The sequence below is a fragment of the Geotrypetes seraphini genome, chromosome 1 (genome assembly GCF_902459505.1).
Source record: "Geotrypetes seraphini chromosome 1, aGeoSer1.1, whole genome shotgun sequence".
NCBI classification, from domain to species: Eukaryota; Metazoa; Chordata; class Amphibia; order Gymnophiona; family Dermophiidae; genus Geotrypetes; species Geotrypetes seraphini.
The window spans coordinates 49,961,888-50,186,963 of NC_047084.1; the positions used below are offsets into that span (position 1 = coordinate 49,961,888).

Genomic DNA, 225,076 nt, shown 5'->3' on the forward strand with positions numbered 1-225,076 from the left:
CCCCCCCCCCCACTAAGAAATAGTTCTGACACCAGGCCCACGGCCCCTCTCCCATGCATCAGGGGGTAGCGGTCTGCATTCCTGGCAGAATGGGAGACTGTCATATCTGACCACTGGATCTTTGGAAGTACTCCACGAAGAGCTCAGATTGGAGTTTCTCCATCCTCTCTCTGAGTACTTTCTAGATTCACATGCAGGCCGCCCCGAGAAGGCGTTTCAAGTGCAGTCCATGGTCCATAGACTGTTGGATCTTGCGGCCATTGAGCCCGTGCCAGAGAACAACTTGGGCTCCGGGAGATACTCAATATACTCCATCGTTCCAAAGAAAGGTTCCGAAGATTGGAGACCGATCCTGGATCTCAAAGCAATCATTGTGGCACTGAAGGTGCCCTGCTTCTGCATAAGCAATGCCTCTGCTGGGTCAGACCAGAGATCCATCCCGCCCAGCAGTCTGCTCGTGCGGCGGCCCATCAGGTCAAGGACCTGCATAGTAATTCTCTATTAATACCCCTCAATCCCCTTTTCCATCAGGAAATCATCCAATCCTCTATCTATACCTTTCAATCCCCTTATCCTTCAGGAATTCATCCAAACCCTTCTTGAAACCCTGTAGCGTACTCTGTTGTATCACACCCTCTGGAAGCGCATTCCAGGTGTCCACCACCCTCTGGGTGAAGAAGAACTTCCTAGTATTGGTTCTGAATCTGTCCCCTCTTAACTTTTCCGAATGCCCCCCTCGTTCTTGTATTTTTTGAAATATTGAAAAATCTAACCCTAAGAACATAAGAACATAAACAGTGCCTCCGCCGGGTCAGACCATAGGTCCATCCTGCCCAGCAGTCCGCTCCCGCGGCGGCCCAAACAGGTCACGACCTGTCTGAATCACCAGAAGGGGCTCCCTTGCCACCTTGGTTTCTCATTGAAGTCCTATCTTCCCATCGAAGTCCTAACCCTCCGGTCTTGCACATGCACGACCTGATTGGGTTTCTATACTTATTACCTGGTTAGCTTTCTATACTTGTGTTACATCCCAGCACCTCTCTCAGTATCCCACGATCCCTTTATCCCTCAGAAATCCGTCCAATCCCTGTTTGAATCCCTGTACCGTACTCTGCCTGATCACTTCCTCCGGTAGCGCATTCCAAGTGTCCACGACCCTTTGTGTGAAAAAAAACTTCCTTGCATTTGTTTTGAACCTATCTCCCTTCAGTTTCTCCGAATGCCCCCTCGTACCTTTTGTCTCCTTCAGCCTGAAGAATCTGTCCCTATCCACCCTCATGATCTTGAAGGTCTCTATCATATCTCCCCTGAGCCTCCTTTTTTCCAGAGAGAAGAGCCCCAGCCTATCCAACCTCTCGGCGTATGGGCAGTGTTCCAGCCCTCTTACCAGTTTCGTTGCTCTCCTTTGGACTCTCTCAAGTACCGCCATGTCCTTCTTGAGGTACGGCGACCAATATTGAACGCAGTATTCCAGATGTGGACGCACCATCGCTCGATACAATGGCATGATGACTTCCCGCGTCCTGGTTGTAATGCCCCTCTTTATGATGCCCAGCATCCTGTTGGCTTTTTTCGAGGCTGCTGTACACTGTGTAGATGGCTTCAGTGATGCATCCACCAGCACACCCAAGTCTCTCTCAAGACTGCTGTCTCCCAACAATGCCCCCCCAATTTGTAGTTGAACAACGGGTTCTTTTTCCCTATATGCATGACCTTGCATTTTTCCACGTTAAAGCGCATTTGCCATTTGTTTGCCCAGTCTTCCAGTTTGTCCAGGTCCCTTTCTCCATGCCCTTCATGATTTTGTAAATCTCTATCAAGTCCCCTCTAAGCCTCCGCTTCTCCAAGACAAAGAGGCCCAGTTTCTCAAAACTTTCGACATATGTTAGGTTTTCCATACCCTTTATCAGTCACGTTGCTCTCCTCTGAACCCTCTCAAGTATCGCAATATCCTTCTTAAGGTACGGCGACTAGAATTGGATGTAGTACTCCAGATGCGGGCGCACCATTGCCCAATATAGCGGCAGGATAACTTCTGCCATTCTGGTTGTAATACCCTTTTTGATTATACCTAGCATTCTGTTCGCCTTTTTTGAGGCCGCAGCGCACTGCGCCGACAGTTTCATTGATCTGTCTACTATTACCCCTAAGTCTTTCTCAAGGCTACTCTCACCCATTACCAGCCCCCCCATCATATAGCATGGAGACGGTGCGGTCCGTCATTGTTTCAGTGGCGCCGGGGGAGTTTCTGGCCTCCCTAAATCTCTCAGAGGCATATTCCCATTTTTCTGGTGCACAGGAAGTTTCTATGGTTTCACGGTCTGGAGCAGCACTTTCAGATTGCTACTCTTCCCTTCGGATTGGCAACAGCGCCCAGGACCTTCACCAAGGTGATGGTGGTAGTGGCAGCGCATCTCCACTCTCTGTGTGTCCTGGTCATCCGTATCTGGACGATTGGCTGATCAGAGCTCCCTCTCTAGCCGAGGGGATCCACATGGTTCAGCAGGTGTTTCACTTGCTGCAGCATCTGGGCTGGGTGATCAACCTTTGGAAGAATCACTTGGAGCCCACCCAGGATTTGGAGTACCTGGGGGTCTGTTTTCACATGGGACAGAACAAAGTGTTTCTTCCCTTAGCCCATGAAGAGAAGATTCAGAAAGTCATCAGAGAACTCCTGGCCATTCAGTCCCCGACAGCCTGGCAGTATCTCCAGGTCCTAGGGCTGATGGTGGCAACAATAGATATAATTCCGTAGGCCAGAGCCAGAATGTGTCCCTTGCAGGAGGCTCTGTTGTCCTAATGGAATCCACAGTGGAATTCACTGCTTGTCCTCCTGCCTTGGATGGCGGCAGTGCATAGCAGTATGGAGTGGTGGTTGCGTCCCCTGTCCCTAGCCAGGGGCCTTATGCTCCGAATATATGATTGGGTGACTGTCAACAGACACAAGTCTCTCTAGCTGGAGGGCAGTCTGTATGTTGGTTCCGGTGCAGGGCTGGTGGGTGCCCTCGGAGCACAAGTGGTCAATCAATTGCCTGGAACTGAGGGCAATTCTGTTGACCCTCTTGCATTTCCAGGCCCATCTCTGTCATCGAGCTGTCCGAGTGTTCTCAGACAACGCCATGATGGTGACTTATGTCAACCAACAGTGGGGCACGAGGAATTCCTCTCTGAGCATGGAGGCCCAGTTGCTCTTTTGCTGGGTAAAAAGACACCTGGTTGCGCTCTCCGCGGCTTACATGGCAGGTGTGGACACCGTTCAGGCAGATTTTCTCAGTCGCTATGTATGGGCAATTCCTTCTTCACCTAATGTTAGGCCTCAGACTTATGTCAAGCAAGTCATGACCATCTTTGCTGCCTGAAACATTCTGGATGTGTTTACAAGAACTGTGTGTTTGTCTCCTGTGTGAACCTGAAGGCATGTAACTTTATAAACTATGCTTTGTGCTCTTATCATCTCTGGTGCCTACCAAGGCCTCTGCACAAGAAGAAGACTATTCATTCTTGCTGTTCTGCTTTGATTGATCCTGGAGGGTCATCTGACACGATCTAAGGATAGAAGTTTTGCTAAGAGACAGACAATTTTGGATTTAGGTGAACTCAGATCTAAACTTGTGTTTCTCCTACTTTGTACCATTTTACAATAAGAACTGATAAAGGTTCCCTCTTGTGACCAGCTCTCGGAGGAGAGTGAAGATGCAGAACTGTCTTTTGGACATATCTTGTTTACATCGCAAAAAGGAACTCTGGCAAATATATATTACCGCTGCACCAGTGATAAATAACCTTGTCTGACCGGACAAAGATCTACTACCTGCTAAGCTGAAGAAATAGAAATTCCATTCCCAGGATTCGCTGACACTGTATCTAAGTGGTGAGACAGGAATTATCTTTCACAGTCGCTGGATTAGACAGAATCTTGTTTGCTATGGAGGGGAACATTAGGTCCCCTAAGTGATAAGCTCTAATAAATTACTGCTAATTTATCAGCAATCAGTAATGTAAGGAATTATACTTTGTGTGTAAGAATTAGTCATATTTACTAATTTACTTAGTGATTACTGTGTACTAATTATGTGCTGAATATATATATATTCAGAGATATTGTAAATAATTATTAGTTGTTATTTACTGCTGGCTTATGTGAATATATTTTTTATATCTTTATAATAAACTATTTCAGATATTTTGGGTCTGTTTCACTCGTATAAGGAGGCATATTGCATACCCGTCAGCAGTCAGTGGTGTAAACCTAGACACGAGGTGTTTATGTGCCAGATGTATATCTTTACTAATTAGTTTTTTACACCATAAATCTGCCTACAACCAGACACTGGACCAGGGAGAGTGTTTGAGTGCATAGTGCACCAGTGTCTGACCTCATGGCAATCACGGCAAACAAGAAGGCCAATCAGTTTTTCAGTCATCGAGAGGCCGGCAGCGATGGCCTGGACATTCTAGTGCAGTCCTGGTTGCAGGAAGATCTTCTTTACGCCTTCCTTCCGTGGCCTATGATAGGGCATCTGCTGCATTGCATAGCAGAGCACCCGGGGCCAGTGATCTTGGTGGCTCCAGATTGGCTGAGGCAACTGTAGTATGCCGACCTGGTGCGGCTCTGGGAGGGCCGGGGGTTGCGATTGCTCTGTCATACTCAGCTCCTCACAAAGGAGCTGATCACTCTGCAGGACCCGGGCCACCTTGGTCTTATAGCATGGCTCTTTAGCACACAGCCTTGATGGCCTGGGGTTATTCTACTGCGGTGATAGCTACACTGTTTCACAGCAAATGGAAGTCCACAGTGGTGACCTATTCAAAAGATTGGCGGTGCTACCAGACTTGGTGCACCAGCCGTCACGAGGATTACTCTTCTCCCTCAGCTCCTCAGGTGCTGGAGTTTCTGCAGGATGGCCTGAAAAAGGGCCTTGCAGTGGCTTCCCTATTGGTACAGATTGCAGACCTGTCCTGCCTGGGCCCTGTTGCCTTAAGGGGATCCATTGTCTATGGGGCGCAGGTCATCCGAGGCCTCCTTTGCGCCTGCCTTGTCTGACATGGAATCTGAATCTGGTTCTCCGCTCCCTGGTTCGCCCGCCTTATAAGCCTCTGGAGCAGGCGTCCTTGATGGATCTCACTTGGTTTTCCTTGTAGCTGTCACGTTGGCTTGGAGAATTTTGGAGCTCCAAGCTCTTTTTTTCGGGATCCTTTCTTGCATATTATGGATACCATGGTGCTCTTGCGTATGGTTCCTTCCTTCCGAAATTGGTTTCTGTCTTCCATGTGAATCAGGAAGTTTGACTTCCAGCGTTTGTTCTTTCCAGTTCCAGGACCAGGATGTGCGCAAGCTTTTGCTGTGGTATTTGGAGGTCATCAATGAGTTTCGTGTCTCTGACCATCCATTTGTCCTGGTGGGTCCTTCCTGCAAGGGCAAGCCTGCCTCTAAGGCTACCATTTCGAGATGGATTCGAGTGGCCATTTCTGCAGCTTGCGTAGCAGCAGGAAAGAAGCCCCCCCCCCCCTCGGGGTGCAGACTCATTCTACCAGGGGGTTTCCTCCTCCTAGGCCGAGTCTTCGGCGGTGACTCTAGATGAGATTTGCAGGACTGCTACATGGTCCTCTTTGCATACCATCACCAAGTTTTACAGGGTTGATGTGGTGGCCAAACAGGATGCCACTTTTGGTGCCTTGGTGTTAGCAGCGAGCTCATCAGTCCAACTCTGAATTTTCAGGACTGCTCTGTTACGTCCCACTGGTTCCAGAATAAAGTGGGATTTTACAAGAACGAAAGATTAGGTTCTTACCTCTGCTAATCTTTTTGTAAATCCATACTTTATTCCGGGAACCCACCCTATACATGTCTGATTCGCCAATCACCTGCCTTCAGGTACTTGTAAGCTGGGTTTATTTATTTATTTTTAAAATTTATATACCGTTTTATTCCAAAATGGTTTACAAATAGTTACATTGTTGAAACAAACACTTTCACCAATGCAATAGAATGTCACAAAGATCAGTACTGCTGCAGTTTCAATAGAGGGAGTTTCAAATGACTGGAGGAAAAAGCCTCAGATTGGAACCCTTCCACCACCACAATGGTGGTCCAAGGTGGTCAGGCGAACACCTCACTGGCAAAAAACCTCCAGACCGACTCCCAATAGTAGTAAACTTGAAGCAGGGCTGTTGTGCAGAAGATAGAGGAGAAATCCACTTATCTAAATTGTTGATCGGTACAAATAGTTGATTCCACTTATCTAAATTGTTGATCGGTACAAATAGTTGATCGGTACAAATTGTTGATTTGTTACAAATAGTTACATACATAAAATCTTATAAAATTCAGAACAAGGTAAGAACAAAACAAACAGATTCAATCCTTACATAAAATCAATTTCTCAAAGAAATACATCTACAAATAGTTGTGTTTTCAGCATTTATAAAAGAGTGCCATCTGACTGGAACTAGCACTAAATTGGGGGGTTCCCTGGTTTAGAGCCCCCTTCTGACAGTGCAGGCTGTGTCTCCCTATAGCACTGTTTTTTGTCATTCAGGTTCTAATGTTTCATAACCTGTTTTACAGTTTTCATTGTTGCTGTTTTGCATATGTTAATATGAGCAGAACTGATTTGTTTGGTGGGGAGTTCCCCGTTTCCCTTTCTCTTATTTATTATCTTCTGTAGATGTTCCTGGCTGCTTGAAGGCTGACTGGAATCTAAGGGGCATGTTCCAAGATATTATAGCAGAGGGAGGTGTTAAGACTTCAATCATTTGAAGCTTTCTATAGTGCCTGGAGGCTAGGGATGCATAAAACCAACTGGTCCCGGAATAAAGTGTGGATGTACAAGAAAGAAGATTAGCAGAGGTAAGAACCTAATCTTTCGTTGCCTCCTATGAGGAACTTTGTCAAAAGCTTTCTGGAAATCTAGATACATTACATCAACCAGCTCGCCACTATCCACATGTTTATTCACACCTTCAAAGAAGTCAAGCAAATTGGTGAGGCAAGACTTCCCTTGACTGAACCCATACTGATTCTGTCTCATTAAATCATGTTTGTCTGCCCGGCACTGAGATCAGGCTTACCGATCTGTAATTCCCCGATCTCCCCTAGAATCCTTTTGAGTCTGCTGCAACAGGACAACTTTGCACTTGGTTTCTCTTCTTGACTTTGCCAATTTTCGTTCCACATTTTCCAAGTCTTGTTGAACCCCTGTCCCTCACCTAATTCCTCCACTGAAATTTAATCTTCTGGTCATCCGACAGCAGCAGTGAGTGAGCATGCTGCCATCAGCCTGCCTCAGAAGCCTTCTCTCTATAGCATCCCACCTATGCGGGAACAGGAAGTCATTCCAGAGAGACGGCTTCTGGGGCAGGCCAATGGCAGCAGGCTCACCTCATTGCTGCTGTCCAGCCCAAAGATTAAATTTCAATGGAGGAGGTAGGTAGGGGGACAAGGGATAATACACCAGACACTATAGAAAGCCATCCGAACACCTGAATAATCCTCTAACAAGAGGACATGTCCAGGTAAATCTGGATGTCTGGTAACCCTAGGCATGAGAACAACTCCACTAGCTCCTTCATATGGCCAACTCCAGATGAAAATGATTTCCAGGACTTACCACAACAGTTTCTTGAGACTGCCACAGAAGGTCCTGGTAACCATCTTGGGCAAGATGGTCAATCTCCTGATGGCTTCCAGTACCAATAGGGTTAATTGACAGAACTATCTGGCTGATACTCAGCTGCCATGGTTGAGGTTTTTTTTGGTTTTTTTTAAATGCTGGTCACCATGGCTTGAATATATAGATTCAGAGGTGACTGGCACCACTATATAGATAGCAATGTAAGTCTAAGAAATCAGTGATGAGAAGAGTACAGATAATATCAATGCAAGCCCTAATGGGTTGTGCAATCTGAGTGGAAAATGCAGAACACCCGGACTGCTGTGTATCTACAATTCTCTCTCGGGTTAGACAAAGGAGTCTAGTCCTTTCTATAGATTTCTTAGATGCTATATTATCATGTATTTGTCATGAAGGCAACACTACCATGTTCAAGAAACTCCTGCCTGATATTGCAGTATTAATGTAAAAAAAAAAATGTTACTATATCATGAATATGTTTATATATAAACAACTTACATAGACTAGGAAAACCCAGACCTCTGTAGCATTACTAACCTAACCAATAAGCATATTTCACCTAGAATACTTTTTTTTTTTGCTGTTGTTGTCTTACAGTTCGCCTGCCACCTCGGCAACAATCTCAAGGTGTCAAAAAGTCCAAATCCCTACCTTTCAACTCCTTAGGGACCGGCATAACAGTTCTCTCACCTGTGCTAACCTCAAAGTCTCAAAGAGGAGGAATTTCCCAGAGGTACTCACTGTGCTCCTTCTTGCCAGTTCTGTCTGGAGAACCTCTTAGAACAGGCCATGTCCTCCCCGCTATCCCAAGTCAGAAGTGGCTCACGCCTTCAGAAGATCTCAAGAATTCTCCCAGCAAATCCAATGACAGCCATTAGCTCTGTGCAACTGAAGAATCATGCAATGTATATCAAATACTTTATTGTAGGAAGAACTTCAGAGAACAAGATCACCACTCATGAAGAAGGCAGCATGTTAATGTCACAGAAAATATTTTTTTAGACTAAGTGTCCTCAAAACTTAAGACATAGCATAAATTATAGCTTTTTTATGCTTTTTATCAGTTATCCACATTTTTACATGTTATGTAATCTATGTGATTTTTACATGCCAAAAATGTGCAAAGAGAGGAAAATACATAGTATTTGCAATAACCAATTGCTTGTTGGTCTCAATGAAAAATAAATTATTCTTGTTTGTTTTAATTATTCAGGGATCCTTTTACTAAGCTATGGCAATTATTTTTGTCGCAGTTAGAAGGTTTGGGAATGACTGCTGATTTTTTGTGGTGATTTTCTTCAAATTTTGCTGAATCGTTCAAGTTAGCAACGGAAGTACTACTATTACTATTTATTATTTCTATAGTGCTATTAGACACATATAGTGCTGTACACAGTATCAGATGATCATGATTCCCCTGCTGCGATCAGCTGATGGTAAGCCTTTAATTGGGTACCATATGCTATGCTTTTGTGCGTTTTTTCATGTGGACATCTTTATATTAGAGAATGGACATACTAGGGACCAAAATGTATAGATAGGTCATTCTCAAAAGAAAAAAAAGATAGATGTTCTGCTGTTTTGAGAATGGACTTCTAGATTTCTTGATGTCTTTCCCAAGATGTCCAAACTCAAACTTATATAAGGAAAGAGAAAGAAGGTACCAAGCCTCGAGGCAAAGCAAAACCAACAGAGAGAGGTGCTGGAGATGTCAAATCCAACCTGTGGTCACAAAGCCTTTAGTTTGCAGTTTGTGTCAAAGTTATATAACAAGTCTTGAGACACGCAAAGTTCCAAATAAACAAAGTCCCGACTAGGATCCGAGTTTCCTTCCTCAAGGGACAGTTATAAACTTGCAATGTAGTGCTAACTGTGTGTGTGAACGTGTTGGCATCTCGCCAGCCAAAAAGACTTTTGGCCCTTCTTTTTGGATGGCGAGATGCTGACACGTTCACACACACAGTTAGCACTACATTGCAAGTTTATAACTATCCCCTGAGGAAGGAAACTCGGATCCTAGTCGGGACTTTGTTTATTTGGAACTTTGCGTGTCTCAAGACTTGTTATATAACTTTGACACCAACTGCAAATAAAGGCTTTGTGACCACAGGTTGGATTTGACATCTCCAGCAAACTCAAACTTAGACATCCTATCGAAAATGCCCCTTATTCGTTTTTTACATGTGATGTCCTGTTAAAGTATATTCCAGTAAATTCTATACTGAACCTATTTTGGGTGTTATATATTTTGTATGTCTTATCAATCTTGTGTTTTGTTTTATTATAACATTATGATATTTATAATTCCATATTTTTGTTTTATGTTACTTTGTAGAACACGTTTTACCCCTGAAGCAGGCGTATGAAATGCCAAAACACAGTGCTATGTTGAGTCTTTTTCTTTGTGGATGGACACATAATAAATACTTTGATTACATTGGTCCTTTAGGCTCCTCTATTTGGAAAGATCATTGTTCCAGCGCACTTTTCTTTGCAACCTCTGTCCTTTTCATGGGCTGGTTTCCTGTTGGACTCCTTATGTGATTGAAAATTGCTGGGTGGTCATACTAAAAAGTCTGTAAATTTAAAGTGTTTAAAGATACTATCTACGTTTGTGTCAAATAGAATGAGATTAACAACAAATAAAACTGTAAAATTTCCAAGCGGTTGCTGAGAAGACAGTCAAAAAACTCTAGGGGTTACTTTTTTTGCCTCACCTTGTACAAACAACAATATAAAAACCTAAAAGAATCAACCATCCCTTCCCACAGCCAGTAAACACTATGGCTTAGATGGATTAGTGACTGACAGAATTTATCGGCCTGATGTTCAAAATGGCTCATCATGTGGTTCTCCGTGCATTCGTACATTCTCCAACTATGGCATACAAACAACCTCATTACTATTAAAATGAGGTCATTAATATTAAAACAAGCCATCCAATCTAGTCTAACATTGCAATGCCATAGTCAGATCACCAATACAGACCCGAAAAAAACAAAAGGTCTGACATGTTTTTTCATTTTTTTCCCTAGGGGCACAGATGTTCTGTATTTATTTAATTAATTTTTAAAATGTATTACTCGCAATCATCCTACAATTCTGAGTGAGTTACAATAAAACATACATAATCATCAAATAGCACTAATAGCACAGCATAAAATAGCTTCACAGAAAACAAAACATAAAAACTGCCACATAAAAAACAGTAAGCAACCCCATCATTCAAGGAAAAGATTTCTTAAATAACATGGTTTTAACCAGTTTCCTGAACTGAAGTAAACTGGATGCACTTTTTATTTCCTCAGGCAAGTAATTCCACAAAAGCGCCCCCTACACAGTGAGCATTAATTGATGATTACTCGTCAATTTCATACATTTCAAGGAAGGGACCATCAAGCAACTCTTATTTTCAGACCGCAAAGCTCGAGAAGAATGATACATATGCAATAAAGAACTTAACACTGTTGGGTGCTTATCATTCAGTAGCTTAAAAATCAAACATACAACTTTAAACACAGTACATGAAACTACTGGCAACCAGTGCAAATCATGCAAAATTGGAGAAACTTGGTCAAACTTTGATGTGCCCAATATCAAACATGCAGCGGCATTCTGTGCCAATTGCAACGCTTGAACCACATATTTAGGCAGGCCCATATAAAAAGAGTTATCATTGCACTAATCACAGAATGAAAATTATCCAAGGAAAGATAATCCCTGAATTTCCGAAATAATCGAAGTTTGAAGAAAACATTGGCAATCACCATCTTAACCTGCGGCTTGAAAGATAATGTTGCATCAAGCTGAACACCCAAATACGTACATTGACTAGATTCAGGGACTGCTACATCATTTAATTTTAATACAATCTCAGAGGCCTACACATAAAACTTCAAATTTTGCAATATTCAATTTCAGTTGGTTCTCACTCACACACATGCAATATCTGCCTCATAAAAAAAGTCGAGCCATTGCCCCTCCTCCGCCCCCCCCCCCCCCCCCGATGACGGTGCACCCCCGACAACCCCTGTAACAAAAATAGAAGCAGGAGGAATGCCCACTTCCTTCTACTGCCGTGACCCTCCCCCAAACAAACTGACCTCCCCCTGCCAGGATCGCCTTACCCATACTTTAATGAAATTTGGCAGGAGAGATGCCCACTCCCTTCTGTTGGTTGCCTCTAATCTCACCACCAAACCGACCTTCCCCACTTCACAAAAAATTGGCAAGAGGGATGCTCACTCTCTGCTGCCCCCCCCCAAACCACCCCTTTACCTCTATGTGAAGCAGGCAGCAGGAGGGATGCCCAGTCCCTCCTGCTCACAGGCCCACCACACCAAAATGGCAGGCCTTTCCCTTCCCAGTGCATCCTGGAATGCAGGGTAGCAGCATAAGGCCCCTCCTGGCTCAGATGCCTAAGGCCCCTCCCAAACGCCTAAGGCCCTTACCATGCAGTATTACAAGAGCCAATATGGGCCTTAGGTCTCCTTCCGGGTGCATCATGGGATACACTGGAAGGAACCTAAGGCCCTGATTGATTCAGACACCCAAGGCACCTCCCCTGGGAGGAGTCTTAGGCATCTGAACCAATAAGGGCCTTACACCCCTTCCAAGATGCACTAGAAAGAGTAAGGCCTGCCATTTTGGAGTGGCAGGCCTGTGAGCAAAAGGGACTGGGCATCCCTCCTGCTGTCTGCTTTATGTAGAAGTATGGTGGTGGTTTGGTGGGGAATCGGGGGCCTGGGGGATCACGGTGGCAGGAAGGAGTGGGCATCCCTCCTGTTGATTTTTATTAAAGTATGGGGAAGGGAGTCCTGGCCCAGGGGAGGGGGTCAGGTCACTTTGGCTCATGGGGAGGGAGGGTGCGGTGGCAGGAGGGCATGAGTATCCCATCTGCCTCTATTTTTGTTTTTGGGGGTTGTCAAGGGGGTCATCGTGGGGGGGTGTCATTGGGGGAGCGGCTCAACTTTTTTTTATGGGGCAGATATTGTGCATATGTAACACAAGCACATCTGTGCTATTATAAAATATAAATATATATATATATATATACATATATATTACTTCATTAGAGTGGCTGGAGGCTGCTTTGGGGCTTCCCCTTCCACTCAGCTTTTCAAGCTTCCCCAAACTGGCTCTGTAAATGAGAGCCGGCTTCTAAACAAGCGATCAGATGGGATTACGGCTGCCCGCCGTAAAACTCATTTACACAGGAAGCCATTCGAACATTGTTTGCCATTTAGAAATCAGCCCAAAAATTAGCCAACAGCAACCCGCACAATCTTAATGACTGTTTTTAGTGCATCTAGGTCTTTCCCTTCATCCTACCTCATTCATTACAATTTAACACAGCTCAGGATAACCTACATGGATTTTGAAAGAAGGGACATTTTCAATAGTTTAAGGAATTTCAATTAACCAGACTTATATCTAAAAATCAGGGACATAGCTTAACGATTAAAACAGCAGAGAAACCAGATTCAAATTACTCTGCCAGTCCTTGGGATCTTGGGCAAGTCTCTATTGCTTCAGGTACAAACTAAGGGGCTCTTTTACTAAACTGTGGTCAAATTTGCATCTACTGTGATTTTACTGTGCAGTAACTGTAAAGTTAATGTGCTGGTACTGTGTTAAATTTGCAGCTACTATGCAGTACTGTATTTGCTTGGAGTTATCAAAAGTATTCTAACACACAAGTATATGGTGCCTGTGTAAGTGCCCTCTTTACAGAATTTCCTCTTGTATGCCTAGGAATTTAAAAAGGCCAGGGCACTAGAACAATATGGGTGCAACACTTTCAAAATGAATCACACAATAGTAGCTAATTTCCTTTGGTTTCACATAAGTGAAAACAAAACTTAATATTATGAGAGATAGTCACACTTATTACTAACACAGGAAATATCCTTAAATATAAACAAGGAATATATTGTTTTTAATGTGACCCCACCCTCAGGACTTCACTAGTTGCTTTGCCACAAAAATGTTAAAGAATTATCTCACTGATAAATGTACTCCCCCCAATTGCAGAGAACTCACTTAATGGTAAATAAAAATTGTGCGTTACTTAGAATAATATTTTATGTAAAGGGGGACGTATCATTGACTGGAAGTGCCAACCAGGCACTAAACCAAAGACACATATAGACCTAAAAAGACTTGTCACTCGCAACTCACATTAGATAAGTTTGCTAATGGTGTTGGTTAATTATTGAGACATATAACAGAGTTTAACAGAGTTTTTCACTAGAGGAGAGAGCTTTCATCACATACCCCCCCCCCCCCCTTTACAAAAACATTGCAGTTTTTAGCACCAGCCGTGGAGGTAACAGCTCCAATGCTCACATGAATTCTATGATTGCTGCAGCCAGCACTAAAAATCGAGTTACAGATTTATAAAAAGAGGGGGGGGGGATAATTATTTCACGAGGTATTATTTCAAGCATTTGGTTTATATGAATAAAATTGGAGGAGTGATATGATGTGAATTGTGAGTGGCAACACAGTCTTTTTAGGTTCACATGTGTTTCTGTTTTAGTGCCTGGCTGCCATGTCAAATCACCAATACCTCCCCCTTTAAATAAGAAATGATTCTAAGTAACACACTATTTTTATTGACCATTAATGAGTAACTATCTCCTTAATGATTTTTTTCCAATTAGGGGAGTACATGTATCACTCTTGATATTCATTTACTCATCCCCATTTCCAGTTTTTGAGAATTATAGTCAGATTACCTCAAGCAACAATGACCTATAGGAGGATGGGGCACTTATTAAAAAAAAAAAAAAATTATCCTTGTCCTACAACCTCTGAAGATTGCAGGAAGAAATAAATTTTAAACTAAAGCAATTCAGAAAATGTTGTTACAAATGACTTAAGTTGTAATTTATTTGGATATTAAATTGTGTTGATAACTGATAATGGCAATAATCATATATGCAGTAGAGAAAAATAAGCTCATACATTTGTTTTATAACAGGTTTCAAGTATTTCAGAAAATCAACACACTTAAGAGTAAACAGTTCCACCCCACCAAAGTTCCTGCCTAAGAAGAGTACTATCAGATAAATATAGTCTCTAAACTCCTTGTTGGGGGTACGTGGCCTGGCCACTGCCGGGGATCCCTCCCTCCCCGACTGCCGGCCTGCTGCACCACCCCCCACCCCCGAAAATGACCCTCTTACTTCATTGGAGCTAGACTCGCTCCATCCTCCCCCAGCAGCAATTCCGTGCAGGAACAGCGCATACAATTCATATACTCTGTAACTGACTTGGAACCTTCTCTCCCACATTAGAATTGACGTCATATGGGCCAACCACGTGCAGATTGTGAATCGCTGCATGTGGTGTCCCTGCATGGAGTTGCTGCTGGGGGAGGATGTAGCGAGTCCAGCTCCAGCGAAGTAACAGGGTCAGCTTTGGGGGGGGGGGAATGGTGCAGTGGGCCAGCAGACAAGCATGGAGGGATCCCCGGCAGCAGCTTCAGCAGGGGGTGGTGCAGGCAGAAATCCCCAGTGGCACCTGCAGCTTTTGTGAATGGGTCGGCTTCGGGGAGGGGAGAGGAGGGGAGGGGGGAGTGCAGGCAGGTCGTGCAACTTAATTTTGGGACAAAGCTGGAAGGGAGGGGGGAGGCACAAACTCGACACAGAAGGAAGGGAAGGATCATGAACATTGGGAATAGAAAGGGAGAATTGATAGGCATCAGTGTGTGAGATGGTATACATAGGGAAAGGAAAATTGGGCATAGAGAGAGAGAGAAAAAAGAGAAAGAAATGGGCAGTAGAGAGAGAGAGAGAAAGAGAAATGGGCAGGAGAGAGAGAGAGAGAGAGAGAAATGGGCAGTAGAGAGAGAGAGAAAAAAGAGAAAGAAATGGGCAGTAGAGAGAATAATGGGCAGTAGAGAGAGAGAGAGAGAGAGAGAAATGGGCAGGAGAGAGAGAAAGAGAGAATGAATGAGAATGGGGCAAGCCTTAAGCCTCCACATAGTGTGTCTTGGAATTAAAGCACCACATTGATTGCATAGAATAAAGGTCATCTTGATTCGTTGTGAAGTGACTTGATTTGAGTTGTCCTGATTATTTGGGTCTCTATATATGAGCAGTGATCTCTGGGGTGGGTGGGACTATAAGTCTTACCCTTATTCCTATGAAGAGGAAATAAGATTTAACAGAGGACAGAGAAGGGTTTATTTTTATTTATTTTTTTTTTGGGGGGGGGGGTTTAAGAAACAGGGAGTAGGAGAAGAGAAATTAAGCAGATATAATGCTGAAAAACAGTGAAAAAAGCAGAATATGAAATTCTGAGTAACTTAGCTTTTAGAAGTTCACAGGGCAGTCTTGTTCACAGTCTTAAGTACTACATTTACTAGTGGAGGGCTATATATAACACCTATTCCTTGCCTATATGTTAATGCTAGGTCTGCAGTTAATAAAGTATACTGTATATTATCAGGGATTTAATTGGGGAATTGCAACTGAGCATAATTTTCTTGACAGAAACCTGGTTCTCATTGGCGGATGACCCTGAATTAAGAGATATATGCCTTCCAGATTACAAAATAATGCATGTCCCTAGGCAGGGCAAGTGAGGTAGAGGGATAGCAATTTTGTATAAATCACTTTTTAATATTTTAATTTTAGAAATTTTTACTGAACCCTCATTGGAACCACTGTAGATTCAGTGTTTTAAGGCACTTTAAGATTCTTTAAAAAGTACCTACCAATGTAGGTGCTTAATTTTTTTAATTGACACTGATAATTGGATGCACCATTAAAAATCAATTAAATAAACAAATTTTAAAAGATTAATTAGCAGGTAGTCTCCTACCACCTCACGACAGGCATCTACACTGAAGCACCTGAACAGAAAGTAGGCGGGGTCGGGACGGAGTTTAGGTGTTGGCTGAGTTAGACACCAGAAGGTATCTATGTTAGGTGCTGGTATATTATTCTAGGAAAACCCTTATATACTGAAAAAAATTAAGATTTATTTACAAATATTTTGAACTGCAACATTTAGATTGCTATTGCAAGCACTAATTCTTTCTATGATGTTATTGTCTTTTGTATCAGTAAAATGTATTAAGTTATGTAAAATGTATTCAGTTCTTCAGTTTGGAATTCATTACTTTCTCAAATTCAATTTCTCACCAATTATCTGGCATTTAGGAAAAATCTGAAAACATTTCTGCTCTCTAATTATGTATTACCGGTTACTTAGATTGTTGTTGACTGTTACTGTAATTCCTGAAATGTTTTTGTAGATCTAGCTCTTTCTACTTACTGTAATCCACATAGAACTGTTAAGGTTAATGCGGAATACATGCTAACATAACAAATAGCTAATTGGCCATTGATTTTAGACACGATTGTAATAGATATAGCTACATAGCTAAGGCTGGTTCTGCAGCGTTGACATCTGTCATGTGCTGACATATGAGTGTTTGGTACTGGCTTTGTTTTTCTTGCATCAGGGCAAGGACCTCTGCAAATATTCAGCTCCCTATCTCTCTTCTTCAGATCCTCAATCTGAATGGAAAAGAAGAGGAGGGAAAGAGAAAGCGAATCACTAGCACCCCTTAGAGATCTTTTCTATTTCTTTGCTGGGTCCACTATGAACTCTTTCAAATTCCAGGGAGTACTTCCCACCACAGTACGTGTGTATGTTGTGCCTCTTAGTCCTGTTTTCCAGGGGTTCACTGGTGCATGTGCATCAAAGGGATTACTCTGCTAGACTGCCCATTGAGCACTGATGTGGCAGCCGGTCCTATTGCATTCCTCCTACTTGCACCGCTTAGTCAATCTTCCTTAGTATGTTGTGCTCTTATGCGGGTTCTCTGTACGTCGCTTAAATAATAGTAGAGGGAAGGTGGTATTGAATGAAACTGGCATAGCTACAGGTAGGGCCAGTGCCAGAGATAATGGGGCCCCCTATGCCTTCTTGCAAGTTGACCCTTTCAACTTCAGGCAGGTTTGGTACCCTTGTGGCATGGAGGTCCAGGGCAATTGCCCATGCTTAACGCTGGCCCTGGCTTCAGGTGGGCACAGATCCATCCAGTTTGGTCCACCAAAAAAGTTCAACAGCAGCCCCCTTGGTCTCTTCTCTCCTACCTCTGGATCTGGCAACACCCTTTTCCTCTCCTATAGCCCGGCAACTCCCCCCACACACACACACCTACCTCCCACCTGGTCTAGCTCAGCATCTTTGCTGATGCAGTAGCAACACATCCGCACTTATTGTGTCTCTCCCTTGATGACATAATTTCTTTTCTGGTGGGACTTACAGGGTGAAGTCTGTGAGACCGATGCAGGCAGTGGATGTATGTCACTGCTGCACAGGCAAAGTTGCTGAGGTAGACCAGGAGGTATGGGGTTGCTGGGCCACAGGTGGAGGGCAAATTCTGGATCTGGGGACAGAGAATAGATGTAGGACAAAGGATGGGAGGTTTGGAAGACCCATCTTAACTGTTGGCTTACCCAAAATGATAGGTGTAGTTACACCACTGGTACAAAATGGAGTGTTGTAACCATGCCCTACATGGAATGTCTGAAATGAAGCCTTGCTCACGAGTGCTCTTCCTGTGAACATATGTGCTCCCCCTGCATTAAATCCATCCCTACATCCAAGACTACTGACAACTCCTCCCCTACCCTCATCTATTTATAGAATAGTGCTGGGATCCACACCCACATTTGGGTATGAGGATTTAAAATCAACTGAACCCTGGTTTAAATCCCTGCGCCTGAATTTGTAATACTGCATGCCAAACCTAGAAACACATGCCTCTCCACTGGCCCCAGTCCCTTTATGTGCGCATCTTTATAGAATAGACGCATAACATAGTAACATAAATTCCAATTATAGCCAATTAGCACAGATAATTGATTGTCAGCACAAAATTATCAGCACTAATTTACTCGTTATGCAAATAAATTGTGCGCACAATTTGGGCATGCAACATTTTGAGCACTATATATATAGAATTAGGAGATATATGTATAAAAATGCAGTACATTGGTGCGATATACAGGCCTCCTTCAGATGGAAAAAAAGCGGATTTAATTGAAGACTTTCATAATATAGCTACAAAAGGGAAGTACTAAAACAGGTGATTTTAATATGCCAGATGTTAACTGGGGGATCCTTGTTATAGGATCATTCAGAAGTAGGGAGATCCCGGAGCAGCTGGTAAACTCACATAGAATGCGACCATACTGAACAGGTGCTTACAAATGGGGAGAGTATGTCTGATGATAAAGTAGAAGAACATCCAACTTCCAGTGAGCACCAGATTGTGTGGTTCAATATAACAAACATGTGGAGAAGTTTCATTCAAACATGAAGGTTCTAGACTTTAAAATGACTTACGCCTCCTTTACAAAACCGCGAGAGTGGTTTTTAGCGCAGGCTGGTGCGCTGAATACTCTGCGCTGCTCCCAACACTCATAGGAACACTGAGCGTCGGGAGCAGCGCAGAGCATTTAGTGTGCCGGCCTGTGCTAAAAATAGCTATCACAGTTTTGTAAAGGGGGGGTGAGTGAAGAAGGGGAAATGCCTCAAGGAGGAGATAGCTGGATGGGAACATCAGGGGGAAGTAAAGAAGTAGTGGGCAAAACTGAAAGAAGCTATTTTAAAAGCATGCTTCCTTTTTGTTAGAAAAGTAAATAAAAAGAAGAGGACTAGAAGGCTGTTTTGGTTCTCAAAAATAGTAGCTGAAAAGGTAATGGAAAACGCTTTCATATACTATAAGAGATTACAGAAAGAGAAAGAGAGACAATGACATCCAGAAAAGCTAAGAGAAGCTGGTAAAGAAGTCAGGAAAGCAAAGATGCAAATGAAGAAAAAATATAGTCAGTATGATAAAATGTGGAGATATGATATTTTTTAGATGACAGAAGAAGTGCAAAAGTGACATTGTGAGTCTCAGGTGTAGAGGGGAGGGTGGAATACATAGGTTATAAGGATAAAGCAGAATTACTTAACAATAATTCTGTTCAGTGTTCAGAGATGAAGGGCCAGGAGAAAGACCACAGAAAGAAATGTAAATAGGAATGGAAGTATGATGAGCCTTGAATGATTTTCAGAACACTGTGTTTGAAAGGAGCTAACTAAACTGAAAGTAGATTAACAAAATGATGGGACCAAATGGGATACATCTGAGGGTCTGAAGCAACTTAAAGAGAAGATGGCTACTCTAACTTTGTGTGTTTTTAATTTTTAAAGTTCTTTATTTACATTGCATATCAAACATTTACACAACCAAAAACATTAAAAGTAACTAATCCATATCATGTAAATACACTCAAAATTCGGTAACCCCATTTTCAAGAGAGAAAAACATCCAAAAAATGGTTTAAAGTGGCATTCAGATGTTTTGTTTGCTAAAACATCAAAATGGCCAATTCTTAAACAGTTTTCTTTGCTGTTTATCTGCAGTGCATCTAAATCTCAAGGGGAGGGGGTATTTTGGGTGCACTTATGATTTGGACTTTTATTTGCAATAATGGAACATTGTAGAAAACATCCAAGGCAAAAACTAATGCTAGACCTGTTTCAATAAAATGTAAGTTGCAAAAAAATGGCCTAACCGACCAGATGATCACTGGAGGTATGAGGGCATGGCTCCCCCTTACTCCCCCAGTGGTCACTGACCCCCTCCCACCCCTCAAAGATGTGAATGAAATAGTATATACCAGCCTGTATGACAGCTGTGGATGTTATGGCCAGTCCTATTAGAGCAGCAAGCAAGTTTCTGGAGTAGCCTAGTTGTCAGTGCAAAGGACTGCAAAGGGGACCCGGGTCTGCATCCCACTCTAACTATACTCTAGTATACTTGTGGTGGAAACTGTAACCCCCTCCAAATCCCACCCCAAATCTTCTATTTCGACACATAGGTTTGACACCTGCAGGCATAAGGGTTTTTGAGGTGGTATACAGTAGGTTTGGGGTGAGTTTTGGAGTTAAGAGAGAGATGATGAGATGTGTTCCTGGGACTTTGTATGTGACGCTCACTGCAGTGCCCCCTAGGATGCCCTACTGTTCTGCTGGGATGTCTGTTTGGCCAATTTGCTAAGAATGCTGACCCCTCCTACATCTCAATGGCTGTTTTGTGTGCATTTTTCATTCAGATTTTTTATTTTTCCAAAAATGGTTCAAAAAGATAGATGCACTGAGGACAAACAAATCTAGAAAATGGCCATTTTTGACACAAAACTTATTTTTCTGGTTTGAAAATAGCTGGTGAGCACGAAGAGTGCTGGTGTTAAACTGAGTCTCGCCTTTCCCTGATGCTGTAAGGTGAAACGCTGGCCATCACTGGTCAGTTGGGTTATAAGTGCATCCAACTCCACATGTTAAGATAAGTGACTTGTTAAGAGTTAAGAGGATTACTGCACAGGTCCTGGACCTGTTGGGCCGCCGCGTGAGCGGACTGCTGGGCATGATGGACCTCAGGTCTGACCCAGCAGAGGCATTGCTTATGTTCTTATGTTCTTATGTTAAGACTAAGAAAAAGATACATTTAAAAAAGCTGCTTACTATATGTGTAATTGTTTTTTAAAACTATCACCGGAGGTTTTTATGCCTCTGAAGTGACTTATCCTCTCTAATTGGTGGAGGGTTACTCTTTAACAGGGTTCTGAGGCTTTTCCTCCATCTATGAATACAGATTTTTCCTTACATTTTTTACACAGCTGGTTTGGTTGTTTTTTTTAACTCCACTATTTACCATTCTCCATTGAGAATATTGACTATTTAAACCTACTCTCTATCTTTAAATCAGTTCTTAATCCACAATAGGACATTATCTCCTATCTCATGACTTTCTAATTTCCTTAGATGTCTTGCACGAGGTACTTTGTCAAATACTTTTTGAAAATCCAGCTACACAATATTGACTGACTCACCTTTATCCACATTTTTATTCACCCCTTTGAAAAAATGTAGTAGATTGGTGAGGCAAGATTTCCCTTGACTAAATTCATGTTGGCTTTGTCTCATTAATCCTTGCATTTGTACAAGGATTATGCTCTGTAATTTTGTTCTTTATAATAATCTCTATCATTTTGCCTATCACTGACATCAGACTCGCCTCTGGAATCCTTTTTAAAAATTGGCGATAACATTGGCCATCCTCTAGTGTTCCTGTACCATGGTGGATTTTAAAGATAAATTACAAATCACTAATAATAGCTCTGCAAGTTAATTTTTCAATTATATTGGTACTCTGAGATATATACCATCTGGTCCAGGCAATTTGCTACTCTTCAGTTTGTCACATTGCCCCATTACATCTTCCAGCGTTAGAGATTTGTTCAGTTTCTCTGGCTCATCAGCATTGAATAACATTTCTGGCACCAGTATGTCCCCCAAATCTTCCTTGGTAAAGACCGAAGCAAAGAATTAATTTGTCTTCCATGAGTACCTCTTTTACCCCTGGGTTATCTAGCAGGCCAACTGACTTTTCCCAGCCTCTTGTTTCTAATATACCTAAAAAACCTTTTGCTCTATGTTTTTGCCTCCAAAGCAATCTTCTTTTCAAGGTCTCTCTTTGCCTTCCTTATCATTTGACTTGCCATTTCTTATGCTGTTTCCTATTATTTTTAGTCAGCTCCTTCTTCCATTTTTTTTGAATGATTTTCTTTTAGCTCTAATGGCTTTCTTTACCTCACTTTTTAACCATGCCAGCTGCCATTTGATCTTACTTCCTCCTTTTTTAATACATGGAATATATCTGGTCTGGACTTCCAGGATGATATTTTTGAACAACAACCATGCCTATTTTTTAAACTGCCCCAAACTCATGTATCCTGTTGTAAACCGCTCTGTACTTCTGAATCCTGCTGTAATCATTCGTTGCTTGTTGCAAACATCTCGTATTCTCATTGCATGTATCTTCTTGCAAACCGCTCTGAACTTACATATCTTGTGTAAACCACTCTAAACTTATGTATCTTGTTGTAAACATATGTTTCTTGTTGTAATCATCGCATGAATCTTGTTGTAAACCGCTTTGAACTTATGGTATAGCGATATATAAGAAATAAAATTATTATTATTATTATTATTACTTAGCCAGACTAATGGTCCATCAAGTCCAGTAGCCTGTTCTCATGGTGGCCAATCCAGGTCCCCAGTACCTGGCTAAAACCCAAGTGAAGACCACCTGTTATTACGGCCTTCACCAACTGACCTCACGACAACCCAATATGCTGGTATAAGTAGTATATATTTTATTGATAATCAATAACAGCTTACAGAAAACAAGGCTTTTCAGCATATAGAGCCGACAGATAATATACTTCAAGCGCTGAAAGAAGTTATCAAAAGACTGTCCTTTTATATATTTCTAACAGTCTGAGACCACATTAGTACATATTACATGTGTGATTATTATTGGACATACATAGTTTGCCATAATAGTCATTTGTCTTATTTCATTAATTGGACAATATTTTTACTTTCCTAAGTCATACTGCTCATGATATCCTGCTACCAAAAGATTTTAATCTAATTCCTGAAATATGCCTTTTTTTATTTTTTTATTTTAAATTTTATGAGGGGTGGGGTTGGGGGGAGGTTTGGGGGGTGGGTTATTCTTGGCTTTTGCTGAGTATCTTTGTCTCCGCGCAGAAACAACGCGGTAGACCCTCTAGTCTGGTGTTTTGATTTGTTCCTGGTTCTTTGTATTCAGATTGTGGTTTACTTCTTTGTATTCTTCTTTTCTTAATAAAATATGCCTTTTTAATATCAAGGTTCCTCAATTATCCCGAGCAAGGCCCGCCCATTCCTTATTTGTACAGTAATTAATTTTATGTTCTTTGATTAAGATATGTAGTAATTCTCTTCTGTGCTGGTAATTTTATTCTCACAAAATAGACTTCTCTTATTATGATACTTCAGCAGATGTTTGCTGACTTCTGTATGAAAGATGGGTTCCGCATGGCTTGCTAATTTTAGCAAAGATAAGAGTTTGTGAAGACTGTAATGTTTCAAAGTATTTTCAGGCCTGTAAAATATATTGCCATTTTCCTATTATTCTGGGGATTTCAGGGGGGCTCTATCTTCACCTCCAGTTTCATGGAGGTCTTACCTTCTTCACCTGTACTCACCTATACAGGCCTTTCTCCTTCCCCTCCTTCCTCACAAGGAGTAGCAACATTCCAAGCTACCGATCCAGGGCAAGCAGTGGCTTCCCCCATGGCTTTCTCAATAACAGACTGACTTTTCCTCCAGGAAATCGTCCAAACCTTTCTTGAAACCAGCTATGTTATCCATTCTTACCACAACCTCTGGCAATGCGTTCCAGAGCTTAACTATTCTCCAAGTGAAAAAATATTTCCTCTTATTGGTTTTAAAAGTATTTCCTTGTAATTTCATCAAGTGTCCCCTTGTCCTTGTAATTTTTGATGGGAGTGAAAAATCGATCCACTTGAACCCATTCTACTCCACTCAGCCGTCTCCCCTCAGCCGTCTTTTTTCCAAGCTGAAGAGTCCTAACCTTTTTAGTCTTTTCCTCATAGAGCAGTTGTCCTCTCATATGAGAAAGACTAAAAAGGTTAGGGCTCTTCAGTTTGAAGAAGCAACATGTGAGAAATGATAAAGGTCTATAAAATACTGAGAGGAATGAAAGGGTAGATGTGAATCTCTTGTTTACTCTTTCCAGAGATTCTAGGACTAGGAGACATGTGATAAAACTACTAAGTAGCAGATTTAAAACAAACTGGAGAAAATATTTCTTCACTCAACATGTAATTAAACTCTGGAATTCATTGCCAGAGACTGTGGTGAAATCAGTTAGTTTAGCAGGATTTAAAAAATAGTTTGGTTAATTTCCTAAAAGAGAAGTCCATAAGCCATTATTGAGGTAGCTTGAAGAAATCCATTACTTATTCCTAGGATAAGCAGCATAAAATCTGTTTTACTCCTTGGGATCTTGACAAGTACTTTTGAGTTGGATTGGACATTGTTGAAAACAGGATACTGAACTTGATGGATCTTTGGTCTGTCCCAGTATGGCAATTCTTATGTTCTTAAGTTTATGTGCCATTTTTGACCAACACCACAGCCAGAAACAACTTTACCATAGGGAAATCCACCAGTAACTAGGAATTGAGCTGTTAATTGCTGGGGAGGATCAGGAGCTCAAGTACTATGCTTCCATTCAAAATGATGACATCACTTTCTCTGTCCATCCTGCTGTCTGACCTTTCAATGCTTCCCTTAAGAAAAGAGTGTTTCTGGAGAACTGGAAAAGGGGTATGCGGTTTCTCTCCACTAAAGAGGAAGTAAGGATGAGGTTGAAAATTATGGGCAAGTCAGCCTGACCTCTGTGGTGAGTAAACTAATGGAAATGTTTCTAAAAGAGAGAATAGTGAGAATTCTGAAATCTAATAGATTACAGAACCAGAGGCAACATGGCTTTATTAGAAGTAAATCTTGTCAGTCAAGTCTAATTTCTTTGACTGGGTGACTAAAAAGCTGGATTGAGAGACAGCGCTAGATGTGGTGTACTTAGATTTTAGCAAAGCCTTTCACATAGTTCTATCCTGGCAAATTATAAATAAACTAAATGCTCTTGATATATACCTTGATGTGACTGACTAGGTTAGGAACTAGTTGAATAGACAATGACAAAGTGTAGCGATAAACAGAGTTTACTAAGGAAAGAAACGTTACCAGTGGTGTGCCATAAGGATCAATTTTTGGTTCAATTCTTTAATATTCTTGTGAGCAATATTTCAGAAGGGATGTTTGATAAGACTTGCCTTTTGGCAATCAATACCAAAATATGCAACAGGGTAGATACCCCCGATGGTGTAGATAATATGAGGAGAATTTAGAAGTCTTGAAGAATGGTCCATAATTAGGCAGCTAACATTTAATTTTAATAAATGTGCAAGATCATGTATTTGGGCTACAGAATCCCACAGAAGAGGTACACTATAAAGAGTGAAGTACTTCTGTGCACAATAGAAGAGTGGAACTTGGGCACGATCATATATAATATTAAGGTGACCAAACAAGTAGAAAAGGCAACAACAAAGGCCAGAAAGACATGGGTGAACAGGGATAGGAATGGCCAAGAGACTAACAGGAAGTGATAGTGCTTCTGTATAAGTCTCTGATGATACTTTGTTTACAGGGCCTTTTACAAAGCTGCACAGTCAAGTAGCACAAGCCACCCATTCATTTTTAATTAATTAATTAATTTTCTTTACCATTTTCCCAGGGGAGCTCAGAATGGTTTACATGAATTTATTCAGAAATCCGATGGCAGATAAAACCCACATGGTTCATCCAGTCTGCCTATCTACAGTAACCATTATCTTTTCCTCCCTCTAAGACACATGTGTCAACCACCACAGAGCCAGCATGGGTTTGGAGAGGTTGTAACCCTATATTTCTACTAAAACTAAGTATCTTAATAAAAAAAATTTGGCACGCAACTTAGCCTGTGTTTAAGATTTCAGCCCCTTATGTGATTGAGTTTCACACCCCTGCTCTAAGAGATCCCACGCTTTCTTTAATTCAGATAGTCTTTGTCTCCACCATCTCTTCTGGGAGACTGTGTCATACATCTACCATCCTTTTTGTAAAATAGTATTTCCCTAGATTATAACTGAGCCTATCGCCTCTTAACTTCATCCTATGCCCTCTCATTTCAGAGCTTCCTTTCAAATGAAAGGGACTCGACATCTCTATCATATCTCCCCCTCTCCCACCTTTCCTCCAAAGTATACATATTGAGATCTTTAAGTCTGTCCCCATATGCTTGATGACGAAGACCATGGACCATTTTAGTAGCCTTCCTGTGGACCAACTTCATCCTTTTTATATCTTTTTGAAGGTGTGGTCTCCAGAATTGCACACAGTTTTCTAGTTCAAATCATTTTTTATTGATGACAAAAAAACAAACTCCAAAACGACAACACAAGAACACAGAACAGGTGTAACACGTAAGGAGTAATATACAGCAATTAGGCAGTCAGCAAGAATTTAAGCGTAATGTACCCCCCACCCTGAAGTACCTCCTTGACCCCCCCAACCAACAGAAAAGCCCCCCGCCCACAAGACAAGAAACCCCCACATTGAATGCAGTGAGTAGGAACATCCAAATAGAGACAGCAGGCAACAATTCTCATGGACCCAATGACCAGAAGGAAGGAAATACCCCCCTAAATGATCTCCAACCCCCAAACCCCCAAGTAGAAAGAAACCCAGCATGCATACTCGTCAGAGAGCTGTATCCGATAATCTCCGACAATCAATGATCAAAGACCACCCTCCCGCCCAGACAGGAAAACCATTGGCCCCATCCATAAGGACTCACATATCTATCCCCCCTAACTGAAACCAAGCATAACCACAGCCATATATTCCCATACATACCACAACCATTCCCCCATCCACAAACACACCTTGTATTGAAAAAAGAAGAGAAATAGAAAAAGAGGGAAAGTAAAAAGCCCCCACGTCAAAATAAGTTCAAAACTATGCTCCGAGACCTAGGAGACAAGAACCGAATATAAGCATTCCAAATCTGCAAAAAAAAATAAAAAAAATACGCTTACGTTTAAAGGTGAGATGGGCATGTTGTTGTTCCAGTATTATCAGCCCATGGAAACAATTACGCCAGGCTCAAAAAGCAAGTGTGGTCGCCTGCATCCAAACAGTAAGAACTATTTTCTTAGCTAACATGGCAGCCTTCTGCAGCAGCATCCGATGCCCCTGTTGGAGATATGAAAAGATTTGTAACGATACAGTAGGAATCCAATTGGAGACATCGGTAGAGATTGGCCAGAGCTGCTCCAAAAAACGAAGAATAGCCCTCCAAAATGCCTTAACCTTTGGGCAAGCCCAAAAAGCATGAAAAAATGAATTAACTCCCTGTTGACACTTAGGGCATAGCAGAGTAGGAACTCCACCTGCCTTATGTATTTGCTCCTGAGAAAAGTAAGCTCTGTGAATCACCCGGAACTGGCACTCCCTAAGTTCCGCACTGCGAGAAATCCCCGAGATATGATTCATGAGGGAAAAAAAATCCAGGGAGTCAACAGGCACACCCAGATCCCCTCCCCACCTCTGGACCAATGTCCCATAGGACCTAAGTGGGCTCAGTATACTCAGAGCACCATGCAACGCAGACAACGACAGCCAATCCTCTGAAAACTGGTCAAAAACAGTACAGATCTTGCACACAGTATTCTAAATGAGGTATCACAAGAGTCTTATACAGGGGCATCAATACAGTACATCTTTTTTCCTACTGGCCATATCTCTATGTACTCTAGCACAGTGTTCTTCAACCACTGGTCCATGGACCAGTGCCAGTCCACAGAAATTTCCTGCCAGTTCACAGGGCCGGCACGTGCATCAGGCCCAAAACAGTGTTCTTCAACCCGGTTCACAGTGCGATTGATGCGGCGTTATCTTTGGGCCGGCTCCCTCTTCCTCACTGACTCAGTGCACATAGCCACGGGCAGCGACTCCTACGTACATCCTGCGCCTGAACTGGAAGCCTTCTCTCTGAAGTCGCAACGTCAGAGGGAAGGCTTCCAGATGAGGCGCGGGACGCGCAAGGAGCCGCTGCCTGCAGCTTTGTGCACTGCATCAGTGAGGAAGAGGGAGCTGGCCTGAAGCTAACACCAGGGGCGGCATAAAACTTCCAGGAGGGAGCAGGCCAGAAGATAAGGCACAGCCTAGAAGAAGAAAGACAACAAAGGTAGGGGAAATAATTTTAGTTTTGAATTTAGTGTCAATTTTGAGAATTTACATCTGTGTCTGTATTTTGCACTGTTAAGGAAGAAATGCATTTGTTTCTTTTTCTCTGGGGGTTGTACTGCATGCAGAGTCTTGAATCTTAGGATGTGTTTGTATATATTAGTACTTTTATTTATTTATTTATTAACTTTTCTATACCGTTCTCCCAGGGGAGCTCAGAACGGTTTACATGAATTTATTCAGGTACTCAAGCATTTTTCCCTGTCTGTCCCGACAGGCTCATAATCTATCTAATGTACCTGGGGTGATGGAGGGATTAAGTGACTTGCCCAGGGTCACAAGGAGCAGCGTAAGTTTGAACCCACAACCTCAGGGTGCTGAGGCTGTAGCTTTGACCACTGCGCCACAAACTTAGTTTTTGGTCCCGTATTTGCATAGGGGTAAACTGTTCTGGTAACGCGGTCTATAAGTATAATGTTATGTTTTGAATGTTGAGAAGCATACAGTGTGCTTTGTGTCACAGGTCGTGTAGAGGTAGAAAACGATATATTCTTTCCCAAGGGACCCTCGGTCACAAGGGGGCACCCGCTCAAACTCAGAGGAGGGAAATTTAGTGGTGACATCAGGAAGTATTTCATCACAGAAAGGGTGATAGATCACTGGAACAAACTTCCGGTGCAGGTGATCAAGGCCACCAGTGTGCTCGACTTTAAGAATAAATGGGACATCCACGTGGGATCCCTGCGACGGTCGAGTTAAGGAACTAAGTCATTAGCACTCAGACTTAATAGGGTGGGTAAATGGAGTGGGCAGACTTGATGGGCAGTGGCCCTTTTCTGCCGTCATCTTTCTATGTTTCTATGTTTCTAGTTTAATTTTGTGGCCACAAATTTTTATTATGGAGTTGGAAGTAAAAATTGGACCTTGGATACACTTTCTTGTATTTGTAATCCATAGAAACTGTGCCCCTGATGCAGTTGATACTTGAAGCGTAGTCATGTACGATAACAAAGAGGTGGGAAGCTGCCTGGACCATGTAAGGTAGAAACTGGAGGAATTTGTGGTCCACTGAAGATTGCATCAAATAAACTAAAGTAACTGTTTTGCTAACTTAGGGCCCCTTTTACAAAGCCAGTAGTGAGTCCCAACACAGCAAATGCAATAAAGCACACCGGAATTGAAAGGGCTGCATGGCATTTGCCACGTGGAAATCGCTACTGCAGCTATGTATAAAGGGCCCTTACTGATCATTATGGACAATAATAAGTATTTCTGATAGTCACACAATGGATTTTTAATGCCAAACTACACAGAAGAAATTGGACTAAAGATTAGACTGAAGAAGCAATAATGTTGGGATAAGTGCTGCATGTATTGATGGTTCTTAAATATTTTCAAATAATTTTTTAGAGAGTTTAAGGTTTTTTTTATATTTCCTCACATCTTTGGATGGATTGTTTGTCTTCTCATAGGCTTTTATAAAATAAGCACAAACTAGACTGATCTCTTTTTAGGCATTTCACCCAGGCCAGGGGTGTCCAATGTCGGTCCTCGAGGGCCGCAGTCCAGTCGGATTTTCAGGATTTCCCCAATGAATATACATGAGGTCTATTTGCATGCACTGCTTTCATTGTATGCTAATAGATCTCATGCATATTCATTGGGGAAATCCTGAAAACCCGACTGGATTGCGGCCCTCGAGGACCGACATTGGACACCCCTGACCTAGGCACTCTGTCTTAAAATTAGCCCTCACATATATTCACTTGGCAACACATGTAGGAATAGAGGAATAGCTTACGAACATAAAAATTGCCATACTGGGACAGATTTATTTTTATTTATTTGGACCATTTTATATCCCATTCTCCCCAGTGAGCTCAGAACGGGTTACATTCTATGGAAGTGTTAGTATTTAGCACACGCTAAAATGGCTAGTGCACCTTAGTAAAAATACTCCTTTATATTTAAAAACCCTAAAAGAGACTCTAAAGCAGGGGTGTCAAAGTCCCTCCTCGAGGGCCGCAATCCAGTCGGGTTTTCAGGATTTCCCCAATGAATATGCATGAGATCTATTAGCATACAATGAAAGAAGTGCATGCAAATAGATCTCATGCATATTCATTGGGGAAATCCTGAAAACCCAACTGGATTGCGGCCCTCAAGGAGGGACTATGACACCCCTGCTCTAAAGGCTACACTATTGTCTAAACTGACTTTGCTGAAAAAGAAGAGTATTGAACTTAAAAGTAAAAGGACAGTGAAATAACTTACCGCAGCTCAAGTTTTACCGTACTTTTCCCCAAGTTTGAATGCCAGCAGGTAAGGTATTCCAATGGAGTTTTTCTTCTCCACAGGGATCTCAAAGTCCCTCCTCAAGGGCCACAATCCAGTCGGGTTTTCAGGATTTCCTCAATGAATAGGCATGAGATCTATGTGCATGCACTGCTTTCAATGCACATTCATTGGGGAAATCCTGAAAACCCGACTGGATTGTGGCCCTCAAGGAGGGACTTTGAGATTGAGATCCCTGCAAGCAGATCCTCACTCAGCCCTTTTCAGGACAAGAAACAGTTGAGGTCTGTGTTATTACCTCCTGGAAGAGCTGACTTTTTGACTTTTCCCTTTAATCAGGCTCTATTGTTTAACTGAAAGGCAACTAAACAAGAGAGCAGTTTCTAACTGCCTAACTAAAAATACTTTTACAAAAAAAAAAAAAAAAAAAAAGCTCTGTAAGGCTACTTTATTATTTTTTTTTTCTAACAATGGGCACTACAAATAGGAAGCCCACTTGGGCTTCAGTGTATTTGACAAGGTAAAATTGCTACTGCTTTGGCACATATTTTATGCATGGGAAAAAGAAGTGGAAAGAAAGGACATGCGCAGCCTAGACTGGAATTTCCCTTTATCTCCAGCCATTGAGAGTCAGAAAAACCTTTATTGGTGGGTATTATTAGTGTTAGGATTTAGTTCACGGTGAGTTTCATTCAGGTATAGTAAGTATTTTTCCCCCTAGGGGAATGAAACTCACCGTGAACTAAATCCTAACACTAATAATACCCACCAATAAAGGTTTTTCGGACTCTCAATGGCTGGAGATAAAGGGAAATTCCAGTCTAGGCTGCGCATGTCCTTTCTTTCCACTTCTTTTTCCCATGCATAAAATATGTGCCAACTCTACAGACGCCAAATCCCGGAACAGCTACCGCATAATTGCGGGAAGAGCTGTCTCAGCGCACGACCTGATTCAGCGACCTTTTCTACGGGGTAAACTCCTCCTCTGCTGGAAAGGATCGGCCCCGGCTCCGACCAATCAGAAAGAGCCTGTGGGCGGAGTACAGATGCCATCTAGTCCGGGTCTGCAAGCGCTTTGCGTGGATTATCAGAGCTAGACGCGGTCGGAGGCTGTGATTCCTTCGGCCGGGTCCGTGTGGTTGCGCGTGTTGTTATTAATTTCGCACCAATTCCACTTCTAGTGTTTCTAAAGGAGCTCAGGGCCCGGCGGAGGGGTATCGGAAGTAGGTAAGGTGCTCCTCTTATTCTTTTCTCGCTGTGGACTACGTCAGAGGGGCGTTCCCCGCAGTGGTTTTCTAGCGCAAAGTGTGTTACCCCGTGCGACGAAGCTTCCCGTTCCACAGTGTCCTTCCGCTGTTATTTACTGACATCTGTTGCGATACCGCTAAGTGTGAATGTTATGTTGCCGTTAGTTTTTGTGAGCCTGGCGGCTTGGTTGGAGATAACTGCAGCGGAACACTTTTGTCGTTAGTGGGGGGCCAAAGGAGCCCTGATTTTGGTGTTGTGTGGGGCAAAACGTTGATTGGGCTTGGCCTCCAGCGGTCCACTCTATTCTACCCATGTTGCAGCGGTAGTTGTAGGAGTACCGTCATATGCGATCGACCTTTTGGGCACCCCTGCCCTAGTCCATTTCTCCCCAACCCCACTCACTGCTTGCTCTCTTCTCATTCCCCGTTTCTCCCTCTCTCAACACGCTCACTCATCCTGCAACAATTTTCCTTCCTTCCCTCCCCCAACCCCACTCACAACTAATATGCTCTCCCCATCCCCATCTCACCCTCCCCTCCAGCGTGCAGCACCTTTCCCTCCCCTTTTGCCAGGTCTATCAGCACCTCTTCTCTTCCCTTACCCTCCTCCTTGTGCAGCAGTATCTCTCCCCATGTCAAGCAGTATAGGTGCTGCTGTCGGATACCTATACCCACTATAATTTCCCCAACCCTGAAATGTCCTGTCTAAATTAGATTGTAAACTCTTCTGAGCAGGGATTGTCTATTGTATGTTAAAACGTACAGCGCTGCGTACACCTTTCAGTGCTATAGAAATAATAAACAGTAATAGTAGTAGTACTACTGGCTTCTAGTATGACACGCATTGTCCATATATTGATGAAAGGTGGCTTCATAGTGCTTTTTTAATAAAGAATTTATCTACCGGTAGGCAGGGCAGGATTAATTTGTCGAGGGCCCCTAGGCACAGAAGTACACTGGGTCCCCCTGCCCCGCCCCACCCCACCCCACCATGCGCCCAGGCGGAAACAGGAAGCTGTGTCAGAGGGAAGCTTTGGGCAAGCAGCACTCCTTCAGCCTCCCTCCTAGCAGAACACTTCAAGAATAAAATTACAAACACCAGAGCTACCCTCAATAGTAACCCAGCCCACCTAATTGAAGTCACAATACTTCCCACAGAAAATGAATCTTATGCTGCAGACAGAACCTGGTCCCAATTCCCTAAGATACATTGGACCGAATTCAACAATAAGTACAGCCATGCATCCTGTGAACTCAACCACTGCCCGCCATATCTCCTGTCATCAGCGAGCATTAAGTTCCGTACCTTACTCCTACACTGGATACAAACCATGCTCACAGATGGCATTTTCTCGACTGACCTCAGCGAAATCATCATCACCCCAATCCTAAAAGACCCAAAAGGACCAACAGATCACCCATCCAACTACAGACCAATTGCCTCAATACCTCTATTTATCAAACTAACAGAAGGATTAATAGCCAAACTCCTCACCAACTATCTCGAGGACCATAACTTACTCCATCCCACGCAATCCGGCTTCAGAACTAACTTCAGCACAGAGACACTACTAGGCTCCCTTATCGACACAGCAAGACAACACCTCAGCATTGGAAAAAAAATACTGCTCATACAATTGGACCTGACGGCGGTATTTGATTTGGTAGACCATAACATCCTACTGCAAATCTTGGACTTAATAGGCATCTGAACAAACAAGGCCTAACCTCTTATAGCTATGCTGATGACATCACCATCCTCATTCCTTTTGACCAACCAAAGCTCTTAATGACAGACACACTACACCGAACTCTAGTTACAGTTACGACTTGGATGGAAGATCACAAATTGAAACTCAACCCAGACAAAACTAAATTCATCCTCCTAGAAAATAACAAAATCCCAACCATAACCAACTTAGAAATCAATTACCCTTTGCAAACCACCCTAAAACTACTAGGTATGACTATTGACAAAGGCAGCACCATGCAACCACAAATAAACAAAACAATACAGAAATCTTTCGCAAGTCCGAAAATTCTTCGATAAAACACAATTTTAGCTCCTAGTACAATCTCTAATCCTAAGTATCCTAGACTACTGCAACATCCTCTACCTCCCCTGCCCTGCAAGAATGATTAAAAGACTACAGACAATTCAGAATACAGCTCTGAGACTCGTCTACTCACTGAAGAAACATGACCACATTACTGAGGCTTTCATCAACTTACATTGGCTTCCAATCCAGGAAATAATACAATTTAAATTCTACTTTATACTATTTAAAACTGTAAATGGAGCCTTGATTTTTTTTTAAACAATCTTAAATGTACCACCATTATTAGTAAATAAGACCCTTTGCCTAAAATGGGCAATGCAGTAAATACAGTGGTGCCTCGCATAACGGACGCCTCGCACAGCGAACGCTGCGCATAACGAACTTTTTGTCTTGCTCCCTATAACGAACTTCGTTTCACACAACGAAGTCGCCCGAGGGGCCCGGGGGGGGGGGGGGGGCGGAACTACTCTCGCCGCTTCCTAATGTGAGCCGGGAACAGCAGCACCCTCCTGTCTGAATGCAGTGTTCCATCATCTCCCTCCACCTTACCTTAGATACCGAGTTTTCCGGCTTTCTTTTTCGGCCAGCCACACACTTTCAAAGAGCAGCACATGCGCGCATGCTCTGTTGTTCAATCTTCTCCTCTGACGCAACCGGAAACCGGAAGTTGCAGGAGAGGAGAACATTGATCAACTCCAGCAGCTGCGCGTGCACAGCTTTTTGAAATCGTGCGGCTGGGTGAAAAAGAAAGCTGGCAAACTCTGCATATAAGGTGAGGTGGAGGGAGGGAAATGTAGGGCTGCAGAACGAATTATTTTGTTTTACATGTATTCTTATGGGACAACAGGGCTGCAGAACGAATTATTTTGTTTTACATGTATTATGGGAAAACGCGTTTCACACAACGAACTTTTCGCATAACAAACTTGCTCCTGGAACGAATTAAGTTCGTTGTGTGAGGCACCACTGTAATGTGGTATGTATGTTAGTGCTTTTCATTAACTAAACTATTAGAAAAAGACCCCCATAGTTTGTAGATTCAATTTGTCCAATATCCATGCTTCTTCATAACCGAATGCAGTTAGATTGATGATATACTATCTGAATTATAGTTCTAGAATATAAAAATTGAGTTGAAGATAGTTATTGGACTGCTGCCTAGCCCTAAACCAAACCAGCAAACACCCTTCTCCCTCTAGCTATTTCTTTTTTCTTTCCCTGCCAGACCAGAGCAATTTTCCCCTGCCTTCCTTTCAAGTACCAGACTTTTTTTTTTTTAACTTGTGGTCTCTTGGATTTCAGGATTCACAAATAGGTGTCCTCTCTTAGCCTGACCTCCTTTCTCCACTTTCTGGTGCTGTACCATCCCTTCTTTCAGCACTAGAGGATGAAGTGAATTCAGCATGGTATTCATGTATGACATTTATTTGGCTTTAGCTTAAAGCAAGTTACATTCAGGTACTTTAAGTATTTCCCTGCACCTGGAGGCTTACAGTCCAAGGGGCCCATTTGCTAAAGGGCATTAAACCCTAATACATGCAAAAAACATGTATTTTGTCTGATGATGTGTGCTAGCCCATTCATTACTTATTTTTGCAAAATATTTCTCCAGCTTCAGAAGAATGTTAAAGACCCATCTCTTCACCTATTGCATATCCGCTCATGTTTCCTAAAATCCTAATGTAACCCATGAGCTACTCATCATCTTAATTGTAATCCATGATGAATTCTAATTGAAAATCTGTGGGGTATAAGAAACTGCATGGTATGGCATGTTGTAGGCAGAGGATAGGCATTGAGCCATTAACCAGCTAGCACATTACTATAGGCTAACTAGTTAATGCTGGGTTAATTGAAGGATCACTTAGCTCCAGATTCTATAAATGGTGCTTGAAGTTAGGTGCGTAGATTGCCATGCAAAGCAGATCTAGGCACCTTAATTTTCTTAATTAGCTTAATCTGTATTGTTAATTGAAAAGCACCTAATGTGGTAGGTGTAGTTAGGGGTGGATTTTGGGTGCATTCATCTAGACCAGGAGTCTCAAAGTTCCTCCTTGAGGGCCACAATCCAGTCGGGTTTTTAGGATTTCCCCAATGAATATGCATGAGCTCTATGTGCAGGCACTGCTTTCAATGCATATTCATTGGGGAAATCTTGAAAACCCGACTGGATTGCGGCCCTCAAGGAGGGACTTTGATATCCCTGATTTAGACCAAGAGCACCCTGACATAAATGGACTGTGCCTAAGAGTTTCAACACCTACTGGTGCATAAGACCGCCTAGCGGATGATTTACAATTGCGCTCAACAGCTCCTAGAATCTTCCTTGGGTCAGAACAATATCAGAATACGTGAAAGGAACATAAAAACCTAAAAAGAGAAGTCCATAGGCCATTATTGAGTTGGCTTGGGGAAATCCACTGCTGCTTTATTACTTGGGACCTGAGTTGGCCCCTGTTAGAAACAGGATATTGGGCTTGATGGACCTTCGGTCTGTCCCAGTATGGCATTTCTTATGTTCTAAAACATTCCAGTGACAATCTCACAGGGAATGGTGGGTGTGAGAAATGAGGAGAGATGGGTAGGTGATAAAATTATGCTGCTTTGTCATCTTTTTGTGGATTACCAGAGCTTTACATAGTAACATAATCCTTTTTTGATGGTATTAAAGTAGTTTATCATCTTTACTTCAACAGTCTTATGTCCCTGATTGTATGGGTTATTAGAAGGCCAGCATTGTAGCAGGACATAGCTTTTTCAATAATTCATCCTCCTCAAGTAGTAACTGTAGGTCTTATGATTCTGTTTATCCAGCTCTGGATTGTATGTCACTACAATGGGGACCCTCACATTTTCCCTGAATCTCTTTGCTTAAAACAGTCTTCCTGGAGATTATTTTGAGGTTGTAGCCTTTCTATTTAAGGATTTAGTAAGGATTTTGAGGTGTGTTTCTTTCTCTTGGATCTTAGCATATGCAAATACTATCCTGTGGCTTGGGCATGTATAATGGACTTTTGTATATGTGAAATGTGGAAGCTGGAATTTTCAAGGTAGTTGCATCCGTCAGTTGGTTTGCTGTATATAGATGTTTGTATATAACCCATGTGATCTTTTTTGGTGGAATATTCAATTTTGAATCTGATTGAAGGATGACTACTACTACTACAGACAAAACAGAGCTCTGAAGTCAGAAGATGGGATGAGACTATTAGCAAAAACTGAAGAAGGTGTAAAAGATGTGCCCACAAAATCAAAAATGTTTTCAATTGCTGGAGTGTGTCTCTGGAATTAGATGTCGGGTCATATAAGATTTTGTACTGATCATTATAAGAAACGATTAAAAACTAAGCTGTTTGTGGATGCTTATTTAGAGCCAATCCAGCTTAGGTTAAGTTTGCTCCTCATGGAATAAGTTTCTGTATTGGTTTTTGGAGTCCACAAGCAGGCAGTTCTTGATTATCTATGTTATAAATACAGTAGATGGTGTGTAGAATTTTGTATGTTGTGAATTGGTTGTCTGTGAAGAGTGAGTGAAGTTTTGTAATTTTAGTTAAGAGTGACTGGAAGTCTGTCAATTTTATGTTCTGAATTTATAATTATGCATGTTTATTTTATGGAACCTTTTAGATTATAGGCGGTATATATATTTTTTAAATAAATAAATACTACTACAACGACTATTAATTATTTCTAGAGTGCTACCAAATATTTTAAAATGTTCTGCACCCTATTTCAGAATTCTGCAAAGTTTAGCTGTAGTGTTTTACATAGAATTCTCCTGTCCTGAGGCCTGAAATTCATTCCAGCATGCTTTTTCCTCTCTCAGGTTCCAGTCCCCTAGGTTTCCTCTCTCACTCCAACTGCATTTCTGTCTCCTTCTAAATCCCATCCCTCTCTCACTTGCACCCTGAATCAACATCTTGACCAAAGTCTGGCATCTCTCTCCCTCTCTCCACTGGCTAAGATTCTTTTTCTCCCTTCCACCCTCTTTCTGGTCTTGGTCACTCTCTCTTCATAAGAACATAAGAATAGCCTTACTGGGTCAGACCAATGGTCCATCAAGCCCAGTAGCCTGTTCTCACAGTGGCCAATGCAGGTCACTAGTACCTGGCCAAAACCCAAGGTGTAGCAATATTCCATACTACCGATACAGGGCAAGCAGTGGCTTCCCCCGTGTCTTTCTCAATAACAGACTATAGACATTTCCTCCAGGAACTTGTCCAAACCTTTCTTAAAATCAGGTACACTATCTGCTCTTATCACATCCTCTGGCAACGCGTTGCAGAGCTTAACTATTCTCTGAGTGAAAAAAATTTCCTCCAATTGGTTTTAAAAGTATTTCCCTGTAACTTCGAGTGTCCCCTAGTCTTTGTAATTTTGGATGGAGTAAAAAATCGATCCACTTGTACCCGTTCTACTCCACTCAGGATTTTGTAGACTTCAATCATATCTCCTCTCGGCCATCTCTTTTCCAAGCTGAAGAGCTCTAACCGTTTTAGTCTTTTCTCATATGAGAGGAGTTCTATCCCCTTTACCATCTTGGTCTCTCATCTTTGAACCTTTTCTAGCGCCACTATATCTTTCTTGAGATAAAGAGACCAGAATTGAACACAATATAAAAAGATTATATCCCAGTATGTTTGCATCCCATCCATGTGATTCACTGAACCATGTCTCTGTGATAGCGACAATATCTAGATCTGCCTCTAACATCAGGGCTTGCAGATCATGAACTTTGTTACTTAGACTGCGAGCATTTGTGGTCATCGCTTTCCAGCTATTTTTCAGTGGTAATCTCCTTTTTCTTATAGATTTTTGTTTCGTTTCACTTTCCGTTGCAATATTAAGAAATTAGTTTATTGTTTATTGTTTATGTTGCAATCTTTACTACTATCACATCTTTTCTTTTGCCGGGGACAATTAGAGACCACCCCCAGCAAAAGAAAAGATGTGATAGTAGTAAAGATTGCAACATAAACAATGTCAGCAACTCATTTCTTAGTATTGCAACGGAAAGTGAAACGAAACAAAAATCTATAAAAAAAAGGAGATTACCACTGAAAAATAGCTGTAAAGCGAAGACCACAAATGCTCGCAGTCTAAGTAACAAAGTTCATGCAAGCCCTGATGTTAGAGGCAGATCTAGATATTGTCGCTATCACAGAGACATGGTTCAGTGAATCACATGGATGGGATGCAAACATACCGGGATATAATCTTTTTAGGAAGGACAGAGATGGTCAAAAAGGTGGAGGAGTAGCTCTCTATGTAAAGATCAATATCCAAACGACTGAAATGCAAGGGACCTGGAGAGGAAGAAGCGATATGGATTGCTCTGAAAAGAGAAGATGGAACTTCTGTCTACGTGGGTGTAGTCTACAGACCTCCGACTCAATTGCAGCAAATTGATAAGGATCTGATTGTGGATATCCAAAAGTTTGGAAGGAAAGAGGAGGGTCTGCTGTTGGGAGATTTCAACCTGCCTGATGCGAACTAGAATGTTCCGTCTACGGAATCGTAAAGAAGTAGGGAGATTGTGGATGCCTTTCAAGAGGCTCTGCTCAGACAAATGGTGATGGAACCCACAAGGGAAAAAGCGATATTGGATCTGGTCCTTACAAATGGAGAGAATATCTCTAATGTTCGAGTGGGGCCAGACCTGCGTGGGGGAGGAGGAGGGGACAGGGGCAGAATGGAAGGTTTGTCTAGAAATCTGCACAACATATGCAGAATTCTGCACAGATGGGGAATTCTGTGCTGCACAAAATTCCACCAGGAGTAGTTTATGGATCTTAAGTAGAATGTAGAACATGCCTAGAGAGGATGACTTGGTATGAGATCTTCCTTTTTTTTTTTTAGATGTGACTGACTGCTTGCTTAGGAAGTGTCTTGATAAAATCTTTCAGTTGTTTAGTGTAATTATGTGTGGCTTCTTCAGTCAGTTACTTGTAGTAGATATTGTTTTGGAAGCTGTCTGTGCCCTTCTATGTACTTTTGTGTGTTCATAACAGAGGTCTGCACAGGAACGGGAATTAAAGGAATCCCGCGGGTCCCACGGGGCCCTCCTAGGTCTGTGGGACTCCCATGGGAATCCCCCCAGGCCGAGGATTGACGCCTAGGTAACAGCAGTTACAAAGAAGTTGACAGTCCTCAGTTGAAGGGGACGTCGCGCTGAAGGATATGGCAGGACAGGAAGCTTGAGGCTCTGCTAAAGCATTCCTTTGAAGGGGCATCCTTGTATCTCCAGGCTTCTGTTTACAGTTCTTATGGTGAGGATGCAAACTGGAAAAATGCAATAAAAATTGCTGGTCAGTGGGATTTGTAAAGGCAGTTGTGCTAAAACACTCACTATCAAATATCTCTGCATGTAAAAATGTTATCAAAGGATGATATTTAAACTCAAATTCTACATAAAATTCCACTGCGGGGAGATATTTCCCGAAAAGGCTTGCTGGCGGGTGATATCTTACAATTTTGATGAGGGTACAGATAAGTGATGCTCCTTGAGATGACCTCAGAGGTGTATAAAGGGTTAGCTTCTTCAAGTACTCTGGCCCATTTTGTCTGAGAATCTTGAAAATCAAACATAAGAACTTTAAATATAGCCCTATAAGATAGTTTTTGCAGGAAGGGTATGATGTGGTCATGCCACTTGCAACCTTCTACCGGTCGTGTTGCAGCATTCTTAATTAGTAGGATCAGATGCAAACTCTTTTTGATTTACAGTGTACAGAGCATTACAGTAGTCTAGTTATGATGTTATGATGGCTTGGACCACTGTGGTCAGACTCATCTTTTCAGAATAAGGAGAGAGATTTTGTAGCTGCTATAGGTGATAGAGAATTTTTTAAAGGTGGTTTGAATTTGTGGGATAAGAGTGAGTGTCCCAAGGTTCCTAACCTGTGATTTTTAGTGGAGTTCATATTTCCCGAGGTATTTTGAAGTTAAATATTTGTCCATGTGTGTTAGGAATCCAAAGAATCTCTGTTTTGCTTGAGTTCGATCAGAGTTTGTTTTGCCTATTTCCCTCATTCCTGAGTTGCTGTGGGTAGATCTGGTTCAGTGGATATGAGTAGTCATACATCATCAGTATAGATATAAAATTTTGTGTCCATTGATGCAGCTCAGCCAGAGGCTTAAGGGAGATATTAAATAAAATGGGAAACAGTATGGATCCCTGTGACACCCCACAGATCAGTGCCCATGGTAAGAGATGGTAAGAACTTGCATACTAGACCTACACTAACTAGCTTCTGTGCGGTTAACATAGAAGTGCTGATTTAGTGCAGGAATGTGCTCTCTTGCCCCTTTATGAAAAAATAAAAAGTGTTTTTTATTACACATTTAGCATGTGCCGATAAGGCAGTTACCACAGGACACATGAGCATGTCCTGCGGTAAGCGCATTGTAGCGCTTACTGCAGTTTGGTAAAAGGGCCCTTTGGTATGTGTAGGTTTTTTTGGGTTTTTTTTAATGGCAGTTCTAGTGGAGAGAGGATATACAGAATTTTCTTTTGTTTGCTGAGAAAGCTGTAATTTCACCCTATGACTGAAACTCTCTTTGTAGCGCATCAGCATGATACGTTGTTTAAATTAGCCTGTTGAGTTTTACAATGGTGTACTCAACTGGTAACAACATTAGGAATTATTTTTGTCTGTTTAGTTTTACTTTGAGTTACATCATTACTTTCATTACTTTTATGGCACAATTTTTAGATTGTACACGTTTGTGTTTGGTTAATCTCTGTCAACTGGCAAACACAGGCAGCGCAGGACAAGTTTTTCATGGTTATACTCCCGCTGGATTTTTACAAGCAGTAAATATGTGATTGTTGGGTGAAGTGAAAATGATACAGATCAAATAATACAATCAAACTTATTCAGTGAAGTATTCTCCATTGGAGTGGAAACAACAGATAAGTGCATTATCTAGTCATCCTGAATATTTAGAGATTTTAATGCCAACGGGAACTATTAAGCACAAATGTGAGGTTTTGTATATTATTGGGTAGAGGAACAATATTGTTCAATGATGGTTCCTTGATTATCTTGGTCCTGGTACCAATCCCAGCTATGACCTTGCTGGAGGCACTGAGCACAATAATTATAGTTATAAGATCATTAGTTAGTAGAGGTTATTATTTATAAGGCATTGAGTGACTAGGAAGATCATTTTATTGTTTTGCATATCTTGTGGGTGAAATGTGTTCTTTTCTTTAAAATCATATTCTGATCTGTTGGAGGTATTTAGTTGTGGGGAGGCTTACTTTAAAAAAAAACTTTGCATCTGAGTATAGCTGAATTTCATTTGGTGTACTGGAAGGGCCAAATGAAGGTCTTTTAAAATTGAATACAGGGGCTTGTAAACCACCACTTCATCCAAAGAAAAACCCCTCAAAGTACATAGTAGGAGTCCACATAAAAATTAGAGACCACTGGTGTAAACCCATTGCTTCTGTTGTTGCTCTGTTCTAAATAGTGAAAGGAGGTGCAGCCTTTGATAAGGTTTCTGCATTTCAATTAGTATATCAAAGGGAGCTGAACTGTTGTTCTTTCTAAACATACTATAAATCAAACTTTATCATATTCATAATTATGAAATAAATTGCTGCTTAGTGTCCTTTATTTCAAAATGTATCAGCTGTATTTTTCCATCAGTACAGGACTAAAAGTTTCAAGGAGCTACGTGCACTGTGTCAATATTTTTGTTCCCAGATGTAAATCATTTTTATTATTGATTTGAATTATTTATGCAAACACAAAAATGATAAGGAAGCTTTAACAAATGAAACTTGGATAACTATTCAGTAGCAGATTTAACAGGAGAATGACTTCAACTGTATCTGAGCTGGGTATGTTAAAAGAAATGTCTCACCTCCATAGCAAACCACCAAAAGGAGAATGTGAGGATCTTAAGGTGACCAAACAGGTTGAAAAGGTGATGGCGAAAGCTAGAAGGATGCTAAGGTGCATAGAAACATGACAGCAGATAAAGGCCAAATGGCCCATCTAGTATGCCCATCCACAGTAACCATTATCTGCTTTTACTCTCTGAGATTCCACGTGCCTATTCCAGGCCCTCTTGAATTCAGACACAGTCTCTGTTTCCACCACCTCTTCCAGGAGACTGTTCCACGCATCTACTATCCTTTCTGTAAAAACGTATTTCCTCAGCTTACTCCGGAGCCTATCAACTCTTAACTTCATCCTATGCCCTCTCGTTGCAGAGTTTCCTTTCAAATGAAAGAGACTCGACTCATGCACATTTATATTGCGTAGGTATTTAAATGACTAACAATCAATAAATCGTATCGACAGGAAAATCAACAGTTTCTGAAAAATGTCACTCACCATAAGTTGACTCAGTTCCTCAGATCAAACATTCAATCAAACAGGTGGAGAAAAAGCTGTTTTTGTCATCGGCAAAAAACTCACACCCAAAAAGAATGTCGGGATCTAGGGAAATATAGAACCCACTACTATGCACAGTAGAAATTAATATTTTATATTTTTTCATTCTTTATATAATTACTTTATCAAAAAAGCCCAAATTGTAAGACCTCCAAAACAACAAATGAAAGACAGAAAAAAGAAAAACTTAGCTCTGGCGCCAGAACTTTAGCTGTTACAAAGCCTCCTTTTCAGCGGATTCAAGGTTGCAGCATAATCAGCAGCGGCAGGCCAAGTGTTCCTCCGGCAACACATGAGTTTACAATGCTCAAGCTTTAAATGACTATCGTATCTCCCCTCTCCCGCCTTTCCTCCAAAGTATACAGATTGAGAGCTTTAAGTCTGCCCCCATATGCCTTATCACGAAGACCACACACCATTTTATTAGCCTTCCTCTGGACCGACTCCATCCTTTTTATATCTTTTTGAAGGTGCGGCCTCCAGAATTATAAACAATATTCTAATAGAGGTCTCACCAGAGTCTTATACAGAGGCATCAATACCTCCTTTTTCTTACTGGCCATAGCTCTCCCTGTGCAACCTAGCATCCTTCTAGCTTTTGCCATCACCTTTTCAACATGTTTGGCCACCTTAAGATCATCACATACAATCACACCCAAGTCCCGCTCTTCTGTCGTGCTGTCGCACAACTATCCCCTGCTCCAAACTGCAGGCGGCTTAGCCGTGTTTTACTCTGACCTGTCGGCGTGGCTTCCTCAGGAAAGAGGAAAGCCTTTCATGTAAAACAGACCTAGGCTCCCGCCTAGTCTGCCCAGACCACACTGAGATAAGTTTGCCAATAAAGGGAGACACAGTTCAGGTATGGTCAATCTCATTCCTAGACTTTATTTGATAGGTGATCTGAACACCGTCAGCCACAATCATAACATGCATAAATCAGGCAAAAAGTAAAAAATAGTTCATAAGGTTGTCAGAATGGTCTAAAGTCCAAGTATGGCATACAATAGCATTCCCCTGGATTTTCTCTAATTTACGACAGTCCTCTTCACCAGGGTTCAAGTAAACAGAAATGTCATGAAAATACTGTAAATTCCAAACAAGAAAAGAAAACTGCACAAACATAGAAGGCAAGTATAGTAGCAAACTTTGGGAATTAAAGCCACAAGTTCCCCAGTTAACCTTGCAGGGTAAAGTTTTCAGCTCCCAGCTCTGGATCGGCTGTGTTCAATAGGGCTTATCAGCAACAGCTGAGCTTTTCTACTGAGCACAGCAGGGTGCTTTTGATAAGTTGTTAGTGGGAAGGGGTAAAACACGGACCTCCTGGATCTGACAGACCTCGTGGATCTAAAACCGCACATCCTTAAAAATCTGAGGTCCGTGTCCGTGCCACTCGTAGTTTCTATCTCTTACAGACCGTTTTGCGCTCTGCTTATCCTTTATGCCCGACATAGAATTTGGCTCCGACAGACCAGGGTTTTTTCCTTGGAAGAAATTTGTCGTGCGGCTACTTGGTCGTCCAAGAATACTTTTTCTAAGCATTACCGGTTGGATGTGGCGGCACATGTGGAGGCTGCCTTTGGTGCATCGGTCATTGCAGATGTGGCGTTTGCTTCCCACCCAGATTGAGGATTGCTTTGGTACATCCCACTAGTCTCTGGATTCATCTGCTGCTGTTGCTAAGGAAGGAAACATTATGTTCTTACCTGTTAACTTTCTTTCCTTTAGACGCAGCAGATAAATCCAGAACCCCGCCCTTTCTGGATATTTGCTGTTAATTATTCTTTCGGGAGTCTCAGAGGTTATGTTATAGTTGGTAGTTGTATTCTGTTTTATTACCTTTGAAATTTGTTATGGGAAATAAGTTTTTTGCATACTGAGCATATTACTGGTTCCGGATGCTTGTACAAGGAACAATATTGAAGGTGCAGGAGACGTTCCATCCAAGAGGACCACCTGTTAATCAGTTTCTCTGTCTCATAACCTGTTGTAGATCCACTAGTTAGTATTATTGTACAAGGGATCTTCAAAACGTTTCAAGAACTTTTTTTTTTAACACTATTTATTAAATATCTCTAAAGGAAATTATATCACTTTCCACATAATCACCCTGTTGCCTGACTAGCTAGACACAAGATATTGTATGAACACCCTCTTACCACTTCATCCGCCCCAACCATTTCTTGCAAAAATATGAAAGCACGTAAATATTTGAAAAACCCTCGTATGAGAGTTTGGATTTCCTCTCCTCTGGATGTTAAGAACATAAGAATTGCCGCTGCTGGGTCAAACCAGTGGTCCATCATGCCCAGCAGCCCGCTCCCTTTCAGGGTTGTGAATGTTCATGTCATAACATGAAATACAGTGGCTTTTAATATAGCATACTTTTGTCTGAAGCATCTCTGGATCGTATGGATTAATTAGCAATCATTTTTGTGTTCACAAAATAAATTTATAGCACTTACAAATTTTATATATTGTATAACAATGCTTGCAGATCAGCCTTGTATGACAAGTCTGTGACTTTTATGGGTGGAAGAGGGTTGTTGGGGTTTGTTTGTTTTTTTGGTGGGGGGGGGGTAAATTTTTGTGGCTTGCTGTGAGAAATGCTTTGTTGTAATGTGGAGGGGCATAATAAAAAACAAAAAAAAGTCTAAGTCCCATTTTGGCCTAGGCCCTAAACACTGAAAGTAGAAGCAGGGAAAATGTCCATTCTCAAAAAAAAAACGTCCAAACGGAGGTGGTTTTTTTTTTTTGTTTGTTTTGTTTTTTATAATGGCCTGCCTCTACTTTCAGCTGTTTAAACGCCCAGACCACCACTACGTCTACACTAACAACATATAATCAACCAAAAAAGCCTAAGTCCCAAACACCCAATGCAAGAGCTTTTAGGTGAAGGAGATTTCAAAAATAAATGGGATATTCATGTGGGATCTCTAATGAGGTAAGGGCAGGAGGTTGGTGAGCAAACTCATAGGGGAAGGGTCACTGGAGTGGGCAGACTTGATGGGCTTTGGCCCTTTTCTGCCGTCATTTTTCTATGTTTCTATGAGAAGCCAGTCCTTCACCTAAAAGCTGGATTCTGTAACCAGTGTCTGTCAAAAAGAACACCGGTTACAGAATCCACACCACACACCCCTCCCCTCCCCCAGCAATGATCGCGGCAGGAGAGATGGCTCATCTTCCCTGCTGCGATAACGATTCCGAAATGCCATCAACCGCGGCACTTGGGACCACTTTTGCGGCAGGAGAGATAGCCAATCTCTTCTGTCACGATCCATCACCTCCCCCTGACAAGATTGGGCAGGAGGGAGCTCAACCCCTCTTGCCGCGACGCAGCCCAGCAATCGGCTGGGGCAGGAGGGAGCCCAACCCCTCCTGCCCTGGTGACCCCCTTCCACCCCCCACCCCCACTAAGATAAGGGCAGGAGTGATCCAAGGCCCTCCTGCCCCGACGCAGCCCCCCCACCCGCCAACCCATGAGACTCCTCGCCGACCCCACGACACCCCACCCCATGGGCTGGGTTGGGCCCATGTGCCTAAGGCCCTGCCCACAGGAGGGGGCCTAAGGCAACTAGGCCAATTTCGGTTGGTCCAGGCGCCTAAGGCCCCACCTGTGGGGAGGACTTGAGCCGCCTGGGCCAATCAGGCCCTAAGGCTAGCCATTCTGAAGATGATGGGCTTGGGACCCGTCCGTTCTACCAACTTTTTTAAGGTAAAGAGGGGGTGTTGGGGGTGGGGTCAGTGGATGAGGGGGTTGGTTCGGGGTTCCGATCAGGGGTTTGGGGGGGCGGTCGTGGGGGGATCCTTCCTTCCTGCCCATGTCTTAGTTGACGGCATTTCGGGATCGTTATCGTGGCAGGGAAGATGAGCCATCTCTCCTGCTGCGATCGTTGCTTGGGGTCGATAGGCAGGTTGCCGGGGCCAATGAGCTGATTGCGACAGCCGCGATCAGCTCAGTGGTTCCTTTTTCGGCACTTATTCCTGTTTTGACTTGGTCTAAGTAATGTATGATTGAAAAGTAATAGAAGGGTGGGGTGAGGGAGAAGGGATAAAAATATATTTAGAATATGATGTATTAGATATAAAAGTGATATTGTGTATTCATCAATTGTATTTTAATATTTTGTACACTTTATGTAAAACTTGAAAATAAAAAATAATAATTAAAAAAAACGTATAAGTGCCAACTAGGCAACCTGCCTAAACTATTGGTTATACCTACCTCCCGCCCTTTCCCCTCCTCTAAAAACGCCTCTTTTCGCTCTAGGCGTTTAGAGGCAGGGGAAAGGCCTTAGCTGGTTTTAGATACATCTAAAACCAGCTTTGGTTATGGGTACTTGGATGATCAGGCTTTTTGATCGTCCAAGTACACATTTGGGCCACTTTGTAGATTTTTTTTATTATTATGAGCCCCAGAGTGTTTCCCCCAACTCTTTCTTAGAGACTCGCCTAACTGATTTGGTTGTAGGCATATCCATGGCGAATGTACATGAGAGAGATATACATGCACTGAGTTGCCAATGTGTGCAAATCTAATGCTTATTCATTGTTGTTGTCCTGAGACAGTAATCATTGAAATAATATTCCATTTATGTGTAAAAATGACTGAAAAATATTTACTAACAGCTGTGATTTTTTTTTTTTTGTTGTTTCTTTCTTTCTTTAATCTTAAATAGCATGGAAACCACAAATGAGTGTTTAGAAAAGTTTAATTTTAATGTGGACATGGACATTTTGGGGAGGGGAAGAGATGTGTGGTTTTGTTTTTTGCTTTGTTTTTATTTTTTACTGGGGTCTGATAGTCTTTCTGCTAGAAAAATCTGTTAAATTAACATTTGGATGAAAGATGATAGTAAAATTGTCAATATTGTTTTTACAGGAATATTGGACAAAATGTTATCTGGTTGGAGCTGGTTTATATATGCTGTACCCATTGTACTGAGTACTTATTCTGTTACAGGTAAGACTTGAATATGTATAATGGAAAAGGACAATCATAGGTAAAAAGTAATACTATCGTATCATATATATTATAGCATACATAGATATTATGCTAAAATGTTAAGATATTTTGGAAAACCTCAGAATTTTAGTGTCCAGATATACATGCTATAAGATTATATTATATGGACATGGATTGTTGCATTGTTGTTTTCTGACAAGCAGATCAACTGTCATTCAGATGGGTTATGCGACAGGTTCCAGATTTTTCTAAAGTGTTCTAGAGCAGAGGTGCCCAAAAGGTCAATTGCGATCGACCAGTAGATCATAAGGGCAATGTGAGTCGATCGCAGAGCCCATCCCATGCTCCACGATAGACTCGTGTTGCCTTTGCATTCTCCCTGCTTCCCCGACGTGCAAAAGCCAGGCCTGTGCAGCCGTTACACAAGCGTTCTCTTCCCCCCGACATCAGCTCTGACATCGGAAAGGAAGTTCCGGGCCAGCCAGGCAGCGATTGGCTGGCCTGGAACTTCCTCTCTGACATCAGAATTGATGTCGTGGGGTGGGGGGTGGGGGTTGACGCTTGTAATGGCTGCACGGGCCTGGCTTTTGCGTGAAAGGGAAGCAGGGAGAACGCAAAGGCAACGCGAGGCAATAATGGAGCCCGGGATGGCCGTTGTGGAAGCAGGGAGAAATCTGCGGCGGTGGCAGCTGGGGGGGGGGGCAGGGAGAGAAAAAGAAAGACGATTGCTTGGGAGGGGGGCAGGGAGAGAGAAAGAAAGACACAGAGCTTCATGCTTCCTGGAACTAAACAGGCTGCTGTTCCTCCATTGACCAACTAACAGTGCTGCCTTCTCTGGAGAGAGACAAGAGAGAAAGAAAAGGGGGGCAGAGTGAAAGAAAGACAGACAGAAAGAAGGGGGCAGAGAGAGAGAGAGAAAGAAAAGGGAGGGGGTATATTTGTCTATTTTTGTATAGTTGTTACTGAGGTGACATTGCATATTTTAAAGACATCTGCCTTGACCTCTTTGGGGGGGAAAAAACCCCGAATATAAATTATAATTAACATTTTCTCTGCGTACAGTGTGATGTGCTTTGTGAGTTTTTTTATTTTTTATTTTATTGTTGGTAGATCATTTTGATTTGGTCATTTTAAAAGTAGCTTGCAAGCCCAAAAAGTGTGGGCACCCCTGTTCTAGAGTGTTTATCCAAGCATGCCATTATGGGACTTCTGCAGCTCTTCTTTTTTCTTTTTTAATGTTTACTCTATTTGATTAACCAACCTTCAAAAAACTACATCAGGTCATTGGACATCCCTCAGAAGCTTTGTACCATCTATGTTTTGACCATTGTATTTTCCTGTACCAGTACTATAGTCCCAACTGGTCAAAGGATTTGTTTAGGACATTTGTTGTTACTATTTTGGAGCATCTTATCTTCAAACATTTCTTCACTGGTTTGATTTTGCTTCATCTGTTTCTTGACCTTGGCAAAGAAGTATACTGCACTTCCCCCTCCATATTCGCAGTGGTTAGGGGCATGGCCGGCCTGCGAATATTAAAAAACCATGAATAATATCCGGGCCGGTTCTGCCCCTAACCCCCACTTCCCCCGGCTATTTTAAACTCTGAAACCCCCCCCCTTAAGCCTTACCTGGTGGTCTAGTGGGTTTTCTGGCAGAAGTGATCTTCCCACGCTCCTGCCCCGTGCAGATCGCTCACAGGAAATGGCTGCCTTGAGCTCCCATAGTTTCTTGAGCCATTTCCTGTGAGCGATCTGCATGGGGCAGGAGCTTGGGAAGATCGTTCCTGCCCCGAAAACCCGCTAGACCACTAGGTAAGGCTTAATGGGGGGCTTATAGGGCTTAAAATAGCCGGAGAAAGCGGGGGTTAGAGGCAGAACTGGCCCGAATATTATTAAAATAGCCCGAAAAAGGAATTTTTAAATCGTGAATAAGTGAATCCGTAGATACGGAAACTGCGAATATGGAGGGGAAGTGTAGTTGCTTCAAGCAATATTTCAGGTGTACTTTCAAAATCACATTCACAGATTATTGATGCTGAGTGCTATATATAGTTCAGAAAAAGCTGTGATACCTCCTTGCTGCAAGATATGATCTAAAGCAGTGGTCTCAAACTTGCAGCCCGCCAGGTACTATTTTGAAGCCCTCGGTATGTTTATCATAATCACAAAAGTAAAATAAAACAGTTTCTTGATCTTATGTCTCTTTAGCTATAAATTACAGTATTATTATTAAGACTTAGCCAAAAGGAAAGATTTATAAACTATAAAGAGTCTTACCTCATGCAAAATTGTCATTTCTTTAATAAGACATTATTTTTTCTGAGGCCCGCCTAGTACCTACAAATCCAAAATGTGGCCCTGCAAAGGTTTTGAGTTTGAGACCACTGATCTAAAGTGTTACACTGAATACTTCAGGTTTTCCTGTCAAATGTCTAGCTCAAAGATGACCTTAAAACTCATAAAGAAGACCCTGGAAATTGGGCATTACCAAAGGGTCCTCTAACCTCTTTGACACTTTGCTCTGAGAGCAAACCTCAGACTTAAGCCAAGACTTAGAATAGAAGTGTCCTTGACCAGTAGCATTGATGCAGCTTTTTAGCACTTGGGTCCAAGGGCTATGATGATTTGAAGGTTACACACACTAAAGCACTTGCTTCTTGCATCTTTCCTTACTTAATAGTTTCCCATGGGCTAACATCAAGACTTGAAGAACAACTGCGTGGAGAACAGCACTTTATATCCTCAAGTAAGCATTATAAATTTACCCCAGTGGGAGGCTGTATCAGCACATGCAAAGGAAAGCCCCCTCTTTATTGATCTCATATACTAGGCATTGTGGGAAGTGCTTCCAACTTATTGATATTTTAAGTTTGAATCTTGAAATTCTCCCAACCCTTTACACTAGCTATTTTATAAAGGCACAAATATACTGTCCTTACAAAGGATTCACAGAATAATTTCCAGCACCTTAGATCAGGGCTGTGCCGAACTGGGCTGCACAGAAATTTTTATTTTATCTTTTACATTACAGGCAGACCCTAGTTTCTAGCCGGCTCCCTCCTCCCAGCTGCACTTCTCATCACAAAGCCACGAGCAGCAGCTCCTGCCTGTAGTTGACCCGGAAGCTTTCCCTCTAGGCTGCCAGCTCCTCTCTTCCCCGCCCCCCCCCCCCCCTCCTCTTCCCCAACCACATGTGCGCCTTCACTTCACACACACACTCCACTGTACCTCTAGCAGTAGCTCCAACCTGGTGCTCATGCCAGCCTCGGCGCTCTCCTTTGACATTTCTTCTGGATCCCATGACTAGGAAATGATGTCAGAGGGAGAGCCAATGGTGGCGCGGGCAGCAAGTTGGAGAAGCTGCTTGCGCTTGGGAAGCTAAACAGGTACAGGGGAAGGGAAGGGGTGGCTGCGCATGATAGGGGCGGGGCAGGGAAGGAGCGGGCGGAGAAAAGGGCGAGGGGGTGCCTCCCACCCTTGTTATGCCAGTGATAGGGCTGATGGGCAGGGGTGAAAGATGCTGCACATGGTCCAGGTGATGAGAGAGGGAGAAATGTTGGATGGTGGTGGGAGAGATGTACCCTAGGAGGGGAAAAAGATTGTGCTTTGTGTAGTTTAATTTTGTGGTTACCATACTGTATTAGTAAGATTATCACCCAGAAATATCAAAGAGAAGAGAGAAGTTAATTTAATCATGTATTTTTAATGAGTATAACTAATGGGCAGACTGGATGAACCATTCAGGTCTTTTTATCTGTCATCATTTACTGTTACTATACAGTACGGTAAAGAACGAAAGTAATTGTTAACCTCCTATCTTTTCTTTCTAACCACAGTCCTTTTTTTTGTTTTTTTAGGACTGTTTCTTTAATGTAATAATTAGATTATATATTATGCACGCTATTGATTATGTGCTTGAATCCCACCCCCCAACCCCACTGCGTGGAATAATTGTCTTGCATGAAACCAGTCCCTGGTGCAAAAAATGTTGGGGACCGCTGCCTTAGATCAAGGAAGCAAGGGTCATTTTTAAGTTTGCTTGCCTTTGTTTCAAAACCATGACAGGTTCATCCCCAACCTATTTTTTTCACCAATTTTAATTCCCAGGCACAACTAATACACGCAGTACCTACTTGTTCGCTTTTCCATCCCTAAAGGGCTGCACCTACAAGAGATACCTCGATAGAACAATATCATTCCAAGCAGGCAAATGGAACAAATGTTTAACCAACTTCATCCCAAACGCACTTTCGTACCAAACGTTTAGAAAGTCAATAAAAATCTCTTTGACAAATTTCTCTGACCCCCACTTCAACCTAATTTACTTCCAATACACTGCCAGATAAACCTGACTAAACTTAACATGCCAATGTAAATTTGATAGTTCTCTGTAATGTCACTGTCTGTATACAGTCTCTTCCTTTGTAAACCACTTATAACTGTTTATGGTATGGCGGTATATAAAAATAAAGTTGTTATTATTATGTATCATCATCATCTAATATAAAACGGTAAGACAAGCATGCACACTTCCTATGCGTGCGCCGGTTTTCCATGAGCTGTAGCGACCCATACGAAGTGCGCATGCGCGGCTTACGGTCTGGCCTGCTCCCTGCCGTATTGCATTTTTTTAGTTGAAAGACGCAGCCGTGACTACTCTCACGATCCCCGCCTGCGTCGGACTTCCGACGCAGGTGGGGATCATGAGAGGAGCCACCGCCACGTGTTTCAACTAAAAAAAAAAATACGGCAAGGTGAGCAGGCCAGACCAGACCGGCAAAAGTGAGAGGTGGAAGCTGCAGGCCGCCGTGGCTAAGCACGGAGCCACCACAACCGACGGCGAGGAGGGAGTGGGAGCAGGCCGCAGAGGCTGTCGGTGCCTGCAGGCCGCGGCGGCTTTAGCCAGATGTCGGGGGGCATAAAAAGGAGGGGGACAAAAAAAGGAAGGGAGGCCTACTGCTGGACAGGGGGAGCAAAAAATAGGTGCTGATGGACAGGGGAAGAAGTGCTGATGGACAGGGGGGGGCAAAAAAAGGAAGGGAGGACTACTGCTCGACAGGGGGAACAGAAAAGAGGTACTGCTGGACAAGGGAAAAGGTGCTGATGGATGGGGGGGCAAAACAAGGAAGGGAGGCCTACTGCTGGACAGGGGGAGCAAAAAAGAGGTTCTGCTGGACAGGAGAAGAGGTGCTGAGGGACAGGGGGACAGAAAAAGGAAGGGAGGCCTACTCCTGGACAGGGGGAGCAGAAAAGAGGTGCTGCTGGACAGGTGGGGAGTTAAAACAAAGGGAGAAGGGCTGCTGCTGGATAAGGGGACCAGTGAAGGGGTGGTGGTGGACACTGGGAAGAAAAAAGAAGGGAGAATGGACAGGGGGAGCAGGCAAGGGGTGGTGGTGGATAGCCGAGGAAAAAGAAAGAAAGAAATACAGAAACAGGCTAAGGAGAGAGAGAGAAAGAAATAAATACAGACACACACACATATTCTAGCACCCGTTAATGTAACGGGCTTAAAGACTAGTCTATAATAATAAAATGCTAAGCGCGCATGCGCACTCCTACCTGCATAATCCGTAGTTCCCTGGCTGGCAGGAGTGCGCATGCGCGCTTCAACTCCCCCTCACTCACTGTAAGGCAGCACTCATTGTAAGGCAGTTTGTCGTCGATTTTTTTTTCCCACCCCCTTCCCGGCACACCCGAACCCCTGTTGACCCGCCCACCGCGAGACGACCACAAACCTCCCGACTCCAGCAGTGTCCACAGTACTCTAAACACGCTGCTTCACGGCCTTCTACTGCCCTGATTTCTTCTGCCGCGTCCCTGATGATATCGAGACAGAGACGTGGCATAGGAAATCACGGGCAGTAAAAGGCCGCGAAGTAGCGTGTTTAGAGTGCTGCGGATGCTGCTGCAGCCGGGAGGTTTGTAGGTCGTCTCGCGGTGGGAGGGCCAGTGGGGTCTGCTGCATGGTGGCAGTAGTGGCGGGGGGAGATGAAAACATGCTGCTCAACAGTTCTACTGCACAGGGGAATGGGAGGGAGGGAGGGATAAAAAAAATGCCAATGGTGTTGGTTTTGAGGAACCAATCACAGCGCAGCATTCATGCGTATATGTGGCAAAGCTGGAAAATCAGTTTTCATAACTGTTTGCTACTCCAGTAACAGCATAATCGCAACATGGGAAAAGTTAGAAATCTTTCAGAAGAGGAACGTGTGACGGTGGTTGTAGTTAATGAAGAAGGCTATTCAAGCCTGCAAATTGCAGCCAGGATGAAGTGCAATCAAAATACAGTCATATGCTTTCTCAGTAAGAAAAAAGAGACAGGAAATGTGACTGACAGGGCTCGAAGTGGAAGACCACGCAAATCCACTATGCCAGAGGACAGGGTTGTTCGCCGGATCTCAGTGGCAGATCGCAAACTCACATCACCAGAATTGTCAGCCAAGTGGCAGGAAATGTGTTTAGTGAATGTATCTGCTTCAAAAGTACGTTGGCGGTGCCTGTAGTTTGGCCTACGTGGCTGTAGAGCAAGAAAAAAGCCGTTGGTAATGGTGATGCAAAGAAAGTGGCAGGTTGAGTGGGCCAGAAAGTACAGCATGTGGACTCCAGAGCTGCGGGAAAACGTTCTCTTCAGCGATGAGAGTGCTTTCTGTGTGTTAGGAGGCCAGTGCAACACGTTTGTAAGACAATTTAAGAATGAGGCTTTCAAACCACAGTGCCTAGACTTGACTGTAAAACATCTGACAAAAATCATGGTCTGGGGCTGTATGTCAGCTAATGGCATTGAACGCTTTCAGGTGATTGATGGCATGATGAATGATGCCAAGTATCTCTCCACTTTGCAAAACGTAACGGTTCTGTCTGCAAGTAGTCTCTTCCAGGGCGACTTCCAGTTCCAGGATGACAATGCACCCTGTCATCGGGCAAAGATGGTGACAAAGTGGATGACATCGAGCCATATGCGACTGGAATGGCCAGAACAGTCACCAGATCTCAATCCAGTTGAGAATTTGTGGAATAATCTTGCTGTCAAGGTGTTAAGAAAACACCCAAAAACAAAGGTCGAGTTGATTGAAGCACTGATTAATGCTTGGCACCATGTTGTACAGCCAGATGAACTTTGAAAATTGGTTGACTCCATGCCTCAACTCTGCAAGCTTGTTATCAAGAACAAAGGCTGGCCCATATATTATTAGAATAGCAGAAAACAACCAGCCCTTTTCAGGGCTACCTCCTCCTGAAGGGGGTAACAGTTAAAATACAAATAAATTTATTTATTGAAATAGCTAATGTAATCCATTTACGAAATATCAACTTTTTTTTTTTTTAACATTCTGTGGTTTATGTGTTTTGAGTCTTAAATCTAAAGTCCTAAATCAATTTAAAATGTGCAGGGTGATAAGAGTATAAAATTCTGAACACATCAGTATATAATATGTAGTAGTAGGCGTCAGAAATATTGCTGTGATCCAGCAAGAAAGACGGAACAATGTATTACTCGGAGGTGATGCAAAACTTTTGCACAGCTCTGTATTTTACCCTTATGTGCCGGTAAGTGCTTCCTTAGTCACGGTTCCACTGCCATTTGTGGAGGCGCTGTCGCTTTAAAAAAAAAAAAAAAAAAGAATTATATTTAAATTGATTTATAAATGATGCAATCAATTATTGCATCGATTTAAAGGCAATTAGACCAATTAAAACTGGTGCCATTATAACGGTGCCTAACTAGCAGCGCCATTTATAGAATTTGGGCTATAACTTTTTCCAACTTCTGTGTGTGTATATTTGTTGCCTCTATCTGTATCTCTGAATTGGATGGGAGAGGAGTTAGATGGTTTGGGATAGAGTGATATTCAAACATTCCATGACTTGGGAAGAATAATAGAATGAAACAGTATGATAAAATATCTAACCACTAGATGTTACCCTGAACAGATTTCTAAGGATGTATTTTACAATTTAGCCATAGAATGCCACTGTCCCAATGTAACAGGCATTGCTGTGCTTCTCCACTACTAGGAAACTGTACACACACATCCAGAAGCAAACAATATAGTTCAGTCACTAGGTGTTGCAGTAAATAGCAACCATTAAGAAGGCCTACCAGTCAATTTTGTCACTTGACTCTGCAGTAATATTTACAGAAAGTAAATGAAACACAGATCTGAATCAATAAAACCAGCCTGTAAGGAATGGGGTGCAGCATCAGTGTTGGGAGAGTTGCTTTGGAGAAAAGCATGCAGAGCATTCCTCATGAAACTATTTCCAGTCCATCTGTTTGTGTGTCTGCAACCAGGAGAGTTGAGAAAGGGAAAAGGTAACATGAAAGGAGCAATTATGTAACATTTATGTTTGTATATCAAATTTTGATGCTGCAGATACTGGAACTCAAGGCTATCGGTGTTTAAAAAGAAAAATGGTGGCTGCCACATTTTTTTTCTTACAATATTTATTGAATAACTGTAGTACAACCACATCAAAATTTCTACTCATCACTTTGGGCTAGATTCACTAAGCAAACCAATCGTGTACCGATCAGTTTGTGACCCGATTTCCCTCCGACCCGATTCACTAACCTCTGTCCCGATCACCCTCCGATCCACGCATGCAAATGAGGGGGAACAGCATTCAAATGTAGGCAGGCAGCGATTCACTAAAAACAAAACTGCATCACCGACTGGGCTGGCCGATCAACAAACAAGCGACTGCTAGGGACCAGTCGTTTATGTTGTTTCTGACTGCATTTCCTGCTCTCTGCCCTGACTTTGCATCTCTGTGCCCCGGAGTCTACTGCTTTCTCTGCCCAACTTTGCATCTCTGTGCCCTGGACTCTCCTGCTTTCTGCCCCAGCCTTCTCCCGCAGTGCGAGCTCATGGTTTTAACCCGCAGGTTTAAAGCGGGTTAAAACCACAGACTCGCTAGGCTGGCTAAAAAATTTTTTCAAAAAAGGTTGCTACTCTTTAAGCATGCGCAGACCATCTACAGATGGTCTTCTCATGCGTCGGGATCGCTTCAGAGTGATCCGGACGGTTGGTTGGGGGCGATTCGTGAATTAGCCCCCTGGACACTGATTGGATCAGATCCCTCACGGATCGGATCCGATCTGTGCCCTTAGTGAATCTAGGCCTTTGTCTCCTACTTATACATCTTAATTCCTGTTTAAATCCTCCCCCGTTCCTTCTCGCCCACCACAAAAAAGCAATTGTTCCTCTAGACTACTCCCTGCCTAGCCCCTCCTACCTGAACCTGTCTTAGTCCCCCCCTCTGTATCCCTTTCCCCCCTTTCCATACAATATCCAATAGTAGGCTGTTCCAATTCATCTTCCTCTTTATTAAACTTACTGTATTGTTATGTACAGTGGTACCTTGAATTATGAGCATAATCCGTTCCAGGAGCATGCTCGTAATCCAAAATGCTCATTTATCAAAGCGAGTTTCCCCATAGGAAATAATGGAAACTCGCTTTGATGTGTTTCCCCCCCAACGAGAACCGGCATTGCTCCCCCCGAAGGCCCCCCTGTGATCCAGCACCCCCACAACGATCCGGCACCCCCCCCCGACGCGATTGGGCACCCCCCCGCCACGATCCGGCACACCCTCCCCCCCCCCCCCCCGCTGCTTCTTACCCTCATCTGGGCACCGGTACCGGCATGTCCTGTGCCGGTGCCCGAAGATCGGCCTCCTCTTCTGCTGGGCCTTGAGCATCTGCACATGCTCAAGGCCGGGGGGGGGGGGTGCCGGATCGCGGGTGGGAGGCTGCTGACCATATGTGGGGTTCCCAGAAAAAAAAATTGCCATAGAATGCAGTAAGCAATGAGTATACAAATTGCTGCCGTTAAAATTACAGCAGTAATCTGCAGCTCATTGCCAAGTATTATCCTTGCTATCAGTGCCTGAACCACAGTTGGCTCTGTCACTGACTGAGCGACAATTTAACTCTTTATTTAGTTTTCAAATCCAACAAAAAGTGCACAACAATATACATACAAATAATAATCAGATAAGCACTTATAATCAATCAGTACTAATACAAAAATAAAACTCCCTCTCCCATCCAACATTTACCATCAGAGAACAATACCAAAAAAACAGATACACCCCCTCCCCTTCCTTGGATGTGTGGGAGCTGAAACAATCGGACAATTAAAAAAAAAAAAAAAGGGGGGGGGGCAGTTGACTGACAGTCTGCACTGGCCTCTGACATTGTTTCCCTTCTGCCCTATTGAACCCTGCTCCTTCCCCAATATTAAAAAAAATTCCCAGGATTTTGATGGCCCTCCCTAACCATTGAAATGATCAGCTAGCTTCTTCCCTCCCTCCAAAACTGTCTAGTGGCACCTCTCCCTTCCAGCTAGAATTTAAAAAAAAGCAAAGTCCCTAGTGTTTAGTGGCACCCACCCTACCCCTGAGTTTCTTTCTAAGCCTCCCTGGACCCATGTGCATTGAACGAGGCAGAAGCGATGACCATTCACTCCTGCCTTCAGACCATCAAATGATGGCTCCTTCCATGCTCTGGGATGCACTGGGTTGAACCAGTCTGCCATATAAGGGAATTTCTCCATGATGCACTGCTTGCAGCCTCGGGATCATCAATGACTCCTCTCTCTCCTGCTACACTCAGATTCAACAGACTGCTAAAGCCTGTCGCTTCTTACTCTATAATACAGTATTACCAAACTCTGACCTCTCGGAGCACTCTACCAAAGTCCTTATCCACACTCTCATCACCTCTCGCTTAGATTACTGCAACTTGCTTCTCTCAGGTCTTCCACTCAACCATCTCTCTCTTCAATCCATCTATAATTCTGCTGCACAACTTGTATTCTGCAAGAGCCGACATACATTACCCCTCCTCAAATGCCTTATTTTGCTCCCCATCCATTTCCAAATACAGTTCAAAACTCCTCTTACTGACTTACAAGTGCATTCACTTGGCAGTCCCACAATCTCTCTCCTCACTTCTCCCCCCTATGCTTCCTCCCATGAATTCTGTTCATTTGGTAAGTCCCTCCTATATATATCTTTCTCCCCTACTGCCAACTCCAGACTCCATCCCTTCTATCTTGCTGTGCCATATGCCTGGAACTGACTGCCAGAGTCATTATGTCAAGTTCCATCACTACCAGTATTCAAATCCAAGCTAAAAGCTCACTCCTCATATGATACCTATGCCCATCTTGCCATTCTCCCTTTATTAGAAACTCCCCAACCCCTATATGTACTGTTTGCCTAAATTAGATTGTAAGCTTTTCTAAGCAGGGGCCGTCTATTACATGTTACATTGTAGAATGCCGCTCCAATTAATCTAAGAGAAGAAACTTCATTGACTCAATTTAAATCAAAACTTAAAGCATTTTTATTCAAAGATGCTTACAACATTTAAACGTCCTTTTTAGGACAATAATGATAATATCTTAAGAGATTTCTTTTACTTTTATTCACTTTTTTTAATCCTACCTATTGTTCTCACCTTAAATGTTTCTTTTCTAGTCAATATTGTTGTTCTACCCTCTTGTTTCCAGTAAGTTAATTTGTTGCATGTATCGTTAATAAATATTTTTTACTTTTGTCAGGCTCCTTTTACGAAGGTGCACTAGCATTTTTAGCGCATGCACAAGATTAGTGCATGCTATAGCACATGCTAGCCGAAAAACTACCACCTGCTTAAAAGGAGGCGGTAGTGGCTAGCGCGCATGGCATTTTAGCGCGCGCTAAAACCGCTAGCGCACCGTTGTAAAAGGAGCCCTATGTATAGGCGGCATATCAAATTTTAAATAAACTTTGATGTTCAGCGCTGCGTATGCCTTTCAGCACTTTAGAAATGATAAATACAGTGGTACCTTGGATTACGAGCATAATCCGTTCCAGGAGCATGCTCGTAATCCAAAAAGCTCGTTTATCAAAGCAAGTTTCCCCATAGAAAATAATGGAAACTCGCTTTGATACGATCCCCCCCCCCCCCCCCCGATAACTGGCATCGCTCCTTCCCCCTCCCCCCGCTCGCAAAGGCTCCTCGCTCCAACCGGCACCCCCCGCCCAAACAACTTAAACTTACCCCCCCCTCCCTTCTGGCACCGGCATGCAGGCACAGATCGTGCCGGTGCCTAGAAGATCTTCCGGCTTCTGCCTGCCTTGAGCATGCGCAGATGCATTCTCAAGGCAGGCAGAAGCCAGAAGATCTTCTAGGCACCGGCACGATCTGTGCCTGCGTGCCGGTGCCAGACTGGGGTGCCAGACTGGGGTGCCAGACTGGGGTGCCAGTCTGGGGTGCCAGACTGGGGGTAAGTTTAAGTTGTTCGGGCGGGGGAGCCGGTTCACGCGGGGGGTGCCGGTTGGAGCGAGGGGGCCTTTGCGAGCAGGGGGAACGATGCAGGTTATCGGGGGGGGGGGGTGCTCGCCAATCGAGTCAACACTCGGTTTGCGAGTCAAAAGTTTGCTGAGTGTTTTGCTCGTCTTGCAAAACACTCGCAAACCGGGTTACTCGCAAATTGAGGTTTGACTGTAGTAGTAATAGTCAAAGGAGAACAAGTTATAAATTTCAAGCTTCAAAGGGGGATTTACCTTACTGGACAGAATAGATAACCCATACTGCTCTTATTTACTATTTGTTGCTATGATTATTCAACATTCTTACATTTCTAGTGCCTTAAAATACCAATTTTTTTTTTGGGGGGGGGGTTTGCAGGTGGTCCGTTTGGCTGTGCAAAAATCACCCCAGAACCGTCCGCATTGGCAATAGGCTCCCAGTTTACAGCATTTTGCACTCTCAATGAGACCTGCATTGATTCTTATAAACAAAATGCCAGTCAAATTATCTGGAGAATCAAAGCTACTAAGATCCCTGAAGAAAAATATACTATCATTAACCAAACAACTTCCAGCGTGATTCTCAACGTCTCATCTTCACTTGAAAGCCCTCTTACATGCAGCATTCGGTTTTATGGTCAGATAGAACAAACTCTTCATGGAATTTTTTTCACAGTGAGCTGTAAGTATTTATCTTTCTTTAGATGTAATACATTTTATATTGCATTATTATAAAAGTATTTTGGAAATTGTCTAATTATTGTAAGTTAAGATTATTCTGATGTACGTGTATAGTAATAATTATAAAGCTACATAGGAAATGTGAGATTGACTCTCTTTCATACACATATACAGGAAACACTAGACATTTTTCTTTGTGTTATTATATATTGCCTTAAAAAGTGGACTAACATTGCCACCACACCATTTCAGTTAGTCAAAATAGAGAAGGAGTCAAAGTAGAAAACAAAAAAGAAGCACAAGGGGCCTTTAAGTTCTGAGTAGTCAAACTTTCATTTATTGTAGAACACAAGATGGTCTTTGTTTCGACGTATCCGTCTGTGTCAGAGGTCATTCAATGTATTCCATACAAAGAACAATGGAAAAATAGCCAAGCAGATTATACCAAATATTGACTCTCTTAACAATTGATATCCAAGGTATAGCAAGAATGAAGTTGCACCTGCGTATGAAACAGCTAATTCAAAACATTTCGCATTAGCTGTTAATATGCAGGTGTAACTTCACTCTTGCTATACCTTGGACATTGATAGTTGAGAGAGTCAATATTTGGTGTAATCTGTTTGGCTATACAGTGGTGCCTCGCATAACGGACGCCTCTCACAGCGAACGCTGCGCACAACGAACTTCAGGTCTTGCTTCCCACAACGAACTTCGTTTCACACAACGAAGTCGCCCGAGCTGCATCGCTTAACTGCCCTCTCTCCGCCTGGCTCCCTGTGCAGTGGCACTACATATTTTAAACCCCCCTGCCGCCGCTGCTGCATATTTTTAAACCTCCCCCCGCCGCCACATATTTTTTTAAAAAAGCCACCACTGCTGCAACTTTAATCTCACCCGCTCACTCGAACTGGTGGTCTAGCAAATTTCCCAGCCAGAAGCGCAGACAGAGATCAAGAGCAAGCCTTCTGTGCTATTGCCTGGGCCTGCGCTGATCTCTGAATGGCTGCAGTCAGCTCTCGCGGGACTCACAAGAACTAACTGCAGCCAGCTCTCGCGGGACTCACAAGAACTAACTGCAGCCATTCGGAGATCGGCATGGGCCCACACAGGCGTGCAGAGGAATTGTTCCTGATCTCTGCGCTTCTGGCCTGTACGCCACTGGCTGGGAAAGATGGGAGGAATTAAAAAAGGTACTGGGGAGTATGTGGGGGGTGATTATAATACACAGCAAGGATCAACAAAACCCCTGTCTCCCCTCCCCTTCACATATATCCCCTCTATATCATGCTAACAGCTCTAACAAGATAAATTTATCTTTTTTTATGTCATCTTAGCATATTTTATGCTACAGAACGAATTATTTTTTTTAACATGTATTGTTATGGGAAAACGCGTTTCACATAACGAACTTTTCGCATAACAAACTTGCTCCTGGAACGAATTAAGTTCGTTGTGTGAGGCACCACTGTATTTCCATTGATCTTTGTATGGATTACATTGAATGACCCCTGACGCAGGTGGAAATGCTGAAACACTTCAATAAATGGAAGTTTGATTGCTCAGAACTTGAAGGCCTCATGCTTTTTTGTACACCACACCATTTCACTCATAAATTCTACACCAATCAAAGAGCAGCTTTTCCAACACTTCTCATATACCTTAATTCATCTCCCTGAAGAAGTCCAGTAGGTTGAAACATAGGCTGTGTCAGACTGAGACAAGTTAGCAAAAGTATTGGAGGTAAGTTAATTCTTTTCTTTTAAAATAGCTATTATCTCCATTTGGGCTATAGAGCTCAACAGGGCCTTTTCAGTTTGCCTCATGTCCAAACTTAGCAAGTTGATGCCTTTCTAAAATATCCCTGTTTTCTTTTGATTTTTCAGAATAATACTAAGAATATTTTTGTCTCTTACAGTGCCTCCAGACAAGCCTGAAAATTTGACTTGCATTTTATATAATAAAGATATTTTTACATGTACCTGGAACCCTGGAAGGCCCACTTTCCTGCACACTAATTTCACGTTGAAAAATCAATGGTGAATATGACAGTTATGTTAAACAAAACTAGTAATTGTATCCTTTATTTTTTTTCTACTATTTTATTATTTTACAGTGGGCAATCATGACAGTTTTATGAAAATGGTATAACTGGTTTGCTGTGTGTAAAAATTAGTTAATTCCCTGGATTTGATTTGTTACATAATCATCACTGCATGCCCATTTACCTCATTAAAGGACTCTGTTATGAGTGTATGATGTAAAAATTCCAGTGAAGTAGCAATCTGTAGAGCTAAGTGATTCTACTCATGAAGCTATCAAATTTTTGTGAACACTTCTTTCTATGTAAGGGATGAATGGTTAGCTGCTGCTTAAAATTCTTCCAGACTCAGCATGTTTCTCTGGCTTCCTGCTGAATAAGATCTCTGCAAGATTTTTGGCAGAAAAAAACCCCTCATTTCCTTGAGATATGAAGCATGGTATTCCCTATTCTTTTTTAAAAAATTTTTATTTGAGGGATATAGGGAAGTTTTTTTGATTTGCTTTTGATAAGTATTTTTCTTACGCAAATGATATTCTCTTGTTGTCATTTATTTCTGATGTTGAGTCAATATATTATTTTATGAATAGAGTTTTTAATATATACCTGAATGTGTTAAATTTAAAAAACTAATCCTGATGAAATGAATGTTCTTTGGGTTAAGCATTCTCCATTTTGTACACCAACTTAAAATAGCATTTCTGATTGGTGAAGAAATCCTCATTAAAGATGTGTTAGGTATTGGGGGGGTTCTGATATACTCTGCAAGTGAATAGTGTGGTTCATAAATAACTTTTCAAACTTAAAATGTTGAGAATTCAAACTAAAGTATTCTATAGGAAAGGGGGAGGGGGTAGTATAAGTCAAGTAGTTATAGATTATTGTAATATTGTATAAGTGCTGATATGAGATGGTGCTCAGTTTGAGCATGCTACACTGTACTTGAAGAAATGACATTGGCTTCTTTGCAAGGCTAGTATAGAGATCAAGGATGCTGACCATGACTTTCAAGGTTTTATATGATACGAGTCCTGATTACATTTTGTGTTGTGTAATTTTATATCAACCAAAAAGAACCCTTTGGTTAGGTACTAGGTCATCATAGTGCCTAAAAAATCGGACCTAGTGCCTAGGTTTTGCACTCTGACCTGAACATGTATTTTTATCCCTACCCACAGTCCCCCTCTCTCCCCTACCATATCCAGCTGGCATGTGTCTCCCTAGTTTTTACACACCAAACTCAGGGTCACTCGTTTACCTTTCTTCTCCAAACTTACCTTGATCCTGTGTTGTCAGAAGCCGCTTTCAAGACATGCTTCTTTGCCCAGTGTCAGGGCCTTCTCTTTGCTGATCCCATTTTTTGTGAGGTATACTAAGATTTCAGATGTCCTTTGAACGATTTAAAACTGATTTAAAAACATTCCTCGTTAAAGATGCCTACTTAGCTAAGAATTCCTTTATTATGCCCACCTGAGATAAGTTTTCATATTAGGGCACTCTCCCAACTATCCCTACCTCTAAGTACCAGACACTGTAGATACATACAGACAACCTTATGTTATTTTCCCTCCCTTTTTCTTTCTTATCACAAATTGTAGTTCTTTTCCATATCTTAATATTTGCATCATTTTCATTTAACCCTTTCCCCTTCCCTAATTATTTAGACTGTAAGCTACTTAGAAGGCTCATGCCATTTGCAGGATAGTAATAAACTTGAAACTTAACTTTCTGCTTCCTTGTGGGTGGGACCTGGCAAAGGAAAGTCCCCGACGCCAGCCAGATCAGCATGCCTTGAAGGCTGCTGCTGCTGATCAAAGCAAGTTTCCAGGGTCCTGTAGGGGGTAGAGTCCAGGGAAGTGAGATATGTCACTTGGGGGGGGATGAGGGAGAAAGATATATTGGACTCATTGGGGGATGGGGGTGGAGAAGAGTAAGATGTGCTGAACCTTGGGGTGGGGGGGTGAGGCTGGAGTAAGGTGGAGATGTGCTGGACCTGTCAGGAAGGGGCGCAGAAGAAGGGGGAGAGAGGGATCAGACTGGGATGGAAGAGACAGAGACTGGATCAGTGGTTGGAAGAATGGAGGAGAGATGCTAGAACCACAGACAGAGAGAGGGAGTTATGCCAGATCATGAGGGGGAGTGAGGATGGGTAAAAGGGGACCTTGGGGTGGGTAAAAGGGGAAAGCAGTTGCCTCTTAACTGCTCCTTCCTTTCTACTGTGTTAAAACAACTTACTACTACTACTACTATTTAACACTTCTATAGTGCTGAAGGGTATATGCAGCACTGTACATTTTGACATTAGACAGTCCCTGCTCGAAAGAGCTTATAATCTAATTTGTGTGCATCATCTTCAGTATATTATAAATCTTTACTTTATAAATGTGCATAAATGAGTAGAAATGCCAGTCTTTTCAAGTCTAGCTCCTAGATCAGGGGTGGGCAACTCCAGTCCTCGAGGGCCGGAATGCAGTCAGGTTTTCAGGATTTCCCCACTGAATATGCATTGAAAGCAGTGCATGCAATAGATCTCATGCATATTCATTGGGGAAATCCTGAAAACCTGCCTGGATTCTGGCCCTCGAGGACTGGAGTTGCCCACCCCTGTCCTAGATCCTAAGAAATTTTGTTGAGCTCTGCTTTAGGTCACTTTCTGATATCAGATTAATAACCTCTACTGAAGAAGACTTCTAATTCTATTTTAATGGGACCATTGAACTGTGGAACATTTTGCCTTTAAATATTAGAATTATAATGCATTGTATGAGTTTTAGGTGTGCTAATAAAACATGGTTATTTAGAAAGTATTTTTGAACTGAGATTAGTTACCTTTAATTTAAAAAAAATGAATATTCTTTTTTATTCTGGGTATTTATTTGTGTATTGTATTTGTTGTTGTAATTTATCTAGAACTGTTGCCGGTTAAGTGGAATACAAATGCTCAAATTTAAATTAAAATAGTGAAGACATCCTGAGTTAAAGATGCAATGAGAATTGGCAGCTTAAACGGGATATTATAAGAAATAGGAAGCCAGTACTGTTCCGACAAGAAGGGAAAGATGGTTCCCCTTTTGTTTGAACAGCATCATCAGTTTTACAGTGCTATTCTGAACAAGTTATAACCAGTTTTCAAATAATAGGCTAGGATACTGGCAAGGAGAGAATAACAATAGTTGAGAGGATTAATGACCAAAGCATGAATCAAAGTTTGTACTGTGCTAGTGCTGAGCAAGAGTTTCAGAGATCTTATCTTCCTAACAGCATAAGACTGCAATAAGCAATTTTATATGTGGATCAAAAGATGAAGAAGAATCTAAGAGCACTCTGAGCTATAGAACTCCGAGATATAAGCCCTATTAACTTTTGCAGTGAAAATGCAGGGCCTCAGATTTATAAGGGTTTAAAATTAGATTTATAAGGGTTCCACTATCCTTGATGCAATAGTGTTGAGACTAGTAATAAGGTTCACACAGAACTGGGCCCATGTATCGTGGTCTACCAGAAGCTGAATGTTATCGGCATACAGATAAAGCAGTCGGACCAAGATCCTGAATGAAAGTTACTAATAGAGAGAGGATGTTCCAAAATTGATGATTCCCTTGACCACTGAGGTGTTGGTTTTGGGGGGAGGGCACAAGAGAGGAAGGAGAAAGGAGATATGATAGAGACGTTTAAATAACTATGTGGCGTAAATGCACATGAGTTGAGTCTCTTTCATTTGAATAGAAGCTCTGGAATGAGAGGGCATAGGATGAAGTTAAGAGATGATAGGCTCGGGAATAATCTAAGGAAATACTTTTTTACAAAAAGGGTGGTAGATGCGTGGAACAGTCTCCTGGAAGAGGTGGTGAAGTCAGAGACTGTGTCTGAATTCAAGAAAGTGTGGGATATGCATGTGGGATCTTTTAGAGAAAGGAAGAGATAATGGTTACTGCACATAAGCAGACTGGATGGGCCGTTTGGCCTTTATCTGCCATCATGTTTCTATGTTTCTAGGCTCCTGCTGTACCATTAGCACGTTAACTCTGTTCTGCCAAGGGTCTTTCTCTTCCTTTCTGCCATATCCCTTCCCATGATAAACTGAAAATGCTCAACCAAATAAGAAGGGGGCGAGACCATTCAACACTATAAAGAACGCAATCAAACTTATAAAACCCCCTCACTCTCACAGGCAACCAGTGCAATTTAATATAATAATCTGTCACATGATCATTTTTTTCCGTGAATAAATCAAGCTCAGTGTAGTATTCTGTACTGTTTGCAACTGTTTTAAAGTTTGTTGAGAGCAGCCTAAATAATAGTGATGTGAAATAGAGAATGGCATGGGGAAAAAATTTGTCCCACTAAAACTTAATATTAGAGGATTAGGGCCAGAATATATCCCTTACTCACTCAAAACAAAGCCCCACATGGATAAATGATGCACCCCCCCCCCCCCCAGCAACACTACAAGGCCTTAAACTTACACCCAACAGCATTCACACTCCCACAAGAAAAAGGGGAAAGAGAAAGAAAAGAAGTGGAGAAAAAGGCCTCAGTTCAGCTTCATCTGGCCAAAAAAACTCCACTCCTACAAAAGCTGTTTTATATGTAAATGCAAAAAAAGTAGTACAAAAACAAGGCAACTAAAGTAGCCTGCCAGGTGGTATCAACCAGCATGCCTAGTACAGATGAAAATCAGTGGGTGAATGTAACAAAAGGCAGTATAGTCCAGCTCATAACATCCACAGTTGAAGCAAGAAAAAATAACTTAGCTGCTAATGGCTTCCAAATCCAGGCCGGACAGTCCTTGCACCCAACGGGGAACCCTCTGTTTCGCATGAAAATGCTGTGTCAGGGGTGTTCATATCATTGCTTCACATCCGTATATTCTAGACCCATCATACTCCTCAAACATCCTTATCACTTCATCAAACAAGACTGTTTCTCATTGCTCTCACTTCTACTTGAAGAGTCAGTGAGCTGCAAGCTTTAGTTGCTGATCCACCTTTCACTGTGTTCCATCATGACAAGGTGGTTCTCCGTATTCATCCTAAATTCCTCCCTAAAGTGGTTTCGGAATTTCATCTCAACCAGTCCATTATTCTTCCAGTGTTCTTTCCAAAGCCTCATTCTCATCCTGGAGAATCAGCTTTTCATACTCTGGACTGTAAACGTGCTTTGGCCTTCTATTTAGAACGCACCAAACCACACAGAACTGCTCCTCAACTTTTTGTCTCCTTTAATCCAAACAAGTTAGGACATCCTATCTCTAAGCGTACCATCTCCAACTGGATGGCTACTTGTATCTCCTTCTGCTATTCCCAGGCTGGATTACCCCTACAGAGTAGAGTCACAGCCCATAAGGTCAGAGCAATGGCAGCTTCAGTAGTTTTCCTCAGATCTACACCTATTGAGGAGATTTGCAAGGCTGCTACTTGGTCCTTGGTTCATACTTTCACTTCTCACTATTGTCTGGATGTTTTCTCCAGACGGGATGGCCATTTTGACCAGACAGTATTACAAAATTTATTCTCCTAAATTGCCAACACTCCCACCATCCCATTCTGGTTAGCTTGGAGGTCACCCATATGTGAGAATAGGCTGCCTGCTTGTCCTGGGATAAAGCACAGTTACTTACCATAACAGGTGTTATCCAGGGACAGCAAGCAGCTATTCTCACAACCCACCCACCTCCCCTGGTTGGCTTCTCTGCTAGCTATCTGAACTGGGGAAACGCGCCCTGTGCTGGGCGGGTAGGCACTCGCGCATGCACGGTGCAGCTGACTCAAAACTTCTAGTTTCTACATGCAAGTCTGCTTGTGAGGCTTCCGCATCAGGGCTCCGTTGATGATGTCAACCATTCCCTAGCAACAGCAGCAGATGAATCCAGAGACCAATGGGATAGCCCACATTTACCAGCAGGCGGAGATAGAGAAACTGATTAACAGGTGGTCCTATTGGCTGGCACTCCTCCTGTTTATCCAATATTCTCTATCTCCCAGCAGGAAAAGGTTGCTATTCAACTAGCTCCTGAATTCTGGTTGTGACTGGAACTTTATTTTCTCCTGTTGAGGTTTCTCTTCAGTGAGACTGCCATTCTGTTTCTCCTGTTGAGGTTTCTCTTCAGTGAGTTGGCAATGCTATTTCTCCTGTTGAGATTTTCTCTTCAGTGAGATAGGGGTGTCCGGCTGAACGGTGCCGGCTTTAGGGGTTACACCTGGGCCCCCTCAGGTCCCTGCCTCACCCTCCCTCCAGTGATAGAGGGTCTGACTGGGTCTCAATATTTTTCTTCTTTCCCTTCTGTGTAAAAAAAAAAAAGAGACCACAGTTCCTCCATTCTGCCTGGTTACTGCTGATCAACCAGATCTAACTGGCTTCAACCGGCCCTAACAACAAGCTTGTTCTGTTTGGGAGTCTTAGTAATGTGGGTTCTGTCAACATACGTTTAAGGCATGGATATTTTATTGAGGCTAAGTTTTATGACTAGAAATCTGTGGAGGGAGCCGGGACTTCCCGCCCTTTGCATGCACGCGCTTGGTTTCCTTGTTGGTTACAGCGCAGCAGTAGCGGTGCAATTTCATGCTCGCACTTGTTCTCATTGTTGGGTTTCAGTGCAGCAATAGTAGTCCTGTTTATTCTGAGGCTCTCTTTCATCGGTGTTTGTCACGGCCATGTGCAGCTGATTATGCAGGTGCCGGTTTATAGCAGCATGAGATGGGACATGTTTTTTCCGGCGCTGTGGGCCATTCTTCTGTTATTCCCTGAGTCTGATTTTATTTCTATGCAAGCCGCGGCAGGGTAAATTTTGCGGGGCTTGAATCCGACTATGTTTCTAGGAGCGTTGATGCAGCAGCCACATGTCAGTGAGAATCAGGCATACGCTTGGGTCTCCGTCGATGGCGGGAGAGCTGCAGCGTTCCGATAGTTTATTTCCAGCTGACTTTGGTCAGGGTATGCTGGGCTTCTCTCTTTTCCGGTTCAGACAAGTTATATGTGTTTCACCAGCTTTGGGACAAGCTTGGGCAGCTTTATATGTCTATGTCTGTGTTCCTGCTGTACTCCCTTGAAGGAAGCTGCTTGTTTAATCGGACTCTGGGGTTAGCACTCAAGGGGTTTACCAGAGAGACTCTGACCTGTGCTAGGTCATCCAGTCTCGTTTTGTCTCCGGACTGGGGCGACATACGGCAACTCACGGCACGGCGAGATCAGCAGTAAGATAGTGCCCTGTATTTCACACAGGTATCTCATTGTCTCTCTTGGGGTCCCTGCAGATTGAGCTTTTGTCTGTTGGTAACTGTCCTTATTTGGGCCTCTGTGCTGAGCTGCATGTGTCTAGTAGTGGCACAGGATATATATGCCTAAAGATAGTACAAACAGTTTCCAAGTTCGGGCTGTCTCTATGGGCATAATGACACTGCGCATCTTCCTGCGGCCAGGACTCTCTTTCTCTATTTCTGAGGGGGCCTGGACTTCAGATTTCCATGCTTATCACGCTGGTTTCTCCTGTCACCATTTTCTCATGGCACATGCTAGATGAGCCCCCCGACCAGACAGGAAGGGCTGTACAGCTCCTTTTAACCAGGAGCCAGTTACCTATTCTATCAAACCCGCGAAGGATCACGCGCTATGTGGCTGTTAGCCTCATCCCTGAAGCTCTCATTAGCGATGTGAGCTTTGTCTGATACCTGTAAGGATGCTGTTGTTTTCCACAGGGCGGTAGATGCAACATCTTGATTGAGTTTAGTACGTATTCACTTTAAAGGACATACGTATTTCGCTCATGTTGCATGGGGTTAGTACTATTTTCATGGTTCCATTATATTCCTCTTTACATTGTGAAACTTGATTTTTCCTAGGAGAATCTTCTTGCAGATCCTAAAGTCTCATCCTGCCATTCCCTGACCTTCTGCACTTCATTCTGAGGGGATTTTGACTTCTTCCAATGACTCTTCAGGCTTTCTCATGAGGGAGAAGACGCTATAATGTCAGGTCAGGGGGCTGTGAAGATTTTTCTGGATTCTTGCATCTTTGCATCCTCCTCAGGTTTCTCAGTTTGTTCTTGGAATCTCTATGTTTTGTGTTTCCCTTTTCAGTGTTACTGGTCCTCAGGACAGTTCTTGTAGTTCTTTGGGAACTAAGGGACGTTGTTCCATTTACTGCATGGTGCCCGAGACGGGGGCATTGGGCAGGCTGGATCCCATTCTGCTGAATTAGTTTCTCGGGGTTACACATTTCTGCAGACAACCTGGGAGTATATTTACATTTTCTCTATGGACTCCGAATCGGCACTTGGTTTGCCTGCCTCTCTTGGAGCGGCGCTTTCGGTTTTGGCACATGCCATTTCGCCTACCCAAGGCTTCACGAACGTTTTAGGTGATGTGGGCGGTGGTACCATTTTGGCGCTACCAGGAGATTCATCTAATTTCTTCTTGACTGCCTGCTTGATTCGGACGACTTCCAGTCGGGCCATTTGACTGACACGAAAAGGGTGATCTTTTCCTCAGTTCTTTACACGTGCATCTTCGAATTTGCACAGCGCTCTTTTCTCCTGTACTATTTATAGGTATATCGGGGTGATGTTTTTATTCATATAGGAGAGACATTTGTTTCTTTCCGGAGACTTGGGCGTGGGGACTCGGTCTCAGATTGGTATTCTTCTTCGCTTACCATGACCAAGAGGATGGGATTCTGTACAGTTTCTGGGATCCATATTGCTGACTTCACTGGGGACTTCGGATTGCTTTCCCCTTCTTACGCTACAGCAGTCGCTTTTGTTCCGGTGGTTCCAGGTATCTCAGGGCTCCAATTATTTGGTATGCTCCTCCTGCATCACTCTGTATGATTTGGTGGCTCAGCGCGATTTCTCTTTTCAAGGCATGCCTCGGTCTTTGCTGGACTATCTCATGACCACCGACCATCCCGGGCTGTCGGGTTGGGGGGCTCTGTGGCTTCCATCCTCAGCTCCAGGAGTCTGGTCTTCAGAGGTGACTCAGTACTTGTTCATTCTTCTACTCTTGAGCAGGGTCAGGCTACCTTTCTGGAGTTTCAGATCATTCTTCCGGATTGCTGCTGAGGGTCCTTTTGGTCAGTATTAGGATGGGGGTATTTCTCTACAGCTTGGGCAGTAGGTGTTATACTCATTGGCAGGTGAAGTTGTTCTGCTTCAATGGGTGGACTCTCATCTTCGTCTTCTGTTGGCAGATCCTTTTATGGATCAGGATAAGAGTTTGGATAAACTTTCTCTCCGCGGAATCTGAGCATGGCCCATTTCTTGTATGTTACAGTGTACAGCGCTGTGTTCACTCTGGAAAGTGTGCATATTAGTAATAGTGTAAACTTCTGCATCCTGGATATTGAGATTTGTGGCTCAGGCGTTCTAGCTCTTTTTATGGACATGAGATCTCCTTGACCTAGACCTCATGGCCTCGTCTCTCAATTCTAAGCTTCCTAGCTTCTTCGGCGGGCCCAGGGAGTGGGAGTTAGAGGGGGTAGCTGCATGGCTCCTTTCTCGCTTCTGTCTTCTCTTTTTCAGTGTTTTCCGCTGGCTGATGATGGCTTGGATTTGCCATCTCGAGCTCGCTTTCCGGGCACAGTATTTGTAGAATCTCTGGATTGGCGGCACCATCCTTACTTTGGGGATTTGATGAGTCTTTCGACAGCCGGACTAAGAAGTTTCTTGGTATCTCCGGCTTTGCTCGCCTAGGGTCCGATCAACATGGATATTTGTACTACTTTAGTATTACGACCTAGTTTTTTGAAAAATCTTGGCTGACGTGTAAGGGTTATGCGAAGCAGGTTGTTTATTCTCTTATCCAGGTGCTACGGACGTCTTCTCCTGTGGCTTCTGCTTCCTTTTGGAGGTTTTTCCTTTCTTGGGTGCTTCTTAACGTTTGAACCACTCCAGAGTTCCTTTTTGGCACAGGTGTATTGCCGAGGGCTTAGCGTTCAATTCCCTTCAGCTTCTAGTGCCATTCTTGGCTTGTTACAAGGGCTAGGTATATTGCTCTTTGCTTACTTTTCAGCTTCATGTAGTTCAGTTCCTAAACAGAGTGCGGTATATTCATGCACCTCTTAGAAAGCCCGGTTTGGAGTACAATCTTCACGTACTTCTTCTCAGTTTACCGAAGGCTTCATTTCATCCTTGTCTTTTGGGACTCTAAAGAGCTGTGCCATTGAACATGGGGTTTCTTGTGGCCATGGCTTCAGCTCTGCAGTTTTCTATGTTGCAGGCCTTGTTCAACGGGGATTCCTATTTCTGATTTCCGAAATATGGGGTATCAGTTTGGATGGTACCACTATTTCTTTCTAGGGGGGTGTCATCCTTTCTTTTATGTCATGCTCGCTTTTCCTTCCTTCTTCCTGGGAGGAGAAATTGGGAGCAGTGCTTTTATTCACTGCATTTTTTGATACTTACGTAACATTCTCCGTGAGCTCGGTTTTTAACAACTTTTAGTTGTTTATATCTCCTTTTTGTATTCTTCAAGGGACGCCTCAAACGTATGGCGGCGTCCGAAGCCTCCATCGCTCGATGGGTCCAAGAGGACATTCTTTATGCTTGCTTGCTGGCAGGGAAGCGGTTGGTGAAAGAACTTCATGACCATTCCGCTGGAGCGATGGCTACTTCTTGGGCTCGGCCCAGAGGTTTTTTCCTTGGAGGGATTTGTCTCATGGCTAATTGGTCTTCTGAGAGTACTTTCTCTCCGTATTTCTGTTTGGATGTGGGGGCGCATGCGGTAGGGGCGTTTTGTGCTTCGGTTGTTGCGGAGGCGGCGTTTGCTTCCCACCTAGATTGAGGATTGCTTTGCTACATCCCATTGGTCTCTGGATTCATCTGCTGCTGTTGCTAGGGAAGGAAAAATTATGTTCTTACCTGTTAATTTTCTTTCCCTTAGACGCAGCAGATGAATCCAGAGCCCCACCCTTTCTGGATATTGTTTCTCGGTTTTTTCTTTTGCAACTTTCGCAGTTTGTTATTATGGCAGGTTGTTTTCTGTATTATTGCATTTTGAGATTTGTTATGGGAAAAAAGTTTTTTACATGCTATGCCTATCGATGGTTACGGATGCTTGGGCAAGGAGCTATACTGGATAAACAGGAGGAGTGCCAGCCAATAGGACCACCTGTTAATCAGTTTCTCTATCTCCGCCTGCTGGTAGATGTGGGCTATCCCATTGGTCTCTGGATTCATCTGCTGCGTCTAAGGGAAAGAAAATTAATAGGTAAGAACATAATTTTTCCTATGTGAGAATAGCTGCCTGCTGTCCCTATATAACACCTGTTATGGTAAGTAATTGTGCTTTATATCCCATTGCTGTATATCCTGCAGAATTCTAAATGTTGCCGCATTAGGGCAAAACAAGCTCCATTAGAGCCCCTTAAGTCTAAAGAGCAAATAATATGACTTAAGGCCCTAATGCAGGTTGATAACTTCCTTCTTAAATTGGGGTCTGGCAATATAAAGTGTTTATAAATTATCCAAGTTGCAATCTTTGAGATTCTGGTTTGGCTTGCCTATTAATCACTCCATACTTTAAAAGCTATGGCACCATTGTTCTAAGCTTGCAAATCTTTGATACCATAGGTATCAGAGCCAGGTAAACTTAACTTGCTTAGTGGTATATTTACTAATGTACAGATAATAAATATTTTCTATCTTGATTTTAGGTCACTAAAGACACATCCTGACTGCATTCCAAGAAATAATGTAAATAACTCCTGTACAATTCCTGTAGACCAGTTTGACGTTTATATTAACTCAGTGCTTTGGGTAGAAGCTGAAAATGCACTAGGAAAGAACCGATCAGATCAACTTACTGTGGATCCTGTAGATGTTGGTGAGTATAAGATGTTTAAATTTATTTAAATTACATGTTTCTGAAACATCTTAAATTTTCTTCATCTATTAATATTTTTGTGTCTATCTTGTATTATATTGTGTTTTAAGTCTTTAGTCACCTTTCCCCAGAGAAGGTCACCACTGTTTCATGCAATCTTCCTCTAAAGTCACCAGAAAAAAAAAAATGAGGTTTCATTGAATTCTGTTAGCACAATTTGTATTAACAGTCCAAGCTCTATCCTTTTTTTGTGAAAATTTTTGAAAAATTAAACATTACAGAAGTTCAAATCTGTAACTTTTGCAGACTGCTTATAGACCCATGGCATGAAAAACTGGCCATTCGCAACATGATGCTTTATTAAACAACAAAATGCAAACAGCACCAATGGGTTCCACAAGAGAAATGAAACAGAAAAGTAACAAAAATTGTGGAACAGGATCGGACGTAACAGTTGTAGTTGTAGTCCAAAAACATAAAAGCTATATACAAAGGATATATACAGTCACAAGTGACCCACAGTAAAAACCAAATAATATATAAAAGTGACCCGTCACAGACCGTGTTTCGGCAAAACTAAAAATACCTTCCTCAGGAGTCTTAATGGGTCCTTAAAGATGGAAAAAGAAAAGATTAGGATAAATGAACAAAAATAAGTGATGAAAATGAATGATGAAAAGCTATATGAGGTGAATTGAAATGATGAAAGAATGTGACGACAAGTGGTGATCCTTAATCCGCCAAAAGAATTATAAACTGTAGTGATGGAAGCTCTGAGAAGTGAATAATAGCGATACCAAAATTATAGAAAGTGCATTGTAGAAATAAACCACTAAAAGTGGCCAGTGAAACTGATGAAAAGAAGAGTGAACTGAATAATAACAAGTTCCTATACATTTTTGATCAGTAATGCATTAGTGAAAAAACGAATATCAATCTCACATACCTTTGCAGCTTTTCCACTTCGTGGTCTCAGAGGTACAAAATCCTGATCCGCAGAAAGAGCGACCTCATAAAAGTAAGTCAAGCAAAAATTACGATACTTAAACAGAAAACCTTCTAAATTTGCTGATTCTTATAGTTTGCCAGTCTCCAGTAACAGAAAAGCACAAAGAAAGTGGTGGACTTTAAGGAAAATATGCGTAAACATTTACTATGCTAACATTTTCATTAAGCACAGAGCAAATTACAAATGGGTTACATTATAAATAGCATTTAATTTGAAAAAATTATATACAAATATCCATCTTCAGTAGCTAGTGACTGAAGATGAAAACATTAAAAACCAACATACCTTGACTGTCTTATTTTTAAAACCCCAATATAGAAATCTGTGAAGAGACAAATAAAGGAAAAAATAATGAGAGCAATATGTGTCAAAATCTGAGAAAAGTACTTGGAAAGAAACCCATTTAAAACATAGATCTAGATCTACAACTGTACACAATATATGGTAATGTATAATGGGCATATGAAAAAAGGGACAGCACTATAACAAGTACAATAACTTATGCATACAAATTAATAGCACACTGCATTATAATGTAAAAAGAACAATCTTTGAGGAACACATACAAAGAACTAAAAACCACCCAAAACTAACTGAATATTGAAAAAAGGAAACTAATGCCCCAAAGTCCCAAAATATGCTTAGGGGAAAGGGATTGGGACTTGTATACTGACTTTTTGTAGTTACACAATCACACTCAAAGTGGTTTACATTTTATACAGGTACTTATTTTGTACTCAAGACAATGGAGGATTAAGTGATTTGCCCAAGATCACAAGGAGCAGCCCTGGGATTCAATCCCACAACCTCTGGGTGCAGAGACAGCATGAGCTAATTAAACCCTAAAAATCAAACAGTGAGGCATTGAGCTGGTTGTGAACGTAGCACTAGGGGACTCAAAGAAAAAGTTAAAGAAACACTGGAACCACAAGGGAAAGATCATAATGAAAAGTGCACTTAAGCCAAACCAAAATCAGAAAAAAAAAAACTATACATAAAGGTGTGTAAGGAGTCCTTGCCTTGGCAGGATCCCAGCAGATAAGCAGTGATTCTCAAAATGATGCCATTGGCATGATTGACATGTGTTCAGCGCTGCTGTTTAGGTCCCAGCCATGGACAACACCATTTCAATTATCTGGCCCCTAATGCCTCGAAAAATGAACCCATGTCCAACACACCTCTGGGTAGTTCCTAATATATAGAAAGTAGTTTAGGTGCCAGAGGTACAGCCAAGATGTAAAAGTATTTTTCAAAGCCAGCAAAATTTTTGTTCTTATGAATGGAATTTTGGAGATTAGGTAAGGAAAACAGTTCCAGGGTGGAGAGAGAGTTCACTTCTCTCTCTTCTAGATTGTCAGTCACCATATTAAACAGAGAAGAATGGTACAACAAAAATTGCTTACATTTCTTATTGGATATACACAAGATTCCAGCAGCTACTTTGATAGCATGAACCCTTGTCTGCACCAAAAGGCATTTTGCCTTATTCTTTCCTTCTTAGCCAGTATCTTTCTGCCAAAACACCGCTTCAGTAGTCACTTGGCTTAACATTTTCTTATACTGAAACTTTAACTGTTAAATATTTGTCATTTAATAACGGATCTGAATCAGTGTTATAGTAAAATTGAGCAATTAGAGCAGAAAGTTGAAACTAGTGGTGTCTTAACATAAGAACTGCCATCTCCGGATCAGACCTTCGGTCCATCAAGTCTGGCGATCCGCACACGCGGAGGCCCAGCCAGGTGTATACCTGGCGTAATTTTAGTCACCCATATCCCTCTATGCCTTTCGTAAGGAGATGTGCATCTAGTTTGCTTTTAAATCCTAGAACGGTGGATTCTGCAATAACCTCCTCTAGAGCATTCCAGATGTCCACCACTCGTTGCATGAAGCAGAACATCCTGATATTTGTCCTGGACTTGTCCCCCCTTAGCTTCAGTCCATGTCCTCTTGTCCGTGTCACATGGGACATTGTAAATAATTTTTTTTCCTGTTCTATTTTGTCGATTCCTTTCAGTATTTTGAAAGTCTCGATCATATCTCTCGAACATATAGATATATCAAACTGATAAACCAGAAACATCTGCATCACAACCTCCCTTCAGCAAAACAGAGAAGTAGTTAAAATATTTATAATCATCAATGCCTTGATCTTATGTTGCTGCTGTCTCTACACCCTGATCAAGAGCTGAAAACAGCGAGTGGTGTATCTTTCTGATCAGTACTAGAGGTTTCACTGACTGAGGCAGTGGTAAGCCTGCTATTTCTCTTGTCACTGCTGGGTTTTATCTAATGCCTGCCCATTAACCTCAATTCCTTCCAAAAATTTAGTCCTGGCTATGCCATTGTTCTAGATAGTTGGTGACAGTCAATAGCAGCAAATAGAAAAGTGCAATAAGTGTTAATGTTTGTACCTATAGTACAGTAGCTGATGATCTTGCTTCTTAAAAAAAAAAAAAAAAAAAGCTTTATAAGCTTCCCAGAAAGCAATATAGAAAGCCCTTCTGTTTTGCTGCTTTGAAAATAATCCTTTGTTATGGTAGTTAATCATTCAAAAAGTTACATAAGGACATAAGAATAGCCTTACTTGGTCAGACCAATGGTCCACCAAGCCCAGCAGGGATAACTGCATGATCTGAGATTAAGATACTATGAATACATGCCTGCTGAATCAGAAGGATCAAATCTTTGAAGCATAGAGACATAGAAAAATGAAGGCAGATAAAGACCATATGACATATCCTATGCCATCTCCCTTTCACTCCCTTAGAGATCTTATGTACTTGTTCTAAACTTGCTTGAATTCAGATACAGTTTTCATCTCCACCACCTCCACAATGAGGCCATTCCAGGAATTCACCACCCTTTCCATGAAAAAGTATTTTCTAAGGTTACTTTTGTATCTATCCCCTTTCACGTCCATCCTATGCCCCCTCATTTCAGAGCTTCCATTCAGTTGAAAGAGTCTCAACTCGTGCACATTTATGCTGCTTAGTGATTAAAGCTTCAGCTTCGGCACCCTGAAGTTGCGGGTTTAAGCCTAGCGCTGCTCCTTGTGACCCTGGGCAAGTCACTTGGGGGTGGGTGGAATTCTCTTACCGGCGCATTCATCGGCTGGCACCTCTGGATTCGGCACCAGTCGCAAGTCAATTACGCAATGGCACCAGTAAGAGAATCGAGGCTGATGTGAAAAATAAGCACTGGAAAAGTAGGCCAAGGTTAAACTGGCCTACATTTCCGGCGCCTAACTGTTCTATAAATTGCAGCAAGGGAGGTGCGTTCTGATGTCTATGGCTACTTCTGGCATTGGTCAATCCGCAGCCTTAGGTGCCAGAAGGCGTCTCCATAGCCGTGATTCCAATGCCGCTTTGGGAAGCAAAGGTAAGCTGCCGCATTTCCACTTTTAAGTGGGCTTTTAGAGCAGGGGGGCTCTTAAGTTAGTTGGTGATAGGATACCTGCCGCTGCCTAACTTTGGGGGTCTCATCGAGAATCCAACCCTTAACGCCCCATTGCCCCAGGTACATTAGATTGTGAGCCCACCGGGACAGTTAGGGAGAAAATACTTTGAGTACTTAAATGTAAACCGTTTAGGTTACAAGTGGTATAGAAATACTAAAAATAAAAATATCTCTCGTTCTCTCAGTTTCCGCAGCTGGCATTGTGCTTGTTGCAGGTTTCTGGGTCTCGCTGCGTCTTGTCAGGTAGAAATCGACGTTTCAGCCATCATGCTGTGGCTTTCTTCAGGGTATACTATGAGGTCTGCAGTTTGTCTTTGTAAATACAGTCAAACCTCAGTTTGCGAGTGTTTTGCAAGACGAGCAAAACATTCTTGCAAAACTTGTCTCGCAAACCGAGTGTTGACTCGATTTGCAAGCACCCCCCTGAAAACCGGCATCTCTCCCCCCCCCCCGCTCGCAAAGCCCCCCCCTGCTCGAACCGACTCCCCCCGCCCGAACAACTTGAACTTACCCCCCTGTCTGGCACCGGCACGCAGCCCACAGGATGGGCTGGTGCCGCTTGAAGATCTTCCTGCCTCTGCCGGGCCTTGAGCATGCATCTGCGCATGCTCAAGGCCTTCTAATTCTCCCTCTCGCCAAGAATCTCGGTGGCCCATAAGCTTTTTCTCTGCTTCTTCCTGTCCCCCGTGTTACTGGTTGCCTGCTTTCTTTTCCCTCAGAAAAACATTTAATCCATTTGTATACTGCCATTTTCTTCATAGCATTTTGCCCATAGACTTGAACTAACATGTCCCTGATTTCACTTCCAGTCTTACCAAGTTTAACAAGAAATTTCATGTTTGTTCGCTGCTCTGACATTCTCGTGACAAGCACACAAAAACATGCAATAGCAATAATGAATGCCACTCAGCAAGACACCATCACACATCGACACGAACACATCAGTAAGACACTGATATACCAAGGTTATGAAACCTTACCTTGCTGTTTGTACAGTGCTGCCAGCGTAAGCGCACAGTGGCAAGTTCACGAACTTAATTCTTAGACTTCATATGTTGATTTTCATTACAAACTGCAGTAACATTGCAATACATCTTAATGTGATTTAATGCAAGTCCTTCTATTGTCAATTGAGTAAACTAGAAGATTCTTTTTTTTAATCAAAGTTCACAAAGCGGTTAGCACAGGAATTAGTGTGTGCTAATAGCATTTTGGCTTCTAACAACATGCCTTGAATTCTCAAGTTAAGGGAGTAATTTTCTAAAGTTATTACTTGACTCAGGTACAAGCATGTGCAGGGGCAAGTTTTAAGAAGAGTGCAAACAGTTGCAATTTACATGCTTACTTTATAAAATACACTCATCAAAGGCCTAAATTTACTAACAATAGCAACTCAATCACTGTTGGCCGATTCTCTGGCCGATTTTCAAACAGCGATTGATTCACTATTAAGTTTGCACGCAAACCCACCCAGTAAGGCTATTCTTATGTTCTTATAACTCATCGCTCAGTGAGCAATTGAGACATGTGCAGAGCCCTAACAGTAGTGACAGGGGAAGCAGCCTCCTGTCACTGCTGTCGGGGCTTCTGATGGGATTTGTATTTTTTTTCATTTTTTTAATGGCACAGATATTTTGCGTGTATTACACACACAAAATATCTGTCCCATTAAAAAAAAAATTTTAATCCCCCACCGCCGACCTGTGACAAACGCACCCCCCTACAAACGCAGCAACCCACACATGGCAGAAGGGATTCCCACTCCTTCCTGCCATGGAGAACCTACCCTCCCTCCCCCAATAAAAACGGCAGGAGGGATGCCCCCTCTCTCTTATCTTTGACATTGGGAGCAGTGAAAAGGTTCTGGTCCCAATACTGCCTCACACGCTCTGTCGTTTGAAAGTCAGATGCATTTGGGGACAGTCTCTTTAGGAAGAAAGGACGCTCAAGCTCAGGTTTGTCCCAAAGAAATTGTCCATTTATTATGAGTTTTTCATCCATTTTAATAGCATTATACATGGGTCAGTTTTTTCAGCATAGGTCTGTAGGAAAGACCATATTTGGTAACGGGATACATTAGAAAGAGGTAGCAAACATATGGGGGGGTTTTAGTGGGAAGTTTCCATCTAAGGTCTAGCAATGTTTCTTATCTCTAAAGCACAAGATGTAAGACACAGAGCTCAGAACATAAAGAGAAAATGGCCTTGTGATTTCTTGGCACATGCAACCTGTTTTCAGCAGTTCAAATAAAAAACTTACAAGGAATATATGTGCCCCTTCAATCAGGAGGTACTAAAAACACCTCCTGCTCCTCCTCCGTGATGTCACTTAGCCTTAGACCCCTCCCCGGTGCATCATGTGATGCTCAGGGAGGGGCCTAAGGCCAGGATTGGTTCAGATGCCTCGGTCTCCTCCCTTGGGGGAGGGGCCTTAGGTGTCTGAGCCAATCAGGTCTGAGCCAATCAGGGACTTCCTTAAAACCCGATGCTAAATAGTCAAGCAATGTAAGTGAATCAATCGCTTGGCTATTTTGCATGGGGTTTTACTAATTTGCATGGCCGGATCGCATAATGGGCGATCGAGAGGAAAAACACGCAGTGGGCCGTTTTGTGAATCAGTTTGGTTAGCAGCAATCATTGCTAAACCTGTGAAAACAGGTTTAGCAACGATCGCTGACTTTAATGAATCTAGGCCAAAGTATAGTTTTACACATTTACCTTTACACTTGCTTCCAAGCAGGTGTAAATGTGTGCAGCTTTTTTTTAACTGCAAATTCTGCAGGATTACTGTTGGCATTATTGTAAGACAAAGGCACTTACTTGTCTCTATAAAATAGCTCATAAAAAGGCAATTTCTTGCCCTCTCAACTTTGTCAACATGTTAGAAAATTACCCTCAAGTTTCAAGTTTTATTATTTTTAATATACCGACCATCAGCAAGTATCTAGCCGGTTTACAATGCTATGTTAAAATAAAGAATTAAAATAATACTTATAAAAGGGGGAAAAGTGCACACTAAAGATGTTTTACAAATACAAACATGAAAGAAGGGGTTGAAGGAAAAAAGGGGGGTAGAGTTACATTGTTAGGAGTGGAGAGAGAATTTTTTTTTTTTTTGGTTGAAAAGAGAAGGGATAAAACATTAGGAATTGGGTCGCTTCTTAAAAGCGGTTGGTGGACTTAATGATGGGAAATTTAGGAGCTGTGCAAAGCATCTAGAAATAAGAACATTTTAGTTTAGTCGTGAATTTATCAAGGAGATTTTCATGGTGGAGTTGGGATGGCAAAGCATTCCATAAAGTTGGGGCGACTACGGAGAAGTTGATTTTCTTAGTAAAATAAAATTCTTTAATAGAGGGAACATGCAGAACAGGGTAGAGAATAGACATTGAATATGTGGGGCCTGGCCTTTCAATTAATGTGGTAGATAATGGCAATGCCACCTCCATGGATAGACTTGAATACATCATGTTAATTGTATTGTCATTGAATTACCTGTTTGGAAAGATGTTGAGAGCCCCCCAAAAAATTAGCACAGAGGTTTTGCATTTATTGCATGTTGATTTGGTAGTTAATATGCACCAACTGCAATACCTTAGCTGTACTTTAGTAAGTACTACCCTAAAGACATGGCTTCCTTTAAAGTTGTCAATGTGCAGTAGCAAGGTTTACGTTGGTGGAAAGCACTGAACATCTGGCAACGGCAAGAAGGTTTATTCGGATTAAGAACATTGTATCATCGGTTTCACTGAATAATGATCTGCGAGACATTGTCCAGATAAGCATTTTTTATTATCATTATAGTTTTGTATTCTACAAGCTATATGACAGTGATATATCAAAGTTAAGTTAAAAGGAGGTTTTTTTGGCCAGTGATAGAAGTTTGTAGGGGAGCTAATGTATTTATATAGCTCTTTCCTTCATAACCACAGAAGAGGCATATTCTTCGTAACTTCTGAGGCCTTTTTTCCTCCTTTAATTTGAGTTAAGTACAATTTAGGTAGACCTCAATATGGCAGTTATACTCGGCATTTAATGCTGGAGGATATATTGTGTTTATGATTTGATTGATTTTGCCAGTTCCTTCATTTTTTGGCTTGTCATGAATAAATCATGTCATAAAATTGTAAGCCCTCAGGGAATGAGGGAATTTCTTACTGTACCTGAATGTAGTTTGCCTTGAGCTACCAATGAAAAGGCATGAGCTAGATCCAAGCAAATATATATTGTGATTTGGTTTTATTTTGTGCATCTCTTTGGCTTGGGATTACATAAGCATAGAAAAGACATTTTTAAATTTGAATAAATGCTTTAGAATATGTTAAGTATTTTAAATTATCTTTTTAAAATTATATTATAATAATAATAACTTTATTTTTCTATACCGCCATAGTCAAAATGACTTCTAGGCGGTTTACATTGAAAGAAGGCTGGACAATCAGCGAAGGAGAGAAATGTTACATAAGAAATAGGAGTTGCATGAGGAATTACATCAGGTTTGCCAAGGAGAAATATCATAGTGAGAAAAGCTCATCTGTTTAGGCGATGAATTTGTCAAATAGAACGGTTTTAATTGATTTTCAGAATGTGCCGTAGGTCTGCCTGGCTCTGTTTATGTAGTTTCCCAGCCAGGATTGCTGTCTGCTTGCTTGGAACATGAAGGTTCTGTCCAGAAAGGATTTGTATTTGCAGCCTGTGATTTTGGGTATGTAAAGATGTTTCTGTTTCTGGTTGTTCGTGTGGGGTTGTGAAGTGTGGTAGCAGGTAGGACGGTTTGACACAGATACATGCAAACTTGAACAGTATTTGTGCCTCCACTGGCAACCAGTGTAATTTTGTTGTAGTAGGAGCTAATATAGTCTTTTTTCCTCAGTCCAAAGATTAAGCGAACTGCAGTATTAAGCGAACTGCACTATTCTTTAATTTTTGTACTGTTTTTTTTTGGGGGGATACCCAGGTAGATGATGTTGCAGTAATCCAGGATAGATAGGATTAGCGACTGCACCAGTAATCTAAAGGATGTTGTGTCGAAGAATTTTTTAATAGTCCTTAGTTTCCACAGCGTGTAAAAACATTTCTTCACCAGTAAGTTGTGTGATCAGCCATGGTTAAGTGTGTGTCTAGTGTGATACCCAGTATTTTTATAACTGATATTCTGATTATTTTCTTCAGTAAAGCCCAATCCACCAGTTATCGAAAAAGTGATATGCTTTGAAAATGCCTTGAAAATAGTGTGGAAGAACCCATTAGATGAAGTTATGGTGGCACTCAAGTATAATATTCGATACAAAGTCACTGGCAGCATGACTTGGACTAAGGTAACCATGCCTTATTTTTTTTCTTAAATCATATAATTTTTAGAAACAAAAAACATAATACAACAGTAAAATGTAGTAAGTAAGCTGTAAAGTCTAGCTCAAAAAGGAGATATCTGTAGATTAATTAGTGTGAGCATCAACTTTTTTGAGTAAACCAGAAGCCACTTTCAACAAGAAAAATATTACGGTTCCTGCTTAGAATTACTTCTATACAATTTTATTTAAAAAAACAAAACATGTTGCTAGTTATCTTGTACCCTTTTCCTGTTATCCTGTATCCTTTTCCTATAGATGAGATCTCACAAACTGCAAAACATAATTTTAAAAAAGAGATTTTGAACCTTACCCTGGTAAACTCTTTTCCAATAGATAGGTGAGACATTCTAGAGCAGTGGTCTCAAACTCAAACCCTTTGCAGGGCCACATTTTGGATTGTAGGTACTTGGAGGGCCGCAGAAAAAAATAGTTAATGTCTTATTAAAGAAATGACAATTTTGCATGAGGACTCTATAGTTTATAAATCTTTCCTTTTGGCTAAGTCTTAATAATAATATTGTAATTTAAAGCTAAAGAGACATGATCAAGAAACTGTTTTATTTTACTTTTGTGATTATGATAAACATACTGAGGGCCTCAAAATAGTACCTGGCGGGCCGCATGTGGCCCCCGGGCCGCGGGTTTGAGACCACTGTTCTAGACAGATGGGTAGTGTCCCCATGACCACGTGCCATTTGCAGAAGCAATATACAATAGATTTTTCCTTTTGCGACTGATGTACTTCACTGGGCTCCTTAGCTCCATTTGCAGTTAGTACCCAAGCACTGAGTGCCACCTAATTTATTTATTTATTTAGTCAAATTTCTAGACCATCCTCCCAGAAGAGCCCAGAACGGGTTACAAGTTTACATACACAGTAGAAGGTTTAGCAACAAGATTATAACTTCGTATACAGCAGATAGACAGAACAACTAATCAAAAGGATGAAGAGCAGTAGTAGAAATTCCTATGTACATGTTTTGAGTACTGGGCACAGTAACATGGCAAACGATGGGCAACAAGGATATAAATTCACATATAAGATATTCAGAACAGTAGATTAAAGGGAAGAACAGCAGCAGCGGGATAATTCTTATGAACTGTATGGAGAGATTAATACAAGATTTGGAGGCTGAGCACAGTAGCATGGCAACCGCTAGGCCCTATAAGTAAAGCAGCTAGAATTAAAATACATTTGAAATATAGGACAGATTTTGGCATTTATGGTTTGGGTACATTTAGTGGGGAGAAAAGATCTTGCTTAGTTTCGCACCGAGTGTGAAGTAGAGGCACCTGTAGTAAACAAGCTCAGAAACAACTGTTCTGCTCAAGAAGTAAAATCAAACAGTAACATAGTAGATGACAGCAGATAAAGACCCGAATGGTCCATCCAGACTGCCCAACCTGATTCAATTTAAATTTTTAAATTTTTTTCTTAGCTATTTCTGGGCAAAAATCCAAAGCTCTACCTGATACTTTGCTTGGGTTCCAACTGCCGAAATCTCTGTTAAAACCTACTCCAGCCCATCTACACCCTCCCAGCCACTGAAGCCCTCCCCAGTCCATCCCCCACCAAATGGCCATACACAGACCGTGCAAGTGTGCCCAGTACTGGCCTTAGTTCAATATTTAATATTATTTTCTGATTCTAGATCCTCTGTGTTCATCCCACGCTTCTTTGAACTCAGTCACAGTTTTACTCTCCACCACCTCTCTCGGGAGTACATTCCAGGCATCCACCATCCTCTCCGTAAAGTAGAATTTCCTAACATTGCCTTTGAATCTACCACCCCTCAACCTCAAATTATGTCCTCTGGTTTTACCATTTTCCTTTCTCTGGAAAAGATTTTGTTCTACGTTAATACCCTTCAAGTATTTGAACGTCTGAATCATATCTCCCCTGTCTCTCTTTTCCTCTAGGATATACATATTCAGGGCTTCCAGTCTCTCCTCATACATTTTATGGCACAAGCCTCCTATCGTTTTCATCACCCTCCTCTGGACCGCTTCAAGTCTTCTTATGTCCTTCACCAGATACGGTCTCCAAAACTAAACACAATACTAAACACAATACTCCAAGTGGGGCCTTACCAATGATCTGTACAGGGGCATCAACACCTTCTTCCTTCTACTGGCTACGCCTCTCTTTATACAGCCCAGCATCCTTCTGGCAGCAGCCACTGCCTTGTCACACTGTTTTTTCGCCTTTAGATCTTTGGACACTATCACCCCAAGGTCCCTCTCCCCATCCGTGCATATCAGCTTCTCACCACCCAACATATACGGTTCCTTCCGATTATTAATCCCCAAATGCATTACTCTGCATTTCTTTGCATTGAATTTTAGTTGCCAGGCATTAGACCATTCCTCTAACTTTTGCAGATCCTTTTTCATATTTTCCACTCCCTCTTCGGTGTCTACTCTGTTACAAATCTTGGTATCATCTGCAAAAAGGCACACTTTTCCTTCTAACCCTTCAGTAATGTCACTCACAAACATATTGAACAGGATTGGCCTCAGCACCGAACCCTGAGGGACTCCACTACTCACCTTTCCTTCCTCCGTGCGACTTCCATTAACCACCACCCTCTGGCGTCTGTCCGACAGCCAGTTTCTAACCCAGTTCACCACTTTGAGTCCTAACTTCAGCCCTTCAAGTTTGTTCAACAGTCTCCTATGAGGAACTGTATCAAAGGCTTTGCTGAAATCTTAAGTAAATTACATCTAGCATATGTCCTTGATCCAGCTCTCTGGTCACCCAATCAAAAAATTCAATCAGGTTCGTTTGGCACGATTTACCTTTTGTAAAGCCATGTTGCCTCGGATCCTGTAACCCAGTGTTCTTCAACCACTGGTCCATGGACCAGTGCCGGTCCATGGACCAGTGCCGGTCCACAGAAATTTCCTGCCGGTCCACAGGGCCAGGCCCAAAACAGTGTTCTTCAACCGCCGGTCCACAGTGCAATCGATGCGGCATTATCTTCAAGCCAGTTCCCTCTTCCTAACTGATTCAGTGCACAAAGCCATGGGCAATGGTTCCTATGGGCATCCTGCGCCTGAACTGGAAGCCTTCTCTCTGACATTGCAATGTCAGAGGGAAGGCTTCCAGATGAGGCACAGGACGTGCAAGATGTAATTAGTACTATTATGGGGGCGGGGTCTGGGGTGGAGATTGGGTAGAGATGGGCGGGGTCTGGCCCACGACTTAGCCCAGTGTTCTTCAATCGCCGGTCCACGGACTGATGCCGGTCCACAGAATAATTATTTTATTTCTACCGGTCCATAGGTATAAAAAGGTTGAAAAACACTGCTGTAACCCATTAGATTCAAGGAAGTACACCATCCTTTCTTTCAGCAACACTTTCATTATTTTTCCAACAACTGAAGTGAGGCTCTGTAGTTTCTTGCTTCATCCCTGTGACCACTTTTGTGAATAGGGACCACATCCGCTCTCCTTCAATCCCTAGGAACCACTCCCGTCTCCAGAGATTTGTTGAACAAGTATTTAATAGGACTCGCCAGAACCTCTCTGAGCTCCCATAGTATCCTGGGATGGATCCCGTCTGGTCCCATTGCCTTGTCCACCTTCAGTTTTTCAAGTTGCTCATAAACACTCTCCTCCGTGAACGGCGCAGAATCCACTCCATTTTCTCGTGTAACTTTGCCAGACAATCTCAGTCCTTCTCCAGGATTTTCTTCTGTGAACACAGAACAGAAGTATTTGTTTAGCACATTTGCTTTTTCCTCATCACTCTCCACATATCGGTTCCCAGCATCTTTTAGTTTAGCAATTCCATTTTTCATCTTCCATTTAATATCTGAAAAAATTTTTGTCTCCCTTTTTTACATTTTTAGCCATTTGTTCTTCCGCCTGTACTTTCACCAGACGTATCTCTCTCTTGGCTTCTTTCAGTTTCACCCTGTAGTCCTTTCTGCTCTCCTCTTGTTTTTTTTTATATTTCACGAACGCCAACTCTTTCGCCTTTATTTTCTCAGCCACTAGGTTGGAGAACCATATCGGCTTCCTTTTTCTCTTGTTTTTATTGATTTTCTTCACATAAAGGTCCGTAGCCATTTTTATCGCTCCTTTCAGCTTAAGCCACTGTCTTTCCACTTCTCTTATGTCCTCCCATCCTAACAGCTTCAGGTACTCTCCCATTGCATTAAAGTCTGTATGTTTGAAATCTAGGACTTTAAATATCGTGCGTCTACGCTTCACTTTAGCCGTTATATCAAACTAAACCGTTTGATAATCGCTACTTCCCAGGTGAGCACCCACTCGAACATTAGAGATACTCTCTCCATTTGTAAGGACCAGCTCCAATATCGCTTTTTCCCTTGTGGGTTCCGTCACCATTTGTCTGAGCAGAGCCTCTTGAAAGGCATCCACAATCTCCCTGCTTCTTTCCGATTCCGCAGACGGAACATTCCAGTCCGCATCCGGCAGGTTGAAATCTTTTAACAGCAGAACCTTCCTCTTTCCACAATCAGATCCTTATCAATTTGCTGTGATTGAGTCGGAGGTCTGTAGACTACACCCACGTAGATAGAAGTTCCATCTTCTCTTTTCAGAGCAATCCATATCGCTTCTTCCTCTCCCCAGGTTCCTTGCATTTCAGTCGTTTGGATATTGATCTTTACATAGAGAGCTACTCCTCCACCTTTTTGACCATCTCTGTCCTTCCTAAAAAGATTATATCCCGGTATGTTTGCATCCTATCCATGTGATTCACTGAACCATGTCTCTGTGATAGCGACAATATCTGGATCTGCCTCTAACATCAGGGCTTGCAGATCATGAACTTTGTTACTTAGACTGCAAGCATTTGTGGTCATCGCTTTCCAGCTGTTTTTCAGTGGTAATCTCCTTTTTCTTATAGATTTTTGTTTCGTTTCACTTTCCGTTCCAGTACTAAGAAATGAATTGCTGATATTGTTTATGTTGCAATCTTTACTACTATCACATCTTTTCTTTTGCCGGGGGTGGTCTCTATAATTGTCCTTCATACATACACCACCCCCTCCTTCTAGTTTAAATGCCTTGAAACATATTGTCTAAATTTCTCTGCAAGGTTTCTTTTTCCTGTTATAGTAATATGTAGCCCATCAGTGCAATATAGCTTCTTGTCCTTCCATGTATTTCCCCATCCTCCTATGTATCTGAAGCCTTCTTGATGACACCAGGCTTTGAGCCATCTATTAAAGTCCTCTGTGTTTTTCACTCTTTGCTCTCCCTTTCCATATGCAGGCAGTATTTCAGAAAAAGCTAAAGTCTTTACAAAAGGTTTCACGCCCTCACCAAGCTCCCGAAAAGCTTTCTGTGCTGCAAGTGTGGAGTTGTTGGCCAGATCATTTGTTCCCAGATGGATAACAAACATCAGTGTTAAAATCCTTAGTTTCTTCCTTAATTATAGTCTGTATTTGCCTGGAACTCCTGGTAGCTGAGGATCCTGGAAGACTTTTCACTATTTTGGTCTCCTCGCCTTGTGTTCCAAGGTTAATGCCTCTGATGATGGAATCCCCCAACAGTAATAGTTTTCTGTTTTTGGCTTTTTTATTTGTGCTTAGGGTGCGCTTGTTCTCTTGAGTTACCTTCATTGGTTCCAGTCCCACCTCCCTTCTGTTTTCTTGAGTATCGCAGTGCACTAGTGGAACGAAGGAATTCTGTAGAGGTAATATTAGTGAAGGTGTTAACTGCCAACAAAGGTTTCAAAAAAAGCTCAGAAACTACTCCCATACAAAATGGAAACCTACTATACGCGCTTGTACTATCCCGTTTAGATTACTGCAACGCTCTACTAGTGGGCTTACCAGCAAAAACACTTTCCTGTCTACAAGGTGTGCAAAATGCTGCAATCCAACTCCTAAAAAATTTGGGCTTCCGCAACCATGTCACCCCTGCACTAACATCCATGCACTGGCTGCCTTTCCAAAAACGATGCACCTTGAAATTACGTCCTCAACCGATCACTGATATCCCAAACAGAAATACGGCTGGTCCTGCCACCAGGCTGCTCACTCACGTCTGAGACAGCCCTAATATGCTCATATTCTCATTACATACCCAGAATGTGGCACATCATTCCCCCCCGCCCCCCCCTCCCCCATATCCATTAGATCACTAGACAGTCTTTGGAACTTCAGAAAAGCCGTGAAAACCTTCCTCTTTATAAACCCAGCTCCTTGAAGACCTACATCTACACCCCGGATAGATGGAATCCCAAAGACATCACCTAATATACCAAACGGAATCTCACTAAAACTCGCATGCCACCACAAATATAACCTGAATTACTACCACATTCTCTGACAACAAAGATGCATCCATTTGCAAAGAAAAGCTATTTCACTTCCTAGTATATCTACACTGAAAATGCTGCAATTGAAACCACCCTATGTCCACTAAGTCTGTATTTGTAAGTCTGCATATTATGTCTATACTGTAATTGCTGTAATCTAAACCCCTTTGTCCATGCTATAAATGCTATAAAGTGTATGTCTCACTAAAATTTGTCCTACCCATACTATGAATGTACTCCTGTAACCCATTCTGGGCTCCCTTGGGAGGACGGGCTAAATAAATGACTAAATAAATATACAGTATTCTTCCCAGCCCCCAAGGGCTGACAGACATCCAAGAATCAGCTTGGAGAAGCATAAACAGTAAGCAGGTGCAGGAAGGACAGGCGGGAGTCTAGAATGTCTCACCTATATACTGGAAAAGAGCTTACCAGTGTTCGGGCAGCACCGGCACTATAGCTTGAATATCCAGCAAGTGCTGAACGGTGGCTTGAACCTTGAGCATTTTGTCTGGGCAACCTGTAGGAGAGTTCACAAACCAATCCGCCAGATCCGGGCAAATTCCAGCCTGTAGCCCAACCAAATAATGTCCAAGACTCACTGGTTGGATGAAGTGTGAATCCAGGCAGGAAGAAATGCTGAGAGCCTGCCCTCTGTTTTTAGAGGGGTATACCTCGGCCAGGTATTATTGTGCCTTTTTGGCAGAGGGCGCAGAACGGAAGGCTGGGATCGCCTGTAACCAGCGTATTGTTGTCAGGAACCCTAGCAATATCTCTGTGACATGGCACTTGCAGACCACCGGGAGCCACAAAAATTAGAGCAACCAGAATCTCTAAAGGTCCTGGGACTGCTATCGGGCAGAGTCTTAGGACAACGGTCCACCACAAGAGGCCATGAGGTCGGACAAGCCTTTGCCAAACAATAACTACCCCTTAAAGGGAAGTCTAGCCAAAGTAGCTTTGGAAGTAGGTTAACCAGCCCATTGTCTGATCCAGAGCAACCTATGAGCAGAGGTGGAGTACGCTGACACCTTTGCCAAAACTTGCATAAGGTCATACAATGCATCAGCAATATAATCTGTCCCAGCCAAAAGAAGTTGAGGATGAGGATCCACAGCCTCACTCTCCAGGGTGCTCAGTTGAAAGAGACAGGCGCATGCAACAAAGGACGCTGTCAAGCAGCTTTGATGCCTAGAACAGCTGCATCAATGAGTCTCTGGAGGACCACATCCACATGACAGTCCTGCATATCTTTTAGCACCACACCAACTTCACTAGGTAGAGATGTGCGTTAGTCATCTGCGCAAAAGCTGTTGACTTTCCTGTGCAAGAGGATACAAGCGTGACATGGCTCTGGCAATTTTAAGAGCCCCTTCTGGAGAGATATACTGCTCTGAGACCAGAATGCTCATATTAGGGTGCCAGGGAAAGGTAGCGCACACCACAAAGCCAGGGGGGCGAAGAGGACAAAGCCGGTTGAGTGACTAAATCCAACTCCTGCAATGATTCAGAAATAAGATCCAACAAAGCCGCAGACTTGAATAAATGCAGAACTGTGGGATCATCCCCAGGTTCCACAACCCCAGAAGGATTTGAAGATCCCATACACAGTCCCTGATCTTCCATCCCGGAAAGTGCTGCGCCTGTAAATAAGGGGTCAGCAAGCTGGTCATCCTCATCAAGATCCCCTAGATCAGGCAGCACAAGAACAGCGGCTGGTTGAGCCAAGGACGTGTTCAAAGGAGCAGCGCCGCTGAAAGAAGCCTCGGAGGCGGAATGGGACTGCACAGGGGGAGAATGCCAGCTTTGAAACTCGTTCCACAAATATTTCATAAAGACCAAACAAGCATCCAGCTCCTGGGGTGTAGAATCGCTCTTTGATGACTTAACTTTGCATTTCTTAAGCTGCAGAGGGTCCACAGCCATTACATGGAACTAGTAACCATGCCAAGCCCTGAAAGTATAGAAGGCCACCCCATCGGGCTATCCCAAGTGTTTAATCGCCTGCTTCAGTAGGGGAGAATATAAGCTTGATGCAGCCACCACTCCCAACTGCGGCACGTGACGCTCTAAAAGTGTTAATTTGCACAATCCTGGCAAGAATCCACATGAAAAGAGCCCAAGGACGCCATCCCAAACAGTCTTGAGGTAAAAATTTCAGTTTTGGAGAAGTAGGGAACTTTAGAAAAAAAGATCACTAAAAGTCCAAGATGGCCGCCGTCGAGAAACTTGGTTTAAAACCAAAATATTTTTTACATTTACCAAAGTAAAAAAAAACCAAACTGTGATTTTAGGATTTTTCAGGTGGGGGAACACAGGAGGACATGCAGATACCGTGAAAAACCCCACTTCAAACCTTCCCCTAATTCACCTCGCAGGCTGTAACAGCCTGTACTCACTGTGACGTGTTTGTGGATTTGTGCTGCAGTCTGCCTCTGCTCTCTAACAGTATCTGGATGAGAGAATCACTGCCTTATGAGACCACTTCAGGGATGGCCCTGAGCTCTAAAGAAAACTATGCAGGCTGACTAACAGGTACCCACTGGGACTGGCCTGTCAGCTACAGACCGAAGTCTGTGTTTTCAAAAGCATCCAGAGCTGAAAAAACGCTCCGTGCCATAAATGAATAAAATAATAAATAGTAGAGAAGAGAACAGTCACTCCTGCAGGCATGTGTGCAGAAGGAAAGAACTGCAGGTGGAGCTAAGGAGCCCAGTGAAGTCCAGCAGAGGCAAAAGGAAAAATCCAGAGTGGATTCCTTCTGCAGATGACATGCAGTCATAGGGACACTACCCATCTGTCTAGAATGTCTCACCTATTGCAATGGAATAATAATCTTTATCCTCCATCTTTTGGAGTCATGGGTATCATAATACCTTTCTTTTGTTTCCTTTGACAATAAAAAGAAATGTCAGCAGAAGGGCAACAGTCTGTTTTCAAGAACCAGAAGCTCCCATGATGCATTACAGGAGATGTGTTCTGTAGGATAATATGACAAAGGAGCATCCATAAAAATGCTCAACTGCTTTAAATGCACATTTAAATGTGCTTTAAATGCACATTTAAAGCACAACTCATAGATCATAATATATTCAAAGTCAATGATATTTATTTCAAATATAATCTTTTGTAATGGGCCATCGGAAGAGCAAACTCCTATATGTGTTCAGAAGAACTGTTGCAGGTAATTCAGTATCAATCATTATTTTTAAAAATTAAAATCAATATTTATATTTAAGTGTCAAAATATGATCAAAATATACTTTTATCTGAATTCTCAGAGTTCATGTTGTTATTCCAGATCATACATACTCTCCACTAAGGTCTCCTTTTACGAAGGTGTGTTAGCATTTTTAACGCACACACCAGATTAGTGCTTACTAGCTGAAAAACTACCGCCTGCTTAAGAGGAGGCAGTAGTGGCTAGCACGTGTGGCATTTTAGTGCATGCTATTCTGCACGTTGAGGCCCTAATGCGCCTTGGTAAAAGGAGCCCTAAGTCTGCAATACAGTAAAGTTGATCATTACCACACCAGTACTGAAATGATCACATTTCAGAAATAATTCTACATCGAGGGAAAAATATATAATTTCAGTCCTCGGATCATAAATGCACTTAACCAACCAAATGTTCATTATGGCAGTTTGAGGCTAGAAGTAAGATTTCTGCTTTGAGGGCTGAAATATATTTTTCCCTGATGCTGAGTTGTTTCTGAAATAAGATCATGTCTTTATTGACTGGGCACTGATCAGCTTTACAGTAACGCAGACCCAGTGGAAGAGTGTATTTGGAGAGACAATACAACATCAGAAAATTCAGATAAGTGTTATTTTGACATAACATGTAACTGCAAGGGGGGCCGTGAGCATGGGCAGGGCTCCCAGTTACACACGTAGCTTACAAAATACTGTACTGTAAATTACACATGTTTGTGCTGCACTATGCCAGGGTTATGGCTGGTATAATTATGGATGTTTAAATATTAGGTGTGCCAATGCTGGGTTATTCTAGTACTAGTGTTTAAGCCTGTTACATTAACGGGTGCTGGAATAGATTAGTCTAATCCAGTATGGCTATTCTTCTTATGTCTTACCCCCATATTCAGGCTCCCATTTCCCCTTTTACCTTCCCCATTTCCCCTTTTACCTTCCCTGGAAATACCTTTTTTCACCAACTTAAAAATCTGTCCCCTTTCTCTGTCCTTCACCTCCATAGAACTCCCTCTCCATTCCCCCTTTCCCCATCAAACTTTGCTTCTCCATCTTCACTTATTCTTTCAGCTCCTATCTTCAGCCCCTTTCTCTCACATGCCCCCTTTTTAGCCCCCAGCTTCAGTCCCAGTCCTTTTCTCTCACATGTCCCCTTTTGTAGCCCCCTTCTCCCACCACCCCCTTTTTTCTTCCAAAGGTCCCTTCTCTCACACATTCCCTTTTTATAGCCCCCAACCCTAACCCCCTTCTCATACCTGCTCTTCCAGTTCTCAGTTCTAGCCCCAGTCTCCTTATCACAGCTGTCTTCCTTTTCAGCCCCCAAACCTAGACCCCTTCTCTCACAACTCACCTTTTGCAGTTCCAAGCTCCAGCCCTCTTCTCCAAACTCTTAACAGCCTCCTACACCAGGTGTCTTTTCCCAAGAACCCCCTTTTAAAGCCTCCTTCCCTCACATGTCCCCTTTTTTCAACCCCAGCTCCAAACCCCTTTTTAGCCCCCCAGCCCCCTTCTCCCATCTTTTCCCTTTCAGCCTCCAGCCCCAGCCCCCTTTTCTCACATGTCTCTTTTGCAGCCTCCTTCTCCCACATATCTACTTTTCTGCCCCCACCCTCCTTCTCTTACACATCCCCATTGTCTGCTCCCAGATCCTTTCTCTAAAATGTTCCCTTTTTACAATTCCAGCCCCCTTCTCCCACCTACCCCTTTTTTCAGCTCCTAGTTCCCTTCTATTTGACCCCTTTTGCCTCTGAAGTGTGGCTTGGACCCTGGTCCAATGAAATCAGTTCCCATTCGCTCTGGAATACCAACAGCATATTGTGTGCTGAGACGCTTCCCTGCTCGGCAGTTCTATTGTATACTGCACATGCATTTTAATGATACACGGAGTTTCAATCGTAGTGCACATGCGCTAACTAAGGTATTATTATTATAGATTCTATAATAGAATCTGGGCACCATGATAAAATAGGCCCCTACCACACATTCTTTAACACCTAAATGGAGGGCACCCATTTGTAGAACCTAAGAACATAAGAATTGCCATACTAAGACAGTTCGAAGATTCATCAAGCCCAGTATCCTGTTTCCAACAGTGACCAACCGAGGTCACAAGTACCTGGCAAGATCCTAAGGAACTAGAAGTTGAAATAGCAGGCTGAGAATCAGAGAATCTTGAGTTCAGCCTTTTTCTCTGTGATCATGACACAATCCTCATTGCCTCAGGTACTACTTGAATATCAATCTCTGAGTAAGCAGAGTCAAGAACTGGGTGTTACCTGTCTAGTTAAAGTTTTGAAATATTTTTGAAATACTGTTTGTCTTACCATAGTACACAATTTCTCTCATGCTCTGGATAAAAGAATGTAGTTTCTTACAAATTCTGTCAAGGAAGAAATCTCAGAACTGTGGGATAAAATGTGCTGCACTTGATTTGAAATGTTTTCTATTTCTGCAGTTTTTTAATAGACTTTTGCTTCTACTTTGCCCCAAATGTATTTTGAGCTTTTCTCAATGGATTGTGATGTTTGTTGTTTTCTAATACTTCATCTGCATTGAGCTGCTAATAAATTTTATTTTTCATCGCATAGTTCAACAGAACTACAGATGCACAACTCATAACTATAATATTTGGTTATATAGGTTCCCGAGGAAGACACAGCTACACATCGAGATTCATTCACCCTTCAAGGTCTTAAGCCTTACACGGAGTATGTGATCTCACTTCGTTGCAAAAGCTTAAAAGATACTGGACACTGGAGTGATTGGAGTAAAGAAAAGAGTGCAGTCACATTAGAAACTAGTAAGTAATGCTTAAAAAGTATTTAAGCGATATTGTGGCCATTTTGAAGAGATGGGTATGGCAATAAGTTCAGCATGTGTCTGAAGTTGAAATGAATTTGAGTAACTTCCCCAACATAGCAGAAGTGAAACACAAACTTGTTTTGGAAAGCTATTTTCTGTATTTTTGAGAAGCTGCTCTACTTTTTAAGATACATTTAAGTTGATTAGAGTTGGTTGGAATCTGAAGTGCACATAAGAAAGTGTTATCACATGTGTTGCTGCAGAAGGATTAAATGGGTTAAATAAATTTAATAAAATATGAGAGCCATTAAAATCTTACAGTCACGCGCCTGTTAAACCATGATGATTCAGCTGAACAAGGTGTACCTCCTTACTGTCCTATTCGTTGTATCTATGATAACATTATTGATTAATTGTTAATTGTCATATCACTATATTGTTTTGCTTTTTTTTCCTCTACTTTTTTCTTTTCTCATACATTTGACTCAAGTTATCTTATACTGTTGTATTCATTTATGTATGATCTATTTAAATGTCAATAAAAATTATTGAACTCACATTTTTAAAATATTGTTTAAAAAGGACCCATGGGGAGATCATGTGACACTATGCATGGGAGAGGTCGCAGATAGTGCCTCTCCTGCTGCCCTTCTGAGATTCCTCTTTTTTACTATACTATCAAACCCTCCAGTTTGCGATTAAAGGCTGGAATTTAATGTCGCTAACCTTGCAGTCCTTCAAAATTGTGTTTAGTGGAATGACCACACAAATGGTGCAGAAAGATCTGAGGAATGGAGTCTCAGGTCAGGGGCAGTTCCGACATGCAGGCAAGCAGCTGATTCCTCCTGCCGCCGGCCACAGAGGTCCTCGGGTTTCAGGTTTATTTAAAATTTGATAGTTTCGCCTATAAAACTTCTAGACGATGTACATATTAAAAATAAACCAAAATCAAAGTTGGGCGTGCCCTAGGACATTGCAGGAAAGTTAACTCCCTAGACTCCACCAAATTTAGATTTGAGGTTTATATATTTTTGGTGGAGTCTAGGAAGTTAACTTTCCTGCAATGTCCTAGGGCATGCCCAATTTACATTTTGGTGTCTTTTAAGGATATTTTGTCTTGGGGTTTTTGCCATATTAAAAATAAAGTCATTATTTTACAGCTTAAAAATTAAACCAACTTAGACATAGACTAACTTGATACAGAAGGAAAACTGGGAAAGAACTACAATTAATTATAGGAAAGTAGACATGTAAGGAAAAATACAAAAGGGAATAAGGGAGAATAAGCATAGCCTCTATATCCGAACTTAAGGCATTTATCCTTTAAGAAAACATAAGATAAAGAAATAGGAATCGCACAAGGTCCTCCATGCTGTTTGCCAGCCACCAGGAGGAGGGGAGAACGAGGAGTCAGCAGCGCATCTGGATTGTCTACGTTTATTTAATTTTGTGGTTGCTTGTAGTTGAATTTTCCTATATAGGGGCCTTGTTGTGATATATGCACCACAGATAATTGTATTATATTTAGTGACTTATGAGATAGCTGTTGGGGAGGGAGGATGAAATATCTTTATAGATTGGCTCACCATGATAACTTAAATTATCCCAGGACAAGCAGGCAGGTATTCTCACATATGGGTGACGTCATCCGACGGAGCTTTGATGCGGACGCCTCACAAGCAGACTTGCTTGAAGAAACTAGAAGTTTCGAGTCGCCCGTACCGCGCATGCGCGAGTGCCTTCCCGCCCAGTGCACAGGGCGCGTCTCCTCAGTTCCTTAATTCTTAGTTTTCCGCGGAGCCAAGAAGTCCGTCTTTTTGGCTTTCTCCGGTAACTTCGTTGTTCGGGCCTTCTTTCACCGCGGTTTGTGTTTTATTTTCTCACGAATCGCTGTGTTACTCATTTTCTTTCTTTTCAAAAATAAAAAAATTTACTTCCATCTGTTCGTCCAGTACAGGCTGCTTGGCCGCGGCCCGCGGGCTTTGACTTTGCGTCGGCTGTATTTTTGTCTATGCCCCGGCCTATTACCGGTTTTAAACGGTGTAGCAAGTGCAAGCGCACAATATCTCTTACGGACCCTCACGGACGTAGCTGAATAGTTTTATTCCTAGTTGGGTTAGTTTCACACCTAATGAGGACATGTAGATATTGAAAAGCAGTGGGGAAAGCGGTGACCCTTATGGCACTCCGAATAAGTTGCTCCAGATGTCGGAGTGTTCGTTATTAAAGCGTACCTGGTAAGAACGGGATGTGAGGAAGCCACGAAACCAGTTTAGTACCTCAGCTCTGATACCAATGGCGTCTAAGCATTGCATCATTTTCTCATGGTCTTCCAAGTCGAATGCAGAGTTTATGTCGAATTGCATGATCAGGGCGTTGAGGCCCTTACTAAATAATAGGCGAAGATAGTCTAGGATGGCAGCGATTACTGTCTCTGTACTGAATAGGGTTCTAAAGCCGGATTGAGTTTCATGCAGGAGAGAGAATTGATTAAGGTAGTCCATTAGTTGGGTGTGTACTAGTCCTTCCATGATTTTTACAATGAATGGGATAGATGCTATTGGTCTGTAGTTTGTTATTAGCGCTGAGGATTCTTTTCTATTTTGGGGGATGAGGGTTATTATTATGTGGCCGTTGTTAGTGAGGAAAGTCCCATTTTTTAGGTTGTGGGTTAGGTAATGTAATAGTGATATTTTGAATTCTGGTGGTGCCACTTTCATAATCTCCGGAGGGCACGTATCTAGGATGCAGTGAGATTTAGAGTATTTGTTGTAGAGTTTGGTGTAGGTATTCCATTCTGGATCTAGAAAGGAACTCCAGATCATGTCTGTAGGTATTTCATTGTCATGTGAGTTAGCTATTTGGTAGTTGCTGGGGTTGATTGTTACATCGTTATTGCTTATACAGTTATTTTTTAGGTTTTTAATTTTGGAATCAAAATATAGAGCTAGGTCCTTCGCAGTGGGTAATTTCGTGTTGTGCTCAGGTGTGGTGTAGCGGGTGGTGTCAAATAGGTTTGTGACTATGTTGAATAACTCTTTTGTATTGATTCCTTGTGAACCTTTGCATGATAAGTTAATTTTGGTGGAGTAGATCGCTTTGCGTTTGTCTTTTATCAGTTGTTTGTAGGTTTTTATGTAGGCTCTCCATTTGTTGCGGTCTGTCAGTTCTCCTGTTTTATTCCAAATCCTTTCTAGTCGCCTAGCTGTTTGTTTCGTTTTTAATAGTTCGGTGTCGAACCATTTGTTGTATTTGTTTGCGTTGCTTTTGCTTTTATGTATGGGGGCGATTTTATCTAGGATGGAAGTACTGGTTGTATTCCAATGGTCCCAGAAGTCTATTCCTTCCTCTGTTACTGTCTGCGGTTCGTATTCTGACCAGTATTCTTCTGGATTAATATAACCTCTTGTTTGATGTTCTTTTTTTATCATCAGACGTGTTTTAGATTTTCGGTGTGACCAGATCAGCTTAAAATAATAGGTGAAGTGGTCGGACCAGATGTCATGATGCCAGGTGCCTTCAGTCAGAGAGATGATTGGGTCAAGGTTTTCCTTTGTGGACATGGCAACTAGGTCTAAATGATGGCCTTTTTGGTGAGTTTGTGTGGGTACGGGGATGTTGTAGTTGAGTAGAGTTAGGAAGTTTTTAAGCTCTATTGCGTCTGTGCTGTTCTCTTCGTCTAGGTGTAAATTTATGTCCCCTGTGATGATGTTGTAGTTGGGGCGGATAGAATTGTGCAGGACGAATTCGCAGAAGTCTTCTTTGGCTTTGGGCCAGCTTTTAGGCGGGATGTAGAATAGTATGCTGGATAAGGATTCTTCTAGCTGGGTATTATTGATTTTACAGGCTAGGATTTCTAGGTTGTCGGTCATTTTAGAATTTAGAAGTTCAAACTCGAATCCTTCTTTAAGGATTATGGCTAATCCTCCTCCTTTTTTTCCTGTGCGGTTTAACGTAAGGATTTTGAAATTGTTTGGTAGAAGATCAGATATAATAGGATCATCTTCAGATAGTAACCAAGTTTCAGTTAGAAAGAGGCAGGCTATTTGTTTGCTGGTGATCCAGTCATTTATGAGGAATGCCTTGTTTCTAACAGATCTGGTATTAAGATATGCACATGGGATGGAGGTGGTTGCAGCATTTACTGTTGAGTTAGTGGTTTTGATGGTTTTTATTTCCCTTGTTCTTTTTTTAAGGGTATGGTGGTGTCTTTTTTTATATGAGATTACATTAATATGATTTGTAGTGTCTTCTTGCAGGATGGTGATGTAGGGGAAGGATAGAACAGGATGGTGGATGGATTGTAATTGAGGGTAGAGAGAGTGAACGTCTTTGATGTTACCGCTTATTAGGTAGATCAGTAGGAATAGTAGGAGATTCATGATTGGGAGGTAGATTGAGTATTCCTGAAGTCCTGAGGCAGGGGAAGGTTTGTTTCCCTAGAATTTTTTTTTTTGTGACCCGGGAGAGGAAGGTGCTCAAGGAGACCTGGCTGGCTGATCCAGGTGCGATTAGTTCTTAGGAGGTCCAGGTAGTAGCGACTAATAATTGGGCATGTTTCTAGTAGATATTCCTGCGACTGATTAATGTGTCACTTGCAGTTGACTCTTGTGGTTGATCAGATGCTACTAATACATTCAACTAACATATGCAACTAACTTGTTGTACATGCTGTCAGTTTGAAAGTGGCCCCCACAATATTAGGTGGTAGGGGTTAAGTGAAATGCGTCCTGACAAACGCTGGTCCCAGGTTCAGTTCCTTCACAGAAGTTTCATTAGGGATAGAATCAAATAAGAAGCACATCCCGAGGTGTTTGCATAAAGAATATATTATAGAAATAGTCTTACAGAAAAGCAATATTTATAATCATTACAATTAAGTAGAGAGTATTATACTTAAATAGAGAGCCCAGCAGTTCCCCTGCCTTACAGAGTCCAGAAGGAATTGAGTGTGAAGTTTCAGGGAAAGGCAGAGAGAGAGAGAGGGGGATGGGGTGATGTTTCGTGTTCCATAGATAAAGAGAAGGATAGACAGAGAGATAGAGAGAGCTCAAGAGAGAACCAGAGTGCCAAGCCAAGAGCCAAGAGATAGCTAGATAGAAAGAGAGAGAGAGGGCCAAGACCCCTCTCCTGATAGCTTGATAGGAAAAGAGACGCCCATAGCTCCATAGAAAAAGAGAGAGAGCTGTGTGTTGCAGAGAGCAGGCTTTTATACCTTTTTTTTGAAACCTGTATGCCCCAGTATCTTTCTGTTTAGAATTTGTAAACTGTTTGAAACAATGGTTAATTTAATTGCTAAGGAGGGTGAGATACCTGTAAGCATGGTGATGGGATTAAGTCTCTGGCTTGATCTGTGCACCATTGTCCTAAGCACCCTCTTAATCAGACATTAACACCTTTTAGCTAGCCATGATTCAAGCAGGGCTACTTGAAACTTAAAATATATCAATCAGGGCTACTTAAAACAGTTTCCCTGCACTAAGGGTCTATCTGCCTTTCCATGCCAGGGTCAGATTGATATAATCTCCCAGAGGCCTCTAGGCTGACACATGCATCTAACAATTATATATGCTCTTAACAGTTACTTTGTGCCTAATAGTTATACATGCGACTAATAGTTGTTCATGCAGTTAACAGTTGTAAATGTGATTAACAGTTGTACATGCAATTAACAGTCTCTTATAGTTAAGAATGTGGCTAACAGTTATTCATGTGGTTAACAGATGGAGGGTATGTGTATCTAACAATTATACTTGGTTGCTAGGCGGATCTTTAGGAGGGCCTATAGGGAGTCCTAGTTCAAGCGACTAATAATTGCGCGTGTATATAGCAACTATTCATGCAGCTTAACAGTTAGGCTTGCCTCTGACAGTTAATTATGTCTCTAATGGTTGTTTATGCTACTAGCGTTTAATTAGGCACCTAACAATTATAAATGTATGGAAGAACTGGCAATTATAATTTGGCCTTAAAGAGGGAAACTTAGCTGACAGTCTGTAGTAGATGAGGACGCTTCTCCAGGGCGCTTGACCAGGACGCTTCACAAAGGCGCATGCGCCTTTGCCGTGCACCTTAGCCGCGCGCCGAACGGTGGCGCACCGTTGATGCGGCGGTCTATTCAGCAACCATGCTGGTTCGGGGAAGGGGCAGCGCGGTGCTCGCGTGGCTCTCTAGGGCTGGTTCACGAAGAAATGGCTGGTCCTGTGCAGTCCCGTCGGAAGGGGGGAGGGGCGGAAAGCACTCCCACGCTGGCAAGCCTCCCTGCCTACTCCTGGGTCCAGCGATGTGGCCAAAGTGAGATTCAAATGAAAAACAAGAAATAAACAGAAACTAACAGAAAAGCGGGTGCTGAGAGACTTCCTGAGCCTTCCAACAGGCTCAGTGTAGTCTCGTCGGGTGGGGGGAGGAGCGGAGTGCGCTCCTACACCGGCAAGCCTCCCTGCCTGCTCCTGGGTCCAGCAATGTCAGCCCTGTGCAGTCCCGTCGGGAGGGGGGAGGGCGGAGAGTGCTCCCACGCCGGCAAGCCTCCCTGCCTGCTCCTGGGTCCAGCGATGTGGCCAAAGTGAGATTCAAACGAAAAACAAGAAATAAACAGAAACTAACAGAAAAGCGGGTGCTGAGAGACTTCCTGAGCCTTCCAACTGGCTCAGTGTAGTCTCGGGTGGGGGAGGGGCGAAGTGCGCTCCCACACTGGCAAGCCTCCCTGCCTGCTCCTGGATCCAGCGATGTGGCCAAAGTGAGATTCAAACGTGTTATACCCAGGGGGTAATCAGCATAATACGTGACATGTCTCCTCAAGTCTGCTTATCTGACCTCCGTGTCATGAGCGTTACCTTGATCTCAAAAGGGCAGTAAAGTTTGCTCATTTGAGAGCCTGACTTCCTTTGCAGGCAAGCTGCTCAAATAACATCAGTAAAGACAGATGGGAAACTACATCAAAAGGAAGGGGACAGTGACAAGTATCTGCTAACTTGACCTTTTTGACCTAGGAGTTGCCCAAACAGCATCAAAGGGACAGTGACAAGTATCTAACATCCTGACCTCCTTGATCTCCAAAGGGACAGTGAAACCAGTCTCATGGGAAAACAATCTCTGCAAACACCTCCACAATAACATCAAAAGGACAATAAAGCCAGATGGTCCGGTCTCTGCCACACCTCCTTGGCCTAGGTGTTGTCAAAACAGAGAACAAAGGAGCAGGACCAGCTGTATTCAGGACCAGCTGTTTATGCTTTTACTATGAACTCCGCAGTTTGCCTCCTATATAAAACTGGGATTCTGACCCTGACAGACAGAATCCATGACGTCTGAAGGGAGAAGCCACGATGTCAAAAGGGACAGTCCTTTGGTCCCCCCACCTATCAATTGCAAGGATTCCCAATTGTGAAGGTGGTCAGTGTATGGAGTCCAGGTGATGCTATTTTATTCTTATATATATATATGTATAATAAAGGGTTATTGTTTATGCTTTGATATTGTCTGTGTGCTTTTCTGAGTGTCACTGATCATCCCATTGGGCAGAAATAAGTGGCGGAACAAATTGGTACCAGAAGTGGGGTTGATCAATGTGGTCACAAAAGCACCAGATAAAACATGGGGTTGAGGAGCAGGCTCCCAATCCCTCCATTCCGAATGGGAATGGCAGTATAGGTAAATTAATGGCCACTGAATGGTCTGTAGAAGCAGGATTAAGTGAATCCTGTACTTTTGGAAGTGGGGATCCACATGAATTATGTGCCTCCTTACAAAAGGTGAAAATCTCAAAAGGAGAAGAGCAAGAAGGAATTTCTAGACAAGGAAGGATGATTTTGTCAGACTGGAGGAATTTGCATGAAGCTAAACAGGAATTACAATTGAAATTAGAAGAGCTGGAAAAGAAAAGGAATAATCAACAGCATGCCATTACAATGCTACAATGTCAGAATAAGTTGTTAATGGATAAGGTAGAAACCTATCAAAATGTAACAGAAAAGTCAGCTATGCGATATGCACGATATAAATACAAGAAACGGAGGTGGAAAGTGAGTTACAGAAAAGTTAAAACCTTAATTTATCATCTGCGGGATGATTGGAATCCAAACAAACGGGATGGGAATATTTGGGATTCAAATTCTAATAACAGTGAGGAGGATATATGTGTTGAAGGAGAGCAGGCAGAAAGTTTAGAAGCAAAGCCTGTGAGGAAACAAAGATTACAGGGAAATCTGCAAACAGGAGAAAATCTAACTAGAAATAATGTTAGGGAGAATGTTACTCCACATGAAATCATGGATACGATGGCACGCTTTACACAGCAGCCTGGGGAACCACTAATACAATAGGTAATTCGGGTGCAGGAGCTGGGCGCAGCCGGGATTATGTGGGATGCCACAGATGCCCCTAAATTTGTTCAAATTAGTCAAGAAGTAGCAGTACAAAATGCGTTACGGGAGGATCCTTATCCTGCAAAAAATGCCCAAAGGTCTTTATTAGAGATAATTAGTAGGGGTGTCACGAAGCGATATCCACTTGAATCTGATTGGCCCTCAAATGATAAAATTTGGTATACATTAAAAGATGCTCAAATAAAGATTAAGGAGGAGACTATGAAGGTAGCCTTAGTAATAGGTCACACTGACATAGATATGGTATTACCTTTTACCGTGTCCATGAGAAATAAAATTATTAAGTATGCTGCACCAGCATACAAACAGGTAATGATAACTTTGTTGATCAATCAACTAGACAGGACTATTTTGGAAGCCTTAGAAGTGGTCCGACAGTTAGGAGATTGGGGGGACTGGGGACCTCAAAATACTTTTAAAAAAAAAAAAAAGAGAAAAGGACAATCCAATTCAAACAGGGCTAATCGGGTGTCTCGGAGGAATATGTTTTTGAAATTAATAAAAGATGGTGTAGAGAGGGAAGAAATAGATGGGAAGAATACAAGGACATTAGGGGAAATGTACAAAAATAGAGGACTGGGAAAGAAATCTATATCTCAAGCACAAATGAACAAAGGAGAGAGGGAGGATATTTTGGTGCCAACGGCTCCCCCTGAGGAAACTGCTTCCATTCTTTATCCTGATTTAAAATGATGGAAGTGTTGAGAGGATCAATAATGTGAATGCCGAGCCTCAGTGTTTGCCTGGAACAAATTAGAACAGCGTCCGCAGGTAGAGATAAATATTTAGTAGAAATCTGGGGAGCAAAAGGTGCAAGCTGTAGTGGACACTGGGGTGGAGGAATATAAATATCAGGATTGGGGGGAAAATTATACAAGCAGGAAGAAAAAAAAAATTTTTTTTTTTCAAATTTTAAAATTGGACAATTACCAATTTGGGAATATACTGTATTAATCTATGGGATTCCTTAAAATATAATAGGGCTAGATATCCAAAAAGGGGTTAACATTACAGCTTTCCGATGGAATCTATAGTTTTGGTAAATTGCCAGACATTCCTATGAGATCAGTAGTGGTGGGGAAACCAATAGTAGTACCGATCTCCACAAAAATTGTAAACATGAACCAATGCATTTTTACTATTCCTATAGTGGAGCAATGTCCAGAACAATTTGCATTCACTTGGCAAGGGATGCAATATACATATACCAGACTACCACAAAAATACTTAGATAGTCCCACTTTCTATCACAAGATTACAGCAGAAAGTGGGCAAAAGGATGCCGAGAGGTGATAGAGAAAGTTAAACAGAAAATTGTAAACTTCCCTTCTCCCCAAAGTAAAAAAAAAAAAAAAAAAAACAGACTTGGGCCTTTTTTTGAGTCTGGAGGTAACATATTTCATATCTGGGGTAACATATGGGGTAGGTTGAACAATAAAAAAGTAGAGATATTGCTAAGTGACCTTTATAAAGTATAAAGTTTTGTTAGATAGTATAAGGAAGTTGCACTCCAAGTGATTTTACAAATGTGTCTTTTACCTCAAACACTAACATTGTGAACCACTGTACCTGCACGTAAACTTTTCTTGTATGTTTTATAGATGAAAAAGTCCCTGCTTGCATTCTCTTATGATTGTGTGACAGAGCTTTGAAATGGAATAAGATAGAAAGAAGACCAGCTTTCTATAGAGCAATTAACTTTTTTTTTTTGAATTCTTTATTTATTGGATTATTCATTACAATATCTTTGTAACAAACATACATGAATGAACACAAAAAATACAAATTGTAAATTCCCAAATGGGAATTAACATGGTATATAAGGAAACTAATTCAACCATATCCTAGTCCACATTAAAGCTGATCGCCAGTACAAATAAAACATCAAAGCAAATCTTTCTATCTACTATCTAGGAACAGGCAAATGGCTATTTATATGCATTATACATCCTCCTCCAAAAATAAACTAAATACAGGGAATTAAACTTTCAATAAAGGTTTTTCTTTAATAAAATCTTCCACCTGGGCTGGATCAAAAAACACATATTTATCATTTCCATATGAAATCAGGCATTTACATGGAAATTTTAAAAAGAAAGTAGCTCCGACTGCCAGAACCTTAGGCTTTAGCTGAAGGAACTGTTTCCTCTTAAACTGGGTTTGTCTAGAGACATCTGGAAAAATAACTACCCGTTGACCACAAAACATCTCTTGTTTTTTCAGGAAATATAATTTCAAAATATCTTGTTTCTCAAGTTCTGTCTTGAAGGTCACGAGAAGAGTTGCTCGTTTTTCAATTATGTCTTTAGATGACTCCAAAAACTGTGACACATTCAAACTCTCAGGTGATACTATTCTATCCATTCCACCTTCCTCTACCTTTTCTTTGGAATCTCTTGAAATGTAATATAAATTATCGACCTCAAAGGTCTCCACTTTACTATAATGTAATATCTCCCTCAAATACATTTTCAAGAGTTCCATTGAAGAAAGGTAGTGTGTGGTAGGAAAATTTAACAAACGAAGGTTCTTAACTCTAATAGCATTCTCCATTTTTTCTAATTTAGCATGTAGCATCATACTATCCTTTATATTAGAAACAGCGCTAGCTTGTAAATTACCTACTACCTGATCTAACTTTTCAACCTTTACAGCTGTTTCTCCTATTTTATCATTTTGTTCTTTAATTTTCACAGTTACATCAGATGAAAATTGACATAAATTCAAAACGGTTTTTTGTAAAGATGACTCTATTCTATTAATACTAAGCCAAACATCATTTAGAGTGATCACTTTATCCCTGGGGAGAGCATCCGAGCTTTGCCCAGTACTCATCTGCACTGGGGTTAGTTCTTTAGCCTGTCCCAGGGACTGTCCTGAAACCTCCAGACCAGATAATGACAATGATTGAGGGGAAGAAGAAATTATTCCTTCCTTAAAAGGGGAAGGAGATTCTTCTAACCGTAAGGAATATGATGGTTGAGGAGGTGGTGTTGGTTCCCCAGAGGATAAGGAGACAGCTTGAATATTAAAAGTTACCTGTTCCTCAACAGGAGGCAAGATAGGAACCACAAGATGTCGATCCATCGGGCCTGTTGTTACAGCAGATGGTATTGCTTTAGCTTTCCTCTTACCCATGTTGAAGAGTCGGTAATCCTGCTCCCTGCTCCTCTTAGGCTCCGAAGGGGCTCAAAAGGGGCAGGCCCCTTTAGCCACGCCCCTTCAGCTCGCGACCCGGGGCTCGCAACCGCGGGCCGCGTACCGCGGCTGAACCGCTGTTTGTAGGATTCCGAAGGACCCTCTCAGCTGGAACAAGTCGGGCAGCAGCGGGACTGCCTGTCCCGATGGTAACAGTGCTAAACAGCACTAGCGACAGGCTCCCTCGGCGGCTGGACCGCTGTTTGTAGGATTCCGAAGGACCCTCTCAGCTGGAACAAGTCGGGCAGCAGCGGGACTGCCTGTCCCGATGGTAACAGTGCTAAACAGCACTAGCGACAGGCTCCCTCGGCGGCTGGACCGCTGTTTGTAGGATTCCGAAGGACCCTCTCAGCTGGAACAAGTCGGGCAGCAGCGGGACTGCCTGTCCCGATGGTAACAGTGCTAAACAGCACTAGCGACAGGCTCCCTCGGCGGCTGGACCGCTGTTTGTAGGATTCCGAAGGACCCTCTCAGCTGGAACAAGTCGGGCAGCAGCGGGACTGCCTGTCCCGATGGTAACAGTGCTAAACAGCACTAGCGACAGGCTCCCTCGGCGGCTGGACCGCTGTTTGTAGGATTCCGAAGGACCCTCTCAGCTGGAACAAGTCGGGCAGCAGCGGGACTGCCTGTCCCGATGGTAACAGTGCTAAACAGCACTAGCGACAGGCTCCCTCGGCGGCTGGACCGCTGTTTGTAGGATTCCGAAGGACCCTCTCAGCTGGAACAAGTCGGGCAGCAGCGGGACTGCCTGTCCCGATGGTAACAGTGCTAAACAGCACTAGCGACAGGCTCCCTCGGCGGCTGGACCGCTGTTTGTAGGATTCCGAAGGACCCTCTCAGCTGGAACAAGTCGGGCAGCAGCGGGACTGCCTGTCCCGATGGTAACAGTGCTAAACAGCACTAGCGACAGGCTCCCTCGGCGGCTGGACCGCTGTTTGTAGGATTCCGAAGGACCCTCTCAGCTGGAACAAGTCGGGCAGCAGCGGGACTGCCTGTCCCGATGGTAACAGTGCTAAACAGCACTAGCGACAGGCTCCCTCGGCGGCTGGACCGCTGTTTGTAGGATTCCGAAGGACCCTCTCAGCTGGAACAAGTCGGGCAGCAGCGGGACTGCCTGTCCCGATGGTAACAGTGCTAAACAGCACTAGCGACAGGCTCCCTCGGCGGCTGGACCGCTGTTTGTAGGATTCCGAAGGACCCTCTCAGCTGGAACAAGTCGGGCAGCAGCGGGACTGCCTGTCCCGATGGTAACAGTGCTAAACAGCACTAGCGACAGGCTCCCTCGGCGGCTGGACCGCTGTTTGTAGGATTCCGAAGGACCCTCTCAGCTGGAACAAGTCGGGCAGCAGCGGGACTGCCTGTCCCGATGGTAACAGTGCTAAACAGCACTAGCGACAGGCTCCCTCGGCGGCTGGACCGCTGTTTGTAGGATTCCGAAGGACCCTCTCAGCTGGAACAAGTCGGGCAGCAGCGGGACTGCCTGTCCCGATGGTAACAGTGCTAAACAGCACTAGCGACAGGCTCCCTCGGCGGCTGGACCGCTGTTTGTAGGATTCCGAAGGACCCTCTCAGCTGGAACAAGTCGGGCAGCAGCGGGACTGCCTGTCCCGATGGTAACAGTGCTAAACAGCACTAGCGACAGGCTCCCTCGGCGGCTAGACCGCTGTTTGTAGGATTCCGAAGGACCCTCTCAGCTGGAACAAGTCGGGCAGCAGCGGGACTGCCTGTCCCGATGGTAACAGTGCTAAACAGCACTAGCGACAGGCTCCCTCGGCGGCTGGACCGCTGTTTGTAGGATTCCGAAGGACCCTCTCAGCTGGAACAAGTCGGGCAGCAGCGGGACTGCCTGTCCCGATGGTAACAGTGCTAAACAGCACTAGCGACAGGCTCCCTCGGCGGCTGGACCGCTGTTTGTAGGATTCCGAAGGACCCTCTCAGCTGGAACAAGTCGGGCAGCAGCGGGACTGCCTGTCCCGATGGTAACAGTGCTAAACAGCACTAGCGACCTAGAGCAATTAACTTAAGTTTCTATCTCTCTTTCTTTTAGAAGCTTAGTATCCAGACATGGTCAGGAGAACCAATCTCACTGTGCCATCTTTAAAATACGTCCAGCACTGTGACCTGATAGTGGGAATCCAATGGATACCACATTTGTTTGTGACTCTTTTGATTAATAGTGTGCTTATTTACAGATTAAATTCAACCCTGAATCATTACCGATGGAAGAAAGCATGCCGGAGCTCTGTGTTTGTCTGTTTCTGTTATGTGTTGTCTGTTTTAGCTTATGGGGTACCCCAACATTGCACATTGGCCATTTCCAGAGTTTATTCCACCCCTTCTATTAGTCCAAATGGTACCATATCCCTTTCCAAAAAAGATTCCCCCACATACAAGAAAGTATCTTATGAAAACCATGCTCACAATGATTTTATGCTATGGCTCACAGGTAATCGAGGCCAGCAGCGTGCCAGATTTTAAGAATAAATGGGACGCCCATGTGGGATCCCTACGTGGGTCAGGGCAAAACATTGGCTAATCTTAAGGGGAGGGTCTATAGAGTGGGCAGACTTGATGGGCCTTGGCCCTTTTCTGCCGTCATCTTTCTATGTTTCTATGTTTCTATACAGCCCAATGATAATTTAGTTAGGGGTTATATTATAAAAGGATATCTGAAGAGAAAAAATTAGAAAGCTTTATACCTGGTAAAATGGTGTTCATTGGTATTTGATATTTGCTAAATAAAATAAAAAATGGTCTATCTTTATTTAACTTACCAGGTATAAACAGTGCAGTGCACATCTCTGACATAAGTTATTTTGGTATTACCATCAGTACGTGTTTATGGTCTCTCCTAAATGACATAATAATTATGTCCAGAACATAAAAAGTTGTATTTTCTGAATGTCCTACAGAATACCTTTAAGTGCATTAGTGTTGTTTCTCTTATCTCACACAAATACTACCTTACACACAAGTATTGTGTCACATGTTATCACATTCTGTACATAAAGTGTTTGTTTGTTTTTTTTCGTATACCACTGGGGGTGCTTATTGTAACTAAAGCATTGAAGCTAAACAGTCATGATGAAATATTTTCCTTGGAAAATCACGTACTGGGAAATGTTATTCCATATAGACTTTCATCCTTTTGTGATAAAATTGGTCAGCTCTGCTCTCTCATTCTGATGATTTGGCTAACATGCTGGGTTAAGAGAAAATTTCACCAGATCGAGAAGATGATGACACGCAACCAGACATACAGTGCCGTGCCATGATGCTATTATGTGGCACCAACTTGGGAATAGAAGTGAGCCTATATCCTGCCACTTCACATTAGGGCTGGTCTCTGGGGGTGGTGCACGTGAATCTTACATGAGTGAAGGCATGTGAGTGGCATAGCAAGCCTATTGAAACTGGAGCATAGCCAGACCCTAACCAAAGCTGCTAAGAAAAACAGGATACCAGATAACTGCAGTGATCGATGGTGAATATGAAGCTACCCTAAATGTATGTAAGCCATGAGTAAGAGCACAAATATAATATTAATAAGATTATTAATTTCCATGATTCCCTATACGTGATACTTTCAAGTAAAATGCCTAATTAGCACGAAATATTAGGGAATGCAAGAATACCAGGTTTAGAACATAAGGAAATAATTTATGAAGGGAAAATTAATTTTCACATTTTACCTTTACTTAAATGTAGAATAAATACTATTGTTTCTGAAATACTGGCTAGCAAACAAGCATATTTTGGCTCCAGAGTAGCGGATGTATTTAGATGGGAAGGTGAATGGGTGCCAAATACTGTACATAATTATGAACTAACGCTACGATATGATCAGTTAATGTTACATGTCGTTAATGATATCACAAAGAATTAACTTTATCGCATTGATTTAAAACCACATCACATTCTGTACCCTTAGATAGAAAATGGTGTAAATTTTGAAATGAAACAATGTGTCCTTAGTACTGTTGAACTTGTGATTCCTGCTAGTCAAGCTCCCTTTTCAGTATGTTTACAGAATGTTAGTGTGTTGCAGTGGGCAAATAATGCAACTTATCATTTTTATGATTAATTTTTCTTTTGCTGAGGTACTTACTCCAATTGTTTTATTGCTACCTATAAAGAAAGCCTAGCAATTCTAAATAAAGCAAAACAGCAATGTAACCTTACTTTGCTACGGCATAAAATAGATACTGAATTTTGAAATACTAACTTGCATTCTGTGGCAGATCATATTGAAGCTACCACTGCACTCCATGGGTGGGATGCTATTACTAGAGGCAGTGATATGGCACAAAAGGTGTTTCTTCATTTTGTACTCTATAATTTTGTTTAGCTATCTTTATGTTAACATTTCTTAATTGTGGGTTTACCTCTTGTATATACAAACAGACACTCTCTCCCTTAATTCGGAGGACTTCTTAATTTGGAGGAGCAGACTTGAGTATCCAGGGGTGGAATGTTATACCCAGGGGGTAATCAGCATAATACGTGACATGTCTCCTCAAGTCTGCTTATCTGACCTCCGTGTCATGAGCGTTACCTTGATCTCAAAAGGGCAGTAAAGTTTGCTCATTTGAGAGCTTGACTTCCTTTGCAGGCAAGCTGCTCAAATAACATCAGTAAAGACAGATGGGAAACTACATCAAAAGGAAGGGGACAGTGACAAGTATCTGCTAACTTGACCTTTTTGACCTAGGAGTTGCCCAAACAGCATCAAAGGGACAGTGACAAGTATCTAACATCCTGACCTCCTTGATCTCCAAAGGGACAGTGAAACCAGTCTCATGGGAAAACAATCTCTGCAAACACCTCCACAATAACATCAAAAGGACAATAAAGCCAGATGGTCCGGTCTCTGCCACACCTCCTTGGCCTAGGTGTTGTCAAAACAGAGAACAAAGGAGCAGGACCAGCTGTATTCAGGACCAGCTGTTTATGCTTTTACTATGAACTCCGCAGTTTGCCTCCTATATAAAACCGGGATTCTGATCCTGACAGACAGAATCCATGACGTCTGAAGGGAGAAACCACGATGTCAAAAGGGACAGTCCTTTGGTCCCCCCGCCTATCAATTGCAAGGGTTCCCAATTGTGAAGGTGGTCAGAGTCCAGGTGATGCTATTTTATTCTTATATATATATATATATATGTATAATAAAGGGTTATTGTTTATGCTTTGATATTGTCTGTGTGCTTTTCTGAGTGTCACTGATCATCCCATTGGGCAGAAATAAGTGGCGGAACAAAACGAAAAACAAGAAATAAACAGAAACTAACAGAAAAACGGGTGTTGAGAGACTTCCTGAGCCTTCCAACTGGCTCAGTGTAGTCTCGTCGGGTGGGGGGAGGGGCGGAGTGCGCTCCCACGCCGGCAAGCCTCCCTGCCTGCTCCTGGGTCCAGAGATGTGGCCAAAGTGAGATTCAAACGAAAAACAAGAAATAAACAGAAACTAACAGAAAAACGGGTGCTGAGAGACTTCCGGATAAGAACTTTTAAGAGAGATAAGTACTCTTTCATTGTGATGGACTGTTAGAACTCTTATCTGATTGCTTATTTCAACTTAGAAGCATTGCTGGAGAATCTCAGGCATCCTGTATTTATGAATTTGTATGGTATATTGACTGTAATGTTTTTAATCAATATTTAAATTAAAGCATTGTTTGAAAAATAATAATTCTTTTTTTGTAAAAAGTCATCAGAATTGAAACCATTTCTGGCAAAATTAACTCCCTCACATTTTCCTTGATGAAGACCGAAGCAAAAAATTCATTTAATCTCTCCGCTATTGCCTTGGCTTTCCGAAGCGTCCCTTTTAACCCTTGGTTGTCTAGCGCAGTGTTTTTCAAGGCAGTCCTGGAGTATCCCCTTCCAGTCATGTTTTCAGGATATCCACAGTAAATAGAAATGAGATTGGTTTGCATACATTACCTCCATTGTATGCAAATCTTTTCCATGCATATTCATTGTGGATATCCTGATAACCTGACTGGCAATGGGCTACTCAAGGACTGACTTGAGAAACACTAGTCTAGTGGTCCAACAGATTCTCTTCCTGGCTTCTTGCTTTTAATATACCTAATAAAGTTTTTACTGTGTGTTTTTGTTTCCAATGCAATCTTCTTTTCAAGGTTTCTCTTTGCCTTCCTTATTAGCACTTTGCATTTGACTTGCCATTCCTTGTGCTTTTTACAATTATTTTCAGTTGGATCCTTTCACTTTCTAAAGGATTCTCTTTTAGCCCTAATAGCTTCCTTCACCTTGCTCGTTAACTATGACAGCTGCCATTTGTTTCTCCTTCCTCCTTTTTTAATACATGGAATTTATCTAGTCCAAGCTTCCACGCCTGATGTAAATTTTTGACATTTGCTGCTGCTCTTTACCATTCTCCTCATGTATCATAGTCTCCTTTTTTAAAGTTAAATACTATTGTATTGTATTTCCTTTGTGAATTTATTCCAAGAATTTTATCAGATCTGATCATGTTATGATCATGCTGTCCCAGCACCCTTACCTTCCACATCAGTTCATGCACTGCACTAAGAACTAGTCTAGAATTGCTTTGCCTCTTGTCAGTTCCTGAACTAGATGCTCCATAAAGCAGTCCTTGATTTCATCAAGGAATTTTATCTCCCTAGCATGCCCTGATATTACATCTAACCAGTCAATATCAGGATAGTTGAAATCGCCTATTATTATTGTGTTACCCAGTTCGTTAGCCTCCCTAATTTCTAATAACATTTCAGCATCTTTCTGTTCATCCTGGTCAGGCAGATGGTCGTACACTCAAATCGCTGTCCTTTTCCCCTTTATACATGGAATTTCTACTCATAGGGATTCCAAGGTGTGTTTCAGCTCCTGTAGAATTTTCAGTCCATTTAATTCAAGGCCCTCATTAACATATAATTCTATGCCTCTACCAATTCATTCCACCCTATCACTGCATTATAGTTTGTACCCTGGTATAACAGTGTCCCATTGGTTATCTTTTTCTAGCATGTCTCAGAGATGCCTATTAAATCTATCTTTTCATATAGTGTAATATATTTTAACGCTCCCATCTTGTTTCTTAGGCTTCTAGCATGTTCATACAGATATTTCAAGCAATGTTTGTCATATCTATTTACAATTTGTTCAGCAGTTAGCATGGATAATTTGCAGTTTTTAAAATCAGCATGTTCTGTATTTAGAGAAGCCTGGTCTACTTTTTTTTTTTGTTTCAATTTTCTATACCGTTCTCCCAGGGGAGCTCAGAACGGCTTACATGAATTTGTTCAGGTACCCAAGCATTTTTCCCTGTCTGTCCTGGCAGGCTCACAATCTATCTAATGTACCTGGGGCAATGGGGGGATTAAGTGACTTGCCCAGGGTCACAAGGAGCAGTGTGGGTTTGAGCCCACAACCCCAGGGTGCTGAAGTTGTAGCTTTAACCACTGCACTACACTCTCCCCTTACTGTGACCTGTATTGCAATTGTACTATCGGGATGCTCTGTCTTCCCTTTTATGCTGATATCTTTTAAAAGATACCTTGTTCAAAACCATGTGCTTTTGAGCGACTGTCGGCCTTCCCCCAGTTTCTAGTTTAAAAGCTGCTCTGTTTGCTTTTTAAATGTTGACTCCAGCAGCCTAGTTTCCCCCATCTTTGTGGAATAGGCTTCTCCTTTCCCAGAATGTTGCCCATTTCCTAACAAATCTAAAACCCTCCTGCCTGCACCATTGCCTCATCCAGTTAAAGCTGCTAGAAAGTCAAGGTACTGTAAATCTATTATTTATTTTAGGTAGTTCAGGATTTTTTTTTAAGTAGACTATATATAAATAGTAACTCATACAAAAATTAAATTGAAGCCACTTCTAGGATAGAGAACATAAGAACATAAGAAATGCCTTCACCGGATCAGACCGAGGTCCATCTTGTCCGGCGATCCGCACACGCGGTGGCCCATTTAAGTACACCTTTTGGGAGACCCGGATTTCCTGTATCCCTCAAAATGGTTTTCAAGAAGATGTGCATCCAACTTGCGCTTGAAACCCAGAACAGTAGTCTCTGCCACAACCTCCTCCGGGAGAGCATTCCAAGCACCAACCACTCGCTGTGAGAAACAGAACTTCCTGACGTTTGTCCTGAACCTGCTGCCACTCAGTTTCAGGCTGTGACCCCGTGTCCGTGTGACTTCCGAAAATGTTAACAATGCTGTTTCCTGGTCTATTTTATCAAATCCTTTTAATATTTTAAAAGTCTCTATCAAATCCCCTCGCATGCTTCTCTTCTCTAGGGCGAACGGTCCCAGTTTTCTAAGACGTTCCTCGTAGCTCAAATTCTCCATACCTTTGACTAGTTTCGTGGCTCGTCTCTGCACCATCTCCAGCAGAGTTATATCCTTCTTAAGGTATGGAGACCAGTGTTGGACACAGTATTCCAAGTGAGGTCTGACTATTGCTCTGTAAAGTGGCATTATGACCTCTTCCGATCTACTCGTGATCCCCTTCTTAATCATGCCCAACATCCTGTAGTGGCCCGCTTCCTGTTACTCGACATCCCCTCCCCCGTCCCTGTATACCTCTTACCTATCCCAAGAAGACAAACACACCTTGGTTGGTAAACGCCTGGCCGCAGCCCTGTTTATTGAATAATAACATATTCAAGAAATGCAACACAATTAAATATACATAAGTTAACAGCAAAACCAAAACATTAACAAAACCCCCCTAACAATGGTATCACCATTGTTACCTGATCCCGAGCTACCCTCCGAAGTAATTGGCCCCCGACCCCGCCATCCAAGCTAGGGTCTGAGGGGTGGCATGTCCCACACATGCCCCATTATCCAGGGTCAACCGACCCACCAGGCACGGCTCCCAGCCGGCCCACCGCTCATCCCTTGATGAGCCCCAGTAGCTCGGGATACCGCAACCCCATCCAATCCCAGGCACCCCAAAGACTAAAGGGCGGGTGGGTGGGAACGCTGTCTCGGAGGACCAAACCGTTTAAGTCCTCCGAGCGTGCTCCCCTTATAACCCCTCCCACCCACAATCCCCTTCGGCTGCGACGCCCGAGGAGAGGAAGGGAAGAGATCGCGCGACCACGGACCGCCCCCCCCCCGCTCTCTCATTCTCTGCCTATCCCGACTACCTCACAACTAACTAACCCGACGAGCGACTCAGCGGGCCACCCAGCCCCGCGTTAGGGTCGCCCGTCGAGACTAGCTCTCGGGCTTGCTTATTCCGATCTACTCGTGATCCCCTTCTTAATCATGCCCAACATCCTGTTTGCTTTCTTTGCCGCCGCCGCACATTGAGCTGAAGACTTTAGGGTTCTGTCTATCAGTACCCCCAAATCCCTTTCTTGTTCGCATTTGGCTAATGTCACCCCCAACATCTTATACTCATGTTCTTTGTTTTTCTTTCCTAGATGCATCACCTTGCATTTGTCTATGTTAAAATTCATCTGCCACTTTTTCGCCCAAGTTTCCAGCTGGTTTAGATCCTTCTGGAGATCCTCGCAGTCCCCTAGAGAGCCAACCACCCGACATAGTTTTGTATCATCTGCAAACTTCGTTATATTGCATGTTGTTTCCTCTTCAAGGTCATTTATAAAAATATTAAACAAAATAGGCCCAAGAACCGAACCCTGGGGCACGCCGCTAGTCACTCTCTCCCAGTCCGAGAATTGCCCATTTATGCTCACCCTTTGCCTTCTGTTCTCTAGAGAATCTAATCCAATCTAATGCTTAGTTTTGTGTACCGGGTCCTCAATCTGGGAAAACTCAACTTGGTTTACAGTGGTTAGATAAGATAATAAAAATATAAAACAGTGATTAAATTATACAAATAAACAGTATAGCAGAAATAGAAAAGAAATTAATTACCAAAGTGTTTGGTAAACAGAATGGTTTTCAAAGACTTATGAAAGGATGAAAGAGAACTAAAACTATAGCTGTGTTGTCAGAATGGATTTTGGATTTTTGTATATACTAAATAGGAGTAGCTAACAGGGTTTTGTTTTGGTTTGGTTTTTAGTGCATATAAACAGTAGTTAGACTTCCAGAAATGCTAAACATGCACTGTTGTGCTAGAATAAAAGAAATGAAAATGTGATTCCTCCATACATTTATTTTTACCTATAGAGCCAATAAAGGGACCTGATTTATGGAGGAAGATTGATGATTTTTCACAGAGAGATAGGCAAGTGCTACTGAAGTGGAAGGTAAGGCATAAATGTTTTCTGACCCATTTGAATAATGTTGAAAAAAAGTGTTTGTTTTGAAACCAATGTAGAAGATAAACTGTTCTTTTATAGTAACGTCAAAGAAAAATGATGCAGTGTTCATATCAATCCACTAAGGGCTCTTTTTACAAAGGTGCACTAGTGTTTTTAACGCATGCACCGGATTAGCACGTGCTAGCTGAAAATCTACCACCTGCTCAAAAGGAGGCAGTAGCGGCTAGCGCGCAGGGCAATTTTAGCGCGCACTATTCTGTGCGGTAAGACCCTAGCACAGCTTTGTAAAAGGAGCCCTAAGTGTTGGTTCTTCGACAGGAGAAACAGAAATTAAGATTGCAGACTTATAAGTATTTTTTCTAGTATAGTCGATCTAGGTTATAGGTGGAATATAATTTTTTTTTATAAATTTAAATAAATAAATAAGATGTGTGCAAAAATACTTGGAATTCCAGAATGATTCTCTGGGGACCATAAAGACAGTTAATAAATCACCACATAAGCGGATACCTAGTAAAATGTATTTCAAGCATTAATGGTAAATACTTGAAGCCTTATTGAATGTATATAGAACTTCTGCACTATTGCAGTATGGGCTTTTCCCACCTCCAAACCAGAAATTTTCTCTCTAGCTCTGCAACTTTTTAGTGTTTGCTAATTTTTATGCAGCCGTTCTGCTTCACATCTTCCTTATTTTCCTAATTTTAGTTCCCACTCAAGTTTGTGGCATTTTTTAAGTTTTCTTGAATTTTGCAACTGATTATACTGCTCAATCTTTCTTTATCTTGGTCTCCTCCCAGTTTTTTATAGCAAAATAAGGACACTGAACGGACCTTCAGAGAAAAGATATCTATAAGAGATAGCATCTGAAGACATATCTTTCATCATTTGACTTTGCAATATCAATTTTTCTCATCAGAACAGAGATTCAAGCTCACAGTACATTTGATTGAAAAGAAAAGAGCTAGAAGATACTGTTTAGAGATACTTTTTATTGTGTATGACCAACCACTACACTATCCTATGTCAATACAAATACTACTAACTCTGCTCTCCTACCTCTCTTCAACGCTCCTCTCAGATAGCATGTCTTCCCCCATGCCAATCATTACAGGCCAGGGCAGATGTGGTGACCTGAGTCATCTCCCCGAAACAAGATCCTAGAGCAGGGATGCCCAACTTCGGCCCTCGCCAGGCCAGGTTTTCAGGATTTCCCAAATGAATATGCATGAGATTAATATGCATACAAAGGAAGCAATGGAGGCAAATAGATCTCATGTAAATTCACTGAAGAAATCCTGAAAACCCAACTGGATTCAGCCCTCGAGGGCTGGAGTGGTGCACCTCTGCCCTAGAACATAGACCCCACTGTCTTAGGCACATCCCCTCATCTCCCCCTCATTGATGCCCAAAAGCTTCAAGATTGCCCTTGCAAACGTGAGATCCGTAAACAATAAAGACATCATCCTAAGAGATCTCCTTGTGGACAATAATTGGGACATTCTCCTAATCACCTGGCTCAAAGACAATGATGGAACTACCCTGGGTCTGCTCTGCCCCCCTGGCTATCAGGATGTAACTTGCTCAAGCACCGACACCAGAGGAGGAGAAGTAGCCACTGTTGTTAAATCTGACCGCTACCTGAGACTGATAGACAGTATCATGCTATACACACTGGAATGTCTCATCTTCTCAATGGGTCACAACAGAGATCTCATCTTTGTGTTGATTTACAGAGCCCCCTCCCCCCCCCACACTCCCCAATGAATACCCTAGATGACCTACTACCATCCTTGGCAAAGTGGTAATCACTTACAACCAGATTGTTATGCTGGGAGACTTTAACTTTACAGACTACCTGAATGTGACTGAAACGCCAGCAGATTTCATCCTATCACTAACAGACCTGGGCTTCCACCAAAAAGTCCCCTCACCAATTCACTCAGTGGGCCACATCCTAGACCTAATCTTTGTCAGCATAGCTATGGCTAGCAATAAGCATGTTCAGTTGGCATAACTAATGTCAGCAAAGGCCTATGGGAAATTATATCAATCTGACTTTGGCATGTGAATGTAGATAGACCTTGAGTGTAGGCAGACTGTTTCATATGGCCCGAAAAGACGGTGTTAAATAGCCCTGATTGAATCATGATTAGCTAAAAGGTGTTAATGTGTTAATATCTGATTAAGATGGTGCTTAGGACAATGGATCCAGGTGCACAGATAACTAAAGTTAATCAGAAACTATTGTCAGAGGCATACTGGAAATTACATTTGACCATAGCCTATCAAGCACAAGTTTACTAAGGAGGGGGAGATTTAACTTCTATTGAAGCTCAATAGTTTCTATATTCAGAGTAAGATTCCAAGCTATAAAAGCCTCCTCTCTGCAACACACATAGAGCTCTCTCTTTCTCTGTCTATCCTTCTCTCTATCTATGGAACACGAAGCTTGGACCATCACCCCATCCCCCTTTTCTCTCTCTCTCTGCCTTTCCCTGGAACTTCAAGCAACACACATAGAGCTCTCTCTTTCTCTATCTCTCTGTCTATCCTTCTCTTTATCTATGGAACACGAAGCATCACCCCATCCCCCTTTTCTCTCTCTCTGCCTTTCCCTGGAACTTCACGCTTCCTTTTGGACTCTGTAAGGCAGGGAAACTGCTTTGCTCTCTCATTAATTGTAATGCTTATAAATATTGCTTTTCTGTAAGACTATTTCTATAATATATTCTTTATGCAATCACCTTTGGCTGTGTTTCTTATTTGATTCTACTCCTGGTGAATCTTCAGTGAGGGAACTGAACCTGGGACCTGGCGTGTGTAAGGGCGCCTCTCAAGTGACCCCACCAACCATATATTGTGGGGGCCACTAACAAACCTTACATTTTTCACTCAAAAAGATGCATCTACTGACATACTCTAAGCTGTTGTATCAAACCAGTACCCTGGTTCGATCACCATCTGATCACTTTTAACCACATCTACACAGCGAAACGGTCATCACCCATGAAACAACTCCAACCCACAAAAATCTTCAGTAACAACTCAACATAAGAGATCTCTCTGTTGACATGACCGCCATAACCTGCCACAGCGAAGTTAAAGCTCTTTATGAAGACTTAGCCTCAGTCAAAGAAGTCAAACGCTATCCTCATAAACACTCCTCCCCCTGGTTTACTGAAACCCTAAGAGCCAAAAAGAAAGAACCAAGAAAAGCAGAAGGGAAATGGTAAAAATCCAGACAGAGCGCAGCCAAATCCAGCTGGAGGAATCTGCATCAAGAATACAAACAAACCACACTTGATGCCAAAAAGGCCTATTGCTCCCAACAATTACTAAATACCACCAAAAGATCAAAACACCTGTTCTCACTCACAAAAAAGTTATTCACAGCATCACAAGGAGATGTCTAAACTCTAAACTCAGACCTTGACAGTGAAACACTCTCGAATTTCTTTGCTGACAAAATAAACAAAATACTTTCCCACCTGGATGCTACCACACAACAACACCAATTCCCACAACCCAATCAGAATGCCCAAATCTTCATCTGAAACCCTAAATCATTTTGAAACTGTCTTATATGAAGATCTAACCAAGATACTAAACTCCATTAACCCTTCCAATTCCAACCTGGATACCTGTCCGTCACACCTCCTAGTTGCCTTTGTAAGTTCAATCCTTCCTTTTATCAACTCCTCCTTACTGTCGGGTTCAATTCCTTTAAACTGGAAATCAGCCATCATCAAACTACTTTTTTTAAAAACGCACACTCAACCCTGGTGTCCCCAGCAACTTTAGGCCTGTCTCCAATCCACCCTTTATATCCAAGATCCTGGAAAGAACTGTACTTAACCAACTCCTCTCCTACATCAACAAACAGGAAGCCTTATCCACCTACCAGTCGGGATTCAGGAAATTTCACAGCATGGAAACATTCCTACTTGACATTATCGACGACTGCTGGAAATTCATGGACAAGGGAAATAATGTCCTTCTGGTGCTACTTGATCTCAGCGTAGCCTTCAACACTATTGACCATCACCTCCTCGTTATGCGACTCATTGGCATCCAAGACGTTGCATTGTTCTGGTTCATTTCCTTCTTAAGTAACAGAACCCAAAGTGTAATAATGAGCTCAACCCTATCAAAACCAATCAAATACAGGGAGCCTTACTATCCCCTCTTTTATTCAACCTCTACCTTAAAACCATACTAGATAAAGTGCACAAACACCAAATTCGGATCTACTGTAGCAAGATTTATGGTATACTAATCAGTTACATAAACAAGTTACGAGTCTGTTAGTTTTGTCTAGGGAAAACCATAAACGCTGCCAGGTCAAAATTTCTTGGTCTATTTATACGACACAAGACCCAGGCTAATGAGAAATATTTTTATTATGAAAATAGAAAAATATAATTCACAAGCCAGCTGCAATATCTAAATATTGTTCACAAAATATCTGATTACATACATGAAACTCAGTATATAATTATCACAATACTTGTTAGATAACTAAGTAAAACTAATTGTTATACACACTAAACAATTCCTTATAATAATAATAATCCCTGATTAGCAGCAAATGATTACTGTTATCACCAAGGTAGCTTTACAAACCTTGTCCTATATCACAATCGGATGCACTTATCTAACCCCAGCTGATAAGATAATAAATTCCTTATTCTCACCATTCAGTAAGGCCTCCGCCGAAACTTAGGTGAAATGGAAATCGTTTCTTTTTAGCTTAGTAGACGTAAATCCTTTGGTTATAGGAACGAGTGTTCGTCAGCCACTGGTACAGCTATAATTTATTGGCAGCCAAGTTTCCTTGAAGTGATGGAATTCAGAACTGTTTACGGTCCGATTCACTCTCTCTCAGGCAGAGAGTCACACGAGGTAATTGTTCAGGTCTTAATTATTAAGAAATAGATGCGTTCAGGACACCTGTGGTAAGATGTGAGCTTCCTCGCATCCCGACACAGACTAATTATATTTAGCACCTTTTCACTTGGATCTCGTCAGATGACTTCCTCGGACCAATCCAGAAACAGATCTTAGATGAATAGCCTTTCTGTGTAAGGTCTCATACAGGCTGGGAGACACAGGCACCGTTAGACAGATAAGAACAGGATAGGAGTATACCTCCCACAAGAATCACACAGTCTAATTGTGAAGACATAAATGAATGTCCTTGACTAGAATACCATTCTGGTACATACCCAGAATGCATCAGGCAGAAACAGCAGAGATGTGTTCTTCTTTCTCTATTCTTGCAAAGTTCATGCTGGAAAGATTTCTTGCAGACAATGGTTCGGGCTTGATGATGTCAGAGAGACCTAACCTTCAGGTGACAATAAGGAAACACCCCTACAGTCTCCCCCTTGAAGGAGAAATAACTTCAATGGAGTCTATTTCACCTTCAACCTAACTAATAGGAAAGGATCATCAAGACCCAAGGTGATACAAAAATGCATAAACATAAGCAATACCATATAAATCAGCAATAAATCAAAGATATCAATAATCAATGTATAATAATCATAAAGGCTAGGGCTAAAGTATAAGAAACCCAAGCCGAATAAATGATAACAAAATCACTGATAAATGGCAAGATAATAAAATCAAAAGCATAACTACATAGCAAGGCACAAAAGGTATGCCAAAGCAAAAGTTAAAATGAATTTACTAAAGTGCATTCAGGGATATAAGGTTTATAGACACAAAGCCAGAAAAGCTATGATGAACATCAAAAAGGAACTGGCCTGTATAAATGGCTAACCTATGAAGGGTGATCAAACAAGTTTATAAAAAAGCTCAGAGATTCGAAACTCTGAAGGGAAGGTTGTGAGACCTCCCTTGGAGAGAGAGTTTACCTTCCAGTCATTGTCCTTTTATAAAAAATCTTTGATCACTTCCCTCAAAGGTATATACGAAAAACCATTACTAAAAGCTTCAAAAAATTGTCCAAATAAGGTACTGCCTTTAAAATTGCAAATGTCACTGCACCTGTGGCAGATTCTAAAAGGTTTACTTAGCTTATAAGCAGGATTGAGGGGGTCCCTTAGCTTATAAGCTAAGTAAACCTTTTAGAATCTGCCACAGGTGCAGTGACATTTGCAATTTTAAAGGCAGTACCTTGTTTATTATTTTTTTCATTTCTGCTGTTTTTATGATTGGAAACATTTCCAAATAAGCCAGATGGAGTATCATTCACTTGTTTTTCAGTCTCGACCCTTAAGTATAAGGAGTCATCTCAGGTTATCTCAGTTGTTACTGTGGATTGCAGCTTACTTAGGCAGTTCATTGCCATTCTGTGCTGTTCAGAATGGTTCAGATGTTTTGCTTGCCTAAAAAAAGATAGATAGATATATATATATATATATATATATATATTTTTTTTTTTTTCCTAGCAGATTTCAATTCTGGAATCCCGTGACTCTGAACATAAGAATTGCCATACTGTGACAGACCGAAAGTCCATCAAGCCCAGTATCCTATTTTCAACAGTGGCCAACCCAGGTCCCAAGTACCTAGCTAGATCCCAAGTAATAAAACATAATTTATGCTGCTTATCCTAAGAATAAGCAGTGAATTTCCCCAAACCATCTCAATAATGGCCTATGGACTTCCCTTTTAGTAATTTATCCAAACCTTTTTTAAACCCCAGTAAGCTAACTGATTTCACCACATACTCTGGATTTGAATTCCAGAGTTTAATGTGAAGAAATATTTTCTCTAGTTTGTTTTAAATCTACTACTTAGTATCTTCATTGCATGCTCCGTAGTCCTAGTATTTTTGGAAAGAGTAAACAAACGATTCACTTCTACCCTTTCCATTCCACTTGGTATTTTATAGATCTCTGTCATATCACTCCTGAGCTGTGTCTTCTTTGTGTTGCTCTGGCGCTTTTCTTTTCAAACGTCTCAATTGAGTTAAGAGATTCTCAACATCCTCCTGGATTAGAAACCTACCCATATTCCATAACCTTTAGACCTACTGTGTAAGGTATATGTCTCTACTATGTCTTGTCTTACTCATTTCCAGCTTCTAAGCTATCACACCTTCAGTGATTGCATAGAATTTCCTACTGCTCCAATAGCAAGTACAAGATGGGCCTTCTCTCTGGCTACATCCTACTTATAATTTTGAGCTTTTAAGCTTTTCAGCTTACTCTTATTCACATGTTATGGAAGATTTCCATGTGTAGCAGGACTCAAGGAAAGGAAATTAAAAGGTAAGTCCAAATTTCACTGTTCATTGCTACATAACTTATTTTCTTTTAGATTAATTGGTAACCATGTTTTTGAAGAAAACAAATGTGTAAGATGTATTGACTTACAATAAATGGAGGAAAATTTACTCTGTTGCAGAAGCTGGAACATTGGAATGCCAATGGTCTTATAAAAGGATATACAGTAACAATTAAAAAAAAAAGACAACCATTTTTGATGATTAACACTACTGAGACAAGCTATACTGTGAATTTGACAAAAGATGCATACATGGTAACAGTGAAAGCTTACAACAAAGCTGGAGTATCTCCTGAATCAATGTTAACTATTCCTGCAAAAGACTTCAAAGGTAAGTATTCTGAAAAGTCTCTTCATGCATATTCATTATAAATATGTCCCCCATTGCCCTAGATATATTAGATAGATTTTGAGCCTTCCAGGACAGATAGGGAAAAAATGCTTGAGTACCTGAATAAATTCTTGTAAACCGTTCTGAGCTCCCCTGAGAGAACATTATAGAAAATTGACTGAATGAATAAATAAATAAATAGTCTATAGAGTCATCAAGTAGGTTTGTGAAACTCAGTTCTAGACCAACCTTACTGACTTTTCTGATTCTTTTTCAACAGTTTTAAAATATGTGATGACCACACTAAATTATGGCAGATAAAGATCCGCATAGTCTATCCAGTTTGCCCAACAAGGTAGCCAGAGCCATGCCTGCCACTTTTTTCAGGTCTAAGTTACCCATGCTTGTTGTCAAGTCTCTACCATGCCAAACATATAGACAGCCAAACATGATAGAGGTTGATAATGTAGCTATAACCAAGACTCCAAGTATTGCTGACCGTATTCAGCTTACCAGTCAAGATGTCTTTCCTTACCCTCTGTGCTACACAGCATCCTCATTTACAGCATGTGACAATAAAAGTGATCTACAATGCTGGAGTTTCCAAAGCTTCACTTGTCTTTTGCCTTTTGTGGGACACAAACTGTAACAGTCTGTCTGGCAAATAGCCTTGGTTTCCCCCAATGCTACAGAATTCTTCATTTAGTCTTTTTCCGTTTGTGGAACACAAACCATAGAAGTCTGTCCAGCATCAGCTTCAGTTTATCATTGGGGGTGCAAACAGAGCAATGTCCCTGTGAGGTCCCCCATGGATCGGCATGACTTCCCCCTTCTAATTACACCAGTCCGATATATAATCTTCACCTTTGTTCTTGTTCACAAATCCACTTCTGAAGCAGTCCACCCATGTGGAAACAGGAAGTTGTGTTATTGGGGACAGACAATGGCAGGAAAAAAGCATGAAGAGGGGCCACAAGCAGCACTTCAGAATCACTTCCATGACCTGCAGACCCCTGCAACAAAAGTGGATTTTTTTTTAGCAAGAACGAGGGTGAAAGTTTATAAAAAAGCTTTGAGATTCGAAACTCTGAAGGGAAGGTTGTGAGACCTCCCTTGGAGAGAGAGTTTACCTTCCAGTCATTGTCCTTTTATAAAAAAATCTTTGATCACTTCCCTCAAAGGTATATACGAAAAACCATTACTAAAAGCTTCAAAAAATTGTCCAAATAAGGTACTGCCTTTAAAATTGCAAATGTCACTGCACCTGTGGCAGATTCTAAAAGGTTTACTTAGCTTATAAGCAGGATTGGTGGTGAGGCCCCACCTGGAATACTGTGTGCAATTCTGGAGGCCGCATTATCGCAAGGATGTGCTGAGACTGGAGTCGGTGCAAAGAATGGCCACCCGGATGGTTTCGGGACTCAAGGATCTACCATACGAAAAACGGCTTGACAAATTACAGCTATACTCGCTCGAGGAGCGCAGAGAGAGGGGGGACATGATCGAGACGTTCAAGTATCTTACGGGCCGCATCGAGGCGGAGGAAGATATCTTCTTTTTCAAGGGTCCCACGACAACAAGAGGGCATCCGTTGAAAATCAGGGGCGGGAAACTACGAGGTGACACCAGGAAATTCTTTTTCACTGAAAGAGTGGTTGATCGCTGGAATAGTCTTCCACTACAGGTGATTGAGGCCAGCAGCGTGCCTGATTTTAAAGCCAAATGGGATCGGCACATGGGATCTATTCACAGGGCAAAGGTAGGGGAGGGACATTAAGGTGGGCAGACTAGATGGGCCGTGGGCCCTTATCTGCCGTCTATTTCTATGTTTCTATGTTTCTATGATTGAGGGGGTCCCTTAGCTTATAAGCTAAGTCAACCTTTTAGAATCTGCCACAGGTGCAATGACATTTGCAATTTTAAAGGCAGTACCTTGTTTGGATAATTTTTTGAAGCACCACATAAACAGGCACATCAAAACAGATATATTGCACACAAAACCTTCTATTTTTGTGAACAAACGGTCATGCTGTTTGCCAATTAGAGGAAAAGATCCATTAACTGAAGCACAGCACATGAAAAACACCGCTTTGTTTCTTGCTAAAAAGCTACCCTTTTTTCTGACTAAACAGTGCTCCAATCAGCTCATTACTGAAAGCAAGGAAAGAATATGAAAAAAATATATAGATTACATATATAACTTCATTTGCAAAAGCTTAAAAACTGAAAAAAACCCAGATACAGACCTTAGCATGGCTTCTACTTCATTGCAAATGGAGGTGTGCAGCTGCACAATGCTAACCTCATTGTGAGATCATCAAGGTGCTATAATTAAAATATATGCTGGGATTAGAACCCATGACCTCTGGAAGATGAGCACAGGGCTTTTACCTGATTAGCCACAGCTGCTTCCTTACAGTCATGGGGGTTCCTACCATGAGAGCTTAGTGATCTAGCCATGTGAAGGTGAAAATACCTTACAAGATCATAGCTTAGCACAGTGTTTTTCAACCGCTGTTGTGCCGCGAGATGTTGCCTGGTGTGCCGCAGGGCCGCCATCAGGGCAGTACTACCAGTCCTGCATTCAGGGGCCCGGAGCTGACAGGGGGCCCGAGGCAGGGGCGCCAGTAGCTCGCCAAGGCAAAGTGAGTCGATCACCCAGGACTCACTTTGTCTTGGCGATCTAATCTATCGAGCCGATAAGTCTTCTTCTCCCTGACGTCAATTCTGCAGTCGGAGAGGAAGTTCGGGCCAGCCAATCGCTGCCTGGCTGGGCGGAACTTCCTCTCCGATTGCAGAATTGACGTCAGGGAGAGCATGCATCGGCGTCGGCTTTGGGGCCTGTTATCCATTGGTGGGTCCTGTTCCCCGATGGCAGTGGCAGTGGCTTGGGGAACGGCAGGGAGAAAGAAAGAAAGGGGGCAGGCAGAGAAACAGAAGGAAAGAAGAGAAACAGAAAAAAAGAAAGAAAGGTCAGGGAGAGAGGAAGAAAAAGTTGGGGGAGGGAATGAGGTGTGGAGGAGAGAAAGCATACAGGCTGATAGAAGGGAAGAAAGATTGGATGCACAGTCAGAAGAAGAAAGTGCAACCAGAAATCACCAGACAAGGTAGGAAAAATGATTTTATTTTAAATTTAGCAAAGTGGAGGCAGTATTACCACAGTTTTCAAAGGAATTTGCCCAAATAACTTAATAGTTAACTGGGTAAATTCCCAGAGATGAAAACTTCCCTTCACTTACTATGCACAGTTCTGAATTTATATCTGCTGTCTATATTTTACAATATGGTCACCTTTTACTAAACCGCAATAGTGGTTTTTAGCGCAGGGAGCCTATGAGCGTCAAGAGCAGCGCTGGGCATTCAGCGCAGCTCCCTGCGCTAAAAACTGCTATTGTGGTTTAATAAAAAGGATGGAGGGTATATTTGTCTATTTTTGTATGCTATAAAAACCAAATACAGAGAGAGACTGAGAGCTGTTGACGAAGAGCTACGTGTGTGTCTTTCTTCGATTCCAGCCAGAATATCAGCTTTGTGTTCAGCCAAACAGGCCCAGGTTTCGCACTGAATAAAGTATTTTATAATTTTTCACTATTCTGTTTACTTAATATTTCATAATAAAGTAATTATAAAATACTTTCTTTGTGTTTATTTGATTCCTATTCAAGAGAATTACTTTATATATAGTCAATATAGGCACAGAGTTAAATTTTTTAACATTTTCTAATGGTGGTGTGCCTCGTGATTTTTTTCATGAAACAAGTGTGCCTTTGCCTAAAAAAGGTTGAAAAACACTGGCTTAGCAGATCCCTAAGCTATCATATCAGATGTGAGGAAGAAAGACATTAGTGGAAGCTGCTGTAGCTCAATGGGTAAAAGCCCTGTTCCATCTTCCAGAGGTCATCCCAGCACATATTTTAATTGTGACATTCTACCTTGCAGGTTAAGGACACATAGTGCGCATCGCGCCTCAACATACAGGGTATTTCATGTTAGTAACTCATACACAGACATGTAATTTAATCAAAATAATATTCAATTTATATTCAATTAAGCTTGAGGTTCAAATTAGAATTAAGATTATATTGCCAATTAATTATATGCATCCAATTCATTGCCAATTCCATAAACATTATATATGTGAGGGGGGCCCATCTCTCCTAGGCTAAGTGGCCCATATATAGAGAGAGGAATCTCCCCCCTGAGAAGAAGCTGGTGCTTGCTTATATACTCTCGCAATGACCAATTATACATCATTTGAATCTTCCAATGGTCAGCTAGCACATTACTGAAAAAGAGGCTGGACTTATTTTAACAAAATAATTCCTTTTAGCTCTTATAGATACCAGGCTTAAAGAAAAATTTTACAGAATATAACAGTTATATTTGTTTACAGTAATTTCTGAATATGCATTATAATATACCCAAAGAAAACTCTTTTACCCAGTATCTTTAAGAATTTGAATCAAAAACAGTTCTCTGACCAAGTTGTCTGCAAAGCTGACAGCCTCAGGTTTCACAGACACACAAAAGAAAGCCCAAGCCCCCCCCCCCCCCTTAATGCGATTTCCTTTACTAGACAGAAAAAGACCCCTTCACAATGAAGAGATGTGTTTACAAGTAAGCCAACACAATTAAAGAGACTTCTTGCATTCCAACGCTTGTTCACTTGCTTAATTATTATGAGGAAGAAAAAACAAAGATTATTCTCCCTAAGACTTAATACAGGATTATAAATTAAAAGAAAGTTACAATATTCAGAATAAGAACAATCCAACCCCCTACCATAGTCCTAAACCAAAGGTCAAACTAGCTGACCTTTCTATATCCTGGACCTCTCAAAGACTGGCATTTCCATGGTAACAGTATCCCTGGCTTTAACTTAACAAGTTCCATATGTTGCCTCTCAGGATCTCTCAAAGTTTTTGAATGTTATAACTGTACAGAGTTTAAGTTAAGTACAATCATTCTATCACACATTTCATGCGCACCTGGATTCAGGTCAATCACACGTCACACTCATTTCTATCACATATATGATTATGAAGTACATATCTTTAGATACAAACTGTTTTGCTCAGGAATGTGATATCCTATATCTCTGCCTTACCACTACTAGCATCTAGCATCAATTAAAGCCACGAGGCTTTTAGGCACAAAACTAAAATAGTTTAGACAAAGAAAAAGGAGAAGAACAAAGAAAGGAAGAAAGAAAAAGCCCTTACAGTTTTTACCTTCATCTCTATCTCTATCTATCTATAGCTGGCAGAGTGCACATGCGCGCTTACCACGCATCTCTCTGTCTTGCCGCAGGCTTGGCAGCTCCGGCCAGCCAAAGTTCATTTTTTGTTCAAAGCCCCCCTCGCGGCTCCTCTATCGAACCTCACCAGAGTCGGAGAAGACTTCCGACTCTGGTGGGGATCGAGAGAGTCTCTGATGTCATCAGGGACATGCCAGAGTAAATCAGGGCAGTAGAAGGCCCCGAAGCAGCGTGTGTAGAGTGCTGCACACACTGCTGGAACCGGCAGGTTTGTCGGGACCGCAGGAACAGAAGGGGGGGCAGTAAGGGAGCCGGCAAGACCGCGGGAAGAGAAAGGGGAGGTAGGGGAGACGCTGCTGCTGAACAGGGACGTTGTGTGGGGGGGGAGAGAAATGGAGGGGTAGGGAATGCTGCTGCTGTGGCTGCTGCACAGGGAAATGGAGGGGGAGGGAATACTGCTGTGGCTGCTGCACAGGGAAGTGGGAGAGAAATGCTGCTGTATAGGAGGCAGGGAGAGAGACAGATAGATAGAAAGAAAGACAGACAGTGGGAGGAAGGGAGACAGACAGAAAAGAAGAAAGACACAGGGGCAGGGAGAGACACAGAAAGACAGACAGACAAAGGGGGCCAGGGAGAGAGACAGACAGAAAGAAAGACAGACAGACATATATTCTAGCACCCGTTAATGTAACGGGTTAAAATACTAGTGTGTATATATATATATATATATATATATATATATATATATATATATACACTAGTCGTTAAGCCCGTTACATTAACGGGTGCTAGAATTTATGTCTGTCTGTATTTTTCTTTCTGTCTCTTTCCTCCCTCCATTTCCCTGTGTAGCGCTGTCTCTGCTTTCTTCCTCAGTCTGCACTCTCAAGCTGTAACATTACTGCTTAGCTTTTTCTCCCTGCAAGCATCTCTGCTCTCTTTCTCATCCCCAGTCTCTTTGCTATTTTTCTCTTCTTGCAGGGGTCTCTGCTCTCCTTTCTCTATATGTTCCTGATTCCTGCAAACTTCTGTTTTCTCTGTATGCTCTTGATCTGTGTTTCCCTTTAGGTGTCTTTTCCCTTTTTTTTTTATTCCTTCTTCATGTATGGTTGATTTATTAAAAGTTTTTTTATTTTTCCTATTTGTTGCATGCCTGTCTCCTTGGCCGCTGTATGTTTCTATTTTTTTGCTTTGTGTGTTTGTTTGTGTTTTTTTGCTGATTGTCTACTTGGTCGCTGTCAGTCTGTCTGTCTCATTGGCTGCTGTATGTCTGTATGCCTTTTTTTCAGTCTAACTCCTTGGCCACGTATGTCTGGAAGGTTTTTTTTCCTGAATTTATCCTTGGGCATTGTATTTTTTATTTTTTTCTGTTTGTCTCCTTGGCTGTTTGTATTTTTTTGCTGTCTCTCTGTCTGTCTACTTGGACGCTGTATGTAAGTATGTCTGTCTCCTTGTCATTTTTTTTCCTGTGTCTCTCTCTCCTTGTCCTCTGTGTTTTGTTATTTTTTCAATCTGTGTCTTTAGCCCCCTGTCCTTCTGTGACTGTCTGTGTGTCTCTCTCTACTTGTGCACTGTTGTTTGTTTGTTTTTTTCAATCTCTCTTTAGCTCCTGATCCCCTCTCACTGACCCTTGCGCGACTGCATGTAATTCCGGTTAGGTTTCCATGGCAACCCTGCTCGCGGGTCTGTGAGTGTAGGGCCATTTTGTCGGGTCTGGCGGCGCTGGGTTGGGAAGAGTCCTGGCTCCTTTTTTGTTTGGGCCCGTGCAGAGGGGCTCAACAGCGCACAACCACCTTTCTTTCCCTCCCTCCATCAGGTGCAGTGCAGCTCCACCAATGTTAAAAGCAGCCGCGTCGAAATCGGAGCCCTGCCACTGCCGTAGCACTTTCCCCTCTGCCTTGGTCCTGCCCCTTCTCTGACATATGGGACCGCGGCAAAGGGAACGTGTTACGGTGGCGGCAGTGCTCCAATTTCAAAGCAGCTACCTTTAACATAGGCGGAGCTGGAACGGTGGGGCAAATTTGGTCAACGGCAGGAATTGTTTGGCAGACCAAGCACCGTGAAACCGTGAGGAAGGCCGCCGCAGCCTTGCAGCTAGGTAGGGGGACAACAATGGCATTTATGCTCAAGCCCCCACCGCAGCTCCTCTCTCGATCCTGGTGCGGTTCGAGAGAGGATTTGTGGCGGCGGCTTGAGCATAAGCGCGATTGTTGTCCAAGTTGCCGAGTTTGGTGACGTAAACCCGCGCATGCGCACTAAAAAAAAGCGACGGGATCAGGGAACACGTTTTTTTAGTGCGCATGCGCGTCCTACCATTTTATTATATTAGATATAATATAATCTCGTTAGAATGGACTTCAAGGGACCTGGAAAAACAATCCATTATATACAAAGTTGCATTTTTTTTAAACTTTATTTAGGTCAACTTGAAACAACGTACAATCAATGAACAACAGTCACTGCACAAGCATATCAATAACAAAACTCAGCAAAACATTGCTATCGCATAAAATGATTGCAAAACCAGAACACTAAAAGATGTTCTAAAGCAGGGATCTCAAAGTCCCTCCTTGAGGGCCGCAATCCATTCGGGTTTTCAGGATTTCCCCAATGAATATGCATTGAAAGCAGTTCATGCACATAGATCTCATGCATATTCATTGGGGAAATCCTGAAAATCCGACTGGATTGCGGCCCTCAAGGAGGGACTTTGAGACCCCTGTTCTAAAGCATTATGTTGTACTGTACTGGAAAGAAAAATAATCTGTCATTTTCTTCTGGGCTGCATTTTGATACTATATCACCGGCACGCCACACACCTTGTAGGTAGAGCCTGCATGTCCGTTATAGCCTAACAAAACTTACAGCTAAAAGCGGCTCTGGGGACAAAATTGGTTGTCCGTTATATCCGAAAGTCCATTATATGCGATGATTTTCTGCACATTTATAAAGGCGGATCTCATCTGCTATAGACAAGGTTCCATTATAAGCGAGTCTTTTATAACGAGATTATACTGTATATATACAGACAGAGAGGGTAAGCTAGGAGGAGGGGTAGCACTCTACATCAAAGAGCACATCAAGACAACCAGGATCACGGATGTTAAGTATACTGGGGAATCCATCTGGGTAAACCTGGCCAGGGGCGGAGAAAAATGCCTTTACCTCGGTGTGGTATACAGACCTCCTAGACAATCGGAGGACAAAGACGCAGAATTAATTGAGGACATTGAGAGTATCACCTTGCGGGGGGATGTTGTTCTATTAGGTGACTTCAATATGCCTGATGTAGACTGGAACACACTCTCAGCGACAAATTGTGACAGCAGGAGGATATTAGCGTCCATGAAGGGAGTACAGCTTAAACAAATGGTGCTAGAGCCTACTAGGGCCCAGGCCATCCTGGACTTGGTACTCACAAACGGGGAAAGTGTCTCGGAGGTCTCGGTGGGAGAAACGCTAGCCACCAGTGACCATAACATGGTATGGTTTAACCTTAGGAAAGGCTTCCCTAGATCTCAAACAAGAACAAGGGTACTCAATTTCCGGGGCGCTGACTTTGAACGCATGGGAGATTTCGTTCATCAGACACTACAGGTTCAAGAAGCGACCGATAATGTGGAAGCTATGTGGTCAACCTTGAAATCGACCATTCAGGAGGCAACTGTCCGCTACATTAAATCGGTAAATAAACAACAAAGAAACAAGAGACCCAAATGGTTCACTGATGAGGTCTCGTACCGCGTCAAGGAGAAGAAAAGAGCATTTCTCTCATACAAACGCACCGGGGAGAAAGAAGCGAACATTGAATACAAGACAAAGTCCGCAGCGGTCAAAACAGCAGTCAGGGAGGCCAAACTTCGAATGGAAGAAACTCTAGCGAAGAATATTACGAAAGGGGACAAATCCTTCTTCAGGTACATTAGCAAGAGGAAGAAGAACACAAATGGTATTGTACGCCTTAGAACGCCAGACGGGAGTTATGTAGAAACAGATTCAGATAAAGCTAAACTGCTGAATGATTACTTCTGCTCTGTCTTTACCTGTGAGGCACCAGGGCACGGGCCACGGTTGGAAACAAAGCAAAGCATGGAAGATCCATTTCAGAATTTTGAGTTCACAACTGCTGATGTTTACAGAGAACTGTCAAAACTCAAGGTGAACAAAGCCATGGGGCCGGACAATTTACACCCACGAGTACTCAGAGAGCTATGCGATGTTCTAGCGAAACCATTAGCCATGCTCTTCAATCTCTCCCTAAGTACGGGGAGAGTCCCCCTGGACTGGAAAACAGCTAACGTCGTTCCTCTGCACAAAAAGGGATGCAGAGCAGAGACTGCAAATTACCGACCGGTGAGTCTCACATCAATTGTGTGTAAACTCATGGAAACTCTACTCAAAGATAAATTAGACACGATTTTGGATGAGGGAGACCTAAGGGATCCCCGTCAACATGGATTCACTAGGGGTAGGTCATGCCAATCCAATCTTATTAGCTTCTTCGATTGGGTGACGGGAAAGCTAGACCTGGGAGAGTCTCTGGACATAGTGTACTTGGATTTCAGCAAGGCGTTTGACAGTGTTCCGCATCGCAGACTATTAAACAAGATGAAGTCGATGGGTCTAGGTGGGAAGCTAACTGCATGGGTGAATGATTGGCTGAGTGGAAGACTTCAGAGGGTGGTGGTCAACGGCACCCTCTCTGAGACATCAGAGGTGACTAGCGGAGTGCCGCAGGGCTCGGTCCTGGGACCATCCCTTTTCAACATATTCATAAGGGACATGACCCAAGGGCTTCAGGGTAAAGTAACACTGTTCGCCGATGACGCCAAACTGTGTAATATAGTAAGTGAAAACAATCTTAAGGATAGTATGACGCAAGATCTGATCACGTTGGAAAACTGGTCCTCGACATGGCAGCTGGGCTTCAACGCAAAGAAATGTAAGGTCATGCATCTCGGCTGCGGAAACCCATGCAAAACTTACACCTTGAACGGAGAAACACTAGCTAGGACTTCAGAAGAACGGGACTTGGGAGTAATCGTCAGCGCAGACATGAAGGCTACCAAACAAGTGGAGCAGGCCTCATCCAAGGCAAGGCAAATGTTAGGATGTATCAATAGAGGCTTCATCAGCCGCAAACCTGAAGTCATAATGCCGCTCTACAGAACCATGGTGAGACCTCACCTGGAATACTGTGTGCAATTTTGGAGACCACACTACCGAAAAGATGTGCTTCGAGCTGAATCGGTCCAGCGAATGGCCACTAGAATGGTCTCCGGACTCAAGAGTCTCCCATACGAGGAAAGACTGGATAAACTGCAGCTCTACACTCTTGAGGAGCGTAGAGAAAGGGGAGACATGATTGAGACGTTTAAGTACATCACAGGTCGTGTCGAGGCGGAAAGCGATATATTCTTCCCTAAGGGTCCCTCGGTCACAAGGGGGCACCTGTTCAAACTCAGAGGAGGGAAATTTAATGGTGACACCAGGAAGTATTTCTTTACAGAAAGGGTGGTGGATCAGTGGAACAAACTTCCGGTGCAAGTGGTCAAGGCCACCAGTGTACTCGACTTTAAAAACAAATGGGACATCCACGTGGGATCCTTACGGGGGTCGAGCTAGGGAACTGGGTCATTAGCACTCAGACTTGATGGGGTGGGTCAGAAGAGTGGGCAGACTTGATGGGCTGTAGCCCTTTTCTGCCGTCATCTTTCTATGTTTCTATGTTTCTAATTTCTTTTATCTTGCTTAACCCAGCAGTTCATATAAATACTGAATTCCCATGTTCCTTTGATATATATCGTTTCCTGGTCTTTTGTGATCTAGGTTCTAAAAGTTTTATTGTGTTTGCATATAAGACCCTCTGATTAGGACTTAGAAAGGTCTCTGTCATGCCCTGCTATTTATTCTGCGCTGTTCACGCCAGACAGCATCTTACTGAAGGTGCACCTTGAATGATCTCACAATGAGGTCAGCATTGTGCTGCTGCACACCTCCATTTGCAATGAAGTAGAAGCCATGCTAAAGTCTGTATCTGTTTTTTCTGTTTTTAAGCTTTTGCAAACGAAGTTATGTATGCAATCTACATATTTTTTTCATGTGCGTTCTTTGCTTTAAAGAATTAGCTGATTGGAGTACTGTTTAGTCAGAAAAAAAAGGGTAGCTTTTTAGCAAGAAACATAAAGCGGTGTTTTTCATGTGCTGTGCTTCAGTTAATGGATCTTTTCCTCTAATTAGCAAATAGCATTGCTGTTTCTCCACAAAAATAGGTTTGCATGCAGTATATCTGTTTTGATGTGCCCTGTTTATGTGGTGCCTTATAAAATGTATTTTGAGTTTAATAAAGCAAAAATAAAAACCCAAAGAACTATTTAGTAGGTTGCATTAAGGACATCAACAGTGCCTAAGTTCCGTCCATAGAACTCAGGTCTATCTGAAGCCCAAACTATGCTGAAAAGTAGACCTGGTTTTCATTCGCCTACAATGTAGGCATAAGATGGATGCCCTAGGTCGCTCAGCGTTATGCAAATAAATTTAAGGATGACCATATTGAAGCCTTGCCCATTTTACGCCCATGCCTATTCCATTAGGCGTGAATTTTCCCAATGGACATCTATGAAATTATGGAGGCACCTACAAAGTGACGTCCACATCCTTTGGACGTCCATGTGCCAATTATTGCTTGTTAAGACCCTTAAATGGCTCATTAACCACTTAGTTTGGACGCCTAAGTCCCGCTCAGCGTTAGGCACCCTTTAAAACATCAGGGCCAATATGTATTGAACAAGATGAGGTCTTTGAGATTTTCTTCCTCAAGGGAAATGTGATGACCTTAACACTAATGAACAAGGGAAAGGAGTGCAGAAGGTGAGATAATCAGAAAGCAATCAAAGTTTTGAATGGAATTAATGAAAGGGAATAATCTGAACATCATCTGCATAGATGAAATGGTGCAGACCTAAATCTTTAAGCTCTTTTCCAAGAAAACTAAAAAAATAAATTAAACAAGGCTGGACTGATAAGAATATCCTTAAGTCTCCATTGCTTATTCTTAGGATAAGAAGCATAAAATCTGTTGGTTTTTTTTTTCTTGGGATCTAGCTAGGTACTTAGGATCTGGTTTGGCCACTGTTGAAAATAAGATACTGGGCTTGATTGGACCTTTTGGTTTGTCCCATTATGACAATTCTTATGTTCTCATGCTCAATGAAAGTGCTTATTATACTCTCACTGAATGAAAGTGTTGGAAAAAAATTGCTCTTTTAGCCAGCTAGATTGTTTGCTCAGATCCATAGGAAAGCTTGCATACTGAAGTGTACTAAATCTGCTTCTCTTCTTTGGAATTTTTAAAGGGATTTAAAACTGTTTGTTTTCCTACATTTTCCATATTAGAATGAGAACTTAAGTAAAGTACGGTGTTTTATTAATGCAAGATAAATGAGATACAAAACCATTTTCATTCTCTGAATTTCTCTAAAGCATTGTAGTTTATAGTTTATTATTTATATGCCGCTTTTAAATAAGGTAGATTACAATTAAACATACACAATTAAAATAACAAAACAAACATGTCAAAAACATCAAAATTACTAGGTCATATAAAAAGCATCAACAATCATACTTCATCTTGCAAAACATGATATTTTAGCAATTTTTTAAATTTACACAAATCTTTTTGTTGATGTATTCTGGAAGTTGACTCCACTCAACAGGTCCCACAAATAGAAAAGTACTTGATGTCATAGTCTGTAAGCGTAATTTCTTATGAGCTGGAATTACTAGATTACAGTGTGTAGCAGAGCACAGTATTCGAGAGGGGACATAGGGTGGCACACAATCCTATAGGTACTTAGGTGATAAATAATGTACACTTAGATAAAACAAATAATAATAACTTATTCTTCAGTCCGTACTCCATGGTCAGTCAAAACAATGATATAAAATGTGAAGTAACATGTTCATACTTCCCAATCCCAAAAAAAGTTTGAATAATAGAGTTTTGGACAACTTGTAGCACACGCATGTCAGAGGATGTCATTCCTAATACACAATGTTACAATAATCCATACCAGCTATCACAACAGATTAAAGAATTAATTTAAAATCACAACCTGATAAATACATCCAAAGTTTACTTATTATCCGCAACATAAAATAAGTCTTTTTAATCACATTATTGGGCATCCAGAATCACACCCAAATAATGAACCTCTGGAGTAAAATGCATAGCTGTATTCAGTACATTTAAAGCAACTTCAGAATCAGGATCAAAGTCTCTCTCAAAAAAAAATCTTTGTTTTAGAGATATTCAACACTAACTTATTGGCATCCATCCGGTTCTTAATATTGCTCATTACATCATTCAACATCTGTATCGCAGTCAGTAATGAATCTTCAATTGGGAAAAAGTATTGAACATCATCAGAGCAGTGGCGTACCTAGCATATGTGACACCCAGGGCCCATCATTTTTTGACACACACCCCCCATCTGTATGAAAAATGTGATTTTTAGTAACAATTCACATGTCACACAAAAGTGAACCTAGGAAATGGCAGCATCTTACATACTGCAGTGAGCAGTACATCAATACACCCATTGTAAAACTAAACAAGCCAGACTAGTACAGATCAATCCTACACAGTCAGTGGTTTTTAGCTACGGTAGTAATAGCTCAGATGCCAACGCTAAAAAATGCTCTACAGTTTTGTAAATGGGGAGATAGAATAAAAAAACATAGACAAAGTTTAAACTGAAGCACCAAGAAGCTGGACGTTGCATACAATGCAACACCACAGAAACAATAATGCATCTCCCCTAAAGCAAAAAATAAATAAATAAATAGAATTTTTTTCTATCTTGTCTTCTCTGGTTTCTGCTTTCCTCATCTTCTTGTCATTCTCTTCCTTTCATCCACTGTCTACCCTCTATCTGCCCCTTCTATATGGCATTTTCTCTCCTTCTATTCCCCTTCCAGAAACTTTATGCCTCCCCCTTCCATCTCTCCCTTCACCCCCATTGGTCTGGCATCCATCTTCTTCCCTTCCCTCCTCCAATGGTCTGTCATCTCTCTCCTCTCCTTCCCTCTCCCACACCCCCATAGTCTGGCATTTCACTCTCTCCTCTCCCTTCCCTCCACTTCCATCAGCATCTGCCCCCTTTCTGTCCCTCCAACCCAATTCTATGCAGTATCCTTCCCCATTATGTCTTTTTCCCCCTTTCCCTGCACACCAATTCCATCAGCATCTGCCCCTTTTCTCTCCCTCCACCATGCTTCCATACCACCCTGACCCCCTCTCACCCTCCACACCCTTCCATACCACCCTTACCCCCTTTCTCACCCTTCACCACGCTTCCATACCACCCTGACCCCCTTTTTCTCCTTCCACCACCCTGATATGCTCCTTTCTCTCCATCCAAATCAGCAAGGTCCCGCGATGACTACTTCTGCTGCCTCTGCTCTGGAAGAGGTAAGTGACGTCGGAGGGGGGTGGGCCCGCAGACGCAGGGAGTTGCAGCAAGGTCCCATGATGACTGCAGCTGCCGGTCCACCCCCCTGTGACGTCACTTACCTCTTCCGGAGCAGAGGCGGTAGACACAGTCATCGCAGGACCTTCCTGCACTTCAGCGCGGCTGCCGACTCTGCTCCAGAATAAGTACGGCAGCTGCGCTGAGGTGCCATTTAGAGCAGCACAGGAGGTTCCGGTCCTGGCCAGCCGTACACCCTCTTGGAGTATGCACCCGGGGCAGACCGTCCCCCCCTTAGTACGCCACTGCATCAACATACAATCTGTACAAAATATTTAGCGTTCCTAATAGTCTACATAATTGAAGAAGGTAGAGCTTAAACAAGACTGCTGAAAGAGCAGAGCCCTGCAGCACCCACGTCTTAACATCCCTACATTTTGAGACACTACCTCTTACATAGACCTCCTGTTGTCTGTCAGTCAAAAATGACTGAAACCAGTCCTGCAAAGTCAAGAAATACCATCAAAAATCTTTTTCCTTGACCAAAACCACAGCACAACTCATTCAGTGTTGCCACTAACAATGACTCAGTGCTATGATCTTTTTGAAAAACGTACTGATGCGTGTTTAATATATCATTCTGTTATAGATGTTGTATGCAGTAGATCATTTTAAAGCTCATAGATCTATAATAGTAGCAATTGTTACACAAAAAAAAAAACTATTACAGGTTGTGAGGTTGTGATCATTTCTGCTGGAATGATGGGAAGATTTATCCTAAGCTGTATGAGTTCTGGAGAGCATGGAAACCCCTTCTGTAAACAGTTGACTATTCTCCATGATTGGGCTATTTCATTTCTGCTTCTTGATGATCAATATGTCCGTTTGATTTCTGCTTCATTAAGGAAGACAACTATGAACAATAACTGTTTTATAATCCTGTTTACTTTTGTGTTTTTGTTTTTTAAGAACTACCTGGTGTCACGAACATTACAACATTTGTTAAAGATAAACAGCTGTGGGTAGAATGGACTGCTCCCAATGTGTCAGATATAGAACGATATATAATTGAATGGCATACAAAGTCTAACTCTACGACTGAATGGCAACAAGAGTCCAGTAGTTCTCAGTGTACATTCTTGCAAGGTAATTCAAATTTAGGAAAGCATCACTTAAGTTTAAATATTTACGTTTCTTGCAGAAAACATTCCTTTATTCAGATATAAAGTGAGAAGAGATTTTGATATATTTTGGATATTTTTAATTGGCAGTGTATTGTAAGATCTGGTTAAATTACAAGAAGTAGTAAAACTCTCAAAGGACCAGCAATGCTATGTTTTACTATGCAAGAGTTCTACATTTTATTGTCTTCTCAGAATATTGCTCCTTGTAATAGTTGGCATCAGAAAGATGAGTCATTACCTCCCATCCCCCCAAAATAAATAAAAAAAATCTGGTAGCAAATTAAATCAAGCACAACAAAAAAAGTTAAAATGCACAAAATTAAGCTAGTACACTGCCCTGTTGTACAGAAGATTATTCTGTTGTGTCATCCCCTCTCCAGGTCAGCTGAGATAGAGATGCTGTAGAAGCAATATTTCACAGTCTACACCCACCACCCTTGGGAGGAGGGGGTCATAATCTGTGTTTAAGTATTTTCAACATATAGAACAGTATTTTACACACTTAAGTAGATGCTTATATACTTACCCAGTGTACAGGTGCTCAAGAAACATTGCACCTTTTTTATGGAATATACTCAAACATTCACAGGGGAAAGAATGGACAGACTGGGGATTAAATCAACATCTATGGGTTTATTTCTTAAATATATCCATGTGTATTTGCCAGTTCTTATAAAGTTGCTTCCACCTTCCAGTGTTCCCTCTAAGCGGGCGGGTGTTGTGAGCAAACTTTTTTCACTGTGAGCTAAAAATATCGGGCGCCAGCAAGTTATGAGCCAAATAAATATGTTGCTTTCTACCACAGAACTTCCTTACGTTTGTATGGAATCTATCCCCTTTCAACTTTAGAGAGTGCCCTCTCGTTCTCCCTGCCTTAGCTACTAAGTCTATTCCATTCAGTACCTTGAATGTTTCTATCATGTCCCCTCTCAATCTCCTCTGCTCAAGGGAGAAGAGGCCCAGTTTCTCTAATCTTTCACTGTACGGCAACTCCTCCAGCCCCTTAACCATTTTAGTTGCTCTTCTCTGGATCCTTTCGAGTAGTACCGTGTCCTTCTTAAAGTACCAGTGCTGGACGCAGTACTCCAGGTGAGGGCGTACCATGGCCCGGTACAGCAGCATGATAACCTTCTCTGTCTCTTCAGTCCAGCATCTGCCCCTTCCATTCACTGTCTGTCTTTCCCTGCCATCTCTCCTCCTGCCCCCCCCACCCCCCAATTTGGTCTAGCATCCATCATCTTCCTTCTGTTCCCCTCATGGTCTGGCATCTCTATCCTTCCCTCCCCCCTGTGGTTTTTAGCATATCTCTCTTCTCATTTCCTCCACTCAGATCTGATCATTCTCTGCTCTCTCTTCCCTTTTCTTCTCTGGTCTTCCTTCTCTATTTTCTGCCTCCATCTAAATTAAATTCTTTCTTACTATTTAGTCCCGTTTCCCTCTTTTCACTGTGTCTACACACAGCTTGTCACCCCTTTCCCTCACCCCTCCATTATCTTACTATTTTCTTCCCCCTTTATTTATCTCCTCCTTCCATCCAGTATGTGTTCTTTCCCCACTTCCATTCAGCATCTGCTCTCCCTTCTCAACTGACATCCATCTGCCTTCTGCTCTCTCTCCCTTCTTCTCACTTCCATCATCTGTCCCCTTCTCTCTCTCTCTCATCTCCTCCATTCCATCATCTGCCCCTTCTCTCTCTCTCTCCCCCCCCCCAACTTCCATCATCTGCCCCCCTTCCCCTCACCTTTGTGGGTCACTTTCTTTCCCCTGAGGGTGGCTCATGTCACAGGGGAAGCTTTGGCCGAGCAGAACCGCTTGATTGACAGTGGAACTTACTTGATTGATGTCGATGCTGGGGCCCGTTGCCGTTTGAAGGAAAAAAAAAAAGGTGGAAAAAAGGAACCTGTAAAGGCGAGAGGAAGGGAAACCTCCAGGACAGCTGCTTTTTGCCCTCCTTCAGCGGCCCAAGAGTTCAGACCAGCAGCGGCAGCTCTGTATGCTTTTAACTTCGGCACAGAGCTGCCCCTAATCAATAGTTTAGCGCGGTTTCATGAGGCAGCCTCGGGGCCTTTGATAGCCGGCCCGCTTCGATGATGCGATGTGGGCCGGCCTAGCAAAGGCCCCGAGGCTGCCTTATGAAACCGCGCTAAACTATTGATTAGGGGCAGCTCTGTGCCGAAGTTAAAAGCATACACAGCTGCCGCTGCTGGTCTGGAGGTGCGGAGACAAGGCAGGAGGCAAACGCGGTGGAAGGCAGGAGTCCCGGCGAAGGCAGGAGTCCCGGCACAGCGACTGCAACAGGAAGTTGCAAGTCAGCTGACGCCGGCCTTTCGTTGCGGCGGGGACCGAATCCTTCGCGGACCGGCAAGATTTTGTTTGTGGACCGGCGGTTGAAGAACTGTGCTCTACACTGTGTGCGCTGTGACGAGAAACTTGTGCGCTGCGAGGTAATATTTTGTGCGTCAGCGCACCCCAGCGCAGCTTAGCGGGAACACTGCCTGGGACTAGGTGTATCGTAACTGCATGAGCTTTCAGGTAGGCCATCAACTTGTGTTAAGAGTCCTAGCGATGAATTACAGATCTAAAAAGAAATCAGTTTTGTGCTAGTCTGGTAAGGTCCTCCAGCACCATCCCCATGGTTGTTTTCAACATGTCCAGCCATCTGATTGCAGGTCACCCTCTTCACCTGGTTTCTCCAATCTTGCCAAACAGCCAGATAGACCCGCACACAGTGGCGCACCTAGGGTATGTGGCACCCAGGGCCCATCATTTTTTGACACCCCCCCCCCATGTAAACAAATATTTTTTGTAATGACCATTAAACGGAATAAATGGTCAGAATAGAAACAGGCAGTGAAAATTTTCTTTTATTGAACCTCATATATGTAACCATTATTCCTAACATAACATAACATAAATTATGTCTGAATTGTCTTGACATCAGAAGTACATATGGAGTAGTTGCAGGTGATCCTTGGGACAGTTCTGATTGTGTCAGTTCGGTTTTATGTGTTTTTTGAATAGAAGGGTTTTTATTTCTTTTTTGAAGGTTTTGTAGTCTGTGGTCGAGGTCAATAGGTTGTAGAGTTGGGAGTCAAGTGTTGCAGCTCGAATGGCTAGGAGGCTGTCGAACAGTTTTTTTCTTTTGATGTTTTTGGTTGGAGGGTGTGTGAATGGTGCGTGAGTTCTCCTATGTCTGGTGAGGTGGATTGAATTATTTAGCTGAAGAAATTAGTTACCCCCACCCCCCCCCCCAATTCCACACACATTAATTTTCTTCCATTTTTGTTCCCATTATAAAAAACACTGAAAAGTTCCCAGAAAAAAAATACATTATAATAAGTGAAAACAAAGGCCCCCTACAGATGAGAACATAACATAAGAATAGCCTAACTGGGTCAGACCAATGGTCCATCATGCCCAGTAGCCCATTCTCATGGTAGCCAATCCAGGTCATTAATACCTGGTCAAAACCCAAAGAGTAGCAACATTCCATGCTACTGATCCAGGGCAAGCAGACACATCCCCCATGTCTTAATAACAGACTATGGATTTTTCCTCCAGGAATTTGTCCAAATCTTTCTTAAAATCAGCTACACTATCTGCTTTTACCATAACTTCTGGCCACTTCATTTTTAAGTTTAGATCTTTCCTTCCAAACAGAGACCTTGCTAGATGTCAAATATAGCACAAGGTAACTTCACACGGACTTAGCTGTACAGGAAATGTGAATCTCCTCATACACCTACCATATAGTGCAAAAATGTGCAAAAGTCTGTTTTTTTCTTTCGATCACTACATAGCCTAATGCCACACAAGCAGCGCTGTTACAAACATATTCTGAAGGTCAATGCTAAGGTTAACAAAGTTTCCTTCCTTTGACCACAAGGAGATACTGACAAACCACTGGAAGAGATCCCAAAACAACTACCCAGGCACAACATCCAAAGACCCACTCAGTGTGTGAACCAGTTGAGTGGAGTGGACTAACTGGGGGGTGGAAATGGGCCCGGAGTTTGCTCAGCAGAATTTCCCAGACCACCTCTTGCTCTCAACACATTGACACGCTGCCACCACCACCACCATTAGGAACACCTCATCGGGTAGGCCAGCAATGCTTATAAACTTTATAAAACACATTATTATATTTTCTTATAAAGCACTTATTTTAACTGAACTCTCCGACATCCTAAGCCTTGCCATTCACAAAAATAGAAGGAAGAAAAGTTCCCATTTCCTGCTGTCTCATGTCCCCGGCCTATACAATATTTTTCTTCTGCAGAACCTTCAAAAGTCGTTTTACTTGCATTATAAAGTACTGAGGATGCCATCTCTCCCCAATCCCAGGACCTAAAGTCTAAGATAGTAACGCAAACTAGTGCTGACCGATTCAAGAAAAAAAAAAAAAAATTCGATTTGATTCAGCCTATTGAATTGGTTTTTCGATTCAACTTTCCTGCCCAATTGGGTGTTTGTTTTTTTTCAAACATCCTGGTGGGTTTATTTTATAGCTTTTTCACCCCCGTTTGGCTTTTCCTAACCACATTGACGCTGTGGTGTAAATAAAATAAAGAAATAAAAATGACTTTTCCTCTCTCTGTTAAATCCTAGCTCACGTTTGCGGTCTAACACCTGCTCTGGCAGGATACACATTTCAAATCTGACATATTGTAATCACAAAACAGAAAATAAAAATAGTTTTTCTACCTTTTGTTGTCTGGTTATTTTTCAAATCTTGTTGGTCCAAGGCTCTGGTTGTCTTTTGATAACTTGCTTGCCAGGGTCTCCTTCTTCCTTCTTTCTGCATGCTAACCATCCATCTGCCATCTCTGACCTCCCCGTTTCCCTTCCCTCCCCAGGAGGTCTGGCATCTTTCCTTTTTTCATCTCCCTCCACAGATCCATCTTTTCTTAACTACCCTTTCATCCAGCATCTCTCCCTCCTTCCCCATCACCCCAGGGTTCACCATCTCTCCCTTTCTTTTCCCAACTACCCTCCTATCCAGTATCTCTATCCCCCCCTCCACACCATCCCTTGTGTCCAACTTCTCTCCCTTTCTGTTCCTTTCCTCCCTAAAAACCATGGTCCATCATCTCTCTCCCTCTTTATTTTCAGACCCATTATTTCTTCCCAACCAAAGTCTAGCATATGCACGTCTCTTTGAACCCCCCATTCCCTCCGTGTACTTCTACACCAGGGCCCCCGCTCCCTGAAGGCCTGTCCCCCTCTTAAAGGTCTGCTTTCCACCCCTGAAGGACTGTCCCCTCCTGAAGGCCTGCACCCCCCTTGAAGGCCTGCCTGCCTGTCCCCCCCCTTGAAGGCCTGCCTGCCTGCTTGTCCCCCCTGCCTGCCTGCCTGTCGTCCCCTCCCTGAAGGCTTGCCTGCCTGTCCCCCTGGTCTGCCTGCCTCCCCCCCCCTCTTGAAGGCCTGCCTGATCCCCTTGAAGGCCTATCGCCCCCCCCTTGAAGGCCTGCACACCCCCATGAAGGCCTGTCCCCCCCTTGAAGGCCTTCCTGCCTGTCCCCCCTTTGGAGGCCTGCCTGTCCCCCCCCCCTTGAAGGCCTGTCTCTCCCTTGAAAGCCTGCCTGCCTGCCTATCCCCCCTTGAAGGCCTGTCCCCCCTTTGAAGGCCTGCTTGCCTGTCCCCCCCTTGAAGACCTGCCTGCCCCCCCTTGAAGGCCTGCCTGCTTGCCTGTCCCCCCCCTTGAAGGCCTGCCTGCCTGTCCCCCCCTTGAAGGCCTGCCTGCCCGCCCCACCCTGAAGGCCTGATGCCCCAACCCACCCAGAAGGACCGCTCGCGCCCCTGGCCTCCCCGCACCACTTACGGTAAAGAAGCAGCCCGCAGCGGGATCGCGATGCCAGTGATCCCTACGCTGCTTCAGAACTGCTTCCTCCGCCGTGGTCCCGCCCCTCCTCTGACATCAGAGGAGGGGCAGGACCGCGGCGGAGGAAGCAGCGCCGAAGCAGCGCAGGGATCGCTGGCATCGCGATCCCGCTGCACGCTGCTTCTCCACTGCAAACGGTGCGGGGGGAAAATCCGTACGTCGGGGGGCAACTGGACGCCAAGACCGGGAGCACCCCCTCAGTGCTTGCACCTGGGGTGGTCCCGTCCCCCCCTTGGTACGCCACTGCCCGCACAAATAATAGATATCTTTGATAATTATAAGTTATCTGGTCAGACAATGAATATTGTCTTAACTGGCTTTGTTTCTTGTGACCAACCAACCCCCCTCCCCCCCCCAAACACACAATTCAATGCCAGTCAATGGATACTACCTGGCATTGAAGTTATGGGTTCACTGCCAACTGCAGGAGATAGCCAGGCTGTTTCCCACAGTCTGAATTTTGTCAGCAATAGATCAGATGTGTTCGCACCTAAATGTCAGTTATGCTTGTAACTTACAATATTTTATGTTTCATGCATAAGTAGAAGTCCTGTCCAGGCTCTGCCCATATGAATGTCCCTCATGGCCAATTTAAGTGCAAATTTAAGCGTATATTTACAGAATAGCATTTAGGTGGAATTTTGGCATTTTAATGCATATGAGGTTTCAGGTTTATTTAAAATTTGATATAACGCCTTATCAAAATTCAAAGCGGTTTTACATAATGTATAAAAACAGGGTATAATAAAAACGTACATTAAAAACAAATAGCAAAACAATGCTTCAAACGATCAGACACACTGACGAACATTGACTTACCGATACAGGATGGAAATGGGCAGAAATGCAATATATATAAAAAGAAAGAGAGGGGAAGAGGGAAAAAAAACAAAAGGAAGGGGAACAAAACATAAATAGTCTAGAATAATGTAAAATAAGCTAAAATGATTGTAAAATGGCAAGGAACAGATTTCCAATGCTGTCCTTAGGAGAACTATTATACATCATATGCGTCTTTAAAAAGAAAAGCCTTCAAGTTACTTTTAAATTTGTCAAGGAATGTAATTTCTCTTATATAATTTGGTGCTGAATTCTAGATGGTAGGGACCGTAACGGAAAAGATGCTAGTGCGCATAGTGTTAATGTATCTTAAAGAGGGAATGGATAACAAGTTTTGATTAGATGGCCGCAGTGTACGATGGTGGGTATGGGGGATTAATAGCCTGTTAATAAAATCAGGTTGGCTGGAAATTTTAGTCTTAAAGTCAGCAACATTATTTTGTAGGTGATTCGATGATCTATAGCAGTGGTTCCCAAACCCTGTCCTGGGGGACCCCCAGCCAGTGGAGTTTTCAAGATATCCCTAATGAATATGCATGAGAGAGATTTGCATATAATGGAAGTGACAGGTATGCAAATCTCTCTCATGCATATTCATTAGGGATATCTTGAAAACCCAACTGGCTGGGGGTCCCGCAAGACAGGGTTTGGGAACCACTGATCTAGCTTTGATCAAGAGAGGTGTAACATTATCATATTTACGTGCTTTTGAAATAATTTTTATGGCAGTATTTTGAATGATTTGAAGATGTTTTATTTCTTTCTTAGTGATTCCTTTGTATAGTGAATTGCTATAATCCAAGCATGAAATGACGAGTGAATGAATAAGGATATTTAATGATGATTGATCTAATAGAAATATTTATGAGTATGATGGGCACATAAATGGCAGTATCTATGTTATAGAATTTACCCGGTCTGTCTTATTGTACCTCATTAACATTGGCTACCTGTTGATACACAAGTTGAATTTAAGGTTCTTTGCATGATGTTTAAGGTTCTTCAGTATAATTGCCCTTCAAGCGTCCACTCTCTATTGCAGTGGCATTTTCCCTCCCGTGAGCTTCGGTCTTCAGACAGTTTGAAACTAGAAATTCCATCACTAGCCGCCATAAGGCTTACAGGGAACCGTAAATCTGTGTTTTCTGTGCAGGGCCTTTCATTTTGGAATGCTTTTCCTTTGGGGTTGTGCCAATCGAACATGCTTTGTCAGTTTAGAAAGGGGGTGAAAACTTTTATTTGAGCGTTTTTTTGGGTGCTAGACATGTGACTATGTGAGTTAGCGTCAAGTTTCAAGTTTATTAGGATTTTATATACCGCCTATCAAGGTTATCAAGCTTTCTGCTGTTTTGTAATTTTGTACTGTTTTATGAATTTGTATGTTTTTATTGTATCCCACGTAGATTTGTGGATAGGCGGGTTATAAATAATTGTAAATAAAATTTAATGTAATTGTCCTTATAGATATAATTTTACTTTGGTTCTTTTCTGTTTTCTGGGTCTGGCATTTTCTGTTTCCATTGACAGTTCTTCTTACATTTATTTTCATTCTTGACATGTGGTGTCTCTCTGGGGTTGGTGTTGTCCTCTTTTTTATGTTTAATATTTTTCTTAATCCGTTGGCAGCTCTAATAAGTGATTTTTGGAATCGGTACCTATTTTCTTGTAAATGACATTTTTGTTGGTGACTTATACCTCTGGCTCTGCTCCTGATCTGCCTTCTCTCCAACGCGGTCTTTCTGCTGTGGTTGGTTTGGCTTTAGATTCAGCAGTTGGTTTTGAATATAGCAAAGACCTATTGGATAACTGGCCACATTCCTTGCCAAATGAGTACAATAGTGCCTATTTTGTTTGGTCAACATGTGGAGGTTGTAGACTCTCTTAAATGGGGGGTGGTAGTTGATATTAGGCTGTTTGTGGAGAAAATCTCCCAGGTGGTCCAGAAAGGTTTCTTTGTGCTTTGGAGGCTTAGGGCAATTGGATATATTTTGATTCTTCTGTTTTGCACTCTGCATTGTTGGTGTTGCAGATTGACTACTATTAACTACTTTTAATTATTTCTATAGCGCCTATCTAGAGTCTACCTCTAGCAATTATAGCAGTCTATTTTGCAGGACTTGATATAGTGATTGTGTTAGCCCTCTGCTGGCACAATGTCTTTGGTTACCAATATGGAATCACATAAGGTTTAAAGTGTTCCTTTTAGCACATAGGCACTTTATATGCATGATCAGCTATATTTGGCTTCTCTTGTTCCCTATGGTTCAGATGAGAAAGATCCTGAGGTCTTCCTCAGCTCATGGTTAGCAGCTGCCTTCTTTTGCAGAGAGCCCTGTTTAACTTCTATTGTGGTACTTTGTGGTTTGGTGCTGCATCTCTAGAATGAGTTGCCTGTGTTTCTCCTAGGATGAGCCATCATTGAGAAGATTTACGAAATTGTGGCTGGCTAGCCTATATGCAAGTCTATGAATGTTCTTACCTTATTTTATGATGGGGCTTCATTTCTCTTTATTTTTATTGTAAAAGGCTGTAATTTTTGCTTGGAGCAGCAGTAAATCAAATGCTAATAAATGATGATAAAATGCTTTATAAAATTACTCCTATAGTTGATATGTATTGGCTTCCAAGCATCTGGAATATGAACATTATAAAATCTCCTATATATGGAGTCAGGATGATTGTACATTAGCAAAACTATAACTTTTTCTGTTTTGTTGCACTAGGAAATATAATACCTATGAAGCGTTACATGATTTCTATTTACCCGTTGTATAAGGATGGACATGGACGTGGACAATCTATAGAAGCATATCTCAAACAAGGAAGTAAGTATCTATTTGTTTCAAGTTTATTTAAAATTTGATATACTGCTTAAAATAAAATTGTCTAAGCTTAAAACCCTATTTTTAATATGGGATCTACATGGAAAATGGGATGTCCAGGTAAGGAAGTTAAATAGCTTTTGTCAAACCTAATTTGCATATTTTTGACAGATGGCCACATCCATTTCTGGTTCTGTCAGCCAGTCAGAAATTAGGATCTGCCCAAGCTTTCCCATTCTCTGCTCCTCCACCTTTATCACCAGATATGACATGGCCCTGCCCCACTGTAGCCCTAACCCATTTGCATCCCTCCTCTAACCCTGCCTTATTTACATAGCCAATTCCTACCACTTTTGCATAACCATATCCCAAACCCCAATCTTTGGTGACACCAGAGGAAATGATGTCATAACTCCACCCAGACTACGATCACTTTTTCATGATGGTGGCACACACTAAAGGTCGCTATCACTTCCTGTTTCACAGTACCACCATCTTGGATGGGTCATGTGACAAGAAATGACTTTGATTGCCTAGCACTGCCCCTCCTGACAAGCATGCATAGTTTGGATTTTTTTTTTTTACAACACTTAAAATGAATCATGCTGAAGCACTGTTGAAGACAGCATGCAGAGAATGTGATCATTTTGCTGCTTTAATTTTACAAAAGACATGGGAGTTTTGTCTAAAAAAAAAATAATAAAGTTGAATTTTATTTTTTCTGAAAGGAAAGTGTTGCCCTGAGCATTTTTACTTTAAAAAAAAAAAAAGCAAGGCTAAAAAAATAAGTTGTGAAGGACGAGCAAACTGCACATGCTCGTCAGATTGTGGTGAATACTGTGAAACAGGAAATGACTTAGAGACCTCCAGTGTGCACTGCCATCTTGAAAAGGTACCATGGCCTAGGTGGAGTTATGATGTCACATAAGAAGCAGGAAAAAACTACCTATGACAATGAATCCAAGTAAACAAATAGTAGGGGGATAGAGATGTGTCCACAGGGATATTTTATTGAAAATTTATCAGTTTGACTCAACATGGCCAGTTGTTTCGATGTTCAAAATACTCCTTCCTCAGGAGTCTGAAAAACAAAGAAATTTAAACTTCTAAAACATAACCATAAAAACATATTGTTACACAAATACACAATTTAAATATATGACTGGATAAAAACATGTAAAACACATAGAGAATTTATATTAAAAGAACTCATATCAAACTCATATTTAAAGAAACTCAAATTTAAAAAAATTATATTGGAAAACTCATATAAAAGGACTTATAGGTTTCCAGGTTGAAATTAATATTTCAGCGACCATCTTGTGGTTTTCTTTAGGGTATACTGTGAGGTCTGGAGTGTCTCTTTGTAAATAGTGGGTCCACAGAACAGGGCAGTCTGTTGATCACCAATTTGAATTTTGATGGGAAAGTCAGTTGGTCTCTTCCCCCTTCCCCCCCCCCTTAGAATGGAAAAGTCTCTGGTGAGTTTAAGACAGTGGTCTCAAACTCAAACCCTTTGCAAAGCCACATTTTGAATTTGTAGGTACTTGGAGGTCCACAGAAAAAATAGTTAATGTCTTATTAAAGAAATGACCATTTTGGTAAAACTCTTTATAGTTTATATATCTTTCCTTTTAGCTAAGTCTTAATAATAATATTGTAATTTATAGCTAAAGAGACAAATGATCAAGAAACTGTTTTATTTTACTTTTGTGATGATAAACATACCGAGGGCCTCAAAATAGTACCTGGCGGGCTGCATGTGGTTCCCGGGCCGCATGTTTAAGACCACTGGTTTAAGATGTTCTCCCCATGAAGCTGGGTTACATGTTCTTTCAGAGTTTCTGCAGCTGGCATTGTGCTTGTTGCAGTTTTCCAGAGCTTTCTGCATCTTGTTAGGTAGAAACCGATATTTCAGCCACCATGCTGTGGCTTTCTTCAGGGTATGATGTGGCTGAAACATCGGTTTGTACCCTACAAAATGCAGCGAGACCTGGAAACCTGCAACAAGCACAATGGAAGCTGCGTAAACCCTGAGAGAACGGTGACCCGTCAAATGCGCGCAGGACATTGGCGCGCCGACAATCCCACCCTGACATTTCCGTACAGGACAAATGCGTGCTGCCCTGTTGCCTTCCCATTTGCACTCTAAGGGAGGGTTTGGGGGGACCCCCCATACCCTCGCGCTGTCGTTCCTCACGCAAACTTGAAGTTTTCCCTTTTCCGCTCTGAGGGAGAGCGTGGGGGACCCCACACACACACACACTACAATCAGGGGGATGCCGACGTGCAACATTGCTGCAAAAAAACCCTCCCCCATGCACTTACAGGTTCTCCCCGAAGGGAAGGCAATAGGGCTGCACACATTTGTTCTGTGCCCAAATGTCGGGGTGGGATTGTTGGCGCACCAATATCCTGCACGCTTCTGATGGCGTACAATGTTTATTGCCAGTGTATATGTGAACAGCAAGTGAACTTAGCTGCTGAAAAGACATCTCAATGTCAAAGTACTGAACATAAAAAAAAGTAGCAACTCCAATTAGCGATAAGGAAAAGTATATAATCATGCTGTCAAATTCTAAGGAAAGACAAGTACATGTAAAAGCCCAGTATACTGTTAAAAAGGGGAAGGAAGACAACCTTACTTGCACTCCAGCTGGTAGTGTTCTCCTGTCGGTGTTTGTAATTAAGTGAATAGACAGTCAAGCTGTCGGGTTCTGGAGAAAAATAAACCATCAACTGATGAGCAAGCAATCATGCTGTAAAAGCTCTGAGAAAATGCCCAGTCAATTGATGACTCAAAAAACAAAACTAAGAGAAAATAGTGACTTAATAGCACTTGGCATGAAGCATGCTCCTGTTGGGTATCTGAAAAAAGTCGTGCAGGCTGAATTGAGAGATTTAAAGGATTAGCTGGGAATTGAAGTACAGTGTTCCCCTGCGAATTCGTACATCGCAGACTCACTAATTCGGGGTATGCTCCGACCACCTCTTCCTATACTAAAGTCAGGCTATATCAATCAGGAGCTGCGTGTCAAAGCAGCTCCTTATTGGTGTAGCCTGACTTTAGTAACAGGAAGAGGCGGTTGGAGCATACCGCGAGTGATTTTCTGCACCCGCCAACGCCCCAGCCTTTTGACAGGCAAAAACCATATTTGCGGTTTTTTGAAATTCGCTGGCATTCTGGAATGGAACCCCCGTGAATTTTGGGGGAGTGCTGTACGCACGCTCACGAAAGTTCAGCAAAAAACATGAACTTTGTGAAGTAAGGACTAAACAAAATATTAAAGAAATAAGGCAATGTTCGCAGTCCATGTCTAATCATTTTAAACCAAAGGGGGTGAGGTTATATAAAAAGGGGGTGGGGGTTTGATGCATGTTAACTTGATGAGGTGGGGCTTGGGCAGGGGCCACAAAGTCATTGATGTCATTAAAGGGGCAAAGTGAGTGGATCCTGTCTTCTAATTGGCTGTTGAGACCGGAAGTGGCCATTTGTCAAAATATGGACATTTGATCTGGTGAAAGCTACGTAATCTTACTACTTAGGGGTATTCACATTTCCTTGGTAGTTTACAAAAGGCTATGATAAATATGATGCCTTATGTAAAATGTGTATTTTGCCAACTATGAACTTATAACATGAAAGTTACTTTTATTTTTAAGTGTCAGCACTTATATGTATAGTAGCCAGATTTCAAAAACTTACACATATAAATGGTACTAATTAACCTGCAAAGCTGCAAAACTTTTTTTTTTTTAATATTGGAGGAAAAATGTTAAAGGATGAATTAAGGAAAATTTCCATCTTAAGGGCGTAACTATCAACATGAGCAATCATTAAGACATATTATTTTAACACTAACTTATGCTATTTTAGCACGTCTTATTTTACTAAAAACTCGGGATTAACAGTAAAATAACATGTCTTAACCATAGCCCGAATTGTTGATGTCCCCTCCCCCATTTGAAAGATCTTGTGATGTAGGAATGCTTCCCATTTTTGCTTTGGGTATGTGGCCACCATATGAACAATATTCATTATCTGCGTTTATGTCTATGGATTTTATAGATATGCAGATATTGAATGCTGTCTATGTTGATTTTATGGAATTTTATGAATGTTTTGATACTGGAAACCGCCTAGATTTTAGGCGGTATATAAATGTAATAAATAAATAAATAAGCTAACTGGGTAAAGTTAGAACAGCATTAAATATAGTTAACTATATTTATGTTCCAGGACTGTGATTTAAAATGTGATTAAATGATTAAAATTTTTGAGCAAGCAGGTGCTATAATAATAATTTGTACCTAGTCTAATTTTCCATCTTATGCAAATAGAACATAAGAAGTTGCCCCCGTTGAGTCAGACCAGAGGTCCATCTTGCTTAGCGGTCCGCTCCCGCAGCGGCCCATCAGGCCTAGTGCCTGAACAGTGGTCCCTGATTAATTTTGTAACTTACCTCTAATCCCATCCCTATAATCTACCTTTACTCTTATCTGTACCCCTCAATCCCTTTGTCTTCCAAGTACCTATCCAAAGCTTCTTTGATCCCATGTAGCGTGCTCCTGTTTATCACATCCTCTGGTAGCACGTTCCATGTATCCACCACCCTCTGTGTGAAAAAGAACTTCCTGGCATTTGTTCTAAACTTCTCCCCTTTCAATTTCTTTGAGTGCCCCCTTGTACTTATTGATCCCCTTAATTTGAAAAATCTGTCCCTGTCTATTTTTTCTATGCCCTTCATGATCTTGAAGGTTTCTATCATGCCTCCTCTAAGTCTCCGCTTTTCCAGGGAGAAAAGCCCTAGCTTTTTCAGTCTGTCAGTGTATGAGAGATCCTCCATGCCCTTTATTAGCTTAGTTGCTCTTCTCTGGACCCTCTCAAATACCTCCATGTCCTTCTTGAGGTACGGCGACCAGAACTGAACACAGTACTCCAGGTGCGGGCGCACCATAGCACGATACAGTGGCAGGATGACTTCCTTTGTCCTGGTCGTGATACCCTTCTTAATGATACCCAACATTCTGTTTGCTTTCCTTGAGGCCGTGGCACACTGTGCCGACGCCTTCAATGTTGTGTCTACCATCACTCCCAGGTCTCTTTCAAGGTTGCTCACCCCTAGCGCTGATCCCCCCATTTTGTAAGTGAACATCGGGTTTTTTTTCCCTATATGCATGACCTTGCATTTCCCTATGAATGAAACTCATTTGCCACTTTTTGGCCCATTTTTCCAGTGTTGTCAGATCTTTTTGGAGATCTTCGCAGTCATCCATGTTATTGACCTTGCGATATAGTTTGGTGTCATCCGCAAATTTAATAACCTCACATTTTGTTCCTGCTTCCAGGTCGTTAATGAATATATTGAATAGGAGCGGTCCCAGCACCGACCCCTGTGGAACTCCGCTCGTGACCCATTGCCAGTCTGAGTAATGTCCCTTTACTCCAACCCTCTGTTTCCTGTCCGCCAGCCAGTTTTTGATCCATCGGTGGACCTCCCCTTGCACCCCATGGTTCCATAGCTTCCTTAGTAGTCTTTCGTGTGGCACCTTGTCGAAGGCTTTTTGGAAGTCAAAGTAAATGATATCTATGGATTCCCCTTTATCCACCTGGCTGGTTACCCCCTCAAAGAAGTATAATAAGTTCGTGAGGCATGACCTGCCCTTGCAGAAGCCATGCTGGCTCGACTTTAGCTGCCCATAGTTGTCGATGTGTTCCCAGATGCTGTCTTTAATCAGTGCTTCCATCATCTTTCCCGGGACCGAGGTCAAGCTCACCCGCCTGTAGTTTCCTGGGTCTCCCCTTGAGCCTTTCTTGAAGATGGGCGTGACATTTGCTATTTTCCAGTCTTCCGGAATCTCTCCAGTTTTTAGGGATAGGTTGCATATTTGTCGAAGTGGCTCAGCTATTTCGTTCCTTAGTTCCTTGAGTACCCTTGGGTGAATGCCATCCGGACCTGGCGATTTGTCGCTCTTTAGCCTGTCTATCTGCCTGAGGACATCCACCTTGCTCACCTCTAGCTGGACCAGATTTTCATCCTGCTCTCTTTTTACGATCTCCTCGGGCTCCGGAATGTTGGTTGTGTCCTCCCTCGTGAAAACTGACGTGAAGAACTTATTTAGCCTGTCAGCTATCTCCTTTTCCTCTTTTACCACTCCCTTTCTGTCCCCATCATCCAAGGGTCCCACTTCCTCCCTTGCTGATTGCTTCCCCTTAACTTACCTGAAGAATGATTTGAAGTTTGTTGCTTCCCCTGCCAGTCTCTCTTCATATTCTTTTTTTGCTTTTCTAACCACTCGATGACACTCCTTTTGGTGTTTTTTGTGTTCCTTTTGGTTCTCCTCTGTTTTGTCCTTTTTCCATTTTTTGAATGATGCTTTCTTGTCACTTATCGCCTTTTTCACTGCATTTGTTATCCACACTGGGTTTTTTGTTCTATTTTTTTTGCACCCTTTCCTGTACTTGGGGATGCACAGGTTCTGTGCTTCGTGCACTGTGCCCTTGAGTATGGTCCAGGCATTTTCTACGGACTCCATCTTCCTTGCGCTGTCGTTGAGTTTCTTTCCCACCATTTTCCTCATGGCATCATAATTCCCTTTTTTGAAGTTAAGTGCAGTCGTTGTAGTTCTTTTCACCTTTGATGATCCAATTTCTAGCCTGTACTGGATTGTGTTGTGATTGCTGTTTCCTAGTGGGGCTAGTACCGCCACCTCCTTAGCAGGTCCCCCTAGTCCGTTGAAGATTAGGTCAAGAGTGGCATCACCCCGTGTTGGTTCCGTGACCAGCTGTTCCATGAAACAATCCCTCGTGACCTCCAGGAATTTGGTCTCCCTCATGCAGTTTGAGTGCCCAATACTCCAGTTTATTCCCGGGTAGTTGAAGTCTCCCATCACCACCACACTTCCGCTTTTGCATACCTGCCTCAGTTCAGCCTCCAGATCCTGGTCGATTTCTTCCGTTTGTCCAGGTGGGCGATAGAACAGACCCAATTTTATGTCTGCTCCAGTTCCTCCTGGTAGCTTAACCCATAGTGATTCCAAGTCATCCGCCCTTACTGTTGTTTCCATTCTGGTTGAAGGTATGGAATCTTTTATATATAGCGCTATTCCTCAACCCTTGTGGTTTACTTTCAGAGTTCCCAAAGAAACTCTGGAGAGGTCCAACAATCAGTGCTCTTTATTGATTCGTAGGGGTGTTTCTTCTGTTTTCACATTTTTACTTTCAGAGCTGTCTTAGAATATCTAAATTATAAATTTCAGTCCATTCATAGGAGCCAGCTCTGTGAGGTGCTGAGCAGCCCCAATATTGAGCAAGCTCGTTCGCTGTGTCCAGGGAAAGGTGTTTTTATATTTATTAACTGCCCTTACAGTTTGATTAATGGTGCAACAATAGCAAAATGACTAATTACAGTAAAACCTTGGTTGGCGAGCATAATTCGTTTTGGAAACATGCTTGTATTCCAAAGCACTCATATATCAAAGCGAATTTCCCCATAAGAAATAATGGAAACTGACGATTCGTTCCACAACCCAGACTTTAATAGAAAATACTGTACTGTAGTACGTACTTGTATTGCAAGACCTCGCTTGTTTAGATCAATCACTACACTCCCGCAGCATCAGAGAGAGAAGAAATATCAGCTCAGTTGTGACGCGCGTATACAGTGCATACTTGGATTGCAGTTTATGGTGATGCTAAAGACATTCCTTTTCCGCGATGCCTTTCTAACCTAAGTCGTCCTTCTCAGGACGACTTAGTTTTACGTAGTGCTGCCCGATTCAGGAAAAAAATTTTGATTCGATTCAGCCTATTGAATTGGTTTTTCAATTCAATTCGATTTTCCTTCCCAATTGGGTGTTTTTTTCAAATATCCTGGTGGTTTATTTTATAGCCTCTTCACCCCCTTTGCCTTCTCCTAACCACACTGGCGTTGTGGTGTAAACAAAAATTACATTACATTACAGATTTCTATTCCGCTTGTGCCTTGCGGTTCTAAGCGGATTACAAATTAGGAGAGCTGGACAATTTCAGGAATATTACAGTACATAGAATCCGGAATGTATCAAGTTACAATTGTTAGTCTGGAAGTTTCCAGGAGAAATTTAGAGCACATAGTAGATAAATAATATGTTGAAGTGAGTTGTACAGTGTTTAGGTATAGTTATGGTGGGGTGTTCGTGTGTGTATTTTCTAGAGCTATGTTGAGGTTAAGATGATGAAAAGTATTTTTTGAAGAGATGAGTTTTGATTTCTTTTCGGAATTCTTTTATGTCTATTGATTTGATCAGAAGATTGGAAATGGTAGTGTCAATTTTTGCTGCCTGTGTAGCTAAAAGGCTGTCGTATAGTTTCTTGCGTCGTGTACCTTTGAGAGGAGGGTAAGCGAATAGGTTTTGAGTTCTCCTTAATCTGTGTGAGAGATTACAAAAAAGACTTTTAAATTCTAACTCATGTTTGCGGTCTAACACCAGCTCTGGCAGGATAAACATTTCAAATCTGAAAAATTGTAATCACAAAACAGAAAATAAAATTACTTTTCCTACCTTTTGTTGTCTGGTCATTATTCAAATCCTGTTGGTCCCAGGCTCTGGTTGTCTTCTGATAACTTCTTGCCAGGGTCTCCTTTCTTTCTCCGTGCTAACCATCCACCTGCCATCTCTGTCCTCTGGCATCTTTCCTTTTTTTTTATCTCCCTCCACAGATCCACCTTTTCTTAACTACCTTTTCATCCAGCATCTCTCCCTCCTTCCCCACCACCCCAGGGTCCACCATCTCTCCCTTTCTTTTCTCAACTACCCTCCTATCCTAGCCTTCTTTTCTCAACTACCCTCCTATCCCCCCTCCACACCATCCCTTGTGTCCAACTTCTCTCCCTTTCTGTTCCTTCCCTCCCTAAATCCCATTGTCCATCATCTCTCTTCTTCTCCTCTATTTTTAGACCCATTATTTCTTCCCCCCCCAAAGTCTAGCATATGCACATTTTTGAACACCCCTTCCCTCCCTCCCTCCGTGTACTTCTACACCAGGGCCCCCCACCTTGAAGGCCTGCCCCCCGCTTGAAGGCATGTCCCCCCCTTGAAGGATTGTCCCCCCCTTGAAGGATTGTCCCCCCCTTGAAGGCCTGCCCCCCCTTGAAGGCCTGCCTCCCCCCCTTGAAGGCCTCCCCCCCTTGAAGGCCTGCCTCCCCCCCTTGAAGGCCTGCCCCCCCTTGAAGGCTTGTCTCCCCCCTTGAAGGCTTGTCTCCCCCCTTGAAGGCTTGTCTCCCTCCCTTGAAGGCTTGTCTCCCTCCCTTGAAGGCCTGTATCCCACCCCTGAAGGCCTGCCTGCCTCCCCCCTTGAAGGCCTGCCTGCTGTTACCCCTAAAGGCCTGTCCCTCCCGAAGGCCTGCCTGCCTGTCCCCCCTGAAGGCCTGTAGTACCCCCCACACCGAAGGACTGCTCACACACAAACACACACACCCCCGGAAGGCCTGCGAGTTCTCCTGGCCTCCCACTGGTGTCTGGCTTCCCCCCTGACCTTCCCGCACCATTTACCTTTGAAGAGCAGCCTGCACAGAAGATTGCGGTGTTAGCAATGTTTGCAAACAGCTTCGGAGCTGTTTCCTCTGCCGCGGTCCCACCCCCTCCTCTGACGTCAGAGGCAGAATCGCGGTGGAAGAAACAGCTCTGAAGCTGTTTGCAAACATTACTAACACCGCAATCTTCTGTGCAGGCTGCTCTTCAAAGGTAAACCGTGCAGGGAAACCAGTCCCAAGGGGGGGAGGAACCTCTCCCTCTAAAGCAGGTGCGGCAGCGGCCAGCCAACAAGAGCAGCGCTGCCGCTCTTGCTTTAGGAGGAGAGGGGGGAGGGTCAGCCGAATCGGGAAGCTGATGTTTTGGGGGTTTTTTTTTAATATTAAATCGATTCGAATCGATTCACCCGAAGTGAATCGGTGAACTGATGTGAATCGAGCAGCACTATTTTAAGTAACATCTCCATTTTCATTTCCCCAACCTTTTGTTCTTTGCTTTAAGTGTTTATTTTCTTTCTATCAATTGTAGTTCTAATCCCTTCTTCCCTTCTGTTCCTGTTCGTCTGTGTCCTTAAATCGTTTTCTCTCTTGGTTTGTTTTAGACTAAATTATATTTTAATTGGTATATTGTTAAGGCATTTTTCTATACCGCCTAGAAGGTTCGAGTGGGCGGTATAATAAATTTGAAATAAACCTGAAACCTGACCTCACAACGTCTTTGGCTCAGTTTTGATGACGTACCGCGCATATACATGCTTGTATTTCAAGACATCGCTTGTTTATCAAGTTAAAATTTAATAAAACATTTTGCTCGTCTTGTAAAACACTTGCACACCAAGTTACTCGTAATTCAAAGTTTTACTGTATAAGCAAAAATACAGTCAATTAAGTAAACTTGGAGATGGCAAATTGAATCCTAGTAATAGACTAATATGATGCCGTGTCAGAAATGTAAACATGTAACAGCTCTGTAAAGCAAATAGTAATATAATAAATGTAATCGATATTTGAATAATACCAAAATAAGTAGCATGGAAGAGCATATGAGGGGCCGCTGAAGAGTTCTCAGCCCAACCAAGAAGAGAACGATGTGGAGCCATGAAACTTATGAGTTATTCCACACTTTTATTGGCATTTATTTCATTTCATATATCATTGAAACGAAAAGTGTAAGGAAAGTGTGGACTAATTTGTAAGTTTCATGGCTCCACATCATTCTCTTCTTGGTTGAGCTGAGAACTCTTCAGCAGCCCCTCGTACATACAATATAACATAGATACAGTATTTATGTCAGTATAATTTGAGTTATGTTAGACATCTGAGTACATTATATTTGAGATTTTATTAAAGGTTAGTGTTCAGATCATATTCATTATGTCCATTGATTGAAAACCTAACATTGCTCATAGTAATAGTGTGTTGAAACAAACCCATTTGTATCACAGATCCTACAATAGGACCTTCTATTATCACAAAGAAAGTGGGAAAAAATGAAGTTCTTTTGACATGGAACCAGATTCCAGTTGATGACCAAAATGGATTCATCAGAAACTATACAATATTTTATAAACCTAATAATGGGAATGAATCATGTAAGTAAAACTGGACTGTTACTTAAGATGAATTTTCCATGTTTCTTGTTGCCTATTGTATTTTTTCTGCATTTATGTACTGTTATATAAAATATTTTTACTCTATTATCTTCAATCAAAAATAGATTTTCTTTTTTTTTTTTTTTTTTTTTAAGTCTTAGTTTTCTCCTGCTTTTTTGGGCATCTAGATCAGTTGGAACCCAGGCCAGGTATCTGGGACCATGACCCTTCATTTACAGCTACTTGGGATTTTTTTCCTCTTTTTATATTCACTCCCACAGTACATAATTTGGTATCAGTGCCCTTGAGGGATCGAGTGGATGGGGAAATGTTGCATGTGGGTTTAATTAATGCATGTTCTGTTACGGTAAAGGCTGTTGTGATAAGTGAAATGATTGAGGAGTAAGATTTGGATGTCTTAGGAATGACTGAGTCATGGTTGTAAGATACTGATATAAGAACATAAGAATAGCCTTACTGGGTCAGACCAATGGTCCATCAAGCACAGTAGCCTGTTCTCACAGTGGCCAGCGAGACGCTTGTTACCTGATGTTATATTCGCTTTTTGAGAAGTTTTAGTTGATTTTCTTTTTTGTTCGAAGTCTGGTAAGACCTATCAAAGTGGGAATATATTCTAGACATTCACATTGGTGGTGCTCAAGACTCCTGAGGAAGGCCTGTTGGCCGAAACATGTGCATGTCGAGTCATTGAGTCGTTGGATGTATTTTTATGCCATTGGATGAATAAAGATTCCTATATTATCAGATGCATTGGAGGACACTTTCATTAGTGCACATCATTCTGATCTGGACAATTCCACTCATCCTTTGGTACATTTGAGTTTGTGGTTTTGTTTTTTCCCCTGTTTTTGCCTTTGATCACTATCTGTCTCCATCTGTAACCAATCCCATTCATACCCTAACCCGTTCTAAGAAGTTAGCATGGGATTTTGACTGTGCTGACTGGTTTTAGTGTGTTGTAGCTGTTAGCATATGTTAACATCTGCTCTAACTGTTTAGTATACTTTAGTAAACATCTCCCAGAATATATTACAGAATATTTGTTTGAAATGAACAAATTCATTAATCAAATTAAATTTATAGGATTCATAACCCATTTCTGAGAAATATAAAAGTGTACTCTGAACTTTTTTTTTTTTTTTTTAAGAAAGCTTGTATTCACAGCACAGTGAGGGTAATTTTATAGCAGGTTACCTAGGTTAATTACACAGGAAGGTGCTCTTTTATATTTGTTTTTTGAAGATATTACAGGTTTGTTTGAGTTTAAATCTTTATATTATTACATTCTTCCAATAATACCAGACTGGCTTTTCATACTTTAAATTTAACAAAAGATATTCAGGATCCGGCATTCTTAATTTCTTTGGATGCAGAAAAAGCCTTTGACAGAGTCGAATGGTCTTTTATGTATCAAGCATTAGAATGGTTTGGTATAGGGACTGGTTTTATTCAAATGATTCAGACATTGTATAGCTCCCCTGGTGCTAGACTATATATTAATAATAATTTATCGGATAGATTTAGTGTACAGAGGGGGGTTAGACAAGGTTGTCCTTTGTCTCCTTTGCTTTTTGATGTTGTTTTGGAACCCTTGTTGATAGCAAATCAGGCAAAGGAGATACAAGGAATTCCGTTTTCAAGTTGGGAATATAAGCTCTCAGCTTATGCGGATGATATTCTGCTTTATTTGAGGAAACCAGAGACTACTATTCCATGTTTGCTTGAATTGATTGAAAAATTTGGAAAGTTTTCTGGGTACAAGATTAATTGGAGCAAATCAGAAGTGCTACCACTTAATGTACATTGTACCAAAGGATTATTTGACTCATTTACATTTGTTTGGAAAGAAGATGGATTAAAATATTTAGGAATCAATATCAAAAGTACTATTGAGGATACAGTAAAGGAAAATGAAAAACTTTTATTAAAGAAAGTAACGGAAATGTGTGAGCAATGGAATCCTTTATATTTATCTTGGTGGGGGAGAGTTCAAACAATTAAAATGATGATATTGCCTGTGGTTTGTTATCAAATGAGTATGATACCAGTTTTTTTTCAGGGGTCATTTTATAAAAAGTTGAATGGTATTCTTACAAAATTTGTTTGGTTGGGGAAAAGACCTAGAATTGCTTTAGTAAAGTTACAAAAAACAATTGTGGAAGGGGGGGTAAATTTTCCAAATTTTTATAGGTACCATCAATCCTATATTTTAAGACAGGGTATGTATTGGGTCCTTCCAGAGCTCATGGAGAATGTCCCAGACTGGTTGTATTTAGAATGGCAACTCATGTTTCCTATACATTTGGTTCATCTTTTGAGTATACCAATGCCTAATAGATACAAAGGGAATAGAATTTTGATTGATACTTGGAAGACTGAGATATGTTACTAAATTATCACCAATTCCAATTTTTAAATCATTACCGTATTTTCACGCAAATAACACGCACCCGTATAAAACGCGCACACGTGTATAGCGCGCAGAAATCACGATAAGCACAAAAACTTTGGTATAACGCGCTCACGATTATACCGCGCATGCTGCCCGACTCTCCGTTCACCCCTGACTTCCGTGCACTGCCCCGCCTCTCCGTGCGCTGTCCCGACTCTCCGTTCACCCCCCCCTGACTTCCGTCACTGCCCCGACTTTCCGTGCGCTGTCCCGACTCTCCGTTCACCCCCCCCTGACTTCCGTGCACTGCCCTGAATTTCCGTGCGCTGTCCCGACTCTCCGTTCACCCCCCCTGACTTCCGTGCACTGCCCCGCCTCTCCGTGCGCTGTCCCGACTCTCCGTTCACCCCCCCCTGACTTCCGTGCACTGCCCCGCCTCTCTGTGCGCTGTCCCGACTCTCCGTTCACCCCCCCCTGACTTCCGTGCACTGTCCCCCCTTGAAGGTCTGTCCCCATCCTGAAAGCCTGATGCCCCCCCCCCCGACGTCCGATACATCCCTCCCCCCGAAGGACCGCCGACTCCCCAACAATATCGGGCCAGGAGGGAGCCCAAATCCTCCTGGCCACGGCGACCCCCTAACCCCACCCCGCACTACATTACGGGCAGGAGGGATCCCAGGCCCTCCTGCCCTCGACGCAAACCCCCCTCCCCCCAACGACCGCCCCCCCCCAAGAACCTCCGACCGCCCCCCCCAGCCGACCCGCGACCCCCCCTGGCGACCCCCACGACCCCCCCACCCCCCTTCCCCGTACCTTTGGTAGTTGGGCCAGAAGGGAGCCCAAACCCTCCTGGCCACGGCGACCCCCTAACCCCACCCCGCACTACATTACGGGCAGGAGGGATCCCAGGCCCTCCTGCCCTCGACGCAAACCCCCCTCCCCCCAACGACCGCCCCCCCAAGAACCTCCGACCGCCCCCCCAGCCGACCCGCGACCCCCCCTGGCGACCCCCACGACCCCCCCACCCCCCTTCCCCGTACCTTTGGTAGTTGGCCGGACAGACGGGAGCCAAACCCGCCTGTCCGGCAGGCAGCCAACGAAGGAATGAGGCCGGATTGGCCCATCCGTCCTAAAGCTCCGCCTACTGGTGGGGCCTAAGGCGCGTGGGCCAATCAGAATAGGCCCTGGAGCCTTAGGTCCCACCTGGGGGCGCGGCCTGAGGCACATGGTCGGGTTGGGCCCATGTGCCTCAGGCCGCGCCCCCAGGTGGGACCTAAGGCTCCAGGGCCTATTCTGATTGGCCCACGCGCCTTAGGCCCCACCAGTAGGCGGAGCTTTAGGACGGATGGGCCAATCCGGCCTCATTCCTTCGTTGGCTGCCTGCCGGACAGGCGGGTTTGGCTCCCGTCTGTCCGGCCAACTTCCAAAGGTACGGGGAAGGGGGGGGGGGGGGTGGGGGGGTCGTGGGGGTCGGCCGGGGGGGTCGCGGGTCGGCTGGGGGGGCGGTCGGAGGTTCTTGGGGGGGGACGGTCGTTGGGGGTGAGGGGGGTTTGCGTCGAGGGCAGGAGGGCCTGGGATCCCTCCTGCCCGTAATGTAGTGCGGGGTGGGGTTAGGGGGTCGCCGTGGCCAGGAGGGTTTGGGCTCCCTTCTGGCCCGATATTGTCGGGAAGTCGGCGGTCCTTCGGGGTGGGGGTGCGAGTGGTCCTGCCGGGGGGGGGGGGATGTATCGGACGTCGGGGAGTCGGCCGGGCAAGAGGGCTTGGGCTCCCTCTTGCTCCGATCGTGGATGCGGGTGCGGGTGGGAGCGCGTGCGAGTGGTCGTTCGGGGTGGGGGTGCGAGTGGTCCTGCTGGGGGGGTGAATCGGGCGTCGGGCGGGGTGGGAACTATGTTTGAAAACTTTCGTATACCGCGCTCACGCATATAACGCGCGAGGGGTATGCGCGGTAGGTAAAAACGCGTATAACGCGCGCGTTATATGCGTGAAAATACGGTAAATCAATCCATTTGGCTAAACTTCAAGATTAAAATAGGCGGTCATAAAATTCTCTGGAAACAATGGATCATTGCAGGAATAAGAACTTTAAATGATGTTATTTCAAATGGTAAGCTGCTTAGTTTTTCACAGCTGCAACATAAATATGGTTTTAATAAGTCACAAAGTTTTAAATGGTTGCAGCTGAAGCAGGCTATTCAGGAGGGGTTCCCTGAATGGAAAGTTCTTGATAATCAATATAGTTTGGAAGTCCTGTGTTTCCAGGCGGATTTCTTGGGTCACCAAGCCACTAAGTGGTATAAATTGATATATGGTTTTACAAATAAAAAACAAAAAACAGGTATCAGAGACATTTGGAGCATTGAGATTAAGCATCAAATTTCTGCTTCTCAATGGCCACGAATTTGGTCTTGGAGAATTAGATGTACAGTGTCGGCATCTATGAGACAGACTTGGTTCTTTTTGTTGCATAGAGCTCTTTTGACCCCAGTACGTTTACAAAAGTTTGATAGCTCTAGATCTAATAAATGTTGGCACTGTAATCTAGAAGCAGGGACTTTGGATCATCTAATTTTTTATTGTCCTTGTATTAACGCCTTCTGGAAGTCAATTTGGTCTCAAATTAATTATTTTCTAGAAAATCCAGTTGCTATGTCATATGATACAATTTTGTTTGGAACAATGATGAGAGCAAAGAGTCAAATTTCAGCAAATAATAATAAATTACTAATGATTATGACAGGAGTTGCCATTCAGAATATAACTAGAAATTGGAAAGATTATACAAGACTTAACTATACTTTTTGGTGGAATTCTATATGTTATATTTATAAAATGGAACGAATTCTTGCTATGCAAAAAGGAAATTATAACAAGTTTAAAAAAATTTGGGGGCCATTGATTGAATATTCGAATGATTAGACACTTTTTTTTTTAAAGAAGAATAATATGATATGGGATTGGGAGGGTATAATGTGTGAGATTCAAATAAAATGTTGATATGTGTGGAAGGGAAGGGGGGAGGGGGGATAATATAAGATTTAATATTATATGAATTATACAAGTGAATTGTATGAATATTGAATGATTATTGTATACTTGTTATGAGATATGAAAATGAATAAAGAATTGGAAAAAAAAAAAATCTTTATATTATTAATGTTAAAAATACAGCTTCCAGTACATAGCCTGTGCAGATTATATAACTAAATATATGAACATTTTTTAAAAATTTTCTCCTTTACCAAGCCACTCCCCTATGTGGGCATTAACCATCTAATTCTATAAACTTCCACACCCAACTTTGGGCTAGATTCACTAAGCAAACCGATTGTGTACCGATCGGTTTGCGACCCATTTTCCCTCCGACCCGATTCACTATCCTGTATAGTGATCCCATCCCGATCCGTGCATGCAATTGAGGGGAATCGGCATGCAAAGCAGGAAGGACGCGATTCACAAAACTTTTTTCCTTACACACCAACTGGCCGTTCAAGAACAAGCGACTGGTGAGGACCTTGTGTATAAAACAGCTTTGCCCCGACTCTTCTCTCTGGCTCCCCTGCTCTCTCTGCCTACCCCAACTCTAAGTGGCCGAGGAAAGGAAACACCTTGAGTGACCTTATCAGGCAGAGGTCAGAGATAGCCAGGAAGTGATAACAGACAAAGAAAGTCCAAGTTTAGCTGAGAGGGAATACAGTTTATCCACTTTCTCAGACAACATTTCCCACAATACTTGTCTCACATGTCCTGGCAGGAAATAACTAACAGTAAGGACCTAAACCAATACTGAATTACACAAAACATATATTTAAAACCCTGTTAAGACCAGGGTAAGGCTGCAAGAGGCATAACAAGTTGTTTCTTTTCTACACATATACCTATGTATTTTATGGTTAAATCTGTTTATTAATTTTGAAGTGCAGAAAAACATCAACCAAACACAGTCAGAAATCTCCAACAAACCCCCCCCACCCAACTCCCCCCCCCCCCCATGGGAACAGCTATGCTATAGTCCAGCAAACCAGTATGTCAGTTCAAAAGTCTGCTGCGCACCTTTGGCGTTAAAGTAGAGCAAAAGGGTAACCAACACTTGAGGTACAATGTGCCACGTCTGGAGTTCATGTCCGTAATGTCCAATCGTTCACACCCTGCAAGTTGGATCATCTGGGTCCGCCAATGCAAACCAGTAGGTGTGTGAGATGATAGCCAGCGCTGAAGGATAGTTTTGATGCCCATCAGGATGGCCTTCCGAGCAAACTCAGCTGCTCCAGGACGAATCGGTTGCAAAGATAACTTCAAAGTAAAGAGAAAAGTGTTCGTAGGTGTCCAAGTACAGTCCCAGAAAGTAGCAATATATAGGCAAAGATGTTTCCAAAAGGCCCGAATACCGGGACACAACCAAAACATATGACTTAAGGAAGCTCGAGGGATCACACACTTAGGGCAAACATCAGATGTACAAATGCGGGCATGAAAGGCTCTAACGGGAGCAAAATAGGCCCTAACTAAAAATTTATAATAACGTTCCCGTTCAGTCACTGCAACCAAGGATTTTGTCCCTTGGAGAATGCTTCTCTTTACCATATCCACAGGAATGGAAAACTGTAAGTCTGCGGACCACTTAGCGGCCAGGGTTGCATAATCCAACTCTCCAGCCAACTCCTGCAAAGAACGATGGTGAAAACGCAAAGGGATGCGCACCTGAGCAGTAAGACTTAAGGTTTCAGACAACTTCTCCTGGACATCCTCTCGTAAAGCCAAGCCAGGGAGTGAGTGAACATAGTGTTGCAATTGTCCATAAGAAAACCAATCCCCAGCCACCAAGGCGGAGGAATCACATAGCGTTTGGAAAGATTGAAGAGTACCATCAGATTGGAGGACATGAAACAAGTAGTGCATGCCCCTCCCCGGCCACCTGGGATGAGCGTCCAAGCCCATACCAGGGAGAATGTCTCCATTGCCAGTAATAGGTAAGCATGGTGTCACATCAAACCGAAGAGTCAATTGAGAGCAGAGCTGTTTCCAAATTTTCCGTAGAGGAAGGAGAAATAAATCCCCATATAATTGCTTCCGGGGAGGCAGGCACTTCACATGGAGCAAGTAACTAAAATGATAAGGAGCAAAGGAGCTACATTCCACACCTGTAGCAGAGAAATAGGATGTAGCACAGAACCAATCATTCAAGTGCCTAAGCTGACAAGCCACATTAAATCTACCTGAGTTGTAGGTAAAAATAAAAAATGTAAGGGAATACGAGACCTCTTGCCACCCCATAGAAAAGAACGGAGAGAGCGATGATGCTGTCGCAAATGGCAGCGCTGTAAAAGAATAGGTAAAGTTTGAAAAAGATAGAGCCACTGTGGGACCATCATCGTGTTGTATAAGGCGATTTTCCCCAGAAGAGATAGCGGATAGGAATGCCAAGCTCGCAATCGGTGTTCTGCGCCAGTCAACATAGGAAGGACATTGATAGAGTAGAGCGTAGTCAGGTCCTAGGTATAAGAATACCTAAGTATCGAATCGGAAGAATCAGCCCATACCAAAGGAAAGGGACCCATCCAAGTTTCGTGGACAGAGAGTTGTAAAGGGAGCACTAAAGACTTCTGCTTATTTAAAGTCAACCCAGAAAACAAATGAAACTCATTGAAGAGGTCCATAGCACGTGGCAGAGAACGGTGTGGATGAGCTAGGGTAAACAATAAATCATCGGCAAAGGCCAGAACACGTAATTGAGAAGAGCCCTCAGGTAAACCAACCAGTTCATCATCCCGTTGAATCGTACGCAGCAGGGGTTCTAGATAAAGAAGGAAAAGCAATGGGGAGAGAGGGCAACCCTGACGAGTTCCTCGGCCCACTTCAAAAGAATTGGTTAGAATCCCATTAACTAAGACTGAGGCTGATGGTGCTGAATAAAGCGCACGTAAAGCAGATCCAAACCAACCCCCCAAACCTACATATTCTAAGACCTGGAAAAGATACGGCCAACGAACATGATCAAAAGCCTTGGCTGCGTCCAGGCTCGCTAAGAGACCAAATGTAGAAGTCGCCTGAGCTCTGGATACAGCCAACAGCACCCTGCGAACGTTGACCACAGAGTGTCGGCCCTGTACAAATCCCACCTGCGCCGGAGATATTACATGAGGCAGTAGGGGGGTCAGCCGATCCGCCAGTAAACGAGCTAATATTTTCAAATCAACATTGATAAGAGAAATGGGATGATAAGAATCAAGTTCGTCTCGCGATTTGCCCGGTTTTGGCAGTAGAGTGATAGTGGCAGAATTAGCATGTAAAGGAAACTCTCCCTTTTCCAGCGCCTTAGTAAAATAACCTAATAGAGGTCCACACACCTGCAAAGAGAACATCTTATAAAATTCAGAGGAGAACCCATCGAGGCCCGGAGCTGTACAAGAGCGCAAATTTTTAATCGCTTTCTGAAGCTCCGTGCCCCGAAAGCATCCGCTCAAAACAGACCGTTGCAGATCCGTGAACTTAGGCATACCAGCATCCTCTAGATAGTCAAGAATATCGGGACCACAATGAGGTCCTGGGCTGGCATAAAAGCTAGAGAAATGTTGGTAAAAGGCGTCCGCTATATCCGCTGTCTTGGTAGTATAAGCACCGTTTGGTAGCCGAATTTTAGAAATATAACGATCATCCTGCCAATTCTTAGTCAGGGTAGCTAACATTTTTCCCGTTCGGTTGCCATACCGATAGAACCGATATTTCCTATAAAAGAGTGAACGTTTGGTACGGTCATTCAATAGAGCGTTAAAGGCTACCTGAGCCGCGTGGAGTTCCTCCCGCAATATACGAGTAGGGTGGTGTAGATACTGAGCTTTCAAGTGGGAGTATTGTTTTTCTAATCGAAGGATGCCAGATGAGATACGCTTACGACGAGCGGTAACGTATGAAATAATGTCCCCCCGGAGGACTACCTTAGCCGTCTCCCAAAAGAGGTCAGGAGTAGATTGATGTTGACCATTAGTAAGCAGAAATTCGTCCCAGCTATTACTGAGATAAGTCATAAAGTCAGGATCATCCTGTAAGTAGGAAGGAAAACGCCACCGAAAGGATCCCAAGGGAGGAACACCCCAAGCCACATCAATCCATACAGGGCAATGATCAGATACCTCTAGGGGCCCAATAGTAGCCTCAGAGACATGAGAGAAGAGATGTTCCGAGACCAAAAGATAATCTAAGCGAGAAAAGGACCCGTGCGCTCTGGACTGGTGAGTATAGTCTCTCTCAAAAGGATGGAGAAGTCGCCAAGGATCAACCAAACCCAGAGACTTACATAGAAATGACACTCCCTTAGTAGAAGCAGTGGCCGGCGAGGGTGAAACAGTAGAGCGATCCAGAGAAGGATCCAACACTTGATTAAGGTCCCCAGCCACAATAAGAGGAAAAGAAGAATCCAATAGGCCCAACGAGATTAGAGTAGCAAAATAGGAGGAAGAATAAAAATTAGGCCCATAAGTAATCAGTAGTCGAAAGTACATACCCTGTAAGGATACATGCAACAATAAGTTTCTACCCTGGGAGTCCTGGTGACAGACTGTAACAGCACATTTCAGACCTTTATGAAACAGCAAGCAAACCCCAGCCCTTTTACCCGAAGAGGATGCATAAAACACAGAGCCAACCCAGCCCCTTTGTAGTTTTTTATGTTCCTCAATAGTCAATTTAGTTTCCTTCAAGCACGCCAAGTCAGCGCGATGGTGTTTCAACTGCTTAAGCAGCTTAGAACGTTTCACCGGGGATGTAATCCCAGACACATTCCAGGAAACAATACGGAGTGTGCTATCACCCAGGATCCACCAACCTAATCAACATACAGCAAGTAGTAATCAAAATGTGCACCCAGGTGCCCAGCCTCACCCAAGTGCCTTCCATATGGTACCCCCAGATTACGCCCTGCTAGTGACAGAAGAACTAACAGTGGTAACATAAGACAAAAAACCAATAGTGTCAAGAAAATAACAGCAGCCAGTAAAGCATTCCTGTAGACAGTTCCCATCCAAACAGCAACCCCTCCCCCCCATCCCCCAAATAACCCACACAGCCTATTCCTAGGAATATGCTCAAGGACCGTGAAGACACCTCATGGTGCCCCGATCCACCCAAGCCCAATAAACATTGAAGTGTAAGTTGAGCCTCAACACAATAAACAGTAGCTAGTAAGGGTCAGCAAGGATCACCCTGGCCCTAAATGGCCAAACAAATATGTAAAAAGTCAAGGTGGGTCCGCAGGAGAGCCAAGATGTTGATTAATGAAGTCGGCAGTAGAGAATGACACGGTGAAAAAATTGGTCCCCGTCACCGCCCCGTCCCCGTCTCACCATCCTCTGCACCGCCCCGTCACCGCCATTCCCTTCACCGCCCCATCACCGCCACTGCCACCCCATTCACCGCCCCGTCACCGCCACTGCAACCCCATTCACCGCCCCGTCACCGTCACCGCTGCATACATAAAAGCCTCAAACGGGTACGATTTTATATACTTTTCTTTATTTACGTATAAAGGAAACATTCTTTAAAACTTTAAAACTTAGTTAAATATTAGTTAATAACTATACAAAAACAAACACGACATGTACTTTTAATGCTTACAATGTTAGCCTACATGGTAAGTAGACGCGGCCGCTGTACCTAATCGCGGCAAAGATCTCCCTGCCGTGATTAGCATAGTGACCGCGGCTACGGCTGCAAGTCTCCCCTCCCCCCAGCGATCACGGCAGGAGGGCACCCAACCCCTCCTGTAGACCCCCCCCCAACGGCCCTCCCGACAATCGCAGCAGAAGGGTACCCAACCCCTCCTGCTGGACCCCCCCCCCCCAACGAACCCTCCCACCCCGGAACCCCCTTAGTCTTACTTTCCAAGTTGGACCGGACGGCTCCTCACACGTATGGCCAGCAGGCTTGCCTCCGTCCAAATGAGGCGGGCCCGCCCCTACCCTGCCCAACCCACAGGATCCTAGGGCCTGATTGGTCTAGGCACCTAAAGCCACTCCCGCTATAGGAGGGGCCTTAGGTGCTTGGGCCAATCAGGCCCTAGGATCCTGTGGGTTAGGCAGGGGAGGGGAGGGGCGGGCCCGCCTCATTTGGACGGAGGCAGGCCTGCTGGCCAGACGAGCGAGGAGCTGTCCGGTCCAACTTGGAAAGTAAGACTAAGGGTGGTGTTTCGGGATGGCGGGGTTTGTTGGGGGAGGGTCCGGCAGGAGGGGTTGGGCACCCTCCTATTGGCGATATAGGGGGCCGTTGGGGGGGCCGGCAGGAGGGGTTGGGCACCCTCCTACCAGTGATCATAGGGGGGCTGTTGGGGAGCTGGCAGGAGGGGTTGGATATCCTCCTGCTGCGATCGTCGGGGGGGCTGTTGGGGTAGGCAGGAGGGGATGGGTACCCTCCTGCCGCGATCGTTGGGGAGGGCTGGTTCTGTCGGCATGAAGGGCTGAGCACCTTCCTGCCGGCGATCGTCGGGGGGGGCGGGTTCTATTGGCAGGAAGGGTTGATCTGACAAATGAGGAGCACGGTGAAACACAGGTAAATAGCGGTTCCTAGAAGGGGGTACATTGGCCTGCGGGGACAAATCTTTTCACCGTTTTTGCGGGCGGTGAAAACTTTTGTCCCCGTGTCTGCGGCGATTTGGCTTTGGAGTCTCCATAACCCGCAGCCACGCCGCAGCTCCCTGCGGGGATCGCTCCCCGTGTCATTCTCTAGTCGGCAGCCTCCGTGAACACAGAGAAGGAGTGCCATGTTCCATCATGCTGGATCTTTAGCAGAGCAGGGTATACAAAAAGAAATCGTTGCTTTAGCTCCACCAATTTCATACAGAGAGGATAAAAGATCTTGCGCCGATCAGTAAGGGCCGATGAGTAGTCCTGACTGAGACGTATGACAGAGCCCCTTAGTTTAAGAGAGTCCTTCTGGGTCCGGGATTGCCTCAATATGTCCATCTTGTGTCGATAGTTAAGAAATTTTGCAATGACCACACATGGTCTAGATTCATGAGTAGGCCGCACGCCCAAACGATGGGCCCGCTCCAGGCAAAGAGATCCAGGCACCACGGCATCAGGGAACTCCATTTCAAACCAACCCTCCAACTCAGCCAAAAGGCGCGCATCTGGAATTGTCTCGGGTACACCCAGAAATCGTAAGTTATTCCGGCGTGACCGATTCTCCAGATCATCCAATTTGTCAGCCTGCGTGCGTACCGTTTCTTGTAGGGCCGCTAAGTCCGGCTCGTGTGAGTTTATAGAGTCTTCTGCGGCTGACACTCGTTATTCCAGCTCTGTGGTGCGCGCCGCAGTGTCCGTGAAAAGTTGCTCCAGGCGATTCATTTTAGAGGTGATAGTATCCAATTGCAGCCCAAGCACCTGAGCTACAGCCTTTTTAATGTCTTCAATAGCCGTGTCAGCGAGCACGGACACAGCCGCGATCGGGGCCGCCGCCATTTTGGCCTCGCCGGATTTCGGGCGCGCCGGAGTTTTGCGGGCGGAGGGAAGGCGAGTCGCGTCTTGCGATCAGGTCAGGTACCTGTCCATATGATCCCGATCTTTTGCGCTGCAGAGTGGAGCGGCCAGGGTGCCGGTGAACTGCTGAAAACTCAGTTTTGTGGATCGGGGCCCCGGAGCTGCACGGGAACGCATCCTCAGCAGCTCATAGCGTCACGTGACCCCCCCATACCTATGTATTTTATAAAATATTTATTTATTGGGTTTTAGAATGTGTACACTGCATGTACAGCCCTGGGAAAGTTTACATACGATTACTAAAACAAAAAAGGCACACCTCATGTACTTACTTTTAAGGCACATATGTGATTGCACAGTTTTATAAAAAAACCTTTTCTGCATGTAAAACATGGTTTGCACATGAAAAAAGCTTTATAAAATTACACCTCACATCAATGGCATAGTAAGGGGTCATTGGAGGCAGACCGCCCTAGGTGCCATCTAAATGGGGGGGAGGTGCCAGAGCCAGCACCTTTCCTCCTTTCCACTCTCTCCCACCCATCCCCACCCCATGCACCTCTCAAAATGTTTTTTGTGATCGGCTTAGATTTTATGGCTATAAGTTTTGATAAATTAAAAAATAAAACACTTTTCCTCCCCACCCCCACCCCCTTGATTCCTGTGCTGCCCCTCTTCTCTCCTCCCTGCATGGACACTACCAGCTTAACTCTACCTTCTACATGCTCTGCTGTCTTTCTTCCCCAACTCTATTTCTGGCTGGTGGAAATATAGCCATCTCATTGCCTTTTGTCTGCATGACTTCTTCAGGTTTCCCACATGAACTCTCATTTCCTAATCAGGTTCTTCTCCTCCTCCTCCTCTATTTTTCCTATTCAGACTCATTCTTCCTTCCCTGCATAATACATCCTCTTTCATTCTCCTTCAGTCTCTTGTCCCCTTACTGCCCCCAACCACCACCCAATATTTTCCTACTTTCCCCACCTCTTCCCTAAGGGCCTCTAATCTCTGTCACCCACTCACGTGTCCAGCAGCACCTCTTCATGCATGGTCAGTCCATGCTGTGTGTTCATGGGCATCACTAGATCACCAAATCTATTTTGTAGGCTGTGCTCCAAACCCTTGTTCCCCCTCTTCTTTATCATTTGCCTTGGTCTTGGCCTACGCCTTCTATTGTGGCTGCTGCTGTGGAGCTGGCTCCATTTCCTGGTTTATCACCTTACATTTCAATTCTGCAGCTCTAAGAACTATACAGCACTTTGGGCTAGATTCATTAAAGATAGCGACTCAGTCGCTGTTGGCTGGTTCTCTGGCCTATTTTCCAACAGCGATTCATTCACTATCAAGTTTGCATGCAAATGATTTGCACACAAACCCACCGACTAAATCACTCAGTGAGCAATTGACACAATGCAGAGCCCTAACAGTAGTGACAAGGGAAGCAGACTCCTGTCACTGCTGTCAGGGCTTCTGCTTTTTTTAAAATGGAATAGATGTTCTGCACGTCATCTGTCCCATTAAAAAATCCCCCCCGAACTCCAAAAAGATGGCAGGATGAATGCCCACTCCCTCCTGCCCAGAAAGTCCTCCTCCCAAAGAAAAAGGCAGGAAGGATGCCCAATCCCTCCTGTCACTGGTCACCGGACACCCAGCCCCTATACATTGAATTTGGGAGCGGGAGGTACTGAAAACACCTCCCGTGACGACACTGGGCCTTAGGCCCCTCCTCAGTGCATGATGTGATGCACGGGGAGGGGCTTAAGGCCCTGATTGGCTCAGATGCCTCAGGCCCCTCCCATGGGTAGGGCCTGAGGTGTCTGAGCCTATCAGGGACTTCCTTAAGCTCCTTCCTCGATGACACTGGCCAATCAGGGAATTCCTTAGGCTCCTTCCTAAGGAAGTCCCTGATAGATGCCTCAGGCCCCACCTGCGGGAGGGGCCTGAGGAGTCTGAGCCAATTAGAGTCTTAAGCCCCTCCCTGTGCATCACATGATGCACCAGGGAGGGGCCTAAGGCCTAGTGTCGTCGCAGGAGGAGCAGGAGGTGTTTTCAGTACCTCCTGCTCCCAACTTCAAGGTATAGGAGGAGGGCATCCAGTGGCTGGAGGGAGTGAGCATCCCTCCTGCATTTTTCTTCGGGGAAGGGGGGAGGTCTTTCCGGGCAGGAGGGAGTGGGCATCCTTCCTGCTGTTTTTTTCAGGGGAGGAGGGAGGGTGCCTTTGTGGTAGGAGAGAGTAAGCATCCCTCCTGCCATTTGTTTTAGGATCGCCGCATTTGTTCAGGGGTGCGCATTTATCAGGGGTCATTGGGGGGGGCCGTTGGCAGCGATGGGGGGGTTCATTTTTTATGGGCAGATATTTTGCTTGTGTAATACACGCAAAATATCTGTGCCAAAGGAAAAAAAAAAAAACTATGCAGATCTGTCAGTAATAGTTACTGAAAGGTCTATAGCAATCGGGTTTTAGGATCAGTAAAACCCAATGATGAATAGCCAAGCAATGTAAGTGAATCGATCGCTTCACTATTTTGCATGGGGTTTTACTAATTTGCATGGCCGGATCGGAAAATGGGCGATCGAGTGGAAAAACACGCAGTGGGCCATTTAGTGAATCGGGTCACTTAGCAGCAATCGTCACTAAACCTGTGAAAACAGGTTTAGCGAGAATCGTTGAGTTTGAAACTAGTCCTTTGTCTCTACACTTCAAAGTTGAGCCTGTTCCACACCCTATTCCTCAAGAGTAGACTTGATATATTTGTGGTATAACGCTCCTTTATGTTTTTTTCTCTCCAGCAAATAGTACAACTTTATTGTACTGAATGTAATTACAATTAATAATTGTCTAAACCCCTTTATTCTCAGCTGTGACTGTAGATGAAACTTGTAGAGAATATACTCTTTCCTCTCTATCTGGAAATACTCAGTACTTGGTTCGTATGAAGGCATATACAGACAGTGGTGGAACAAATGGGCCAGACTTCACATTTACAACATTAAAGTTTGGTAAGAAAAAATATATAATAATCAGTTCTGTTTGATAAGAATGTATGCAATAATCCTAGCTATTACCTGTGTGTGCTTATTAAGACTAATGCTGGTACACAGGGATTGAAATATAAAACAGTAAATGTTATACCAGTTGGATTCCATTTTCTATCCAAAACAGAATATTGCAGAGTAAACAAATGAGCAAACTGGTGAAAAAGTTACAAAGCAGTATGAAAATATGGATGTTGGTGATTTTATTTTTTTTTTTAATGATTAGACCCTGCTAAACTGTAAAACCATTATTGCTGGTTTCACTGGCAGTCTATCACAAAGCAGTGATATTTTTAGAGTAAATTACTAAGAACATTATTTAAAAACTAGTGTTTAAAGCCCGTTACATTAATGGGTGCTAGAATATATGTCTGTCTGTCTGTCTTTCTTTCTTTCTGTCTCTCTCCCTCCCGCTGTCTGTCTTTCTTTCTTTTCTCTCTCTCCCTCCCGCTGTCTGTCTGTCTTTCTTTCTGTCTGTCTCTCTCCCTGCCCCATGTCTGACTGTCTTTCTCTCTCCCTGGCCCCCTTTGTCTGTCTTTCTTTCTGTCTGTCTGTCTCGCTCTCTCTGGCCTCCTTTGGCTGTCTTTCTTTCTATATGTCTCTCTCCCTAGCCCCCTGTCTTTCATTCTTGTGCGCTGCCTGCCTGTCTTTCTGTCTCTCTCCGTGGCCCCCCTGCCTGCCTGCTTTCTTTGTCTTTCTCCGTGGCCCCCTTCTGTCTCCCTCCCCCAAAGCAAACCAAGATTGCTCCCTGCACCCCAGAACATCCCTCTCCCCAAAGCAAGTTCGCTCCCTGGCTCCCTTTCCCTCTCCCCCCACTTCCCTGTGCAGCAGCAGCATTTCCCTCCCACCCTTCCCTGTGCAGCAGCAGCATTTCACTCCCCCCACTTCCTTATGCAGCAGCAGCATTCCCTCCCTCTCCATTTCCCTGTGCAGCAGCAGCATTTCCCTCCCCCACTCCCACCCCCACTTCCCTATGCAGCAGCAGCATTCCCTCCCCCTCCATTTCCCTGTGCAGCAGCAGCATTTCCCTCCCCCTTCCCCACTTCCCTGTGCTGCAGCAGCATTTCTCTCCCACCCTTCCCTGTGCAGCAGCAGCATTTCCCTCCCCCTTCCCCACTTCTCTGTGCAGCAGCAGCATTCCCTCCCCCTCCATTTCCCTGTGCACCATCATTTCCCTCCCCACCCCACTTCCCTGTGCAGCAGCGTTTCTGGCTGGCTCCCTTACCCTTGCCAAAGTTATTTTGAGTTTAAAGCTTCTGCGGCAGCTCCTCTCATGATCCGCGCCTGCGTAGGAAGCCTTCTCTCTGATGTGATGTCAGAGAGGGCTTTGAACTTAAAAAGAACTTTGGTAAGGGAGCCAGTATGTGTGTGTGTATATATATTACTGACTAGTATGCATTCTGTTTTCATGCGTCTATGAAGAAGGTATTTTACTTGAGTTGGGCAGGAAGACTTTTTTTCAGATCAATTTGCCTGTTAAAATAATCTATTCTTCCCAGTGATAAATCATTACACGAAAGTTATGGGGGAAGTTACCAATTTAGGCTACTGGTACAACATGTTATTTTCCTGGTAACCTCTGTTATTAGTAACTTAGGTCTCATTGCATAAAATGGAACCTGTGGTAAAATACACATGTTAGTAATTATACTTCTTAATCTGTTAAATAGGGAGTTTACTCCTTGACAGTATATTGGAAGAAAGGTTAATAGAGGAAATATTCTTTATATAGGGTAAATTCACTTTAACTGGATAACATACAAATTGTTTTCTTTTCTTTTTTTTTTCAGCAAATGGAGAAATTGAAATCATAGTGATACCAGCTTGCCTAGCATTTCTTTTTACCACTGTTCTTGGTGTTTTAGTCTGCTTTTATAAGCCAGATATGTAAGTAGATCAAATTATTGTTTTAACATTGAGAAACAGTTGATATATTTAAAAAAGTATATTTCTTTCTTTTTTTTTGTAATATCTTTATTCATTTTAAAGCTAAAAATAAGTGCCACATATTATACAGACATTTTACACTATTAAGTGCACTTAAATTCAATCATATTATATTTCATAACAAATACCTGTATCCTTCTCCCCCTTTCTATATACCGAACAATTGCACTCAACCATAATTAAATTAAAAGTATTTCCCCACACCCCTCCCACCCTCCTTGGACGTGTATATTCAAAGGGCAAAATCCATAATCACTCCTTAAAGAATTTTGTCAATGGCTCCCAAACATCCTTAAATTTTCTATAATGATCCTGCTGTATAGCAATCATATGTTCCATTTTTAAAATGTGGCATAAAGATTCCCACCAGAAATTATAATTTAACCGGTCCCATTTTTTCTAGTTCTTCAAAATAAGTTGTATGGCAACTCCTGTCATAATAAAGAGAAGTTTATTGTTATGGGAAGTTATTGGGCTTTTAGCCCTCATTAACGTGCCAAATAGCACAGTATCATATGTCAATGCCACCAGTTTTTCCAATATTTTATTCACTTGACCCCAAATGGATCTCCAAAATTTAAGTATCAAGGAACAATAGAACAGCAGATGATCCAGCTATATCAAGATGGCAGTGCCAGCATCTGTTAGAATTAGAACTATCCAATTTCTGTAAACAAACGGGGTTCCAAAAAGAGCATTCTTTTTTCCACTGTTCTTGGTGTTTTAGCCTGCTTTTATAAGCGAGACATGTAAGTAGATTGAATTATTGTTTTAACATTGAGTAACAGTTAATATATTTAAAAAAGTATATTTCTTTTTTTTTATTATTATTATTTATTTATTTATTTATGTGAAAATCATAACAAGCAATACACTTGTGCAGGTAACTCAAACAAAGAAAATTTACAAGCAAGCAAATAACTTTTAATATGAAGCAATAATAAAGTTCTTCTTAGACCCCAATATAAAGTCAAAAGAGGGGGAGGAGTTTTTTTTAAAGGACTTATAACATCAAAAAGTAAGAATAATCAAAGAAATAGCTTAAATGTGAAACAACTCCTCTCATATACAATAATATCCACTATTTCCTGATGATCTTTTTTTATGTCTAGAAAGCTCCTTGGGTGTTCTGGAACAAAGAAGGTATATTTTGTCCCCAGATATTTAATGAGGCATTTACATGGGTATGCCAGTTGAAAAATAGCCCTCAAATCTTTCGCTTCTTGCCTCATAAGCATAAATGATTTCCTCCTTTCTTGTGTCTTTATTAACATCAGGATAGACCAAAATATGTTGTCCCTTGAAAGGAGCCTGAGCTTTATGAAAATATAGCTTCAATACAACATTGAGATCCTACTGAAATACAAATGAAGCAAGGTAGCTCTTTCCTCAATTTTCTAAAATCTCAGATAAATTTCCCAAGTCAAGTGGTTGATCCATAACTCCTTGGATTGTTCCTGGTGTTTCGCTCCCATCTGCTTTTTAGGACTAGGCAGGTAATATATTTTGTTTAAAGGCGGAATAGCTTCGGGAGCGAAGCCCAATATTTGCTGTAGGTAATTCCTAATAAAAAGTATATTTCATTTTGAATTTTACAGTGCTGCTTTATTTTGGTTTTCTTTGCATTTAGTTTAGTATACTTTTTATTTTTTATAAACTGCTTTTCTCTGATATGCATTAAAGTAATTTACAACATCTGCGTAAAACACCTAAAATAGTACATTAAGGAAAAGAAACAAAAGAGGCTGAGATGACAAGGAAAAAAGGTTTAAAAAGTTCCAAAATACCAGTGAGGCATAGAAGAGTTATCAAACAGAAAATAATAAAGATGCCCATACTTATTGTGGATCACTCAAAGCTTCAAAATTTGGAAGGAAAAGGGTTATCAAATTAAATTATTGCCATACCTAATTGTCTTTCACTAGCATAAAAAACCTTCCAAAACTACATTAATCTTTACTATTGAAAAAATGCATTAATTTATAACAGCATAGTGGACACTGCTGTGAAATTGAACCTTTGGCGAGTCTACCCTCTTTCCCTGTTGGGCCGTGTTCATAAGAACATAAGAATGGCCGCTGCTGGGTCAGACCAGTGGTCCATCGTACCCAGCAGTCCGCTCCCTCGGCGGCCCTTAGGTCAAAGACCAGTGCCCTAACTAAGACTAGCCTTACCTGCATACGTTCTGGTTCAGTAGGAACTTGTCTAACTTTGTCTTGAATCCCTGGAGGATGTTTTCCCCTACAACAGCGTTCCAGATTTTTACCACTCTCTGGGTGAAGAAGAACTTCCTTACGTTTGTACGGAATCTATCCCCTTTTAACTTTTTAACATGATTTTGGCACCTAAATGGCTTTACACCTTTCAAATACTGCGTTTATTTTTAAAAATGTGTGATGAACGGAAGCTAGGTAAGGTCTTGCAATCTCATTTAAGGCTGGGAAAAAGGGTGAGGCTTTCTTATTCTGTTGTTTGTCCACCAGTGGCCTTTGGGGGCCTGGGTCTTTTGAATATCTGCTAGCTCACAGTGACGTGTAGCATATCAGTGACTGGTACCAATCTGCAGAGGACTTTTCTGCTACCCACTTGGAGATGTCTCTTATGAGACCTGTTCATTTCAGCTGTTATCTGCACGTTTTGGGACTTCAGCCCCCAGAGGCCCTTTATAATTCCCATATACTTTCTTCTGCTATTACCACTTGGAGATGGACTTCCAGATGTCATCACTTCTCAGTCAAGACCTCTCCCTAGCTGACTATTAGGAACAACCCTCAGTTTCCAACTGGCATCTCTTCCCCAGCATTTCTCCATTGGGAGCAGAAAGGATTACAATACTTATTTCATATCTTAACCAAAGAGAGTAAGGTGAAGCCCTTTGCAGAGTTACAGTGTGAATACTCCCTTTCTGGCTTCAGCACCTTCTACCTACAAATTAAACTTTATGTTGCCAGCCTGCTTTGATGAAAGATTTGATGAAAGATGTTCAGGAAGAATTGGCTGCACTTTACACCTTAGGTGCACAAAACAAAAGTACCTCTCTTTTACCATCATAGAGTTTTGCAAGATATGTCCCCTGAACTTACTTATTGTAGGTACACAAGTGCTTGGCAGGTGGATCTTAATATGCCACTTTCTGAATCAACTTTCAAGGCTTTTGTTCTTGTTATGTGAAAGGTGACTGATAATGTTGCTTGTTGGGAGTTACAATATAAGTTTGCACTCCACATTTATATCTCGCCCCAGAGGGCACACCTATCGGGCTTGTTGTTCTAGGTGTAGATCTCCGTATGCTATCTTGGGACATATGTTTTGGCTTTGCCCTTCTATACAACATTTTTGGAACTTGTTGCTTCGAGCCATCTCCTCTCTTTGGAATTGTAGAATTAAACTTGAACCTCAAATTTTATTTGATACCTTTTCATTGCAATCCCCCACTCCATCAGGTTATTCTGCCTTCCTAAAGCATGCAGGCCTCCTTGGCAAAAAAGTTATCCTGCTCAAATGGCTGGATGCAAATGATCCTTCTATGCAACAATGGAAACTTCAGATGATTACTTTTTTTAAAATGGAATGCACCCAGATATGGAATATGGATTCAGTACCCATAAAAAATTTGCACGTACCTGGAGTGCCTTTTGAAATTCCTTTTCTCCAGCTGCAAGTAGTCATATTTTGAACTTTTGACTTTTTGCCTTATTTTCTTTTTGTATCTTCAGTTGTGTTTTGGTAGGGTGGGTGGGTTGGGATAGTTAGGCTTCCTATTTATAAAATACTTGAGCAAGTGTTTGACCTACTGACTATGATTGCTCCCTTCCTTTGCTCAGTAAAAATGATTTAAACATAACAGTATAGTGAAAAAATATATTCATTTCAACTTAGCTCAAAACTTCTTGAGTTTCAAAAGCTTATCCTCATGGCTGTGTTTTCTAGCGACAGCAGAGGAGATTCAAAGAACAGCTGTCTTCTCCATACCCTTATAAATTGATACATTTTTTTCAAAAGTAAAGTTTAATGTAGTTTTGGAAGTTTTTTTTTTGGCAATGATAGTGAATTAAATATGGCAGTAATTTAACCCCTCTTATACAAAGCCACGCAGCAAAAGCCCCAAAGCCATTTAAATCTCTATAGGCTTCGGGACAGTTACTGTAGTAGCAGCCACTAGCGTAGCTTTGTAAAGGGGGGAGGGGGTTAATTTGCCAATCCTTGCAAATAATTTTTCCTTCCGAATTTTTGAAGTTTTGACTCATTCATAATAGGTACAGGTATCTCTATTATTTTCTGTTTCATATTTATGGTACACTGAGTGGTTTTCTCTAATGTATGAGGCATAGAGAGAAATGAAAACCAAGGATGGCACAGATACAAGCCAATACCACTTCCAATAGAAAAGCCAATAGTACAAGAAGACGATATAGACAAATCAGCTTAATAAGTCAGAGTAACTGAATTCATAAGAACATAAGAAAAAACTTACTGGGTCAGACCAATGGTCCATCTAGCCCAGTATCCTGTCTTCACGTGGCCAATCCAGGTCACAAGTACCTGGCAAAAACCCAAATAGTAACAACATTCCATGCTACCAATCCAGAGCAAGCAGTGGCTTCTCCCATGTCTGTCTCAATACAGACTATGGGCTTTTCCTCCAGAAACTTGCCCAAACCTTTTTTTAAACCAGCTACATTAACCACTCTCTGGAACAGATATTGAAAGTTGAATGTCTTATGTGGATTGGGGGGTAATAGTTAAATGCTTGGGCAAATAATCAAGTTTTTAACCCAGTCTTGAAGACTGCAAGACTGTGTTCTGATCTCGGGTAAACTGGCATGGAATTCCATGAGAACAGGGCCCAGTAGCCAAAAGCAGAGTAGCAAGTGTATGCTAAATGGGTTCTGGAGAGTAGGTAGAAAACGAAGAAATTGGAATGTGATGTTCTCAAGGATTTAATAGAAGAATATAGAGTTAGAAGACCTAGGTAATATTTAAGCTACCAATTGAGGTGAAATTGGGTAAAGTGCAAAATTCTAGATTTTTATCTTGATCTTCCAAATGAGCTTCCAAAAGTAGCATGACATGATTGGGAGAAAAAAGATGCAAGAAGGGTTCTTATACAGAAAAAATAACATTCAATTATATGAGAACATCAAAAAGGGCCCCACAATTATGAATGCTATCTAACATTAAACATGATAGTATGATTGCTATCAAACATTTAATAAGACCTCGGTTTAAAAAAAAAAAAGAATCCATTCTCAAAATATTCCTAGAAATCTCTTATTAATTGAAACAATATATAATCCACCTTCCTATCAAAGCACAAAAGGTAGTGAACAACAAAATTTAATGCAGATCACCATCTTGCTAAAACACAACGTGAAATTTATATAAAATCACAAAACAAATCCACAAACCAGCCACCAAACACCAAAACAATCCAATTCATTTAAGCAAAAAACAAAACCTGCAATAGTCTACTGGTAGAGATGGTGGAGAAACAAAGACTAAGTCTGAATTTAAGAAAGCATGGTAGAGAAACGTTGGATCTCTTGGGGAGAGGAGAAGATGCTGCAGATGGGCCATTTGGCCTTTATATGCCAACATGTTTCTATGTTTCAAATCCAAGAAAAGCCTTGGCATACTTAGGAAGGCTGTACTAACCCCCCCCCCCCCCAAAAAAAAAAAAAAAAATAGTACCTGGCTTGGCCACAGCACCTCACACCTTTACTAAAGTGATGGTGGTGGTAGCAGGGCACCTCCACAAAGCTGGGATTCAGGTGTACCCATATTTAGATGATTTGACCATCATAGCTCCGTCCAAGGAGGAATGCGAGCTGGCAGTTTCGAGAGTCGTGCAACTCTTCCAGGACTTGGCCAGGATAGTCAACTTCAAGAATAGTTAGCTGGAACCAACTCAGTATCTGGAGTACCTGGGAGTCTTGTTTAACACAGCCTTGGACCAAGTGTTTCTTCCAGCGCCATGCAGACTGAAGCTCCAGAAGCAGATTTTGGAGCTGCTCCAGACACTGGCTACCAAGGCATGGCATTATCTGCAGGTCCTGGGGTTAATGGCGGCAACCATAGAGGTGACTCCTTGGGCTAGAGTGCTCATGACACCTCTCCAAGACTCTTTTCTCTCTCGCTGGTCCCTTCAGTTAGATTAACTATAACAGCCACTCCCCTGGCTACCTACAGCAAAGAGCAGCCTAAGGTGGTGGCCGAGGTCAGCTGCCCTTTCCAGAGACATATCTCTTCGCATCTCCTCCTGGGAGATAATGACTGATGCCAGCTTTTACACAGGGATATTTGACACCCTAAGTGAACCTTTAGCCATGCATGCCTCACTCAGGAGGCTCAGGATGCAGCAATATTCCCAAGTGTTCAACATCTGCTCTTCCTGATCAAGAACGATCAAGCCCCAAAACCACTACCCAATGCTTCTCATCCACGTCGGGAAGAACGACACCGCCAGGAACACCCCGGAGAAGATATCTGAAGATTTTGGTGCCCTAGGTGAGAAACTGAAGCGGATGGAAGCGCAGGTGGTCTTCTCCTTAATCCTTCCAGTGAGAGGCAAGATGTTAAACAAGATGAAATTGATGGGGTTAGGAGAGACTCTGACGGCATGGGTCAATGATTGGCTGAGTGGCAGACTTCAGAGGGTGATGGTTAACGGTACTTTCTCTGAGACATCGGAGGTGACCAGCGGGGTGCCGCAGGGCTCGGTCTTGGGTCCGCTCCTCTTCAACATATTCATAGGAGATCTGACTCAAGGGCTTCAAGGTAAAGTAACATTATTCGCCGACGACGCCAAACTATGTAATATGGTAAGCGAGGGCGATCTACAGGATAGTATGGCGCAGGACCTGCATACATTGGAATGCTGGTCCTCAACCTGGCAGCTGGGCTTCAATGCTGGAAAGTGTAAGGTCATGCACCTGGGTAGCAGAAACCTGTGCAGAACTTATACCTTGAACGGGGAGACCTTGACCAGGACTTCAGCAGAACGAGATTTAGGAGTAATCATTAGCGCAGACATGAAATCTGCCAATCAGGTGGAGAAGGCTTCCTCAAGGGCAAGGCAGATGCTGGGTTGCATCCGTAGAAGTTTCGTCAGCAGAAAGCCTGCAGTCATAATGCCATTATACAGGACTATGGTGAGACCTCATCTGGAATACTGCGTACAATTCTGGAAGCCACATTATCGCAAAGACATGCAGAGGGTCGAGTCGGTCCAAAGGATGGCCACCAGAATGGTCTCAGGGCTTAAAGGTCTCTCGTACGAAGCAAGACTAGACAATTTGCAGCTCTACACTCTCGAGGAACGCAGGGAGAGGGGAGACATGATTGAGACGTTTAAATACGTCACCGGACGTATAGAAGTGGAAGATAACATTTTCCTTCTCAGAGGCCCCTCAACCACAAGGGGGCACCCGCTCAAACTCAAGGGCGGAAAATTTCACGGCGACACCAGGAAGTATTTCTTCACGGAGCGAGTGATTGATCAATGGAACAAGCTTCCAGTACAGGTAATCGAGGCCAGCAGCGTGCCAGATTTTAAGAATAAATGGGACGCCCATGTGGGATCCCTACGTGGGTCAGGGTAAAACATTGGCTAATCTTAAGGGGAGGGTCTATAGAGTGGGCAGACTTGATGGGCCTTGGCCCTTTTCTGCCGTCATCTTTCTATGTTTCTATGTTTCTATGAGGCAAGGGAAGACCCAGGGAAGATCGTATCAAGAGGACTAACGAGTGGCTACACGGATGGTGCAGAGAGATGAACTTCGGATTACTGGACCATGGAGAGGCACTTCAAGGACTACAGGGATCAGACGGGCTTCACCCTGACCAGAAGAGGAAAGAGCGTCTTTGGACGACGACTGGTTCACCTGCTCCGAAGGGCTTTAAACTAGGTGAGTTGGGGGAGGGTACCCACTCTCATTACGGTGTGGTAAGTAACCTTTCTGGTAGGGTAAGTAGCCACTCCATTTCTGAGTATGAGGTAAGTACTCACATTGCAGACAAAACTGTAGAGGGCAAACTAACTCAAATGGGAAAATCCCCATGGAGACTGGGCAAACTCAGTGTATGGAGGGCTATGTACGTCAATGCCCACAGTTTAGGCAATAAAATCTAGAATTAGAAACAGAAATGAGGAATGCCGACCTAGATATAGTGGCAATATCTGAAACCTGGTTCACGGATTACCATGGGTGGGATATAGCTATACCAGGATATAACTTGCTCCATCGAGACAGAGATGGCAAAACCGGAGGAGGGGTAGCACTATACATCAAAGAGGACATCAAAGTTACCAAAATCACAGGGATCAAATATACCGGGGAATCCCTCTGGGTAAATCTGGCGAGGGGAAATGACAAATGCCTGTATCTTGGTGTTGTATACGGACCTCCAAGACAACAGGATGACATAGACAAAAAATTGATCGAAGACATCGAGACCATCACTCTGCATGGAGACACTGTACTGTTGGGGGACTTCAATATGCATGATGTAGACTGGAACAAACTTTCCGCTATGACCAGCGGCAGCAGAAGGCTACTAACCTCCATAAGGGGAGCACGACTAAACAGATGGTATTGGAGCCCACTAGGGATCAGGCGATACTGGACCTGGTGCTCACCAATGGAGATAGTGTCACAGAGGTTTCGGTGGGAGATGCGTTGGCCTCCAGTGACCACAACATGGTGTGGTTTCACCTCAGGAAGGGTTTCACTAAGTCAAACACATCCACAAAGGTCCTTAACTTTAAGGGCACTTCAAGAGCATAGGAGATTATGTCTATGAGGCACTGCAAAACCAGGACACAACAGATAGTGTGGAGGTACTGTGGTCAGCTCTGAAATCTACTCTACAGGAAGCAACCAACCTCTATATAAAAACAGTGAGTAAACCTCGGAGAAATAATAATAAACTCCAATGGTTCTCCATGGAGATCTCGGAACTCGTAAAACAGAAGAAGAGAGCATTTGTATTCTACAAACAATCACAACGACTGGAAGCTAAAGAAGCCTAGCTGGTGAAATCCAGAAATGTTAAAACAGCAGTCAGAGATGCCAAACTCCGGATGGAAGAAAATCTAGCTAAGAATATTAAAAAGGAGGATGAATCCTTTTTCAGGTATGTTAGTGACAGAAAAAGGAACACAGACGGGATAGTGCACCTAAGGAAACCCGACGGTAACTATGTAGAATCGGACTCCGATAAAGCCGAACTACTCAATGAATACTTCTGCTCAGTCTTTACCTGTGAGGCGCTGGGATCCGGTCCACAGCTGCAGACAAGGGAGAGCTCAGAAGACCCGTTCCGGAATTTTGAATTTATCACCGGCAGCGTCTACCAAGAACTATCAAAGCTCAAAGTGAACAAAGCCATGGGACTGGATAAACTGCACCCCAGAGTGCTTAGGGAATTGAAAGATGTCCTGGTGGAGCCGTTATCTGCGCTGTTCAATCTTTCCCTAAGCACAGGAAGAGTCCCATTGGACTGTAAAACAGCTAACGTCATTCTGCTCCACAAAAAGAGATGCAGGTCAGAGACTGCAATTACAGACTGGTAAGTCTCACATCAATAGTGTGTAAACTTATGGAAACGTTGATTAAACACAAATTAGATGCGATCCTGAGCAAGAGGCTGAGGGATCCCCACCAGCATGGATTTACAAAGGGAAGGTCCTGCCAATCCAATCTAATCAGCTTCTCTGACTGGGTAACAAAAAAGCTAGATATGGGAGAGTCCCTGGATGTCATGTATTTGGACTTCAGTAAGGCTTTTGATAATGTCCCACACTGTAGGTTATTGAACAAGATAAGTTCATTGGGACTAGGAGAAACATTGACTGCATGGGTTAAAGACTGGCTCAGTGGCAGACTCCAGAGGGTGGTGGTAAATGGTACTCCCTCCGAAACATTGGAAGTGATCAGTGGAGTGCTGCAGGGATCGGTCTTGGATCCAATCCTATTTAATATCTTTGTACGGGACCTGCCTCAGGGACTTCGAGGTAAAATTGCATTATTTGCTGATGACGCTAAACTGTGCAACATAGTGGGGAAAAGCATCGTGCCCGACACTATGACGCAGGACCTACTCTTACTAGAACAATGGTTCGCAACTTGGCAACTGAGTTTTAATGCCAAAAAGTATAAGGTTATGCACCTTGGCAGCAGAAACCCACGCAGAACTTACTCCCTGAATGGTGAGACCTTAACAAGAACTGTTGCAGAACGGGACCAAGGAGTAATCATAAGTGAAGATATGAAGACTGCCAATCAAGTGCAGAAAGCATCATCCAAGGCTAGACAAATGCTGGGTTGCATCCATAGAAGTTTTGTCAGCCGAAAGCCCGAAGTTGTAATGCCGTTGTACACGTCCATGGTGAGACCTCATCTGGAATATTGTGTTCAGTTTTGGAGGCCACATTATCAAAAGGATGTGCTGAGAATGGAGTCGGTTCAGCGAATGGCCACTAGGATGGTCTCAGGACTCAAGGATCTCCCATATGAAGAACGTCTAGGTAAGTTGCAGCTATACTCTCTCGAGGAAAAGAAAGGGGAGACATGATAGAGACGTTCAAATATGTTACTGGCCGTATTGAGGTAGTAGAAGATATCTTTTTCCTTACAGGACCTACAGCAACAAGAGGGCATCTGTAAAAAATCAAGGGTGGGAGATTTCATGGTGACACTAGGAAGTATTTCTTCACTGAAAGGGTGGTTGATCGTTGCAATGATCTTCCACTTCAGGTAATTGAGGCCAGCAACGTGCTCGATTTTAAGAAAAAATGGGATAAGCATGTGGGTTCACTTCGAGGAAGTGCTTAGGGGGGAGGGTTCTTAGAGTGGGCAGACTTGTTGGGCCAATGGCCCTTTTCTGCCGTCATATTCTATGTTTCTAAACCCCACTTCCCATTTATCTCTCCACTTCTTTTGCTGGGTTTATCCCAACTCCTCCTACTCACTGTTAATTCTGCTGTTGTCCTACCACTAACAAGTCCATTTGAGCCTATAGCCAACATGGAGTGTTCAGTAGAGAATGACATGGGGACAAATTTTCCCCCGTCTCCGCAGGAACCAATTTTCCCGTCCTGTCCCGGCAGGTTCTTTTCCTGTCGCTGCCCCTTTCCTGAAAGCTCTGTTCTCATCTGCATAAGGCTGAAACCCTTTAAAATCATATGTGTTCGAGGTTTGTGCAGTTAAGCCGAACTTACAAGAATGGGGCAGAGACAGTGACAAAACTTGTGGGGACAGGATAGGGAAATTGTGTTCCTGCAGGGACGGGGAAAAATTTGTCCCCATGTCTGTCTCTAGTCTTGAGCATGTGTGAATGCTCAAAGCTGCACACCAGCCACACTAACATTTGTTTCATGACTGTGACTATCACACTGGTGCCACCCTTCAAACCATACTGCCGTAAGCAGACAGCTAGTCCATGTAATTTCTACATTACTACAATTAAAGTCCTACACTAACGACCTTCCGTAGAGCAGTAAAGACTTTCCTCTTCCGCCAATCAGGCCATCAGTGACTAGCTTCCTCAATATACTTCTCCAAGTACTCTATACTGTAACCAGTCTGGTCTCTAGAATAAGATTTGTGATTGTCTAACTGTAACCTATTAGATGTCATGAAAAACAATTGTGATTGTCAGTTTGTAAACCATTCTGAGCTTCTGGGAGAACGGGATAGAAATCGAAATAAATAAATAAATGTAGAACTCTCAGTGGAGGAGGGTAAATAGTGGTGTTCCACAGGGATCTGTGCTGTGAATGGTGCTATTTAACTTATTTATAAATACAGTGGTACCTTGGATTACGAGCATAATCCGTTCCAGGAGCATGCTCATAATCCAAAATGCTCGTATATCAAAGCAAGTTTCCCCATAGGAAGTAAGGGAAACTTGCTTTGATATGTTTCCACCCCCCACCTTCCCCCCCCCCCCCGAGAACCGGCATTGCCCCCCCCGAAGGCCCCCCCCATGAACCGGCACCCTCCCCCCCCGCGATCCGGCACCCCCCCGCCGCCATCGGGCACCCCCCCCCGCCGTGACCTGAGGTCCCCCAACCCATCCGAACCCTCTTCTTACTTTTCTGTAGCCTCCGCAGCGGCACCGGCACCAACATGTCCTGTGCGTGGTACCGGTGCCTGAAGATCTGCTTCCTGTGCTGGGCCTTGAGAGTTCACGTTCGACCTTGGTAGTTAGCACTCAAAAAGGATCTGGGTGTCATCGTAGACAATATGAAGCCTTCTGCCCAATGTGCGGCAGCAGCCAAGAAGGCAAACAGGTTGCTAGGAATTATTAGAAAAGGGATGGTTAACAAGACTAAGAATGTTATAATGCTTCTGTATCGCTCAATGATGTGATTTCACCTTGAGTATTGCGTTCAGTTCTGGTCTCCTTATCTCAAAAAAGATATAGCAGCACTAGAAAAAGTTCAAAGAGCGACCAAGATGATAAAGGGGATGAAATTCCTCTCTTATGAGGAAAGACTAAAAAGGTTAGGGCTCTTCAGCTTGGAAAAGATAAGGCTGAGGGGAGATATGATTGATGTCTACAAAATCCTGAGTGGTGTAGAATGGGTACAAGTGAATCGATTTTGTACTGCATCAAGATTTGCAAAGACTAGGGGGACACTCAATGAAGTTACAGAGTAATACTTTTAAAACCAATAGGAAGAAATATTTTTCATTCAGAGAATAGTTAAGCTCTGGAACGCATTGCCAAAGGATGTGATAAGAGCAGTTAACGTAGCTGGCTTTAAAAAAAGGTTTGGACAAATTCCTGGAGGAAAAGTCCATTGTCTGCTGTTGAGATAGACATGGGATGGTAGCATGGAATGCTGCTGCTATCTGGATGTTTGCTAGGTACTTGTGACTTGGATTGGCCTCCACGAAGATGGGATACTGGGCTAGATGGACCATTGTTCTGACCCAGTAAGGCTGTTCTTATGTTCTTACTAGAATATATATTTTATTGATTATGATGTACCACCACATTACTACAATTAAAGTCCTTCATAAACGTATTTTTTTTTCTTTTACAGATTTAAAAAGTACATTTGGCCTAATGTACCAGACCCTTCAAAAAGTAACATAGCACAGTGGTCACCTCAAACTCCAACTCGGGTAAAAAAAATTTTTTTATAATTTTTTAATAATTGTACTAGCATTTGAAATATATAATCTGTATTCAGTCATAGTCTCCTACATGTGTTCTAAGATTTTCTGCGTTAGAACAGATTGTGCTGTGCAGTCGATGCACAACTGAGAATGATTATCCAAAAGTACAATAATCATTCTGTATTAAGTATGGAGACAGATTAGGGTACCACTCCAGAGGTATAAACATAGGCATTCTCCTGTGCTCTTTAATTATAATGTGATGAGAATTTTGATCAGTCTTGTATGTTTGCACTATATATAAAACACCTTTTTTATAGAAAAATAAAAGATTAGCAGTATTTTCTCTGCTACTTTGATACAGCAAAATTTATGTTGTGAAAATGAATCTGTGTAATGTCCAATTTGCAAGCCAGAACTACTTTAATCCCCATTCTATCATACTAACTATAACCAAGTTATAGATATGATAGTAATCAAACATTTCCTTACAGATGTTCACTTTATCATTCATTTATTTAAATTTAACAGTATCCGCTATAATAAAACCCTTGGTGTGCATGCGCACTTCAAATTCTGTGCATCCGTGTTTTGTGCCTCCGTGCCGCCGCATGCGCAGAAGAAGGAGTGTTTGGCAGTTTCCACATGCGCAGTAGAGCTTGCGTCGGTTTCCCCATCACAAGGAGCCTGAGGCGGTTTAAACATTGGCTTCCCTCCACGACGCTTCACTCGGAGCCTGCAACACTGCGAGCCCGGAACCACTGTAGACCATCATGAAAACCGGGAGACTTCAGATAAGCCAAAACTGGACAGGGGGGAGGTAAAAGGAAGGGGGAAGGGCTACTGCTGGACAGGGGGAGCAGTGAATGGGGTGCTGCTGGACAGGGAGAGGTAAAAGAAAGGGAGAAGGGCTACTGCTGGATCGGGGGAGCAGGGAAGGGGTGCTGCTGGACAGAGAAGAGGTAAAAGGAAGGGAAAAAGGGCAACTGCTGGACAGGGGGAGCAGGGAAGGGGTGCTGCTGGACAGGGGGAGGTAAAAGGAAGGAGAAGGGCTACTACTGGACAGGGGGGGTAAAAGGAAGAGAGAAGGGCTACTGCTGGAGAGGGAAGGTAAAAGGAAGAGAGAAGGGCTACTGCTGGATAGGGGGAGCAGGGAAGGGGTGCTGCTGGTCAGGGGGAGGTAAAAGGAAGGGAGAAGGGCTACTGCTGGATAGGGGGAGCAGGGAAGGGGTGCTGCTGGACAGGGGGGGAGAAATGGAAAAATACAGACAGGCAGGGAGAGAGACAGAAAGAAAGACAGAGGGCCAGGGAGAAAGAAAGAAATGCCTAAGTCTACACATCTATTCTAGCACCCGTTAATGTAATGGTCTAAAAAATTAGTTACACAATAAAACATTAAAGAAAATGAAGGAAAATTTCCATAACAAAATTAAATACTTTATCCTCCTAATTTTATAAAAAAAAGTGCTGAAAATTACACTTGGAAATTTGGGTGTGCAATTTAATTGAATAACAAGCTAATTAGCACCAATAAGTGGCATTTTAACAAGCAATTGGCGCTAATTAGAATCAATTACAAGCTGCATACATAAATTTAGGCACAAGTCAAAAAAGGGACACACAAATGGGTGTGTCATAGGTGGATCGGGGCATTTCTTTAAGTTATACATATAGTTATAGAATAAGGGCATCCATACCTAAATTTAGGTGCAGGAATTTGCACACAATTTGATTGCTGTAATTGGCCACACCTAAAGTTAGACGCGGTTCTTGGGCAAAAGCGCTATTCTATAAACCACACCTAACTTTAAGTGTGTCTTATAGAGCAGCCCTTTTTTCTGTACAATATATAGTATTTACCCCTTTATACATCAAACCCTCAGCAAGAAGAAACAAACTTCAAACTGCAAGATCCATAATTATAAAGGGAAAAAATAGTAACAGGATCATATCAGTAGTTCACTAGAACTCTATCTCAAACTGTAAATCAAAATACTAGAAACCTTATTCATCTTGATTCTGAACCAAGTGACTTATAGATAAGAAAAATTTCAGTGAGGTATGGCCAAAAAAATATAAAATGTGTCTCACAGACAAAACCTTAGGTTTTAGTTGTAGAAAGACTTTTCATAATTTATTTTATTTTTATTTTTTTTAATCTTTATTAATTTTCAAAACTAATACAAAGTACCAGGAATTATATAGACATTAATAATCAACGTAAGCACTTAAATTCCATCAATAACAATGCAGAAGAAGAATATCCCTTCCCTCCCAACCAACAATTTAATCAAGAATAAACCAAAAAGATTCCCCCCTCTACCCGCCCCGTCCTGGATATGTATAGAAATAAATAAAATAAAAGACAACTATGTTGAAGTAACAAAGGATGTCAATGGGCCCCAAACCAAATTTAAAAAATAGCTTTGCCCCAACATATCAGCATTCATCTTTCCATATTTGTACCCTAAACATAAACTAGTCCACCAAAAAGGAAAGTTGAGGCAGTCGCAATTTTTCCAATTGGGGGTTATCATTTGCATAACTATCCCTGTCATAATTAGGAAAAGCCTACATTTGTAGCGATCCATGGGAGGCTTAATATGCAGCAATGGTCCACATATAATTGCCTCATACATCAAAGGGATTTTTGATTCCAGTATGAGATTAATCTGTCCCCATATTGACTTCCAGAAGTTGAGTATCAAAGGACAATAGAACAACAGATGTTCCAGCGTCCCTATGTCTAGATGACAGTGCCAGCATCTATTAGATTTAGAACTGTCTAACTTATGTAACCTAACAGGGGTCCAAAAAAATCTATGTAACAGAGAAAAACATGTTTTTCTCATAGATGCTGATGCTGTACATTTCATCCTCCATGTCCAGATTCGTGGCCATCGAGATGCAGAAATATACTGCTTTATCTCAGTGCTCCAAATGTCTCTAAGACCATTTTTTGGTTTCTTATTCAAGAATTCCGAAATTTATTTATACCACCGGGCTGCCTGATGCCCCAGCAAATCTGTCTGGAAGCATAAGACCTGCAAGCTATAATGATTTTTGAGATTCTGCCAATCAGGGAACCCACTCTAAATGGCCTGCTTCAACTGCATCCACCTATAATTTTGAGATTTTGAAATACCGAATGATTGTTGCAGTCGTAAAAAATCAAGCATCTAATGTACGAATGCCTGCCTGCATCCAATGCTTTCAGAAGACCCCAGACCCACCTATCTTGGAGTTTAGCCATAGGGATTGATAAGTAAATTTCTCTATTGGAATATCTGTTAATTTATTAATAAATTTCAAAGTTTTCCAAGTATCAGATAAAATACTATTGTCCTTTACATATCTAGGTAACTTGATACTCGATACATGAAACAATCATAATGGGGACATAATTTGCCACTCTAAGGGCTCCTTTTACGAAGGCGCATTAGGCCTTAACGTGTGGAATAACGCGCGCTAGCCTCTACCGCCTCCTCTTGAGCAGGCAGTAGTTTTTCAGCTAGCGCACGCTAATCCGGTGTGTGCGTTAAAAACGCTAGTGCACCTTCGTAAAAGGAGTCCTAAGTACAGCCAATCCGGAAAATTTTCCATATGCTCGGGGAGAATCCAATAATAATAATAACAGCTTATATACCGCAATACCATGAAGTTCTATGCGGTTTATAAAGATTAAGCAAAGGTACAAATTGATTGACTTTAAGATGGGAGGAGGAAGAAAAAGGGTTAATAGGACAGGAAATCCATTTTTGAGGAGAGAGTGATCAATAGAACAAGTTAATCGCTATAGAGGGGAGAGAGAAGAGAGGATCAGTTGTCTAAATACTTTAGGAACAGGTGTGTTTTCAGACGTTTCCTAAATTCCTCATAAGTAGTGGGCGAAAGCAATTGTTCTAGGTCTTTACCCCATGATGCTGCTTGGTGCGAGAGAAGATGTTCATGATGTTTTTTCAGTTTACAACCTCTCACTGGGGGGGGAAACGAAGTTGGAATGTGAGCTTCTCTTGTGTCTGTTGGCTGAAAAGACGAAAAGGTCAGTTATATATTTAGGGGCAAGTCCGTGTAGTGCTTTGAAGCAGAAGCAGGCAAATTTAAACTTTACGCGCGCCTCCATTGGCAGCCAATGCAGCTGCCGGTAGTAGGGTGTCACGTGGTCAAACTTCCTCAGCCCAAAGATCAGTTTGACCGCTGCATTTTGCATCAATTGTAAACCCTGCATGTTCTTTTGGGAAATTGCTAAATAGGCGATGTTACAGTAGTCAAGTAGTCATACAATACATACCCATACGCAGTATATAGGCCTGATGATACCTATAAAAATTGGGAAAATTTACCCCACCCTCCGCAATTGGGATTTTGTAAAGATACTAAAGCAATTCAAGCTGCTTTACCCAGCCAAATAAATTTGGTAAGTATACTATTTATTTTTTTTGTAAAAGGACCCCTGAAAAAACACTGGCAACATACTCATTTGGTAGCAAACGACAGGCAAAATCATCATCTTAACCGTTTGAACTCTCCCCCACCAAGACAAATGTAATGGGTTCCATTGCTCACACATTTCTGAGACCTTTAGCAATAAGGATTTTTCATTTACTTTCATCGTCTCTTCCAATATTTTTTGTATCCAAATACCTAAATTTATACCCTCTTCCTTCCAAAGAAAAGGGAATGAATCAAACAATCCTTTTCGGACAAATGTACATTTAGCGGAAGAACTCCTCATTTACTTCAATTTATTTTATACCCTGAAAATTTTCCAAATCTATCAATCAAATCTAGTAAATGTGGAATGGTAGTTTCAGGATTCCTCAAATGAAGCAAAATATCATCTGCATACGCAGAGACCTTATATAAGAGGTGGTTTATAATGTAAACTAAACTAAACCTTAGGTTTGTATACCGCGCCATCTCCGCAAGCACAATTTAGTAAATCCAGCCCAAAGTTTGTTAAAGAAAAATCAGCAAATGTTTTAAGGTGCCAGCTCTTGAACTAACAAAAGCTCTTCCTCAGCTTATATCAGTGTACTTGTAACTATGAGAAATGTGGAAAGAAAATAAATGTCTGGATTCTTTTGCTGAACAGATAGATGGTTACAGGTATTTAAGCAAGTGTTTCGGAGGGAGGGTGGCGATTCTAAGCAGGTTTAAAAATAGCAGCAATGCATTTTAAGCTGTCAGGTTAAAAGTACAAATGGACTTCTCAAACTAAATGAACATTCTGTTAGGGCTTAAAGAATGCCTTGGCACTTAAAAATTGAACTTTGGTAACTGGAATTTCATGCTGCCACTACCAAAAAAGAAAAGTTTCATCTAATTTGCATCCATCACAACTCTTCATTAGATTTAAGCCACATTTCAGGAACATCCAGTGTGAGTCTTGAGGCTGAAGACTTGCAATGGAGTTTATGCATTGCTGCTTAACTCTAGGGGTTCCTTTTATTAAGGTGCGCTAACCGATTTAGCGCGCACTAAATGCTTAGGCACCCATAGAATATAATGGATGCCTCCCCTCATGTCTCCCCTCTCTCTGCGTTCCTCACTCGAGGAACGCAGAGAGAGGGGGAGACATGATCGAGACATTCAAGTATCTCACGGGCCGCATCGAGGTGGAAGAAGATATCTTCTTTTTCAAGGATCCCGCGGCAACAAGGGGGCATCCGTGGAAAATCAGGGGCGGGGAAACTGCACGGGGACACCAGGAAATTCTTTTTCACTGAAAGGGTGGTTGATCGCTGGAATAGTCTTCCACTTCAGGTTATTGAGGCCAGCAGCGTGCCTGATTTTAAGGCCAAATGGGACAGACACGTGGGATCTATTCACAGAGAAAGGTAGGGTAGGGTCATTGGGGTGGGCAGACTAGATGGGCTGTGGCCCTTATCTGCCGTCTATTTCTATGTTTCTATGTTAGCATTTAGTGCGTTCTAATCTTTAGCGTGCGTTAAATCAGTTAGCTCGCCTTAATAAAAGGACCCCCTAATGAGAGCTGTAGTGGATCTGGGGTGGAAGAAGGAAGGGAAATATTGTTAAAAAAAAGGTCTCAGTGGCTGGCTCCTAAATTCAAAGAAAATTTGTCAAGACCTACTATTAGACACTTGTGTGCATATAATTTGACCCTTTTACAATTTGCCATCATAATTGTTTAAAAATAAACTGCTTCATATATATCTTGTTTATTGTTACTGATTTATTTTTCTTTGTTTTTGTGCAGAACTTTAATTCAAAAAATCAACCATACCCAGAATGTAACTTTCCTGACGTCAGTGTTGTTGAAATCACAGCAGATAAGAGATCGTTTTCAGAACAGAATGATATTAAGCCCTTGGATCCTCTTAAAAAAGAAAAGAGTACTTCAGAGGGACACAGCAGTGGCATAGGAGGGTCTTCATGCATGTCTTCTCCCCGACAAAGTGTGTCTGACAGCGATGAAAGTGAATCTGCGCAGACCACTTCTAGCACGGTCCAGTACTCAACAGTGGTGCTCAGTGGCTACCGAGATCAGCAGCCTCCCGCAGCACAGACATTTACAAGATCAGAGTCTACTCAGCCACTGCTGGACTCTGAAGAAAGACCTGAGGAGTCACCAGCAGGGGAGGGCATACCAGGAGGAGACAGTGCAGTGCAAGCCAATCAGTATTTCAAGCAGAACTGTAGTCACGCTGAAACAACTGGAGGTGAATTACATGTAGAACATCCAAGGCAAGACCTGCACCCCATAAATGAGGAAGATCTTGTTAAACTAAATCAGTTGCAAGCATCAGACCAGGGCTTCCAGTTGAGTCGGGCTTGGCCAGTGGAAAACCAGCTGGAAGAGTCTGAAAGTGACATTTTACATACAAACCCTGAGGGACATGTGGGTATGAAACTTGAATCTTCAGTTCTAAGTGCAGCAACTGATGAAGAGCCAAAATGTTACTTGCCTCAGACTGTCAGACGAGGAGGCTACATGCCTCAGTAAAAGAAGTTTGGCCTATGTTACACTTATCAATGTCTAGGATTTTATTTTCTCTTACCTGAAAAAATAAATTTTAGTAGACATAGCCTTACATCCATGTAGCAGCATTTGAAGTCTTCTGCCATATTGACAGAGTGACTTAGATGGCTCTAGCTTAAAGCCGCCATGTTGTCCTTGAGGAACACTACAAAACAGCCTTGTTCTTAACATTCAGACTGCTCCGTGCTGCCTTAGTAACATTTCAGGGGATGCAACGTGTTTTCCCATTTGTCATTTCATTTTTTAGGCAAAATGAATAACTTTTTTCAGTAGCCACACTTAAGCACGGATTTTTTTGAGTCCACCCACTACAGCATTCGAAATGAATACCAACCACATGTATTAACTGTAATATTTGTTTTGATTTTTGACTTTTTATCATTAGTTTACATATTTTGCTGGTTAAAGTTTTAGAAAGCTGGAAATTTAGACATTGTAATGGGTCCTTTTACAAAGGTGCGCTGCCAAGCAGTACACGCTAAATGCAGACCTGCCCATTCTTCTCCTATGGGTGGCTCTGCATTTCCTTTTGTAAAAACCTGCCTAAATCATAAGTTTCTCAGCGTATCAGTTTCTGTCTCTTCCCTTTTCTTCCTTTAAGATAAAAAGGAGAGACCAAGTAATGTTTTATATCTTAACATTTTGTTGTGTTTTAGAATAAAAGAAATGTATGCTACCCACATTTAGCATTTAAAAAAAACTTCATTCATTGAACCTGCTATTCAGCTTTTGTGCTGCATTCATTCATCAGTGTGACGCTAGCACAAAGGTGTGTTTAGGAGCAATTCAGTGAGAGAAACTTAAAGAAATACAATGTTTTGTGTTTTTATACCCTTTTTATTAGACATAATTCACAATATTTAACAGTTCACAAATAAGAATACAAAAAAAATATCATATAAAGATCAAATAATTGAATTAGAGTACCATGTTATAATGGGCTACTAAATTAAAATGGATTTTAGACACCTAAATTTTTAGACACCTAAAATTAAGTCAACAACCGATTTTCAGGGGTTAAGTGCACAGCTATATTCACTTTATATATATATATATGTCAAACATATTGTCTACCATGCATTTAAGACAGTTTTTAAACATTGCCCAGCTCAACCTATCAAATTGACGGCCTCTTGTGGTTAGTAAATGTTGTATGGCTACCTTAACTATATGAATCATGCTCTATAATTTTACATTTCAGATACAAGTGGACACTGGTTTTGCAAGGAAGGATTTAAATATGTATTTAATGTATTAATGGCTTAAATTTAAATAAGTCCTAGGGAAAATCTTATAAATATTCACACAAAATGTGTTGATTTATAAATTAAGATTCAGGTTTTATCTGAATCTTCCATTTGTTTTTATAGTGATATGTTGATAAATGAAAATGACTTTTTCCTTATACTCTTAAATACATAACTTGTATGTATTTTGCATGTGTATAATGGGACAGTACCAAAGCAAGTTTGATCAAGAATGTTGCCTACCCCTCAGTTAATAGCTGATAATAGACAAACGTATATTCTGGTAAAGTATAAAAGCCCAGTCCCTTTGAATGCAGACTTTACATATGACTTGATACTTTCAAAGTGAAACATTTTTCTTCCTTAGTGTTAAATATTGTCAGTATTGAGGAAAATGTTAAATTGTAAGAGCCATTGTTCTCCACTGCCTGGGAAGGACAGTTTCAACTCTCCTGTATTTCTTCAGCAACACCATTCCTAAAGAGCTGACTGATTAAGCCTTTTGATATGTGAAATACCATAGCATTGCTAAAACAAAGCCAATTATAATTTTTATGTATTTTGTATTCTGATTCCTGTTACATTTCAGTGTTTCCTTAAAAAGGCATAAATAAAATAAAAATCTGATCCTTGTAACCATTTGCATGCCAGGTTCTATACTTCAATATGTTTAATTATTTGTAATATAGCATAAAAGAAATTTCCAAGTAGAGTCATGAACAGTAACAAGTAATATAGAACAAACAGGTAGAACAAAGCGGATGACAGCCCATAGCAATATGTATGTGAATAATGTAACATTGCTTCATAAGTCAGAAACATCTATATAAAGACATAAAAAGAATTACAATATTTTCATAGATTCACAAAAATTGGTTACAGGGATCCATTTTTTTGTCATACACGACTATGCAATCATGCCTCTAAGAAAAATTTTTTTTCAAATTTTGTGATCAAGCAAACATTGTGCCACCATAAATTATAAGATAAATTATAATTTTTCCAGTTGGCTAAGGGCTCCTTTTACTAAGCTGCGGTAGCATTTTTAGCACGTGCTGAAGATTAGCATGGGCTAACCCCCCCGCGCTATGCAGAAAAACTAACGCCAGCTCTATGGAGACGTTAGCGTCTAGCACACGCTAAAACTGCTAGCGCAGCATAGTAAAAGTAGCCCTAAGATGACTTTAGGTCAAACAATTTTTATTGATGAAAATAGGCACCAACAAGAAAACAGCAGACAAGAAGGCATAATAACAAGGCTGATAAATCCAAAAAAGCGCTAACAAAACATCATCAAATGTGGGAGAACAACCACAATAGCAACAGGATATCAACACGGTAACAATGTGGGAAGAAGCCCAGATCCTGGTGTCCGATAGACCTCAGCTTGCAAGGGGAGGGTTACAAGTAACAATGGTGAATGGAGCCCAGCAGAGGCAAAGAATGAAGCAATGAACACAACCACAGCAGGAAAAAAAAACATACAGGTGCACCAAAAGCCACACAACAATAATATTCCAAGCCCTGTTTCTTCAGGGTTTTATCCACTTTCACTTCCCCACATATATTGTGTCCTGACAGGACATTGGTAAGAGCAAGAAAGCAAGCAACGCAATATATGTGGGAAAGTGAAAGTGGATAAAGCCTTGAAGAAACGGTTGTATACTGTGAAACGTTGGCTGTTATATTGTATCACTGTTACCTACATAATATGAAAGGCTGCTAGTGATCTCAGTCCTGCTAGAGTAGTGGCAGTAGCACATTCTCTCCAGAAGTTTTTTGGCCGATGTGGGTAGAGGAGGTTTGAGCTTTCATGCTCTGCCGTGATAATACCTGAGGCCTTTTCTTCCGTTGAAATAGTGCTCTTGATTTTGTAAGTGGAGTAACATAGAAACATAGAACATGACGGCAGAAAAGGGCCACGGCCCATCTAGTCTGCCCACACTAATGGCCCACCCCCTAACTACCTCCATGAAGAGATCCCACATGCCAATCCCATCTTTTCTTAAAATCTGGCACGCTGCTGGCCTCAGTTACCTGTTGTGGAAGATTATTCCAGCGATCAACCACCCTTTCGGTGAAAAAATATTTTCTGGTGTCGCCATGAAATTTCCCACCCCTGATTTTCAATGGATGCCCTCTTGTTGCCGTGGGTCCTTTAAGGAAAAAGAGATCCTCTTCCACCTCGATACGGCCTGTGACATATTTGAACATCGCGATTATGTTTCCCCTCTCTCTGCATTCCTCGAGTGAGTACAGCTGCAACTTACCCAGTCGTTCCTCGAGACCTGAGACCATCCTGATGGCCATTCGCTGAACCGACTCAACTCTCCGCACATCTTTTTGATAATGCAGCCTACAGAATTGTACACAGTATTCTAGATGGGGTCTCACCATGGATCTGTACAACAGCATTATGACCTCGGGCTTACGGCTGACGAAACTTCTATGGATACAGCCCATGATTTGTCTAGCCCTGGATGAAGCTTTCTCCATTTGATTGGCAGTCTTCATGTCTTCACTAATGATCACCCCCAAGTCACGTTCTGCTACAGTCCTTGCTAGGATCTCACCATTTAGGGTGTAAGTCCTGCATGGATTTTTGCCACCAAGATGCATGACCTTGCATTTTTTGGCATTGAAACTTAGTTGCCAAGTCTTTGACCAATGCTCCAGCAGGAGTAGGTCCTGCGTCATACTGTCGGGCATTGAGCTTTTGTCGGGCACTGTGCTTTCATCTGTTGTGCAGTTGCCTATATGTTGCATAGTTTGGCGTCATCGGCGAATAATGTAATTTTACCTCGAAGCCCCTCAGCCAAGTCTCTTATGAAGATGTTAAATAGGATTGGGCCCAAGACCAAGCCCTGCGGCACTCCGCTGATCACCTCCGTTGTATCGGAAAGGGTACCGTTTACCACTACCCTCTGAAGTCTACCTCTAAGCCAGTCCCTAACCCATGCGGTTAATGTTTTACCAAGTCCCATCAAACCCATCTTGCTCAATAACCTGCGGTGTGGGACGCTATCAAACACTTTGCTGAACTCCAAGTACACGACGTCCAGGGACTCCCCTATATCCAGCTTTCTTGTTACCTAGTCAAAGAAGCTGATCAGATTTGATTGGCAGGACCTTCCCTTCTTAAAACCATGTTGTTGGGGATCTTGTAGATTCTCCTCGTTCAACATCGTATCCAATTGGTGTTTGATTAGCGTTTCCATAAGTTTACTCACTATCAATGTGAGACTCACCGATCTATAATTCTCAGCCTCCGTCTTGCATCCCTTTCTGTGGAGTGGAATGACGTTAGCCATTTTCCAATCCAATGGGACTCTTCCTGTACTTAGGGAAAGATTGAAGAGCACGGCTAACGGTTCCGCCAGGACGTCACTCATCTCCCTGAGCACCCTGGGATGTAGTTTGTCCAGTCCCATAGCTTTGTTCACCTTGAGTCTTGATAGCTCCTCGTAGACACTGCTGGGCGTAAACTCAAAATTTCAAAACGGGTCTTCCGAGTTTTCCCTCGTCGGCAGCTGAGGGCCGGATCCCGGCGCCTCGCAAGTGAAGACCGAGCAGAAGTATTCATTTAAAAGTTTGGCTTTGTCGGAGTCCGATTCTACATAGTTCCATCGGGTTTCCTAAGGCGTACTATCCCATCTGTGTTTCTTTTTCTGTCACTAATGTACCGGAAGAAGGATTTATCGCCCTTCTTGATATTCTTCGCAAGGTTCTCATCCATTCGGAGTTTGGCCTCCCTGACTGACATTTTGACCGCTTTTGACTTTGCCAGATAGTCTTCCTTGGATTCTCGCTTTCCTGATTGTTTGTAGAGGATGAACGCTCTTTTCTTCTTTTTTATGAGGTCCGAGATCTCCACAGAGAACCACTGTGGTCTATTGTTTCTTCGCCATTTACTTACTGTTTTGACGTAGCGGTTGGTTACTTCGTGTAAGGTTGATTTCAGAGTTGACCACATTACCTCTACATTATCTGTTTCGGCATGTTTTGCAGTGCCTGATGGACGAAATCTCCTATGCTTTCGAAGTTTGTGCCCTTAAAGTTGAGGTCCTTGGTTGATGTGCTTGACTTAGTGAAACCTTTCCTGAGGTTGAACCATATCATGTTTTGGTCACTGGAGGCCAACGTATCACCTACCGAGACCTCTGTGACACTTTCTCCGTTGGTGAGTATTAGGTCTAGTATCGCCCAATCCATAGTGGGCTCTAATACCATTTGTCTGAGTCTCGCTCCCTTTATAGAGGTTAATAGCTTCCTGCTGCCGCTGGTCGTAGCGGAAAGATTGTTCCAATCCACATCAGGCATATTGAAGTCTCCTAACAATACTGTGTCTCCACGCAAAGTGATATTCTCAATGTCTTCGACTAATTCTATATCCATGTCCTCCTGTTGTCTTGGAGGTCTGTATACTACACCAAGATACAGGCATTTGTCCTTCCCCCTAGCCAAATTCACCCAGAGGGATTCCCCGGTGTACTATACATCTGCGATTTTGGTAACTTTGATGTCCTCTTTAGTGTATAGTGCTACCCCTCCTCCCATTTTGCCCTCTCTGTCCCGCCGAAGTAAGTTGTATCCCGGTATAGCCATATCCCACCCATGGGAGTCCGTGAACCAAGTCTCGGATATCGCCACCACATCTAGGTTGGCGTTCCTCATTTCCGTCTCTAATTCCAGAATCTTATTGCCCTCCATACCTTATGTTTGCTATGTCTCTGTGTAGATATTCCTGCTTGAGCTAATTGGACTCCTATAATACTGTTTGCAATGTGTGTACTTACCTCTGACTCGGAAATGCAGTGTGTACTTACCTCGGACTCAGAAATGGATTGGCAACTTACCTCATCAAATTGGTTACTTGCGCCAGCACGTGAGTGGGTACCCTCCCCCAACTTACCTAGTTTAAAGCCCTACGAAGTAGGTGGGCTAGTCGGTGTCCAAAGATGTTCTTTCCCCTTCTGGTCAGGTGAAGTCCGTCAGGTCCCTGTAGTCCTTGCAGCACCTCTCCATGGTTCAGGAATCCGAAGTTCATCTCCCTGCACCATCCATGCAGCCAGTCGTTTGTCCTCTGGATACGATCCTCCCTGGCTCTCCCCTTGCCTCTCACTGGGAGGATCAAGGAGAAGACCACCTGTGCTTCCATCCTCCTAAACTTCTCACCCAGGGCTCCAAAGTCTACAGATATGTTCTCCGTGGTGTTCCTGGCAGTGTCGTTCGTTCCAAAGTGGATGAGAAGCATGGAGAAGTGGTCATGTGGCTTGATAAGTCTGTCTAGGCAGGTGGTTACATCTCGGATCCTGGCTCCTGGCAGACAGCAAACCTCTCTTGATTGCATATCTGGTCTGCAAATTGGTCCCTCGGTGCCCCTCAGCAGGGAATCCCCAATGACTACCACTCTGTGCTTCTTTGGGGGGAGCTGATCTGTTGTCTCTGGAACCGGAATCGTCTGGTGGACAACTTCCTGTACCTCATTGGCAGGTTCCTCCTGTAACAGCTGGAATCTGTTCTCAAGGTGATTAGTAGGGTCGATGTTAAACTGCCCCGTGAACGAGAGAAATAGACAGAAGAAGAGGAAGAGGAAGGTCTTCTACGTTTGCCAGTGGAGGAAGTTACCAGCTGCCAGGAGTCAGAGTATTTCTATTTATTTATATGACATAGTTGAAGCCCTCTGAATAGATGTGTAGCTAGGCTGCCATACTTATCTCTGAGTTGCTAAAAAGAGACCCACGTAGACTGGTTATATAATTGCCAAGTTTTAATGCTGTTTCATTTAAATAGCCATGTCTTAAAAGTACCACCCGTGAGCCACAACCAGCCTGCGATATGATTTTATCTGGCCTGCAGAAGAATTATACAAAAATGTGCTAATTGGACTAATTTTCCAATGAGAATCCACAAAAAAACAAACACACAAAGGGGTGTTGATAGATTCCAAATGCATTAACTAAAATTGTGTTCAAAATATAATATTCCATATTATGTTTATATTAATATTCACAACTTTATTTAATATTGGATTGTAATTGTATACTTAGCAGTATTTCTTTGTACTTGTTCGGCCTTGATCAACAGTGTCAGTTTGTGGCATTTTAGGTAGCTCTGGCACAGATCCCTGGGGAACCCTACTATTTACCCTTCTCCATTGAGAATATTGACCCATTTCTTATTCTGTTTTTTATCTTTCAACCAGTCTAATCCATAAAGGACATTACCTCCTTTCCTATGACTGTCTAATTTCCTCAGAAATCTTTCATGAGGTACTTTGTAAAATGTCTTTAAAAAATCCAAATACACAATATCAGCCAGCTCACCTTTATCCACATGTTCACCATCAAAGAATGCAGTAGATGGACAAGGCCAGCTTTTTCTTAACTAAATCCATGTTCACTTTCATTAATCCATGCTTATGTGTATGTTCTGTCATTTTGTTCTTTATAATAGTCTCTACCATTTTGTCTGGTACTGACGTTAGACTCACTGGTCTATAATTTCCCAGATCACCTCTGGAACCCTTTTTAAAAATTGGCATCACGTTGGCCAATCTCCAGTCTTCTGGTACTATGCTGGATTTTAAAGAAAAGTTACAAATTACTAACAATTGCTCTGCAAGTTAATTTTTCTTTTTTTAAAATCTTTATTCATTTTCAAACTTACAATAAGTGTATCAATATATTAAAACAGATTTACAATAAATATATCATTTGATAATCATCAATGGTACAAATGATATGTTCTTATCTCCCACCCTTTCCTTTTTTAAAAAAAATAAAATTCTTTATTCATTTTATAATTCACAAACAAGTGCACAGTAAATATAAAAACAATTATACAATATCACTTGAAAATCCATCACATCCTTCAACAAAAAGATATAACCCTCCCATATCCATATACAACAAAAAAGAATATATCACATAAATATAACATCTTATCATTCATATATATTATTATTATGAATCCAACCCTCCTTCCACCCCCCACCCCCCCCCGATCTACATATAAGAATTAAAAATTGGGAAAAGTATAAATTAGTCTTTATAAAAATCTAAAAATGGCCCCCACACATCCTTAAAGTTCTTATAACATCCTCTTTGAATTGCCAATATATTGTACAATATATAAAAATAAAATTACCCACCCTCCCCCCTCATAATTGAACCTATAAATTTAAGGGAAAAATGTCATTTAATCAGTACAATATTTTGTTAATGGCTCCCACACATCTTGAAATTTCCTAAAACATCCTCACTGAATTGCAATAAATATTTCCATTTTATAAATATGACATAAGGAATTCCACCAGAAGTTATAATTTAATCTACTCCAGTTTTTCCAATTATAGGTAATTTGTTGAATGGCAACCCCAGTCATTATAAGTAATAATTTGTTATTTGAAGTAATCTGACTTTTTGCTCTCATTGCCATGCCAAACAACACAGTATCTAAGATAATAAAACCTTAAGCGCGCATGCGCACTCCCACCTGCATGTTCCATTTTCCATGAGCTGTAGGGCCCCGCAGGCAAGAGTGCATGCTTCTACGCCCTCCCTCTCTCACTGTAACTTCGCTGCTGTCATTCGTCGCCATCGTGGCCCCATCCCCCCCATGCACCCTTTCCCGGAGCACATGAGAATCTCTCTTTCCCCCGAGGTGGATGTTGGCCGCCGCGGCTGTCGGCGGCTGCAAGCCGCAGCGGCCGAGCCCAGAGCCAGTGTAGATGGCTGAAGCCTGGCTAGAGGAGGAGCTGCGAGAGCTCCACAGAGGTAGGAGGTGATGGATTCGGGGAAGGGAGTGGAAGAAGGGAGAGATATTGGACTCAAGTGAGGAAAGGAGACAGAGACAGATGGATGAGAAGGGCAGAGGGGCTACTAGGGGGACCAGGAGAGATGGTAGGGGATAGGGAGAGATAGACTTCAGGGCGTGTGGAGGGGGCAGGAGAGAGAGTCTTGGGGAAGGACAGAGGGGGTCAGGAAAGGGAAAGATGTCAAAAGGGGTGAAACAGGGTCAGAGAGAGATGGTAGAGGGGGGGAAAGGGAGAGATGGAAATGGTAGGACCACTGCTGCTTTGGAGCACTGAGGGAGAAATGGTTGGTACATCAGCACTGCTGCTGCCGCCTCGTGTAAGTAAAGACCCTGTCAGGTGATAAATGCAATGGAGGATCTATGAGGGCCAAAAGGGTACAAAGGAAATGGTGAAAGGTGGGACTGGGATCAGTGGGAGGCAGGGTCCGAGCATGATAGAGGTGGGGCATGGGTGGGGTCAGATTCAGGGTCAGAGTATAGGTGGGGCTATTCTAGCACCCGTTACTGTAACGAATGTAACGGGCTAAAACACTAGTCATATGATAATGCCACTTGGTTATCTAGTAAACAATTAATTTGGTCCCAAATTGATTTCCAAAAATTCATAATAAATTGACAGTAGAATAATAAATGATCTTAAGTCCCTGCTTCAAGATGACAGTGCCAACATTTATTAGACTTAGAGCTATCTAATTTTTGTAACTTACAGGGGTCCATAATGCTCTATGCAACAGAAAAAAACATGTTTGTCTCATAGATGCTGACATTGTACATCTCATTTTCCAAATTCAAATTTGTAGCCATTGAGAAGCAGAAATTTGATGCTTAATCTCAATGCTCCAAATGTCTCTCAGACCAGTGTTTGGTTTCTTTTTAATAAATCCAGTCAGCAATTTATACCACTGGGCAGCCTGGTAACTCAGGAAGTCCACTTGAAAGCATAAGAACTCCATACTATAGTGATTATTAAGGTTTTTCCTCTCAGGGAATCCTGCCTGAATGGCTTGCTTCAGTTGCAACCATCTAAAACAATCTGATTTATTGAGGCCATATTTGTGTTGCAACTGTGAAAACTCAAGCAGTTTACTATTAGAGATAACATCATCCAATAAACGTATTCCTGCTATCATCCAATGCTTCCAGTCAATCTTTTCTCCGCCAATTTGAATCTTGGAGTTCAGCCATATTATTGATTTATAGATTTGTGAATTGGAATAGTTGTTAAATTACTTATATATATATATATATTGCAATGTTTTCCATGTATCAACTAATATTCTGTTATCGCTACAGTGTCTAGGCATTTTGATACTGGGAACATGGCAAAGATGTATAGGAGACATGAGTTGCCATTCTAACCACAACCAATCTGGGAGTTTTTCCATGAGCTCTGGAAGGACCCAATACATACCCTGGCGCAAAATATAGGATTGATGGTACCTATAAAAATTGGGAAAATTTACCCCTCCCTCTGAAATCGGCTTTTGTAAAGATACCAAAGCAACTCTAGAAGTCTTACCCAGCCAAATAAATTTTGTAAGAATACTATTTAGTTTTTTGTTTTTTTTTATAAAAGAACCCTTGGGAAAAAAAAAACGGCAACATACCCATCTGATAACAAACCACAGGCAAAATCATCATTTTAATAGTTTGGACTCTCCCCCACCACGAAAGATGTAAAGGATTCCATTGCTCACACATTTCTGTTACCTTCTGTAATAAAGATTTTTCATTTATTTTCATTGTTTCTTCCAGTGTATTTTTAATCCAAATGCCTAAATACTTTATTCCATCTTCTTTCCAAAGAAAGGGAAATGAATCAAACAAACCTTTTGTATAGTAGACATTAAGTGGAAGAATTTCTGATTTACTCCAATTTATCTTATATCCTGAAAATTTTCCAAATTTCTCAATCATTTCAAGTAAGCAAGGAATGATTGTCTCAGGATTCCTCAAATAAAGCAATATATCATCTGCATAAGCAGAGACTTTATATTCCCGATCTCTACGAGGAAGACCCTGTATCTCCTCTGCCTGCTGAATAGCTAATAACAAAGGTTCTAAAACAATATCAAAAAGCAGAGGAGACAAGGGACAACCTTGTCTAACCCCCCTTTGCAACTTAAAACCTGAAAAATTATTATTAATATATACAATCTAGCAACAGGGGAGCTATACAATGTTTGAATCATTTGTATAAATCCTGATCCTATACCAAACCATTCCAACGCTTGATACATGAAGGTCCATTCAACTCGATCAAAGGCCTTTTCTGCATCGAGAGATACAGAAAATGCCGGTTCATTTAAGGCTTTTGACAAACTCAACATATGTAAGGTCAGGTTAGAAGAATGTCTCTGAGCAACAAATCCTGTTTGGTGCATTCCAGTAATAAAAGGAAGAGCTTTAGCCAAATGTATAGCCAATGTTTTAGCTAAAAGTTTTCCATCTACATTAATTAAGGAAATAGGCCTGTAGTTTGAAACCAGTGTGGGATCTTTATTTGGCTTTGGCAAAACAATAGTTCATGATTCTGCCATGGTACTTGTAATACATCCTTTAGTTAGTTGAGTCTGATATAAATTTAACAAATAGGGAAATAGGGTAATTTGGAATGATTTATAAAACTCTACTGTAAAACCATCCCCACCTGGAGCGGATCCAACTCTAAGGGATTTCAATGCTGTTTGCAATTCATTTATTGATATTGGCCTTTCTAGACTTTCTTTTATATGCTCAGGAATTTTCGGCCCCTTGATTAATTTTAAAAATTCTAATCCATCCTTTTCTTTATCTAAATAAGGCTCAAAAGAATATAGATCTTTATAAAAATGTAAAAATTGTTTTAGAATAGGACCAATTTTTCATTTTTTTACTTTTAGATAATTTGCCAATAAACTTCTCGCCTTATTTGAATTTCTATAATACAATGCCTATTGAGAAAATAAGTCTTTTCTTATCAGTTTAGAAGAAATCTCATTATACTTCTCTTTTGCTTTCAAGAGGTCTTGTAATATAGAGTATTCCCATTTATCAATTAATTTTGATTCTAATATCTTTATATCTTGTTCCAAACTATAAAATTGTTTTTTAATTTGTTTAATATATGCTGAAAAAGAAATAATTTGACCTCTCATGGTTGCCTTAAAAGCATCTCACAGCGTTTCCATAGAGATATCTTCCGTATTATTAATTTGAAAATAATCATTTATTTTCAACTGTATTTCCTCAATAAAACTTGGTTCCGCAAGCAATGTATTATCAAATCTCCATACAAATCTACTATCATCTTGGTCAATTATTTTAATTTTAATCCACACCCCACCATGATCAGACAAAATAATTGGATCTATGGAGGCTTGTGTTACTTGCTGGACTAATGTATTTGAAACAAATATATAGTCTGTTCTTGAAAACGATTTATGAACATGGGAGCAAAATTAAAATTGCCGATCATCAAAATGAAATATTCTCAAATATCTTTCAAATCACAATTTTGTACCAAATTATCTAATCCTAATGATTTCATAATTCTGTTAGGTTTTTTTTATCTATTAAAGGATCTATAACAACATTAAAATCCCCTACCACAACTAAATTAGAAGCAGCCAGTTGTAACAATAATTGTTGTAGAGATTTTAAAAATTCAATTTGGTTTGTATTAGGTGCGTATACATTGAATAGCACCACGGTAGTATTTTCCATGCTCATGTCTACATATATCCATCTTCCTGCAGGATCAGCAGCAATCAACTTAAACATAGCATTACATTTTTTATTTACTAATATTGCTACACCTTCTTTTTTCTTCACAACTGGGGCAAAAAAGCAATGTTTTACCCAATTTCCTTCTAACTTTTTGGACTCTAAAGCTGATAAAGGGGTCTCCTAGATATCACATATATCTACATTCTGTTGCTTTATAAAAACAAAAGTATTTTCTTCCTTTTTATTGGATGGTTGAGGCCATTAACATTTAACGAAAATAATTTAAGCTCCATCAAGATATTTACTTAAAGAACACATGAACCCCATCAAATATTTCATCTTATTATCGTTTCTCTGTGCATAACTCATTTCCGTTAATTCATTATATGGGACATCCCCATCTACCCTCGATCTCAAAAATATTATATGTCTTAGATCCCAAAAACCCTTCCCTATTCCCTCCCATATCCCCTCCCTTTTTATAATACGATAACTTGAAGACATAAAATCAGACTGGCAGCCCCACCCCTCCCCTAGGCATCTTACTTTTCTATTTCTTCTATACTATAAAAATTGATCAACCTATATATTAAAAAGATTTTTTAAACCCCTTACTTTTCCTCTTAATACGATAGTTTTCAATGAACCTTATATTTCAATCATATTACAAAAATATCTGCATGAATTCATTGCAAAAATCAAATGTATAGTTAAATGTTAGATTATGTTCACTAAATCAATCTTATTATCTAATATACATAAGAATTCCCCTTATAATATCCCCTTGACATTATTAAATTGATTTTTAAAATATAAGTGTAGTGTAATATTTCAATCCATCAAATCCAATTGAAATAAGAATTCAATTTAATTTAGTTATAAAATAATTAATTTTAAAACTCGCTAAATTAGAAATATCATATCTACAAACCTGTTACCCCTTATTCATTAATTAAAATTAATCTTATCAAAATATTATGTAATTCATAAATATTTTAGTTTTATCCATTCATATAAGAAGAATAAATTTATAATGAAATATGGTAACCATCTAAAAGAATTGATTAAATTGTATAAATATATCATTCAGTTAGTAAAACTTTTTACATTACTATTCTAATGTTCTTAAAGGCATCCATTGCTGTAACGATCTGATCTCCCAACTATCCAGTTTGCTGGTTTTCAGGCCCATCCTTCTCAGTCACAATCAAAACACATTTTTGTTCTAATTGCTTATCAGTAAAACTCAGCCCTCTTTGAGCTGCTCATTTTTCATGGTCTTCCTTAAGAGGCGGCTATAGCTGCTCGGCGAGGGCAGTTCTTCTTAACCCTACAATTACTGAGGAAGCCCTAGGACATTGCAGCAGCATTAAGCAGAGGGGCTCTATCAACCATGTGTCCCAGCATTATCCAAACCTGATCTCTGGCTTCTTCTTCAACTCTACACCTGCAGAGGGGGGACCATTCCGGCATCTACTTTTCCATATCTTCTGGAGCACTTTGGCACGAGCTGAGCTGAACAATTGCCTCTCTCCCTTACACTTATATCCGGGGATAGAGTGTGCAGACTGGCGCGTGGTGACTATTCCTAGCGATCTCTTGAGGTGGCCCAAACCAATAATAATGGGTTGAAGCGCGGTGCAGCTAGAATCTTGTTTCCATCCAATAACTGAACCGGATGTGACATCAGCGCACCTCAATCCAATCTCCGCTTGCACTCCAACACATGTTTCCGAGGTGAATATGATGAACTTCTCTTCCGGGAAAAGCCAGCTCTCTCTCAACACCCAAACACATCCTTAACCCTTTCAGGACCATAAGGATCGTAGGCCAATTTTTGTGGTTTTGACGACATTTTTATGGTAAAAAGGGCTTGCAGATGCCAAAAAATTGATTTTTTTTGTGAAATATCATTATTTTTTTTAAAAAAAAATCACACTTCTGGCTTATGGACAGTGTGGCAAGTGAATCTTCTCGTCAATCTGGCAACGACGCTAATGAATGAATGTCGGAACCAGTTTGTTTACATAAAGGCAGTATCATATGGAATCCGTACATATCAAATTTAGAACTGTAGACTATCCCAATCAAAATTTATAGGATTTTAAAGTTATGGGACAAATATGTCCCTTGGTCCTGAAAGGGTTCCAATGAAAAGGAAAGTGCGCTTGGAGGTGCAAACAAGGCTGACACTCTCGACCCACCCGGCGTTTATACGTGAACTCCTCTCATCTCCTTCCTGACAAGATGTCTCAGCATAAAAATATGTGACGAGGGTAGAGCCTCTTGGATGACAACAAACCACAATGCTGTTTTCCTCTCCACTACTCCATCTCATCCCCTCAGAGAGATTCCTCCCAGCTCTCTTGGATCCTCGTTGGCCTCCACCGAAGCATCGCATCTCACAATTCCACACCAGAACAATTTCCCAAGGCCTCTTCCATTCCCCGCCCCCCCCCCCCCCACCCCTTGTTCATCATCCAATTCCTCTGACATCAGGTACTTATTTGAATATATTAATGTAACAGCTGTATCAGTACTCGTGTAGAATCTTCTGTTTTAAATAAAAACTATTCCCATAGTTCCATGACAGTTAAGAGTCAGTTGCAGCAACCATTTTAAACAAATAAAGCCAATAAAAAAAAATCATTAAGTTATTTCTATATTTCTCAAAACTTTTCCAGATCAAGGTACTAGAAAGTGAAAACCAAAAACTTGTTTTCCATCTATGTAAAACTTCTAGATTATAGGTGTTTCTTGAGATGACAGGAATTCCTTAAGTTTATCAGGATCACTGAATTGATAGGATTTTTCTTTGTATGTTATTCTCATCGTTGCAGGATAATATAATCCATATCTAGCACCAATGTCCTTCAATAGTTGTCTGCATTGTAGAATTTTTTTCCTTATTTGTAGTTTCCTCAGCAAAGTCTGGTACAAAAAATAATTTGGAGTCTATATGTCAGATTCTTTGTTTCTTTTGCTGTTTATAGAATTTCAAATACCTGCAGAAATCTTAGTAGTCTTAAAATCACAGGCCTTGGTTTACCTTGCGAATGAGATGTTTTCATTCCAAACCTATGTGCTCTTTCTATTTCCATAGGCATTTTAAATTTCAAAGGCAGGATTTTTGGTAGCATTTGCTCCAGAAAGGAAAGCATATTTTTCCCTTCAACGCCTTCCTTTAGCCCTAAAATTCGTATGTTCTGTCTTCTGGATCTATTCTCCAAATCTGTCATTTTATTTTTCATTTCTTTTAATATGTTATGGTCATCTTTGTTGTCTTGCTGTATCTTTTCTATCTTTTCAATTCTGATTTCCATCTTCTCCAACCTGTTGGTTACAATGTCCAATTTACTGTTCACGAGGTTCATTTCTTTCCTAAATTCTTTTATTGATAAATTGATGTTTCTCAATTCTTCCAGGACCTCAATTACATCCAGTGCATCTAGTGGGAGAGGGCTCCCACTAGGAACCTGTGGATCTTCCTTTAATCTTTTCACTTTACCTGTAGATTTTACAGGTGTCTCTTGAATCTTCTGCTTATTTGAAGACATCCTGAATAAGTTTTCTTTATTAGGAAAAAATTTTTCTTTTAAATCTTAAATAGTGATACCTAGAGGTGGGAGCTAAACTACTAGCCTGCTATCCACTAAGCCTCCAAGTTCCAGAATCACAAGTTCATTTTTCAATTCTATCAGCACTCTGGTATATATACCATCCAGTGCAGGTGATTTGCTATACATCTTCCAGTGTTAGAGATTTGTTTTGAGTTTCTCTGGTTCATCAGAATTGAATACCATTTCTGGCCTCATCTTCCCTGAGATCCCCTTTTGCCCTTTGGGCATCTAGCAGTCCAGCAGATTCTCTTCCTGGCTTCTTGCTTTTAATGTACCTAAAAAAGTTTTACTGTATGTTTTTGCTTCCAGCACAATCTTCAAGGTCTCTCTTTGCCTTCTTTATTAGCGCTTTGAATTTGAGTTGCCATTCCTTGTGCTGTTTACAATATTTTCAGTTGGAGCCTTCTTCCACTTTCTGAAAACAACATAGTAACATAATAAATGATGGCAGATAAAGTCCCGAGTGGTCCAACCAGTCTGCCCAACCATGCATGCTCCATAAATTAATTAGTTAGTTTAAATGGTCTTTTTTCTTACATATTTCTGGGCCAAAAACCCAGAGCCCTGCCCAGTAGTGTGCTTAGGTTCCATCTACTGGAGTCTCCATCAAAGCTCACTCCAGCCCATCTTAACCATCCCAGCCATCAAAACTCTCCACAGCCCATCCTCAACAGAATGTTCATATATGAGGACACAGGCCGTGCAAGCCTGCCCAGTACTGGCCTTAGTTCCTTCAATGTATACCCATTATTTTCTGATTAGAGATCCTCTGTGTTCATCCCACGCTTGTTTGAACTCTGTCACCGTTTTCTTCTCCACCACCTCCCTCGGGAGCGCATTCCACACATCAACCACCCTCTCAGTAAAGAAGAATTTCCTAACATTACTCTTGAATCTACCACCCCTCAACCTCAAATTATGCCCTCTGGTTTTACCATTTTCCTTTCTCTGGAATAGATTGTATTCTACATTAATACCTTTCAAGTATTTCAAAGTCTGAATCATATCTCCCCTGTCCCCTCCTTTCCAATATGGCAGTGGTCTCAAACTCAAACCCTTTGCAGGGCCACATTTTGGATTTGTAGGTACTTACCTCATGCAAAGTTGTCATTTCTTTAATAAGACATTATAACTATAGTTTATAAATCTTTCCTTAGTGGCTTCTGATAATTTCAGCTATACACAGCTGAAAGCAGTGTAGCATGCAGAAAGTGAAAAACTATCAAAGTATCAACTGCAAAAGACAAGATTTTGGACCAACTATTTTGAGACCCTTGGTATTATTACGAATGATTCTTTTTGGAAAACTTGTGCCTTAAGTGTCCAGTGGTCACATCTGCAACCGTCTTCAGCTCTCACCTCCTCCAGCACCAAACATACGCACAAGCTGCACTGCCTCCAATGGTTACCTTACATTCTGGAACATTGCCCGCCTCACTGCTGTAGCCTCACGCAAGCACTTTCCTGCGTCTGTATGTGATTGTGAGGTGGAGTGGAGAGGACAATTGCATAGAGGCGCAGGAATGTGCTTGCGTGAGGTTACAGCAGTGAGGCGGACAACGTTCCAGAACACGACTGCCCGACACTTAAGGCATAAGTTTTTCATAAAGAATCATTCTTTATAATACCGAGGGCCTCAAAATAGTACTTGGTGGGCTGCAAGTTTGAGATCACTGCACTAGGGTATACTTATTCAGGGCTTCCAGTCTCTCCTCATACATTTTCTGGCGCAAACCTACCATTTTCGTCACCTTCCTCTGGACCGCTTCAAGTCTTTTTATGTCCTTCACCAGATAAAGTCTTCAAAACTGAACACAATACTCCAAGTGGGGCCTCACCATCAACCTATACAGGGGCATCAACACCTTCTTTTTTCTACATGTAACATCTCTCTTTATACAGCCTAGCATCCTTCTGACAACAGCCACTGCCTTGTCACACTGTTTGTTCACCTTTAGATCTTCAGACACTATCACCCCCAAGGTCCCTCTCCCCATCCATGTATATCAGCCTTTCATCTCCCAGCACATAGGGCTCCTTCCACTTTCTAATCCCCAAATGCATCACTCTGCACTTCTTTGTCTTTTTGCTCTAATAGCTTCCTTAACAACAATGGCTGCCTTTTAGTTTTCCTTCCTCTTTTTTTAATACATGGAATATATCTAATCTATGCTTCCAGGATGCAAATTTTTGACCTTTGCAGCTGCTCCTCTAATTTTCATTTTTATCATTCTCCTCGTTATCATAGTTTCCTTTTTCAAAGTTAAATGCTATTGTATTGGATTTACTGTGTGAACTTATTCCAGTAAAATATACATTTATTTATTTATTTATTTGGATTTTATTAACCACCTTTTTCATGAAGGTATTCACCCAAAGTGGTTTACAATACACTGAATAGTAATCAGGTATTATTTTCCCTATCTGTCCCAGCAGGCTCACAATCTGTGGTACCTGGGCAATGGAGGGATTAAGTGACTTGCCCAGAGTCACAAGGAGCAGGCTGGAATTGAACTCACAAACCTCAGGGTACTAAGACAATAGTTCTGACCACTAGGCCACACCTACACTGATCCATTACACCCACACTGAAAGAGTGATTCTGTAACTGGCTGTTTCCATTTAAGTACCCCAAGGCTGTGCAGTAGGAGCCTAGTCTGTAATGGAACCTGATATCAATGCAGCTAACATTTAGGCAGCTGTAGTTACACCTACCTGGATGGGGGACCACTGGGGCATACCAGGTGCTGTAGGCTGAAGGGCCCTATATTGAGCAGCAGCAAAATAGTGAAGCCACACACTGCATGGGAGAAGGATATGACGAACCACTCATTTGCCCTCTGCCTTGAAACATCACAGAGAGGATTCCTCACTGTGCATGCAGCCATGGGTCGGTGGTCAACTTGAAAGCATACACACACACAGTTACACCTACAGTAAATGTGGACACTGAAATGTGGTAAGGAAACAGGTAGCTTACAATATTCTGTGAGATACCCGAGTGTGTGGAAAATACGTATACGCCTGTATACACATACAATGCAAGTTAAGTGAGTATTTGCAGAATAGCAAGAAAGTGCTAGGATTCTGATAATTTTTGTGCATAATAGAGATGATTCTATAAGTGGTGCCTAGAAAAATGGCACTTGCTACATATGTCAATCACATTCAAAGAGAATCGCGACTACTGGTACCGGTAATGTTTTAAAGGTCTTCATTTCTGGCACCTAGGTTCAGCATAGAATTGTGGCAGTTAGTGATGCCTAAAGCCAACTCTGCCCCTAAATAAACCTACGTAGGCGTGCAGCATCACTAAGCGCCACTAGCCACGTGGGTGCTAGCCACCGGTCCTGGGAGCACCTAACAACGCCTAGGGTTTTTTAAAATTGTGTTTTAATTGGCTTTTTTAGTTAAGTAATTTTTATTGAATGATTTCCATGAACAACATTACAGACCTCAATAAAATACAAGTTATAGCCAGATCCCCATATGAACATTATATTGCAATATGTACATAAATTATATGTTCTCTAAGCCAGTGGTTCCCAACCCTGTCCTGGAGGAACACCAGGCCAATTGGGTTTTCAGGCTAGCCCTAATGAATAAGCATGAAGCAAATTTGCATGCCTATAAAATTATTATTATTATTATTATCACTTCCATCATATGCAAATCTCTCTCATGCATATTCATTAGGGCTAGCCTGAAAACCCGATTGGCCTGGTGTTCCTCCAGGACAGGGTTGGGAATCACTGCTCTAAGCAATAAGAATCTAACAAGTGCCAAACTTTCCGAAAATGCTCCTTTCGACCATGTTTCACTGCTGCAATCTCCTCATATTTCCGCACCAAACACACAGCATTCCACCATGCACACATCGAGAGTTTAGAAGTATTCTTCCAGTTGCCCAAGATATGTTGGATCGCCATTCCCATCAATATATTGAATAATCTAGACCAGTGGTTCCCAATCCTGTCCTGGAAGACCACCAGGCCAATCAGGTTTTCAGGCTAGCCCTAATGAATATGCATGAGAGAGATTTGCATATAATGGAAGTGATAGGCATGCAAATCTGCTCCCTGCATATTCATTAGGGCTAGCTTGAAAATCTGACTGGCCTGGTGGTCCTCCAGGACAGGGTTGGGAACCACTGATCTAGACTCATATTTATTTAAAATGTTAAGCGCTACAGATCGTAAGATGATAATTTTATATGAAAGGGAAGTGTGAAATTGAAAAATAATCAACCAGAATTGATGAACAAAGGGGCAGTCAAATAACATATGTCTAAAAGTTCCAGTGTCATTATGACATGACCAACAAACCCCTGATGCCCCTTGTGACAACTTAGATACTTTATGTGGTGTCCATAAGGCTTTATGAGCCACATATAATAAAGATTGCAGAATTGAGGCAGGTAGGGTTGGCCTACATCCCTTAGTCCAGAAAATTGACTAATCAACATGCTGAGCCGTTACATCAAAATCATGAAGCCAAATCTGCTCCAATGCTAAACATCAATCAATCTCCTTAAATTTAAATTTCCTGTACACTGATGAAGCCTTTTTACACTGCCCAATTAAACCTACACAAAAATCTCTCAAGCCATCATCCCCTTTTAGAATGACCTTAAACAAATGTGAACTTTGTAGGCAATTGAATCCAATGATAATAGTAAGATAAATTGGCTTTTAATGGTGCAATCAATTATCATGTCACTTAAAGCTGATTAAAACAATTAAGTTAGGCGCGCCAGCAGGTGCAATCTAGGCACCTCTAGTGCCTAACTTTATCTAATTCAAACTCAGTATATCTTTTCGGACAACTTTAATACTTCATATTAATTTTGCATGTAAAGGTATTTCCTCATATGCAACCCTGTTATCCTTAGAAGGGAAAAGATTCTGTACAAACGTAAGGAAGTTCTTCTTCACTCAGAGAGTGGTAGAAACCTGGAACGCTCTTCCAGAGGGGAAAGCACCTTTCAGGGATTCAAAACAAGGTTGGATAAGTTCCTACTGGCACAGAACATACGCAAAGTAAGGCTAGACTCAAATAGGGCACTGGTCTTTGATCTAAGGGCCACCAAGTAAGTGAACCCAGCAGTGGCAAATCTTATGTTTTTATTGAGCCAGAGCCTCAGCAACACCACTTAAAGTTCAGGATCTTCATCACCTCAAGTTTAAATTAAAAGACTAATAAAGTAAGAGCCAAGGAAGAGCTTAAAGGGATGAAGATCCTGAGCTTTATGTGGTATTGCTGAGGCTCTGGCTCAATAAGGATAACGGGTTGTATATGAGAAAATACCTTAACATGCAAAATTAATGTGCCTAATTTTAGGCAGCCCTTACCAGAATTTCTCGCAATATACTTGTAAATGTAGGCATGTAGGTTATAGAAAATGAAAAGAGGCAGTGATTTAGAAAAATACAGGTTTATTCAGAAGTTAAGTCTTACATGGGTAGAGTCATAAAAATCCTATACATCTGCAGGTACATTGCTTTGGCTGCCTCCTCCTAACAGAAATTAATATTTACATATTGGGGGAAAAAAAAAAGCTCTCTAGTTTAAAAGAAAGTTTGATTTCATGTATAGTAGTAACTTTCCTCAAAGCTAAGAATCTCGAACAAAGCATTTACCAGTGCCCCCAATTATTCAAAAAGTGTAACTAGTTTACTGTATCAGAAAACATCCTTGCCAACTTTTAAAAGCAGAAAATCTGAGGACTGTAGAGAGTGATGCTGGGACAAAAATTCATCCCCATAACAAAATAATTTTTTCTCCCCCCTTCTCATCCAGCCCCTCAGTGAAGCATACTTTGTAACCCTTATCCTCTCCCCATCCCTGACTCCCTCACCGTCCCTACAGTCTTAATTTTCTCCCCTGCATTGCCACACTCAAAGCACATCTGGAACCAATGTTTAAGCCTTGTGCTGTGGCTTTAAGGTTAAAAAAAAAAAAAAAAAAGGGAGACTGAAGAAAGCCACAGTATGATGGCTGATATATCCATTCCATTTACTCAGAGGTAGCAAAAACCAAATAACCACAACAATCTATATAGGGATGTTTAGTAATCTGACTTGTTTAGCTTTCCCAGACGGTGTATTGGTGTTTTAGAGCAGGACCGTGGACAACCATGGTCCTCGAGACCACAATCCAGTCAGTTTTCAAGATTTCCTCAAAGAATATACATGAGATTGAGTTGCATATATTGCTTTCATTATAAGCATATCAATCTCATGCACCTTCTTCAAAATGGTGCTGCTAGCCCCTAATGACAGTCCTGAAGTACTATTGCTGGGGTTTTCAATCTGACATATATTTTTTTTTTAATTTGACCCCCCTTAATACCATTTGAAGAAGGAAGCCACCAGGGCAAGAATGAGTGGGGATTTATCCTGCCCCCATTGCCCCCAGAAAACAGTGATCTGGCTTTCTAGAAGAAACCTGGGAGGTGGGGGTGGGTTCCAAAGCAAAAGTTGTCTATGAATATGAATTGCTCATTAAGTTGTAAGAAACAATTTTGCATGTGCCCAATAGTCTTTACATTCAAATGCTTCTGCATATCTTCACTTAAAAATAAAATGAGGCCAAAAACTTGTACATAAGTCTTTGAAAAACCACAGCATATTAAACTGAACAAAATATATTAAAATAAATCCTCTAACATACCTTCAAAATCTCTGTAGCAACAAACAGCCAGAATAGAGCACATAAGCAATATTATTGCTAATATTGAAAAATGGGCACCAAAAGCTTCAGGGCTCCTTTTACAAAGGTGCGCTAGCGTTTTTAACGCACGCACCAGATTAGTGCGTGCTACCTGAAAAACTACTGCCTGCTCAAGAGGAGGTGGTAGCGGCTAGTGCACACGGCTATTCCGCGCATTAAAGCCCTAATGCACCTTTGTAAAAGGAGCCCTCAGTGTCATGAAAAAATCAAGTCAAGGTAAGACATCTAATGGAAAGTGCAGGAAAAAAAATGTCAAAAGTAAAATAATAAAGAATTCAGCTGAAGTGAAATCATTATGAAAAACTAAAATAAATAAATGAACAAGAAAAAAAATTAAAATAAGTATCAAAAATGAGCAAGAAAGACAAGAGGGGAAGAATGGATAAACAAAGAGAAGGGTGGGTGAGGGAAGAAGGGTTCAAAGGACAAAAGGAAGAAAAAGCAAAATGAGAGGAAGGAAGGAAATAAAATGGGGGGGGGGTCTCTTTGGGGGCAGGAAAGAACCCCACTCTTTCCTGCCTGCTGCTGTTGCTCTACCTGCCACCAATGCTTCTTCAAAATGACTGCCATATGAAGTCCTGGCAGCCATTTTGAAAAAGCATTGACAATGGGTAGAGTAGTGGCAACAGAGAGGAAAGAGTGGTATATATGGTTCTTTCCTGTCCCCATAAAGGCCACTAGA

The 225,076-nt window shown here is 42.3% G+C and overlaps 2 protein-coding genes across 4 annotated transcripts in view; both read left to right on the top strand.

Moving 5' to 3' along the window:
• Positions 1 to 8,641, top strand: part of ANKRD55 (ankyrin repeat domain 55) — a 115,693-nt gene extending 107,052 nt beyond the window's left edge. The window contains exon 11 of the mRNA XM_033957663.1: positions 8,232 to 8,641. Coding sequence (XP_033813554.1) covers positions 8,232 to 8,512 — 281 coding nt within the window. The 3' untranslated portion in view covers positions 8,513 to 8,641. The remainder of the gene's footprint in view (positions 1 to 8,231) is intronic.
• Positions 8,642 to 31,571: 22,930 nt separating this feature from the next.
• Positions 31,572 to 203,152, top strand: IL6ST (interleukin 6 signal transducer). 3 transcript variants are annotated; one of them, XM_033931128.1, is made up of 17 exons: positions 31,572 to 31,879; positions 48,253 to 48,333; positions 51,019 to 51,084; positions 61,021 to 61,323; positions 63,241 to 63,361; positions 75,010 to 75,179; positions 84,819 to 84,964; positions 97,150 to 97,309; positions 119,031 to 119,110; positions 126,506 to 126,716; positions 142,413 to 142,589; positions 152,072 to 152,173; positions 163,128 to 163,274; positions 179,013 to 179,153; positions 180,980 to 181,076; positions 194,191 to 194,272; positions 200,487 to 203,152. In XM_033931128.1, exons 2-17 carry the CDS (start codon positions 48,267 to 48,269, stop codon positions 201,231 to 201,233), a joined length of 2,817 nt encoding a protein of 938 aa, XP_033787019.1. In that variant the 5' UTR covers positions 31,572 to 31,879; positions 48,253 to 48,266; the 3' UTR covers positions 201,234 to 203,152. The 3 variants fall into 3 exon arrangements, with proteins under 3 accessions (XP_033787019.1, XP_033787010.1, XP_033787000.1); XM_033931119.1 differs by having other exon boundaries at positions 31,573 to 31,883; XM_033931109.1 differs by lacking the exon at positions 31,572 to 31,879 and adding an exon at positions 36,483 to 36,544.
• Positions 203,153 to 225,076: the final 21,924 nt, after the last annotated feature.

Coding starts and splice junctions, on each gene's coding strand:
- IL6ST (XM_033931109.1), top strand. Junction 97,310..119,030: donor TGCAGTCACATTAGAAACTA/GTAAGTAATGCT, acceptor TTTTACCTATAG/AGCCAATAAAGGGACCTGAT. Junction 126,717..142,412: donor TCCTGCAAAAGACTTCAAAG/GTAAGTATTCTG, acceptor TTGTTTTTTAAG/AACTACCTGGTGTCACGAAC.